Source organism: Coregonus clupeaformis, chromosome 15 (assembly GCF_020615455.1).
Source record: "Coregonus clupeaformis isolate EN_2021a chromosome 15, ASM2061545v1, whole genome shotgun sequence".
In the NCBI taxonomy this organism is placed as follows: Eukaryota; Metazoa; Chordata; class Actinopteri; order Salmoniformes; family Salmonidae; genus Coregonus; species Coregonus clupeaformis.
The window spans coordinates 45022170-45310527 of NC_059206.1; the positions used below are offsets into that span (position 1 = coordinate 45022170).

The 288358-nt window shown below is 43.5% G+C and overlaps 8 protein-coding genes and 1 pseudogene across 20 annotated transcripts in view; 6 read left to right on the forward strand and 3 right to left on the reverse strand.

The window, feature by feature from the left end:
* The window catches only part of LOC121582340 (ARF GTPase-activating protein GIT2-like), a 25124-nt gene extending 18406 nt beyond the window's left edge, over positions 1-6718 (forward strand). For all 7 annotated transcript variants that reach the window (XM_045225177.1, XM_045225182.1, XM_045225178.1 and 4 more), the window contains 2 exons: positions 4396-4459; positions 4740-6718. In XM_045225177.1, coding sequence (XP_045081112.1) covers positions 4396-4459; positions 4740-4949 — 274 coding nt within the window. In that variant the 3' untranslated portion in view covers positions 4950-6718. The remainder of the gene's footprint in view (positions 1-4395; positions 4460-4739) is intronic.
* A 5656-nt stretch (positions 6719-12374) lies between these two features.
* On the forward strand, positions 12375-13944 carry LOC121583465 (annotated as a pseudogene).
* Positions 13945-20988: 7044 nt separating this feature from the next.
* LOC121582339 (protein FAM222A-like) lies at positions 20989-71315 on the reverse strand. 5 transcript variants are annotated; one of them, XM_041898059.2, is made up of 4 exons: positions 64578-64643; positions 56585-56625; positions 40442-40601; positions 20989-23853 (listed from the first exon to the last, which is right to left on the reverse strand). In XM_041898059.2, exons 3-4 carry the CDS (start codon positions 40551-40553, stop codon positions 22466-22468), a joined length of 1500 nt encoding a protein of 499 aa, XP_041753993.2. In that variant the 5' UTR covers positions 40554-40601; positions 56585-56625; positions 64578-64643; the 3' UTR covers positions 20989-22465. The 5 variants fall into 5 exon arrangements, with proteins under 5 accessions (XP_041753993.2, XP_041753992.2, XP_041753994.2 ...); XM_041898058.2 differs by lacking the exons at positions 56585-56625; positions 64578-64643 and adding an exon at positions 71027-71315; XM_041898060.2 differs by lacking the exons at positions 56585-56625; positions 64578-64643 and adding an exon at positions 71023-71315.
* Positions 71316-82268: 10953 nt separating this feature from the next.
* Positions 82269-88567, forward strand: LOC121582338 (ankyrin repeat and LEM domain-containing protein 2). The gene is made up of 13 exons (XM_041898057.2): positions 82269-82379; positions 83162-83533; positions 83621-83818; positions 83962-84155; positions 84250-84438; positions 84589-84711; positions 84858-84921; positions 85022-85203; positions 85312-85418; positions 86382-86581; positions 86712-87189; positions 87345-87476; positions 87798-88567. Exons 2-13 carry the CDS (start codon positions 83176-83178, stop codon positions 87934-87936), a joined length of 2364 nt encoding a protein of 787 aa, XP_041753991.2. The 5' UTR covers positions 82269-82379; positions 83162-83175; the 3' UTR covers positions 87937-88567.
* Positions 88568-90105: 1538 nt separating this feature from the next.
* Positions 90106-92528, reverse strand: LOC121582337 (serine/threonine-protein phosphatase PGAM5, mitochondrial). The gene is made up of 6 exons (XM_041898055.1): positions 92122-92528; positions 91577-91758; positions 91339-91464; positions 91141-91226; positions 90805-90935; positions 90106-90508 (listed from the first exon to the last, which is right to left on the reverse strand). Exons 1-6 carry the CDS (start codon positions 92352-92354, stop codon positions 90358-90360), a joined length of 909 nt encoding a protein of 302 aa, XP_041753989.1. The 5' UTR covers positions 92355-92528; the 3' UTR covers positions 90106-90357.
* A 173-nt stretch (positions 92529-92701) lies between these two features.
* Positions 92702-118565, forward strand: cplane1 (ciliogenesis and planar polarity effector 1). Of its 3 annotated transcripts, none has more exons than XM_041898054.2 (44): positions 92702-92790; positions 93077-93273; positions 93434-93569; positions 93663-93782; positions 93879-94111; positions 94262-94362; positions 94524-94784; positions 94866-95048; positions 95687-95939; positions 96113-96295; positions 96403-97166; positions 97296-97486; positions 99093-99173; positions 99252-99416; positions 99583-99750; positions 99892-100123; positions 100256-100395; positions 100545-100762; positions 100949-101113; positions 101310-101451; positions 101539-101648; positions 101775-101927; positions 102067-102178; positions 102405-102741; positions 102922-103900; positions 104087-104241; positions 104344-104596; positions 104705-104763; positions 105095-105178; positions 105320-105554; positions 105649-107310; positions 107444-107669; positions 107770-108020; positions 108154-108256; positions 108744-108914; positions 109905-109964; positions 110259-110292; positions 110445-110576; positions 110682-110862; positions 110948-111003; positions 116944-117135; positions 117255-117421; positions 117587-117685; positions 117771-118565. In XM_041898054.2, the coding sequence occupies exons 2-44, from the start codon at positions 93193-93195 to the stop codon at positions 118061-118063; spliced, it is 9921 nt and encodes a 3306-aa protein (XP_041753988.2). In that variant the 5' UTR covers positions 92702-92790; positions 93077-93192; the 3' UTR covers positions 118064-118565. The 3 variants fall into 3 exon arrangements, with proteins under 3 accessions (XP_041753988.2, XP_045081121.1, XP_045081120.1); XM_045225186.1 differs by having other exon boundaries at positions 110685-110862; XM_045225185.1 differs by having other exon boundaries at positions 102925-103900.
* Positions 118566-118640: 75 nt separating this feature from the next.
* LOC121582335 (WD repeat-containing protein 70) lies at positions 118641-191003 on the forward strand. Its single transcript, XM_041898053.2, has 18 exons — positions 118641-118777; positions 119646-119699; positions 119820-119903; positions 119990-120083; positions 120264-120474; positions 121335-121394; positions 124038-124171; positions 129476-129629; positions 133788-133864; positions 151090-151264; positions 160504-160603; positions 160967-161051; positions 161276-161414; positions 167773-167873; positions 177581-177660; positions 180643-180759; positions 186630-186792; positions 190745-191003. The coding sequence occupies exons 1-18, from the start codon at positions 118753-118755 to the stop codon at positions 190830-190832; spliced, it is 1941 nt and encodes a 646-aa protein (XP_041753987.1). The 5' UTR covers positions 118641-118752; the 3' UTR covers positions 190833-191003.
* Positions 191004-192579: 1576 nt separating this feature from the next.
* gdnfa (glial cell derived neurotrophic factor a) lies at positions 192580-202004 on the reverse strand. The gene is made up of 3 exons (XM_041898052.2): positions 201231-202004; positions 199678-199908; positions 192580-196625 (listed from the first exon to the last, which is right to left on the reverse strand). Exons 2-3 carry the CDS (start codon positions 199880-199882, stop codon positions 196030-196032), a joined length of 801 nt encoding a protein of 266 aa, XP_041753986.1. The 5' UTR covers positions 199883-199908; positions 201231-202004; the 3' UTR covers positions 192580-196029.
* Positions 202005-226614: 24610 nt separating this feature from the next.
* LOC121583279 (pikachurin-like) lies at positions 226615-260004 on the forward strand. The gene is made up of 23 exons (XM_041899461.1): positions 226615-226912; positions 227304-227413; positions 235999-236085; positions 236196-236222; positions 236359-236476; positions 236881-237016; positions 238907-239073; positions 239166-239281; positions 239389-239860; positions 239983-240083; positions 240237-240337; positions 240422-240566; positions 240712-240901; positions 243387-243512; positions 243621-243864; positions 244070-244181; positions 244342-244470; positions 256408-256588; positions 258237-258312; positions 258430-258573; positions 258697-258780; positions 258967-259070; positions 259224-260004. The coding sequence occupies exons 1-23, from the start codon at positions 226807-226809 to the stop codon at positions 259373-259375; spliced, it is 3228 nt and encodes a 1075-aa protein (XP_041755395.1). The 5' UTR covers positions 226615-226806; the 3' UTR covers positions 259376-260004.
* Positions 260005-288358: the final 28354 nt, after the last annotated feature.

A 288358-nucleotide genomic window follows, 5' to 3' on the forward strand; every position in this document is an offset into this window, starting at 1 on the left:
TGTCGTATATGCTTAGCTTTTTCGCTTGTGTGCCAAACCTCACTCCAGCTGGTGACCACAGAACACTGCTGAAGAATTTCACCCTGTCAATTTGTATGCGTCCTCAGTCTAGTGGGTAATAACGGAGACATTGTTATTGATTGAAACGGTGGAAAGTTATTATGTATTCCATTATCTGATTTCTAAGCCGTGTGTGGTGTTGGTTTCAAACAATGATTCATTGTTGATTATATTTTCAGGGCTTAACAGACTCCACTACATTATATTGTATATGGCTTTGACTGGGCTGAGTGGGAACTGTGCTTCCGTAGAGGTAGGGGAGCTAGCAGGCCAGAGGTGGATGAACGTAGTGCCCTCGTTTGGGTGTAGGGTCTGATCAGAGCCTGAAGGTAAGGAGGTGCCGTTCCCCTCACAGCTCCGTAGGCAAGCACCATGGTTTTGTAGTAGATGCGAGCTTCAACTGGAAGCCAGTGGAGTGTGCGGAGGAGCGGGGTGACGTGAGAGAACTTGGGAGGGTTGAACACCAGACGGGCTGCAGCGTTCTGGATAAATTGCAGGGGTTTAATGGCACAGGCAGGGAGCCCAGCCAACAGCGAGTTGCAGTAATCCAGACGGGAGATGACAAGTGCCTGGATTAGGACCTGTGCCGCTTTCTGTGTAAAGTAGGGTCGTACTCTGCGAATGTTGTAGAGCAGGGGTGTCAAACGTCCGGCCCGCGGGCCGGATCAGGCCCGCAAACGGGTTTAATCCGGCCCGCGAGATGATGACAATTTTATATATATATTTTAAGTATAAATGATGCAATTTTCAATAAAATAAACTGCTGTTCCAATTGCGTCATGGATGGCGCAATAGCAATTGTGTTAAGCAAGCAAACTGTTTATACCGGGGCAGAGCAAGTAGGTCAAGCACATGCAGCCAATGAGCTACTTTGTTTTGCCTGCGATATTTATTATGGCTTCTACTTTTAACATTATGTGCTTTGGCACCCTCATTGCCCCAATATGTCTCTGTCAAAAAAGAGAAAAGTGGACGCAGAGTGCAGAGTGTTCCAAGAAAAATGGTCATCCTATTTATTCACGGAATTGAATGGGAAAGCTGTATGTTTGGTGTGTTCAGAGCATGTTGCAGTGCTGAAAGAATATAACCTTCGTCGCCACTATGTGAGTCTTCATGCCGACAAATATGACAACTTTCAAGGACAGCGGAGATGAGAGAAGGTGAATGAACTGTTGGCGGGTCTGAAGAAACAGCAGTCTGTGTTTACTCACAGCCGAGACATCAGTGACGCTGCAGTGAAAGCTAGCTACCTCATTGCTAATGAAATCGCAGTTGCTTCAAAACCATTTAGTGAGGGTGAATTTGTAAAAACATGCATGATGAAGGCAGCGGAGATTGTGTGCCCTGAAAAGCGGCAGGCTTTTGCAAATATCAGCCTGACAAGAAACACAGTTGCAGACAGGATTTCCGATCTTTCAGTGGATTTGGACAGCCAGTTGAAGCAAAAAGTAAAGTCATTTATTGCGTTTTCGGTTGCAATTGATGAAAGCACGGACATTACAGATGTTGCACAACTGGCCATTTTCATCCGCGGAGTTGATGACACATTGACCGTCACCGAGGAGTTCGTGGAGTTGGTGCCGATGACAGATACAACGACAGCAGCTGATATTTTTACCGCACTCGTCGGCGCGCTGGACAGGGTCGGAGTGGACTGGTCCCGCGCTGTCAGCCTGGCTACAGATGGTGCGCCCTCAATGATCGGGAAAAAAGCAGGCGTTGTGACAAAGTTCAGAGAGAAAGTGCAATCTGCAAATGGAGGACGTGATTTTTTGACTTTTCACTGTATTTTTCACCAGGAGGCTTTGTGTTGCAAGTCATTAAAGATGGATAACGTCATGAAGGTGGTCATCCAAACTGTTAATTTCATCCGATCCAGAAGCCTGAATCACCGTCAGTTTGACAGCCTTCTCAGAGAGAAAGACCACATCTATGGCCTGCCATACCACACTGAGGTAAGATGGTTAAGCCGAGGTGCTGTACTGAGGCGTTTCTTTGATTTACGAGAAGAAATTGAACAGTTCATGGAAGAAAAGGGCAAACCAGTGTTAGAATTTCATTCCGCAGAATGGATGCAGGACCTTGCATTTATGGTGGATGTTACAGAGCACCTGAATAACTTGAACAAACAGCTGCAAGGGCGCAACAAAGTTGTCACGCAGTATTATGACAGCATACGTTCTTTCAAGTTGAAGCTGTCATTGTGGGAGACGCAACTTGCCGGTGGTGATGCAGCTCACTTCCCCTGTCTGAAAAATGTGTGCGCGACCCAACATGTGGCAGACATGAAGCGGTTCAAATATAAAATAACGGGACTGTTACGGGAGTTTGAGCAACGCTTTCAGATTTATGTTTATATGTTTTTATGTTGATGTGCTATTGTTTTTAATTTATTTTATTTTATTTATATATTTAACCTATTCTTGACTCTGTGGTTCTTGCACTTGTTTGGGAACAGGATTTCATTATTTTTATCTACATTTCTGCCTGCGAAATGACACCCTGATATAGTTTGTGTCTGTGATATACTTCTGTGAATCACTGAGGCATTGTGTGTTTGTGTGTTCTTTGTCCTCAGAACTTTCAAATAACTTGAGGTGTTTTATGATTAATTGTGATGTTGTGCTTTTGGACACTGTCCTCAGGCTCCAGCTTTATGTTTATATGTTTTTATGTTGATGTGCTATTGTTTAATTGTTTTTATTTTATTTGTATATTTAACCTATTCTTGACTCTGTGGTTCTTGCACTTGTTTGGGGAACAGGATTTCATTATTTTTATCTACATTTCTGCCTGCGAAATGACACCCTGATATAGTTCTGTGATCTGTGAAACAGTTCTGTTAATCACTGAGGCATTGTGTGTTTGTGTGTTCTTTTTCTTTAGAATTTTCAAATAAACTTGACGTGTTTTATGATTAATAGTGATGTTGTGCTTGTACTATTTTGGACACACTGTTCTCAGGCTCCAGCTTTATGTTGTATGTTGATCGTATTAAAACAAAGAAAACAATCTGAAGTTGTTGTTTTTAAGTTACATATACCATGATTTTTCCGGTCCGGCCCACTTGGGAATAGATTTTCCTCCATGTGGCCCCTGAGCTAAAATGAGTTTGACACCCCTGTTGTAGAGCATGAACCTGCAGGATCGGGTCACCGCTTTGATGTTAGCAGAGAACGACAGGGTGTTGTCCAGGGTCACGCCAAGGTTCTTTGCACTCTGGGAGGAGGACACAATGGAGTTGTCAACCGTGATGGCGAGATCATGGAGCGGGCAGTCCTTCCCCGGACTGAAAAACTTTAAATAGTTTCAACGATATTTACGGTATTGAATAACTGTCTCGTGCACATTTCCAAATACCCCGGGTATATACGGTATACCGCCCAAGCCTAGTCACTATACCTCTACACATCACCAGTGGGACAAGGCCAACCTGCTAGCCCCCAGTATTGTCTACAATGCATACAAATATATGTTTTGCAGTATAAAGGACTGTTTTCATTTAATTTTTGTACTTTTACCCTGTTTTTCTCCCCAATTTCATGATATCCAATTGGTAGTTACAGTCTTGTCCCATCGCTGCAACTCCCCTACAGACTCTGTAGAGGCGAAGGTCGAGAGCCATGCGTCCTCCAAAACACGACCCTGCCAAGCCGGAAGACAGACGCACCAATGTGTCTGAGGAAACACTGTCTAGCTGGCGACTGAAGTCAGCTTGCAGGTGCCCGGCCAGCTACATGGAGTCGCTAGAGCGCGATGGGACAAGGAAATCCCGGCTGGCCAAACCCTCCCCTAACCCGGACGACGCTGGGCCAATTGTGTGCCGCCTCATGGGTCTCCCGGTCACGGCCAGCTGTGACACAGCCTGGGATCGAACCCGGGTCTGTAGTGACGCCTCAAGCACTGCGATGCAGTGCCTTAGACCGCTACGCCACTCGGGAGGCCTCTTATTAAATAAGCTAAATAAAACAGAAAATATATTAGTCTTACAGTACCGGTGTTCAATTTCCTCAAATAGTGCACATGGTTGCTATATTGAACACACGTCAGTATATTCTCTCTTTTGTCTGCTCCATGGTGGACATAACCAGGGGTGCTCATTCTCTCACTTGTCCACAAGTAAACCTCCACCAGGACATCACTGGCTGATTTGCTCTTTAAGAGGTGTCTTATGTAGTAGGGGGATCAATGGCTTAGCAAGCTTCTGTAAAAAGTATTCTACATATTTGTTTAACGATCTTATTGAAAAAAACTGGGCCTGAGTTTTCTACAAACATCTATGTTGGAAAAAGGATCACTCGATTACTTAACGTTTTCTTCCTCCTCCCCCCTCAGCTTTGTACCATGCTCAGAAAGGATCCATGTGGCTGTGAGAGAGATGGCCACCCTGTTTCCTAAGGTAAGCTGGGATGACCTCCAACAGACACTCCTCCTTTGTATGCAAGAGCCAGAGGGTTGTTTGTTTGGTAAACATGGGTGGGAAATAAATGTCCTGCATCTTAACTCAACTGGTGTTCTTTTGTTAGATGTTGCACTCTTTCTTCCAGGTGGGGAGATGTGGATAAACAAACAGACACATAATGCCAGTAAATCCACCCCTTACACTGCAGTGTTAAGAGGACCGTTAATGGCCTATGTTTTGCTAACCGTACCCCCTGCCTCCTCTCTCCTTTCCTCAGAGGCCTTACTCAGACACAGTGCGAGGGTCTCTGCGGCTGCTCACCTCTAGTGCCAGCCGGCTCCAGGGGGAGTGCCAGAAGGCCACGCCCCACGACCCTTGCCCCTCCGACATGCAGCTGGTCACGCAGCAGGTCATCCAGTGTGCCTATGACATTGCCAAGGCTGCCAAGCAACTCGTCACTGTGACAACCAAAGAAAACAGCAACTGATTTTTAACCCAAAGACTAACATCCCTCTTGGACATTTGATAATATATATTATCAGTACTAATTTCAAGTTAGTGTTTATCAGTGTTACCATTGTGTTATTTGTATGCAACCATTTCTTATTTAAAGTACTCAAATGGTCATAGTAGATTTCTAGTGAAGAACGTTTACAGAAAGTGTACCTTGCGAAATGTGGGTCACCCCAGGGATTTGTCCATGGGTTTGTCTGTTAGATATACTCATACTGCTAGTGTGTGACGACCTGCCTATCTGGACTTACCTCAAAAGGAGACATTCTAGTTACATTGAAGTTACTAAACAGTTCTGCAACGTTACACATTTAAACAGCCTTGGATCAATTTCAGGTGGCTGAACATTTGTGGTTGCTGGGAGTGCTTGTCCTTGGTGCTCTCTGCTATGCAACAAGGACACGTGGCTGTCCAAAGCTTTCAAACAGTTTGCTTTTAGCTTCTTATTCAAGGCTAAACACATTGGGATCTTGAACATACAGTCCGGTACATAATTATTGGCACCCTTGATCCCCATTGAACACTTGCGGTTTGAATTGAAGAGGGCAGTCCATAAGAGCAGGAGGAATGGTCTAACATCCCTCTCAACGTGTTCTCCAATCTCATAATACATTTTAGAAAAAGGCTCAGTGTCATCCTCACAAGGGGAGGGTGATAGAGTATTGAAAACGGGTGGCAATAATTTGGAATTTTTTCTTAAGCAAAATCTCTTTCTGAGTATATTATAAAATATATAAAAAAAAATTAACATACAATACACCTCAGTATTTGTATTTATTTTATACAGTATTTTCTGCTCATCTTTATCAAGGGTGCCAATAATTATGGGCCTGATTGTAGCTTAGTGGAATACTGAGCCATGATGCGTCCATTACAATATTTTCCTGAAGGTATTTCCCATGAATGCCATTTTTATGTTTCATGCCAAAGCCATAAAGGTGAGGACAACTGCCAAGTCAGGTTTCCATTGTTTAGTTTCTTTTTGTAGTTGTTTGAGCTCAAAAGGGAAAGCCATACCTCCAATGTAGCCGTACCTCACACACAAGCCCAATATCAATTTTGTTTTAGTGTAGTGTGTATTTTAAGACATTTATCCCAAAGGGATACTCAAAACAGCCAACCCAAACTCTATTTGTTATATTTTTTTACGAAAGTATGAAAATGTACAAACCATCTATTCTTAATTCATACGACCCTTATCTATATTCTATGTATGAGACCCTTATCTATATTCTATGTATGAATACAATATCTCACACCTAACAAATTGTCAACATTTATTTTCATAAAATGTATGTTTAACAGTTAAAGTTCCCTCCTATATATTCTGTGCTGTTTTAAGGCATGCAAGTTTTCATCTTGGGGATGTCTTCTATACAGCATTTGTATTTCAATATATCCACAGGAAATCAGTTGGGCTTGTGATTCTCTCTCTCTCTCTCTCTCTGTCTCTGTGTGTGTGTGCGCAAAACCTAGCCTGTGTGTGTGTGTGTCCCGTAATTTACATTGTCTTTATTGTGCTGCTAGTGGTATAACATGTGCATCTAATAGGGTTTTAAGATGTGTTAAAAGCATTTGTCATGTTATATGTAATATGGGCATACAGGGGGTCATGTGTTTTCCAGGGATGCATTTGTGTGCTATTGCGTGTTATGAGCCAGACAACAGTCATAGAGTTATTGACATTGCGGTTGAAATAAAGACCTGCCTTTTTAAAGTAATAAACTTTCATTTATAACTAAACTATTACAGTTTGTTATATATTACTCAATGTATAAATAATGAATAGGCCTACCTATTAGGCTACAGTTTGTTCTGTCATATATCCTTCTGATTTTCATGTTCCATTTTTTTGTTTGTTTCGTTTATTGATAATTTTATCAAACGGTGATGTTTTGTACAGTAGCGTTGCCCATTGAATAAACCACAGGTGTGTTCCGTGTCTAAACGTGACATGCCATTCGCGTATTTAACTCAGACATGTTTATTTATTAATTTTTTATAACACTTGAAGGGACATAAAGCGATCAGCGCGCCCCCACCATCTTGGTGCGCCTTGCCAAAGTATACAGTTCAGTTGCCTTGCACAGTGAAAACGGAAGAAAACAATCGTGATCATTCTGTAGTTAGTCGTATTATTTCAGAAAACGATGGCACTTTTAATGGATAACCAATTCGGACAACGCAGTGAATACAAAGTTGTTTCTGGAGTCAGTGGCATATCTTCCACCTTTTTTTGGTGAGTAGACCACCTGCCTATCCTTGGTCTTCATGACTTCATGAAATTGTAGAGACGCTCAAGCTGTCTCACCGTCACCGATACCTTTGTCTAGAAAATATCGTCACGTCATTTTCTTTCTGTCTCACTTTCCATGGTTGTGTAACAACTATAACGACATTTTGAAATAAACTAACTGAAAAACAGTAAACTTACATTGTTATTTAGTCTAACAAAACACAGGTTTGATATGCTGCGTTCATGTCATGTCGGAAATGTCCGACTTGCTAAACTAGGCGGAAGAGTCGGCTCAAATGATGTACAGTGGGGAGAACAAGTATTTGATACACTGCCGATTTTGCAGGTTTTCCTACTTACAAAACATGTAGAGGTCTGTAATTTTTATCATAGGTGCACTTCAACTGTGAGAGACGGAATCTAAAACAAAAATCCAGAAAATCACATTGTATGATTTTTAAGTAATTAATTTGCATTTTATTGCATGACATAAGTATTTGATCACCTACCAACCAGTAAGAATTCCGGCTCTCACAGACCTGTAAGTTTTTCTTTAAGAAGCCCTCCTGTTCTCCACTCATTACCTGTGTTAACTGCACCCGTTTGAACTCGTTACCTGTATAAAAGACACCTGTCCACACACTCAATCAAACAGACTCCAACCTCTCCACAATGGCCAAGACCAGAGAGCTGTGTAAGGACATCAGGGATAAAATTGTAGACCTGCACAAGGCTGGGATGGGCTACAGGACAGTAGGCAAGCAGCTTGGTGAGAAGGCAACAACTGTTGGCGCAATTATTAGAAAATTGAAGAAGTTCAAGATGACGGTCAATCACCCTCGGTCTGGGGCTCCATGCAAGATCTCACCTCGTCGGGCATCAATGATCATGAGGAAGGTGAGGGATCAGCCCAGAACTACACGGCAGGACCTGGTCAATTGACCTGAAGAGAGCTGGGACCACAGTCTCAAAGAAAACCATTAGTAACACACTACGCCGTCATGGATTAAAATCCTGCAGCGCACGCAAGGTCCCCCTGCTCAAGCCAGCGCATGTCCAGGCCCGTCTGAAGTTTGCCAATGACCATCTGGATGATCCAGAGGAGGAATGGGAGAAGGTAATGTGGTCTGATGAGACAAAAATAGAGCTTTTTGGTCTAAACTCCACTCGCCGTGTTTGGAGGAAGAAGAAGGATGAGGACAACCCCAAGAACACCATCCCAACCGTCAAGCATGGAGGTGGAAACATCATTCTTTGGGGATAATTTTCTGCAAAGGGGACAGGACGACTGCACCGTATTGAGGGGAGGATGGATGGGGCCATGTATCGCAAGATCTTGGCCAACAACCTCCTTCCCTCAGTAAGAGCATTGAAGATGGGTCGTGGCTGGGTCTTCCAGCATGACAACGACCCGAAACACACAGCCAGGGCAACTAAGGAGTGGCTCCGTAAGAAGCATCTCAAGGTCCTGGAGTGGCCTAGCCAGTCTCCAGACCTGAACCCAATAGAAAATCTTTGGAGGGAGCTGAAAGTCCGTATTGCCCAGCGACAGCCCCGAAACCTGAAGGATCTGGAGAAGGTCTGTATGGAAGAGTGGGCCAAAATCCCTGCTGCAGTGTGTGCAAACCTGGTCAAGACCTACAGGAAACGTTTGATCTCTGTAATTGCAAACAAAGGTTTCTGTACCAAATATAAAGTTCTGCTTTTCTGATGTATCAAATACTTATGTCATGCAATAAAATGCAAATTAATTACTTAAAAATCATACAATGTGATTTTCTGGATTTTGGTTTTAGATTCCGTCTCTCACAGTTGAAGTGTACCTATGATAAAAATTACAGACCTCTACATGCTTTGTAAGTACGAAAACCTGCAAAATTGGCAGTGTATCAAATACTTGTTCTCCCCACTGTATATAAACCTTGGATTGCTGATTATATGTATTGGCCAATGAGAGGCTTTGAAGCCACCGGTCGGCCATATTGGCACTCCTCAGAAAAGCAGTCCTCCATAGGAAGGAATGGAGCTCTACAGTATTTCATTTAAATGTTTCATGTAGGCTGTTTAAGTATTTTGTTGTAGTGTGGACAGTAACATTAGTACTTTATAGAAGTTATACAGTGGCTTGCAAAAGTTTTCACCCCCCTTGGCATTTTTCCTATTTTGTTGCCTTACAACCTGGAATTAAAATTGATTTTTGTGGGGTTTGTATCATTTGATTTACACAACATGCCTACCACTTTGAAGATGGAAAATAACTGAATAAGACCAAAAAAAACTGAAAACTTGAGCGTGCAAAACTATTCAACCCCCATACCACAGATTCTCAATTGGATTGAGGTCTGGCCTTTGACTAGGCCATTCCAAGACATTTAAATGTTTCCCCTTAAACCACTCGAGTGTTGCTTTAGCAGTATGCTTAGGGTCATTGTCCTGCTGGAAGGTGAACCTCCGTCCCAGTCTCAAATCTCTGGAAGACTGAAACAGGTTTCCCTCAAGAATTTCCCTGTATTTAGCACCATCCATCATTCCTTCAATTCTGACTAGTTTCCCAGTCCCTGCCGATGAAAAACATCCCCACAGCATGATGCTGCCGCCACCATGCTTCAATGTGGGGATGGTGTTCTCGGGGTGATGAGAGGTGTTGGGTTTGCGCCAGACATAGCGTTTTCCTTGATGGCCAAAAAGCTCAATTTGAGTCATCTGACCCGAGTACCTTCTTCCATATGTTTGGGGAGTCTCCCACATGCCTTTTGGTGAACACCAAACGTGTTTGCTTATTTTTTTCTTTAAGCAAGGGCTTTTTTCTGGCCACTCTTCCGTAAAGCCCAGCTCTGTGGAGTGTACGGCTTAAAGTGGTCCTATGGACAGATACTCCAATCTCCGCTGTGGAGCTTTGCAGCTCCTTCAGGGTTATCTTTGGTCTCTTTGTTGCCTCTCTGATTAATGCCCTCCTTGCCTGGTCTGTGAGTTTCGGTGGGCGGCCTTCTCTTGGCAGGTTTGTTGTGGTGCCATATTCGTTCAATTTTTTAATAATGGATTTAATGGTGCTGCGTGGGATGTTCAAAGTTTCAGATATGCACGCACCACTTTTCTGTTCTTTATTTTTTAGAATTTTTTGAAACACGTTTTTTTATTTTTTTCCACTTCACCAATTTGGACTATTTTGTTTATGTCCATTACATGAAATCCAAATAAAAATCAATTTAAATTACAGGTTGTAATGCAACAAAATAGGAAAAACGCCAAGGGGCACTGTACTTTAAGGAAAAAAGTTTTATGTTTAGTTCACATATAATTTAAAAATATGCATTAAGGTGTCTGTAGTAGAATACATGTGGCAAAAACAAATGTAGACATTAATAAATGCATTTCTATAGCTTCCAAAATATTTTTTACAATGGTGGGGGAGTGCCAAGATGGAGGCGTGGTGGCTTCAAAACAGAGTCCCGTCAGTCATCTATACTGAACTAAAATATAAACACAACATGTAAAGTGTTGGTCCCATGTTTCATGATCTGAAATAAAAGATAGCCGAAATGTTGGATACACACATAAAGCTAATTTCTCTCATTTTGTGCACAATCCCTGTTAGTGAGAATGTCTCATTTGCCACCTAACAGGTGTGGCATATCAAGAAGCTGATTAAACAGCATGATCATTACACAGGTGCACCTTGTGCTGGGGCCAATAAAAAGCCACTCTAAAATGTGCCGTTTTGTCACACAACACAATGCCACAGATGTCTCAAGTTTTGTGGGAGTGTTCAAGTGGCATGCTGACTGCAGGAATGTCCACCAGAGCTGTTGCCAGAGAACTGAATGTTCATTTCTCTACCATAAGAGAATTTGGCAGTATGTCCAACCGGCCTCACAACCGCAGACCACGTGTAACCAAGCTAGCTCAGGACCTCCACATACTGCTTATTCACCTGCGGAATCGTCTGAGACCAGCCACCCGGACAGCTGATAAAACTGGGTTTGCACAACCGTAGGATTTCTGCACAAACTGTCAGAAACCGTCTCAGGGAAGCTCATCTGCGTGCTCGTCGTCCTCACCAGGTTCTTGACCTGACTGCAGTTTGGCGTCGTAACAGACTTCAGTGGGCAAATGCTCACCTTCGATGCCCACTGGCACGTTGGAGAAGTGTGCTTTTCAAGGATGAATCCTGATTTCAACTGTACCGTGCAGATGACAGACAGTGTGTATGACGTCGTGTGGGCGAGCGGTTTGCTGATGTCAACGTTGTGAACAGAGTGCCCAATGGTGGTGGTGGGGTTATGCTATGGGCAGGCATAAGCTACGGACAATGAACACAATTGCATTTTATCGATGGCAATTTGAATGCACAGATATACAGTGATGAGATCCTGAGGCCCATTGTCGTGCCATTCATCCTCCTCCATCAAATCAAATCAAATTGTATTTGTCACATTCGCTGAATACAACAGGTGTGAAATGCTTACTTACACCACATCACCTCATGTTTCAGCATGATAATCCGTGTCGCAAGGATCTGTACACAATTCCTAGAAGCTGAAAATGTCCCAGTTCTTCCATGGCTTGCATACTCACCAGACGTCACCCATTGAGCAAGTTTGGGATGCTCTGGATCGACGTGTACGACAGTGTGTTCCAGTTCCCGCCAATATCCAGCAAGTTTGCATAGCCATTGAAGAGGAGTGGGACAACATTCCACAGGCCACAATCAACAACCTGATCAACTCCATGCAAAGGAGATGTGGCAAATGGTGGTCACACCAGATACTGACTGGTTTTCTGAATCACGCCCCTACCTTTTTTTTAAAGGTATCTGTGACCAACAGATACATATCTGTTTTCCTAGTCATGTGAAATCCATAGATTAGGGCCTAATGAATTTATTTCAATTGACTGATTTCCTTATATGAAATGTAACTCAGTAAAATCTTTGAAATTGTTGCATGTTGCGTTTATATTTTTGTTCAGTGTAGTGTATATATAAATCATTGGTCAGATCCCGAGTTTCCCACTTGGGTGGTAACAGAATTAACCAATAGGAAGCTCTACTCAAATAACTTTTATTCATTTTAACTCTGAGTTCCCGAGTTTCTGACATGACATGAACGTAGCAATAAAGTGGGCTATTCCTTGTCATTGACCTAGTTGAATAAATAACAAATGATGTGGAGTGAGTACAGCATTATAATTACTTGATCAAAGTCAGACTTGCAAAGGTTACCATCACCCATACTAATAAAGTACCATAATAACCTTTTATGCAATTTTGAATGAGCCACAAATAAACTATCTTTGTGGATGGCTCAATCATAGGCTCATCTTGGGATTTAAATGGGCTATTGTCTGTTAAGTGTTGTAACAACCTTGCACAATGTTGTTTTGACATCTTGGAAATGTCAATGAATAGTCTAGGCATAAAGCTTACGAATCTGATTTTAAAACCAAGGAAGATATTGTAAAAAGGTAGTGAAACTAAAGGAGTGAAACCCCAGGTCAAGAGGAACCATGTGAATGTGGGTTTGTATGGAGCTGCTGTAGCCCCTCTCTTTCCTTCCACACTACACGCTGCATTGGCCTCTTTGTGACTTCAGACTATATGATTGGACCCTTTTCTCTATTGATTGCCCAACAAGAAACAATCATAGAATTACCATAATTATTGTCTGATTTCTAAATCTTTCCTCCCCCCAAGAAGGCGTCCAGCTACGTCCAAGATGCTGAGTCTGCATATACTCACAACTGCTTGGTTGCATTTCGATTAAATGTTTAATTCCTCTCCTTTCCAGGCTGCCTGGGGTCAAAAGTATTTGTTCCTATCAAATCAGACATCAGTGGCAATATAACAGTAAGCATGTTTTCCACACACTCTAATTGTGCCTTGTGTGCCGCCCTCGTAGCCAGCGGCGGGATGGAAAATAAGTAAACCTACTGCAATTTATGTCTATAACTAATGCCTAAGCTCATACATTTGGATGGTAATATTTTTCTTCCAGAAAATCTGAGGTGTGTTTGACAAGGACCCTGTCAAGTATGCAACACTACAGCAGATAGTGGAGGCAGAGAAGGAGGCACATGGCACAGAGTGGCCCAAAGTGGGAGCCACCTTGGCCCTAATGTGGCTGAAGAGGTGAGCTCAGAATCATCATGTGAATGTGTTAAAGCAGAGGTTTGTGCAGCCTAAAGGCCGTGAAATTGTGTGCTTATGTCTAGATCGAGATCTACATATCATGAATAATGGTGCGACTGAAATCAGGTGAGTTAAGCTGATTGTCCTCTCCCACAGAGGTCTCTGTTTCATCCAGATCCTGCTGAAGAGCTTGGCAGACGGAGTGAAAGACGAGAACAACCCTGACCTCATCCGTGTCAACATCACCAAAGCCTACGACCAGGCCCTGAAGAAATACCACAGCTGGCTAGTGCAGAAGATCTTTAAGGTAAGACCATGTGACTAAAGTAATGTGGTAGCATAGTCTTGACCTCCTTTGACCCTTGACCTGGTTTTCTACTTAACCCTGGTTCTCAAGCACCTCTGAGTGTATTGATTTCATATTGAACTTCATTCACCCAAAGTAAAACATTTATAAATGTAATAACTGAAAACTACATTGTTGAATTTGAATGTAGATTAACTGCTCAGTGAAGGTGTACTAACTATGTAACAGACCTGGGTTCAAATACTATTTAGGGTATTACTTTCAAAGACATTTGGAAGTAGGTATTTAGAAAAGTTTTATTTGAAAAGACAAGTAGTTGAATATGGGAATGTATTTGGAAATAGACTTGGAAAGTATTTGAAAATACTCAAATACACTGACTCAAATAAAATATACAATCTTCCGAAAACATCTGAAACCCTTCAAAGAGTGTATCTTAAATAATACATCGGTCATAACCATGTCATAATATCATAACTGACATAAATTGTCATAACCTGTCATAATATGGTCATAACACTGTCATTACCCATATATTTACACCTGTTGTGACTTATATTGCATTATTTTATGGCTGGTTATGACACCTACATAAGAGTGTCAAAACCCACATTGAAAGTGGCTAATATTGCGTTGATTCGAGCACAATTCCCACAGTAGAGCGAAACATTGATAGTGTGAACTAAAGGGGAAAAAACTAGAAAGTTAAGTGAAGTTCAATCTCGTGCTTCTCTGCGCGGGCTGATATTTCTTCTAAGCCTGCAGCTTATGACACTGGGTGTCAAGTTAAGTGTTACCGAAATTATTTGATAATACTTTCAAATACTTCCAATATAAGTAGTTAATTCATGCCATATTATTTGAAAATACTCAAATACACTAAAAATACGTATTTAAATAACATGTACTCAAATACACACGTACATGTATTTGAACATAGGTCTGCCATGTAACAACTGGATTTCTCCCTGTCCCCTCCAAGCGGCTTTGCTTGCAGCACCCTACAAGTCAGACTTTATCAAGGCCCTCTCAAAAGGTAAAGAGGTCACAGAGGAGGACTGCATGGCTAGTGTACGCCAGTTCCTTGTCAATTTCAAGGCCACTGTGGATGCCATCTATGAGATGTACACAACACTGAATGCAGAGCTGGACTATAGCGTTTGATGTTGTCCCCCAAACCGGACTGCAGCAGCATCCTGCATGTTACTTTCTTCCAGTCTTCTGTATTTCGTCCTTTCTCTCAGGTGATGGAACATTCCAGCTTTTGAGGATTTTATTTCAAAGAAGATGATTTTATCCGTGTCACCGTTTTTATTATTACTTTTCTGTCCCTCCTTTTAAATTCCTCCCTGAATGTTGATAGTTTGGCCGATGATGAGTTGCTACTGGACAGAAAGTGTTGAGTGTTTTCTAAATTGTACAGGTGTAGCACAGCTCTTGGTGTGTAAACCTATTGTGCAGTCTGCTGCTGTTACACGTGATTCACCAGAGGTAAGAGACATTCAGAAGTGATATCCTGAGACCTGGTCAGTGTTGTTCTAGTACTGCATCTCTCTCTCTGTGGGAGGGGGAGAGTATTTCTGCTATTGATTGACAATGCACACGACTCATGAAATCCCTACTGTAACTCTGCTCAGAAATGTGAGATAGTGCCCTCTAGCTTCTGGGAAAGTCAACTATCCCATGCCTTTAGAGATTATAACCACCATTAGTGGTTTTAGTGCCTTATGTTGTCTATCAAGTGATGTTTTGTTTGCGTGGCTTTTGCATGCTTGTTTGAACAACTGAACGTTTAGTTGAGTAGGGTTGCACTTCTTACATGTATTTTTGTGTTAACGATTTAAGTCTGTAATAATAATAATAATAATATGCCATTTAGCAGACGCTTTTATCCAAAGCGACTTACAGTCGTGCGTGCATACATTTTTGTGTATGGGTGGTCCCGGGGATCAAGAGTTTCCATCAGTGGAATCCATATTTTAAATTCCTTCAATTTTGTCAACACAATGCCAAACAGTATTTGGCACATACATTTACATGTCAGTTTCATTCACTATTGGGTTGTCGTACTTCATACTATTTTGAAAGCATTTATTTTTTATTTCCAAAAGGTTATTTCAGAAATGGTAATGTATTTGCTAATTGTTGGAAACTGAGGGGAGTCATTCTATAGTGCTGGTGACATGGTTTTGGACCAATCAAAAGAACAAAGTCAATGCATCTATTTATTCATTTGCAAGAGACATGCTTTGGTTTGTACTGTGTATATACCTGGAATATGGTTATGTGCATTGCTCACATTGCAGTGATTTGTTTTTTTTAAATCTCTAAACAACCTGTAGATTTCAAATTATGAACCTAATTTATATTGCATTTTTAAGATTAAATGGTGAATTGAAGTCATGGTGTATTTCATCACTTTATACCACAAGCCAATGGATTAAACCAGCTACTGCCTACCTGTCATAAGAGGCAATTCACTTGTCAACCTCATGGAGGGGACATTTACTAAATAAATGTAAATTCATTGATTTGTGCCCTTCTCATGGGATGCAGTTGCAACTTTTATCCAACAGAGGTCACCTTCTGTGTATTTACACACAACATAAAAATGGTGTACATACTTCATGTGCTGTAAATAAAAGGGCATATATTTGATAAACATACTGCAACACTTTCACCCTATACATTTACTCAGCATCTTTATTACCAATAGCATTACACAGTCAAGGTAATAGGGTGACCGCTTTAATGAGAGATCCTTCCCCTTTTCACCGATCCCATCTCACCCATACCTTCCCCATATTCCACTGACTCTAATCCCAATTTCCCCCCCATTATCTCCCCTCTCTGTCCCTGAGGGACTGTGGTGGTGCTAAAGGACAGAGTGGCTCCTGTCCCTCTAATCCTTTGTGAGTGTGTGCTGTGCAGGGTGAACAGGCCTCTTAATCCTGCAGGTTTATCAGCACAGCTGCCTCAGAGCCCAGCCAGGAGCCAGGACACAGACAGACAGCCAGGATAGGCAGACAGACAGCATGGAGGAACAGGAAGGGAAGCCTCCCGGCAGGGCAGACGAAACACAAAAAGACCAGACGGGGCCTCACCGACAGCTCCACCTTTACGACAGGCCTACTCAACACCTAAACACTGAAGAAACAAAGCTAAATCAACAGCCCCTATTTACAGCAGTAGTGTCAAACATGCCGCCCCCGATCTGATTTATTGTGGCCCCATTTGTGCGCCTAACAGGAATGAGCTTTTTACATACAGGGCCTTCAGAAAGTATTCATACCCCTTGACTTATTCCACATTTTGTTGTGTTAAAGTCTGAATTAAAAATGGATTTAATATTATTTTTGTATCACCCATCTACACACAATACCCCATAATGACAAAGTGAAAACATGTTTTCTGAAATTTGTGCAAATTTATTGAAAATGAAATACATCAATATCTCATTTACATAGGTCATCACACCCCTTTGCTATTACACTCAAAACTGAGCTCAGGTGCATCCAATTTCCTTTGATCATCCTTCAACTTGATTGGAGTCCACCTGTGGCCAATTTAATTGTTTGGACATGATTTAGAAAGAAACACACCTGTCTATAAAAGGGTTCACAGTTGACAGTGCATGTCAGAGCAGGAACTATACCATGAAGTCCAAGGAACTGTCCATAGATCTCAGAGAAGATTTATGTTCCAACAGGACAGTGACCGCAAGCATGCAGCCAAAGCAACGCTGGAATGGCTTCAGAACAAGAATGTGAAAGTCCTTGAGTGGCCCAGCCAAAGCCCAGACTTGAATCCCATTGAAAATCAGTGGAAAGACTTGAAGATTGCTGTTCACCGTCACTCCCCCTCGAACTTAACAAAGCTTGAGAAAATCTGCAAGGAAGAATGGGAGAAAATCCCCAAATACAGATGTGCAAAGCTGATACAGACATACCCAAGACGACTCAAAGCTGTAATTGCCACCAACTGTGCTTCTACAAAGTATTGATTCAGAAGGGTGTGAATACTTATGTAAATTACAAAATACAGATTTCTGTATTTCATTTTCAGTAAATTTGCAAACATAAAAAAAAAACTTGTTTTCACTTTGTCATTATGGGGTATTGTGGGTAGATGGATAAGAAAAATATATATTTTGAATTTGGGCTGTAACAACAAAATGTGGAATAAGTCATGGGGTGTGAATACTTTGAAGGCACTGTACAGTATATGTAAGCAGAAGTGTTTTCTTTCTATTTCAGTTTAACCCTTCTCCTGATGTTTGAGTTAATAGAAATGGCCACTCAGCCAAACTGACTGACATCCCTGATATACAGGTATCATCAGACCTTTTCTGAGCTGACATTTTGGGAATGATGCAGAACCAGGACTGAAGGCACAGAACCTCTGGCTCCAGGCTAAATATTCAACAGCTCAGAGTTGGATAGCCCATTTCTGAATAATGGGATGATATACATTATTAAAAGTAATATATTCATGCGCATTTATCCTGAAGAGAGCATGTATTTTTCACACAAATGCAACACTGCAGGGAGAGGAGTGAGGGAAGGTCTATGGATTCCTCTTTCCATATATATATATATATATATATATATATATATATATATATATATATATATATATATACACACTGTATATATATGACTCTTTTAAGGTTCCACTAGCTCCAAGCTACCCCAATCTTTACTAGCCATTGTAACTACTGTAATAAAAGCCACTGCAGAGAATAGAATCCCCCCTTCCAAAATTTACAAAAAAGCATCCCATTTCACCAGTCCACAGTAAATCCTTAGACAGTGATGCTATAATCATGTAATAGACATGCCGTTAAAAAAATTATTGGTTAAATTTAATTTTTAATGGGTTCACACTCAGTGATAGAACCTCAGTGGCCAGCAACAGTCCAACCACTTCCAATAGTACTATACTCCCGCTTTCTCCAAAGCCTAGTGTTATGAAACCAATAACTAGCCCACTGATTTTGCTGCACTCATTATGTCTAAGGCCTAGCTACAGTGCAGTCGGAAGGTATTCAGACCCCTTGACTTTTTCAACATTTTGTTACGTTACAGCCTTATTCTAAAATTGATTAAATTAATTTTTTTCCTCATCAATCTACACACAATACCCCATAATGACAAAGTGAAAACAGGTTTATAGATATTTTAGCAAAGTTATTAAAAATGAAAAACAAATACCTTATTTACATAAGTATTCTGACCCTTTGCTATGAGACTTGAAATTGAGCTCAGGTGCATCCTGTTTCCATTGATCATCCTTGAGATGTTTCTACAACCTGATTGGAGTCCACCTGTGGTAAATTCAATTGATTGGCCATGATTTGGAAAGGCGCACACCTGTCTATATAACGTCCGACAGTTGACAGTGCATGTCAGAGCAAAAACCAAGCCATGAGGTTGAAGGAATTGTCTGTAGAGCTCCGAGACAGGATTGTGTCGAGGCACAGATCTAGGGAAGGGTACCAAAACATTTCTGCAGCTTTGAAGGTCCCCAAGAACACAGTGGCCTCCATCATTCTTAAATGGAAGAAGTTTGGAACCACCAAGACTCTTCCTAGAGCTGGCCGCCTGTCCAAACTGAGCAATCGGGGGAGAAGGGCCTTGGTCAGGGAGGTGACCAAGAACCCGATGGTCACTCTGACAGAGCTCCAGAGTTCCTCTGTGGAGATGGGAGAATCTTCCAGAAAGACAACCATCTCTGCAGCACTCCACCAATCAGGCCTTTATGGTAGAGTGGCTAAACGGAAGCCAGTCCTTAGTAAAAGGCACATGACAGCCCACTTGGAGTTTGCCAAAAGGCACCTAAAGACTCTCAGACCATGAGAAACAAGATTCTCTGGTCTGGTCAAACCAAGATTGAACTGTATGGCCTGAATGCCAAGCGTCACTTCTGGAGCAAACCTGGCACCATCCCTACGGTGAAGCATGGTGGTGGCAGCATCATGCTGTGGGGATGTTTTTCAGCGGCAGGGACTGGGACACAAGTCAGAATCGAGGGAAAGATGAACGGAGCAAAGTACAGAGAGATCCTTGATGAAAACCTGCTTCAGAGCGCACAGGACCTCAGACTGGGGTGAAGGTTCACCTTCCAACAGGATAACGACCCTAAGCACATAGCCAAGACAACGCAGGAGTGGCTTCGGGACAAGTCTCAATGTCCTTGAGTGGCCCAGCCAGAGCCCGAACGTGAACCCGATCAAACATCTCTGGAGAGACCTGAAAATAGCTGTGCAGCGATGCTCCCCCTCCAACCTGACAGAGCTTGAGAGGATCTGCAGAGAAGAAAGGGAGAAACTCCCCAAATACAGGTGTGCCAAGCTTGTAGCATCATACCCAAGAAGACTCAAGGCTGTAATCGCTGCCAAAGCTAATTCAACAAAGTTCTGAATAAAGGGTCTGAATACTTATGTAAATGTGATATTTCCATTTTTGGTTTTAAATCAATTTGCAAAAATGTCTAAAAACCTGTTTTTGCTTCGTCATTATGGGGTATTGTGTGTAGATTGATGGGGGGGAGGGGACAATTGAATCAATTTTAGAATAAGGCTGTAACGTAACAAAATGTGGAAAAAGTCAAGCTGTCTGAATACTTTCCGAATGCACTGTACATGGCCTGTAACCTGATTTGATGTGTGCTTAATGTGTGAAGTAAGTGTTGAGGTGTTGAATGTATGTATCCAGCAGAGGGTCAGCTCCTTCTTGATCTCTTGGTCAGCCAGTCAAAGCAGATTATTATTTGTTCAGATGAGGACGAAACATACATATATTTTTAAAAAGGCATGCCCAAACAAAAGACTCAAAACCAAAACGAAAGCCCTCACGGCCACCAAACTAACCAGTAGCCTCACAGCTCTCCAAACTGGCACTCTGACGATCACCTTAACTGACAGCACCTGATGTGCTTACATGTACTAGATCTCACATTGAGATCTAGTATGTGTACTCAGAGATGTGAGCTGGGTTGATTGGGTTGTTAGCAGTTGGGTCACACTGAAATCTGATTAGCCTCTGACACTTGGGTCACTGTACTAAGCCTAGATAATATTTAGAGGACCCAAATAGGCACAGAGAAACAGAATGTTTGTGTTGGGTCTTTCGAAGTTCCGCTCTCCGGAATGTTCTTTCTCTCACATTATATATGATACACACCCTGGCATAATTAAATACAAATATTAAATTTCAGAGCCCTTGTAAATAACTTTCTCTCTTGCTTGCAATTGTACTTTATCTGAACGCAGTTGAGTTGAACTGCTTCCTTGCCTGCAGTGCTTCAACGTGTGCTCCAAAAACAACAACTGAAACAAAGTGCTGGGTTTATATTTTTTATTTTTTATTTGACAATCTTAATTAAGAATAGGGGATTGGGTATGGGAGTCTGGGGTCATACATGTACTCATGTAAATGTAGTCATTTCAACATGTTTGTAGAGGGCTCACTGTTCAATATTATAATTGCACTTCATAGTCATTGAGACGGTTACTTATATTGTTAACCAACAGAATCCTGACTGACTGGTTGAAGAAAATAAAAAGTAATGATCTTTGACAGTGCTGACATATAAAGATATTCTTTATATAGCCATACTTCTCAGGCCATCAAATAAAACTCTACAAAGAACATACAACTAATCTTTAGAAAGAAAACACTGACAGAAAAGCAGTGAATAGATAAGGAATACCTGTTCTCCAGTGTATCCAGTGATTGTGAAAACAGGGACACCTATCCAGTGAACTCGACTAATTCGTAAATCAATGATCTTCCATTGAATTTGATAGTCATGCTTTCAGGCTGAAAACACAGTTCTCCTGTCACCGAGAAACTCTCTGAGGGACTCTTGTTGATTAAGGTAGCATTTTTGTCATTCAGACCTAAATGATGAAGGATGAATGTCAACCAAAGCTAAGAAAATACCAAAATGTGAACAAATTAGATAATCAAATGGCACATCCTGTCCTCAATGTCTCAGTGTTGTTTTGGGTAAAACATTATTCTCTGTCATTCCAATAAATTAAATGATCAAACATGAATGGTGATGGCAACAACAAAAACAAAAAAGATTCAAGTTTTCTTTTAAATAACAGATCTCAGACACCTTTCACCATGTCTAAATCAACCTATGCTTTGCCATTCTTACAGCAGTGCATTATAATCAGTGATCCTTATTGGTCAGTTAAGCGTAAGGGTTAAAGCAGTCTTGAGTCCTGGAGCTGTGCCCTTGTATCCCCCAAGTATAACATTTTCCAGTTTGGCACTTTGTAAAGGGCATTAGGAAGATTGCCTGCACGTCACCTTTTTGCCATACTTGAATTTACAACATTTGAAATGGTTTCAAAATTAAACAATGGACAGATGGAAAAATCCAAAAACATGATTCTGACTTAGTGCACAGCACTGGAATCGTCTGAGAAATATCCAGAAGATGTGAACTGATAAGATGATTGCTTAACAAACCCTCCGAAATGAAAACATTAAGATGTCAAATGAGATTACCCTTTACGTCAGTCATGATTATCATTACCCTTTTAAGGTTTAAAACACTTGGTCACATCCGAACCATATAGCCCTCTACCACACACACACGCACACGCACGCACACACTAAATAAAAGGTATTGTACATTTCTCATTCTGAGGTGGTCGCTTCAAAATGACATACCTGCATCCATAGTTCCTGTTATACAGTATATTTCCTGTTATACAGTATATTTCCTGTTATACAGTATATTTCCTGTTATACAGTATATTTCCTGTTATACAGTATATGCCCTGTGTGGGTATGTCCCGTCTTATCGGAACACAGGCAGCTGAATGTGAGTGTGTTGTATGTTGTGGTCTAGTAGCCGGGGCATCCCCACCGCCTCATAGCCCCGGCCCAGCATGCTCTCCTTAATGCAGGGCGGGTGGATCTCACTGATCAGGCACTCCAGAGACTGCAGGCTGCTGCTCAGCACAGAGGCGTGGCACAGGCTGGTGCTGGGCAGCCCACAACAGAGGCCCAGGCTTTGGTCTGTGGCATAGGCCTGGGGGTGAGGGTGGGGGTGGAGCTGACGGTTGGGGTGATGGTTTGGGTGAGGGTGGGAGAGCCCCATGTCTCTGGGCCGGCCCATAGAGGAGCCAGGCACCAGCTCCTGAGGGTTGTAACAGTCGCTGTCCGGAGTGACCAGAACACTGTTCCAGGGAGGGGCGAAGTACTGGCCCACAGAGAACTCCCCATGCATGGCAGCACAGTTCAGAGGGGAGGAGCTAACCCGGTCCTGCCCAATCCCTGCTCCTGCCCCGTTAGTGCCTGCACTGAGGGGGTGGGGCCTATAGGAAAGCTGTGCTGAGCAGGCCAAAGGGAGACAGGTCTCTGGAGAGCGGCTGACCACGGCACCTCCCCCGCTGCCCATCCGAGCATTGTTGTACATCCTTAGCGCCCCCTGTTGGTAGTGCTGCTGCTGTTGTTTGTGCTGCCACATGCTATAGTCCACTCTGTCCAGGTAGCTAGCCTTGGCCATGTCTGCACTCTGGGTGGGCAGCACGGCCCCCGAATATGCCAGACTGCTCTGGGGCGCTACTCCCAGGGTAAAGCCAGATTCTGAGCAGGCCACAGCGGCCACAGCTTGAAGGGAGGGGCTTGGCTGGGCCCCTCCCCCATGCTGCAGGGCCTGGCTGTGTGTGTGTCTGTTCATCTGCCTCAGCAGGCTCTGGACGCCCAGGTCCGACTGAGGGGCCAGAGTCTGCCCTACTGGGGTGGGGATGACAGAGGCAGCCACAATAATATTAGAGGGTACAGACACATTTGGCACGTCAGGTTGCTTGCAAGAGCCCATGTGGTAGGCCTTCTGCTGCCCGTGTCTGTTGTTATAGAAAAGGTTGTATGGTGCCACTGCAGTTTGGGCGGGGGAATGTTTAGTCCTCTTGCCTTCAGAGTTTTTCAGCACGCCTTTGACCACAGAGACGGAGGCCTTTACAATGCCCAGTAGGCCCTGGTAGCCTCCTGAGTAGTGAGTGTAGCGCTGGGTGCATGTGGTGTCCAGGCCGTTGACCGTTCTGTTGAGCTGCTTGTGCTGCGGCACTCTGATGTTGGATGGGAAGATCTTGATGGACAGGGGGCTGCTGGCCGTCTTCTGGGCAAAGGCATCCAGCTCTGCAGGGGACGGATACCGAGGGCCATTCATGGAGACCAGCTCACCTGCAACACAAACAAAGAAATGGTTATACTTCCATAAGATTTCTCTTACAGTATGTGCCTGGTTGTTAAGTACAAGGGCAGGCTTGATGATACTTGCCGGCTGGGACTGGGACTAAAATAAAAACAATAAATTGACCTTTCCACAGGCTGTGTTGCAAAAACACTCCTCGTGATAAATATTCAAACAGATAAACGAAGCGTTTCAGAACAGAGAACACAATGTCCAAGGAGCAGAGCTGAGACAAGACCAATAGACCAATAAAAACACACTTATTGTAATGTCTCCTCCATTTCCCTTTCACACTCTCCAGTTTCACCTCCCTCCCCCTCCTGCCCCCTCTCTTTAGGAAGATGAACCGTCGACATCTGCATCTCTTTTAAACTCATTTGGGGGAGGGAGACACCTACGGCACTGTTTGATCAGTGCTTTATAAAATTAATTTGGACTTATTTCAACCCAGAATCGGATTACCCTGGGAAATCAGGGAGAGGAGCAGGAGGCAGCGGGGGAGAGAGAGAAAGCCAATTTTATCGCAGCGGCTCAAGTGGGATTCATTTGGTGACATTTGGCCATGAAACTACAGTTGGATGTGCTGAGTTAAAAGCTGGAGCGGATGGGACTGAGAGTGAAGAAATTACAGCTGTGCTGTGCTCATGTGTTTCCTGTTTATATTGTTGACCAATCTAAACAGAAAATGTAAAGTTGTTGTGGTTTCTCATACAGTCTGACAGCCAATATTCTTGAATAAAATCTGATGAGAAGAATCATGTTTTTATTCCTTGTAATTTCCCTATGTTCCATCTTCACATTTAACTGGTAAAACACTCATGTTCTACCATGTAGCCCTATATCCAACCATCTCTAATGTGACTTGAAGATAGTTTTCAAATCTTCCAAGGCTACCTACCTGTAAAGTAAAAATTCAGCTAGTCTAAATCCTCTTACAGACCTATACTGACTGTAATGTAAAAGCCTGGAGCTTAAACTGTGAGAAGTCAGGGCACACTGAAAAAGAGCAATCTCCACAGGGAAGGCTATTGAATGGTGTACGGGAAAGCTGAGGGGACAAACCAAGATTGGATTTAAACACCATTATTCAGGCAATTTCATGGCTGCTTAACTCACAGCGACAAAGGAGAGGCGGAAAAGGCGCTCCATTTAAAAGCAATAAATCACCTGACAGAAATTACCACCGCCCATCCGAACGACACTTTTATGGAATTCCTGACATGAAAAGCAAAAGTGCTGAAATTAACCTACTCTATCGTCAGCGAAAATCACTGCCAGAGCACACAGAACAAGGCAGAGAGAGGCGACAAAGGGAGCGTGAAAAACAAAACACTTCATTTCGTTTTCAATAACAAACCCATTTGAAGAGGCACTTCAGCCATGTAAGGGAGAACTCACTTGTTGTTACCGTTCGAAATTGATTGGGGAGTTAATTTCATTTCAGGCCCACAATGCGCCTCCAACTGTGAAAATGATTCAATCTACAAGATCCATCTCATAAAGGAAGTAAATTGGGTGTTTAAAATGGAGGAAAGAGGAGAGGTAGAGTGTTCTAGCCATTCAAGCATCTCCCAGTGGAGCCAAGGGAACAGAATAGAACGGCACCGCAGCAGTGCCAGCAGCAGCCCGAGTGAATTCCACAGGGAAATACAACACAGAAAAACACTAGTTATTTATGTATCACTATACACCAGTGGTAACGAAAACAAGGACATCTGGGAGCTTTCAACAGATGCCTACTCAACCTCTCGACGTCTAAACAACCCTGTGATCCTGCATGAGCATCAAGTCTCTCATTAAGGTGAAAACAAATTCAGTAAGGACAAAACGTTTTGAAACAAAGAGTTACTGCCTGGACTTGTCCAATATGAGCAGAGATGTTCTTTTTCCATTGCAGAATGTTTTGATACTATGTGCCCCACTGAACAGGACCCTGGAGTGTATAAAGACTGAGCTGCCTTTAACAGCCTTCTGGTCAAAACAGGGCAAGAGTTCATGACCCTTCGACAGTTACAATTGAAGTCGGAAGTTTACATACACTTAGGTTGGAGTCATTAAAACTTGTTTTTCAACCACTCCACAAATTTCTTGTTAACAAACTATAGTTTTGGCCTGTCGGTTAGGACATCTACTTTGTGCATGACATAAGTAATTTTTCCAACAATTGTTCACAGACAGATTATTTAACTTAATTCACTGTATCACCATTACAATGGGTCAGAAGTTTACATACACTAAGTTGACTGTGCCTTAAACAGCTTGGACAATTCCAGAAAATGCTGATAGGCTAATTGACATCATTTGAGTCAATTGGAGGTGTACCTGTGGATGTATTTCAAGGCCTACCTTCAAACTCAGTGCCTCTTTGCTTGACATCATGGGAAAATGAAAATAAATCAGACCTCAGAAAATAAATTGTAGACCTCCACAAGTCTGGTTCATCCTTGGGAGCAATTTCCAAACGCTTGAAGGTACCATGTTCATCTGTACAAACAATAGTAAGCAAGTATAAACACCATGGGACCACACAGCCATCATACCGCTCAGGAAGGAGACGAGTTCTGTCTCCTAGAGATGAACGTACTTTGGTGCGAAAAGTTCAAATCAATCCCAGAACAACAGCAAAGGACCTTGTGAAGATGCTGGAGGAAACGGGTACAAAAGTATCTATATCCACAGTAAAAAGAGTCCTATATCAACATAACCTGAAAGGCCACTCAGCAAGGAAGAAGCCACTGCTCCAAAACCTCCATAAAAAAGTCAGACTACGGTTTGCAACTGCTAATGGGGACAAAGATCGTACTTTTTGGAGAAATGTTCTCTGGTTTGATTAAACAAAAATAGAACTGTTTTGCCATAATGACCATCGTTATGTTTGGAGGAAAAAGGGGTGTGCCTTGCAAGCCGAAGAACACCATCCCAACTGTGAAGCACGGGGGTGGCAGCATCATGCTGTGGGGGTGCTTTGCTGCAGGAGGGACTGGTGCACTTCACAAAATAGATGGCTTAGTGGTTAAGAGCATTGTGCCAGTAACCGAAAGGTTGCTGGTTCTAATCCCTGAGCCGACTAGGTGAAAAATCTGTCGATGTGCATTTGAGCAAGGTACTTAACCCTAATTGCTCTTGTAAGTCGCACTGGATAAGAGTGTCCGCTAAATGACAAAAAAAAAAATAATATGTGGATATATTGAAGCAACATCTCAAGACATCAGTCAGGAAGTTAAAGCTTGGTCGCAAATGGGTCTTCCAAATGGACAACGAACCCAAGCATACTTCCAAAGTTGTAGCAAAATGGCTTAAGGACAACAAAGTCAAGGTATTGGAGTGGCCATCACAAAGCCCTGACCTCAATGCTACAGAAAATATGTGGGCAGAACTGAAAAAGTGTGTGTGAGCAAGGAGGCCTACAAACCTGACTCAGTTACACCAGCTCTGTCAGGAGAAATGGGCCAAAAATTCTCCCAACTTATTGTGGGAAGCTTGTGGAAGGCTACCCAAAACGTTTGACCCAAGTTAAACAATTTAAAGGCAATGCTACCAAATACAAATTGTGTGTATGTAAACTTCTGACCCTCTGGGAATGTGATGAAATAAATAAAAGCTGAAATAAATAATTCTCTCTACTATTATTCTGACATTTCACATTCTTAAAATAAAGTGGTGATCCTAACTGACCTAAGACAGGGAATTTTTACTAGGATTAAATGTCAGGAACTGTGAAAAACTGAGTTTAAATGTATTTGGCTAAGGTATATGTAAACCTCCGACTTCAACTGTATAACAGAGACTCATGTTCACCTGAAAGCACTAATCTACTCTACGTTAATGAGATGACCTACTTCAGTGATATAATATCTATTATAAACCCGGTAGTTTGGGTCCTGGATGCTGATGCAGCATTTCAGCCGTGTGTAGGCTATGTCAGAAAATATACCATGGGTATGACGCACAAATACTTGTTTACTGTTCTATTTATGTTGGTAGAACAGCCCTTAGCCGTGGTAATTTGGCCATACACAAAAGTTTGTGGTCATACACACATCCTTCAAAACGTAGGTGCTGGGCTAATAAAGAATACTTGGCAAGAACAGGAAGGCCCGCACCCTGTTTATGGTCCCAATTCACTGCTTTATTGACCATATACCGCACCCCTCAGGCCTTAATGCTTAATTATAGAAAACCACTTCAAGGCATCATCAGCATCTTTCATCACAACGCACCAGCAATCAATCAGAAGTACTGTGCCACACAAAGAGTGATCTATTCTGCTCCGAATCATCTCTCGCCCAATTACCACAGCGAGATAAATATTGTGAAACCAATCACGGAGTGCCGTTGGTGCCATCCTTGTTTGGTATGGAGTCAATGTTCTGCCTTGATCCTCCAGATTGGCTTGGTTTTCCGTAAACACTTCAAAACACTCTGAATGCTAACTCATCTTCAAAGGCCGTCTCGCTCCATAAGTCCACAGATTACAGCCCTGTCAGCGGCACAAAGACGCAGTGCGGCCATGCCACCACAGTGCCGGGCTCATGTGGCAACACACAGGCCTCTGCTGGTTTGAAACTCACCCGCTCAAATATTAAAGTCACTTATCAATTTAATACCATTGGCAGTGGCACGAATGGCATATCATTGCAGTTAGGGTGGTTCAAATGAACCAATGACCTGAGGGCTGCTAGATCAAACCTGGAATTAAGAGGATTGCTGTGCTGCTGTGCACCGGAACTGCCTCAGTGTGAACTCAGTGTTTAGGATCTGAAGAGAAGCTACAGTGGATATAAAAAGTCTACACACCCCTGTTAAAATGCCAGGTTTTTGTGATGTAAAAGAATGAGACAAAGATAAATCATGTCAGAACTTTTTCCACATTTAATGTGACCTGTAACATGAACAATTCAATTGAAAAACAAACTGAAATCTTTGAGGAAAAAATAAATAAATAAAAAACTCACAATAACCTGGTTGCATAAGTGTGCACACCATTAAACTAATACTTTGTTGAAGCACCTTTTGATTTTATTACAGCACTCAGTTTTTTGGGTAGGAGTCTATTAGCATGGCACATCTTGACGTGGCAATATTTGCCCACTCTTCTTTGCAAAAGCGCTCCAAATCTGTCAGATTGCGAGGACATCTCCTGTGCACAGCCCTCTTCAGATCACCCCAGAGATGTTCAATTGGATTCAGGTCTGAGCTCTGGCTGGGCCATTCCAAAACATTAATCTTCTTCTGGTGAAGCCATGCTTTTGTGGATTTGGATGTGTGCTTTGGGTCGTTGTCGTGCTGAAAGGTGAACTTCTGCTTCATCTTCAGCTTTCTAACGGACGCCTGAAGGTTTTGTGCCAAAATTTTGAACTGTTCATAATTCCCTCCACCCTGACTAAGGCCCCGGTTCCAGCTGAAGAAAAACAGCCCCAAAGCATGTTGCTGCCACCACCATGCTTCACTGTGGGTATGGTGTTCTTTGGGTGATGTGCAGTGTTGTTTTTGCGCCAAACATACCTTTTGGAATGATGGCCAAAAAGTTCAACCTTGGTTTCATCAGACCATAACACATTTTCCCACGTGCTTTTGGGGGACTTGATGTTTGTTTTTGCAAACTTCAGCTGGGCTTGGATGTTTTTCTTTGTAAGAAAAGGCTTCCGTCTTGCCACCCTACCCCATTCATATGAAGAATACAGGAGATTGTTGTCACATGTAGCACACAGCCAGTACTTGCCAGAAATTCCTGCAATTCCTGTAATGTTGCTGTAGGCCTCTTGGAAGCCTCCCTGACCAGTTTTTTTCTCGTCTTTTCATACATTTTGGAGGGACGTCCAGTTCTTGGTAATGTCTCTGTTGTGCCATATTTACCTCCACTTGATGATGACTGTCTTTCGTCACTGTGCTCCATGGTATATGTAATGCTTTGGAAATTATTTTGTACCCTTCTCCTGACTGATATCTTTCAACAATGAGATCCCTCTGATGCTTTGGAAGCTCTCTGCGGACCATGGCTTTTGCTCTGAGATGCAACTAAGAAAATGTCAGGAAAATCCTACTAGAACAGCTGAACTTTATTTGTGATTAATCAGAGTCACTTTAAATGATGGCAGGTGAGTAATGACTTATATTTAACATGAGTTTGAATGTGATTGGTTAATTCTGAACACAGCCACATCCCCAGTTATAAGAGGGTGTGCACACTTATGCAACCAGTTTATTGTAAGGTTTTTATTTTTAAAAGTTCTGACATGATTTATCTTTCTTTCATTCTTTTACATCACAAAAACCTGGCATTTTAACGGGGCTGTGTAGACTTTTTATATCCACTGTATGCCAGAGAGAGAGCTAAAGTCTGAAGTCAGAGTCTATTCCTGTAGTTTCTAAAGAATTTCTCCATCCAGAATTAACCACAGGCACATTCTGGAAATGAAATGAACAATTTTCAGCAACCTGATAACGAGTATAATAATAATAATAATAATATGCCATTTAGCAGACGCTTTTATCCAAAGCGACTTACAGTCATGCGTGCATACATTTTTGTGTATGGGTGGTCCCGGGGATCGAACCCACTACCTTGGCGTTACAAGCGCCGTGCTCTACCAGTTGAGCTACAGAGGACCACATGTGAGTATCTGTATGTGAGTGTGAGTGTGTGAGAGAGAGCGAGAGAGAGAGAGAGAGGTTTAGTGTGTGTGCACACATTTCCATGCATGAATGTGTGTAGGCCTAATAGTTAAGGTTTAAAATATATCTGTCAACCATAACTGTCAATGAGAAACAGATTGGTGATGTACAACGCTGAGTATTCTTCACCATGCCAGTCTTTCCTAACCCTGCACCGAATCCACCCCCGTACAATCCCACACGATGTTTCAGTCGCGGGAAGCTGGCTAATCTTTTTTCCCATGGTCAAGCTTAACGCAATACCCCACTGATCAGAGTGGAGAGCTCGTTGTTTTGGAGCTGTTTAAGTGAATCACTGATTAACGGGCAAAACAAGCCCCTGAGCCAGGGCTAAAAACTGCAGTTGGAGTGGCTCATCGAATTTCCAGTTCCACAGAACTCAACTGCTGCTTTTCTGGTTCTCACAAACACCCCAAGACCAACAAAAGGAACCGAACAGAATGACCATTACCACTCCCTCTATTACAATAAACACCAGACCACTAATGTAGGCCTATGCTTGGTGGTGTTCTATCCTTAGCAGACACATTTTAGAAAAACAGGGCAAGAAGCCCAAAGTCTAGGTCGTAAGAAAAGTATTTGGTGTTAAATGCTTTTATGATTAACATTTTTGTGCAATAAACATGATTAATAGCTAATCCTCACTGGGGACCCGCCACACAGAGGCACTCAGACATGGAGGTTAATTAGTACTGTTCTCAGAATCACAAGCAAACACATAACACTCACTGCCAAACATCATGTTACACACAAGTGTTTCACTATGGCGATCCAAACATTAATATCAACACCACTATACAGTAACCGTATCTACCTGCCCTACACAACCACAGACTGTCCTTGACAACTATGCTGATTAACGCATAAAAACCTAGGCCTCAGCATTGCCATGACAACCTCTGGTACGAGCACAGTTGGCCCCAATAAACCCACTCATTAGGACCATGTAATTAATTGACCCCGCCTCCATTCAGCTCCTAGCGCCAAGGCTCTGTAATTGACTAACCCCCTGCTGCTCAGGCAGAGCAAGGACGACTCGTATCGACTATCTGGACCCGCCTCACATCCACCACAATACAATATACAATACAGCTCCACATGGTTCCTTTACTTTCATTTCAATTTGACCAAGGGATACAGTAACTGCTCTGAATGAAAATGAAGTCCGAACCCTCATGCATGCATGAAAAGTTGAGTGGGGATCTAGGGCGCAGTATGGATCTTATGGTAGAGCATTTGAATCGTGTCTCTAGCTGTGCACAGGTCGGTGCCCTTATATAGCAGAGGCATTGAGATGCAGAGCCTGCAGCTCTCTTCACCTCTGTATCCATATTAACATGCATTAATATTAATGGAGTCTGAGGAGGTTAGCTGGGTCTCTGGGCTGGGGCTGAGGCCTTCTCACATAGATCAGGAGTGAAGAGAGACAGAGAGAGAGGGAGGAAGAGAGAAGTTAGAGAGAGGTTAGAGAGAGGGTGGACAGAGCCCCTGTGTTCCAAGTCCTCTGTGTGCAGACCTACATACTCAACACCACTGAGGATACTATTCCTGAGCTCCTGACCCTGGCAAACCAGAGGCTCATCATCCCAAAGACACAGAATGAGAGAGAAGGAGAGACAAAGCTGAAGCACTGATACGTACACACTTTCTCTCTGACTCGCATACACACACACACAAAATACATAGCTTAGTACTCCATTCACTCTACCTCTCCCTCGCTCTCACTACTTAGTCCTCTTCGTCCCGGGTGGAACATAAGGCCGCCCGCTCTCATTCACACATAAAGAGAAACTGCACTCCTTCAACCCATTTACATCCATCCATCCCTCGCTTTCTCTCTCTCTCTCTAATCTCTTCATGAGGGGTGTTGGTTGTGGAACAGAATAACCTCAGTGGTGAACACTTAGTTATTTGTGCTTGAAGAGACTCAGGCGGGTCCCTCTTTACGCGAGTGTCACTCCCCATTTGTCTCTGTGCCACTCTGCTCAGCAGCCCCGGGGAAAGCAGTGCGCCGCTCTAAAAGAGCCCTCCGGAACGACAGGCCGGCAGCGTGGGAAAAAGCATTCCCGGCTCTGATCTGCCGTTCAGGCCAAGAGCAGAGTAGAGCAGAGCACTCATTAACTCTCATCACATAAACCGTCGCACTCAGTCACACACTTCCTCATATTTAAGAGATGGGTTGGCATTGTCAGGGATTCCTCTGTGAAACTAAACCACAGACATCCATTTGAATGGTCCGTTTATCTAAATCTGTAACCTCTGTGAATCCTCTGCAAAAGTTTTTCAACAAATATCTGTGTGAAAACCACATTCTCTTTCAACGCAGAATCCCAATGGGAAAAACATCAACTCAAAAACCTTTTAGAGAACTCTTCTGGGTTTACTCAAGTCTAACCAGCAGGCTCCAATCAGCGGAGCAGTTTGTTTCATATGGCTGTGCTTGAAATGTCAGGTTAGTGCTGGAGGGAAGGGGGGAAGGATACCGCTCCGCACAGACGCACACACACACACACCACTGGCGTACCCCCCCGATAGCATATGAACACGTCATAAGATTAGTTATACAATTTCCTCACATTTTCTCTTTGCCCATGGCAGGAAGTTAGGAAGTTAGCTGTTTTGTAGTACCACACACACACACACACACACACACACACACACGGGAGGGAGGAATGAGTCCTGCAGGTAAACAGGATGTGAAAGGTGCCTGTGGTTCTGCCTGAGGCAAACTAGGTCCTTCTGTTCCAGCATTTAGCAGACAAGTGCTCTACTGATTCCCAATTAATATTTAATAATGGAGAGACAAAAAGGGCGTTTCACCCCGGGAGAGAGATGGAGAGAGTTGAGGGACATGGGGATATGAGATAGGGAAGAGAGGCTGCTAGTCTCCCAGAGAGCATTAGTGAAAGGTTTTAATGTGAAGAAAAGCTGGGGATACACAGGATTTGTTTTCATGGCCCAAATCTGGCAAGTGAAGCTAGAGAAATACAATATACATTCCAAATCCATCAGCTTGCATTTAGTCAGAATGTCTCCACACAATTACTCATCGGCCTTGAGGTTAATCACTCAGACAATTTAGGCATTTTCCATATGCAATTTATATCACAAAAAGAAATCTCATATCATGTTATTACACTAGCTATGTGGGGATAGGCATGGCGTGATATGCAGTTTCCCATAAATTCATGTCATAAACTTCCACAGAAATCTGTCAGAGCAGTATAAAACACAGAGATTAAACATTATCTCTGAATTGAATCATGGAAATGTGATACGTAAACTCAGAATGTCCTGTGCTGGTTTCATCAGCCGAAAACTGCCACAACATCTCCTCTCATAAAATTAGATAATAATGTGCACTGGCAGTGGGGATAATAAACACTGTCTTTTGAAATCTCTGTTTATGACATGGATAACATGGCTTGCAATCACTTATCAACTGATTAACACATGTGCTTGAGAGAGCCTTTTCTTTGATCCAAGTTCAAAAGGAAGGTCCTCAATTGGTTAGAGAATAAGGTCATCTCTAGCTTATGTTACATATGGGAGAGTGGGGTAAGTTGAGGTAACAATACACAAAATGAATCATGTGACCTAATATTTAGGAAGAGGTCATTTCATTTAGTCTGTGAAGGAAGACATGGGATCAAATTAATTTGATGTGTTATATGTTTCATGATGCTTGTATCTAAACCAAAGTAGATTGTTTTATACATCAGTTGGGGCCACCATGCCCCATACGAATAATGATTACGTTGTCAGTTTTATGCATAATATCTTTGCAATGTGTCATGCATATGAACTCAAGATAGTGCCTTTTTATTGTTACAGAGCAAACATCACCATGCCCCGTAAAACAAACAGGAGTCTAGCCCCCCTAGAGGTTATTGAGCGAGCAGCCAAGGAAGTGAGAGAAGGGAAGAAGTCCATTCGAGCAGCAGCAAGGGATGAACACATTTACTGAATGACACTGAAGAGGTACATTGACAAAAAAACAGAACGAACATGTACCTGTTCGAAAGAGAGGCTATGATAGAGTAGCAGAGGCACACAAGGTCTTATCTGATAACATGGAGTCTGAATTTGCTAAACATATGAAGAATCTTGCGGACCAGTTTAATGGGCTTAGTAGCCTCAAATGCAGAGAACTTGCACATCAAAACGAAATCCCTGTTCCAGAAATGTAAGGGTAAGTGATATTGAACAGAGAGATCTATATCTGAATGTAGGCATACCGTATTTGATTCTCTCTCTCTCTCTCTCTCTCTCTCTCTCTCTCTCTCTCTCTCTCTCTCTCTCTCTCTCTCTCTCTCTCTCTCTCTCTCTCTCTCTCTCTCTCTCTCTCTCTCTCTTTCTCTCTCTCTCTCTCTTTTTTTTTTTTTTTTTTTTCTTTTTTGATGCAACTACATTTTAGTCATTTAGCAGACGCTCTTATCCAGAGCATACATATTTTTTTATTTTTTTCATACTGGCCCCCCGTGGGAATCGAACCCACAACCCTGGCATTGCAAGCGCCATGCTCTACCAACTGAGCTACACGGGGTCAACTATGTTGATGACAACGATGCGGTTAGCAAGTTGGCCATAAATCGTGTTAGCCACTAATGCTAATCGCTAGTTAGCTGGCTAGCTAACTAGCTAATAAATGTACTGAGTCAAAGCAAACGTAATGAGCTATACAGCCTGATAATATCAGTGATGGTGTAGACCTAAATCAGCATGTTGTTTGTGCAACAGTATCTTCTAAATTAAAGAGGAAAAACGCAAAACATGAATATGTTAGCTACATATATTAATGAGTCGAACGAGAGGAATTTGCTCCAGACCCCCGACAGGGACCTCATCCCCGTCATTCACAGTAGAAAGAAAAGGAGATATCGCGTAAGGAGATCGGGGTGCCTGGTAAGGAGCCGGCGACAAGTGGCTAATCTGCCTTTGCCATCGATACTATTGGCCAACGTACAATCGCTTGATAATAAAGTGGACGAACTACAAGCACTTATATCCTACCATAGGGACATTAAAAACTGTAATATCTTATGTTTCACCGAGTCGTGGCTGAACGATGACATGAATAACATACAGCTGTTGGGTTATACACTGTATCAGCAGGATAGAACAGCAGCCTCTGGTAAGACAAGGGGTGGTGGTCTATGTATTTTTGTAAACAACAGCTGGTGCACGATATCTAAGGAAGTCTCAAGGTTTTGCTAGCCTGAGGTAGAGTATCTCATGATAAGCTGTAGACCACACTATCTACCAAGAGAGTTTTCATCTATATTCTTTGTAGCTGTCTATTTACCACCACAAACTGATGCTGGCACTAAGACCGCACTCAATGAACTGTATACGGCCATAAGCAAACAGGAAAACGCTCATCCAGAGGCGGCGAGCCTAGTGGCCGGGGACTTTAAGCATGAAGCACCAGTGACTCTGTCAATAAAAGAGTGGTCAGATTAAGCAGATGCTAAGCTACAGGATTGTTTTGCTAGCACAGACTGGAATATGTTCCGGGATTCTTCTGATGGCATTGAGGAGTACACCACATCAGTCACTGGCTTCATCAATAAGTGCATCGATGATGTCGTCCCCACAGTGACTGTACGTACATACCCCAACCAGAAGCCATGGATTACAGGCAACATCTGCACTGAGCTAAAGGATAGAGCTGCCGCTTTCAAGGAGCAGGACTCTAACCCGGAAGCTGATAAGAAATCCTGCTATGCCCTCCGACGAACCATCAAACAGGCAAAGCGTCAATACAGGACTAAGATCGAATAGTACTACACCGGCTCCGACGCTCGTCAGATGTGGAAGGGCTTGCAAACTATTACAGACTACAAAAGGAAAGCACAGCCGCGAGCTGCCCAGTGACACGAGCCTACCAGACGAGCTAAATTACTTCTATGCTCACTTCGAGGCAAGTAACACGGAAACATGCATGAGAGCATCAGTTGTTCCGGACGACTGTGTGATCACGCTCTCCGTAGCCGATGTGAGTAAGACCTTTAAACAGGTCAACATTCACAAGGCCGCAGGGCCAGAGACGGATTACCAGGAAATGTACTCCGAGCATGCGCTGACCAACTGGCAAGTGTCTTCACTGACATTTTCAACCTCTCTCTATCCGAGTCTGTAATACCAACATGTTTCAAGCAGACCACCATAGTCCCTGTGCCCCAAAACACTAAGGTAACCTGCCTAAATGACTACCGACCCGTAGCACTCACGTCTGTAGCCATGAAGTGCTTTGAAAGGCTGGTCATGGCTCACATCAACACCATTATTCCAGAAACCCTAGACCCACCCTAATTTGCATACCGCCCCAACAGATCCACAGATGATCTCCATTGCGCTCCACACTGCCCTTTCACACCTGGACAAAAGGAACACCTACGTGAGAATGCTATTATAATAAATAAATAAATTGGTCATTTAGCAGACGCTCTTATCCAGAGCGACTTACAGGAGCAATTAGGGTTAAGTGCCTTGCTCAAGGGCACATCGACAGGTTTTTCACCTAGTCGGCTCGGGGATTAGAACCAGCGACCTTTCGGTTACTGGCACAACGCTCTTAACCACTAAGCTACCTGCCGCCCCGGCTATTCATTGACTACAGCTCAGCGTCCAACACCATAGTGCCCTCAAAGCTCATCACTAAGCTAAGGACCCTGGGACTAAACACCTCCCTCTGCAACTGGATCCTGGACTTCCTGACGGTCCACCCCCAGGTGGTAAGGGTAGGTAACAACACATCCGCCATGCTGATCCTCAACACGGGGGCCCCTCAGGGGTGCGTGCTCAGTCCCCTCCTGTACTCCCTGTTCACTCATGACTGCATGGCCAGGCACGACTCCAACACCATCATTAAGTTTGCCGATGACACAACAGTGGTAGGCCTGATCACCGACAACGACCAGACAGCCTATAGGGAGGAGGTCAGAGACCTGGCCGCGTGGTGCCAGGACAACAACCACTCCCTCAACGTGATCAAGACAAAGGAGATGATTGTGGGCTACAGGAAAAAGAAGAGGACCGAGCATGCCCCCATTCTCATCGACGGGGCTGTAGTGGAATAGGTTGAGAGCTTCAAGTTCCTTGGTGTCCACATCACCAACAAACTATCATGGTCCAAACACACCAAGACAGTCGTGAAGAGGGCACGACAAAGCCTATTCCCCCTCAGGAGACTGAAAAGAAAGAAAATGTATACCGAGATATGATATTTTGGCCATATCGCACAGCCCTAATTTAAGATATACAATATACCACACCCCCATTACATGAATTTGACCTAACAGCACCATCACCCACTGTCACAGGACACCATCACCCACTTAACCCAAGGCGGCGCAACTTATTTATTTTATTTTTATTATTTTACCTTTATTTAACTAGGCAAGTCAGTTAAGAACAAATTCTTATTTACAATGACGGCCTATACCTGGAATCGAACCAGGGGGTCTGTAGTGACGCCTCAAGCACTGAGATGCAGTGCCTTAGACCGCTGCGCCACTCGGGAGCCCAACTTACCCTGTCCCTCTGCTCAAGCTGTGCCAAGAGACCACATTTTGTTGGACAAGCTATGTTTTCAAAAAATTTACATGAATTCTGATTATTTCCAGGGATACACGACATCCTGAAATATATTTAGATTTAGATTTGTTAGAAAGAATACTATATTTCCCTTGACGTGGTGATAAAAATGTAAAAAACACCTCAACATACCCCACTCTCCCCTATGTCATAGATGTCTCAGAGCGAGAGCGGCCATGACAACAGGGTTTTCTTTGACCATGTACGTATCGTCCCAGCCATATACCGTAGCAAAAAGCAGCATAAATATCAGAGAACACCTGAATAATAAACTGCAAGCACTGTGCGTTTAGTGTTAAAATGGCAGAGCGTGCATGTACAGTGGGGAGAACAATTATTTGATACACTGCCGATTTTGCAGGTTTTCCTACTTACAAAGCATGTAGAGGTCTGTAATTTTTATCATAGGTACACTTCAACTGTGAGAGAGAATCTAAAACAAAAATCTAGAAAATCATATTGTATGATTTTTAAGTAATTAATTTGCATTTTATTGCATGACATAAGTATTTGATACATCAGAAAAGCAGAACTTAATATTTGGTACAGAAACCTTTGTTTGCAATTACAGAGATCATACGTTTCCTGTAGGTCTTGACCTCCCCTCAATACGGTTCAGTCGTCCTGTCCCCTTTGCAGAAAAGCATCCCCAAAGAATGATGTTTCCACCTCCATGCTTCACGGTTGGGATGGTGTTCTTGGGGTTGTACTCATCCTTCTTCTTCCTCCAAACACGGCGAGTGGAGTTTAGACCAAAAAGCTCTATTTTTGTCTCATCAGACCACATGACCTTCTCCCATTCCTCCTCTGGATCATCCAGATGGTCATTGGCAAACTTCAGATGGGCCTGGACATGCGCTGGCTTGAGCAGGGGGACCTTGCGTGCGCTGCAGGATTTTAATCCATGACGGCGTAGTGTGTTACTAATGGTTTTCTTTGAGACTGTGGTCCCAGCTCTCTTCAGGTCATTGACCAGGTCCTGCCGTGTAGTTCTGGGCTGATCCCTCACCTTCCTCATGATCATTGATGCCCCACGAGGTGAGATCTTGCATGGAGCCCCAGAACGAGGGTGATTGACCGTCATCTTGAACTTCTTCCATTTTCTAATAATTGCGCCAACAGTTGTTGCCTTCTCACCAAGCTGCTTGCCTACTGTCCTGTAGCCCATCCCAGCCTTGTGCAGGTCTACAATTTTATCCCTGATGTCCTTACACAGCTCTCTGGTCTTGGCCATTGTGGAGAGGTTGGAGTCTGTTTGATTGAGTGTGTGGACAGGTGTCTTTTATACAGGTAACGAGTTCAAACAGGTGCAGTTAATACAGGTAATGAGTGGAGAACAGGAGGGCTTCTTAATGAAAAACTAACAGGTCTGTGAGAGCCGGAATTCTTACTGGTTGGTAGGCGATCAAATACTTATGTCATGCAATAAAATGCAAATTAATTACTTAAAAATCATACAATGTGATTTTCTGGATTTTTGTTTTAGATTCCGTCTCTCACAGTTGAAGTGTAGCTATTATAAAAATTACAGACCTCTACATGCTTTGAAAGTAGGAAAACCTGCAAAATCGGCAGTGTATCAAATACTTGTTCTCCCCACTGTATGTGTGAAAGACGCATATAAGGTAAAAAATTTAAAATAGTTATATTGAGTTCAGGGCTGACTAGGAGAAGGTGTGGGGGGTTGTGTGCTAGTATGCCCTTGGCAGGGCAATCATCATCATCATCAGAAACGACCAGGCCAGCCAACATAACAGCGTTCCGCTCCATCCTTGATCAGTGCTCTTAAGTATTAAATTAAAGAGTGCAAGATGACTACCTGTGATAAGACCCAGAGGATTCACACAGATCTGAGGGGGAGATTTCAACCATGCATGGTTCTCTTCTGCAGACCAGCCAGCCAGGCAGGCAGCGGTAGACAAGCCAAGGTGAACTTGCCCTTCCTCACCACAGCACAGCCCTGTGGTCTCCTTCTCCTTAGCCCTGCAGGCAGAACTCCACACCTCTGATGCAGCACAGAGATGAGAGGCATAATTGAAGCTAATCAACTTAATCAGATGGAGGCTCAGTGGAACAAATGGTTGCTACAGGAGAGTCTGGTTTACCCTGGTTTAACGCTCTACTTCTCTGAACTAACTACTGTTGTGTGTGTAAAGTGAAACGTGCTTTCCCGAAATCCCACTGTCACTACACACTGAGATACAAACACAGTGCAACAAATGAAACAAAATGGGGCTCTGTAGTGAAATGTAGAGTCTGAGGCTGTTGTCCTGTGCTGCTGAGAGCAGAGACACGGGGACTCACCTTTTCGTGTGCTGGGCTGCGGCTGCTGTGGCGGAGCATCCAGGATCTTGGGGGTGCAGACCAGGCGCTGAGACGAGAGGTTCTGCTGCCGTCTCTGTAGGCAGGCTAACATGGCTGCTGCTTTCTGGGGTTTCTACAGCCGCTCGGACCTTGGGGGAACCTGAGAGACACAGAGAGAAAAAACACATCAGTTAGACTTTTGATCATGTATTAAATTATAAGCAGCTGGCAGTTGAACTGAATGCAAAACCTTTTATCCAAACTTAAGTCAAAGCCCTGTAAGCAAACTGCTACCATGCTGATGGATGTTTTGCCCCTCAGGAGTTTCTCCGTGCTCGCTCTCAAATGTATGCATACTCTCAACTTTCCTTTTTAAGCCCTAAATTATAAAAAAAAAAACTGTTCCCACTCGGATCTGTAACACCATATTCAAACTCAGCAACCCCCCCTTTGAACTACTGAGGCTACACATCTAAGAATGTAATATCCTTAACATCAAGTCAACTTCCCCCACTCTACTCAGATGCTATGATGGCTCTTTTCTGTTCTCCATCTTGTGCTGTCTGTTGCAAATAACACCATTTACAAGGCCTGTCGTTGCTGTCGGCTGTATCCTTTACCCAGTCACTAGCCTGGTGCTTAGGGAGTCTAGAATTGCTCTATGATGCTGATATTGATCAGGAGTGAAAAGCCAAAAGTAGCCCTTTCCCCTAAATGGTTTTGGCACACACAAGTATACACTCCCCTACATATGTACAGTGCCTTCAGAAATTATTCAAACCCCTTTACTTTTTCCACATTTTGTTGTGTTAGCCTACAGCCTGAATATAAAATGTATTAAATTGAGATTATGTCTATGATCTACACACAATACCCCATAATGTCAAAGTGGAATTTTGTTTGTAGAACAATTTAGAAATTAATAAAAAATTAAAAGCTGAAATGTCTTAAGTCAATAAATACACAACCCCTTTGTTATGGCAAGCCTAAATAAATTCAGGAGTAAAAATGTGCTTAACAAATTGCATAATAAGTTGCATGGACTCATTTCGTGTTCAATAATTGTGGTAAACATGATTTTTGAATGACTGTACCTCACACATACAATTATCTGTAAGGTCCCTCAATCGAGTAGAGGATTTCAAGCACAGATTCAACCGCAAAGACAAGGGAGGATGTGTAAAAATATCTAATGCATAAGTGCTTGGACAAATTAACTTAGTAGTCATTTCCTTGCACTCAATGACTACATCAAGCTTGTGACTACAAACTTGGATGCATTTGTGGTTTGTTTCGGTTGTTTTGGGTTGTGCCATTTTGTAGTGATTTTTATTGTAAGTAAGAATAGAAGATGTTTCTGAACACATGATTATGGATAATCATGAATGAATCGTGACTAATGATGAGAGAGATGGTTACAGAGGCACAGTGATCATACCAACCAAGAAATGCTAACCTCCCCCATTAAAGGTGAGCATGTTTTTGTAGCCTCTAAACAGCATCTCACTCATCAATATTTATGATCCATTCAGTCATGATTTTTTTCAATCATGGCATTATCAGGATTAACTTAGAAGTGTTCAGAAACATCTTATCTACTCACTTAGAAAATAAACTTTCTCCAGTCATCATTCACCATTCAGCTACTATTAGGCATAACATAACTGCAAATGCATCCAACGAGTTTGTCGCCACACAAGCTTGAGGGTCATTGCGTGTAAACTTTTACCTACTTTGATACACTAATAGTGAATTTGTCCAAATACTTATGACTTCTTCACATGGGGTGGGGACTAGATGCATAAAGTGCTATCATTTCTAAACGGTAAAACAGATATACATGAAAATACCTTCAAATAAAAGGTGAAATATTTGCTCTCAAATCCCATATGCTGGAATATATTAGCCAAATTCATAATTTTAGCTTCACTGTCTAAATACATATGAAGGGGAGTGTAGGTGTGTTTGTGTATGATTAAGAAGTGTTTGACCCCAGTATCTTTGATTGTAGTAAACATTCTGAATACTAGACCTAAGCAGAGTACTATATTATACTCTGTATAGATAGGTGTATAGGCCTATATACCGGCAACAACATCTACATTTTACTGTATGGTCATCTTTGAGTCAGCAAATCAAAATGCTACTTTTTACTTCTATCCAAAAAACAGCACCCCTGAAGTTTCATTTGGAGTGAATGTCTTGCACACAGCTATCTCAGAGAGGCTTTATTTCTTTATTCTCCTTCCTTCCTTCCTTCCTTCCCTTCCTCCTCTTTTCTTTTACAGTTCTTTGTCTTGTTTTCATTTCTCCCTCAATGTCCACAGGCCAGCTTCAGTCAGTCAGCCACAGGATAGAGAGCTCAGTGACTGGCTGCAGAAACATGATTACCTCCACCCCAAAAGAAGGGAGGAACGTTGTGGCTTTCATTCTAGTCAGGTGCCTGAAGAGACCCCCCCCCCACCCAACTCTCTCACCCCTCTCTTCCTCTCCTCCTCCCCAGTCTGCCACTCCTCTCACAATGCGACAGCCCCACTTCAAACCACCCAGCACAGCCTCTTTCTCTCGCTCTCTCATCTGATCACACACAACTGACAAACTAAAAGCCTCTCTATGGTCAGACTCCATTTTGAAAAGAATACCAATTTCACAACAACCCTTCCATTACCACGCATTTGTCAAAAGAGGGTAGAGGAGAAAAGGCACAGAGAAAGAGAAAAGGAATCTCCAGGGAAATGCCTCCACTACTTTTACTGTCGGAAAATGAGAGACGCATATCAGAATAACTTCCATTACTCTCCCAATTTTCTCCTGATTAAAAATGCATCAAGAAATGCATTATCATTCACAGAGAGAGGCCACTGCTTTAATTAAGCAAGATTAAAAAGGAAGCAAGAAAAAGGAAATGACATGCATAACTGACAGAAAGTTGTTTTCATCCCATCAAAATGTAACAGTAAAATAAGTAGTTATTTATTTTAGGGCTCTAAAAGTACTTTTGCATTCTCAATTAGACTGCCTTTAAAGGGACAGAGAGTACAGACAGATCAAAGTGAGTTCAGAGAGCACCAGTGCCGTTAAAGTCTGACAATATTTGAGCTAAAGGACTCATTCTATTGCCTGTCAGACCTTTTTTCCAGCTCCTACTCGCTCAGTAATATCCCCCATCAGTTCTCCTTACTTTAGATGAGATGCATAAAAAAATACATGAAACTCAACACACAAAAGTAATGTTTCCGAATTAGACCATGCTGAACAGCTCATATTGTTAAAACAGCAACTAAAACCCAAGATATCTGAAGTTAATTGTCTCTGCTAACTGTCAATCAGTCAACCATCTGCCAGCAAGAAGACAACTGTCAAGGTACAATGATACATTCATCGACACAGCTCTACTCGAGCCTTATTACTATGACCCAATTGGGATTTAAAGCATGGTAATGGTCATCTATCCAATTCCCCACCTGCTTACTTTTTTTCTTCTTAGCATTGCCGACATTCACAAAACCTCAAACAAACAACTGCTGATCAGATTTTCCTCAAATTAACCATGCAGTTTAACACCAGCTAATATGTACCTCAGCTCCTGATTTGACTTAAAAACCTCACCTTAATCCCATTGACCTACTCAGCTCCTCCTCTTTCTCTCCCAACCAATCGCCTGGGAGCTTTTTGCTCCCTATTCTTCCGTCTGTAAGGCGATGGATAATAAATAGAAAAAGGGAAAAAGTTTGAGTGGCAAGGACAATAAATCCTTGCCACTTTGGGGTGACATCAGTGGCTGCGATAAGAGGCGTTATCAGGCGTGATGCAGGTCTGCTGAGGGTCTGCCACAGTGATAAGGACCCTGGCTCTGCACTCCAGCTTTTGTCTCCCAAGGTTTCCCTGATAAGGACGTTTTGGCAGACAAATTGGCCGCTCCATCAATGATGGGCTAAGGGCTGATTTTGGGGTGGGGCCTGCGGGAATGGCATTGGAAAAGAAAATGTCTCATTTGACAAGTTATTGCCTTTTCTCCTGGGCTCGGGAAGAAAGGGGATTGTTTATGGGAATATAACAAGGTCACTTTGAGAGGGAGAAGGGCAGTGATGGGGAGCTAGATGGCTGTCATGGTTTAAATGGACAGAGGTCTAAAATGATCCTCTTAAATTCTTACTGGATCCAGATGGCGTCCCCGAAGGACATGTAGTCTATCCTTCAGAGAGTAGCCTACCCTTGAGAGAGCAATTGATAAGGCACATACAGTCAGGGAAAAAAGTATTTGATCCCCTGCTGATTTTGTACTTTTGCCCACTGACAAAGACATGATCAGTCTATAATTGTAATGGTAGGTTTATTTGAACAGTGAGAGACAGAATAACAACAAAAAAATTCAGAAAAACACATGTCAAAAATGTTATAAATTGATTTGCATTTTAATTAGGGAAATAAGTATTTGACCCCTCTGCAAAACATGACTTAGTACTTGGTGGCAAAACCCTTGTTGGCAATTACAGAGGTCAGACGTTTCTTGTAGTTGGCCACCAGCTTTGCACACATCTCAGGAGGGATTTTGTCCCACTCCTCTTTGCAGATCTTCTCCAAGTCATTAAGGTTTCGTGGCTGACGTTTGGCAACTCGAACCTTCAGCTCCCTCCACATATTTTCTATGGGATTAAGGTCTGGAGACTGGCTAGGCCACTCCAGGACCTTAATGTGCTTCTTCTTGAGCCACTCCTTTGTTGCCTTGGCTGTGTGTTTTGGGTCATTGTCATGCTGGAATACCCATCCACGACCCATTTTCAATGCCCTGGCTGAGGGAAGGAGGTTCTCACCCAAGATTTGACGGTACATGGCCCCGTCCATCGTCCCTTTGATGCGGTGAAGTTGTCCTGTCCCCTTAATGTTTCCACCTCCATGTTTGACGGTGGGGATGGTATTCTTGGGGTCATAGGCAGCATTCCTCCTCCTCCAAACACGGCGAGTGGAGTTGATGCCAAAGAGCTCAATTTTGGTCTCATCTGACCACAACACTTTCACCCAGTTCTCCTCTGAATCTTTCAGATGTTCATTGGCAAACTTCAGACAGGCCTGTATATGTGCTTTCCTGAGCAGGGGGACCTTGCGGGCGCTGCAGGATTTCAGTCCTTCACGGCGTAGTGTGTTACAAATTGTTTTCTTGGTGACTATGGTCCCAGCTGCCTTGAGATCATTGACAAGATCCTCCCATGTAGTTCTTGGCTGATTCCTCACCATTCTCATGATCATTGCAACTCCACGAGGTGAGATCTTGCATGGAGCCCCAGGCCGAGGGAGATTGACAGTTATTTTGTGTTTCTTTCATTTGCGAATAATCGCACCAACTGTTGTCACCTTCTCACCAAGCTGCTTGGCGATGGTCTTGTAGCCCATTCCAGCCTTGTGTAGGTCTACAATCTTGTTCCTGACATCCTTGGAGAGCTCTTTGGTCTTGGCCATGGTGGAGAGTTTGGAATCTGATTGATTGCTTCTGTGGACAGGTGTCTTTTATACAGGTAACAAGCTGAGATTAGGAGCACTCCCTTTAGAGTGTGCTCCTAATCTCAACTCGTTACCTGTATAAAAGACACCTGGGAGCCAGAAATCTTTCTGATTGAGAGGGGGTCAAATACTTATTTCCCTCATTAAAATGCAAATCAATTTATAACATTTTTGACATGCATTTCTCTGGATTTTGTTGTTGTTATTCTGTCTCTCACTGTTCAAATAAACCTACCGTTAAAATTATAGACTAATCATTTCTTTGTCAGTGGGCAAACGTACAAAATCAGCAGGGGATCAAATACTTTTTTCCCTCACTGTAAACCTGATATCTCTTATCTAGAAAGTTTGCCTTAGATTTACTGAATCATTTGTCAGGCTGAAAATGTCTTACACAAGGCAAAAATATTTTCAGTTTTCAGAATCACAGTCAAAGTGACTTAGCCTAATAGATTGTTTATCAGACCGTAAACACATCAGTTAGGGATTATGATCTGAATATGGTCCAGGTATATTCCTCAACATTAGTTTAATCTAAACCCCAGACAATTATCCTTTCGGTCAAGCCATTGCTGTTTATCTAGGAACCTGGCAGAACAGAGTATCCTCCTTAGCTTCCTCCCTGATTCCTGCATCCATCAACAGTATGAGAGTCAGTTAGTGACTGATGAAGAGCGTGTTGACTTGGTGGTGGCTGTCAGTTGTGAAACCCCCCTAGGGATGCGGTCAGCGCTTGACTTGTACTGAAAAAGGTGCCGGTACTGTTTATTTAGGTGCAGGAACTCCACAATACCTTTGACATAATATTATTTAGGGCGTTTTACATATGAAATTCAGTACCCTGGTTCGGCTTCCTGGAGTGTTTGTGAGAATTCTACAGAAACAGTTTTGCTTTCACAAGACCTGAAAATAACCGTTTCAGGGTGCGGTTAGCAAGACGCACATTGTACATTACATTAGCGAGCTAGCTTGTTTACAACAGGCAAAAATGTTCCACGCCACTCGCGCTGCCGCATCACAATACCTGGTACTCTGATCCTGGATCTTGGACCCGCTACTCCTGCAGGTCCAGGATTAGTTTCAGCCAGGGTTCGTTTGCATTTCACACACACTTTATAGCACAGATCATGGTACCAAACGCTCTAGGATCCGGATCACAAGAGGATATGTGAACGCTCCCTAAGAGGTGCTTGAACTCAAGCAGTAGAACATTTGAGGTGCCGGTACTTACTCTGTTGCGGAAAGAAAGCTGGCTATGCATTGACACTAGAAGAAAAATATTGATGTATGATCTCATACTGATTAACCTTGGAGTGTCAAAGACTATGGTCTGGACAATTAATGGGAAAATTATATGAAATGTCATGCAGGATAGATTCTTTCATTTTCCCCTCAAACAAGAACGTGTTGATATAAACAACGTCAGAAAGTGTGAAAGGCCATTCAGATTTTTAACTTTAAAAAATGTATGCCAAACGAAAAAACGTGGATTTCCAAGTTTAACAAACCATACAACTCTATGCACAAGGACTACTTTGAACAATTTACATGGAACATTTCACAAAAACACATTCACTAAAAGAACTGTGCAGATGCAAAGTTTGTAACAGAATTACGGTAAAATCTCCCTCAGTTTTTTTTATGCGTACACGTTTTCCCAAAGCTCTTAAATATCTGCTCCGAATTAAGATTAAAATATATCTGCAGAAAGAATGGGGTGTCAGCTATGACATGACACCTTGAGTTTGAAAAAATCTATTTTGGTTATTGTACTACAGTAAGCGAAGTGGATTTACACCCGGTCAGTGGTGTAAAGTACTTAAGTAAAAAATACTTTAAAGTACTACTTAAGTAGTTTTGGGGGGTATCGGCACATTTTTTACTTCACTACATTCCTAAAGAAAATATTGTACCTTTTACTCCATACATTTTCCCTGACAACCAAAAGTACTCATTACATTTTGAATGCTTAGAAGGACAAGAAATTAGTCAAATTCACGCACTTATCAAGAGAACACGTGGTCATCCCTACTGCTTATGGTCTGGCGGACTCACTAAACACAAATGCATCTTTTGAAAATAATGTCTGAGCGTTGGAGTGTGCCCCTGGCTATCCAAAAAAAATTTTTTACAAGACAATTGTGCAGTCTGCTTTGCTAAATAATAGGAATTTTAAATGATTTATACTTTTACTTTTGATACTTAAGTATATTTAAAACCAAATACTTTTAGACTTTTACTCAAGTAGTATTTTGCTGGCTGACTTTCACTTTAACTCAAGTATGACAATTGGGTACTTTTTCCACCACTGCTCCCGGTAACAGAATTACGGTAACGGAATCATGGGTCCCTGATCTGTACTACACAGAAATGTATAATTATGGATATGTCATTCTCTTCATGGTGATGTATAATGAATAGGTACAAAAAGGTAGAAATATGCAAGATCATAATTTGCATACACTGGCTATTATTCTAATGAGCTTCTCCCAAAACAACACCAAATGTCTCTGCAGATCATCTCAAGCTCTGTCAGGTTGGATGGGGAGCGTCGCTGCACAGCTATTTTCAGGTCTCTCCAGAGATGTTCGATTGGGTTCAAGTCCGGGCTCCGACTGGGCCACTCAAGGACATTCAGAGACTTGTCCTGAAGCCACTCTTAAATTGTCTTGGCTGTGTGCTTAGGGTCGTTATCCTGTTGGAAGGTGAACCTTCGCCCCAGTCTGAGGTCCTGAGCGCTCTGGAGTAGGTTTTCATCAAGGATCTCTCTGCACTTTGCTCCATTCATCTTTCTCTCGATCCTGACTAGTCTCCCAGTCCCTGCCACTGAAAAACATCCCCAAAGCATGATGATGCCACCGCCATGCTTCACCGTAGGGATGGTGCCAAGATAAACTTGTTTCTTATAGTCAGAGTCCTTTAGGTGCCTTTTGGCAAACTCCAAGCAGGCTGTCATATGCCTTTTACTGAGGAGTGGCTTCCATCTGGCCACTCTACCATAAAGGCCTGATTGGTGGAGTGCTGCAGAGATGGTTGTCCTTCTGGAAGGTTCTCCCATCTCCACAGAGGAACTCTGGAGCTCTGTCGGAGTGACCATCAGGTTCTTGGTCACCTCCCTGACCAAGGCCCTTCTCCTTCGATTGCTCAGTTCGGCCGGGTGGCCAGCTCTAGGAAGAGTCTTGGTGGTTCCAAACGTCTTCCATTTAAGAATGACTGAGGCCACTGTGTTATTGGGGACATTCAATGCTGCAGAAATGTTTTGGTACCCTTCCCCAGATCTGTGCCGACACGATCCTGTCTCGTAGCTCTACGGACAATTCCTTCAACCTCATGGCTTGGTTTTTGCTCTGACATGCACTGTCAACTGTGGGACCTTATATAGACAGGTGTGTGCCTTTCCAAATCATGTCCAATCAATTGAATTTACCCCAGGTAGACTCCAATCAAGTTGTAGAAACATCTCAAGGATGATAAATGGAAACAGGATGCACCTGAGCTCAATTTCGAGTCTCATAGCAAAGGGTCTGAATACTTAAGTAATTAAAGGTATTTCTATTTTTGTATTATTATTTTTTGCAAAAAAGTATAAAAACCTGTTTTCGCTTTGTCATTATGGGGTATTGTGTGTAGATTGATGAGGAAAATTGTCACGACTTCCGCCGAGGCTGCCTCCCCTCCTTGTTCGGGCAGGTTTCGGCATTCGGCGTCACCGGCTTACTAGCTACTGCCGATCCATTTATCATCACTCCATTTGTCTTGTCTTCAATCACACACACCTGGTCCTTATTCCCTCATTAGTCATTGTATAAGTGTTCCCTCTGCTTCCTTGTCTGTGTGGGTGATTGTTTATTGTGGAGGTTAGTGAAGCTTGGTGGAGCTCGTGTATTTTGTATCGATGGGAGTATTTCCCAAATGCCTTGTATTTTCCAGTGCGCCTGTTTTGTGCCCTGGAGTGTGTTTGACACATTTCTGCGTAAACCTGTATTTTGCGGATGAAAGCCTGTTATTCTGTGATTTACCCTCCTGCGCCTGACTCCTTCAACACCACCTCATCACAAAAATGTTTTATTTAATCAATTTCAGAATAAGGCTGTAACGTAACAAAATGTGGAAAGAGTCAAGGGGTCTGAATACTTTCCGAATGCACTGTATGTGTATCACAGTACAGTACACTAGAGCACAGTAGAGTACAGTAGAGTAGCGTACAGTAGAGTTCAGTACATTATACTGTACTCTAGTGTGCTCTACTGTACTATACTCTACCTTTCTTTACTGTACTCTACTGTGCTTCACGTACTGTACAAACTTGTAAAACATAGAGTCTATGATTGGTTCAGATTTGGTCTGGTCACCAATCATGGATGTCTATGTTTATGCTAAATCAAGGCCAGTCCGGACCAAAAATCAACGTCTGTAGACGCGGAAATCAAGGCCAGCCCAGAATGGCCCAAAAAATTAAGTCTGTGGACGTTGAAATCAAAGCCAGGACGGACTGACCAAATTTCAATGTCCATTGACGTCCGGTGTCAGTCGGTGCTCTGATGCTGGTTACAGTAAATAGAAAAAGAGGTGGCTCATGGGTATCAGTACGTGCCAGGAGAGATAACATTAACTGGAGAGAGAGGGAGGAGTTTTCCAGACTGTTTTCACACTCTCGCTTTGACCACCAGACGACAGAAAGAGAAAGAAAACAGTTATCAGTTGAACATAACAGTATGCCAGTGGAAGGGAGGACAGTAGCAGGTGACCCAACTGTGGTTTGTGACTACTATGATTTCACCATTGTAGCCAATTCAATTGTATTAATTCCATTACTGATTTTCTGTAATTCTGTTACCGATTTGGTAACAGAATTACGGGTGTTAATCACTTAATAATGCATAAACAAAAATTGATATCAGTAAAAATACTAAGTAATTGGTAGGTTTACCTTTACTTACTTCTGTGAACATTCATTATACTCCCTCTTCATGAAGGAGAACAATTTGAAAATATCTTAAAGATACATGGGTTTTTGTTAATGGAATTACAAGGCACAATGCAATGTTCCTGAAAACTTACAGAAGGCAAAGAAAATATCCAAAACTAAAAATAAGTGCTGATATTATTTGGCAGCAGGGTTTCCGTTAGTCATCAATTGCCGGCTTTTGGACCCCCACATCTTTTTAAAGCTGACAAATAAAACTGTTGCCGGCCAAAATGACTGGAAGAAAAAATCCCATTGCAAAATAATGCTTTTTATTGATTGATGTAAATACATTTGACCTTCATGCTTATCGGTCTATAGGGTCATTTGCACAATTTTGTGGAATTAAAATTGGCCTGTGTGTATTTGTTAGTCATCATGTATGTCCGTCCTGTAGCTCAGTTGGTAGAGCATGGCGCTTGCAACGCCAGGGTTGTGGGTTCGATTCCCACGGGGGGGCAGTATGAAAAATGTATGCACTCACTAACTGTAAGTCGCTCTGGATAAGAGCATCTGCTAAATGACTAAAAATGTAAAAATTGTAAATGTATCTTATTTATCACACAGCGCCTATTTTGAGCAGGATTGCTCCTCAGCTGGTTGCTGCTGGATTAAACATGTTTTTATAAGCCCATTCATTGCGCAACAATTCTAAATGCAATAGCGTTTTATAAACAGTTTTGGTGATTGATTAATTATAATTTTTTTCTGAACTAGTAACTGAAACGCGCCTCCCATTCGCCATTCAAGTGCAGGCAACAGGCTATCAGCACGTCACCCACCACTTTACAATGTGAGCTGGAGTTGGTACTCATTTTGAAAACATACGTAATTTCATATTATTAGGCATGTCTTACCTTGCTTCAAAGTAGACTATAGGCAAAATCCGACCATGGAAACGCGGAGGCAATTATTTTATAAAAATACTTCATAGGCCGCACATGAGTTTCAAGTTTGGGGAAGCTTACAATTTATCCTACCATTTCTACCGATCTGCGTGCCAGTTTTGATTTTCATATGCGCATATTCGTGGAACAGTTTCATTTCAATAATAATGTTTTCATTTCTCAAAATCATTGTCACGTGGTTAATCATAAAAATCTTGAAATAAAATGATCAAATCTGGAAGTTAAAAGTCAACTAATGCGAGATCACCAGCCATATGGACAAATTGATACACTGTGATCCGTTGGCAGCTAAAAAAATGAGTGCATGGAACTCATTGCCTGTATAGGCCAATGCAGCAGTAGGCCTATAACTTCCATTGCTCTTTCACACCGAGGACTGGTGATTATCAAGGGGGAGATTGCTAGAAAGATTTTTCAAATAGCTTACTATCATTTTCAGTGGTGACCCATCATTCAGGGCAGGTGAGCCCCACATTTTTTGCAACAAAAAAATATATAATACTTTTTTGAGGGGGGCTTGCCTGTTTTGCATGTTATTTTGGCATTAATACGTGTCACATATCCGTTTGCAAACAATGTAAAAAATAAATACAAATCTTTGAGTTAATAAAGCCGCTTTTTTGCTTTCTTGAGTAAGGCAGCTCCAAAATGCCGGTGTTTCAGCCTAGCTCAGCGCTTTCTGTGGTGCTGGGGCAGCCAGCAAAAAATACGGAGCGTAGGGGTTGGTAATGTTCTCAAGTTGTGCCATGATTGGCTCAGTGTTCTGTCACTCATGGGGACACTATGTCACCGCAAAGTCTAAGAGTAGAGCTCGAAAATTCAAGCCCCTTGGGTGCTAGCATAGAGTTATATTAGAAGTGCCCATCAAACAAGGCTCAAGGTCATTGGCCACAGATAAAATGTCAAATCACGTTATATCTACAGTAGCTTTGATTGGACTGATCATGTCAACATCATACTTTCAAAATCTTAGCTAGCAGTCATCATCATGAATCAAGTCTACTGGCAAATCCTTGTCATATGAAGATAAATAATGAAGAGAAATTATAGATAAAACATATCGGTGCTCATCGGCCATTGGACATAAACATTACAACAAGTTGGAAATCGCAAATGGTTTGGAAGGAATCAGTGGCTAACTGCAAGCATTGCAAAACAATCACTAGCCTGCTATTCAGTGGAGTGGCTGTGTGGTCCCAAGTCTGGGATTAAGGGTCTCTTTTCCAAGCTTAAAATGATAAACATTCAACATTGGCCATGCTGTCAATGAAGGATGATTTGTGCCGCACTGAAAACAACTGTTAACTCGGAACTGCAAAATCTGACTTCAGTGAGTTCAAGACAACTGGGACCTCGTGAAAAACGAGCTCTGACTGGGAAAATATGTTTTGAACTGTCATCCAACTCGGAATTGTAAATCCGGAACTCTAGCCTCTTTCTAGAGCTACGACCTGAAGATCACTGACGTCATCATGATCCGACCGTGTTTTTTTCCGAGTTCCCAGTTGTCTTGAAAGCACCATCAATCCAGAGAATGCCAGACTTTGATGACAAAATTTACCCACGAAGGACCGCCGCACCACCTTCCTGTTCAAGTGAGCACAGCACAACAAGGTGAGTCTAAAAATGTATTGTATGCTGCTGCATAAATGATGTAATATGCCAGGGAGTAATGTACAGTGGCTTGCGAAAGTATTCACCCCCCTTGGTAATTGGTTGCACCAGATCTTATTTAGGGGCTTCATAGCAAAGGGGGTGAATACATATGCACGCACCACTTTTCCGTTATTATTTTTTTAGATTTTTTTTAACAAGTTATTCTTTTCATTTCACTTCACAAATTTGGACTATTTTGTATATGTCCATTAGATGAAATCCAAATAAAAATATATTTAAATTACAGGTTGTAATGCAACAAAATAGAAAAAACACCAAGGGGGATGAATACTTTTGCAAGGCACTGTATACTGTAGCTAAGAAAGTAATACTAAGTGTATGTTGTGTAGTAATCTGTTCGTAGCCCATGTGCCTCACCCTAATAATTTGGTCTATTTTCCTCTCTTAACTTAACCTACTGTTCTGACTTGGTGGTGCACATGTATCCTATAACCTGTTTTAGAGAAATGTAATCATCGAATATTGTAAGAGCTTTAATTGTCTGCTTATATGCCCCCTTTATCTATCCTACGGTTCTGACTTGGTGTACAGGGAGAACACTGTAAGAACGGCCCATGTTCTGATTTCTGTCGCTGTACATTTCAAAAGTGCTGAACAAATAGTTATATTGACTACGTCCGTCCTAGCTCACTCATTAATGTCTTAAACGAAATTACGGATTGCCTCTTATCCGCTTGTCGTCCCCTTATGCCATAGTTTGTACATCTCAATTGTCAGTAGAAACCACATTTGTTTAAGTAAGTCAGCCATATCAGTTATGTTTTTCTAAAAGGCAGTAAATGAGGCTGAATGACAAGGCTCCTCTGATAGCCAGGTGTAGCAGTGGTAAGGTGTTGGGACTGCTGTTGGGACTCTGCTGTTGGGACAGCTTTATGTAGGCACTAACAGATTGTGGGCACTGTTTGTCACTGTTATAGTGCAATTAATGTATTGTTTAGTGTTGTTTAGTGGCTTTGCTGGCATGCATCCCACATTTCTTTGTTTGTTTTCCCCACCAAGACTTACATGATAAAATCGCCACTGATCGTTTTAATATATTATAATTTGCAATGGATCTTTCCTACATTTCCGCGCAGCAGGCCAGTTACTTCTATGCATCCTCAGGGCGCGTGCGCTCCCTCAACATTATCAAGACAGAGAAACCAAACACATGCTCATCGCCACATGGAGTACTCCAAACATAAGACAATGAAAAAAATTGAAAAATCTCATAAATTATGGTTATGAAATAAACCAAAACTTGTTTCTCACAAGTGTAGCAGGTTGTGAACTCTGCAAACAAAGTTTCCACTCAGAGAATGAGAACGGTAAATGACAAATTAATACATGCATTAACAGAAATTAATGAAACCAAATGAAGGGGATTAACAGTACATTTACTACTGGTGACATATGTCATGGGGAATTTATAAAAATAAAATGGCAAATAATTCACACAATTAAACAATTAATATGAAAGAATTGGCAGGAGACAGCTGAGCCATTCTGGAGAGAGACTCACCTATATATTCGCCACACACCCCTCCCCTTCTTTTCAACATTTTAAATTATACTCACGAGACATTATCGTCACACATATTGTCGATGCTTTTCACCGACAGCCGCAACTCAATAATCAGCTAGGCCTATTGCCTCACGTGCTGCCCAAATTGTGACCTTCCCAAATAGGCATACGAGCTTGTGATTAGAAACAATCCCCAGCTATTTTTTTAAAGAAGATAATGATCCTCAATTCCTCTGTGGCTGTCATGCTTTCTGGTGAAGTATTTGAATGATTTTATTTATTTATTTCTGTATTGGACCCACCGCTATACCATTTCTCTCCTCTTCTATTGGTTTTCATGTCAACTTTATTTTGTTGTCCAGAAGCCAAAGACACAATCCTAGTCATATTAGCAACCCATCCTAGTTGTTGCATCTTTAGATTGCCCCTCTTTCTAAGTTTTCCTGCAAATTGCATTTGACAACATGTAAACTATATTTAGTCTCCAAATACATTTGCACAATGAGCACTTGTTGTCTCTCAAATACATTGTTGCAGTTGTTAACTAACTAGCACATTTTTGCCATATTAGCATCGACATGAAATCAGTCAAAACACCTTAAAACAAGACATGGTATCAAGATAAAACTTGCTGAAACGAGCCACCTACGATTCCCCACATGGCAGCTTCTTATCATAGCAAAGCACGGCTTCCGCCCCCATCGATGGGCGCACATCATTTGTGACGTTTTCAGCCAACCCTTCTATCTTTTAAGACTTTTTCTGGTAGATGTTTTCTAAGACCCCTTTTCCCATCTGTTAGACTAGAAATGAAAGCCATTACTTATGCCAAATGTTTAAGATGGAAAATGGTTGAAAAATGTATCTATGTATAATTTCCTCAAAATATAGACTTCGCTTTCATTTGACACCCAATTTGATATGCTCCTATTAACTTCACGTTGGTGCAAATGGGTCCTTTTACATGGAAATCACACAGATAAGAGGCGGTGATCTGCCTGACCTTCCAGGCGCTTCTCTCCTCTGAACGGCCTCCAGGGCCTTGCAACACTTCCTTTCAATAAACACAAAAAAACGCACCGACAAAAAAAGACACACACGCTAACCCCCCTCCTTCAACCCCTCCGCCTCCTTCCTCCCCCAATCCTCTCAGCTTGTCTTTGCAGTCCTCAGAATCCTCAGTTAATAATTAGATGATCATGAAAAAAGGTTTAAGCTGAGCGCCCTTTTCACTATCTAGTTGGATTCATTAGAGTGCCATGCTAATGTCCTTCCTTCCCTACCCACTGTGAAATCCTTGGCAGGTCCAAACGCAAAACACCAACACAGGAGGAACACAACAAACTTCATACAGTAACGTTGACCTACAGAAAAACAATTAGGCTAAGGTTAATTTAACTTTGCTTAACATTTTTTTTTTATGTCTCTACACTCTGAGTGGCCTCCTTACAGCATCATCACTCTGAATAACAGCGCTATAACCTTGCAAAGAGCGGTCAGCCACCTACAGGCTCTTTACAACCTGAAATGAATGCACCCTGCATCAACGGTGTTACAGTACACAGGTAAAAACATTGGATCAGACTCACCATTAGTGATACGGTCACAAAGATCTGCAAAACCACAGGTTCTGTATGGGGATGACAGTAAAATGGGTATAAAATGTCTGCTTTAAAGCACTGAAAATGCAGGAGGTTTTGTGAATAATTCATGCCAAAAGTGAGCCCTAAAGTATTAACAACAATTTCCATCAATGACCTGCAATGCTAGACTGATAGTCTTTAAGTGTGACTGCAAGCTATCTACTGACTCTCAAAGGCATCCTCTAAATGGACGCAGGATCCTGTCAGAGCGATGAAGCCAGGGAGACAGGGCAAGCAGAGTCTAGTCTGAGTCTAAAACAGACTGACAGACAGCACTGCTACTGCAGCTGCCGGTTTCATCTCTGCACCCCCTCATGCATTTTTAATGGAATCTATTACTCCCAGATTAGCCAATAAGAGCCATCCTGTTTAAATGCTCTAATAGTTTGCAGAATTGGTATCAGAGCACAGTATGAGAGACCCAGATTTGTCCTATTATGCCCTCTTTTTTTTAACAAAAAAAGAAAACAAGGTTGAACTGCAGGACATCCAAACAACCCAGAGCAGCTCTGCTCCACACAATGAGCGTGCTCAACGCCTGAGGCCGACAACAATGAGCCTCATTTCCATTGAGATTAGCTTCTGTAAAAAGGTATTACAACAGTGTTAAGCAGGGTTTGGCGGATTGTCATTTCTATACAATGCATGCACTTGCTCGGAAATGTATGGAAAATAAATACAATGGGTCGATATATGAATATCCCTCGAGAGACTTCTGGCAGATGCACTTTGAGAGAACCATAAAACATTTGAGAGCGGCAGGGAATGAGTAGCGTAGACTCAGAAGAGTATTCATATTCATTTAAACGTTTCTTTAGACCTAGGCTAAGTACATGCAAAATACAAAATAGCCTCTCTACTAGAATGAAATAAAAAATAAATTTGACTACAGACACATTGCCAACTTGGGGGAAGTAGGTCACCTGAACATACAGCCCATGTAGGCTAATCATAAAGCCCATGAACACACCCAGTGCTGTAAGGGCATCATTAATGGTTCTCTCACAGTAGGGAGCCTTGGTACAGAGCCTTGGGCTCACTCAACCCTGTCCTTGCACAGGTGCCAAGGTAAAAATCACTGCTCTTGCTTTGGGCATGGAGCCTGGCAATAGCGGAGGGAGCATAAAAAGTAAACAGGGCCTTATCTTATCCTCATCCCACACACTGACTGGATAACCCTGGGGCCCATTGGCCAACCTTGACTTCTAGAGTTATTATATATATATATATATATATATATATATATATATATATATATATATATATATATATATATATATATATATATATATATATATACACACACACTACATTTGACATTTTAGTCATTTAGCAGACACTCTTATCCAGAGCGACTTACAGTTAGTGAGTGCATCATTTTTTTTTTTTCATACTGGTCCCCGTGGGAATTGAACCCACAACCCTGGCGTTGCAAGCGCCATGCTCTACCAACTGAGCTACACGGGACTACCAGTCCAAAGTTTGGACACACCTACTCAATCAAGGGTTTTTCTTTATTTTTACTATTTTCTACATTGTACATTGTAGATAATAGTGAATACATCAAAACTATTAAATAACACATATGGAATCATGTAGTAACCAAAAAAGTGTTAAACAAATCAAAATATATTTTATATTTCAGATTCTTCAAATAGCCACCCTTTGCCTTGATGACAGCTTTGCACACTCTTGGCATTCTCTCAACTAGCTTCATGAGGTAGTCACCTAAAATGCATTTCAATTAACAGGTGTGTCTTGTTAAAAGTTAATTTGTGGAATTGATTTCCTTCTTATAATAATAATAATATGCCATTTAGCAGACGCTTTTATCCAAAGCGACTTACAGTCATGCGTGCATACATTTTTTTGTGTATGGGTGGTCCCGGGGATCGAACCCACTACCTTGGCGTTACAAGCGCCGTGCTCTACCAGCTGAGCTACAGAGGACCACGCTAATGTGTTTGAGCCAATCAGTTGTGTTGTGACAAGGTGGGGGGGGGGTGGGGGGGGTATACAGAAGATAGCCCTATTTGATAGAAGTCCCAAGTCCATATTATGGCAAGAACAGCTCAAATAAGCAAAGAGAAACAACAGTCCATCATTACTTTAAGACATAAAGGTCAGTCAATACGGAACATTTCAAGAGCTTTGAACGTTTCTTAAAGTGCAGTCGCAAAAACCATCAAGTGCTATGGTGAAACTGGCTCTCATGAGGACCGTCACAGGAATGGAAGACCCAGAGTTACCTCTGCTGCAGAGGATAGGTTCATTAGAGTTACCAGCCTGAGAAATTGCAGCCCAAATAAATGTTTCACAGAGTTCAAGTAACAGACATCTCAACATCAACTGTTCAGAGGGGACTGTGTGAATCAGGCCTTCATGGTCGAATTGCTGCAAAGAAACCACTACTAAAGGACACAAATAAGAAGAAGACACCTGCTTGGGCCAAGAAACACGAGCAATGGACATTAGACCGGTGGAAATTTGTCCTTTGGTCTGATGAGTCCAAATTGGAGACTTTTGGTACCAACCGCCGTGTCTTTGTGAGACACGGTGTGGGTGAACGGATGGCTACCACAGCATTCTGCAGCAATACGCCATCCCATCTGGTTTGGGCTTAGTGGGACTATCATTTGTTTTTCAACAGGACAATGACCCAACACACCTCCAGGCTGTGTAAGAGCTATTTTACCAAGAAGGAGAGTGATGGAGTGCTACATCGGATGACCTGGCCTCCACAATCCCCCGACCTCAACCAAATTGAGATGGTTTGGGATTAATTGGACTGCAGAGTGAAGGAAAAGTAGCCAACAAGTGCTCAGCATATGTGGGAACTCCTTCAAGACTGTTGGAAAAGCATTCCAGGTGAAGCTGGTTGAGAGAATGCCAAGTGTGTGCAAAGCTGTCATCAAGGCAAAGGGTGGCTATTTGAAGAATCTGAAATATGAAATATATTTTGATTTGTTTAACACTTTTCTGGTTACTACATGATTCCATGTGTTATTTCATAGTATTAATATAATAATAATAATAATAATAATAATAATAATAATAATAATAATAATAATAATAATAATAATAAGCCATTTAGCAGACGCTTTTATCCAAAGCGACTTACAGTCATGCGTGCATACATTTTTACGTATGGGTGGTCCCGGGGAACGAACCCACTACCCTGGTGTTACAAGCGCCATGCTCTACCAATTGAGCTACAGAGGACCACAGTCTTCACTATTATTCTACAATGTAAAAAAAGAGTAAAAAATAAAGAAAAACCCTTGAATGAGTAGGTGTGTCCACACTTTTGACTGGTAGTATACAGTGGGGGGAAAAAAGTATTTAGTCAGCCACCAATTGTGCAAGTTCTCCCACTTAAAAAGATGAGAGGCCTCTAATTTTCATCATAGGTAAACGTAAACTATGACAGACAAATTGAGAGAGAAAAAATCCAGAAAATCACATTGTAGGATTTTTAATGAATTTATTTGCAAATTATGGTGGAAAGTAAGTATTTGGTCACCTACAAACAAGCAAGATTTCTGGCTCTCACAGACCTGTAACTTCTTCTTTAAGAGGCTCCTCTGTCCTCCACTCGTTACCTGTATTAATGGCACCTGTTTGAACTTGTTATCAGTATAAAAGACACCTGTCCACAACCTCAAACAGTCACACTCCAAACTCCACTATGGCCAAGACCAAAGAGCTGTCAAAGGACACAAGAAACACAATTGTAGACCTGCACCAGGCTGGGAAGACTGAATCTGCAATAGGTAAGCAGCTTGGTTTGAAGAAATCAACTGTGGGAGCAATTATTAGGAAATGGAAGACATACAAGACCACTGATAATCTCCCTCGATCTGGGGCTCCACGCAAGATCTCACCCTGTGGGGTCAAAATGATCACAAGAACGGTGAGCAAAAATCCCAGAACCACACGGGGGGACCTAGTGAATGACCTGCAGAGAGCTGGGACCAAAGTAACAAAGCCTACCATCAGTAACACACTACGCCGCCAGGGACTCAAATCCTGCAGTGCCAGACGTGTCCCCCTGCTTAAGCCAGTACATGTCCAGGCCCGTCTGAAGTTTGCTAGAGTGCATTTGGATGATCCAGAAGAGGATTGGGAGAATGTCATATGGTCAGATGAAAGCAAAATATAACTTTTTGGTAAAAACTCAACTCGGTCGTGTTTGGAGGACAAAGAATGCTGAGTTGCATCCAAAGAACACCATACCTACTGTGAAGCATGGGGTTGGAAACATCATGCTTTGGGGCTGTTTTTCTGCAAAGGGACCAGGACGACTGATCCGTGTAAAGGAAAGAATGAATGGGGCCATGTATCGTGAGATTTTGAATGAAAACCTCCTTCCATCAGCAAGGACATTGAAGATGAAACGTGGCTGGGTCTTTCAGCATGACAATGATCCCAAACACACCGCCCGGGCAATGAAGGAGTGGCTTCGTAAGAAGCATTTCAAGGTGAGTTGAAAGTCCGTGTTGCCCAGCAACAGCCCCAAAACATCACTGCTCTAGAGGAGATCTGCATGGAGGAATGGGCCAAAATACCAGCAACAGTGTGTGAAAACCTTGTGAAGACTTACAGAAAACGTTTGACCTGTGTCATTGCCAACAAAGGGTATATAACAAAGTATTGAGAAACTTTTGTTATTGACCAAATACTTATTTTCCACCATAATTTGCAAATAAATTCATTAAAAATCCTACAATGTGATTTTCTGGATTTTTTTCCTCATTTTGTCTGTCATAGTTGACGTGTACCTATGATGAAAATTACAGGCCTCTCTGATCTTTTTAAGTGGGAGAACTTGCACAATTGGTGGCTGACTAAATACTTTTTTTCCCCCACTGTGTGTATGTGTATATGTATATATATATATATATATATATATTATATATACACACATACACACACACACACACACACACACACACACACACACATATACATACACACACACACACACACACACACACACACACACACATACATACATACATACATACATACCTCCATGCAGATTCCTCCATGCAGATCTCCTCTAGAGCAGTGATGTTTTGGGGCTGTCGCTGGGCAACACGGACTTTCAACTCCCTCCAAAGATTTTCTATGGGGTTGAGATCTGGAGACTGGCTAGGCCACTCCAGGACCTTGAAATGCTTCTTACGAAGCCACTCCTTCGTTGCCCGGGCGGTGTGTTTGGGATCTTTGTCATGCTGAAAGACCCAGCCACGTTTCATCTTCAATGCCCTTGCTGATGGAAGGAGGTTTTCACTCAAAATCTCACGATACATGGCCCCATTCATTCTTTCCTTTACACGGATCAGTCGTCCTGGTCCCTTTGCAGAAAAACAGCCCCAAAGCATGATGTTTCCACCCCCATGCTTCACAGTAGGTATGGTGTTCTTTGGATGCAACTCAGCATTCTTTGTCCTCCAAACACGACGAGTTGAGTTTTTACCAAAAAGTAATATTTTGGTTTCATCTGACCATATGACATTCTCCCAATCCTCTTCAGGATCATCCAAATGCACTCTAGCAAACTTCAGACGGGCCTGGACATGTACTGGCTTAAGCAGGGGACACGTCTGGCACTGTAGGATTTGAGTCCCTGGCGGCGTAGTGTGTTACTGATGGTAGGCTTTGTTACTTTGGTCCCAGCTCTCTGCAGGTCATTCACTAGGTCCCCCCGTGTGGTTCTGGGATTTTTGCTCACCGTTCTTGTGATCATTTTGACCCCACAGGGTGATATCTTGCGTGGAGCCCCAGATCGAGGGAGATTATCAGTGGTCTTGTATGTCTTCCATTTCCTAATTGCTCCCACAGTTGATTTCTTCAAACCAAGCTGCTTACTTATTGCAGATTCAGTCTTCCCAGCCTGGTGCAGGTCTACAATTTTGTTTCTGGTGTCCTTTGACAGCTCTTTGGTCTTGGCCATAGTGGAGTTTGGAGTGTGACTGTTTGAGGTTGTGGACAGGTGTCTTTTATACTGATAACAAGTTCAAACAGGTGCCATTAATACAGGTAACGAGTGGAGGACAGAGGAGCCTCTTAAAGAAGAAGTTACAGGTCTGTGAGAGACAGAAATCTTGCTTGTTTGTAGGTGACCAAATACTTATTTTCCACCATAATTTGCAAATAAATTCATTAAAAATCCTACAATGTGAAAAAAAATTCTCAATTTGTCTGTCATAGTTGACGTGTACCTATGATGAAAATTACAGGCCTCTCTCATCTTTTTAAGTGGGAGAACTTGCACAATTGGTGGCTGACTAAATACTTTTTTCCCCCACTGTATGCAGTTAGTGAGGCAGAGCGCACAGACAGATCGCTCCTGTCTGTTGTCCATACAGATGTTCCCCAATAAAATGCCCCATCCTGGGCTTCCCGTCCCACATCACTGACGCTTTGTATTGGCTGCCTCAGAGGAAATCATTTAGTCTGCCTCTTAAGACCAACAATACTCTTCACGACAATACACCCACTGTGTGCTCTGCATGTAAATGTCATCATAATATAAAAACAAAACATTTTATTCATTGTGGACCACCATGTTGGGTTTTCATTGGATGGCTTTGAATTGAATTGTGAATTAATGCTTATATATTTTTGGGTTTCTTTCCAACACCTGTTCCTCCTTCCATATCCTTCATTTTGACATTGTTGTTGGGAAACTAAATGGATTTCAATTTACATCTTGTTTTTTAATTTCCCCTTACCCTTCGTATCTTAGATGTGTTGCTGTTAATTTACCTCTAGGGACAAAATACAGTTCCTCTGTATTACATTTGAGACTTTGTGCTTCCCATACCCTGAACAGTTTCTGACAGGTTTTAATGGGTGTGGGTGGGCTGACAGATGGGCAGAGAGAGAGAGGACTGCTCACTGAGGGCACTGACAAGATGCCTGGATCTAATCAAAACACCCCTTAAGCTATCAGACCACAGCCCAACAACTACAGCCATAACAGATTTTTGTTTATAATGAATCAACTTGAGAAATGGTCCATGCCTTACAAATACATTCATTTTATGCTGCAGGTGCTCAAGCTTTCTGACAGAAGAAGCTTTGACAAACAAAAGAAAATCCCAAGTCACTGTAATGAGCACTGTTGAAAAGCTAGCTAGGGTGAAAACATACACACAACGTCAGAGCAATAACTATCCGATTTGATCTACAGATGCTTTGCGTCTATGATCCGCCCACTGACTCCAGTCTCACCTGCTGGGAGTGGAAACGCAAAAAGATGAACCCAGGCAATAATCAAAAGGCCCGTCTTTGTCTTTAATCAGTTAGCAGCACACAAGGGAGAGATGGAAGCTTTTCTAGTCAAAACACAGTGACAGATGTTCTTCTGTCTCTCTCTACAGATTAGCATGGTGGGTGAAGAATCTACAGAACCAGACTAGACTAGATTGGATTGGCCTATACCACAGACAGGGCAGACTTGTCAAAAGTCAAGTTAGACCGCTCCTGAATATTCTCATAGACCATCTCAAGCAATCATTGTTACTGGGCTCTACAAGTACGTTGATTGAGTTTATGCTCTCAATCTGGCCAAGAACAAATCCTTTAACTAGCCTTTGTATGTCCTTAGGGTTTAATAATCCCTTTTCAATCATCATTCTAACGCTTTGTTTTGCTTATCCACCCTCCAGAGACAAAGTGGCAGCTATGCCTGCCTGATAAGATTTTGTCCACAAAGGAAAATGTTTCCTACAGTATAGCTTTGGCTACAGTGCCTTTCACTGGCAAACTCCTCCATACCCACCAAGCCCTCCCTCCTTTCCTGTCAGAGCAGGCAAGGCCGTTCATTATGCTGTTAAGGGTCACCGATTCCTTCAAGTCATTAAACATTTTAATAAAACAGAGAACTCATGAGAAAAGATGGGCAAAATGCTCCCTGTAGGGTACTCACACTGGAGAGAACTCCTTTTCCACACTTAATGATAAGCTCCGGTCCTCACAGAGCGGCATGGAAAAACCTAACTTTTTTTGGAGAAAGAGTACTTTGGTCCCTGGACTAATCCAAAATGACCTCTGCCGGCTGCCTTCCCAGTAAGGGCAGATAACATTGCTCCGTGTGCAATCAGTCAGCATTTATATTCTTTGAGGTTTCTGAGCACCATAATGTACACAAAACAACGGGCTGTTTCAAATGGCAAACACAGCAACGACAGCCCCCAGAGCTCCCCCTCCCCAATGACCCCAGAGATCCAATCCTCTAACCCCCACCCTTAACCCCCCTGTCTCTTAGCCCCCTCATTCCATCAAAATAAAAAATACCAATTAGACAGATTTCAAAAGATGGCAGCTAGCCCATAATTACACACGACATCCTTAGGAGATAAAAGGTGATTACTATGGATGCATGGGAGGAACAGCTTAGCAACCAAGCCATTGACAATATCCCTTTAAGCGGAGCAGGGTGATTGCCGTCCATGCACTCTCCGAGGTCACTTTACCTCGTCCACTGACTCTCGATCTCACAAACACAAAAAGAGCAAACAGTCACTGGGCTAAAATCCAGTACGGATTGTGCAGGAAATACAAATTCTCAATATTAGGTTAACATCAACAAACCATCTTGGTAATAATAGTCATCATTTTGTTTTGCCCAATGACTAGGCCTAATAGCCTAGCTACAGTGAGGGAAAAAAGTATTTGATCCCCTGCTGATTTTGTACGTTTGCCCACTGACAAAGACATGATCAGTCTATAATTTTAATGGTAGGTTTATTTGAACAGTGAGAGACAGAATAACAACAAAAAAATCCAGAAAAACGCATGTCAAAAATGTTATAAATTGATTTGCATTTGAATGAGGGAAATAAGTATTTGACCCCTCTGCAAAACATGACTTAGTACTTGGTGGCAAAATCCTTGTTGGCAATCACAGAGGTCAGACGTTTCTTGTAGTTGGCCACCAGGTTTGCACACATCTCAGGAGGGATTTTGTCCCACTCCTCTTTAAGGTTTCGAGCCTGACGTTTGGCAACTCGAACCTTCAGCTCCCTCCACAGACTGGCTAGGCCACTCCAGGACCTTAATGTGCTTCTTCTTGAGCCACTCCTTTGTTGCCTTGGCCATGTGTTTTGGGTCATTGTCATGCTGGAATACCCATCCACGACCCATTTTCAATGCCCTGGCTGAGGGAAGGAGGTTCTCATCCAAGATTTGATGGTACATGGCCCCGTCCATCGTCCCTTTGATGCAGTGAAGTTGTCCTGTCCCCTTAGCAGAAAAACACCCCCAAAGCATAATGTTTCCACCTCCATGTTTGATGTTGGGGATGGTGTTTTTGGGGTCATAGGCAGCATTCCTCCTCCTCCAAACACGGCGAGTTGAGTTGATGCCAAAGAGCTCGATTTTGGTCTCATCTGACCACAACACTTTCACCCAGTTCTCCTCTGAATCATTCAGATGTTCATTGGCAAACTTCAGACGGCCCTGTATATGTGCTTTCTTGAGCAGGGTGACCTTGCGGGCACTGCAGGATTTCAGTCCTTCACAGCGTAGTGTTACCAATTGTTTTCTTGGTGACTATGGTCCCAGCTGCCTTGAGATCATTGACAAGATCTTCCTGTGTAGTTCTGGGCTGATTCCTCTCCGTTCTCATGATCATTGAAACTCCACAAGGTGAGATCTTTCATGGAGCCCCAGGCCGAGGGAGATTGATAATTATTTTGTGTTTCTTCCATTTGCGAATAATCGCACCAACTGTTGTCACTTTCTCACCAAGCTGCTTGGCGATGGTCTTGTAGCCCATTCCAGCCTTGTGTAGGTCTACAATCTTGTCCCTGACATCCTTGGAGAGCTCTTTGGTCTTGGCCATGGTGGAGAGTTTGGAATCTGATTGATTGATTGCTTCTGTGGACAGGTGTCTTTTATACAGGTAACAAACTGAGATTAGGAGCACTCCCTTTAAGAGGGTGCTCCTAATCTCAGCTCGTTACCTGTATAAAAGACACCTGGGAGCCAGAAATCTTTCTGATTGAGAGGGGGTCAAATACCTATTTCCCTCATTAAAATGCAAATCAATTTATAACATTTTTTATATGCGTTTTTCTGGATTTTTTTGTTGTTATTCTGTCTCTCACTGTTCAAATAAACCTACCATTAAAATTATAGACTGAGCATTTCTTTGTCAGTGGGCAAACTTACAAAATCAGCTGTATGTGTTGGATATGAAGCACAAAGGACTGCATAATGGGAAAGACTGGTTGAACATATCAATTCTATCTTACAGTTCACCAGCACTCGAGAGTGGGTGGGCCTGCGGCACACAGTAGGAAATATAGCCTCCTACAGAGTAACTACGGGATACATAATAACCTGTGATATTCATGTAGCTCTACCTGTGGTGGTGTAGAATCATTTTCAATGTATTTTTTATTATCACTCTTTTTAGCCGGTGGAGAAATTTGGGCAGTGCATGTCACCTACACACTCCAAAATAATTTCCAAATTTCTTGGTGAAATAATAGTAGCTACGATTTTCATAGAACTCCAGGCTAAATCTGCACACACCTCATTGGTTTGAAACCTAGTAGAACTTAACATGCAACAAAGAGGCTTAACATACTATCGATCCAGTATCCCTGCACATTGTAAATATGGTACTGGAACTGACCCTGCTTACTTTATCGTGTTCTTCTTATATCTTTTTTATATACCTTGTGTGTTTTTGTTCTATCTTGTTATTTTTAGTATTATATTGTTATTGATTACTGCATTGTTGGGGTAAGAGCTTGCAAGGAAGGCATTTCACTGTCCTTGTGCATGTGACATTAAAACTTGAAACTTGAGTGGCTAGAGGAGTGGACTGGGGGGCCAACGCAGGACCCAGGACCTTCAAAAGAGCTACTCCTATGGTGACCTGCATGGAGAGCAGAGGGGAACAGGCCAGCAGATGACAAATCCCCTCATCATGGATCATGGGTCTGGATATAAAATGCTGATGGGTGTGAGGTGATCTGTGGGAAACCCCAGGGAGATGTGCACATGACTGTTTGTAATTCTACCCTATCTGCTAGCCTCTGATACACCGACTACAGGCTGGCCAAGCCATAAAAAGCTACGCGTTTTAACTGTTTCCCGGGTCAAGACAAAGCACAAGCCAAGCCAATATCTAGAATGTTAATTATAGCAGAGTACGCCGATATATCAGTTTTGCTACTAGGCTACTCAGTAAATGTCTGGCATCCCCACTAGGCCTGGGTTATATCACTCCAGTATAATAAACACAAGCACACTTTCCATCCTCCAACCCAAATGTTCCCTAAAATGAAGGATGTTGTCTGTCAAAACCAATACAGACATTACAGGCAAAGCCAAAGCAATTTCAGAGTAATTACATTGACTTTATGCTCAGTCATATATTAAACAAACAGCACTACACACGGAGTGGCAGCTGAAAGTAAGATTTTGAGCCACTGCTATTCAAACTGCAGACTTGACAGAATTATTAAAGTAGAGCCCAGTCAAACAGATTGAATGTCAACACAAGATGTGTGAATAAAGCAATTTCCTTAGTGGGGATGTGGGGGAGGGTAAGTCAGAGCATTTTTCATTTAGTTAAATTACATTCGCTCTACTCAAAAGGCCATAATGTTTCTTTCATTATTTAAATATATTCAGCTGCAATCCCATAATGATGCCAAATTATGTGAGTGGGCAGGAGTGAGAGCAGGTCCTCCCTAATTTTGTTTCAGATGCTTTATGGTGTAACATTTATACAGACAGAGGCCTTTCAGGTACTGAGGCAAGAGACATGGAGTTGGATGGAATGAGTTCTCAGGACTATATATCATCAGTGCTTGACTTGGGCAGGTGCTCACTGGAGCTGAGTACCGGCACCTCAATTGTTCTACTGCTAGAGTTTATAGAATATTAGCTCAGAAGTATTGTGGAGCTCCTGCACCGAAATATAAACTAAATGAGTACCGGCACCTAAGTCAAGTACTGTCCATCATGCATATGGCCTGATGGCCTTCAAAAGACTACACTGAGAACATAGTGAAAACTTTGCATTTCAGACTTAGTCTGGTTAAAATGTGCTTTAAAAGATGTCTTCAATAAAAAAGGTTTTAGTTTTGTCATGGCACGAAAAGTAAGATAGTAGAATAAGTTGTTAATTTGCCATGATGCATCTCTTTTATTGCTAAACCTCAGATGGGAAGAAGATATGACCGCTCTCTACCCAATAAATGATCTGACACCGCCAGGAAAGCATGCAGGATAGAATTTCACACCTCGGCCTATAATCTATGGCCCTTTGCTGCGGCCAACCTTCAACCTCTGCCTCTAGGTGCAATGAGGTGTGATGATCCCTCCTCCGGCTTTGACAATAGACGTGGAAGCTAGCCTTTGGATGCAGCTTTGAAGGGCCAATAATATACTTCAAAGCATTTCCTGTAACCACTGGGTTTCTGACACATAAGTCTTCCTTTATTGCAGGCTGTACATCCGCCAAAAAACCATTGTGCTCGCCTCAGAGACAGGGTGAAACTTCATGCCAGACTAAACCCTTTTGGAGCTTCCACGCAGCGGTTTGACTAGTTCCATAGCTGCGGGAAGTCGTTTGGGGGTGGGGGTGCCGTGCTGAAGACGTCTATCGGTCCGCTAATACAGGACTAGTAAATGCCCAGTGCACTACTTTTGTGGAAAAATTTAAACAATGTATTTGAGTGTTTACCGGCATTTGTAACTTGAGTCTGATAATGATCTGTACAAAAAAGTGAATCTGATAATACTTGTGGACTATAAAAAATTGCTTGATATATGTTTTCCAATTTCTTGAAATGCTTCGCAAATGCAACTTCTTTCTGTGAAAACTGAAATGGCCTATTCATTCCTTTTCCATTTTAGTAGATGCTCTTATCCAGAGCAATTTACAGTCCCCCGTGGGAATCGAACACACAACCCTACCATTGCAAGCGCCATGCTCTACCAACTGAGGCACATCATTACATTTACATTTTAGTCATTTAGCAGACACTCTTATCCAGAGCGACTTACAGTTAGTGCGTGCATACATTATTTTTTTATTTTCATACTCCCCGTGGGAATCGAACCCACAACCCTGGCGTTGCAAACGCCATGCTCTACCAACTGAGCTACATCCCTGCCGGCCATTCCCTCCCCTACCCTGGACGACGCTGGGCCAATTGTGCGCCGCCCCATGGGTCTCCCGGTCGCGGCCGGCTACGACAGAGCCTGGATTCGAACCAGGATCTCTAGTGGCGATGCAGTGCCTTAGACCACTGCGCCACTCGGGAGGCATCACAAACCACTTGATGTCTCAATGTACTCAATTACTGTATTGTGCATTGTTTACAAGTACAAACCAAGATGACCAGCCTACGTACAATACAGTAATTTACATTTACATTAAGTGGTTTGTAAGGACGGTAAATTAATACTGCACAAAAAATTGTCGTTTTCCATGTTATTTGATCAAGAAAAATATTTAATTTGATGTGGATGTTTTGTGTCTTTGCCCATAACTTTGCACCTTTTGATGTAAATGTTTGAGGTCAGGGTTTTGTTCTTTCTGGATTCCATTAGAATGACAATTGCCGAAAAAGGGACAGAGCAACAACTAGTCCGCTAATACTAGTAAAGGCCCAGTACACTACTTTTGTGAAAAAATATTGGGATTCTTTTTCAGGGGGGTGCTGCAGCACCCTCAGTACCCCTATTTCCCGCGGCTATGACTAGTTCCAAATGCGCACAAAAGGGGGAACTGAAAACAGCTAGTCTAATACTCAACATACATTTAAAGAATACACTTAGGTATCTGGATATGCCTTCAAACGTTTCGGATCTTCAAAAACATGGCAGTAGCCTACCATCCTGTGTCCCAATCCTAATATTCTAGTATTGCTCAAATCTGTCCCACAGTCTCTCGAACTAGGTCCAATAGATGCCGCATTCAGGGGCAGACTGCTTCCATAAAACCGTTAATTCAAAGGAAAGTCATTCTAGACTACAGGACAAATAATGCACAAGTCTAGACTGGGTCTGGGACCATACGCATATTAGTGGTCTACTGGTCTCATTGCGCTCAAGGCATTGATTAAAGTATTGAATTAATTCACCTTTATTTGATCCAAGTGGAACAATCTAGGCTATATAAATGCACCACGTTTCATAAAAGGAGATTGATTTCCCTCCCATTGCCATCATTCAGAGTCTTGGCGACGTTAAGGTCTACAAATCTTAACCATAGCCTACTAAAATGAATGCACCTGCTGATGACCGCAAACAATGCATTTAAATGTATTGAATAGCCTGGCGAGATTATGTCAAATGAAGTAATGCAATGACGACTAGAATAGGACATAAAAACAATTTCTTACATACAGTGTTCAGCGTTATCATAAGGCTTGTTTATCTTTGGCTCGCCACTGTTGGATGCTTGTTCCCCTGCTCGGAAGGCGTATTTCCTTTTCCAAAGAGACGTTGCTGAAGTCCGATGAGACTGGGAATTATCGGTCTGAAAATATCCATGAGAATCACTTTTAAAAAAGTATGTTCGAAATGCTAAATGGGTTGATATTGAAAATGAAAGAGTTTGTAGCTATATTCAGTTCAATTTCTCTCCCATGCCCTCTTCTCTCCCCAAAGCCGACCGAAATGAAAAATGTCGAAGTGCAAGGAATGAATTCTCAGGACTGCACAAACCGGGCATCCGACCAATCAATTAAGAGTCAATTTGAATATTCCCACGGCTCAACCAATCGTTTGAAACAGAAGGCGGTAACCACGGTGACGCCGCAAGCGTCTAGGTGAGCACGTTGTTATTTCGCGGAAAAACTTAAAGGGATATTGCATGGCTTCTGTCAGAGTCTCACTCTACAACAAAGGACGTTAAAATATTGTAACGACCCTGGGTTTATAAACGCGGATATGGACTCTGCCATGCCAGCATGCTTTTGGGGAACATACGATGGCGCGCTGGACTTCGGGCTAGAAGGTTGAGGGTTCGAGACCTGCCCCCTGCCTGTTTCATTACAATATGTTTAATTGACTCATGGTTGTTCTATTAGCACATGATCAAACACAAATGTAGCCTACTCCAATAGATACATGGTTTCTGAAATAAGCCGTTTTGAGTGTCACGAAGATAAAGTATTTGACATTGATGTCATTTAGTATATGCTCTGGACTTACAGCTGTGAGTGCATACATTTTCATACTTTCTTCATACTGATCCCACGTGGGAATTGAACCCACAATCCTGGCTTTGCACCATTCCCTACCAACTGAGCTACACAGGACTAAGCAGCTGCTAAAAAAAGATTTCCAGCTGGCCTTAAGGCATCAGCATGCTTCAGTTCAGCTGGATCCTAGACTTAGCTAGCCAAACCTAATGAGTGTGCTCTCATGCTCCCTTAAAAGACCTTAGCAACAAAAAAAAAAAAAGCATCAATAGTACTGTTTGTCCATTTTGAGACACCATAGCCTGTATACACTTCCTCAAAATAGTCAGATCCAAGATAACTAAAGAAATCTGTCATTAATTTGAAAGTTTTTGCTGAAGAGATCTTAGTGAGGCAGTTTTACATCTAAGGGACAGATCAAAATGTACTGGGGGGGAGGGGCTGATCCAACTCAAGGTGTCATTAAAAAATAATGCACCCCACTCCCCAAAGTTTAAAATATTTTCACATGACCCTCCCCTTGTACTGTAAAATAAATTGAACACCCTCCCCCTCATAGAATTAACTCAAATTATGTTTACGACCACAAATAACAATAACTGTAGCGACTCTGTATTTATAAATGTGGATGGACTTTGCTACTTTAGCATGCTTTTGTGTCACAGTCTATGCCACGCAGGGCTACGGCCAGAAAGTTGAGGGTTCACCAACCACCACAGATGAGTTCACTCTCCCTGCCTGTTTCATTACACTACAATCAGAGCCGGCTGCAGACAATGATCAGCTAGGGGAAAATCTGATTTTCAACATTTTGATGCCATTTATAATTATATAAAATATATGCAACTAATTTTCCACCAACAGGTTTCTGTGCCAATGCACCACACAACCAATAAACAAAGCATACCGACTTCGGGCACTTCAATATCATGGTTTGCGTTTTCAACACCACAATAAATAGACTATGTAAATCTCCACAAAGAGAAAAGACATCCCACCCCACCTTGTAGGCTTACCCAGTATCGAAGACTTGGCTTGACAATCTCCGAATGTCATTACACTTTTTGGTGTTTTGTAACAGATGTCACTTTCCATTCATTAATTGGCCGCTGCACAGTTTGGATTGATTGATTGATTTTATATGTCAGTAAAAAAAAAATGCATTTTTAAGTGACCGAAATTGAACAATAATGTCCGGGATTTATTTCCATTGTGGTCCCTATTTTTTTTCAGAAATACATTTACAATTACATAGATACAGACACATTACAGAGATAGAGACGAAAAAATGCTCAACCTCCAGATGAGTATGAGGGGGGAGTTTAAGTACAATTCTTACAAGCTTGTTTGGCTGGTAGCTTATTCTTTAGATGTTTGGGGCTGCTGGTGAACCGTGATGTGGAGGCATAATCAAAGTGACACTGGACTAGCGCACTTGCCAGAGTTCTAGGGTGTCTATAGCTAGATTTCCATCCAATTGGCGACAGATTTTCATGTGAATATTCTAAGATCTTCATAAAAACAATATGCCATTTCAGAGTTTCCTTCATGAACATTTTGCGCCGGACAACGTGACCGGGAAGATTATAATTTACCGGACATTTTAGCATTTTAATGGATTTCCATATGCATTCAAATCCAACCTTGCGCAGCCAGCGCCATCAATAAATGAGGGATATTGGCCAAATGAGCCACATTTATGTGTCCTTAAAAACAGTCTATAACAAATTACAAAAACACTATTTCTTGTGTTTCGATGTGTAGCATATGCAAAACTTGATAGCCTATTTTTTTTTTTTTTATTTTAGGGTACTTTCCTAAAACAATAATTGACCACCTCATGGTTCAGCTGTCAGAGATGTGACCACAAAATGTATCAGGGCATTGCATGCAAAGAAAGGCCTACAGGGTTAGGTGTCCACTGTTTGATATTAATATTTTAATAAATATATATTTGAACATATATATGTACACTATAGACTATATAAAGGAAGATACGTTTAGGCCTAACCCCAGAGAGATAGAGATACAGTGCCTTCAGAAAGAATTCAGACCCCTTTACGTTTTCCACATTTTGATAAGTTACAGCCTTATTCTAAAATTGATTTATAGCCTCGAGTCTTCTTGGGTATGATGCTACAGGCTTGGCACACCTGTATTTGGGGAGTTTCTCACATTCTTCTCTGCAGATCCTCTCAAGCTCTGTCAGGTTGGATGGGGAGTGTTGCTGCACAGCTATTTTCAGGTCTCTCCAGAGATGGTCGATCGGGTTCAAGTCCGGGCTCTGGCTGGGCCACTCAAGGATATTCAGAGACTTGTCCCGAAGCCACTCCTGCATTGTCTTGGCTGTTGCTTAGGGTCGTTGTCCTGTTGGAAGGTGAACCTTTGCCTCAGTCTGAGGTCCTGAGTGCTCTGGAGCAGGTTTTCATCAAGGATCTCTCTGTACTTTGCTCTGTTCATCTTTCCCTCGATCCTGACTAGTCTCGCAGTCCCTGCCGCTGAAAAATATCCCCACAGCATGATGCTGCCACCACCATGCTTCACTGTAGGGATGGTGCCAGGTTTCCACCAGATGTGACGCTTGGCAATCAGGCCAAAGAGTTTAATCTTGGTTTCATGAGACCAGAGAATCTTGTTTCTCATGGTCTGAGAGTCTTTAAGTGCCTTTTGGCAAACTCCAAGTGGGCTGTCATGTGCCTTTTACTGAGGAGTGGCTTCCGTCTGGCCAATCTACCATAAAGGCCTGATTGGTGGAGTGCTGCAGAGATGTTTGGCCTTCTGGAAGGTTCTCCCATCTCCACAGAGGAACTCTAGAGCTCTGTCAGAGTGACCATCGGGTTCTTGGTCACCTCTCTGACCAAGGCCCTTCTCCCCCGATTGCTCAGTTTAACCAGGCGGCCAGCTCTTGGAAGAGTCTTGGTGGTTCCAAACTTCTTCCATTTAAGAATGATGGAGGCCACTGTGTTGTTGGGGACCTTAATGCTGCAGAAATGTTTCGTACCCTTCTCCAGATCTGTGCCTCGACACGATCCTGTCTCTGAGCTCTACAGACAATTCCTTTGACTTCATGGCTTGGTTTTTGGTTTTCGTCTCAAGGATGATCAAAGGAAACAGGATGCACCTGAGCTCAATTTCGAGTCTCATAGCAAAGGTTCTGAATACTTATGTAAATACGGTATTTCTGTTTTTTTATTCTAAAAACTAGTTTTTGTCATTATGGGGTATTGGGTGTAGATTGCTGAGAATTTGTATTTATTTAATCAATTTTAGAATAAGGCTGTAATGTAACAAAACGTGGAAAAGGTCAAGGGGTCTGAATACTTTCCGAAAGGCACTGTATGCCAGTGGCATGTTACAACACCGACATGAATTTATTTATGTCAGATGGCTACTGCTTCTGTTATACAGATATAGACATACAGAAGGAGGGTAATTCATTAATTTTCTATAAGAATATTTTGTATAAAGATAAGCATTATATTGTTAGATTATAGGAGTAACTTTGGTAGGCCTGAAACAGTCTTCCTCACCTAAAGTTCAACTGTCAGAGCACTGCCTTCATAGCATAGGCCTGCAGAAGCTAAAACTTATTATTAGCCACACTACACTAAATCTTACATTTTAGCCATTTAGCAGACGCTCTTATCCAGAGCGACTTACAGTTAGTAAGTGCATACATTTTTTTTCTTCTCCATACTGGCCTTCCGTGAGATTCGAACCCAGAGCGACTTACAGTTAGTAAGTGCATACATTTTTTTTTTCTCCATACTGGCCTTCCGTGAGATTCGAACCCACAACACATGCTCTACCAACTGAGCTACACGGGGCTCATCTTCACACACGTTTATAAACTTTATTAGGGTAAAAGTAAGTCAAGCCATTGTTTATAGGGAAAATACGAGCAGAAGAGCGAATGTAAACCAGGGTATAAACACACTACCCTCCCCTGTGCCCCCCCCAAAACCACACAACTCTCGTTGACAACAAAGACTTTATTGAAGAATCCCTACTGTTGACCAATCACCAACTAAGGAGCGTAGACTTCGGCTTCCCTCCAGAAAGAAATGTGTGCGCTCGAACAGCTGAAAAAAACCAAAAAGTCCAAAATTAACAAAAACGTCACAAAATGTCATGGTAATATATGCATGAACTCGACCAAACTGTTTCGGCTGGGAAGCATGCGGACGCCTTTACTTAATACACTTTGAAATGGCTTTAAAATAAATCTGAGATCAAAATATAGTATGAAAAAATATATATATATATGTATGCGCTCACTAACTGTAAGTCGCTCTGGATAAGAGCGTCTGCTAAAATGACAAAAAATAAAAATAATAATATTAAATTAACTGTAGGTAGGCTGGCCTACATAGATAGTATTGTAAAATGTGGAATGGGATTCCTTAATGCACAGAGAGAGCTTTAACTAAACAGTAAGCTTCAAGCTTACACACCTGAATGGGAATTGAAGTCAGATGTCTGACAACCTTTCCATTTAACTGTAGGTAGGCTGGCCTACATAGATATTATTGTAATATGTGGAATGGGATTCCTTAATGCACAGAGAGAGCTTTAACTAAACAGTAAGCTTCAAGCTTACACACCTGAATGGGAATTGAAGTCAGATGTCTGACAACCTTTCCATCACAAATTATAATTTCATCAGCAATATGGCCTTACAGAAGACACAGTCTCCATGGTAACTATTGATAGCAGTTTGTTATGGCTTGTTGCTAGAAAATGATTACTTGCTGATGGTGGGAGGGACGTGACCCCCCTCCCCTCCCCGCTAGCTAGAGGTACATTGAATCCTTTTTGTCTGACAGAATTGCAGCTCAATTTGAATTTCTCAATCTCGTCATACAGAATTCCACTTCATGCTATCAGAAAATGTGTGAACGCTTGCAGGCGTGCATGTGTGTGCATGTGTTTGAGCTTCACTAAAGTGAGCATCAGCTCAAAATGCACCATAGGCCAATCATAAACAGATTGGATTGGATTGTTCACAAGGTCGTTGAGTTCAGCCCGAAGTGCCTCAATCTTTTATACATTTATTTTATCATACTCGCGAAAGGTTTGAGCTCTGTATTCTTTGTCTGGTATGTTGTGTATGTAGGGAGAGGGGCGGATGGTTTCAAGGTTGTGTGATAACTAATTGACAGTAACTGTAATGGCGATTCCCTATGAAATGCCACTGGCACAAGCCAAATGGCTCCTACAGTAATTGTAGCATGAACATTTTATAGTGTTCACATCGGGGCTATACTGTATACTGTACAGTATATATTGCAAACAGTATTTCCAAGCATATACAGTATTTGCACTCTTCATCTAGGTGCTCATGGTTGTCTTTCATCTCTAATGTTTAGGTCTAATGGCAACACAGCAGGGGCTGTCTGCCTGAGGAATCTAGGGTGTACCTGTGTGTGTGTGTGTGTGTGTGTGTGTGTGTGTGTGTGTGTGTGTGTGTGTGTGTGTGTGTGTGTGTGCGTGTCCAGGCCAATGCTCCTGCAGCTCATACTGTGCTCTGCTCTCAGAGGGGACTCCACTCCCACTGGCTGGCTTATAGGGTAAAACAGCTGCATCCATCTCTGCCCTTAAGCTTCCTACCCCCTACCCCGCCATCCTGCGTCTGTGACCTCATTTCCTATTTACGCAGACATGCAGAAACACCTCATGACCACATCATTGTTTCATTTGCAGTTGCTCAATTAGCCTTCAAACAGCCCTGTCATTTTATCCACATATTAAACACATCACAGTTCACTCTGTAGCACAGATAGGCTTACTGCTCACCTCAGTGAATATTTATAACGCTATGTGAGCCAATAAACACCTTAAAAAATACATACTTAAAATCTTAACTTTAATTGTGCCATAAAGTAAATTTGACAGCTGTGTTCTTTAAAAGAAGAAATTGGATCCTCATTATGCACAGTGTCATATAAATTACCATTTGAAACCTACATGTACAGCTGCTTTGATGAAGAATATTGAAATATGTTTTGACAATACCTCTGAGTGCCATTCTTCAATATAAGAAAGGGCTTCCAATGGCAAACGAGGTTACCATGCCAACCCTGGTCCTATATGATATAAAATACATGGAGAAATGTTCTCCCAGTAACTGTTGTTGCTGCCAGCCTTACACAATGCAAAACATACTAATTAATGTATAAATTAGTGGATTGATCAAAGGGAAATTACTTTGATCCCGTTGAGCTTGTCACAGCAGAATAATTTGGAAAAGGGCCCCTCCACTTTTAGTCTATCAGGACTCCTTATGCAAAATAATTTACTCATGCTTTTAGGTTTACTTCATTTGTGTTAAACCATCATTTACAGTTGTTACTGACAATACTTAAAGTTTTGGTTGTCAATCATAGACAGGGAATAATAAACCCTGATTGTAACATATTCTCAAAGTCTAACTTTGTTCTATAGATATACAGTAAAAATACCCTCGCATAATATAATTAGTATATGGCCAGAGTCTAATTAAAAATTGAACATTTACTCTTTGGATGAATTTTTAAATCCTTCCTTTGAATCAATCCATGTGGAAACAACACAATGTGGGTATAGTCCTCTTCAGTTTTCTTTTTTTCAATTATCTCCTCAATTTGATGTTTCATTACAAAATAATGACTTTCCAAAGCAGAATGACGTTGATATAGCAATTAACCACAACCAGCAAGGGAGAGCATTTAGTGAATTTCAACAGCAAAACTCAAAAAGCAGTCACTCATCTGAATGTGTGTTTAAATTTAGATTAGATTCTCAAACAGACTTTTGCAGCATGTTAATTCCCCCTTTCACTCAAAAAATATTCTGCTACAGTATGTCAACATGTTTACAATACTGTATCTATTTCCATGTTATATTGGCAAACTCCAGTTATTCTTCCTAATGTAAATCACATGATTTTCTAGTCTACAACAAAAAATGAATGGATACATTTTCTGATAGCATGAAGTGGAACTCTGTACAAAGAGATTAAGAATTTCAATTTGAGCTGTAATTCTGTCAGACAAAAAGGGTTCAATGTACTTCTAGCTAGCTAGATCTAACACACATACACACACACACACAAACACACACACACGGCTGAAATGCTCTATATAAATTAATGCTTGAAAAAGCGTTGAAAAATCAACATCTTGTTTATGTTGTTGTTTTATCCCCTAAAAGAGAAACAACAAGGAAAGAGACTGAGATCATTTTTTATCCAGGGAGCCGCTTAGCAAAAACAATATCATGTCCAAGGGGACATACTAAGTGATGCAAATATGGATACATTTTAACAATACAGTATAACAAAGAGAAACTAAATGCAAAAGCTGCCTGTGCAATCTGTGAAGGGCTTTTAGGGAATGCAGGGAAAATGAAATTATAGATTAAAAACCATCCACATGATTACATTTACCCTGAAAGGCTGAGACAGATGTCTTTGAGCTTATATTAATCAATAGAAAACATGATGATAATCTAATCACTGCATTACCATGTCAGATTTCCACATTGAAAAATGAGTGTTATAAAAGCCTATATGAATATAGGCCAAGCCAGGATCCAAATCTGGCATTTCTGTTAATTCTGGTTATAATGGTCATGCTCAAATTTGTTTTCATATTTATTTCATACAGCAGACAACATCTGCTTGGTTTGAATGATCAACATGATAAAGTATGTTTACAGACTTTTGTTTAGACTCAGGCCTATTCACTGACAGATATTCTCAACATCTTAACCGCGCCCCCCTGTGCTCTCCCAACTCTCATATAGTTACATCCTATCTCAGCCATGCCATTTAGCTGCTGCCCTGGACTCTTCCACTTCCGCTAGCTGTCTGTCACCGCTGAGGATGTCAGGCAGGCCCTCCCTCTAGAGTGTCCTCATCAGAGCAGAATGAACCTGGCTCTGACACTAATAAAGAATACCATCTGTGCCTGGCAGGCGGAAGGAAAGAGGCGAATGAACCAATGAACTTCTCTGTAGCATCTCCTCTCTCACCACAGGCCACTGGCTCCCCTCAGCTCTGTCATGATGAAAGGGGAAGAGTGCTGTGGTAATTCAATTCCAGCAGGGTTCAGGGGCAACCCCGGTAGCACTATCTGTAAAAGGGTCATGAGAGACATTATGACTGTGAGGTTCAGAGACTAATAGTGGAAGAAGCATTATCTTCAAATTGCTCCATCTCTCAGACCATCACATCCAGTTCAATAACCTATGGGGAGGAGGACAATAGCCCCTAGTCTCAGGTAGTGGAGAGGTGAAGTTGTATTATAGCCTACATTATCTCTGAGAGAAGACTTCTATACATTATAAATTATAAACATACAAAAATATTAGGTCTACATGTGTGTTCATGGTGCCTCTTTTTTATTTTCTGTCTTATTGAGAATCCACTTTCATCTTCAAATAAAAAATAATTTTCTCACATGGATTTGGGATCATATGAGAGGATGATTATTTGATAATGTATATTGTAGTCCTCTGTAGCTCAGTTGGTAGAGCATGGCGCTTGCAACGCCAGGGTTGTGGGTTCGTTTCCCACGGGGGGCCAGTATGAGAAATGTATGCACTCACTAACTGTAAGTCGCTCTGGATAAGAGCGTCTGCTAAAAATGACTAAAATGTAAAATATTGCCACCTGCTGGCTAACATTGCCTCTTATACTCATACTGCACTCCACAATGACAGTTTTAGAACATGACGCATCTTGAATACCGTCTGACTGGAGTGTGGACTAATGGGTCAGAAAAAAAATTAATTACGCTGATTCTGTTACAAAACGTTTCATCTGTTACAAAACGTTTTGCAACAGAAACAGTTTACTCCAAACGGAAAACGTTTTGCAACGAAAACGAGAGTTTCTATTGGACAAATGCAGGTAGCTCCTCCCCAACAAAAGGAGAAAACACTGTGGATGTACAAATAATCTACGCATGAAGTGGAATGCTATGATTAACAGAGTAGGGCACAGATAAAAGGTATCATATCTGGCGTCTCGATGGATATTGAGCAGCCATGGTCAAAGATGAACATGTCAGGAATAGGTGATTCACGTTGCTTAACACGCACTGTGAATGGAAGGAAGGAAGAAAACCTTTCTGTATTGTTGATGTTTGATGAAGTTCTCCCAACCCATGTAAAGCTGGGATATATGAGATATGCTATGCGAGTTTATGTACAAAAGCTACTTCAATGTCATAAATGTAAAAAGTTTTCCCACGTGTCAAGTGTTTGCAAACGGAATATCATTGTTTTAGTGTCTTGAGGACGCACGGTGTTGCAATTGTGGTGGGAATTGACATTCCAAAGTTCCCTGAGTACCCTGAGTGAAGGAGGTCAAATTAGGAAGGATCAGGGCTGTCGAGAAGGTCTCCTATGCATTGGCAGTGAAAATGGTCGAAGCAGCGAGTAGAGATGATGAATGCAGTGGATGCCCAACAGTCTGCACTAATCGTGAAGGTTGATTTTGTTGCGTTTATTGCGCAGGTCATGAATTGTACAGGTCAAACTAACAAAACATCTAGAAAGTGGAAATCATTGCGAAAGCGGTTGACATGCTGACCACACTGCAAGCTAGCTAGCTAAATTGCCATAAATGTTTAATGCTTTTCGACCTGGCCCAAATGAATATAGTTGGATCAGAGTTCGTTTAGATATTTCAACCTGCTTGTCTTGATCAGGTCTGGTGTGGTGTGGGTGGACAAAATCAACATGCGCATGTACGCGCGCGAGCTGTGTGGTCAGCAAGGAGTACATCTACTTTTTTTCCTACTTTTTTTTTTTAATAATATGATTTTATTTATTATAATTTTTTTTTTTCGTTAAAGTATCTACGTTTTTACCCCACCCAGTAGGTGGTGGCAATACACCTTTTGGGATGTAGTCCGCCAATAAAACATTAAAGAAGAAGAAGGTCCCTCCCAGTTTCGTTTACTCTGTTTACTTGGTCAGTGCAATCACAGATAGAGCAATGAGACAGATATTTCACTGGACGTATAAATGTGAAGCAGCCGCTTGGCGTTTCCACTCATTACCAAATATGGTAGTGAGAGGAAGCCCAGTGGTCGACAGTAGGAGAAGATGGAACAAGATGGATTTTGGCCGACATTCTGCAAATGTTCTTATTAATGAAATGTTTTATCTCAATACAGTTTTCTGTTCCCAAAACTATAATCTGTTTAGAACAGAGTGAACAACGTTTTGTACACTTTACCCTTTGCCAAAGTTTCAAAATATTGCATTGTTTAGAAGGAGTGCAAGGGCGAATTGAGTTAGTGCACACGCGCATTTCACAGAGTAGGCGTCCCTAACGGAAATATGCAAATGTTTGCTTGAACGCGCCAATAGGATCTCACTATCTCGTGCTTGGCTCCGACCACCTCCTTGCTTGTTCTTCCCATTATGACTCATTTGTTCCAATTGGAAAGGACTATCTTAGTTATAAAAAATATTTGGTGCTATCGGTTCTTATACGGTAAACGGTTTCCATTGCAATACGTAATGAATACACCATAGGACTACAAGCACGAGTCTGTGAAGTAAGATATCGATTTATCTGAGTGTATTCGAGAACGTTTACGAGTCCATCTAAGTTAAAGAAATGCCTGGCACGTAATTTAATTAGGCTTTTGCTGCCATTAGCTAGGGTGGCTAGGTAAAAGTTAGCTATTGTAGTACACTCCTGAATGGGAAAATATGGCCTAGCCCTAGCACTATAAATGTATCATAACCAATGATTATGGGGCAAAGGGGCAGCCATTGTGCGAATTGGGTCGTCCTAAGTACGCATCGTAGCCTAAATAATACATATTTAACTATTGATTGTGTAAATGCAAATGCCCTAGAGCTGCAGCACGTTGAATGTAATGACATATCAAACATTATTACAAATTTACAACTATTTGTTTTATGAGTCAAATCGGTAAAGGCAGGGCATCGTTTTGTTTGATATGACCAATGAGCTCGCTCCCCGATATGTAAACAACAGGCGTAGGTAAACAGAATACTTGCTCCAGCTACATTGTTGCAATATTCTCCACATGGAATCGTTCCACATCAAAAAATATATATACGTAGGCTACAATGGTGTGTAGTAAGTCTGTTCCGTTTTAGACCATCGTTTTGCCAATTATGCATGTGATTTTGAAGAGAACTTCACCAGAGTGGTTCAATAACGTCTTATCCGTAGCCTATGACACGACGTACCATTTTATTTGGTAGTATTTTTTTCCAAAATAATGGATGTGTCATTTGACTATATTCTTCAGAGTATGTTTGTAACATGACTCTTCTCTGGGTATGCCACGTTTATTTCTCCTAGGAAGTGACAGCAACATGGAGGAAGTCATGAGCAGGCTGCAGACCCTGAACCCAGATCAGCTACGACAGGAGATTATCGGGGCAGGGCTGAAGTGTGGCGTCCTTACCACCACTACAAGAGCCATCTTTGAGAGGAAGCTAGCCAGATCCCTCCTGGAGAAGCAGGGAGGGGATGGAGGGATGTCTGGTGGAGGTAGATCCTCCAATGCAGAGTCTAATAGACCCTTAACAGATATAGTAGAAGCGGACCACAATCTGGAACTCAAATCATCAGCAGAGGAGGGCAAAGAGACAGAGGAATTGGATGAACCAGAATCTCCCCTTGTTTACTATGGTGTATGTCCTCATTGGGAGGAGTCAGTGGTCACTGATGGTAAGACCTATTTTTGTCCTATGAATAATACATGATAGAGATTGTTTCTGAGTTCAATGTGTGGTGAATGACTGTTTACCCCACTAGACAAAGTCCACGTATATGTGGACAGGAAGAAAGCTCTGAGAGCCATGATGACAATGAAAGAGTCAAGGTTTAAGTCCTTCTCAACACGAGAGGAAGCTGAGAAATTCTCAAAAGGCATCAATGAACATAGCCCAGCTTCAGCCATCACAACTGCACCAGACGGGCCCCAGGGAGTGCTGGAACCTGTAGTCCACACAGGTGTGTCTGCGTCATAGCATAGCTTTATCTAATATAGAGCCACTATATAGATAGAGAGCTAGATGGATCATTCACCTCTTTTGTGTCATATAAAATTAGCAAAATTGACCAGCATGCATACAATTACACTCTTGTCCTCCCAGGCAGCCCTACCGCAGGGGGGACTTCACCTTTGAACCTGGAGAGGGCTAATGAGTTCCGCAGCCCCCGCACCCAAGACCTGACAGCCAAGCTGAGAAAGGCAGTGGAGAAGGGGGACAAGGAAGCCTTCAGCAAGCTGGTCTGGGCCAACCCACGCTATCTTATCGGATCGGGAGACAACCCCACCATCGTGCATGTATGTACTCATGATATGATTCATGTTTCTATCATTTCCATGGGAGCAGAATGGTGCTTCACATACTCTTATGTGGAATAACTCCTGTTTGTAGGAAGGATGCCATTATAATGTCCTGCATGTGGCGGCCAAAGAGAACCAGTCAGGGATGGTACAGCTCCTCTTGGACACCCTGGAGAGCCCAGACTTCATGAGACTCATGTATCCTGATGACCAGGAGGCCATGCTACACCAACGCATCCGTTACCTCGTTGACCTGTACCTCAACACACCTGACAAAGCAGTAAGAACTTGCAGTATATGAACCGTAACTGTGTAATACAATGGTAGTTGGTAGTCAGCACAATGCACACCCAAATGATAGTTTGATAGTGTTAAAGTGTGTTTATAAGGTATTAATGAGATGTACTAAATGTGTGTGATGTCCCTGCAGAGCAATGAAACTCCTCTTCACTTTGCCTGTAAGTTTGGCTGTCCAGACGTGGTCAACGTGCTGTGTTCTCATCCTGCCACTGATAAACACCGGCAGAACAAGTACAACCAGAAGCCCTCTAGTGTAAGTCACATTACAGCCATGAAGAATCACTTAATTTAATAAAGCATTCAATTTCTGTTCAGTAAGGTGTATTGTCCCCTGAATTTCATGCCAGAAAAGGCACGATTTAGATTACTAAATACTTTACTTTATAACTGTTTTTACAGGTGATATGTGAGAGGAAAAACAAAACCGCTGACATAAAGAAAAAGATCAAGGACTATTTGGAGGGTAAGTTTAGATGGTTGCCAATGCTGGCTATAACACCTTTTTGTATGTGCAAATGCCAACTTGTGAACACATTAGTAACTTTGACCCTTTTCTGACACAGAACGGTGCTATGTTCCCTTGCTGAGGGATACAGACAACAGCTTCCAGGCTGTGATTGGTTTGCCATGGTCACCAAGCCCACTCGAGGTGGATTTTCATTCGCTGGGATCAGGAGTGGCTGGGAGTCCCATAGACCCAGTCATGACTGTGAGAGCATATGTGGGTCCCCTCAGTCCCTCAAAGGTAATCTCAATACCTTGGAGTATTGTACAATGAAAAACTCAATCTATAGAGGCTCATAGGCCTTTGTCTCTAAACCCAATAAACCCGTTTTCTGTATTGGTCTTACAGGCAGATGAGTTCCATAGACTATGGAGAACTCCACCCAGGGATCGAGCAGAGTATTTCCACCGTATTCTCAAATCTGACCCTGACAGGGGTGCAGAGCGTGTGGGGAGGTGAGTGAACAGTGGACCTGTGACCTTTATTAAAGGTCCAATGCAGCCGTTCTTTATCTCAATATCAAATCATTCTGGGTAACATTTAAGTACCTTACTGTGATTTGTTTTCAATTAAAATGGTTCCACCATTCCACCAAAACAGGTTGAAATTTCATGGGGTCTTTTCAAACAGCTCTTACACTAAAAGGGCATTATCATAAATTTCACAATATTATTCCAACCGTATAGTGTGGAAATACACTGAGTGTACAAAACATTAGGAACACTGCTATTTCCATGACATAGACTGACCAGGTGAAAGCTATGATCCCTAATTGATGTAACTTGTTAAATCCACTTCAATCAGGGGAGGGGAGGAGACCGGTTAAAGGATTTTAAAGCTTGAGATAATTGAGACATGGATTGTGTATGTGTGCCATTCAGTGGGTGAATGGGCAAGACAAAATATTTTAAAGTGCCTTTGAACAGGGTATGGTAGTAGGTGCCAGGCACACCGGTTGAGTGTGTCAAGAACTGCAACGCTGCTGGGTTTTTCACGCTCAACAGTTTCTCGTGTGTATCAAAAATGGTCCACCGCACAAAGGACATCCAGCCAACTTGACACAACTTTGGGAAGCATTGGAGTCAACATGGGCCAGCATCCCTGTCGAACACTTTCGACACGAGTCCATGCCCTGACAAATTGAGGCTGTACTGAGGGCAAAAGGACATGCAACTCAATATTAGGAAGGTGCTCCTAATGTTTTGTACACTCAGTGTATATGTAAAACATAGGAAAATATAGTTTTTGACTGCACTGGGCCTTTCATAGGCTAAACTCTAAAGAAACAAACAAGCAGCATCTTATCAAGGAACCATAATCTTGCTGACGATAGATGAATGTCATGTCAAGGAAAAATGTAATGGCTACCGTTGTATGGCAGTGGCATGTTATCTGATTGATCTGATCTCTCTCAACAGGGAGATTGCACATGGCATGGGGCATCCTTGGGCAGAGTACTGGGACTTCCTTGATAGCTTCATTGACCTGTCTACAGAGGAGGGACTGAAGAGGCTGGAAGAGTATCTGGATAGGAAGGACCAAAGTGAGCTTCCCCAAGAAGAATATGGGAGGACAGAGGGGACCGGTGGTCGATTTAAAGCATCAACACCCTCCAAAGGTAAGCACTTCCATAGAAAATCTAGGACCTTACAAACATGTATTGTATGTTATAACATATTATTTCATGCTTGAAATTATACAGGGAAATCCAAAAATAATCTCCAATTTATGTGTTTGCGTCATTTCAGAGGAGCAGAAAAACCACCACAGCCATGCGCCGTCTAACCACATCCTGAATGACAAGAACTCTGCACCAGTGGAGAAGAGCTCCCAGTCCCCTGTGTGTAACCTCCTGCCAGAGTTTGAGAAAGCCAGCCTAAAGGTAGGCTCTGGCACTGTGGAGGACCCAGAGAAGGCATGTATGGCTCCCTCTGTACCTTGGAGAGAAGGCCTGGACCTGGGGGACGGCAGCTTCTGGAGGACCTGGGAGAGGAGCCAGGGGAAGAGGCAGGTGGAGGAGCTCTCTAACCCCAGCTCAGAGGAGTATCTGACTGCAGACGAGGGCTCAGACCCAGAGGGCCCAGATGGTCCCAGAGATGGAAGAGATAGGAGAGGCTCAGTATCCTCTAGCGCATCTTACAAATCCACGGAAGGAGACACCTCTAAAGACACAATTCTGACGACTGACACCCCTACAAGACGAAGACAGGAACTGTTCATGGATGGGTAAGTCTTTGTTTATTTAATGTAGTTTAAGTAAAAGCAAATGACATCAGTCAACCTGTCAAAATGATCTGCTGCAATTTAAACTCACACAATAAATGTTTGTCTTGGTAACCCAATGGAAATGCTAACCAATGTTCTTTGACTCTTTCTTGCAGGGAATCTCCCACCAAGTTGGACAGTGAGGTCCTGTCTGCAATGAATAACATGGAGATAGACCCTGAGAGATACCCCTGCATTACTAAGTGGAAGAACACCATTCTGGCCTATCCCTCTTCAAAGAGGTTAAGGTGAGCTAGATACATATTCTGTTTCTTTATGCTATGTCTGCTGACAGAGCATAATCTCGTCTTCGATACTCCTGAGCGCTGTACTACAAAGCAGGACTATGGCGTTAACGTGTCTTAATATTCTGATATAACTTTTTATTTTGTAGAAAGATGCGCTTGAAATGGGCATGGTCTAATTGATTTAACAAACGAAAAAACATGTTGAAGTTTAGCTTTTTTAAATGAACCATAAAATCAATGGTAATTTCTGGCTAACTCATTGATCCTGCTTTGTAGTATACCCCTCAGGTGGTTAATGCTGCTGATGTTGTGTATTTCCAGCTGGCCAAGCCCAAGGAGGAGGAGAAGCTTGACTTGGACACCAAACTGTTCTCCCAGCATTCACAGCCCAGGCCCCCACACCCAGAGCTGTTACACCCAGACCATCCTCTGCAGGACCCTCTTCCACTCCCCAAACTGACACAGGGAAACCACGAGCAAACAGGATGGCATGTCCCACCATCTGAAGGTGGTGTTGCAAATATAACAGGGAATGTTGGCCAACATCCTGTACCACCACATCATGTCTATAGTCTGACTTTAGAACCCAGGCAGGAAACCACTACATTGCCATTTTAACAGGTTACATGTGCTTATTTTACCTTTGTGCTGGTTTCCATTCGTGCAGCTCTTTTGACTGTTCTATGCAAGCCACTGCCACACTTAACACTATTACCTTATCAGGTAGCTATTGATCTGATCTTTGCACTAATGCTGCCTGCCTACAGCACTTATGCATGTACTCAATGCAAGCATTCTCTTCCGGTGGATAGCATAGCTACAGATTACACTTTGAATTTACCTGATGGAGTGTACACTCCTCCCAGTGTTAAAGTGATACAGTATGTAATGTGTATACTATGTGCAATGATGCTTTTTCATATGAAATGTGAAAATGCTTTTATATTGTTAATTCATCACTTAACTAGCTGATTCCAGAGCTAAATTAGGAGTTTTAAATTATCTATTGTTTTAATGTATACCTACAGTTGAAGTCGGAAGTTTACATACACCTTAGCCAAATACATTTAAACTCAGTTTTTCACAATTCCTGACATTTAATCCTAGTAAAAATTCTCTGTCTTAGGTCAGTTAGGATCACCACTTTATTTTAAGAATGTGAAATGTCAGAATAATAGTAGAGAGAATGATTTATTTCAGCTTTTATTAATTTCATCACATTCCCAGTGGGTCAGAAGTTTACATACACTCAATTAGTATTTGGTAGCATTGCCTTTAAATTGTTTAACTTGGGTCAAACGTTTCGGGTAGCCTTCCACAAGCTTCTCACAATAAGTTGGGTGAATTTTGGCCCATTTCTCCTGACAGAGCTGGTGTAACTGAGTCAGGTTTGTAGGCCTCCTTGCTCGCACACGCTTTTTCAGTTCTGCCCACAAATTGTCCATAGGATTGAGGTCAGGGCTTTGTGATGGCCACTCCAATACCTTGACTTTGTTGTCCTTAAGCCATTTTGCCACAATTTTGGAAGTATGTTTGGGGTCATTGTCCATTTGGAAGACCCATTTGTGACCAAGCTTTAACTTCCTGACTGATGTCTTGAGATGTTGCTTCAATATATCCACATAATTTTCCTTCCTCATGATGCCATCTATTTTGTGAAGTGCACCAGTCCCTCCTGCAGCAAAGCACCCCCACAGCATGATGCTGCCACCACCGTGCTTCACGGTTGGGACGGTGTTCTTCGGCTTGCAAGACCCACCTTTTTCCTCCAAACATAACGATGGTCATTATGGCCAAACAGTTCTATTTTTGTTTCATCAGACCAGAGGACATTTCTCAAAAAAGTACGATCTTTGTCCCCATGTGCAGTTGCAAACCATAGTCTGGATTTTTTATGGCGGTTTTGGAGCAGTGGCTTCTTCCTTGCTGAGCGGCCTTTCAGGTTATGTCGATATAGGACTCGTTTTACTGTGGATATAGATACTTTTGTACCCGTTTCCTCCAGCATCTTCACAAGGTCATTTGCTGTTGTTCTGGGATTGATTTGCACTTTTCGCACCAAAGTACGTTAATCTCTAGGAGACAGAACGCATCTCCATCCTGAGCGGTATGACGGCTGCGTGGTACAATGGTGTTTATAATTGCGTACTATTGTTTGTACAGATGAACGTGGTACCTTCAGGCGTTTGTAGACTTGTGGAGGTCTACAAACTTTTTTTCTGAGGTCTTGGCTGATTTATTTTGATTTTCCCATGATGTCAAGCAAAGAGGCACTGAGTTTGAAGGTAGGCCTTGAAATACATCCACAGGTACACCTCCAATTGACTCAAATGATGTCAATTAGCCTATCGGCATTTTCTGGAATTGTCCAAGCTGTTTAAAGGCACAGTCAACTTAGTGTATGTAAACTTCTGACCCACTGGAATTGTGATACAGTGAATTATAAGTGAAATAATCTGTCTAAACAATTGTTGGAGAAATTACTTGTGTCATGCACAAAGTAGATGTCCTAACCGACTTGCCAAAACTATAGTTTGTGGAGTGGTTGAAAAACTACTTTTAATGACTCCCAACCTAAGTGTATGTAAACTTCCGACTTCAACTGTATACACAAAAACGATTATGGATGTAGTCATAACATTTCCTCATGTTTATTCATAAACTGTAATATTAAAGCATTATCAAATAAATCAATTTACTAAGAAATGGCACTGTCTGTAAAATACATTATTACAAATAATTTTTTCCATACAAAACTGCAGTCAAAATAATGATTCCCAACGTGGGCAAAACCATCTTATAGAGGATAAATTATGGCTTCAAATTATGTGGCAGCAGAAGGTCAGGTTACATGTTGCCAGCCAATAGTGGTGAAGGAGTGTTAGGTACGGGTGAGTTTTTCAGGAGGCATAAAGCCTGAGTCGCCCATCATCCTCAGTCCCACCCTGCCACTGGGTCTGATGGTGATCCAGGTGATGCTGCCGTTATTCAGGCCCAGCCGCAGCCAACCTTCTGGGGGAAACTGCAGAGCCCTATATCAACCAAGATAAACAGTTCCATAACATTAGATTTGAGCTCACAATCCACGCCTAAAGAAATGTGTCCCTATTAAAGCATTACCATAGGAAACCAGGACCTTGGACTAAATTATCAGTGTTGAACATTGACTAGTAGATCATGTTTTTCACACCTTTCCAGTAATCTGTGAACCTCTTGAATGTTCACCTCACTGAGGACAAATCACTCACTATGAATTAGCTGAGCTATGCTCTGCTTGTGAAAAGAAATGCAACTCCATCGGGTGTTGTTGATGACGTGAGGGACTAACCTGCACACAAAGTAGCGAATAACGTTTGCGTGGCAGACAATGATCTCGTAGCTATCCTCTGTCTGCTTGGTGTCTGCCCGGTGGATGTAGCGGCGGAAGGCTGCCTCGATCCGAGCTCCATCTTCATGATACTGCAGAAACCAAAGCACCAGTACAGTGTGTGAGGGAAAGTTATGACAGATATCCAATTTTATACAGCACTTAACAGATTGCTTTGAAGCTCAAGCGCTAAATGGATTGTATCAGTTAAGCCTTTTAAGTAAATATCTCACAAGAAAATTAAGTGCAAGTGGGTAATTGCATCCATCTCCAGGACTACGGATAGCAATCACTCACCACACAGTCAGGTTTCCAGGAGATTGGTGGCACAGGCTCAATGGGAGCACCCTCTCTAAGCAGGTCACAGCTCACTTTGTCCACCTCTAATGCAGAGATTGAGAGCAAAATAAGTTATATGGTTAGGACTGTTCAGAGTGGAGGCTTAGAATTACTTTTGAGTTTGGTTAGAATGAGTGGTGTCCTGTTGTCTCTGACCTGGAAGATGCTTGCTGATGATCTTGGCAGTTTCTGTGGCACGGGTCATGGTGGAGTGGACCATGACATCATACTTCAACCCCAGGGCAGCCAATCGCTGACCAGTGTACTCAGCCTGCTCCCTGCCTATGAATCAAAATCAATCAATCAGTGCTTTATTGGATTCAATTTACTTCAGCCCCCTCACTGATACTTTTTTAGTGGCTACAACACTAATCAATGCACTTCATATACATACCTAGAGGGGTTAGGACCCTCTCCTTGTCCACGCTCCCATTCAGGTTGTACTGTGAGTGGCGAATCAGAAAGATGTGACGAGTGGCTTTGGGTTTGTTGTTCTCCATCTCTGTGTTCAGTTCTTCACTGGTGATCTCTTTGTCCTTCTTTTTCTTCCCATTTATGAGTGCCAGGGGGTCACGCCTTAAAATGGAATCATATGAAATAGCAGAGATCAGGGAATTATGAAACATATTACATTTTAGTGATTTAGCAGACGCTCTTATCCAGAGCGACTCACAGTTAGTGAGTGCATACATTTTTCATACTGGTCCCCCGTGGGAATCAAACCCACAACCCTGGCGTTGCAAGCGCCATGCTCTACCAACTGAGCTACAGGAGGCCTATTATTATTATTATTTACACTTTATACACACATTCCCATAATGACAATTGACAACGAATCAATGACATTGATTCCAGAGTGCTAGCTAGACTGATTCAATCTTACTCCCTTTATTGAGAGATGTGCTCATGATAAATTAATTTGGGCTAATTGAAGCTTACTTATCCCAGTTACTGTCCCAGCCATTCCCACTGGCAGTCACAGTGTGGTCATGGCCTGGTGACCACGTCTGAGGCACTGCTGCTTGGAGAACACCTAGACCAGTCAATTTTTTTGAACTTTCGTTATGTTTTGTTTTTTCCAAATAATATCCTTTCGGTTCAGCCATTGCCACAAGTACTGCTGATCCACCAGCAAGCCCACACACCAGCTTTGTTACCCTCCTGAAAGACATCCTTGCCAAGAAAAGGAGAACAAAACGATATCACTAAATCCAGAAGCAACAACTACTGTAACAAACCTAAACTGATTTAGCTACCACTTCTGAGACATTAACATTTTGAAGAAAGATTCAATGGCGTTGACAATAACAGCAGCGGCGTACGCACTGAAAAGACGATGCAACTACGGAAGCGTAGGAAGGAAAAAAATACTGAAATAATAAACGCTACCTATCTTAAACACAGCTTTATAGACGTAGTACCTATATTCGCCACATGATGTCGGTAGATAGCTAGCTAGCTATTTTCATTTAGCACCACAAAAAAACAATTCTGGCTTTGTCTGGCTCCAAGGCAACGCCGTGGCTTCACTCAGGAGGAGTCAGGATCATGGGAAAGTCTCTCCCGTCACAGAAAGCGGAGGGAAATGTGAAATTCTTCGAAAATATGGTATTAAAATGTATTTTTTTCATTCTTTCTGTAGGTCGAGCTCTTGCAGTAATTTTAAACAAGAATAATATTTTAATGACATTAGAGATTACTGTTGAGATTCAGTGCAAATAGTTTGGGTCGTTGTTAGCATCAGCTAGCTAACGTGAGCTAGTTAGCCAGCCAACACTGCCTTGTTGTTGGGGACGCCTAAGTAGCATACATGCTAGCTAGCTACCAGCTAAATCACTGTTATCATCATTTGTGTGATATCTGACCTGTGATATCTTCTCGGCATTTCGTTTAGCTAGCTACTCCCTACCATTATAAAACATCAACTCGACCTGAGATGATTGAAGATGGTGCATGATGATTTCTCCATCAGTACCTAAAAAGGGAGTACGCTAACGTTATCGATTAAAGATGGAACAGAAGCTGGAGGTTGTGTTGTCATCAAGCATCAAACGGAAGAAACCATGGCCAAGGTTCTGTTGGCTCGGATTGGTGAGGACACTGAATTGTCAATCATCCACACAGAGATGTTGACATCCATCACTAGATAATGGAAATCTTTGATTGCACAGCTTGAACAGGAAATGGACTAGTATTGAAAACAGTAGTATCTGTGCAGTTTGTGACTGTATCAAACGGTTGATTTGTCCAGGAGAAGGAGTCTGTTTTCCTGCTGGATGACAAGCGGATCAGTGAGATTAACATGGTGTCTGGACGCACCAAGAAGAAGACCCCCAAGCTGCAGCCCCTGCTCCCCAGGGTGGTAACCATGGCCGCATCCCAGAACGGTACGCTTTCAGTGGCCTTTACATTTCAACACCATTTGATTCCATAGAAACACAGCAATAATCTTCATTCCCATGATTCATTTCCGTTTGTAGGTGTGTGGCTTGCCGGATTGCTGGTCTCAGGAGAGCTGTTTCTATGGAGCAGGGACAAAGACTCCTTGAAGACCGTGGCAGCAGTCCCTACAGAAGCTCAGCTCGTCACTGCAGCACAAGGTCTGTATGTGCGCAAGCCATTGTTACAATGAGCCATGTTCAAGCTTGCCAACACAGCTCCATGTCCTTACTGCGTATGTGTGTGTATGTACACAGGGTCTGGCGTGTGCCTGTCTCTGGTGGTTTCAGGGGATGGGATGCGGGTGCTGCTGGTGACTGTGACGGGGCAGGTGTTCCTGTGGGAGTGTGTGGATGTGCGCGACCTGTCAGGGGTACGGGATGGTACCGCCAGAGGACGCTGGGCTCAGATACAGCACCCTGAAAACACTGCTCTGCCATCCCCAAGAGACAAGGAGGCATCTCAACACAGCATCTTCATCAGGGGGGAGGTGAGGAGGACTCTGTCCACAGGGATAGAAATTATCCTGTTGCAAATGTTTGACTAGTTTCCCATGTTACCATGGGAACGTTTGTCATGCCCTAATTATTTCTTCCTGTCTTTTCCTTGTTTTACCACCTTGTTTCTCTCTCCATATCAGGCAGTGGGTGATATCTGCTTGTCAGCTTTTGTTTTCACCTCGGTGGTGGAGCTAAGTGTCACTTTCTTAAAGATCCAATGGGAGGAGGGCCAGAGGAGCAGGTGAGTGGACTAGGAAAGGCTTCACAGGGTCAAGGGGTCAAAACTTCCTCTCAAGCATTTACACTCCTCTATATCTTTATTGTCATAATACAATCAAAGGTATTTGTTCTCACATTGCTCATCTGGAATATATTTGATTGTGATGTATGTTTTTCCTGCAGTCCTGTGGGGTACAGTGTACGCTGGGTCACTAAGACATACCCCATGTCCTGCCTCACCCCACCCTGTCGCCCAGTGAAGTCCAGGGGGGCACTGGTGCCAGCCTTCTCCCCTGATGGCCTGCTGTTAGCTGTAGCCCTGAACCAAAGAGACCCCAGGGCTACGCAGGTTCTCTTTGTCAGCACTCAGAACTTTGTGACTGTCTCCAGTGGACTGGGGGGATGTGGCAGCAAGAAACTCGTCATTCCTTCTAAATACGTGAGGTAGGTACACGACTAGAACAGGGAATATGTAGATACTGCATGTGTTTTAGATGATAAAGATGACTCCCTTGTATCCTGCAGGTCGTACTGGGTGGGCAGTGTGAGCTGGGCTGTGGGGGGGCTCTACCTGGCCTGTGTGCTGAAGAGGGGCTCCTTCCTCATGCTGGCTCGTCTGGGGGGGCTGCTCTCTCTGTCTACCTCAGGGTGCAATGTGGACTTTGGCCCTGCTCACTTTCTGCCCCTGCATCCACTAGTCACTTACAGGTAAACATGAGAATGATTCCATTAATATAAGCAACCCATTTCAAATGGAATGGTCCGTTTTGATAATCCTACATATTCTAGCCACCCTAACCAATTTGTATTTGTTCAAGTGTTCCATAAGTTCTCTAACAGGAAATATACCATCAAGTGTGATACTCTCTTCATCAATCAGTCCATCCATAGCCATAGAATGTCAAACTGGTCACGAACCCACTGTAGATTATTTTAAATGTGTTTTGATCCATTCGTTTCTCGATTTCGTTTCCCTCTCTTCTCTCTCATCTGTAATCATCTTCTTTCTCTATTTCTTCGCTCTCCTCTTCCAACATGGTCATTGTACCCTTTTTCTCATGTAAGTATTTGAGGGGTTAACACATGTTGGTCTTGATACTCCACACAGCACACTTGTGCTATCTCCTAAACATAATCTCACTGGCTTGATGGCTCTTGAATGCTCTGCATTGACCAACATAAAATAAATCACTGACATTTCTGATGATTATTTCTACATAATTGGTACATGCCTGTCTTCTTGAAAAGCATGTTACTGTACTACTATAATATACACATGAAATCTCTCCCTTATTTCACCTCACTTTCCCCTTTCCCAATCATCTCTCACCCTCATCTCTCCTCAGACCTCCAGTCTCTGTTGGGGGGGCTGGGGTTGACCCTCTGTCCAGCTCCAGCCTGTCTGTACGGGACGTCCTGAGACAGCGCTACTCAGTGACCTGGCACCCGCGGCTGCCCTACCTCATTGTGTCTGATGGCTACATGGCCACAGTGCTGCGGGTGCCTGAGCAGCCCTCCCCCGCCACCCTCCTCAGGGCTCTGCTGCACGACACCAGCCAGGGCCTGGAGAGTGCCAGCAGGGCACTGGAGCGAACACAGGTGAGGGGAGGGAGTTGAATGTAATTGGCTCCAGTGCATTTCCTTTTTTGTGGTTGTGTAGTTGCTGTAATGCTCAATAATAATTTGGTCAATAGCTAACATCCACCGGGCCACTATATTTCTCTTGTTGTTTGTTTACTCATTTTTCTGCCGTATTCCTTCTCTTTTCCCAGCCCCATGCCAGGGCGTGGCTGGAGTCCATATCCTGTCTGAAGCTTAGTAGCAGTCTGCAGGAGCTGAGAGCCAGGCCCACACCCGTACCCACCCCAACAGCCACAGCTACATCCACCCTGCCCCTCTTCCTGCAGGACCAGGGAGGCCTGGGGGACACCAGGGAGCTGGTCCAGAGAGTTCAGGTCTGGCCATCAGCTGATTAACACACACACACATACTCTGAATGTTCTAATCTCTTCGTCATAGTTAATGTTATTCTGTTTAAAGGAGTTTATGTGTGTTTTCTTAGGCTTTGTTTGAGGATGACTCTGATCTTGAAGGACTGCCTGCTGGTTCACATGTGGAGGACCGAGGTCGGCTGGAGTTTGCCTCCATGTTCGACACCCTCCATGCCCTCTCAGACACCCTGGCTGATCTTGACCCCAGTCCTCGCCCTCATCCTGACCCTGATGCTAGCTCTGTGGACTCAGAGAGGAGACCCCCAGCCCTCCCTCCTGAGCTCCGGGGGGTCCAGGGCAGCCTGATGACAGCGTGGGCTCTGGGTGTGTCACTAGGTGGCGTTGTGGAGCAGAGAGAGCGTCTGCTGAAGTACACGGTCCGCTATGCTGTCCGCTTCGCTGCTCTCCTCCGTCTAATTTCCATCCCCTGCTCCCACACAGGAAGGAGAAAGAAGAGCAACATTCCCTTCTCCTCTCACCTCCTCCACCTCCTCAGAACCCTTCTCTCTTTCCTCCCCTGGGATGCCCCTCACACAGGGGGGAGGAGCTGCCTGGGTTTGGTTGTGGAGCTCACTCAACAGCTAGTGGGCCTGCTCCTCTCCTCGCCCCCTGACCTCTCTCAGACTGGCCAGGCTAGCTCTGAGCCCTCCTCCCAGACCCTGTCCACAGCTCTGCTCCTCCTGGAGCTGACCTCCCACAGTATGGACCACACCTACAGCCTCCAGCAGAAATGTGCCCACACAGATGTCTACTGTGTGCTATTCCTGCAGGAGGAGGGAGGGGGGCCAGGGCCATTACAACAGGATTTGCCTCTCCCCCAGCGGCCGTCTAGCAGGTAGAGTCAATCTCTTGTGCGTGTGTGTATTCATGAGAGTGGGTGTGTGATCGATTTAACTTGCTGTCATTTTTGGCCCTTTAGTCTGATCTCGCTCTGTCATATTCCTCTGACATGATTCCTCTCCAGGTTGCGGGGAGTGTGGCGTGCAGTATACAGGCACACTCTGCAGTACTGGGAGGAGCTGAAGCACCATGGGAGCGGTACGGGCTGGGAGGAGGAGCAGGGGCGTGTGTCTGTCATCCTGTCCCAGATCCAGACAGCTCTACAGGGGATGGGAGAAAGGCTGGAGGACGGGCCCACTCTGCTGAGCTACACAGGTAGGATGAACGGGAGCCTGTGTGAGGCCTATACAATTGGAGGGTTGTCTGGTTTCTGTACCCCTTGATTTTGTTACATTACAGCTTTATTCTAAAATGGATTAAATAAATACAAATCCTCAGCAATCTATGCACAATTCCCCATAATGACAAAGCGAAAACAGGTTTTTAGACATTTTTGCAAATGTATTAAAATTTAAAAACAGATACCTTATTTACATAACTATTCAGACCCTTTGCTGTAAGACTCGAAATTGAGCTCAGGTGCCTGTTTCCATTGATCATCCTTGAGCTGTTTCTACAACTTGATTGGAGTCCACCTGTGGTACATTCAATTGTTTGGACTTGATTTGGAAAGGCACACACCTGTCTATATAAGGTCCCACAGTTGACAGTGCATGTCAGAGCAAAAACCAAGCCATGAAGTCGAAGGAATTGTCCGTAGAGCTGTGAGACAGGATTGTGTCGAGGCACAGATCTGGGGAAGGGTACCAAAACATTTCTGCAGCATTGAAGGTCCCCAAGAACACAGAGGCCTCCATCATTCTTAAATGGAAGAAGTTTGGAACCACCAAGACTCTTCCTAGAGTTGGCCGCCTGGCCAAACTGAGCAATCGGGGGAGAAGGGCCTTGGTCAGGGAGGTGACCAAGAACCAGATAGTCACTCTGACAGAGCTCTAGATTCTTCTGTGGAGATGGGAGAACCTTCCAGAAGGACAACCATCTCTGCCGCACTTCACCAATCAGGCCTTTATGGTAGAGTGGTCAGATGGAACCCACTCCTCAGTAAAAGGCACATGACAGCCCACTTGGAGTTTGCCAAAAGGCACCTAAAGACTCTCAGACCATGAGAAACAAGATTCTCTGGTCTGGTCAAACCAAGATTGAACTGTTTGGCCTGAATGCCAAGCGTCACGTCTGGAGGAAACCTGGCACCATCCCTACGGTGAAGCGTGGTGGCAGCATCATGCTGTGGGGATGTTTTTCAGCGGCAGGGACTGGGAGACTAGTCAGGATCGAGGCAAAGATGAACGGAGCAAAGTACAGAGCGGTCCTTGATGAAAACCTGCTCCAGAGCTCTCAGGACCTCAGACTGGGTCGAAGGTTGACCTTCCAACAGGACAACGACCCTAAGCACACAGCCAAGACAACGCAGGAGTGGCTTCGGGACAAGTCTCTGAATGTCCTTGAGTGGCCCAGCCAGACCACGGACTTGAACCTGATTGAACATCTCTGGAGAGACCTGAAAATAGCTGTGCAGCAACGCTCCCCATCCAACCTGACAGAGCTTGAGAGGATCTGCAGAGAAGAATGGGAGAAACTCCCCAAATACAGGTGTGCTAAGCTTGTAGAGTCATACCTAAGAAGACTCAAGGCTGTCATCGCTGCCAAAGGTGCTTCAACAAAGTCTGTTTTTTTATTTTTTATAAAAATGTTGCTTTGTCATTATGGGGTATTGTGTGTAGATTGAGGAAAAAAACAATTTAATCAATTTTAGAATAAGGCTGTAGCCTAACAAAATGTGGAAAAAGTCAAGGGGTCTGAATACTTTCTGAAGGCAATGTAAGTGATGATTCAAATGTGCAACCTTCTTTTGGGTCCCTAGGGGAACAGCACTTCCTGTTTGGTTGCTACTCAGAGAGTGCTCAGGCTTGGAGGGCTGAGCTGTGGGCAGAGAGACAGAGAGGTGAGAAGGATAGTTTAGTTTACATGTGTGGTTTTGGGGTACAGTTTGAATCTAAACGTGTCACCTCCTGTTCCCCAGATGGGCCTCGGAGTGCGTTCTTGGAAACACGTCTGTTGCTGTCCCTGCTGTATGGACTACTGTTCCAGTACCGTCTGAAAGAGGCCCAGGGGCTGGGGGACCACATGGCCTGTCTGCTACTCCATCAGGCTGGACAAAATGGTGATGATAGGGCCCACAACACTGGTATGTATCGATCTTGGTCAATCCAGGTTCATTGGAAGAGATATATATATTTTTAATGATACTTTTGTCTTTACGTAGAGCTAAAATGCTAAGAGACTGTATCTGTGTCAGTTTTAAAAGTCATTGTTGCTTGTTGACATTGACTTGATTTATCTGTTGGTTCTAGAGGAGGCTCTTCCTGGCTCCTGGCTGCCAGGGGAGGTCCACAGTGAGGCAGCCTGTGCTGTAGTCCAGACTCTGGGAAGGTTCATGGCCTCGTATTTCACCAACAAGCCCCTTCTCATCCTGCCCCCTCACAGTGTGGATGTACTGCCTCCCTTACACCTCCCCCATGGTAAGAACTCCCTCAACACACACACACACACACACACACACACACACACACACACACACACACACACACACACATACACACACAGTATTTGACCATACAGGCCAGTGTGTTTATATCTATGTCTGTATCCACTCTCTCCAGCCCCAGGTGTTGGGCGCCTGGTGCCCCTGTGCCAGGAGCGTGTGGCAGGGGCGGTGCGGGGGCAGCAGCTGTCAGAGGTGTGGACGGTGGGCTATACCCAGGACCTGCTGCTGCAGGGGGGGCTGCTGCCTGAGGCCACCTGGCTGGCTCATTGTCTGGGGGACTGGAAGACTGCAGCCTCCCTGGGCCTGGCCTACACAACTTACGCAGCAGAGCACTGCGACTTCACCGGGTCAGTGTGTGTTTGTCTGTACGTGTAAGAGCTTCTAGCTCATCAATTCACCACTGAGACTTGTATATGGATTGTGGTGAATAGGTTAATGAGCTTTTGTGAGTTTCTGATGGCTCTCTGTTGCCACCTCAGGCTCAGGTGGAGAGAACTACATCTCCCAGCAGCCCTCGAGCCTGTGAGCATCTTTCAGGGTCAGCTTGAGTCTCTACTGGGCAGGAAGGCTGGGCCAGAGGAGACCCAAGGAGACGAGGAGAACTACAAGAGCTTCACAGGTCTGTTGTGCCTGATGGTGTGGACCTCGGCTACTCCATTCTGCAGGACAGTTTGCCTCCACATCTCGATCTCTCATATGTACTTTTCTTTTTTTACATCACTTTTATAATTCTCTCTCTCTCTCTCTCTCTCTTTCTTTCTCTTTCAGACTCTCTGGAGGGTGAGGACGTGGAGTTGTTGCAGGGTTCAGTGCAGGAGATCCTGAAGGCATCAGTCATGGCTGGGGTAGATGTGTTGTCCCAGCCCCTGGGTGCTCTACTGGACTCAGCCAAAGACCTGTCCTCCTGCCTTCCTGCTCTGGTGCCTATGGGCCTGTACCTGCCTGCACCCCCTCTCTACTGCCCCCAGCCTGCACCCAACACACAGGTACTACAGAGGACAGCGTTTTCCCAGAATTGAGTAACAAGATGGTGCTGCTGAGTAAGGGGGGGATATAGAAATATCTAGAAATGGAACCTTTAGGTGTCTATGCATGCACTGGAAGGTATTGTATGTATATGTTACCTGCTCAGGGCTATAGAGTTAAAACAATTCTTCCAACTATATACTTAGGACCCGTCAGGGGTGTTTGGGCAGCTGTTGGAGGGGGCGTCCCGTCACAGGGTGTCAGGGGTCCTCCAGAGGGTGCTGCTGCTCCTGAGGTCTGCCCGCTGCTCCCGTCCCGCTGCCCAGTGGTACATCAGCCACCTGCAACGCTCCCGACATCGCCTACACAGGGTACTCTGCTATCCTGTTCTTACCGGTCTCCAGCCCTCTGCCCCACACCCTCTAAACACCCTCCTATCTGTTTTACACAATAGATAGTCACCTTCATACAGTGGGGGGAAAAACACTCAATATTCTTGAGTGTAATGAAATGATTTGGAGTATTATGTTGAATCTTGTGGTGACTAACTTGGTGGTTGGTCTTTAGATCCGTCAGAAGTACTCCCAGCAGCAGTGTGTGACCAAGGCCTTCCCAGAGGCTCTGATGAAGTTTGTGACCCGCGGTGGATTCTTTAGACTGGGACCCAGTGGGGCCGGAACCCTGGACTCGGTCACTATACAAACTATCAGTAAGATACTTTTTTACTGTTTGTCACACCATTGAACTACATTCATCCATTGAAGCATAGCTTAATTCGAGAACCTTTTTCCTCCAGTCTGCTTCAGGGAGCTGTGTGGCCTGTGCTGGATGCTGAATGTCAGAGACCAGCTCTCAATGTCTTGCAGGAAGTATCAGGCTGCAAGGAACTGTGGGAGAGATCCCCAGGTACTACACAAAGGCCTTTTTACTGTGTTGCTTGGTGTATCTTCTTCAGCCTGAAGGTGTGTGTGTGATCCTCTATAATAGATGGTCTGTTAACAACCTGTTAAATGTGTGTATTTCATCCTGAAGGTCCCAGCAGATGACGGTGAGGTGACAGCAGCCTGTGAGGAGGCTCTCCACTGGGCCTGTCGTTTCCTTCCTTTCTCCCGCTTCCTCAACGCTGAGGAGATCCTCCAGGACACCCTCCTCAGCTTGGTCTCTGAACTTCCCCCTGTACCCCTGGTAAACCCGACCAGCAGTCACCTCATTCACATACAGTCACAGACGTTCCTGTTCGGTTAATTGTGTTTTTCCATGTCCTACACAGGAGAGATATAGAGTGGAATCATGTCTCTTATCCCAGGCTGTTGTCTCCTTCCAGGTGGCAGAGACTCTGGTGCAGGCCTTCCCGGAGGAGGAGGAGTCAGTCAGGGTCCCTCTGAGAGAGAAGTACAACTCACTACTGCAGAGACTGAGGCACTGCACTGTCCCAGGTAGCTACTGTCTACTACTGTCACTGCTCTTCACCTTCCTGCCCAGCATAACGTAATAATATATGCCATTTAGCAGACGCTTTTATCCAAAGTGACTTAGTCATGCGTGCATACATTTTACATACGGGTGGTCCCGGGAATCAAACCCACTATCTTGGTGTAAGGTAATGCTAATGTTTCGTACTAATTTTCATTCTCTCCTTGACTTTCTCTTTCTCTCTTCTAGCCTCAGGACAGAATGGCAGGAAGAGGGATGAGGAGGAGGGAGAGGAGATGATGATGATTCTGATGCAGGAGCGGCTCAGACAGAGGAGGAAGGACCTGAAGCGTCTGGCCAGGCACCTGGCTCCCCTGGAGCTCTACCTGTGGGAGAGGGAGGAGGAGGAGGACAGGGGAGGGGGAGGGCAGGGGGCTGCAGCCCTGCTAGAGAGATTCTCCCTGGGGGCCAGTCTGAGTAACAGCACCCTGACGGACTGTGGGCGCCCCCTGGTGTACAGCGATGGAGACACGGCCGAAAACTCAGTGGCTCTCTCTCCTGACCTGCACAGCAGGCTTCCTCACAGGTAGACTCAGGCTTTCTTGATGAAATATGTATCTGTCAGAAATCTTTGTTAGTTAAGAAGTCAATAATTACTTTGAAACCTTGTCCTTTTATGGCCATTGTGGCAACGTCAGGCAAGTTGATTGGACAAAACAGTTTCTCTTTGGCGGAATTTGTGGTGTAAACTTTTTTTTGTTTTCAGCAGCAGCAAGAGAGTGAGGGTGCTGGACCGAGCAGACAAGTCTGGAAGGAAAGTAGTGGAGGGTGAGAGCATCCAGGAGGAGGGCCAGAGCTGCACGGGCCCAGCACAGGACCCTGCTGTGGGGGAGGACAGCCCCTCTCTGACCCTGCCCGTGGTGGGGACCTGGGAGTTTGAGCTGGAGGATGAGGAGTACCTGCGTTTCCTGGAGCTCTTCTTCAGCTACGTGTTGGAGAAGGACGGCCCTGACCCAGACTCTGGCTGTGACCCTCCCCTGCTGAAGGGCTTCTGTAGCCAGCTGAGAGAGCGAGAGCTGCACTCCCTCACCTTCGATGTCCTCACCACCCTCCGCCGCCGCCAGAGAGATGGACGCTACGCAACCAGGAGGCAGGGGGGCAGTGACGCCCCCGTGTTCAGAGCTGGACACTGCTACAAACCAGTACTCGTTACTACACCTTCGTTTCTCCACAGTGAGCCCCCTACACCCAGACCCAGCATGTCTGTCAGTGTCCTGTCCCTCCCTGGGCTCAGGACTGGCAGGCAGCAGGGGTTGTTTGGCTTCAGTCTGCAGGCCAGCCCAGCTCCAGAACCCACACCTCAAAGAGGCCGCCTCGGCTCGGAGCCTAGCCCCAGTCAGAGCTCTGTTCCCTGGGAGCAACCATCAGAGTGCTGGGCGTTTGGGCCCCTGGGCTCCGTGGAGACTGTAGAGCTACAGCAGGAGCTGGAGCCCAAGCTGGAAGCCCAGTTCCCAGGGCTGGGCAGGCTGCTGGAGTGGATGGTGCGCTGGGCTGATAAGAGGGTGCTGCTGGGACACCCCAGCCGGATGAAGGGGAGGGAGGCGGGCGGAGGAGGGGTAGCTGGAGGTGGAGTGGTGATACGGGTCAAAGCCACCGCTCCTGCGGTGCTCACGGCCCTCAGCATGTTGGAGCACAGGTACACCGCCGCCCTGCTGGGCATGGACCGCTACTGTGCCAACTTACCAGTTAGTAGAGTTTTTTTATGAACTATTTATTAACCAGATATAGAGATGTGCGTGGACTGTGTGCCATGAGTGATGAGAACCGCCAGACTTGGCATAGACCAACATTCTCTAACAGATTTCCTTTCTTCTCATTATCTCCCCCACTTCTTTCCTTCCTTCACTTTTTCTTCTCCTCTCTGCCTCCAGGTTCCAGAGAGGCAATGGACAGTGGCTCCAGTGTTGCAGCCTGAGGTGGGCTGGAAGCTGGAGAGGGAGAGCAGTGTGGATACAGGTTACCCTGCATCAGCTGGCACACCCATTACTCTGCCAGAACAGGACCCCCAACACAGCGAACTGTCCTAGTGAGTGTGTGTGTGTGTGTGTGTGTGTGTGTGTGTGTGTGTGTGTTCTAGCATTTTCTTATGGCTCAGAGAGGATCTTAATATATTTCTGTTCTTCTACAGTGGGTCACAGACTGAGGGGATGGAACGAGTGACATCCCAAGAGACCTCACACCTTTATGACCATGAGGGAGTGACGTTAAACCCTGAGAGCGGGGTGGCAGACTTCCGAGACCACAAGCTTGACCTTTCTGCTGAGAAAGAAGGAGATGACAGCAATGCTGACAAGGCCTTGAGGTCATCAGCCTCTCTCCCCATCCCCAACATCTCTGTCCACATCAAGAGCCTCCATCGAACACTGAGCCCACAAGACCAGGTGGGCACTGCCAATCACAATCACACCATGACCATTCCTCTGTGTTTCTAGATGAAGTGTTTGGTTGGCACCTGGTCACTAAGTGTGTCTATTCTTTCTTGTCCCCAGTCATTAACACTAGCAGATCTGCAGTGCTCAGAGAGCGAAGAGGACAGTGTCAGCTCTCAGTGAGTTTTGGGTGTGGGAAACACAGGGAAAATGTGACTGATTTTATGTTTTATGAACATACTGATGTTCTCATTTAGTATTTGACACCAGAGCCATGGCTGGTTGGCCGAGGTGAGTTGGTAGGCTACCGTTACCGTGGTGATAGTAAACAGAAGCTACAGTTTGGTATGACAGACCATATACATATATTCTATTCATTCTATGTCTATGTGACAGACACTGTGGATTTTAACCAAAGCAGCCAGTTACTAGAGGGCTTGTTTTATGTCTCTTTGGAATTGTTATTTCACATACTGTTTATGTTTACATGAATGTTCCTGTGTGTTTTAGAGAGGAGGAGGCAGAGATTCTGCTGTCTCATGGCTCCCTGAGAAGACCATCATCAGATATTACTGAAGAAGTGACAAGAAATATGTAAGTGAGCCCAAACAAAAACACACTGTATATTGCTTTGTATTCCTTTAGTTCCATATTATAACATTATGGGGTACTTTGGTTTACTAACCTTCAAATCTGTATTTGTGACATTTACTTTGTGTGTTTTCTCCCCCTCAGACCTCCCAGTGAGGGTTCAGGATCAGACGTCCCTCCCCAATTCAGCTTCCAACCCCTTCCCATGGCAGGGCCTCAGGCTGGGGCTCAGGCAGCAGACTCTGCCCCTAACGGAGGATTGCCCCAGAGGAGCATCAATACTACCCCCACCCCTGCCTCTGCTCCCAACCAGGCCCTGTCTGCCCAGACAGACCCTGTCAGACAACTCTTGCAGGATGAGCTATTCAGACTGGTCCAGGTGAATGTGAAAATGAACATCAGGCAGAGGAAAATACATAAATGTATGTATGTAGCCAACGACTTTCATGATTGTTTTGTGTTTCTCTCTTAAGTTGCAGCAGATCAACTTCATGAGTCTGATGCAGGTGGTTGGAGCTTCGTTTGTCAACCTCCCACTCTCACAGAACAACACACTCCTGGCCCAGTCCAACGTGCCCTATCCAAACCCCAATGCACCCCTGTCCCACCCTAACACACTCCTCTCTCACCCGAATCTGATCCTCTCCCAGAACAACATGTCCCCTATGCCCCAGACCCAGGCTAGTTTTCCAGTACCTGCAGAGCAGCCAGTTCCCCAAAACTCTGTTCAGGCCACCCTAGCCTCGGAGCCCCTGTCTCGGAGAGACAGACCCACAGACCAACCCCCCATCCAGGAAATGCAGCCATTGGCCGTCCACCCTGAGCCATTGAGAGATATCCAGGGGGAGACCAGGACATCCTCTCATGGGCTTCAGACCCCTGTAGACCCCACCCGCAGTGCCCCTCTGCTACTGCCCTCTGGTGGTAGCTCACAGGACCCTGCTCCCTACAGCTCAGGACTGAAGCTGCTTCAGCTGCACCCTCCCCTGCTGTCCCTCCAGCGTCATGGCAACACGGCCCCTGTACGTGAGGCCTGGGGACCCCCGTCTGAGAGGAGACCCAGCACTACTGTGCCCCCCCACCTGAACCCCAGCCAGTATGACCCAGCCGCTCTGAGGAGGGCAGAGGAGAGAAGGAGGGAGGCAGAGAGCGAGTCCACCGCTCCACCATCACACCTCAATCTGACACAGTATGCCCACTATCTCCCTGACCAGGTCCCCAGGAGCACACTGCCCCAGCGCCAGAATCCAGAGGCCAGGGTGGAGAGGTCCAGAGGAGCTGAGCCCCCTCACCTCCCTCCTACCCTCCCATCCCACAGACCTCCCCCTGTCCAAGGCCTCCCCCTCCTCCGCTTCCACCCTGACCCACGCCCCCACACCACCTTCCCTCTCATACCCCTCCCATACTCCTCCAGACCCCTGACTGTCACCCCAGCAGCCAAGGGCCACAACCCCGGACTACAGCTACTACAGAGAGACCCAGACCCTCCTAGGATGATGCTGCCCGAAGCCAACCCTCCGGCCCCTGTGCCACGTCTCATCCCTCTGGGGGAGCTGATGGGCTGGGCTGCAGGGAGAGAGAGGGGGGCAGATCCCAGACTCCAACTCCTCAGAGTGGACCCACAGACACAGAACCCTACCCCTGCCCCTGCAACACCCTCCACCAGCACCAACTCCAGCAAGAGGCAGAAGAGAAGAGTGGAGAGGTTGAGGAGAGAGGGAGAGAAAGCAGAGGTCACATTTAGACTAGAGGATTCCATCATACCCCCGCAAGAGAGCAATGAGGACGAGCCTGCAGAGCCTGTTCTTGGGGAGGGCTATGTCTTTCCTCTTGGGACCTTTGACTCCATGCTGACTGGTCAGCGATTGGTGGACAGGGCTCTGTCTACTACAGCTGAGCTCCATGCCTTTGCCTCCACACACAAGAGACCTCCTGAGAGCCACGATGCCTGCACCAACACAGACCCAGCTTCTCCTCACTCAGATAAAGGCATTTCTGCCCAACCTGCTGTCACTTCTGCTGCTTCTGGACCTGCTGCTCTCCCTCCTGAATTGTTCCTGAATCGGTGGTTCCCTAGAGACCCTCCTGTCCAGGACATAGAGACACCAGGGGAGACACAAGCAGAGAGAAACACTGTGAGATGACTATTTAATGACAAAATCGAATGGAATGTTCAGTACACCAGTACAGATAATTTATCCTGTTTCATGCTACTTAATTGTCTTATCTGTCTCTCTTCTCTCTCTCCCTATCTCTCTGGATGCACAGGGTCGTCAGTTCATAAATGTGATAGATCTGGAGGATGGGGCCTTGCTACAGGAGTTGCCATCGTGCCCCCGCCCTGCGGTGTGGGACCAGGACGTCACCCCCTCTCAGCCCTCTCCCCCCACCTCGGCACAGCTCCACCTGCTGGCAGCCTCCGTTACCAACTCAGCCCCTCCGGAACTCACTGCAGACACCAGCACAGAGGATGACCAACCCCAAGCTCAGCCAGGTGGTCTGAGTCAATATAATCTATTCACTCTGCTAAAACAACATTAGAGTTGTACTCCATATATTGTCTCTGTCTGTAATATCTCCTCTGTCTCCTCCAGGCTTCTCTGTAGCATCCCTTCCACCTGCTCACCCTGAGCCCAATGGAGACCCAGTGACTCGCAGTCTGCTGCAGGAGAGGAGAGCCCCAGGCCGGGCCCTGGAGACCAGGAGTCCAGGGACCCATCGCGGAGCTCCATCCAGGGCCCCAGTGATCCAGGTGTCTGCCCGTCTGTCTGAGATAGACGCCCAGCTAGCTGCCTTACAGAACATCGCAGATCACATGGAGAGAGAGTTTGCCAATACCAGACTGGTAACGTAGCTTTGTGATTTACATTTATACTCCTCAACCTGCCTGTGTCCACTTGTCTGGCTGATAATTGGCAAGTCAATGTGTGTGCTGATCCATGTGTGTAATAAGAAGTATTTCTGTGCCCCTCTCTTAGCTGGTGAGAACCATTGAGACTCTTGGTCCTGCCATGGCTCCTGAAATGGTGGAGGGAAGAACACCACTGAACAAGACAGTCACTCTGGCCGTCTCACCAGAAGGTCAGATCCACAGTAAAGGCGTCCACATACATAGGTTCGGTTTGCTCCTAGCAGAACTCGGCTAGGCGACGCGAACGCCTGTGCTCGCATACTCCTTTAAAAAAATGTGCATGAAAACTAGTTGCATCTCTTGGAATTTCAACAAACACTTCATTGAAGAGCGCCGTCCATAGTTCTCACTCCTACTCGGAGTAGTACTTTTGACCAATCACAGAAGAAGGGGCGTAGACTTCAGCTACCGAACTTCGACTTGCCTAAAAATAAAATGTTGTGTGTTCAAACAGCTGGAAAAAAAACCTGCCGAACTCCAAAACAAACAAAAACTTTACCATAATATATGCGCAAACTGTTACGGCTTGGAAGCATGCAACAGGCTTAAAACACTCGACACCAGATCAAACCTCTTTACACCAGACAACACCAAATCTGCCATATCCCCCCCATATCCCCCTGACTCTGTTTATGTGTGTCCTCTCCATTTGACCAGGGTGGAGATCACGTCTCTCCGTGCACCATGACACTGAGCTAGCGGGTCGTCAACAGGAAGAGGAGGAAGGACGTGATAGTGTAATAGTCAGCTCTGCTCCTTGGGGTGTGAAACAGCCCTTCTCTCTTTCTCCTGCCGTCCAGAGCACCTCTACCCTGCACCCGCCCACAGGTATAGCAGCACTCCCAAGCAAGCGTTCAAACTGTGGGAATATAGTTGTGCTCGTAAACCATTCTTAACATATAGCTATTAGCTAACCTGTCATGGCATTGTTGATACATTATTGGCCATTGGATCCAATGGAAATATCTCCCTAGTGATTGGATAATGGTGAACCATGATGGTGTCAGTGTAATTGTAGTTCTTATATATATATATATATATATATATATATATGTACTTTTACACCTTTTTCTCCCCAATTTCGTGATATCCAATTGGTAGTTACAGTCTTGTCCCATCGCTGCAACTCCTGTACGGACTCGGGAGAGGCGAAGGTCGAGAGCCATGCGTCCTCCGAAACACGACCCTGCCAAACTGCACTGCTTCTTGACACACTGCTCGCTTAACTCGGAAGCCAGCCACACCAATGTGTCGGAGGAAACACCGTCCAGCTGGCGACCGAAGTCAGGAGTCGATAGAGCGCAATGGGACAAGGAAATCCCGGCAGGCCAAACGATCCCCTAACCCAGACGACACTGGGCCGCCTCATGGGTCCCCCGGTCACGGCCAGCTGTGACACAGCCTAAAATCGAACCCGGGTCTGTAGTGACGTCTCAAGCACTGCGATGCAGTGCCTTAGACCGCTGCGCCACTCGGGAGGCGTAATTTTTGTTCTTATAAGTCCCTAGTGGTTCGGCAGGTGGTGTGGTGTGACGTTTCCAATTACCAGGCTACCATCTGATACTCCTGTTTCAGGCTCACCACAGCTGTAACTTTAGTGTATGTCTGCCCCAGCACCATACATCCCTGCTTTGTGCCTCTAACCAGGCTGTCTGACCTGAGGTGTACAGTATATCAACTGGGGATTTATGTGTAGTCTGAGTGGTTGAATGGGATCTGTCTGGGGTAGAATGGCATCTGTCTGGGGTAGAATGGCATCTGTCTGGGGTAGAATGGCATCTGCCTGGGGTTGAATGTGATCTCTGTCTGTGGTTGCAGGCCTGCAGTTGTCTCCCGTCAGACCAGAACCAGAGCAGCGTGTGTGGGACATCAGTCAAGGTAAGAGCCGTCTCAACACACACTGTCACACACACCTGGCTGGGACTCAGTGCTGTTACCTAACTCTGCATACACACCGATAGAGACTGCCAGTGGACACCCGCTACATCACACATACAGGCACTCTCACCTTGTAATGGTACACCTGGTACTTGCATGTCTCTGGTTTGTGCTAGTTTGTGTTTCAGGTCGAGATACTTGAAGAGACACTGGGCAGCTGTACAACTCACCCCCTTGCAGCAGCATTCAGATCTGTATTTAGTAAGCTGTATATTGATTGTGTTTCTCTTGCAGATTTGACAGACAATATGGATGGAGCACCTGGAAAGTAAGTGTGTGAAAACTGATATCGGTAATGTATTTAGGAAAATGTTAAATGATCACTGTTAGTTACCCTCTGTGTGAGCATTATTCCTTAGATGTGATTGTGGTTTGAACTGTCACATATTATTCTCCTCCTGTCTTTCCTGTCATCCTCAGATGGGCAGAGGAGACTCTGGGTCTCAGTGGGCTGAGTGATGTGGCAGACATCTTGGCGGAGTTGGTGAGGGAGGGAGGCATCTCCCCCACGGCCCTGGGGCTGTCCCATACACAAGCTGCCCGCCTCAACAGGTAGGAACCTTCACAGTGAACAGCTCTAAACCTGCTCCTCTTCTGGTTGTGACAATCTCGAGCACTGTGACTGGCTCTCAGCAGTGATGTGTTTGTGATTGACAGCAGGCTGGACCAGCAACAGAGCGGCAGGGCGGGACAGAGGGGGATGCGAGCGGAGGAGGAGAGGCGAGAGCTGAGGGTTTGGATGAGAAGGAAACAGAGGGAGAAACTGGTCGAGTACCGCAGACAGAGGGAGGAGAAGAGGGAGAGGGAACGAAAACCCTTCTCGGCCCCTGTCACAGTGGTGAGATTGGCTTCTGACTCACATTTACATTCTGTGTTCTGATAGTTTTTTAGTGCATTCATTCAGACACCATTTCTCTCGACAGAAACCAACTTCCAAAGATATAAACATCAATAAGAAAATCAAGGAAGAGAAAGACAAGTATGTGCACGAACACACACACATACAACATAAATACATACATACAGTTGAAGTCGGAAGTTTACATACACCTTAGCCAAATACATTTAAACTCAGTTTTTTTTTTAATTCCCTGTCTTAGGTCAGTTAGGATCACTACTTTATTTTAAGAATGTGAAATGTCAGAATAATAGTAGAGATAATTATTTCTTTCAGCTTTTATTTCTTTCATCACATTCCCAGTGGGTCAGAAGTTTACATACACTCAATTAGTATTTGGCAGCATTGCCTTTAAATTGTTTAACTTGGGTCAAACGTTTCGGGTAGCCTTCCACAAGCTTCCCACAATAAGTTGGGTGAATTTTGGCCCATTCCTCCTGACAGAGCTGGTGTAACTGAGTCAGGTTTGTCGGCCTCCTTGCTCGCACACGCTTTTTCAGTTCTGCCCACAAATTTTCTATAGGATTGAGGTCAGGGCTTTGTGATGGCCACTCCAATACCTTGACTTTGTTGTCCTTAAGCCATATTGCCACAACTTTGGAAGTCTTGAGATGTCGCTTCAATATATCCACATAATTTTCTTTCCTCATGATGCCATCTATTTTGTGAAGTGCACCAGACCCGCCTGCAGCAAAGCACCCCCACAGCATGATGCTGCCACCCCCGTGCTTCACGGTTGGGATGGTGTTCTTCAGCTTGCAAGCGGTACCCTTTTTCCTCCAAACATAACGATGGTCATTACGGCCAAACAGTTCTATTTTTGTTTCATCAGAACAGAGGACATTTCTCCAAAAAGTATGGTCTTTGTCCCCATGTGCAGTTGCAAACCGTAGTCTGGCTTTTTTATGGCGGTTTTGGAGCAGTGGCTTCTTCCTTTCTGAGCGGCCTTTCAGGTTATGGTGATATAGGACTCGTTTTACTGTGGATATAGATACTTTTGTACCTGTTTCCTCCAGCATCTTCACAAGGTCCTTTGCTGTTGTTCTGGGATTGATTTGCACGTTACGCACCAAAGTACGTTCATCTCTAGGAGACAGAATGTATCTCCTTCCTGAGCGGTATGACGGCTGCATGGTCCCATGGTGTTTATATTTGCGTACTATTGTTTGTACAGATGAATGTGGTACCTTCAGGCATTTGGAAATTGCTCCCAAGGATGAACCAGAGGTGTACCATTTTTGTTCTGTGGTCTTGGCTGATTTCTTTTGATTTTCCCATGATGTCAAGCAAAGAGGCACTGAGTTTGAAGGTAGGCCTTGAAATACATCCACAGGTACACCTCCAATTGACTCAAATTATGTCAATTAGCCTATCAGAAGCTTCTAAAGCCATGACATCATTTTCTGGAATTTTCCAAGCTGTTTAAAGGCACAGTCAACTTAGTGTATGTAAACTTCTGACCCACTGGAATTGTGATACAGTGAATTATAAGTGAAATAATCTGTCTGTAAACAATTGTTGGAAAAATTACTTTTGTCATGCACAAAGTAGATGTTCTAACCGACTTGCAAAAACTATAGTTTGTTAACAAGACATTTGTGGAGTGGTTGAAAAACGAGTTTTAATGACTCCAACCTAAGTGTATGTAAACTTCCGACTTGAACTGTACATACATACACATACATACATACAGTACCAGTCAAAAGTTTGGACACACCTACTCATTCAAGGGTTTTTCTTTGTTTTTACTATTTTTTACATTTTAGAATAATAGTGAAGACATCAAAACTATGAAATAACACATATGGAATCATGTAGTAACCAAAAAGTGTTAAACAAATCAGTATATATTTTATATTTGAGATTCTTCAAATAGCCACCCTTTGCCTTGATGACAGCTTTGCACACTCTTGGCATTCTATCAATCAGCTTCACCTGGAAAGCTTTTACAACAGTCTTGAAGGAGTTTCCACATATGCTGAGCACTTGTTGGCTGCTTTTCCTTCACTCTGCCGTCCGACTCATCCCAAACCATCTCAATTGGGTTGTGGTCGGGGGATTGTGGAGGCCAGGTCATCTGATGCAGCACTCCATCACTCTCCTTGGTAAAATAGCCCCTACACAGCCTGGAGGTGTGTTGGGTCATTGTCCTATTGAAAAACAAATGATAGTCCAACTAAGACCAATCCAGATGGGATGGCGTATCGCTGCAGAATGCTGTGGAAGCCATGCTGGTTAAGTGTGCCTTGAATTCTAAATAAATCACAGACAGTGTCACCAGCAAAGCACCCCCACACAATAACACCTCCTCCTCCATGCTTTACGGTGAGAACTACACATGCAGAGATAATCCGTTCACCCACACCACGTCTTACAAAGACACGCCGGTTGGAACCAAAAATCTCAAATTTGGACTCCAGTCCAAAGGACACATTTCCACCGCTCTAATGTCCATTGCTCGTGTTTCTTGGCCCAAGTAGGTCTCTTCTTCTTATTGGTGTCCATTAGTAGTGGTTTCTTTGCAGCAATTTGACCATGAAGGCCTGATTCACACAGTCCCCTCTGAACAGTTGATGTTGAGATGTGTCTGTTACTTGAACTCTGTGAAGCATTTATTTGGGCTGCAAAGAGGCTGGTAACTCTCTAATGAACTTATCCTCTGCAGCAGAGGAAACTCTGGGTCTTCCATTCCTGTGGTGGCCCTCATGAGAGCCAGTTTCATCATAGCGCTTGATGGTTTTTGCGACTGCACTTGAAAAAACGTTAAAAGTTCTTGAAATGTTCCATATTGACTGACCTTCATGTCTTAAAGTAATGCTGGACTGTCGTTTCTCTTTGCTTATTTGAGCTATTCTTGACATAATATGAACTTGGTCTTTTACCAAATAGGGCTATCTTCTGTATATCACCCCTACCTTGTCACAACACAACAGATCGGCTCCGACGCTTTAAGAAGGAAAGAAATTCCACAAATTAACTTTTAAGTAGGCACACCTGTTAATTGAAATTCATTCCAGGTGACTACCTCATGAAGCTGGTTGAGAGAATGCCAAGAGTGTGCAAAGCTGTCATCAAGGCAAAGGTTAGCTATTTGAAGAATATAAAATATATTCTGATTTGTTTAACACTTTTTTGGTTACAACATGATTCCATATGTGTTATTTCATAGTTTTGATGTCTTCACTATTATTCTACAATGTAGAAAATAGTAAAAAATAAAGAAAAACCCTTGAATGAATAGGTGTGTCCAGACTTCTGACTTGTAGTGTACATACATACATACATACATACATACACACATACAGTGAGGAAAAAAGTATTTGATCCCCTGCTGATTTTGTACGTTTGCCTACTGACAAAGACATGATCAGTCTATAATTTTAATGGTAGGTTTATTTGAACAGTGAGAGACAGAATAACAAAAAAAAAATCCAGAAAAACGCATGTCAAAAATGTTATAAATTGATTTGCATTTGAATGCTGCCAAACTCATGCTGCCAAACATTCCCTCGTAAAACGGACTATCCTACCGATTCTTGACTTCGGCGATGTCATTTACAAAATAGCTTCCAACACTCTACTCAGCAAATTGGATGTAGTCTATCACAGTGCCATCCGTTTTGTCACCAAAGCCCCATATACTACCCACCATTGTGACCTGTACGCTCTTGTTGGCTGGCCCTCACTACATATTCGTCGCCAAACCCACTTGCTCCAGGTCATCTATAAATCACTGCTAGGCAAATCCCTGTCTTACCTTAGCTCACTGGTCACCATAGCAACACCCACACTAGTCTGCGCTCCAGCAGGTATATCTCACTGGTCATCCCCAAAGCCAACACCTCCTTTGGCCGCCATTCCTTCCAGTTCTCTGCTGCCAATGACTGGAACGAACTGCAAAAATCTCTGAAGCTGGAGACTCTTATCTCCCTCACTAACTTTAAGCGTCAGTTGTCAGAGCAGCTTACCGATCACTGCACCTGTACACAGCCATTCTGAAATTAGCCCAACCAACTACCTCATCCCCATATTGTTATTTATTTTGCTAATTTTCACCCCAGTATCTCTATTTGCACATCATCTTTTGCACATCTATCATTCCAGTGTTAATACGAAATTGTAACTATTTTGCACTATGGCCTATTTATTGCCTTGCCTCCATAACTTACTACATTCGCACACACTGTATATATATTTTCTGTTTGTATTTTTGACTTTATGTTTTGTTTACCCCATATGTAACTCTGTGTTGTTGTTTTTATCGCACTGCTTTGCTTTATCTTGGCCAGGTCGCAGTTGTAAATGAGAACTTGTTCTCAACTGGCTTACCTGGTTAAATAAAGGTGAAATAAATTAATTAATTAATGAGGGAAATAAGTATTTGACCCCCTCTCAATCAGAAAGATTTCTGGCTCCCAGGTGTCTTTTATACAGGTAACGAGCTGAGATTAGGAGCACACTCTTAAAGGGAGTGCTCCTAATCTCAGCTTGTTACCTGTATAAAAGACACCTGTCCACAGAAGCAATCAATCAATCAGATTCCAAACTCTCCACCATGGCCAAGACCAAAGAGCTCTCCAAGGATGTCAGGGACAAGATTGTAGACCTACACAAGGCTGGAATGGGCTACAAGACCATCGCCAAGCAGCTTGGTGAGAAGGTGACAACAGTTGGTGCGATTATTCGCAAATGGAAGAAACACAAAAGAACTGTCAATCTCCCTCGGCCTGGCCCGGGCTCCATGCAAGATCTCACCTCGTGGAGTTGCAATGATCATGAGAACGGTGAGGAATCAGCCCAGAACTACACGGGAGGATCTTGTCAATGATCTCAAGGCAGCTGGGACCATAGTCACCAAGAAAACAATTGGTAACACACTACGCCGTAAAGGACTGAAATCCTGCAGCGCCCGCAAGGTCACACTGCTCAAGAAAGCACATATACAGGCCCGTCTGAAGTTTGCCAATGAACATCTGAATGATTCAGAGGAGAACTGGGTGAAAGTGTTGTGGTCAGATGAGACCAAAATGGAGCTCTTTGGCATCAACTCAACTCGCCGTGTTTGGAGGAGGAGGAATGCTGCCTATGACCCCAAGAACACCATCCCCACTGTCAAACATGGAGGTGGAAACATTATGCTTTGGGGGTGTTTTTCTGCTAAGGGGACAGGACAACTTCACCGCATCAAAGGGACGATGGATGGGGCCATGTACCGTCAAATCTTGGGTGAGAACCTCCTTCCCTCAGCCAGGGCATTGAAAATGGGTCGTGGATAGGTATTCCAGCATGACAATGACCCAAAACACATGGCCAAGGCAACAAAGGAGTGGCTCAAGAAGAAGCACATTAAGGTCCTGGAGTGGCCTAGCCAGTCTCCAGACCTTAATCCCATAGAAAATCTGTGGAGGGAGCTGAAGGATCGACGTTCGATCCTGGGATTAAAGTCTGGAGACTGGCTAGGCCACTCCAGGACCTTAATGTGCTTCTTCTTGAGCCACTCCTTTGTTGCCTTGGCCGTGTGTTTTGGGTCATTGTCATGCTGGAATACCCATCCAAACGTCAGCCTCAACCTTAACCTTAATGACGTGGAGAAGATCTGCAAAGAGGAGTGGGACAAAATCCCTCCTGAGATGTGTGCAAACCTGGTGGCCAACTACAAGAAACGTCTGACCTCTGATTGCCAACAAGGGTTTTGCCACCAAGTACTAAGTCATGTTTTGCACAGGGGTCAAATACTTATTTCCCTTGTTAAAATGCAAATCAATTAATAACATTTTTGACATTCGTTTTTCTGGATTTGTTTGTTGTTATTCTGTCTCTCACTGTTCAAATAAACCTACCATTAAAATTATAGACTGATCATGTCTTTGTCAGTGGGCAAACGTACAAAATCAGCAGGGGATCAAATACTTTTTTCCCTCACTGTACATACATGCATACATACATACATGCAGATACATGCAAGTGTTCTAAGTATTAGAAGCTTTTATGTGTGTTCACATGTTGTATTTGGACCGTTAGGATGGTACTGCTGGAGCACCACAATCAGAGAGCCCGCGATGCCTGTAGTCTGATCACAGACCTCCTCACCACCCCACTGACCCTGCCCACTAACGCCAACCATACCATGACACTACCCTCCACCTCCCCACGACCCACCTCCACACGACCCCTTACAGCTCAGACTGTCGGCAGCACCCGCAGCAGCCCCAGGTACACCTCGTAGGGCATTCACATCTGGGTGGTTTAAGAACAATTCTATTTCAATTAATGTGTCTAAAACTGAAATTAGAGGGATGGAGGATGATCCTTGTCATTCTGTGACGTTCCAGAGGTCGTAGTCTGTCTGTTGGGGGGAAGAGGAAGACCAGTACCAAATCCCAGACTGGGAGAGCCCGCTCCCTCTCCTCTCCAGGGGTGACACCACGTTCACAAAGACGGCCTGCGTCATCAGGGGGGCAGGAGACACTGAGTGCCAGATTGGGACTGCATAGACCAGGTTACCACCGTCCACTATCATTCTCTTTTGATTTAGGTGCTATAAAAAAAATATAGGGGCTTACAGTAATAAATGTGGTAATATATGATGAGCTGGGATCAACAGCATTTTGGATGTTGGCCAGAATGCAGTGACTGATCAGTGTGTCTGTCTCCTGGGCGTTAGCGAGTTTTCTGCCACGGGACCGTCTCTCCCAGGTGACCCGGCGGGGTATGATCACAGATCTGAGGGGCAGGACTGGGCCTAAGACACCCAGCCAGCAAGGTGAGACACTGCCGAGCTGTTGAGTAATCTTAGTAGCCATGTTTAGGTAATATAGAGTAAAGTTCTACCCTGTTTCCCCCTGTAGAGTGGAGAAGAGAAGTGAGCCAGTCCCCACCTGGATGGAGAGGTGGAGGAGCGAGGGAGCAGAGAGAGACTGAAGAGAGGGAGGAGGAGGTGGTGAGCCCATGGAACCCCCCTCCAGAGATCTGCAGGTTGCTGGGGCTGGAGAACTCAGAGGGCCAGGGTGGTGCAGTGGCTAGAGCTGGGGGAGCAGGGCTGGACATACTGGACACCCTGTCAGAGAGCACTGGCAGCATCCTCAGCCAACTGGACTGGGCTGCCATTGAAAGCATTGTGGCCGCGGAAGGGGCCATCTGATTGACTTAGAGCATCCCCCTCGGAATGCAGGGACGAGCCTGACTATCTCGAGGGACAAGAGGGGCACAGGGTCACAAGTGAAGGATCACAACACATTAAAACCATTTATGTGCCTATATGCTGTTATATTACTTGAAAGCGTCTCAACTGTTCACGGGAGCCTGTAGAGGGCAGTCGGTACTGTGTGTCTTGTCGTGTCTCCTCTTGGTTCCAGCTTGTACCAGATAATCGGCATCATCATATTATTGGTACTCATGCCATATCTTTATAGTGTATTGAATGAGTTTGTCATGTCTATTTTTGGAGATCCAGTGTATGTATATTACATTTTTGTTTAGTCTTAAATACCTGTATATTTATTTATTTTTGTGTGAATTTATATGATCAGCTAATGTTGATTTCCACTCAGGAAAAAATGAAATAGTGTTTGAATGTAGTCTTTGCTTTGTGGCATAGCTCAACATGTTTTAGCAATATTTTTTATAAAGACTGTTTTATAATACTAGAAAGGGTAAGAGTGCCTCTTTTTTTGGAAGATACAGAATCTGCACAAAATAATGGTAAATGACTGGAAGCGGCAATATTATCAGTAGCTAAAAATGACCACTAGATGACAGTGGTTTTGGCGCCTTTGTTGAAATATTGAAGCAGCTTCCGGATCACAGTTCAAGTAAACTTTAAAACAAAACATGGATCCCAACAAAACGGGCAACGGTAAATGTTACGTTATTAGCTGTTTTTTGGGAGTCAAGATTATAATTCACTAAATAAATGGTTGCAGGGTACAATGTCCCAGCATGCATGATTATTAAATGTAATGGAAGTGAGAGATATCCTATTGTTGCTGCTAGCTAGCTTGTTTGGTAGCTAGATAGCTGACTTTAGCTACTACAGCATCTATGGCTACGACTATTCTTTCAATGAGTAATATTTTTTGAATTAAACGTGTCCAACTGCAAAGTAGCTCAACCTAAAAAAAGTTTGTGTCCTCGTGCAGCTTGTGATCTACAGCACGCGGCATTAGTAAATCGCTAGCTAGTCAAATGTATTTGTCATATATACAGAATACACATGGTCATGTACACAGACGCAGTACAATGAAATGCTTACTTGCAGGTTCACCTCAACAATGCGACAACAGTATAATAGAAAAAAAGCAATAATGATCAAATAGAAACTCAATGGGGGAAAATATATAATACAAAGGCACTCAAACAAATACAATATTTACATGTGTGTCAGGGATGAGGGATATGGGGAGCAAAGTGTTTAAATTGTGCAATAGTAATAAAGTCGTGCTGGGAGTTTGTGTGAGTGTATGTGTTTGTGCATAATATGTACATAGGTGTGGGCGTGGTTGAGCACATATGTGAGCTAGCTAGTGAAATACAATAGCCACTCTGGAGTGTAGTCAGTCTATCACTATCAGTAAATGATGTATACAAACAGCCTGTTTGGTTTTTAGTTAGTTCTTGGTGTGACAATGGTAACATTAAGTATTGACAATTGTAGTTATTTCATGTTGCGAGAAAGTCGTGAATGAATGATGCAGCTAGTGTGAATGACTCCTCCTGTCTTTTAGCGTCAGACCAGAGTGATGGAGATATGGCCTCTGTCATGGGATTCTCTGGCTTTGGTAAGTGTTACTTCCATTGGCCTTCATATCAACCTGATATCAACAACATAGATTCACCATAAATGTGTTTTAATAGGTGAGTACAGCATTTTCATACAAGCCTTCCTCTCTTCACTCCAGGAAAGAAAGCCCGCACTTTTGACCTGGATGCCATCTTTGAGCAGACCCGAAGAACAGCAATAGAGAGGAGTCAACAAGTATTAGGTTAGTGACAAATAGCTCCGTGCCCTTTAACTCAGTCTTAGTGTGTATGTGTTTTAAGTGTCTAACCTCAGCTGTGTCTCCTTCAGAGGAGAGGCAGAAAGAGGAAACTGGGGAGAGCTCCCATACAGCCAAGGCATCAAGCTCCAAACAGAGAGACAGAGCCCCCGCCCCTGCACCCAGGTAACACACACAATCCCATCCATTCTAACTGACCAATTACTTTCACATGCTCCGAGTTAAAATAACTGTGTGGGAGGGTAATTCAAAATAATGCAGTGGAATTTAGTGTTATTATTACAAGTATGCGGGATTGGCTAGATTCTTGAAACCCATGGGTCTCTATTACATACTACCCAACAGGAAGAAGGAGGAGAGCAGTAGTGGCAGCAGCAGCAGTGACTCAGAGTCAGACTCAGACTCAGAGCTCATTGGACCCCCAGTGCCCAAACAGCTGACTGGTCAGGAGGATGATGAGGACTTAGTGGGGCCACCACTACCACCAGGGTATAGAGGAAGCACAGCAGACGATGAAGATGATGATGATGAGGATATGCAGGATGATGAAGATGATGTAAGTGTTTCCACTTATGACACAAGGAAACATTTTACAGTAGATTTGCATGAGGCTAAAAACATCTGCTCCCATACTGATGCCTTTACATAAGTACATACATTTCTGTCTGCAACAATAAACAATTTACATAAGCAGGCTAAATTTGTTCGTAATGATGATCTTTATACATTTCAGTCTGCAACACTGACATTTCTTTACAGTCCTGAAGCCACATATTTATTTACGTGGTGTGTTCTTACTATGTTATACCACTGGAGGCCATCACAGTCTTAGCATTTCCTGAGACTTGCTTTATCATTCCATTTTACACAATAATGACTTGTGAGTCAACCCAGTGCAATCTAGGTGTACTGCTTGGGAAAGCAAGAGTTGGCTTTCTCACACCACCTCCTGATAAACCATAATAAAAAGCCATCATTTTAAAGTATGTAGGCCACCGAAATGGGCCGCACAAAGACAGATGGTTTTCTCCTTAAAAAAGTGTTCTCTCTCATCTCCCCCTCTCTCTCTCTCTGAGTAGTAAATGTCTCTTCGCTGTGTGTATGTTATGGGTGATATAGGCCAGACACCCAGTGTTCTCAGGGCAGGTGTGATTTGAGGCTGCCGTGGGACTATGTGATGGATGGTGGCTTGTGACAGGTCGGCCTCTGGTAATAACATGGCCCTCTGGCCAAACGCAGCCCTCCCATTGGGTGTAGGTGTAGCTAGTGGACCCTGCTGTAACCAGCCTGTAACATATCACACAGCCCATTAAAGCTGAAATATTGTGTATGACAGAGTGCCAGGCAGCCCACTCCACCTTCAACCACAACCACACATGTATGACAGGCAACTTCCTGTCCCTCTCACTCTCTCAGAATCCAGTGAAGAAGATTCCAGACACTCATGAGATTACTCTGCAGCATGGCTCCAAAACAGTAAGTATTTTCCAACTTTCCTCTCTATAACTCCAATCTATATTTATTAACTGCGATTTTATAGAACCTTTCCAACATGGATTCCAAACTGCGCATTGTTACTCACTGCACTCATGAGCACGTTTAAATATAGCACCAATTAATTAGCATATTTCCCTCCTAGGACTCATTAACACTAGAACTGCCTGGTACCCGCTAGAGAACGTTACCGGGCGTCTCCTTTAGCATATGCATCAGATGCATATCAACCTGCAAGGTGCAGCAAACATAAGCACCAACGCTTGATAAATAGTGCATAAACTATTACGGCGTAGATCAGCTTTAATATTGCAAATAGATTGTGGCTTCCATCATTGTAATTGTCTGCATCATTTCCAATCCCCCATATATATACACTGCTCAAAAAAATAAAGGGAACACTAAAATAACACATCCTAGATCTGAATGAATGAAATAATCTTATTAAATACTTTTTTCTTTACATAGTTGAATGTGCTGACAACAAAATCACACAAAAATGATCAATGGAAATCAAATGTATCAACCCATGGAGGTCTGGATTTGGAGTCACCCTCAAAATTAAAGTGGAAAACCACACTACAGGCTGATCCAACTTTGATGTAATGTCCTTAAAACAAGTCAAAATGAGGCTCAGTAGTGTGTGTGGCCTCCACGTGCCTGTATGACCTCCCTACAACGCCTGGGCATGCTCCTGATGAGGTGGCGGATGGTCTCCTGAGGGATCTCCTCCCAGACCTGGACTAAAGCATCCGCCAACTCCTGGACAGTCTGTGGTGCAACGTGGCGTTGGTGGATGGAGCGAGACATGATGTCCCAGATGTGCTCAATTGGATTCAGGTCTGGGGAACGGGCGGGCCAGTCCATAGCATCAATGCCTTCCTCTTACAGGAATTGCTGACACACTCCAGCCACATGAGGTCTAGCATTGTCTTGCATTAGGAGGAACCCAGGGCCAACCGCACCAGCATATGGTCTCACAAGGTGTCTGAGGATCTCATCTCGGTACCTAATGGCAGTCAGGCTACCTCTGGCGAGCACATGGAGGGCTGTGCGGCCCCCCAAAGAAATGCCACCCCACACCATGACTGACCCACCGCCAAACCGGTCATGCTGGAGGATGTTGCAGGCAGCAGAACGTTCTCCACGGCGTCTCCAGACCCTGTCACGTCTGTCACATGTGCTCAGTGTGAACCTGCTTTAATCTGTGAAGAGCACAGGGCGCCAGTGGCGAATTTGCCAATCTTGGTGTTCTCTGGCAAATGCCAAACGTCCTGCACGGTGTTGGGCTGTAAGCACAACCCCCACCTGTGGACGACTGGCCCTCATACCACCCTCATGGAGTCTGTTTCTGACCGTTTGAGCAGACACATGCACATTTGTGGCCTGCTGGAGGTCATTTTGCAGGGCTCTGGCAGTGCTCCTCCTGCTCCTCCTTGCACAAAGGCGGAGGTAGCAGTCCTGCTGCTGGGTTGTTGCCCTCCTACGGCCTCCTCCACGTCTCCTGATGTACTGGCCTGTCTCCTGGTAGCGCCTCCATGCTCTGGACACTACGCTGACAGACACAGCAAACCTTCTTGCCACAGCTCGCATTGATGTGCCATCCTGGATGAGCTGCACTACCTGAGCCACTTGTGTGGGTTGTAGACTCCGTCTCATGCTACCACTAGAGTGAAAGCACCTCCAGCATTCAAAAGTGACCAAAACATCAGCCAGGAAGCATAGGAACTGAGAAGTGGTCTGTGGTCACCACCTGCAAAACCAGTCCTTTATTGGGGGTGTCTTGCTAATTGCCTATAATTTCCACCTGTTGTCTATTCCATTTGCACAACAGCATGTGAAATGTATTGTCAATCAGTGTTGCTTCCTAAGTGGACAGTTTGATTTCACAGAAGTGTGATTGACTTGGAGTTACATTGTGTTGTTTAAGTGTTCCCTTTATTTTTTTGAGCAGTGTATATTTTTTGTATATATATATATATATATATATATATATATATAACAACTATTATAAATGATTAATTTCATGAAGAAATATTTGTGGAAATATAGCAATAAAAAAATAAAAAACACACAATAGTCATTTGTTTAGAGTCAAGGATATGTTTTGTATAATTCTACAATGTCCTAGAAAAAACATAGGCCTATAGCCTTTTTTTGTGTCCCTTCCAATAAAAACATTACAGTATAATCCATTTGATCAACTTTATTTGTAGACTTGATTAGTAATAGAGTAATTAATAAAGTCCAGTCACAGCTTCTTTTGACGAAGTAGAAACAAAAAATATAATTTAACCAGCCGGGTGCACAGGTGAAATTATTTGCTGTATTCCTAAACAAAAGCACAAGTGCATGAACAATTGTAAAGGATCAGTTGCATAAATAAATGTAATCCTGTCTATAGGCTAAGTCTTATTATGTGTGAAATTAGTTCCGGTGAAGTTTAGGTGTAGTTTCGATGGGCCGGCTGTGCAGGCTGACTAGCATCGTTCGGTTGTGTCCCATGTGCACTAAGCTGGCTGGTAAGGAGGTGTGCTGTTAGCTTAGCAGCAACTAGGTGTTAGTTAAGTGTGTATTTTTTCCCTGGCAGGTGAAGTAACCTCTGTTTGCTCCCTCCCTCCTCAGGTGTCGGCCTTGGCATTGGACCCCTCTGGAGCCCGTCTGGTCACCGGGGGATACGACTTTGACGTGCGCTTCTGGGACTTTGCTGGGATGGATGCAGCTCTGAATTCCTTCAGAACAATACAGCCCTGCGAATGGTGTGTCCACCACCTAGACTAGAACATACACATGCCTATCAAACAGGGTGCATTGGGTGTGTAACCCATTAGGGCGTTCACCCACGCAGCCATCGCCATCAATAAACAAGGAATATTGGCCAAATTAGCCATTTTTACATGTCCTAAAAAACTGCCTATGACAAAAACACTATTCCTTGTTTTCGATGTGTAGCATATGCAAAACTTTATAGCCTGTTTTATTGGTTTTTACTTTCCTAAAACAATAGTTGTCCACATCACGGTTCAGCTGCCGGAGATTTGAGCGATAAATGCATCAGGGCATTGCATGCATATGCCTATAGGCTTAGGTGTCCACTGTATGATATTAATATAAAGAGAATATACAGTACCAGTCAAAAGTTTGGACACACCTACTCATTCAAGGGTTTTTCTTTATTTTTACTATTTTCTACATTGTAGAATTATAGTGAAGACATCAAAACTATGAAATAACGCATATGGAATCATGTAGTAACCAAAAAGGGTTAAACAAATCAAAATATATTTCATATTTGAGATTCTTCAAATAGCCACCCTTTGCCTTGATGACAGCTTTGCACACTCTTGGCATTCTCTCAACCAGCTTCACCTGGAATGCTTCTCCGACAGTCTTGAAGGAGATCCCACATATGCTGAGCATTTGTTGGCTGCTTTTCCTTCACTCTTCTGTCCGACTCATTCCAAACCATCCCACTTGGGTTGAGGTCGGGGGATTGTGGAGGCCAGGTCATCTGATGCAGCACTCCATCACTCTCCATCTTGGTAAAATAGCCCTTACACAGCCTGGAGGTGTGTTGGATCATTGTCCTTGCCAGATAGGCTACTGCATCTGCTATACAGATATAGGTGTACAAAAGGATATATATATAATATTTATTTTACAACAGGCCTACTTATAACCTATCTTAAACTAAATATTGGGCACACAATTATAAAGACAGATCAAACTTAATTTAGCCAACCAAAATGTCTCAACAGAATGAAACAAAACACATTTAGCATATTTAAGGAGCTGGTTTATATTAATAAATAGGCCTACAATAATAACAATGATACACAATAATAATGATAATATTGATTATAAATATGAAATAAGAAATAAGTAAATAGCTTCTTACCTGAATAGCGAGTTGCACAGTAGCCTGCATATGGCCGCGCCAACATTCTTCTCATCTTTGTCCACTACAATATTAAATGTATGCCCTTGTAGGCTTTTCACTATGGGGGTGGAATTCCGACCCGAGTTAAGCGCACGTAAATGGAACGTAATTCCCTTTCTATGCACTTTTCTCTGTGTATTCTGACCTGGAACTTAAGCATAAGAAGAGCATGTTATTCACCAGCTATTCGTTTGGGTTGGAGATCGAATAAATGAAGGTGTGGTGGAGGTGTGTCTGCAGATACACCATATTCTGACCTTGACTTAATTCCACCACCTTTACACGCGAGGAAACCATTAATAAAGTCTAGTGAACCTACCGGTTCCAAGTGGAAAATACATTTTTTGAAGATAGAAAAAACACCATTCTCCATGCACTTTTATTTACACTGAGTAAAATACCCCTTTTTCCCTCAGAACAGCCTCAATTCGTCGGGGCATGGACTCTACAAGGTGTCAAGCATTCCATAGGGACCGTCAATAGGCCTAATACCCACACATATTCAACTGCCAATTTACTGTTATTTCCCTTCAGTTGGTATAGCCTACATTATCATTCCATTTAATTACATGTCGTTTCGTTTACTTTCATTTACTTCCTCAGTAAACGCCGTCACGGCCGTGTGATTGTTGATGAGGATCATTAGTTTAAAAACATGGAGGGTGATTAAATCGTTATGTAGCGGAGCGCAGACCAAGCCGTAACAGTTTGAACCCGACGCATGGCGCAATAATTAATTGGCCGTGTCATCAAACCGTTCCATGGTTAGTGCAGGAAATAGACGAGGATGTTGCCTACTATTGTATGCTATTCTCCCTATTATAAATCTATGTACACTAATCTTCCAACATTACCATGAGTTCAAGAACTGAATGTGGCAATTTTCCATATTATGGTCCATATTATCAGTTATGCTATTAGCAATGAGCATTATCACCTGTAGCCCAACTGATGCAGCATAGGCAACCCCATGATTCAGCCTATCTGCATTTACCTTATTGGGCTAATCATTAGTTAGATCCCAAATGTAATCTTTTAACTAGTTAGCATCCTAATGATGAATTTTATGTCCCAAAAAACGTGCATTAACACAGTGAATATAATGTAGGCCTACTTGTTTAGGTAACTTGGGGTAACCCGCCACCCGTGGTAACACGCCCCCTGCCTGTACTTATCAAAGAAACCACTTAATGTCACCAATTTTCCCCCCAACACTTTCCCTGGTTGCCACTACATTTGTTCAACTAAAAATGTAATCTGTCTCATCACAATTTTTTAAGTCACTCCAACCCCCAACTTACCCTACAATTGACCCGTATTACATATAGCCCCACTCTCCCCTATGCAGAGCTGTTTGGTGCTTAACCATGACACTGCTAAAAACTCTGAGTTTAAAATGGTGCAGTTCGCACATATTTAGGAGTTGATAAATAAATAAAGTATGAATGGAAAGCTGGGATCACCCTCTTTTTAACAAAGGCCATTAAAACTGCTGTTTTCCCAGCGATTGCAGGAATTGTTGTGCATTGACTGCATGTCAGAATGCACGTTTCTCTCCCTATGGCACTCGTAACTTAAATGCGCCTCGAGAAGGAATATTTATCTTGCATAGAACACACAACAACAAATGACTAAGTAAATAGGTTAACTATTCTACTATGGGGTTGTCAGATTTTTCTATTCATTACTCGTTTTGTTTACAGAGGTAAAGTAAATGTGGGCTGTTCTAGCATCTTCAAAGTGCGCCTCTACAGATATTTTTTCATGTTCCATATTTTTGGGCCATGGCGGCAATGATTGTGCCGTGGCACAGCGGTCAATCAAAGCACTTTATTTTTTATTCAGCAATATATTTAGTGCGTAAAGGCTCTCTAAACCTGTTTTTTATCATTCATAAATACTTTCCTAACCCTAAATAATCTACAAGGTCAGAGTATTTTTATATCTACCAATTGGTGCTGAAACGGAGACAGAAATGCATATATTTTGATGTCTTTCATTGATACCTAATATTCTAAACCTGTTCTTTCGATATATTCTAGTGAGTCTGTAGACAGAATTCGAAACTAAAAGTTACACCGTATTTATTTATTTATTTATTTTATTTTTAGTCATTTAGCAGACGCTCTTCTCCAGAGCGACTTACATGAGCAATTAGGGTTAAGTGCCTTGCTCAAGGGCACATCGACAGATTTTTCACCTAGTTGGCTCGGGGATTAGAACCAGCGACCTTTCGGTTACTGGCACAACGCTCTTAACCACTAAGCTACCTGCCGCCCTAAGCCGGGATGGCTTAAAGGGATGGCTTAAGATGAGAGCACGCAAGGTAGCCACACCTGTATTACACGACTGAATACCAAATACTGAGAAGTGTGTAGGAAAGGCTTACATTTCCTAAGTCTGAATTGGCCCCTATAGGCGTACTCTGACTCTAACTTTCGTTTTATTGGGGTCCGATACGTCACGAAAAATACATTACAGACAAAAGACTTAACATGTAGTGTATGTGTGCATCTATCAGTAGCACATACATGTCAGTACATACACACAACAAGTAGGTCACGAGTAGGTCGCAATCAACAGTAGCCCAAGGCTCCTCACTCTCTCTCTCTCTCTCTCCACAGCAGCAGGCACATGCACGTAAGGCAGCGAGCAAGGAGTGAGAGAATGGTGCTGTAGAGCGAAATCGGGATGTATGATATGCACCCACGGACAATTTGTCTGGCAACAATTGTATTTATCGCCTTTTAATTTAATTTATTGGCCAAAAACCGGCAATTGCCGGCTAAGGAAACCTTGCTATCAAAATGCTCCTACACATGCACAAACATGTTGTTGTATTGCTTCAGCGAACTTCATGTTAACTGTAGTACCTCATGTCAGAGGAATGGATCTTCTCTCTTTATTTAAATGGACTAACCTAAATACTGTATACTCGGATGCAGATGAGAGAAGAGCTTTTGTTTGTGTTTGTGTACATGTGTATAACTGTGTGTATTTAATGGTCATTTCGTGGAACCCATCAATGAATACATTCTCTCAGGGGTTTTGAGAACCAATGGGCTGAGCTGGAGCGGGCTTTCCCTGAATCTTATTAGCAGAACTCTACGGCACATTTAGCCTGATTACAGAGCCATCCAATAGTCTCTGCGGTCACTGACACACTAGGCCATATTTGGAGAGCCGTGTGAAGCCCAATGTTCCTCCATCGACCTGCAGGGCACACTAGTGTTAAAAACTAGGGTTTATTTCTCCTTAATGAGGAACCTTGATTGGTTCAGTGTTATTGACTCTTCCTTTAAAGGACATCTAGTGATGGCTATCTGTGCTCCAGCCCCTGGAGATAGGAACAGAAATAACCCAATTTTATTTCACAATGGTCCCCACTCCCCGCACGAACCCTGGCTGGCCCCTCTACCCCCTGCGGTGTTAATGCAGTTTGATATTGACCTGAATTGCTATCTGCACTTTGGGAGAGTGGTAATGTGTGTGTGCTTGACACGTATGGTGTGCGTGTGTGGGGGTAGGAGGTAACAGTAGGGGGTAAGTAACAGTTCAGAGCATAGATTGGTATTGTGAATGGGTTGCTGGTGTAGCAAATCCCAATCTTTGGGCTCATATTTGAACCTCTCCACTCTCCTTTTCTTGCTGGAAAGATGAAACCCAACGATGTGTAGTGCAGCCAAGGCTAGGCTCAGTGTGTTCTATTCTTCTGTCCCAGTCTAATGGACTTTTCATTGTGTTGAGTCTGAGGAACAAGACAGAGAGAGGCCCAGACCTAGACATATCCACTGTCTGTCTGTCTGGTCCAAGTCAAATGGACCAATCATCTGACTGTTTCCGCTAACTCTCTGTGATGTGTGTTGTCACGGTTCCTATGGTAACAGGAGCCTAGTGGTTAGTTTTGTTTAAAACTTCTTCAGGATTAAAAGCTGTTATATAACAACGCTGTAGCTCTGATGTCGTACACATTCAGACCTAGCTGATGTCTCTCACCAATTCAACAGAAACACCTACAAAGACACTTACTGCACGTATTTCATGAATGACCAATGGTAGCCACAGGAATGATAAGTAAAAAAGCTTTGCCTTTCTCATCCTCTCCCTTTGTGTTCCTTCTCAGCCACCAGATCAGGTCCCTGCAATACAGCATCACTGGTGATGTCATCCTGGTGGTCTCTGGGAATGCCCAGGCCAAGGTGTTGGACCGAGACGGGTTCCCGGTCATGGAGTGTCCCAAGGGAGACCAGTACATTGTGGACATGGCTAACACCAAGGTACACACACTCATCCATCACCTACTCTCTGATATGTGGTTCCAATGTTACTGATAAATATCCATCGGACACTATGTCCTTCAAGCCCCCTGTCGGTGGCCACTCAAACAAGCATTCGGGCCTGGGCCTAGCTTTGTGTCAGTGATGACCCCTGCACTGTATGTTCTCAGGGTAGTTCCGCAGCTGCGGGTTAGTTTGTGTATGGGGGTAATGATGTGTACTGTGCTTGCAGCTGGGAGCAGTCAGAGTAGAGTAGGAGAGGGTCATGATGACATTCACAACTAGTTCAGGCCGTGGTGACCGACCACTGACCAAGGTCGCGTTCATTCAATACATCTTGGGTGAACAGTTTTGCTGTCTAAAAGGCCATTATTGACTGTCCATGTGCAGAGCATGTTCTGCATGGTGGCTGGTCAATGACCATCCCAGGCAGCTGCAATGCCACTTAGACACACCCGTGAGAATGATGTGATAGAGATGACTTCCCCAGTAGGAGAACTGTGTTGTTGGCTGCAGCTGGGAATTACTGTAGGGTGTCCCTCTGTCTCTCTATATTCCTGTGGATCCACTGCTCCATTGGGGCTGTAACTGGCAGCAGGGTTCTGGGTAGTGAAGCTCTGCAGTGGACCGCTGAAGGTGACCAAGCTAATGTATTGTGTCCAAAACCAATTCTCTCACATCACCACCACACACGCACTAGTCTCTCTCTTTCTTCCTCACTCTCTTCTGCTTTCTGTCTCTTCCACAGCACCCACCCATATGCTCTCTCTCTCACACTGTACACTCAAGCACACGTGGGCTGGGAATTGCCAGGGACCTCACAATATTATCACAATAATTTGTTTGGCAATACGATATGTATTGCGATTCTCACAATTTTCAAGATTCTATATGTATTGCGATTCGATACTGTGATTGTATTTCACCCCCTTTTTCCCCCCAATTTCGATCTTATCTCATCGCTGCAACTCCCCAACGGGCTCAGGAGGCAAAGGTCGAGTCATGCGTCCTCCGAAACATGACCCGCCAAACCGCGCTTCTTAACACCCGCCCGCTTAACCCGGAAGCCAGCCGCACCAATGTGTCGGAGGCCCCCTGGATCCTGGACTTCCTGACGGGCCGCCCCCAGGTGGTAAGGGTAGGTAACAACACATCTGCCACGCTGATCCTCAACACGAGGGCCCCTCAGGGGTGCGTGCTCAGTCCCCTCCTGTACTCCCTGGTCACCCATGACTGTATGGCCAGGCACAACTCCAACACCATCATTAAGTTTTCCGACGACACAACAGTGGTAGGCCTGATCACCGACAATGATGAGACAGCCTATAGGGAGGAGGTCAGAGACCTGGCCCTGTGGTGCCAGGATAACAACCTCTCCTCAACGTGATCAAGACAAAGGAGATGATTGTGGACTACAGGAAAAAAAAGAGGACTGAGCACGCCCCCATTCTCATCAACAGGGCTGTAGTGGAACAGGTTGAGAGCTTCAAGTTCCTTGGTGTCCACATCACCAACAAACTATCATGGTCCAAACACACCAAGACAGTCGTGAAGAGGGCACGACAAAGCCTATTCCCCCTCAGGAGACTGAAAAGATTTGGCATGGGTCCTCAGATCCTCACAGTTCTACAGCTGTACCATCGAGAGCATCCTTACTGGTTGCATCACCGCCTGGTATGGCAACTGCTCTGCCTCCGACCGCAAGGCACTACAGAGGGTAGTGCGTACGGCCCAGGACATCACTGGGGCCAAGCTTCCTGCCATCCAGGACCTCTATACCAGGCGGTGTCAGAGGAAGGCCCTCAAAATTGTCAAAGACCACTATTACTGAACACAGAGTCCGTGCAACTTATTATGCGATTTGTTAAGCACATTTTTTACTTGCCATAACAGAGGGGTTGAATACTTATTTACTCAAGACATTTAAGCTTTACATTTTGAATTAATTTCAAAAAATTACGGGGTATTTTGAGGAAGGCCCTCAAAATTGTCAAAGACTCCAGCCACCCTAGTCATAGACTGTTCTCCCTGCTACCGCACGGCAAGCGGTACCGGAGTGCCAAGTCTAGGTCCAAAAGGCTTCTTAACAGCTTCTACCCCCAAGCCATAAGACTCCTGAACAGCTAATCATGGCTACCCAGACTATTTGCACTGCCCCCCCACACCACCCCATCCTCCTCTTTTACGCTGCTGCTACTCTGTGTATTATTTTTGCATAGTCACTTTAACTCTACCCACATGTACCTATTACCTCAATTACCTCGACTAGCTGGTACCCCCCTGTATATAGCCTCCCTACTGTTATTTTATTTTACTGCTGCTCTTTAGTTATTTGCTTTTATTTTTTACTTATCTATTTTTTACTTAACACTTTTTTTTATTTTCTTTAAAATACTGCATTGTTGGTTAAGGGCTTGTAAGTAAGCATTTCACTTTGTCTACACCTGTTGTATTCGGTGCATGTGGCAAATAACATTTGATTTGATTTGAAACACCGTTCAACTGACGACCGAGGTCAGCCTGCAGGTGCCCGGCCCGCCACAAGGAGTCGCTAGAGTGCAATGAGCCAAGTAAAGCCTCCCAGCCAAACCCTCCTCTAACTCGGACTACGCTGGGCCAATTGTGCGCCGCCCTATCGGACTCACGATCACAGCCGGTTGTGATACAGCACGGGATCGAACCCGGGTATGTAGTGACGCCTCTAGCACTGCGATGCAGTGCCTTAAACCGCTGCGCCACTCGGGAGGCCCTTCGATACTGTGATTTTATTGTGATTTGATGTTCCAAACATATTGCTCACCATATGTCTGCTGCAGAGGGACAAGAGAGAGCCATGAGAAAGTTTTGATCAGTCATCGAAATAAAAGTGCTGTAATCTATTTTTTAAAAACTGGAGTTTTGGTGCAGGTACAGCCAACTAGCACAAAAATAATATTGTGATATTTTTATAACGATATGATCGATATATCGTCAAAAATAATATCCTGATATGTAACTGAATCAAATGTTTTCACCACACACACACACACACACACACACACACACACACACACACTCTAAAGGCTTTCCTAGTATCAGTGAGGCTGATTTCCGCCCAGGTTTCTGTTTGTAATTAGGCATATTCTCTTGATGTGGTGTTTACTGTCAAGTATGTGTATCAGTCTGGTTCTAATTAGGCAGTGGCAGTTGGCTGTCCTCTCCTGTTCTGTTGGGGAGCAGGGGAATCAGATGTGCATAGCAATGGTACTTCCTCCAGTCCAATTAAAAGGCTATCACTGTGATTGACCAGAGCTGTTTGTTTTAATGCCGTTTGCCAGAACATGGAAGCAATTCCGACATTTACAAACCATTTAAGCTCTAAACATACAACACCGTTTATGGACTGTACCCTAAACATTACAAGTATAGGTTGAAATACTTTTTGTTCTCCATCCGTGAATATTAAAAGTAGTCCTTGTATTTTACAGTATAGAGAGATATAGCATTTAAATGCTGAGATATAATGACGGTTTGATTGTGTTCGATATGTCGTGATAAAGGTGAAAACCGGGACGTGTCCAGTCCCATGATAAAAGGGAAAATGGGATCGCACAGTGAGCAGGCAGGCCTCTCTTTACAATCCACACACTGATGTCATTCTGCTCAACTCCTGTGCACGAAGCCCGCTCCTTCCTATCTGCTCTGTCAGATTGAGATATGTCATGTCTGAACTCTCTCTGCTGAATGCCGGAGAAATCCCCTGCCCTCTCAGTGCGAGAGGCCTCTCTCTGGGCAGTCGCTCTTTGAAGATGTTATTTGTTATGGCTAATTCTGTGTGTGCTTTTTTACCAGAGGAGAGCCCTGCTGGAGGTCACAGTGCTATGAGCTCACAGTTTGGAGGCAGAGGGAGCTCCACTGGTCCTGGCTGGCTCTGGGGTTAAGGGGTCATTGGCTCAGTCTCTGGGGGGGGGTCTCTCCTTCCCTCTGGGTCTATCTCTTTTCTCTGGAGAAGGACCAAAGGCTAACTAGAAGCAGTGAGATCAGGCTGCTATGCAAGACATGTGCCACTCTATGTAAAATTGATGTTTGGTTGTTACTTGTTTAAATCCAGATTCCTCAGTACTGATTGGGTAAAATTATAGCCATTTAACTATGTTTCTCTGTCTCTTTTTATTTCAGGGTCACACTGCCATGCTGAACAGCGGCTGTTGGCACCCCAAGATTAAGGATGAGTTTATGACCTGCTCCAACGACGGGTGAGTTGTGTGTGTGTGTGTACATTTCTCTGTCAGATTCACAGGGACATACAAACGCACTGTTACAAGCCGGCTACCACCCGGTACTCAACCCTGCCCTATGTACATAGTCATTGAACACTGGGCACTTTAATAATGTTTACATACTGTTTTACCCACTTCATATGTATATACTGTATTCTAGTCATGGCTTATCTTATATAACTACTGCTGTATACACCTTGTCTATTCATTTATTGTCCATAATGTCTATACACACCATCATATACACTGCTCAAAAAAATAAAGGGAACACTTAAACAACACAATGTAACTCCAAGTCAATCACACTTCTGTGAAATCAAACTGTCCACTTAGGAAGCAACACTGATTGACAATACATTTCACATGCTGTTGTGCAAATGGAATAGACAACAGGTGGAAATTATAGGCAATTAGCAAGACACCCCCAATAAAGGACTGGTTTTGCAGGTGGTGACCACAGACCACTTCTCAGTTCCTATGCTTCCTGGCTGATGTTTTGGTCACTTTTGAATGCTGGCGGTGCTTTTACTCTAGTGGTAGCATGAGACGGAGTCTACAACCCACACAAGTGGCTCAGGTAGTGCAGCTCATCCAGGGTGGCACATCAATGCGAGCTGTGGCAAGAAGGTTTGCTGTGTCTGTCAGCGTAGTGTCCAGAGCATGGAGGCGCTACCAGGAGACAGGCCAGTACATCAGGAGACGTGGAGGAGGCCGTAGGAGGGCAACAACCCAGCAGCAGGACTGCTACCTCCGCCTTTGTGCAAGGAGGAGCAGGAGGAGCACTGCCAGAGCCCTGCAAAATGACCTCCAGCAGGCCACAAATGTGCATGTGTTTGCTCAAACGGTCAGAAACAGACTCCATGAGGGTGGTATGAGGGCTCGACGTCCACAGGTGGGGGTTGTGCTTACAGCCCAACACCGTGCAGGACGTTTGGCATTTGCCAGAGAACACCAAGATTGGCAAATTTGCCACTGGAGCCCTGTGCTCTTCACAGATGAAAGCAGGTTCACACTGAGCACATGTGACAGACGTGACAGAGTCTGGAGACGCCGTGGAGAACGTTCTGCTGCCTGCAACATCCTCCAGCATGACCGGTTTGGCGGTGGGTCAGTCATGGTGTGGGGTGGCATTTCTTTGGGGGCCGCACAGCCCTCCATGTGCTCGCCAGAGGTAGCCTGACTGCCATTAGGTACCGAGATGAGATCCTCAGACCCCTTGTGAGACCATATGCTGGTGCGGTTGGCCCTGGGTTCCTCCTAATGCAAGACAATGCTAGACCTCATGTGGCTGGAGTGTGTCAGCAGTTCCTGCAAGAGGAAGGCATTGATGCTATGGACTGGCCCGCCCGTTCCCCAGACCTGAATCCAATTGAGCACATCTGGGACATCATGTCTCGCTCCATCCACCAACGCCACGTTGCACCACAGACTGTCCAGGAGTTGGCGGATGCTTTAGTCCAGGTCTGGGAGGAGATCCCTCAGGAGACCATCCGCCACCTCATCAGGAGCATGCCCAGGCGTTGTAGGGAGGTCATACAGGCACGTGGAGGCCACACACACTACTGAGCCTCATTTTGACTTGTTTTAAGGACATTACATCAAAGTTGGATCAGCCTGTAGTGTGGTTTTCCACTTTAATTTTGAGGGTGACTCCAAATCCAGACCTCCATGGGTTGATACATTTGATTTCCATTGATAATTTTTGTGTGATTTTGTTGTCAGCACATTCAACTATGTAAAGAAAAAAGTATTTAATAAGATTATTTCATACATTCAGATCTAGGATGTGTTATTTTAGTGTTCCCTTTATTTTTTTGAGCAGTGTACATACAGTATATATTTATATTCCGGACTCTGACATTGCTCATTCTAATATTTCAATATTTCTTAATTCCTTTATTTTCATTTTTGGGATTTGCATGTATTGTTTTGCATTGTTAGGTATTACTGCACTGTTGGAGCTAGGAACATAAGCATTTCGCTAACCCCCGCAATAACATCTGCAAAATATGTGTACCCGACCAATAAAATTGTATTTGATTTAAATGAACACAACACAGGGCTGTCTACTACAGCTGGAGGGATGAGTGTCTTAATTGGTTTGAAAAAGGCAGTAATCAGCAGAATAAGGGTGCGCTGCCATGTCTCACTGGTCTCTCTCAGAATGGCACTGTGCCAATCATGCCCACTTGGTCACTAATCTTCCTAACAGAAGGATTATGTGGATCAGGACCCCCACCAGAGAAGAAGACACTAAAGGATCGTTACAGGGAATAAACTAGTCAGATAATCTCACCAAAATTTAAGGACAGCAATGCCGGTGTATGTGCTGGGGTACAGCGGCTTATCCAGGATCAGCCGGAGGATTGCAAGATAAGATGTCCCTTTAAGACTCATTTTCAATATGTCCCTCTCTGAAGTCTATTTCCAATTCAACAGTTACTAGGCAGTATAAGTTTGAGCTTCCAAAAATGCTGGTTTATCATTGCTGACAATATAGTTTCCAATCATCTCACATGTCTCCAGCAGGGAGTCCTCTAGGCTAAGCTATGCCTCTGGGACCCTTGGTCTGTCCTCACCTCTCTCACAGTGTGGAGTCACCTCTGGAGCTTTCATTGTGGAAATCGCTCATGTTTTCAGAATGCAATGGTAATACAATACAGAATTATCCATGTAACCCATACTACACTTTCACTAGCCCTCTGTGTGTTATGTTGTCCTCGAGCCAATTGGTTTCTCCATAGAGCTTATCTCAGGGGCTGTTGTTGTGTTTCTATGTTTAGGGGTGGGGTCCGTGTGTGTGTTTCTCTGAACATGTTTATGTACGTGTGTGTATATGTGTGAGAGAGAACCCCAGTGATGAGTCTAAGTGAGTGTGACAGGCAGCGGTGCAGAAACCCAACACCATGATCATTACTGAAAACAAGGCTGAGGAGGGTAGGGGCTGGGGCCAGTGTTTACCACTGCCTATCTCTGCTCGCTGCAGCTCTCCCTCCCAGATGTGGCGGGGGCTAGCTGGTTTATTTAGGTTCTGGAAATCCTCACGTGGCACGTTTGCACTGGAGGTTGCCAGCCAGTTTTGGGAGCAGATCAGAGCAGTGGACAGAGAGCCGTTTGCAGCCGCAACCAGCTGTAGATGTGAAGGGTCCCCAGTGGGAGGATCCGGAGGGGGTCACTTCAGCTCCCTCGGCCACATGGACCAGGAGAGGAGGGGAATGCCCAGTGGCCTGCTTTTGGATGGAGGTCCCTCTTCTTTCAGAGTCTCTCTCCCTCTCCTGCCCTCCCTCCCTCCCCTCTGTCTCCCTCAATCACACGTCTCACTCTAAGAGGCCTTGGGGAACGGATGATTGTCGGGCGGATGTTGTGAAAGGGGATGTTTGGGACTTTCTATGACTGCCTCTTGTGAGTTAGGTGAGGTACACTGTTCAGGATGAGTAACTGAGGTCGGAACTGGAAGGGACTGAATGAGGCATATGGTTAAGTGTTAGTTTCAATGAATTGCTGCTGACAGTAAGAAACAATTCATGCATCGTCATTGGATAATGATGATCAGCATGGGAGGTAGACCCAGTAGACCTCACAGCACAGAGAGCTGGGGTGTAGCCTGGGTTTTCACCTCAGGCTGTTTTCTAAAGGTCCAGTGATTCTGAAGGGGTTGTCTCTCTCTTTCCCTCCACCTCTCATGCACTCCTCCCTACTCCTGCACTTCCATTCAGTGGTCCCAGTGGGGAGCCAGGATGTCTTGGCTGTTGTGTGTGTGTGGGTCTGTCTGACAATAGGCCAGATAGACCAGGGCCCAGGGCTTCTATTTCTGAGGTCCAAAGGAGGGCCAGTCATACCACCGGGTGCCTGGTACTGTTCTTCTGTCTTCCTGACAACAGACTTAGTCATGCATCTGACTGACCAGTGTTACCACCCAGGTTTAATAGGTTCTCTCTCTCTCTTCCTCTATTGTTCTAAAGACGCTTTTGATGTGCCGCTTTCGATGCTTTATTGAGCGTGCCAGCTCTTTCAGGGCTCTACGCTGACCTTTTTTACAAGGAGCACGCATGCGCCTAAGTTGAAAAATGTAGGAGCACACAAAGAAATGTAGGAGCACAATGAAAAATATTTAAGATGAGAAGCAATTTTCTTTAGTAATGGTGTAAGCATGCCTGTCATGAATCTGTGCTCAGTGTATTCTCCATGGCACTCAGGGGCTGCGGTACAGTGAAGTAATCATTGCAACAATGATCATCCTGGGGATTTGTTTCTAGTCACACTGGTGCTCCTAAGTTAAAACTCCAGGTTGCACAGCCAAATATATATACAGTGCCTTCGGAAAGTATTCAGACCCCTTGACCTTTTCTACATTTTGTTACGTTACAGCCTTATTCTAAAATTGATTAAATACATAAAACATAATCAGCAATCTGCACACAATACCCCGTAATGACAAAGCAAGAACAGGTTTTTATACATTTTTGCAAATGTATAAAAAATGACCCTTTGCTATGAGACTTGAAATTGAGCTCAGGTGCATCTTGTTTCCATTGATCATCCTTGAGATGTTTCTATAACTTGATTGGAGCCCACCTGTGGTAGATTCAATTGATTGGACATGATTTGGAAAGGTACACACCTGTCTATATAAGGTTCCACAGTTGACAGTGCATGTCAGAGCAAAAGCCAAGCCATGAGGTCCGAGACAGGATTGTGTCGAGGCACAGATCTGGGGAAGGGTACCAAAATATTTCTGCAGCATTGAAGGTCCCCAAGAACACAGTGGCCTCCATTCTTAAATGGAAGAAGTTTGGAACCATCAAGACTCTTCCTAGAGCTGGCCGCCCGGCCAAACTGAGCAATTGAGGGAGAAGGGCCTTGGTCAGGGAGGTGACCAAGAACCCGATGGTCACTCTGACAGTGCTCTAGAGTTCCTCTGTGGAGATGGGAGAACCTTCCAGAAGGACAACCATCTCTGTAGCACTCCACCAATCAGGCCTTTATGATAGTGGCCAGACGGAAGCCACTCCTCAGTCAAAGGCTCATGACAGCCCGCTTGGAGTTTGCCAAAAGGCACCTAAAGACTCTCAGACCATGAGAAACAAGATTCTCTGGTCTGATGAAACCAAGATTGAACTCTTTGGCCTGAATGCCAAGCGTCACGTCTGGAGGAAACCTGGCACCATCCCTACAGTGAAGCATGGTGGTGGCAGCATCATGCTGTGGGGGTGTTTTTCAGCGACAGGGACTGGGAGACTAGTCAGGATCGAGGCAAAGATGAACAGAGCAAAGTACAGAGAGATCCTTGATGAAAACCTGCTCCAGAGCACTCAGGACCTCAGACTGGGGCGAAGGTTCACCTTCCAACATGACAACGACCCTAAGCACACAGCCAAGACCAGGCTGTAATTGCTGCCAAATGTGCTTCAACAAAGTACTGAATAAAGGGTCTGAATACTTATGTAAATGTGATATTTCAGTTCTTTTTATTTTTTATAGATTAGCAAAAATGTCTCAACCTGTTTTTGCTTTGTCATTAGGGGGTCAATTTAACCAATTTTAGAATAAGCCTGTAACCTAACAAAATGTGGAAAAAGTCAAGGGTTCTGAATACTTTCCGAAGGCTCTGTATATGCGAGTAAAATGGTCACACCGTAGAGCCCTGTCTTTACCCACATGAAAAAATACGACAAATTATTGTAGAATTCTTTAGTAAGCTGTAGTAAGTTTAAAGTGTGTAATGCAATACAATGTAATATTATTCATCTACAATTGATGTTCTTAACTCTGGGCAACATGGGCCTGGGAGGCTCACAGGGATATTGGTATCGACAGTACTCCACAAGTTACTATTTACTTTTTTTATTTTGCAAATCTTTATTTTCTTTACCCGCCATTGTTGGGAAAGTGCTCTTGTATTCCTTTTAATTTTTTTACATAAATGAGCTGTAATTTAAGCTTTAAAACTGTTTTCTCTGCCTTATAGCAAAATGTGTAGAATTGCAGGATATTATCTTTAAAGCTGCAACAACCAAAACATATTTCTGCCCCATGACAAAATGTGTAGAACTATAGGAAATGGTTTTCAAGATATGTAACTTTCAAAATACAGAAATCTGGCCCGTATGATGCATTTTGCATCATATGATATGATATAGGCCAGATTTCTGTATTTTGAAAGTTACATATCTTGAAAACTTGATTGCTAGCATGCAAAACATTTTGTGACTATATCAACAATGGACTAATGAAACAAATACCAAAATATAGAGCTTTCCTTTAAGGCAGCCTCCCCACACCTCTCTGATTCAAAGGGGTTGGGTTAAATGCGGAAGACACCTTTCGGTTGAATGCATTCAGTTGTGCAACTGACTAGGTATCCCCTTTCCTTTTCCCCTATAGTATAAACTACAGTTTTCTTTTACTATAGTATTTATACTATAGTTAACTGTAACTATTACAGTATTCACTGTAGTGTTTTCAGACTTTCTACGGTGAATACTACAGTAAAGTCCACAAAAACACTGCAGTGAATACTATAGTATTTATACCATAGTATACTATAGTATTTTTTCATGTGGGTAATTAGGCCTAAGATATAGAACAGATTCTCTGGTTGTCACATTCTGTGGATTCCTCTTCCAATGGCTGTAGCTGTCCTCTTTAAGTGTGACTAAACTTTCCCGACATATTTCTATCAGAGGAATGTGACGAGAGATGACGTTTCCCAATTTTTTTTGGGGGGTCCCTGCACATTCTGTCTTGGATGCTGTTGGGGTGGAGAGGCTTCAGTGTGAGTCTGATGCTGTTGACCTGTTTAATTGGTAAGGCTGAGCAGCAGTTGGAGTTGGACTGTATTGAAGCCCCTTTCAACATTCTCACTCTTGTTTGAGATTCAATTGGCATACATGCCAAATAGCACGCTACCTAAACGCAAAGTAAGTAATTACTCATATTTGAAGCATAGGGCCCAAATACCTGCTAAGTGCAGTGTTACTTAAACAAATTCTCTGCTGAAAGAACACTGGTTTGAAAGCCTCAAGGAGAATAATATGTTTCAGGTCAAATAGTTTGCCCACGGAAAGTGTAAAGAGTATGTTCCTCTGTGGGAGTATTCCTAGCCAAGATGAAGCTATGGGCTTTACTAAGTAATACAATTTCTGACAGAGTAATAGGGATGTAGGCACACACACACAAACAAACAATAACCCTAATAACTGAGGAATGTTTCCCTACATGCTGGGCTGCAGGACAGGACTGGGATGTGGACTCAGACTCGCCCCAGATGAGACGAGAGCATGTCCCTGTCAGCCCCTTTGCTGGAGGTCCACCTGTCTGCTGTCTTTATCATACAGTACACCCAAACATACAGTATATGACCTAGACTGAGTGTACAAAACATTAAGATCACCTGCTCTTTCCATGACATACAGTGAGGGAAAAAAGTATTTGATCCCCTGCTGATTTTGTACGTTTGCCCACTGACAAAGAAATTATCAGTCTATAATGTTAATGGTAGGTTTATTTGAACAGTGAGAGACAGAATAACAACAAAGAAATCCAGAAAAACGCATGTCAAAAATGTTATAAATTGATTTGCATTTTATTGAGGAAAATAAGTATTTGACCCCCTCTCAATCAGAAAGATTTCTGGCTCCCAGGTGTCTTTTATACAGGTAACAAGCTGAGATTAGGAGCACACTCTTAAAGGGAGTGCTCCTAATCTCAGCTTGTTACCTGTATAAAAGACACCTGTCCACAGAAGCAATCAATCAATCAGAATCCAAACTCTCCACCATGGCCAAGACCAAAGAGCTCTCCAAGGATGTCAGGGACAAGATTGTAGACCTACACAAGGCTGGAATGGGCTACAAGACCATCGCCAAGCAGCTTGGTGAGAAGGTGACAACAGTTGGTGCGATTATTGGCAAATGGAAGAAACACAAAAGAACTGTCAATCTCCCTCGGCCTGGGGCTCCATGCAAGATCTCACCTCGTGGAGTTGCAATGATCATGAGAACGGTGAGGAATCAGCCCAGAACTATACGGGAGGATCTTGTCAATGATCTCAAGGCAGCTGGGACTATAGTCACCAAGAAAACAATTGGTAACACACTACGCCGTGAAGGACTGAAATCCTGCAGCGCCCGCAAGGTCCCCCTGCTCAAGAAAGCACATATACAGGGCCGTCTGAAGTTTGCCAATGAACATCTAAATGATTCAGAGGAGAACTGGGTGAAAGTGTTGTGGTCAGATGAGACCAAAATCGAGCTCTTTGGCATCAACTCAACTCGCCGTGTTTGGAGGAGGAGGAATGCTGCCTATGACCCCAAGAACACCATCCCCACCGTCAAACATGGAGGTGGAAACATTATGCTTTGGGGGTGTTTTTCTGCTAAGGGGACAGGACAACTTCACCGCATCAAAGGGACGATGGACGGGGCCATGTACCGTCAAATCTTGGGTGAGAACCTCCTTCCCTCAGCCAGTGCATTGAAAATGGGTCGTGGATGGGTATTCCAGCATGAAAATGACCCAAAACACACGGCCAAGGCAACAAGAAGAAGCACATTAAGGTCCTGGAGTGGCCTAGCTAGTCTCCAGACCTTAATCCCATAGAAAATCTGTGGAGAGAGCTTAAGGTTTGAGTTGCCAAACGTCAGCCTCGAAACCTTAATGACTTGGAGAAGATCAACTACAAGAAACGTCTGACCTCTGTGATTGCCAACAAGGGTTTTGCCACCAAGTACTAAGTCATGTTTTGCAGAGGGGTCAAAGACTTATTTCCCTCATTAAAATGCAAATCAATTTATAAAATTTTTGACATGCGTTTTTCTGGATTTTTGTTGTTGTTATTCTGTCTCTCACTGTTCAAATAAACCTACCATTAAAATTATAGCCTGATCATGTCTTTGTCAGTGGGCAAACGTACAAAATCAGCAGGGGATCAAATACTTTTTTCCCTCACTGTACACTGACCAGGTGAGTCCAGGTGAAAGCTATGATCCCTTATTGATGTCACTTGTTAAATCCACTTTAATCAGTGTAGATGAAGAGGAGGAGATAGGTTAAAGAATCGGTTTGTGTCAAGAACTGCAACGCTGCTGGGGTTTTCACTCTCAACAGTTTGCTGTGTGTATCAAAAATAGTCCACCACCCAAAGGACATCCAGCCAACTGCTTTATGCTCTCTGGTCACACCAGTAGAATAACCATGATAAAGGATGAACCCCGTAAATCATTGCTGTGGGGTTTCTCACACTGTTACAGACTGCGTTGAGGTCTCTCACAAGTGTTTTGTGTCCCGTCTCGATGTAAACTGACACTCCTCCCTGCTCTTGATCATCCTACTATCTATTAATTGTTCATTTCTGGCATACTGTGCTTGTCAACTGAGTATCTTTCCAATTTTTCTATATGTAACCCTACGCTCTCAGCCCAAAGTATGGAGCCTGGAGATACCCTAATTTGGAGGTCTTGTGCAGGATCACAGAGCTATTAAGTGTGATCTCCATGACAATACGGAGATGTGGAGTGAGGACAGACCGATGTCCCAGGGGTCTGAAAGAACATGTCTCGGCCTCTCGGGGCATTGAGACACTCAGACACACCAGGTTCATCTACAGTCCAGCGCGTCTCTCACACCACGTCCCCCAGCGCCCGGCACCCCGCCTGTCTTATGGAGATAGTGTTCCATGTCCTGCTGCCATGGAATGTACTACACTGAACCAAATTATAAACACAACATGCAACAATTTCGAAGATTTTACTGAGTTACAGTTCATATACAGTTCATATAAGGAAACCAGTCAATTGAAACATTCAGTAGGCCCTAATGGATGGATTTCACATGACTGGGCATAGGCCCACCCACTGGAGAGCCAGGCCCGGCCAATCAAAATAAGTTTTTCCCCACAAAAGGGCTTTATTATAGACAGAAATACTCCTCAGTTTAATCACGTGTCCGGGTGGCTGGTCTCAGACAATCCTGCAGGTGAAGAAGCTGGATATGGAGGTCCTTGGCTCTCGTAGTTACATGTGGTCTGCGGTTGTGAGGCCTGTTGGACGTACTGCAAAATTCTCTACATTGGAGGCGGCTTATGGTAGAGAAATGAACATTCAATTATCTGACAGCTCTGGTGGAAATTCCTTCAGTCGGCATGCCAATTGCATGCTCCCTCAAAACTTGAGATATCTGTGGCATTGTGTTGTGTGACAACTGCACATTTTAGAGTGGCCTTTTATTGTCCCCAGCACAAGGTGCACCTGTGTAACGATCATGCTGTTTAATCAGCTTCTTGATATGCCACACCTGTCAGGTGGATGGATTATCTTGGCAAAGGAGAAATACTCACTAACAGGGATGTTAACAAATTTGTGCACAAAATCTGAGAGAAATAAGCTTTTGTGCATATGGAAAATATCTGGGATCTTTTATTTCAGCTCATGAAACATGGGACTAACACTTTAAATGTTGTGTTTATATTTTTGTTCAGTGTACATTCCACAACCAGATACTTTCAAGTACTGACTGTTGTTGTCGTCTCACAGCACAGAATGGATTGGATGTTGAGCTGACAGCAGTGCTCTCTGTAACCTCGACCTGCTGCTACGGTCAGGCTACTCCTGTTTATTGGAAAGATACTTTCATACTAATTTCCTCCTGTTCCAATGGGATCTAGGCTAATGGCTTACTTATTGAGCATAATGAGGATCCATTAAACCAAGCTGACAATATTGCTAAGCTTTTTTATCTCACAATTGAGGTGGATTAAAATCCAGTGTACACACAGGAGTCATAGCCGCGGGAAGTAGTTTGGGGGGTGCTGCGTTTTTTTTTGCCTGCGCTGAAGACGTCTATATCAGTCCGCTAATACAGGACTAGTAAAGGCCCAGTGCTCTACTTTTTTACATTTATTTTTTACTAAATGTATTTGAGTGTTTACCAGAATTTGTAACTTGAGTCTGATAATTATCTGTACAAAACAGTTAATCTGATAATACTTGTGGAATATAAAAATTCTTGCTTGATATATGTTTTCCAGTTTCTTGAAATACTTTGCAAATGCAACTTATTTCTATGACCTGAAATGGTCTATTCATTCCTTTTCCGTTTTAGTAGACACTCTTATACAGAGCAATTTACAGTAGTAGTGAGTGCATACATTTTCATACTGGTCCACCGTGGGAATCGAACACATAACCCTAGCATTGTAGGCACAATGCTCTACCAACTGAGCCACATCATCACATCACATAATCATAACAAACCACTTGATGTCTCAATGTACTCAATTACTGTATTGTGCATTGTTTTTCTTCATGGTGATGGAAAGTCTACAGGTACAAACCTAGATGACCAGCCTATGTACAATGCGGTAATGTACATTTACATTAAGTGGTTTGTAAGGATGCTAAATTATTACTTTACAAAAAGTGGTTGTTTTCCATGTTATTTGATCAAGAACATTTTTTATTTGATGTGGATGTTTTGTGTCTTTGCCCATAACTTTGCACCTTTTGATGTAAATGTTTGAGGACAGGGTTTTGTTCTTTCTGGATTCCATTAGAATGACAATCGCAGAGAAAGGGACATGGCAACAACTCTTACAATTCCAACTATCGGTCCGCTAATACTAGTAATTTTGTCATATCCAATTACGATCTTGTCTCATCGCTGCAACGTGCTCGGGAGAGGCGAAGGTCGTGTCATGCGTCCTCCGAAACATGACCTGCCAAACCGCGCTCCTTAACACCCGCCCGCTTAACCCGGAAGCCAGCCGCACCAATGTGTCGGAGGAAACACTGTTCAACCGATGACCGAAGTCAGCCTGCAGGCGCCCGGCCTGCCACAAGGAGTCGCTAGAGCGCGATGAGCCAAGTAAAGCATCCCCGGCCAAACCCTCCCCTAAGCCGAATATCAAAGAATAGCACTGGGCCAGTTGTGCGCCGCCCTATGGGACTCCCGGTCACGGCCGGGTCTGTAGTGACGCCTCAAGCACTGCGATGCAGTGCCTTAGACCGCTGCGCCATTCGGAAGACCATAAAAAATAAAAATAAAGTCATTTTCATTTTTCTGGGGTGCTGCACCCCTACTTCCCACGGCTATGGCAGGAATATCAAAGGATAGCACTGTTCTGTATATTTTACTCTGTTTACTATGTTTGTGCACTAAGTAGGCTATAAGTCAACATCTTATCCGGCCTCACCTGGTTGAACGTTTTACATTTTAGTCATTTAGCAGACGCTCTTATCCAGAGCGACTTACAGTTAGTGAGTGCATACACTTTTCATGAACCTATTGTGTTCATCTAAGTCTCTTGACTGCTCCACTTCCTATTTGACAGCCAGCAGTTACTTTCCCCTAATTATCTTGTACATCCCCTGAGATGGAGCAGCTTCCATCTTCCTCTCTAATCCCCATTAGGGATTATAACAGAGCCTCAGCGGGCCCCACAGCCGGGCCCCATCCCCGGGCCCCAGCCATTCTAACACAGCCTGACACAAAGAGGCCCCAGCGCTTTGATCAGCCTGTCCTTTCTTCCTCTCTTCCTTATCCCTCCATCTGGGGAGCTTTCCCATAATCCTAGCCACCCGGCTCTGGCAGGCCTAAAGACTGTCCCACAGATAGCATCTGAAGGCAGGGAGGAGGTGGGGGGTGAGGTGGGGGCCTGGGAGGCCTAAACCCTGGGTTGATGTGTGAACGGCTGTGTTACCTCGTAAACCACACACGCATGACTGAGGCTGTATGTCTCTCGTCCTTTATCACAAACACCCCTCTGGGTCTTTAAGCGCTTACACAGGAAAAGGGGAGTGCTGATTGAGAGGAAAACAGGCTTGTTGAGGAAGGGAAAGAAAGGGTGGAGTGATACGTTGTGTGCCCCTCCGTGTTTTGGTTTGTTTATTATTCTGTACATTTGAATGTTTTGTCACTTCATTGAAAATAATTGAGTTGCGACTTGTGAGATGGTTGCTAAGTTGTTCATTCATCACACAGGAACGTAGCACCCTTCTAAAGAGGGTGATGTTAGAGGTTCACGAAAGGAATCTATTAGAAGAAACATGAGGTGCAGCTCCTAAATAACTTGAGTACACCTGTAGATTACAATCCACTAGCTTTTGCATTACTTTGCTGCCTTCCTTGAATCCCTACAACTTCCCACCTAATTTGTGGTAGAGCACCCCCACCATACGCTGCTTCTTTCCCAGCCTCTGATTGCCTAGCCTAGCTGCTGTGATGTGTGAGAGACCCAGGATCGGCCCAGCCGTGCCGTGGTGGCAGTGGCCTCTGCTCCTGCACTGTCAGCCATCAGGGCCATGTTTTGGAAAGAGTCTGGCTGAGATGAATTGAATTCCTGGTATTGTGTGCGGCTACGTGAACAGTTCTGTTGTCTTTAGTGTCGGGACAGACGCCTAGGCTCCTATGTAAACAGAATAGAGACGTCTGTGAGCTAGCAGGTGCAATGATCTGTCACCCTGCACACTCCTGTCACATACGACACGTATGCAATGCATACACACACACAAATGCAACATTCACATACAAATTCACATCACGCAATAAACATGGTATGGTCACTGTTTTGTTTCTAGAACGAGGATCAACCTGAAAGCACTTTGTGCTAGTAGTATTATTAAACGCTTGTAAAATTGTGAGGTTTATTAAACAACTGCCAATACTCCCTCAGACGATCTGTCTTTGGCTGGCATCTGTGTCACCTTGTCAAACGTATCTAAACACAGTTGAGTGTGTGTCTGACTGTTGTAGTGTGTAGCGAGCCATAGAGGAATCTATGCCTGGCTGTTAGTAGCAGCTCTGCCAGTCTGTGTGTTTATGCTCCTCTCCTGACCCCGTGACCCCCAAGGGTCAGGCCTGTTGAAACAGGCAGTGGGTCAGAGAGACACACACGCAAGAGAGACATACGTGGGTCAGAGAGACATACATGGACACGGCTGGTCTGCTAGGCTGACACATGGCACCAGCCGCCTCTAGTGTCTGCCCTCTATGACTCGTTTGTGCTAGTCGACTTCCACCGTCCCATCCTCCTTTCCCCTCTTTACTGTCCCCCCTGTCTCTACTCTCTACTCCGTCTCTATCTCTCTCTCTATGTACCGGTACTCTCACTTTTCCTCCCCCCTCTCCCCCACATCTTGTCTATCTCCTCAGCCTCTTGAGAAGGGTGAAATACTGAGCAAATGTGTTAAGTGAGGTGAAGGTTATAATGTTGAGTGAGGTGGTAAGGAGGCGTGTGGAACTTACCTCCTTAGGGCATCCTTAGGATGGGAAACCAACCGTGTTGGTGAGGTTAAAGGTTACACTTCCTTTCCCCTCTGACCCTACAGGCCTTGGTGGTCCCAGTCACATGACTGTCCAGTGTCCACTCTGGTATGCTTAAAAACTGCAGAATGCCTGCTTTTAGTCAGTCTGACACTTATACCTATTTCAGACAGAATTTATGGTTTGTTACCTGTAAAAAAAACAAATCTGGCAATGTTTATATGACACCCTTTCAAACAGTCAAATTTTTTTACCACTTTCTTGCCGGCATACGTCTTTTATACATACCGTTGTGCAGCCGGCACCGGTGACGGGTGGGAATAGGGGTGTGCAGATGTGGGTGGCCGTCTATTTTTATAAATCCATTGAATTTACACCATCACAAAGAAATATGTTATTAATTAGTTTAAGCAGGTCTTAAGAAACATTATGAGACTAAGAAAATGTATTTCAAAATAATAGAATAGCATATTTAGAGTTTAATTATAGTACTGGTCTGTGCAGCCTAGACTGTAGGCTACATGGCTGCGCCATGCAAATTAAATCAATTGTTTGATTATTTTGTTCATTAAACAGACAAGACACACTTACATTCCCCTGCCCTGATCAGTCAACATACATATATTTTATAATAAGAATATAATGGAATATATCAAAATATTAATACTATTTTTCCCAAACAACGCGGGAACGTGTGGAACCCGTTATTCTTCAAAAAGTGATATATTTTAACAGAGCCCATGCCCTTTATTTTTGAAAGTTTGTAGGTGCTTGTAAATGCTTTAGAAACCTTTGAATATGCTCTTTCAGATATAATTTCTGCCCTGGGTAAAATTGTGTAGGATTTTTATTTTTGTATCACCTTCTCAAGGAATTACAGAGAATATATGCAACGTCCATCAATATGCCTCCATAGACTTTTACCACCCCCTGCCTGTATCACTCCTCTCCTAGTGGCCAAGTCAATATTTGGTTTCAACACTTAGAACTGACTCGACAGTATACAACCAGCTCAGCTGTGTTTGTGTACATATCAGTGTTAGAAAATATGTGTATATGTTTGTGTCTTAATTATTCCCATCCTGCGCAGTCAGTCTGCAGCACGGTTCAGTAATGTGTTGAGCAGATGTAGGGAATAAAATCAGGACTTCATGGAGGCTTCAGACACGCCTGTCAGGCTGATCTAGTGTTCTGTCTCTCTGCTCTGTTCCATAAGCTCTCATCCTTCAACACATATCTGGCTGATATGATATGGAGGGGTATGGGAAGATGGCTCAGAGACTAGGGAACATCTATATGATGTGAGTTATTGGCTGATAGGAATTGTGGAGTTGTAATAGGAGAGCTTTCAGAATACTTGGATGTTAATGGAACGATGGTGTGTGGTATGTTGGGATTGCTAATGGATTTGAGGAATTTCTAGTAGGGGATATGATGCACAGAGGTAAGGATTACTGTAGATGCAGTGCATTAGGAAAGTATTCAGACCCCTTGACTTCCACATTTTGTTACGTTACAGCCTTATTCTAAAATGGATTAGACATTTTTGCAGATTTATAAAAAAGACAACTGAAATATCACATTTACATAAGTATTCAGACCCTTTACTCAGTACTTTGTTGAAGCACCTTTGGCAGCGATTACAGCCTTGAGTCTTCTTGGGTATGGCGCTACAAGCTTGGCACACCTGTATATGGGGAGTTTCTCCCATTCTTCTCTGCAGATCCTCTCAAGCTCTGTCAGGTTGGATGGGGAGCGTCGCTGCACAGCTATTTTCAGGTCTCTCCAGAGATGTTCGATCGGGTTCATGTCCGGGCTCTGGCTGGGCCACTCAAGGACATTCAGAGAAATGTCCCGAAGCCACTCCTGCATTGTCTTGGCTGTGTGCTTAGGGTCGTTTTCCTGTTGGAAGGTGAACCTTTGCCCCAGTCTGAGCGCTCTGGAGCAGGTTTTCATCAAGGATCTCTCTGTACTTTGCTCTGTTCATCTTTCCCCTCGATCCTGACTAGTCTCCCAGTCCCTGCCGCAGAAAAACATCCCCACAGCATGATGCTGCCACCACCATGCTTCACCGTAGGGATGGTGCCAGGTTTCCTTTAGGTGTGTTTTGGAAAACTCCAAGCGGGCTGTCATGTGCCCTTTACTGAGGAGTGGCTTCCGTCTGGCCACTAGCGTAAAGGCCTGATTGGTAGAGTGCTGCAGAGATGGTTGTCCTTCTGGAAGGTTCTCCCATCTCTACAGAGGAACTTTGGAGCGCTGACAGAGTGATAATCAGGTTCTTGGTCACCTCCCTGACCAAGGCCCTTCTCCCCCAATTGCTCAGTTTGGCCGGGCGGCCAGCGCTAGGAAGAGTCTTGGTGGTTCCAAACGTCTTCCATTTAAGAATGATGGAGGCCACTGTGTTCTTGGGGACCTTCAATGCTGCAAAAATGTATTGGTACCCTTCCCCAGATCTGTGCCTCGACACAATCCTGTCTCAGAGCTCTACTGACAATTCCTTCGACCTCAAGGCTTGGTTTTTGCTCTGACATGCACTGTCAACTGTTGGAACTTATATAGACAGGTGTGTGCCTTTCCAAATCATGTCCAATCAGTTGAATGTACAACAGGTGGACTCCAATGAAGTTGTAGAAACATCTCAAGGATGATCAATGGAAACAGAATGCACCTGAGCTCAATTTCGAGTCTCATAGCAAAGGGTCTGAATAATTCTGTAAATAAGGTATTTGTTTTCACATTGTCATTATGGGGTATTGTGTGTAGATTGATGAGGATGTTTTATTTATTTAATCCATTTTAGAATAAGGCTGTGACGTAACAAAACGTGGACAAGGTCAAGGGGTCTGAATGCTTTCCGAATGCACTGTATGTTAGTATTATGTGTTGTTTGAGGGTCTGTGTGTTGGTTAATAAACCTCTCCTCTCTCTTCCTGTGTTCTCAGTACTGTTCGCACATGGGACCTGAGCTCTTACAAGAAGCACAAGATGTGCTTCAAACCCCGCTCCCTGCAGGGGAAGAAAGTCACGCCCACCTGTTGCACCTACAGCCGAGACGGGAAGCTGGTGGCAGCCGGCTGCCAGGACGGAACCATCCAGATCTGGGACAGGAACCTCAGCGTGAGTCTCTCTGTCTCACGCTCTCGCTCGCTCTCACACGCATAAACGACCACACACCCAGTACCTCACCATTGTCTCACACTGGCGTACACACACACTGTTAGTCACACATGAAGGACTGCGAGGAGGAGGGCATGGGGTCATCCTGTCCCAGGGCATGGGGTCAGAATTCAAAAGGTCACCAACACTAAGCAGGACCCAGCAGTAAATAAAGCCATAGGTGAGAAAGTGGCGTTTGTGTTTGGGAAATAGCCTTAATTCAAACTATCCTGTCTGTCTGTCTTGTATCTGGTGTGATATAGAAGGAGGTCTGTTTGACTGTGTGGGATACAGATGGATAGGTCTCTACGTGTGTGGTGGGGAACATGGTTGAATAAGAATGTGTCGAATGTTAGTGGGATGGATGGTTAGGTTTGATCCTCATTGCTGAGATGGAGAATGCTGGTTGTGAGGCAGACATTTGTTGTTTTTGGTAACTGGGGGGGATAACCGTTTACCTTAGGTATAACCCACCCAAAAGAATATAGGGGGAGGTATGCTGGTGTAGACTTTACAGTGAAATGCTTGCTTTACGGACCTTTCCAACAATGCAGAGTTTATAAAAGAATAATAACAAATTAAATAGTGACTAACACGAGGAATAAAAATAAAATACACAAGAATGGAGCTATATACAGTACAGGGAGTACCAGTACCAGATCAATGTGCAGAGGTACGAGATAGATATGTACATGAAGGCAGGGTAAAGTGACTAGGCATCTGGATAGATAATAATAAGAGTAAAATATAGAACAGAGTAGCAGCAGCAAATGATGAGTGTAAAAGTGTGTGTGTGTTTGTTGTGTCAGTATGCATGTGTGTGTTATGTGTTTGTGTGTGTATGTAGTGTTTGTGAATCTGGGAGGGTTTTGTGTAGGAGTGACAGTTTAGTGTGTGTGAGCGAGTGTGTGTGTATATGGTGTGTATTTAAATTCTAGTGAGTGTGCGTAGGGTCAGTGCAAGATGGAGTCAGTGCAGATAGTTCGGGTACCATTAATTGACTATTAAGCAGTCTGGCTATTAAGCAGTCTTATGGCTTGGGGGTAGAAACAGTCTCCGAGCCTGTTGGTCCTAGAGCCGATGCTCCGGTACCGTTTGCCGGATGGTAGCAGAGTGAACAGTTTATGGCTTGGGTGGCGGGAGTCTTTGGCAATTTTTCGGGCCTTCCTCTGACACTGCCTGATATAGAGGTCCTGGATGGCAGGGAGCTCGGCCCCAGTGATGTACTGTGCTGTCCGTAACAAAATCTGGAAAAATGGAAGGGGTCTGAATACTTTCCGAATGCACTGTATATGCATTTTTGGCATTGAGAAATACGTGCTACACCTGGGGTGAATTCCTAGAGTGAAAAATGTCATATTTGAGGGTTCAGCTGATGGTGTGAACAGCTTGTGAGAGAGGATACTGTGAATAACTAGCTAGACGGAGGATGCTTCCACTGAAACAGTAAATCAACTCATAGCTTAGTAGACTTGTTATACTATATTTGGGGGGCCCTAGAGTTTCACCTAATGTTATTCATGGCGAACTGAATTTTTCGAGTGCATGTGAACTGCACAACAACAGAAGAGTAACATATCCCACCTGGGGTTTGAACCACAGAAATAGCCTGGATGTTTTGGTCAAGAGTCCGCTATTACACAATACTGCTGCCTGATTCTGACATAACTCAGCCTTGGCTGTAGTACAGTATATAACCTAGGTTCCACAGGCAACCCGTCATCCTAACCCTAGCCCAGTGGAAAATAGCCAGTGATGTAATAAGAGTCTGTGGTGGGGTGTGATGATTGAGTGGGCAGACGTGGAGGTTGCTGGGAGGCCTAATCACATCCACTCTCTTCTGTACTTTTCCACTATTACTTAATTATGCAATTAAGTAATCAAAGTGTGCATTCCATCCATCTCTCTGATCCCGACTGCACAGTTAATTGTGTATTTTGGATCCTGGGAAGCATTCTTCACATTTGCCTGGCTGTTCAGTTTTTCTCTGGAGATACGTGACAAAGCATCACAGTTAGAGCCCTATAAAATGTGGAGAACGCGGTCGGAAATCACAGATCCCAGACATTAAAACGGAATTCAACAATATTTAAACATGTATTTAACTTATTAGGAAATCAACTAAATGTCTTGTAAATTAATACATTTGCCCAAGCTTATCATAAACATGAACAGAATGCATCAGTGATTCGTATTTCCTGCAACTTTCCCCGTCTGTGTATGTGTGGTGCACGTCTACCACTTTGTGTAGCTGTTAGCGATGATGCTAATGAAAACAGTCTTCTGGGAGATGGAAAGCCTTTCCCAAAAGCCTTCTCAATTAAATGTTAACTACAAAGTAGCCCATGCTTACCTGGCAGAAGGAAAAATACAACAGATTTTATAGGGCCCTACACAGTGCATAAAAAGGACCTGCATTCAGCACTTGGGTATGTCTCAATCTGTTGAGTCAAATACCTCTCATGGAGTAGAATTTCCTGCCTGGCTACGGACTGAGGAAAAACACGCCTTGTCTGTCGGCTCAGACGGTCAGTTACATCTTCACTTCTCCTCTTCCCGTACTCTCCAAGCCCGGCCGTCTACCAATGATCCTTCCTGCCTGGGGGCTTTTGCGGCCGGTGGGTAACACGTCTCTGGTCAGCATCGAGGTGGTGGGAAGAAATGACACGCCGCAGCTTCCTGTGGAGGGATCAGTGGAGAGAGCAGATTTGCCAGTCTATCGCTCACAGCCTCACTTACAGCTGTCACAGACAGACCTGACCTCCGAGAGGGGGCCGATAGAGAGAGAAAGGGGGGGAGAGAGAGGATTCGGGAACTGTCAAGAGGCCTACTGAGGCAATCTCTTTAAGTTTGAGGAGGTGTCAGAATGTCAGGACATCACTCCAGTTTGATTTCCTCCTAGTTATGTCCATTTCCTTAGTGTTTATTGCCAGGTTTCACAAGTCTTGTTTTCCTACTAGAGTAGACTATTCACAAGGTACTCTAGTATCCAAGGCTCAAACTGGACTTTTATTATCTTTTGATTTATTATTCCCATGTTAGCTTTTGGACAACATTAATCCAAATGTTGACCGTCATTCAGGCTCGTCTGCCTTGCTAACAGCTAAATCCTGTACAGTTGTAATTGGCTGAAGGAAGGTTAGGAGATGAGACGGAGCATATGGGTTTTCCCTTACACCTCCACCAGCTCCCCCCATCCCGCCCTTCCTCTGAGGACCTTTCTGTGGACAGGGTTGAGTAGCTCTGAATGTGTGTGAATAGTAATGTATGCGACGTGACAGTTATTTAGTGTGAGGGGAGGTCTGTGAGACAGTGACAGGCAGGCCTGATATCTGCAAGAACAGGTAGCAGCAGGACTCTGACAGATGAGGGTTTTTGTTTAGCGAATATAACTTCGTATATTCAGAATATATTTTTGTATTATTACGATACATGAACCTTTGATTTTATCTATAGCAGTCATGCTTTCAGTTTCACATTTGGTCACTAGTACTAGACATTTTCTCACTCCGTCTGCCAGAGAGTCTGTGACGGGAGTGATGTTAGTGAGTTTTCTGTTGCTAGATTCCTGTCCTGCCAGCCCTAACAGAGCCTAGAGACTTAACCCCCCCCCCCCCCCGCCCGCTGCATGGCTATAACAGCAGGCTCAGAGAGATTGAGTAAAAGCTCTCTAATTTATTACTCCTTCTTCTCCCAGACTAAATATTTACCTAGCATCCCATAGCAGCTTACAATAACACTGTGTGTTCCCTGGCCACCGATGCCTGGGCTGGAGGGGCAAGTTTTCACTGGATGCCCTCTGCCATATGCCCCATGACATGGGCTGTGTGCTTTTCCCCGTGCCACATGCACTGCTAAAGGCTTGCAAGAGCCCTAGCCCTGGGACAAGCCCAGGACATGTTTGTGATTTTAAATAGAGGAACCCAGAAAACGTTATGACAAAATATAATAAATTAACTCTTATCACTCTCATTGATTTAGACCCACTTCCCAGCTAAGAACGAGACACCGTACCAACTCACTGCTGGTGCCCTATCACTGGTACTCCTCTTCACTCTGAAGAGGTTAGGATCAAGTCTGTATCACTTCTATTACTCATGGGCAGAAAATGTCGACAGACAATATCAATTATCCAACCGACCTTGATCTGGTGCTTGGACTGAAGAAGGATTATTGAGGATGACAGATCAGGCTCCTGAACCCTGACGTGGGGTTGATTGATCCTATGATGGGAGTCAAGAAGGTCTCCTAGCCTTGCTGATGCTGTAGGGTAGGCAGTGATTGCATGGCTTCTTCTCCAAGCTGTTCTTACTGCATTTGTGCCAAAATTACCCAGTTTCATGTCCAGGGTTGCCAGGTAATGTGCAGTGGTACTTTAGGGTGCTGCTGGGATGCCTTTCACACTAAGAATGGGTGACGTACGGGTGAAAGCGGTGCACGGAGCCGCTGGCCTCAGTTCCAGAACATTACCACAGAGACGTACGGAATGTTATGTCGTCAGTGTTCTCCTCCGAGCACTCCAGAGTACAAAGTACGTCCACTCGAGGGGTGGTTTCAATCAACTTTTCCAATTTTATTGTCAAGTCAAGCGATGGTCAGTGTTAGTGTAATACAGAGACGTTACGAAACGTCTGTGCGAAGTTCTGCACACCATAATGAGGAGGAACATACAGTCCTTTGTGATATTCATGTTTTCAATCCATACTGTTCATATGCATTGTGACAGCATGAAGTAAAATATGGCGATTTTTTTTAATTTAACCTTTATTTAACTAGGCAAGTCAGTTAAGAACAAATTCTTATTTACAATGACGGCCTACCCCGTCATTGTAAACCCCCATCCTGTTTTTATTCTAGTCACACACTGTATCCCTGCCTGCGTTAATGGACCAGAGCTGGCCAACACATCATTTGCAGTCACCGGCCTAATGGGACCTCAACGCAGCAGCAATGTGACTCTGTACAGTGTCACTGTAAACCAGTAAATCCCGGGGTCATAAAAGATAGGGCCAGGGAGATTGGCTAGGAACTGCCTGCAGAGGTCTAAAAACACCGTTTAGAGGAGAAGCCCAGGCCCTGACGGCAAGCTAGAGCAGCTACTCAGCGTGCTTTACGAGCCTTCAGGGAACCCTTTGGAGTGTGAACAAACTGCCCCAGCTGGGCCTGTCTGGCTGGCTGAATGCATCCTGCTTCCTACAGACACAATACCACAATACCATAGCCTCGATCACAGCTGGGACTGATAGACTAGCAGCCAGACAATCAGGGAACTGGGAGATTTGCCTTGTGGCAAAGGAATGCCACTGACAGCCTCCAATATGGTTCTTAACCAGTTTCTACATCTTAAAGTGAAGAGATTCTATTCCCTGCATTTTGGCTAAGGCTTTATGACTTGGAGAAATGTGTTGTGGGGGAGATGGAGAGATAAGGTAGAGGAGATTGGCTCTCAAACACACACACACACACACACACACACACACACACACAGAGGGAGAGAGCGAGTAGCACTTGCTGATTTCCATGAAGGATCTGAGCAGCTGTTCAGGGCTGGAGTTGGGCCACTTGATCCTCACAACCAGCAAGAGTTCAGAGCCTGATTGTCAGGCTGACTGTACAGAGGTCATCACAAGGTGGCTCAGGTGTGTGTATTAGTGTGTGATTGTGTGTGGTGTGTGTGGGGGTTGTAATATTGATATAACGTTACTCGGATAACATGGTCAGAAACAGTTGTGCTTGTGGTAGATCTTTATCAGACCCTTCCAAGGATGAAACCTAGCCCATCTCCTGTGGCCTAACTCTGAGCCTGGTCATGCACCACAACACCCCTCTCCCTTGATGAAAATGTGTGAAATCTCTAGTGATGTCCCAGGGATCAGTGTTGTAAGCTCTGAGCCCTCTATCTGTTTTCGTCCATGCATGTATTTTAATGTGTGTTAGTGCTGGGTTGTGTATGTGTGTGTGTGTATGGGACAGGGAGACATAGAGAGGGGCCACCTATTGCTCCATACTGAGGAAGGGGAGAGTCCGAGAGTCATGTTTCACAACCTGGTGCAGAGGCTTAACACAGGAAGCAAACCAACATCAGGAAATGAAAATATTAAAACCTTGAAACCTGTAAGAATGTATAGAGCAAATACACAGTATAGGATTGGATTATAATAAATAACACATGCATTGTGTGATTTATTGGTACAATGATGGTTGATACTTCTCATGACTTGACTTGATACTTCTCATGATACCTATAAGTCAGTGTGATTATAGATCACTATTAGGAAGGTTCTTTCCCCAACCTGAGGGAGTGAAATCAGAATAAGTTGGTGCTCAGCAGGGTTCCCAGTTCTCAGAAGACCTTTTCCTGGTTGAAGCTGTAACTATGTCACGAAGGCACTCTATTTTCATTCCTTTTCATCTCTCAGCTACTCTCTCCTCCCCACGTCTCTGTCTCTCCCCTCCCCTTTCTCTTTCCTCTACTGAAGAGAGGGGTGCAGGAAAGGGGATGAATATGTCATGTCAACAGTAATCAAATCTCCCTGTAACAAAGCTTACCTCATGTCTGTGTTTTGGGCTAGGAGAAAAACGACCCTAGTTCCCAAAGCTCAACTAGGGGTCACATTGCTCTGTTTAGCAAAAGTAGGGACTTTAATTTGCAAGAATATTTAGGATCTCGTAAATGAGATAATTTGACCCAAAATATGAACTTAGTTCTTGGTTTTCACATTCATCACAGCTTGTAAAGCGAATGTACTTTTTGTGGTATGCACAATGAATGATTTTGTAGGTTAAAAAGAGTGCTGGGCTTCCAGATGTTGTCTTGGTCATTCCTCTCTGTGTGTTGAGATGAAAGAACTATTTGTCCCCTGTTGTTCATTAAACATGATCAACTTTTGAACATGACAAAACAAACATAAAAGTGAAGCTTTTAGCAATCAGTCTTCAAAAACCATTTGCCCCAGAGAATTGAGAGAGAAGGGAAAAGGACTGAAATAGACGGAGTGAGAAAACACGTTGAGTGGATGTGTGTGTTATCTGAAGCTGATGGTATATAGCAGCGTTATATCTCTTTCCCAGTTTAATAACTTCCCTCCACTTACTATGGAAATGCTTATGGCCCTGTTCCCTCTATCATCAATACACCACCACCTGTTCCATTCCTCTGTCTCTTTTCCTGGCAATATTTCTCTAGCTCTCTGTTATCTTTTCCCTCTACTTTATCCTGCCATCCCTCCATTTCAAATTCCTTCTCTCGCTCTCTGACCGAAATTCCTTTGTTGCTATATTTAATTTACCATTGATTTATTGGTTATCGTTTAGAATTGATGAAGGTTTACATACATAAATCCAGGTTGTGTATGTTTGAGTGCTGGGAAGTCCTTTACCTCAGTGCTGAAAGCTGTCTGGTTGTGATTTATGTGGGTAGTCTGGTTGTACTCAGCACAGGTAAAGCTGAGTTATGCTGGCCAGATCTCACTGCCAACTCACAGGAATGAAGCAGGTATGGAGTAGAGGCAGATCTCTTTTTATGTCTTCATATCATAGTGAATAGAGATATTCACTATGATTTACCGTAATTAAGCAATAAGGCCTGAGGAGGTGTGGTATATGGCCAATATACCACGGTTACGGGCTGTTCTTATCCACGACGCAACGCAGAGTGCCTGGATACAGCCCTTAGCCATGGTAGATTGACCATATACCACAAACCCCCGAGGTGCCTTATTGCTATTATAAACTAATATTTTGTCATACCCATGGTATACGGTCTGATATACCAGCTTTCAGGGCTCGAACCGCCCAGTTTATAATATATAATATTCTAGTATGGTTATCTACAGTTTAAAAAACTGAAGCTGATCAGAATTGAACCTCCGTGTGTATGTGCTGGGTTGAGCAGATGTGTTCCTCCTCCGTGTTGTTTCTCATGCACGGTCTGAGTGGCTTTGGTTTAGTGCTGTGGAGCAAAAGGTATAACTCTCTTTGCCATTCCATGCTGAAGGCACATTGGGGCAATGCCAACAGTGCAGACCTGTGGACCTTGACACACAGTGCCTCTGCCACAACAGGAGCTGATGCAGTGGGCCACTGAGTAAGCAGTAAGCACAGAGGAACCACATTGGATGGGAGGCCATCTTGGAAACACTTGTTTAGACCTTCAGGCTGTCTGCTTCAGTGTGGACATGGTTAGGGAGCTGAGATGAATATTGGTGGATAAACTTTACTTCACATGGCCACTTGCCAGTCAGATTGGCTTTTATCTAAATAATCTGTAGCTTAAATGCACTACATGTCAACACCACTTTACCATAACTTCCCCTCAAGACTCCTAATCCCTTTTCAATTGATGATCTATAAAAGCACTACTCTTCAAAGTGAAATTCTGTTATATTGGCGTTTTTAACCTGTGAATGAGTTCTAGCCTGCATTAGCACTGTCAGGCAGTTTGAGAGCGCTCAATAGATTTGACTCTGGGCTGAAAAATCACTTTGCTTCCATAGTGTGAGTGGCACGTGTTGATCATGTCACATGCTGTAATGTCAACCATGTTTTCATTTTGGTATTGATAGGTCTATGCACATTTGTGACGCTCCTGACACATGATGTTTGCAGTGTTATTGACATTACTATGACTGACCCCAGTCACATGTAAAGTCTTCTATGAACTTGTAAGCTTTCCAACCTAAATGCCTTAAAAGTGTTAAGACGAAGTGGTGTATCTCCTTTGAATTGTGGTGTGGGACTTACGAGTTATGATAACTGTAGTGTGTTTCGGTTTTTAAATCGAGAAAAATAAAAGACTAGTAGTCAGGCAGCTCAGCTTGCCAAGGTAAACCCCTGGAGTCTAAAATCACACCACGTGTGTTTACCGTCTGCAAAGGTCTGAAGGTATCATACAGCATGGTGGGTTTGAGGGTATGGTGTTCTAGGAGGAAATGGAAACCGTATGTTGTCTTGAAGAGACGGAGCATGAAAAGGTCTGTATGTTACTGGAGTGGTAAGAGTTCAACATCCGTTGGTGAAAGAAAACTTCTAGCAGAGCGTTTAGGAGTTCACCAAAGGTGATTGACAGTCTAGGGAACATGCGTTTGCTACTTCTGTCACTGAGACAATGTCCTGGGATGTTCAGTCTGATACGATGTCTATGTGAATGTTGGGTCACCTTTATTTGTCATACCTTTGACCTCTATCCTCTTCACCCTCAGGTCCACACCAAGTTCCACTGTCGCCAGGCCCACGCCCCAGGAACAGACACCTCCTGTCTCGCCTTCTCCTACGACGGGACAATACTGGCCTCTCGAGGAGGTAGGATATATCAGCCTGCCTCACTACTTTCCTGATTCCTTCTTACTACAGTACACCACCAGTATATCATGGACATCAGCATTGCCTGACTGTGCATTCAACAACACTACTGTAGCTCTGTGCCTGTGTGTATATACATTGGAGCGAGTCCCTCTGCCCCAGCCCTGACCCAGTGCTTTCAGGGGAGATGTAATGTCTGAACACGCATCTATAAGTCTGTTGTTTCAGCGGGGAAAGAGCTCATCTCTTCCCCAAAGTGCCAATAAAGACAGCCAATCTGCCACCATCAGCGAAGCTGTGCAGCACACATGCACCATGAAATAATGACAATACCTCTTGAATAACTCCCACTTTCTCTGCCAGGTGATGACACTCTAAAGACCTGGGACATCCGTAACTTCAAGAAGCCTCTGAATGTGGCTACAGGGCTTTCCGCCTTCTTCTCCATGTGAGTACTCCTGTCGTTATTCCCTTGATTATTCATTGGTGATCTGAACACCCTTTATGGGGTTTCCGGTGATTACTTCAATATAACTGGTTGGTACTACCTACAGTACATGTGCAGGGTACAGTTCCAGAAGACAACTGAATGACATGAAGTTTTGTAAAGAAACGACCTTGTCTAGTATCAGCTGGCTGAAGTATGGTGTGTGTGACTGTGTTCCCCAACAGGACAGACTGCTGTTTCAGCCCTGATGACAAGCTGCTGGTGACGGGGACGTCGGTGAAGAAGGACGAGGGCAACGGGAAGCTGGTGTTCTTTGATAGAGCCTCCTTCCAGAAGGTTTATGAGATAGATGTCACCAACGCTGTGAGTAACATCCTTTAACTCTGACTGCAACACTAATAATAACTGACCAGTATCACTACATCGTATCCTAAGGTTTCATTTCAATGTATTAGTTCACAGACATTATAATGAAACATGTACATTGATAATCCAACAGTAATAATTGGTTGAAGGGGCAACAGTAATTGATGTACATCGCAACAGAGGCAGTATTGCAGACTTCCCCAGAAAGTCCCTCAAATGTAATTTCCTCTCAGGATTTGGGGTTTGTCCTTGTGTTCCATCTTAAAACTCTCCTACATTAGTCTAAGCTCTCATTTGGGCAAGTCTTGTCTTTTCAGATTAAGAGGTTTAAAGTAATTTCCCATTTAACCCGAGCTGAATTATCCCCAGCAGGGATTAGAGCTACATTACAACCAGTACTGTAACTGTACAGGCAGGAGAGGAGGGTAAGCCTGGGGAATACTGCATACTGCTGAACTATATTAGTAAGTTCTGATACTGTAGATACTGCTGAATGCCAAACCTAATCACTCAGGCCTGGTGGCTACTGGTTCTGTTGCCTTGTGTCAGTAGCAGTGAGGCTTTTTTGATGGCCAAGTTCTATTTTAACAGTCCTGCTGGTTGAAAATGTGTATTATTACAGAGTTATTATAGAGGCCCACACAGCCCCTCCAATCTGATAATAAGCCTGCCTGTGCATTTTGTGATCTTGTTGATATAATGAGATGTAGATTTCATTATGAACATGTCCCGGCTAGGAAAAATTCATGGAACAAGTGACTTAAGCTTTGTATCACGTAATTTATTTCAAGCCAAATCTGAATTAGCCTGTATCATCACTACATTTCAATAGTGTAAGCCTTTTTTATTTAAGCATCTGACTTGAGTTATGGCTGTGGGTCTAAACATGGCCACCCGTGCTCTCTCTGAATGAGAGCAGAATACTGATGTTTTCCCAACACTGTGGTTTGCCAGTAGCACGATCATCTTTCAGTGCAGGGAGAACTGTAAATCCCAGATCAACCCATCCAAGCCAAGCTAGGAGAAAAGAGCCATGAATATACCCCTACTATCTACCACTCATCCCCGTCAAGTGTTAGCAGGATATGCTTTTCCAATTGATTCTGTAAACATTGGATAGAGAATTAACTGGTATAACTAGCAAAATTATTATAGTCCATTCACATGCACATGTTAATGTGCATGTGAAGTAATGTACTCCACAATCTAGCATGTAGGCAACCTACATGCTACTTGTTGCCAAGGCAAAGGGCAAGTAGACATAGGTGTAAACATTCTGGGATGGCAGTTATTTACACCTCTATAACCTAACTCTTCTAGAGATACAGCAGCTGCAGACATTCTTCTCACCAACACTCCACTGCAGCGGCTGTCTAGCATTAGCTGATCAGAATAGCTCTCTTCACCAGGGTAGATGGAGATTCAGATCCGAAGGCTGCTGAGAGAGAGAGAGAGCTCTGTCTGTCGAGAATTGAAATCACACCGCCAGCCCCTCGTTGAAAGAATGTTCTCTCTGTGTCATGTCATACAGTACAGTATGCACAGCGCAGCTCATTTTCATCTGTCCCCTCTTACACCAATCCCTTTCCATCTCTCCTTGCCCCGGCCCTCTCCAGTGGATTTATCAGAGTGTATGTGTAGTCAAAACAGTGAGGTCTGACAGAGGCTAACTCAGTATCCCTCTGGTCCAGGCTTGACAGCCATGTTCTCCTATCCTATCCTCTCCTCTCCTCTGGGGGTTACAGCGGCCGTGTTGCCCCCTGCCTGCCTCACCTGCCAGCCGGCTGCCATCTCCTCGCCATGTCTGTTTGACAGCTAGCCTGGCACAGCCTACAGAGAGAGAGACAACTCTAAATGCACGGACCCATGTATATTTAGTACCTTTCCCATTCCAAATCAGATAAGCAGAGCTTTGAGGTGTTAAAGGTTTATTTTTGCAGCAGATGTAGTTATTTCTGGGGTGACGTGCACTCAGGGGACCTGACGAATGAGCTATTTACTGTGTTTACACCAGCCGTCCCGCTCTGAGATGGGTTAAGAATTTAAGTGCTGTCTTTATAAAGCGGTGTACCAGGCGGTCGAGTGAAAGGCAGGGCTACCAATCATCTCCAACTAAACAGTCTACATAACCCCGGACCCGGGGCATAGGCTGTGCTAGGGAGTGGAGGAGTTTTTAGCCTGGGTTAGGTAAATACTCCAGCCACTCTTAGCTTATCTCTGTCTATCACAGAGGGCATGAACCAGGTGAGAACTCACAGACTCACTCCAGCTGAGGTACTGTGGGAAATATCTCTGTGAAATACTCAGTGAGAGTACTAGTGGATGTAGCTAGCAGTCCTGGGAACCCTACGGTAGACTGCTCTGGGGAGAAATGGGAAAGACCCACAGGGTGTAGTGTGTATTTATTTGTGGTGGCTGGGTGTTGTGTGTCTGTGAGGCGTTGTCCCAGCCTCACATTCTCATAGTGTGTGTCACATCTGTGTGTTGATGTCTGCACTCTGTGCACTTCACTTCTCACACTTGATGGCTCTCAAACAGTAGCCTGCCTCTCCCTCTCCTGCTCTTTGACAGAGAGGTTCAGGCTTTCATCTTTAGTGTGAGGAGAAAGTAGGAGGAGGGGGGTGAAAGGTGGGACAAGGGCCATGGTGGTTCTCCTCTTTGTGTCTCAGTACGTTGCCTATGTGGAGGTCCTTCTGATGTCAGTTATGGGGTGCTGAGGCAAACTCTGACACTTTCATTAAGATTTTCCCATTTAATGGCACCAATGCTAGATTTCTGGCAGCTGTGGCATGGGAAAATGGGTGGTGGTAGTTAGGCTTTGTATGGATGTGTCCTTACAATGTTGTGTAGTTTAGGCTCTAAGTCCTTTCTCCCTTCTGTGGCTGCCTGGCCACCCTTTCTATGGCTCGCTCTCTCTCATACACATATTGGAACTAACAATATTGTAAACACACAACTCTGAATATCCACATTGGAACCCTTTACTGCTGGGCGAGGCTACTGCATAGCTCTGCTGGCTTGGGCTGGGCCATACCTGGCTGGGCTGAGTCAGTTTGGTTGGATCGGGCTGGACTTGTTGTGCTGGTCTTGGGTTTGCTGGTCTTGCCTGTGTTGGGCTGAGCTCTGCTAGGCTTGGTTCTACTTGGTTCTTGCCTGTGTTGGGATGCTGCTGAGACAAGTCTCTGAGCTCTGATTGAGCTCCACTGGAGTGGAACAGAATTCCTCAATGCTATGCATGTGATGTGATTGATGTGCTCCGGTATCTTAGCAACCGTGATAGGGTGTTTTACACACTGCTCATTGATTGTCATTGAAGCAGCTCTACAAGGGGCGTATTGGTTCATTACGCTACACGCACACACACACTGACACACACACACACCGACACACTTCTGTACAGATATGTTTGTACAGTATGTTTACATATTTCACATTTCTTAAAAGGTCATTTAAATATGAAATGATCTATAATCTCCAAGCCGATAGGATAGATAGTGAAGATTACCTAAATACCCAGTTCTGATTGGGAGCATTTTCTAGATCATTCTAAATCATCAATTACTTCACCACATGGTCAGTGGGGCAGATTAACCCTGATATGTCCAGTCCACTCACTCACCGGTCACGACAGAGCTGCTGGTGGTGCCTCAGGGGTCTGCTAGGCAAGTCTTTGGGGATCTGGGATGTTGTGGCGAGGGGGTGGGGGTGTTTGGCTGACTGTTCATGTAAGTGCATGATGTGTAATGCCTAGGTATTGTGGGAATATGTGAGTTCATAATAGTATGTGTGTGTTTTGTTGCTGTGTGTTTGTGGGTCCCCTTACCAACGGGAGCCCGGTGGGAAGCTGAACAGCTGGGCGTTAAGCAGCTTTCACCCTGTCACAGACACTCCCCACAGCACACCACCCCTAGTCCTAACCGTCATGTCCCACCCCCCACAGGGCAACCCTGATCCACTGGGGTCTTCCCATCCACACTAATACTCCATCCATGGTCTCTGATTGTAATACTGCCCACTGCCCAGCATCATTCATAAACCTTTTTCATTATTTATTTTAGTACAAAGTGTTATCCTTTCATGAACTAAGAAATCATCATTATTCTTCCCTCTCTCACACACACAGTCATGCCTAGAGGAAATTGCACATCAGTGTGCGTGAGTAGGGCTCTGACGGTCATGGAATTTTGGATGATGTAATTGGCCAGACAAATGACCACGGTCTATGTACATTGAACAAAAATATAAACGCAACATGCAACAATTTCAAAGATTCTACTGAGTTACAGTTCATATAAGGAAATCAGTCAATTGAAATACATTCCTTAGGGCCTAATCTATGGATTTCACATGACTGGGAATACAGATATGCATCTATTGGTCACAGATACCTTAAGAAAAAGGTAGTAGGGGCGTGGTTCAGAAAACCTGTCAGTATCTGGTGTGACCATCATTTGCCTGAAGCAGCGCAACATCTCCTTCGCATAGAGTTGATCAGGCTGTTGATTGTGCCCACTCCTCTTCAATGGCTGTGCGAAGTTGCTGGATATTGGCGGGAACTGGAACACGCTGTCGTACATGTCGATCCAGAGCATCCCAAACATGCTCAATGGGTGACATGTCTGGTGAGTATGCAGGCCATGGAAGAACTGGGACATTTGTACCGATCCTTTATCATGCTGAAACATGAGGGGATGGCGGTGGATCAATGGCAATGACAGTGGGCCTCAGGATCTCGTCAAGGTATCTCTGTGCATTCAAATTGCCATCGATAAAATGCAATTGTGTTCATTGTCCTTAGCTTATGCCTTCCCATACAATAACCCCACAGCCACCATGGGGCACTCTGTTCACAACGTTGGAGTCAGCAAACCGCTCGCCCACACGACGCCATACACGCTGTCTGCCATCTGCCCAGTACAGTTGAAACCAGGATTCATCCGTGAAGAGCACACTTCTCTAGCATGCCAGTGGCCATCGAAGGTGAGCATTTACCCACTGAAGTCGGTTACGACGCCGAACTGCAGTCAAGTTAAGACCCTGGTGAGGACAACGAGCATGCAGATGAGCTTCTCTGAGACGGTTTCTGTTTGTGCAGAAATTCTTCGGTTGTTGTGCAAACCCACAGTTTCGTCAGCTGTCCGGTTGACTTGTCTCAGACGATCACGCAGGTGAAGAAGCCGGATGTGGTGGTCCTGGGCTGGCGTGGTTACATGTGGTCTGCGGTTGTGAGGCCGGTTGGACGTGCTGCCAAATTCTCTAAAACAACGTTGGAGGTGGCTTAACATTAAATTATTTTGCAACAGCTCTGGTGGACATTCCTGCAGTCAGCATGCCAATTGCACGCTCCCTCAAAACTTGATACATCTGTGGCATTGTGTTGTGTGACAAAACTGCTCATTTTAAAGTTGCCTTTTATTGTCCCCAGCACAAGGTGCACCTGTGTAATGATTATTACATTTACATTTTAGTCATTTAGCAGATGCTCTCATCCAGAGCGACTTACAGTTTTAGTGAGTGCATACATTTTTCATGCTGTTTAATCAGCTTCTTGATATGCCACACCTGTCAGGTGGATGGATTGCCTTGGCAAAGGAGAAATGCTCACTAACAGGGATGTAAACACATTAGTGCAGAAAGTTTGAGAGAAATAAGCTTTTTGTGCGTATGGAAAACTTCTGTGATCTTTTATTTCAGCTCATGAAACATGAAACACTTTACAGTGTTTTGATTTTTTTTACTGATATGAAGGATATTTTATTTTCATGACGGTCTTCATCCTCTTCCAGTCCTCCATTTAGGCCCCTTTGTTACAAAGAGGGTCTTCGAGAGAGAGACGGAGAGAGCACAAAAAAGCTTGAGTGTGAGGAATCTGCTCTACATTCAGAAACATCCAGCCACTACTGTGCTAGCTGCCACACATCTGCTTTGCAACTCTCAGAATTTCAACCTATTCTTAGAATTTCAACCTATCAACTGAAAGTCTCTACACACATGCACTCGTAGGTGCTTCATCACTGCTAAACGCACACACACACTTGTGTGTACACACAAACATCACACACACACTCTGGATGAGCGTGGTCATATTTGCCCTTGGCAGCGAGCCATCTGTCACACACAGACTGAAGGATCCAGGCCCCGTCCTGACGACCAAATATAGTCAACTAATGCAGAGACCACTCCGACAGTTAAAAACCTGCCCGCGTCCCACTCTACAACTACAAACCACTACCACAATGTGTCCGCTCCAGCAGTCATCACTAAGAATGATTTGAATCTCATGTTACAATTGAATGTTCACTATGTCTCTGTATAGCTCATCTCCTGTCTCTGTTTCTCTTTGTGTCTTTTTCAGGGTGTGGTGCGGTGTCTCTGGCATCCCAAGCTGAATCAGATTATGGTGGGGACTGGAAATGGACTGGCTAAGGTCTACTACGACCCTGTCAAGAGTCACAGGTACACTGAGCTGAGAATGCTTACCTTTATGGTAGCTGTGGACGGAAGTTGTGTTTTTAGATGTCCTGTACATCATCAGTCTTCACTGTACAAACTCCCATCGAGAAATGATAGTGTTATTAGGTCTGAAGTAGTGTTGCACGGTATACTAAAACGTCAGTACTTTTTTTATATTAGAACATGAAAAACGGTTCAGCACTAGAATTCTCGCATCATATACAGATTGAGAGGATCGCGTCTGTCTAGTAATTTGTCTGAATCTTCTCAAGGGGCAGTAGTAAGCTAGCCAGGCTACTTGCGCTTGCGCATGCAGCTGACACAGCGAGAGCCACTTTTGAGAAGCAAGCGAGAAAATGCCGACAGCATGGCTTCTTCTAACTAAAACATACCTCCATGCCCGCAGCTTGTTGACAAAAATGGCTCCTGAAGCGAACTATGGGCATACTTTCCTTACAGAGCAGATGGTGAGGGCCAGCCCACCGAACCAACTATGCAAAAGGTGTTACAAAGCATTGCCTTGCAAGGGAGTTTTAGTTCCAAAACGACATTTAAAAAAACTATTTTTCACATGACATTTGCATTGTTACGTTATTCTACTAGCAACTACAGTGCCTTCAGAAAGTATTCACACCCCTTGACTTTTTCCACATTTTGTTGTTTTACAGCCTGAATTTAAATTGATTCAATTGAGATTTTTGTGTCACTGGCCTACACACAATACCCCATAATGTCAACCTAGAATTATGTTTAGATTTTTTAAAACAAATTTCATAAAAATGAAAAGCTGAAATGTCTTGAGTCAATAAGTATTCAACTCCTTTCTTATGGCAAGCCTAAATAAGGTCAGGAGTGAAAATGTGCTTAACAAGTCACATAATAAGTTGCATGGACTGCAATAATCGTGTTTAACATGATTTTTACCTAATCTCTGTACCCCACACATACAATAAAAAAAAGAAGACATTGAATATCCCTTTGATTTCACCATGAGGCCAATGGTGACTTTAAAAGAGTTAGAGTTTAATGGCTGTAATAGGAGAATACTGAGGATGGATCAACAATATTGAAGTTACTCCACAATACTAGCCTAATTGACAGAGTGACAAGATAAAAGCCTGTACAGAATAAAAATAGTGTGTAGATGGGTGAGAAAAAACATCTATTTAATCCATTTTGAATTCAGGCTGTAACACAACAAAATGTGGACTAAATCAAGGGGTATGAATACTTTCTGAAGGCACTGTAAATTCAAATTATTTTTGAGTGACAAAAACGAACATATATTCAGCATGACATTCATGTGAGCATTATAATATGACAACCCAAAAGTAATGTGAAATGCACTCATAACTTATGACAGCAATATATTTAGAGTACTTTGTTTGTCTGGGCTTGTGGGCTTGCTAGCAGTAGCCACTAGCCCACCAGCAGCCCTAGGTAGAGCATTGCACCCTGGGAGTTGAAATGCACTCTGGGAATCGTAGTATGCTGTGCAGAATTCATTGTATTTCTATGGTATGTAGACTATTGCAAAGGGCCTATAGAAGCTTCAGAAATTAGCTTCAAAGTACTGTTTATGTCGTTTTGGCTCAAACTATTCGTATACGTAATCTAGCCTGGGCTAAAGCAAGGAAATCATGTTCTGATGCTGATTGGCTTCTTTTTAGGCAGCTACGAAACAAGTGTTCTTCTCTTCTCAGGAAGGCCAAGTCTGAATATTTTATGTCTGTTACCACTGATAACTGGAATGACCCTAGAACGTTTTGGAAGGCTATTAAGTCTATGTCTGGTAACAGTAATGTTAATGAATTGCCATCATGTGTATTGAAGGACTCTGTTGCTGTACAGTTGAAGTCTGAAGTTTACATACACTTAGGTTGGAGTAATTAAAACTCGTTTTTCAACCACTCCACACATTTATTTTTAAAAAACTATAGTTTTGGCAAGTCGGTTAGGACATCTACTTTGTGTATTACACAAGTCATTTTTCCAACAATTGTTTACAGACAGATTATTTCACTTATAATTCACTGTATCGCAATTCAACATTGAAATGGCGCCGGAGAAGATGGCTGCCGTTTTACAGCCCTCTAACCAATTGTACTATTATGTGTGTTTTTCCGTGTTATTTGTAATTTATTTTGTACATAATGTTTCTGCCATCGTCTCTTATAACCAAAAAGAGCTTCTGGATATCAGGACAGCGATTACTCACCTCGTATTGGACGAATAATTTTTCTTCAATGAGGCGGCCGCGAAGGATATCCTACAGACACCCGACAAGGCCCAAATCCCCATCATTCGCATGAGGAAGAGACGGAGATATCGTGGACGTAGGTCAGGGTGCCTTGTAAGGATCCGACGGCGAGCGAGTAAACTGCCGCTCCCATCAATCCTATTAGCCAATCTTCAATCATTGGAAAATAAATTGGATGACCTAAGATTACGGTTATCCTACCAACGGGACATTAAAAACTGTAATATATTATGTTTCAACGAGTCGTGGCTGAACGACGACATGGATAACATACAGCTAGCGGGCTATACGCTACATCGGCAGGATAGAACGGCTGACTCCGGTAAGACAAGGGGTGGCGGTCTGTGTATATTTGTAAACAACAGCTGGTGCACAAAATCAAATACTAAGGAAGTCTCGAGGTTTTGCTCGCCTGAGGTAGAGTATCTTATGATAAGCTGTAGACCACACTATTTACCAAGAGAGTTTTCATCTATATTTTTCATAGCTGTCTATTTACCACCACAAACCAATGCTGGCATTAAGATTGCACTGACTGAGCTGTATAAGGCCATACGTCAACAGGAAAACGCTCATCCAGAGGCAGCGCTCCTAGTGGCTGGGGACTTTAATGCAGGGAAACTTAAATCCGTTCTACCTAATTTCTACCAGCATGTTAAATGTGCAACCAGAGGAAAAAAAACTCTAGACCACCTTTACTCCACACACAGAGACGCATACAAAGCTCTCCCTCGCCCTCCATTTGGCAAATCTGACCATAACTCTATCCTCCTGATTCCTGCTTATAAGCAAAAACTAAAGCAGGAAGCACCAGTGACTCGGTTAATAAAAAAGTGGTCAGATGACGCAGATGCTAAGCTACAGGACTGTTTTGCTAGCACAGACTGGAACATGTTCCGGGATTCTTCAGATAGCATTGAGGAGTACACCACATCAGTCACTGGCTTCATCAATAAGTGCATCGATGATGTCGTCCCCACAGTGACCGTACGTACATACCCCAACCAGAAGCCATGGATTACAGGAAACATCCGCACTGAGCTAAAGGGTAGAGCTGCCGCTTTCAAGGAGCGGGACTCTAACCCGGACGCTTATAAGAAATCCCGCTATGCCCTCCGACGAACCATCAAACAGGCAAAGAGTCAATACAGGACTAAGATTGAATCGTACTACACTGGCTCTGACGCTCGTCGGATGTGGCAGGGCTAGAAGACTATTACAGACTACAAAGGGAAGCACAGCCGCGAGCTGCCCAGTGACACAAGACTTCCAGACGAGCTAAACCACTTCTATGCTCGCTTCGAGGCAAGCAACACTGAAGCATGCATGAGAGCACCAGCTGTTCCGGATGACTATGTGATCACGCTCTCCGTAGCCGATGTGAGTAAGACTTTTAAGCAGGTCAATATTCACAAGGCCGCAGGGCCAGACGGATTACCAGGACGTGTACTCCGAGCATGTGCTGACCAACTGGCAAGTGTCTTCACTTACATTTTCAACATGTCCCTGACTGAGTCTGTAATACCAACATGTTTCAAGCAGACCACCATAGTCCCCGTGCCCAAGGACTCTAAGATAACCTGCCTAAATGACTACCGACCCGTAGCACTGAGGTCTGTAGCCATGAAGTGCTTTGAAAGGCTGGTCATGGCTCACTTCAACACCATTATCCCAGAAACCCTAGACCCACTCCAATTTGCATACCGCCCCAACAGATCCACAGATGATGCAATCTCTATTGCACTCCACAGTGCCCTTTCCCACCTGGACAAGAGGAACACCTACGTGAGAATGCTATTCATTGACTACAGCTCAGCATTCAACACCATAGTGCCCTCAAAGCTCATCACTAAGCTAAGGATCCTGGGACTAAACACCTCCCTCTGCAACTGGATCCTGGACTTCCTGACGGGCCGCCCCCAGGTGGTAAGGGTAGGTAACAACACATCTGCCACACTGATCCTCAACACGGGGGCCCCTCAGGGGTGCGTGCTCAGTCCCCTCCTGTACTCCCTGTTCACCCATGACTGCATGGCCAGGCACGACTCCAACACCATCATTAAGTTTGCCGACGACACAACAGTGGTAGGCCTGATCACCGACAACGATGAGACAGCCTATAGGGAAGAGGTCAGACCTGGCCGTGTGGTGCCAGGATAACAACCTCTCCCTCAACGTGACCAAGACAAAGGAGATGATTGTGGACTACAGGAAAAAAAAGAGGACTGAGCACGCCCCCATTCTCATCGACGGGGCTGTAGTGGAACAGGTTGAGAGTTTCAAGTTCCTTGGTGTCCACATCACCAACAAACTATCATGGTCCAAACACACCAAGACAGTCGTGAAGAGGGCACGACAAAGCCTATTCCCCCTCAGGAGACTGAAAAGATTTGGCATGGGTCCTCAGATCCTCAAAAAATTATACATCTGCACCATCGAGAGCATCCTGACTGGTTGCATCACCGCCTGGTATGGCAACTGCTTGGCCTCCGACCGCAAGGCACTACAGAGGGTAGTGCGTACGGCCCAGTACATCACTCGGGCCAAGCTTCCTGCCATCCAGGACCTCTATACCAGGCGGTGTCAGAGGAAGGCCCTCAAAATTGTCAAAGACTCCAGCCACCCTAGTCATAGACTGTTCTCTCTGCTACCGCAGACGAAGCGGTACCGGAGTGCCAAGTCTAGGTCCAAAAGACTTCTCAACAGCTTCTACCTCCAAGCCATAAGACTCCTGAACAGCTAATCATGGCTACCCGGACTATTTGCACTGCCCCCCCACCCCATCTTTTTACGCTGCTACTACTCTGTTAATTATTTATGCATAGTCACTTTAACTCTACCCACATGTACATATTACTTCAACTAGCCGGTGCCCCCGCACATTGACTCTGCACTGGTATCCCCCTGTATATATAGCCTCCCTACTGTTATTTTATTTTACTTCTGCTCTTTTTTTCTCAACACTTTTTTTGTTGTTGTTTTATTTTTACTTTTTTGTTAAAAATAAATGCACTGTTGGATAAGGGCTGTAAGTAAGCATTTCACTGTAATGTCTGCACCTGTTGTATTCGGCGCATGTGGCCAATAAAATTTGATTTGATTTGTATGTAAACTTCTGACACTGGGAATGTGATGAAAGAAATAAAAGCTGAAAGAAATTATTCTCTCTGCTATTATTCTGACATTTCACATTCTTAAAATAAAGTGGTGATCCTAACTGACCTAAGACAGGGAATATTTACTAAGATTAAATGTCAGGAATTGTGAAAAACTGAGTTTAAATGTATTTGGCTAAGTATGTATTTGGCTAGGGTCCCTGTAGCTCAGTTGGTAGAGCATGGCGCTTGCAACGCCAGGGTTGTGGGTTTGTTTCCCACGGGGGGGCAGTATGAAAATGTATGCACTGACTAACTGTAAGTCGCTCTGGATAAGAGCGTCTGCTAAATGACTAAAATGTAAATTTAAAAATGTGTATGTAAACTTCCGACTTCAACTGTATGCCAAAACTGAAATGCTGAATTGTTTCAATGAGCACTTTGTATCATCTGGTAGGCTGTTTGATTCAGTATCCTCGGTCTCTGTACAACCGTGTGTGGATGAACCGGTGAGAGCTGGTCAAACTTTTAGCTTTCCGCCATTCTCAGTGCAGGAGGTACATAAAGCCCTGAAATCCTTAGATCAGAGAAAGCCTGCAGGTCCTGATCTTCTTGATCCCTGCTTTTTAAAACTGGCAGCTGATTTCATAGCTGAACCACTTACATATCTGGTCAATCTAACCCTGGAATGTAATGAAATTCCAAGGATCTGGAAATCAGCATTTGTCCTACCACTTTTAAAAGGGGGAGATCCAACTCTTTTAATAATTATAGGCCAGTCTCAAAGCTGTCACCCCTGGCGAAAATACTTGAAACCCTTGTTAGTGAACAGCTAAAAGAGTTTTTATATACTAACTCTATTTTATCAATGTACCAATCAGGCTTCAGGAAGAAGCATAGCACAATTACAGCAGCCATGAAGGTTTTAAATTATATCACTGAAGCCCTTGACAAAAAACAGCACTGTGTCTCACTTTTTATTGATCTCTCTAAGGCTTTTGATACATTTGATCATGCTATACTGAGGCAGAGATTGTCGAGCGTAGGTCTTTTAGAGCATGCAGTTGCATGTTTGGTAACTATCTGTCTGATAGAACTCAGTGCACTCAATTTGATGGGCTCATGTCTGTTAAATTATCTGTCTGTAATGGTGTGCCCTGTACTTGGTCCCCTCTTATTCACTATTTATATAAATAATTTAGACAAAAATGTTCAAAATGCGCAGCTTCACTTTTATGCTGATGATAATGTTATTTATTGTTGTGCCTCGTCTCTCACAAAAGCTTTCCAGAACTTGCAAACTGCTTTTTATGCTGTTCAACATACCTCGTGTCAATTGAAGCTTATCCTCAATGCTGACAAAAGTAAACTAATGGTGTTTTCTAAAGCAAGAAACAGACCACTGAACCTTTCACCTATTACTACCTGTCAGGGCAATGAGATTGAGGTTGTAACGTCATATAAATATCTTGGAATTTTAATTGATGACAGCCTCTCTTTTAAATTGCATATTCAACAATTTATAAAAACATTGAAGCTGAAGTTGGGATTTTATTTTAGGAATAAGGCCTGTTTTTCTTTTGAAGCCAGAAGGAGGCTAGTATCAGCTACATTTACAGTGGGGAAAAAAAGTATTTAGTCAGCCACCAATTGTGCAAGTTCTCCCACTTAAAAAGATGAGAGAGGCCTGTAATTTCCATCATAGGTACACGTCAACTATGACAGACAAAATGAGAAAAAAATATCCAGAAAATCACATTGTAGGATTTTTAATGAATTTATTTGCAAATTATGGTGGAAAATAAGTATTTGGTCAATAACAAAAGTTTCTCAATACTTTGTTATATACCCTTTGTTGGCAATGACACAGGTCAAACGTTTTCTGTAAGTCTTCACAAGGTTTTCACCCACTGTTGCTGGTATTTTGGCCCATTCCTCCATGCAGATCTCCTCTAGAGCAGTGATGTTTTCGGGCTGTCGCTGGGCAACACGGACTTTCAACTCCCTCCAAAGATTTTCTATTGGGTTGAGATCTGGAGACTGGCTAGGCCACTCCAGGACCTTGAAATGCTTCTTACGAAGCCACTCCTTCATTGCCCGGGCGGTGTGTTTGGGATCATTGTCATGCTGAAAGACCCAGCCACGTTTCATCTTCAATGCCCTTGCTGATGGAAGGAGGTTTTCACTCAAAATCTCACGATACATGGCCCCATTCATTCTTTCCTTTACACTGATCAGTCGTCCTGGTCCCTTTGCAGAAAAACTGCCCCAAAGCATGATGTTTCCACCCCCATGCTTCACAGTAGGTATGGTGTTCTTTGGATGCAACTCAGCATTCTTTGTCCTCCAAACACGACGAGTTGAGTTTTTACCAAAAAGTTCTATTTTGGTTTGATCTGACCATATGACATTCTCCCAATCCTCTTCTGGATCATCCAAATGTACTCTAGCAAACTTCAGACGGGCCTGGACATGTACTGGCTTAAGCAGGGGTACACGTCTGGCACTGCAGGATTTGAGTCCCTGGTGGCGTAGTGTGTTACTGATGGTAGGCTTTGTTACTTTGGTCCCAGCTCTCTGCAGGTCATTCACTAGGTCCCCCCGTGTGGTTCTGGGATTTTTGCTCACCGTTCTTGTGATCATTTTGACCCCACGGGGTGAGATCTTGCGTGGAGCCCCAGATCGAGGGAGATTATCAGTGGTCTTGTATGTCTTCCATTTCCTAATAATTGCTCCCACAGTTGATTTCTTCAAACCAAGCTGCTTACCTATTGCAGATTCAGTCTTCCCAGCCTGGTGCAGGTCTACCATTTTGTTTCTGGTGTCCTTTGACAGCTCTTTGGTCTTGGCCATAGTGGAGTTTGGAGTGTGACTGTTTGAGGTTGTGGACAGGTGTCTTTTATACTGATAACAAGTTCAAACAGGTGCCATTAATACAGGTAACGAGTGGAGGACAGAGGAGCCTCTTAAAGAAGAAGTTACAGGTCTGTAAGAGCCAGAAATCTTGCTTGTTTGTAGGTGACCAAATACTTATTTTCCACCATAATTTGCAAATAAATTCATAAAAAATCCTACAATGTGATTTTCTGGATTTTTTTTCTTCTCAATTTGTCTGTCATAGTTGACATGTACCTATGATGAAAATTACAGGCCTCTCTCATCTTTTTAAGTGGGAGAACATGCACAATTGGTGGCTGACTAAATACTTTTTTCCCCACTGTATGCCTATACTAGACTATGGAGATATTTTATATATGAATACTTCCACTCAGTGTTTGAGATCAATTGACACCCTTTATCATGGCTACGAAGCCATTTTGGGTTTACTACCATTTTATCTGGCCATTTTTATTCTTCAGAAATATGGTGGGTACTCCCTTCGTTCGCAGGACTTTATCCTGCTAACTGTTCCAAATGTCCGAACTGAATTTGGTAAAAGGGCTTTTATGTATTCTGCGCCATTGGCTTGGAACGCCTTACAACATATTTTTGAACTGGAAGAACTTGTCCCAATTGGTGTTTTTAATTCATTGATGAAGGATTTTGAGGCTGATTCCTTGACCTGTCAATTTTTTTAAATTGCTGTTTTATGATTTTTGTTATACTCTTGTGATTCCTATGGATTTTTACTAGATTACTTGTAGTTTTCATGTTGTCTGTCTGTAATTGTGTAATGACTTGGTGCTGCCTATCTTGGCCAGGACGCTCTTGAAAATGAGATTTCAAATCACAATGAGCCCTTCCTGGTTAAAAAAGGTTAAATAAAAATAAAAAATAATACATTAAATTATTTAGCTATAATGAATTATAGGTCTAATGAATGTCATTTGACCTAATATTTTGGCCTAGATGAGCAAGGTAACCTTAATGTGTATCAAATTACATTTTAAAACAGTAAAATGATTTTGTATGAGTTTCAGATATGGTTTTCCATTATTTAATACGTTGTTTTATTTTTGAAATAAATGTAATGTAGAATGCAAGATATTCTATTTGTTATTTAATTTGTCTATCAGTTATCAACATATTGTTCAATGTTTAAAAAAATAAAGCCCAGTGGTTATTCTGTGACTTTAGCTAATACACTTTATTTTTTTGCCGTGGTATTGTTTCGGTATTGAGTATTATGATACTAAACCTGGTATCGGTATGGAAGTCAATATTCTGGTATCGTGACAACACTAGTCTGAACTGGGTTGTCTAGACTCCATCCTGTTAGGAGCAGAGCAGAAGAGACTGGCCTGTACTGTATCTAACCTACAGGCAGCCACGTTTGACAACGGTGTATAAAGCTGACCGTGTCTCCCACATAATTAAATATTGACTCTATGTCTCCTCTATCTCTCTGTGTGTAGGGGAGCTAAGCTGTGTGTGGTGAAGAGCAAGAGGAAAGAGAGACAAGCGGAGACACTGACGCAAGACTACATCATCACACGTAAGTACCTCAACACACACACCTGTGCATTATTTAGTATGAGATCAACAACACACCTACCATATACCATCCATGGTCACTTCATTCCTTCCTAGCTAGTAGCTCCTTGTAGTCATAACTCAAGTCAAACAGTAGCTGTCGATCCTAACAGTGTCATATAGGTATTATAGGCCCTCTTTCCCTCAGGGTAAGTCGTTGTGCAATGCATACAATTTCGTCCATTTACGAGGTGGGCAATTACCAGAGCAATTTGGGTTAAGTGCCTTTCTCAAGGGTACTACAGTGTTAGGTGCCACCTTGAACCAGCTCCAACCATCTGGTCACCAGTGACCTGCTCCTCCCATATGTCACGGTGTTCCAGGAAGGACAGCCATCCTAGTCTAAAACACACTGCACCAGAACACAGAAAGCCACTGCATTACTGCATGATGTGGAGTGGAGAGCTTGTGAAAGCTTGTCAGACAATCGGAACACTATATACACACACACACACACACACACACACACACACACACACACACCAGGGTTTCCGTTTAGGAAGATGTGGCGCTGGACATTTGACCGGCAGCATTTTTATTTACCGGACATTTGAGAAATTTACCGGACCCATATATGCATAACCTGATTATGGCGTCCACCCACTGTGCTCAGAATTACAGAAATAACATTTAGATTATGGTAATTCGTCGTAACAGAACATGCAAGTCCAGGATGCAACGACCTGCGTTCTTCTTACTGAATTCCGATGCGCACTTTGAAGATGTTAGAATAACTGTGCACATTTACTTTTCCTCAGCCAACAAGACAAGTAACGATCAGCAAAATCACTAGCCTATGTAAATCTACTATCCCCCATTGTAGAAAAGTTGACCTATTCTATTGGTCAGCTTGTTGAGAAAGAAATAGCCTATCCCGAATTAAAATGTTGATAAACGATTATTTCTTCACATTATAAACGCAGCAATGCGCAGAAGGCAGTAGGTTATGCGCGAATGTTCGTTCCACACCGCACATGCTAGCGGTTTCATGTGACAGAGATGAAAATATCCGCTAGAAATTTAGAAAGAGGGGAGATCTAAAGATGTGTAACAACTAGTATGGGTTGCTAATATGGCTAGGATTGTGCCTTTGGCTACTGGACAGTGAAAGAAAGTTGATTTGAAAACCAATAGAATATGAGAGAAATAGGCTACTGGTTTCAGTGGCATATGGAAGTCTTTATAAAATGATTGCCTCCACAGATATGGTCGGGTTTTGGCTAGGGTACTTTGAAGCAAGGTAAGACATGCCTCATAATATGTAGCACAACTTTCCGGTTTCAAACAAGTATGTTTTCAAAATGCATACTGCCTCCAGATCATTGCAAAGTGGTGTGTGACACTCTGATGAAGCCTGCCTTCCGTTGCCTATGCATTTGAATGGCGAATGGGAAGCGCGCCTCAATGACCAGTTGAGAAATAAAAAGAGTAGCTCTTTTTAGTCGTAGCCATCAAAACTCTTTTTAACATGCAATTGCATTTCAAATTGTTGCACAGTGATTGGGCTTATAAAAGCACACGTTTCACTCCAGCAGCAACAAACATTTGTTTGAGGAGCTTAGCAGCAGCTCTCGCGCTGTCTGACACATGTTATAAATAAGATGCATACCGAATGTACACATGCGCCATTTTCAATTCCACAAAATTATGCAATTGAACCTATAGACCAATAAGCATGACCTGTGAAATGTATTTCCATCGACTGGTATTTCCATCAATGAATATGCTAACGGATCCCTGACACACACACACACACAGCTTTGAGGCAGCATCATCAAGTGTTGCCATTAGCTGATGGTGTGGGGTGAGAGTGAGTGAACATACAGTCACAGGGCATGATGCCACGCGTCAGCCACAGGTCAGCCACCAGGGCTCCAGTCACGCCAGGGACAGCCACCTCTCCCACCCCCGGCAGCGTGATACCCCCACTAACACACACACACACACACACACACACACTCACACTCCCGTATCATACTCCCACTCACCCCTCTCCTGAATCAACACACTCCCCTTCCCTACAACCCACCACACTTGACCAGTCTTTAACCCAGCCAGTCTGTCATTTCCACACATGAGTCTCTCAGCTGCACTGTGCATGGACAATGCGTGGCACTCTTAACCTCATACATAAGACTCTTTCACTCCCACTGAGGTAATGGATGAACAGTAACTGGAGGACCAGACACCTGGCTGAGCCGTGATAGACTAGGAGGGAAACATAGCTTATTGTTTAGGCGACAGAACCCTTTCTAATATCCATCATGTGGTTTCATCGCCACGCCGACAAGCTGTGAGAGTATATGCCGGTGTCTGATGGCCACGGTCGCTGAATGACGCACTTGTGCCCTAGTGCTGGAAAATTAGAGGGGACAGGAAGCGTGGCGATGGCCCATTGAGAAAAGAGTGGGAATCTGTTAACATTAACCTTTTTGCTTAATGTAGCATGGAGGAGAAGAATTAACACTGAGCAGTGACAACAGGGGCTCCTGAATGGAAAATCACTTCATCTAGCCCACACTGTGTCTCTTTGTAATCCCTGAGGAAACACACATGACAGACTCACACACACACACTGGTACTTACTCAGTTATACAAGCGTACACATACTGTTGGGGACACACACACAATAACTCAAGTTTAGACATAGAACACTCACTTTGCTGTAAAGTGGCCAAGGCATGCATTGTGGTGGTGTTCAGCGAACTGTGAAACGTAGCTGTGTCAATATAAACATGGACGTGATAATGTTGGTGTCCAACATGGCAGTACGCAGAGTACTATAGACCTCGCCAGAGGTCACTTGGTGTGTTTGAGTATATGGCTTGTTGAAGTGTTTGTTAATGTCTGTGTTTTCTACTCTTTTTCTATATCTCCCCCTTCTCTCTCTCTCTCTCTCTCTCTCTCTCTCTCTCATATTTTCTAATTTCCTCTCTCCCGCCAGCCCATGCTCTTCCCATGTTCCGCGAGGCCCGGCAGCGCAGCACTAAGAAACAGCTGGAGAAAGACAGACTGGACCCAATGAAATCCCACAAGCCTGAGCCCCCTGTCACTGGACCAGGTAACGTTACATGGAAAATACCACTACATACACGCATATATATTATACAGTGCCTTAAAGTATTCACAACCCTTTGCTTTTTCCACATTTTGTTGTGTTAAAGCCTGAATTTAAAATTGATTACATTTAGCTTTTGTGTCACTAATTTCAAATCAAATCAAATTTTATTGGTCACATGCGCCGAATACAACAGGTGCAGACATTACAGTGAAATGCTTACTTACAGCCCTTAACCAACAGTGCATTTATTTTTAACAAAAAAGTAAAAATAAAACAACAACAAAAAAAGTGTTGAGAAAAAAAGAGCAGAAGTAAAATAAAATAACAGTAGGGAGGCTATATATACAGGCGGGTACCGGTGCAGAGTCAATGTGCGGGGGCACCGGCTAGTTGAGATAGTTGAAGTAATATGTACATGTGGGTAGAGTTAAAGTGACTATGCATAAATAATTAACAGAGTAGCAGCAGCGTAAAAAGGATGGGGTGGGGGGGCAGTGCAAATAGTCCGGGTAGCCATGATTAGCTGTTCAGGAGTCTTATGGCTTGGGGGTAGAAGCTGTTGAGAAGTCTTTTGGACCTAGACTTGGCACTCCGGTACCGCTTGCCGTGCGGTAGCAGGGAGAACAGTCTATGACTAGGGTGGCTGGAGTCTTTGACAATTTTGAGGGCCTTCCTCAAAATACCCCGTAATTTTTAGAAATTAATTCAAAATGTAAAGCTTAAATGTCTTGAGTAAATAAGTATTCAACCCCTCTGTTATGGCAAGTAAAAAATGTGCTTAACAAATCGCATAATAAGTTGCACGGACTCTGTGTTCAGTAATAGTGGTTAACATGATTTTTGAATGACTACCCCATCTCTGTACCCCACACATACAATTGTCTGTAAGATCCCTCAATCGAGTAGTGAATTTCAAGCACAGATTCAACCACAAAGACCAGGGAGGTTTTCCAATGCCTCACAAAGAAGGGCACGTATTGGTAGATGTGTAAAAATAATAATAATAATTTAAAAAAGAAGATGCTGGATATCCCTTTGAACATGGTGAAGTTATTAATTAGGCTTTGGATGGTGTATCAATACACCCAGTCACTACAAAGATACAGGCGTCCTTCCTAACTCAGTTGCTGGAGAGGAAGGAAACTGCTCAGGGATTTCACCATGAGGCCAATGGTGATTTTAAAACAGTTACAGAATTTTTAATGGTTGTTATATGAGAACTGAGGATGGACCATCAACATTGTAGTTACTCCACAATACTAACCTAAATGACAGAGTGAAAAGTAGAAAGCCTATACAGAATAAAAACATTCCAAAACATGCATCCTGTTTGCAACAAGGTACTTAAGTAACACTGCAAAAAAAAATTGGGCAAAGAAATTGACTTTTTGTCCTGAATACAAAGCGTTACGTTTGGAGCAAACACAACACATCACGAGTACCACTCTTCATATTTTCAAGCATGGTGGTGGCTGCATCATGTTATGGGTATGCTTGTCATCAGTAAGGACTAGGGAGTTTTTTAGGATAAAAAGAAATGAAATACAGCTATAAGCACAGGCAAAATCCTAGAGAAAACCTGGTTCGGTCTTCTTTCCAACAGTCACTGGGAGACTAATTCACCTTTCAGTAGGACAATAACCTAAAACACAAGGCCAAGTTGCTTACTAAGACGACATTCAATGTTCCTGAGTGGCCGAGTTACATTTTTGACTTAAATCTATGAGAAGTCCTGAAAATGGCGCTATGGCAATGATCGTAGAAGTAAAAACTAAATAAAAACGAAATAATAATAATAATAAAAAAGTGGTTGTCCCACTCGCTATCATAAGTTGAATGCACCAATTTGTAAGTCGCTCTGGATAAGAGCGTCTGCTAAATTATGTAAATGTAATCCACAATCAACTTAACAGAGCTTGAAGAATTAAAAAAATAATAATGGGCAAATATTGCACATTCCAGGTGTGCAAAGCTCTTAGAGACTTACCCCAAAAGGCTCACAGCTGTTATCGCCACCAAATGGGCTTCTACAACGTATTGACTCTAGGGTGTGAAGACTTATATTTCTGTATTTAATTGTCAATAAATTTGCAAAAAATATTAAAAACATGTTTTCACTTTGTCATTATGAGGTGTTGTGTGTAGATGGGTAAAACAAAATCATCTTTAATCCGTTTTTAATTCAGACTAACACAACAACATTTGGAATAAGTCAAGGGTATGAATACTTTCTGAAGGAACTGTATATGGGAAAATACACGTTTAAAAATGTTGCCAATCAGACGATTCTCGGTCTAACAATATTTTTTTTAGTCTTGAAAATCATACCGTCTGTATTTCGAAATACCCCGGTATACAGTATAAACGGTATATCGCCTTTAACCTATGGTGAAGAATGTCTATCCTGATGGGAGTAGTCTCTTCCAGGATGAGAATGCCCCCATTCACAGGGCACAGGTGGTTACTGAATGGTTTGATTGTGGTCCTCTGTAGCTCAGCTGGTAGAGCACGGCGCTTGTAACGCCAAGGTAGTGGGTTCGATCCCCGGGACCACCCATACACAAAAATGTATGCACGCATGACTGTAAGTCGCTTTGGATAAAAGCGTCTGCTAAATGGCATATTATTATATTTTTTATATTTTGATGAGCATGAAAACAATGTAAACCATATTCCATGGCCGTCTCAGTCACCAGATCTCATCCCAATTGAACACTTACAGTATGGGAGATTCTTGAGCGGCGCGTGAGACAGCGATTTTCACCATCAATAACACGGCAAATGATGGAAATTCTTGTGGAAGACTGGTGTCACATCCTTCCAGACACTTGGAGAATCTTTGCCAAGGCACATTGAAGCTGTTCTAGCGGCTCGTGATGGCCCAACGCCCTATTAAGACACTTTATATTGGTGTTTCCTTTATTTTGCAGTTAAATACCACTACATATATCTACTGTTATTAATGTTACTCAATCAATACCACCACTACATCTGTCTACTAGTCTTATTACTGGTGGTAGGAACACTTCTAAACCAAGGCAGGTGCATCCAGGGGCTTGACTGTTGGAAGTGTTTTCCTCTTGAAATGAATTGACTCAATCATTCTTTGCTTACCAGACAGCAGACACATTCATCCAAAGCCACTCATTCACTAGATTAGATTTTCTACAGTAATACAGCTGCAGTTCAGGGTCACACAACAGTATAGATTTTCACGCTATGATACAGTGGGGAAAAAAAGTATTTAGTCAGCCACCAATTGTGCAAGTTCTCCCACTTAAAAACATGAGAGAGGCCTGTAATTTTCATCATAGGTACACGTCAACTATGACAGACAAATTGAGAAAAAAAAATCCAGAAAATCCCATTGTAGGATTTTTTATGAATTTATTTGCAAATTATGGTGGAAAATAAGTATTTGGTCACCTACAAACAAGCAAGATTTCTGGCTCTCACAGACCTGTAACTTCTTATTTAAGAGGCTCCTCTGTCCTCCACTCGTTACCTGTATTAATGGCACCTGTTTGAACTTGTTATCAGTATAAAAGACACCTGTCCACAACCTCAAACATTCACACTCCAAACTTCACAATGGCCAAGACCAAAGAGCTGTCAAAGGACACCAAAAACAAAATTGTAGACCTGCACCAGGCTGGGAAGACTGAATCTGCAATAGGTAAGCAGCTTGGTTTGAAGAAATCAACTGTGGGAGCAATTATTAGGAAATGGAAGACATACAAGACCACTGATAATCTCCCTCGATCTGGGGCTCCACGCAAGATCTCACCCCGTGGGGTCAAAATGATCACAAGAACGGTGAGCAAAAATCCCAGAACCACACGGGGGACCTAGTGAATGACCTGCAGAGAGCTGGGACCAAAGTAACAAAGCCAACCATCAGTAACACACTACGCTGCCAGGGACTCAAATCCTGCAGTGCGAGATGTGTCCCCCTGCTTAAGCCAGTACATGTCCAGGCCCGTCTGAAGTGCATTTGGATGATCCAGAAGAGGATTGGGAGAATGTCATATGGTCAGATGAAACCAAAATATAACTTTTTGGTAAAAACTCAACTCGTCATGTTTGGAGGACAAAGAATGCTGAGTTGCATCCAAAGAACACCATACCTACTGTGAAGCATGGGGTTGGAAACATCCTGCTTTGGGGCTGTTTTTCTGCAAAGGGACCAGGACGACTGATCCGTGTAAAGGAAAGAATGAATGGGGCCATGTATCGTGAGATTTTGAGTGAAAACCTCCTTCCATCAGCAAGGGCATTGAAGATGAAACGTGGCTGGGTCTTTCAGCATGACAATGATCCCAAACACACTGCCCGGGCACGAAGGAGTGGCTTCGTAAGAAGCATTTCAAGGTCCTGGAGTGGCCTAGCCAGTCTCCAGATCTCAACCCCATAGAAAATCTTTGGAGGGGAGTTGAAAGTCTGTGTTGCCCAGCGACAGCCCCAAAACATCACTGCTCTAGAGGAGATCTGCATGGAGGAATGGGCCAAAATACCAGCAACAGTGTGTGAAAACCTTGTGAAGACTTACAGAAAATGTTTGACCTGTGTCATTGCCAACAAAGGGTATATAACAAAGTATTGAGAAAATTTTGTTATTGACCAAATACTTATTTTCCACCATCATATGCCAATAAATTCATTAAAAATCCTACAATGTGATTTTCTGGATTTTTTTTTCTCATTTTGTCTGTCATAGTTGACGTGTACCTATGATGAAAATTACAGGCCTCTCTCATCTTTTTAAGTGGGAGAACTTGCACAATTGGTGGCTGACTAAATACTTTTTTTCCCCACTGTAAATGCATTTCACTCTAAGCCCCTATGGGCTTTTCACTCCTAACACGTTTGGCCACTGTCTCATTTCCCAAACTGCCTAGTCCTACTGCTGCACTAAGGTGAACTCCTATGTCCACGCTGCATACGGTCAACTTCTATCACACAAACTCACACGCTACCTGACCCTCCCTCAATAAGCTGAGGTGTGGCACAACATGTCTTGACTAAATGTCTCCCAGCTGTCTGTTTAGCTGTGATGCTTTGAGAGAAGTTTGCACCCCAGCTTTTCTCTTGAAATTTCACATATCTTCTTCCTTGAGAAGGAGAGTGAGGAAGAAAGAAGGAGAGTGAGAATGACATTGTCTAATTCACTGTACTGTGTTTATCATCCTGATTAAACTACTCTTAAAAGTACTGTGTAGTGTTTGGGGTTTTGGCTGGGTGCTTGCAAGAGGACCTCCTTCACCCTCCCCTAACAGCCACCTCTGACACCAACACACATTTACATTTACATTTTAGTCATTTAGCAGACGCTCTTATCCAGAGCGACTTACAGTTAGTGAATACATATTTTTTTATACTGGCCCCCCGTGGGAATCGAACCCACAACCCTGGCGTTGCAAACGCCATGCTCTATCAACTGAGCTACATCCCTGCCGGTCATTCCCTCCCCTACCCTGGACGACGCTGGGCCAATTGTGCGCCGCCCATGAGTCTCCCGGTCGCGGCCGGCTGCGACAGAGCCACACCACTGAGACAGGATATCACTGGAGTCTCCTTTTTCAGCTGGCCTCACTGTGTGTGTGTGTGTGTGTGTGCCAGTCCATGTTTAAACAAAACATAAATACTATCTTACGGAGATGAGGATGTTTTTCCTAACGTTCTCATGTGTGTATGTTTTGGAGCAAGAGGAATGTGTTTCCTTGCCTGTCACAAAATTAGTGTGAGACTTTTTTCATCTATGTTTGGTGGTATGCTTTTGCTAGTGTATCTGTCTGTGTCTGCCTGCCTGACTATTTGTGCTTGTGTATGAGTTATGTGTGTTCCTAACCCAGTGGTCCTCGTTTCCTCAGGTCGGGGTGGTCGTGTGGCAGCCCATGGAGGCACTCTGTCCTCCTTCATTGTGAAGAACATTGCTCTGGACAAAACAGACGATAGCAATCCTCGCCAGGCCATTCTCCGACACGCCAAGGAGGCCTCCGAAAACCCCTACTGGGTCGCCCCTGCCTACAGCAAGTAAGACTGGCCGTACACACACACACACACATACACTCCTGGGATGACACAGACAGACAGGCTGTAAGGTGTGTCTGCAGTGGGTATAGTTTATGGCAGTGTGGCTGTGCTAAGGTTGCAGCCTTCCTGCCTGGCTGGCTTGGTGACACATGAATGTTTAAAGAGCTGCGTGCTGCAGCCTAGGTCTGGAGGCCCACCAACTACCAATCAGCTACCTGAGAGGGCTTGTGTTTCACCTCAGTGTCCACAGACACGCTGGCTAAAGGACGGGGCTATTCTTGGCTGAGGATCTAAAGGTGTTGAAGGAAGACTTCCACATTCATCTGTAGACGTATCGGACCCCTTGATGATATGAGCAGGCCCATATCAATGTAATTCATGGCAGGGTGTTTGGCAGGAGTATTTTAGTTGGCACAGTAAATGGGTGAATGAACTTATTGAGGTTCACAGTTTTACCTTTAATGATCTAAATCCAAAATGACCAGGTGTAAGAATAGGTCACTCCCCTGAGAGAGATTCCCTCGTGTTGATGGCTATTGCTCTAGAGTGTAGCCTGGCCCCGGTTTGGCCCTCTGTGAATAATAGCAACAGTCACACCACTCTTGGCTCTGGTCTCTGCTTGTTTGGGAGTTCACATGCATTATGCATCAGTCTAATTATAGCGACACAATCCCAATGGATTGTCTGTCAATAGCTTATCACCTCACCAGTGGACAGGTGCAGAGATTAGTTTTTATTTTTATTTAACCTTTATTTAACTAGGCAAGTCAGTTAAAAACAATATCTTATTTACAATGACGGCCTACCCCGGACGACGCTGGGCCAATTGTGCGCCGCCCTATGGGACTCCCAATCACGGCCGGATTGTGATACACCCTGGAATCAAACCAGGGTCTGTAGTGACGCCTTTAGCACTGAGATGCGGTGCCTAGACCGCTGCGCCACTCAGGAGTTATGGAGAGTTTGTCATCATTAAAATCATCCTCTTCATCGTCATCCATACAGGTACAGGTAACTGCCAAAATAAAGGAAACACCAACATAAAGTGTCTTAATAGGGCATTGGGGCACCACGAGCCGCCAGAACAGCTTCAATGCGCCTTGGCGTAGTGTCTGGAACTCTATTGGAGGGATGCGACCATAGAAATCCTTCTAATTACTAGAGGGGCTATGTCATAAATCCTCAAAGTTCCAGAATGGGGTGAAAATGATGGTTGATAGTGGTGGAAAACGCTGTCTCCCATAAGTGTTCAATTGGGTTGAGATATGGTGACTGAGACACACACACACACACACACACACACACGCACACACACTAACCCCCTATGCTCCTTTGAGACCCTTATTTCAAAGTCCCTGATCTCTTTTAGCCATGGTAGCCAAAATAATGGGCAACTGGACATTTGTATACAGTACATGACCCTAAGCATGATGGGATGTTAATTGCTTAATTAACTTACCTGTGTGGAAGGACCTGCTTTCAATATACTTTGTGGCCCTCGTTTACTCGAGTGTTTCCTTTATTTTGGCAGTTACAGTGCATTCGGAAAGTATTCAGACCCCTTGACTTTTTCCACATTTTGTTACGTTACAGCCTTATTCTAAAATTTATTAAATTCATTTTTTCCTCATCAATCTACACACTATACCCTATAATGACAAAACGAAAACGGGTTTTTAGAAATTTTACTTATTTACATAAGTATTCAGACCTTTTGCTATGAGACTCGAAATTGAGCTCAGGTGCATCCTGTTTCCATTGATCATCCTTAAAATGTTTCTCAAACTTGATTGGAGTCCACCTGTGGTAAATTCAATTGATTGGACATGATTTGGAAAGGCACACACCTGTCTCTATAATGTCCCACAGTTGACAGGAGATGTCAGAGCAAAAACCAAGCCATGAGGTCGAAGGAATTGTCTGTAGAGTTCCGAGACAGGATTGTGTCGAGGCACAGATCTGGGGAAGGGTACCAAAACATTTCTGCAGCATTGAAGGTCCCCAAGAACACAGTGGGCTCCATCATTCTTAAATGGAAGTAGTTTGGAACCACCAAGACTCTTCCTAGTCTTGCCAAACTGAGCAATCGGGGAAGAAGGGCCTTGGTCAGGGAGGTGACCAAGAACCCGATGGTCACTCTGACAGAGCTCCAGTTCCTCTGTGGAGGTTGGAGAACCTTCCAGAAGGAAAACCATCTCTGCAGCACTCCACCATTCAGGCCTTTATGGTAAAGTGGCCAGACGGAAGCCACTCCCCAGTAAAAGGCACATGACAGCCCGCTTGGAGTTTGCCAAAAGGCACCTAAAGACTCTCAGACCATGAGAAACAAGATTCTCTGGTCTGATGAAACCAAGATTGAACTCTTTGGCCTGAATGCCAAGCGTCACGTCTGGAGGAAACCTGGCACCATCCCTATGGTGAAGCATGGTGGTGGCAGCATCATGCTGTGGGGATGTTTTTCAGCAGCAGGGACTGGGAGACTAGTCAGGATCGAGGAAAAGATTAACCTAGCAAAGTACAGAGAGATCCTTGATGAAACCCTGCTCCAGAGCGCTCAGGACCTCAGATTGGGGTGAACAGGACAACAACCCTAAGCACACAGCCAAGACAACGCAGGAGTGGCTTCGGGACAAGTCTCTGAATGTCCTTGAGTGGCCCAGCCAGAGCCCGGACTGGAACCCGCTCCCCATCCAACCTGACAGAGCTTGAGAGGATCTGCAGAAAAGAATGGGAGAAACTCCCCAAATACAGGTGTGCCAAGCTTGTAGTGTCATACCCAAGAAGACGCTAGGCTGTTATTGCTGCCAAAGGTGCTTCAACAAAGTACTGAGTAAAGGGTCTGAATATTTATTTAAATGTGATGTTTATTTTTGTTCGTTTTTGTGCATACATTTCTAAAAACCTGTTTTTGCTTTGTCATTATGGGGTATTGTGTATAGATTGATGAGGGGGGGGAAAACTATTTAATCAATTTTAGAATAAGGCTGTAACGTAACAAAATTTGGAAAAAGTCAGGGGTCTGAATACTTTCCGAAGGCACTGTGTATGTGTGCTTAGGAAGTATTGAGTGTTGTAGTCAGTAGGGTAAGACACTCCAAGGTGCCATAAGGTCTAGTCTGGCCTAAGAAAACACCCTGATCCATGTAACCCTACCTGGAGCCTCTCATCTGAGTGGCCTGGCTCAGCTGATCCACCTAGTATGGGGAGATCACTCATTACCACTGCTAATTGGAATGTTGACACTAATGAGACGCATTGTAGCACTTGGGTACTGTGACATTCATGACCAAATGATCCGGTTACTCCCTTTGTTGGGCTGCTTTAATGGGTTATCTCTGGTATCAGAACACACACGAGACGGAACAGGGTGAATATTGCGTTACAACTCTCTCACCTGATCATTGAATGACCTGGAAGAATGTTCTGGAAGCGAGGGTGTTGTCTATAAAACATCCTTAGGATGAGTCACAGAGTAGGAGGCATACTGCAGGTGTTTTAGGAGGTGCTGGAACTAGTGGAGGTTTTGGAAGAGCATATTCATAATTTCCGTACTCCTTCCTATAGTCTAACCGAATGTGTGCAAGTGTGTGTTTTTCGCGTATATCTGTGTACATTTCTATGAGTGTGTGGCACGTCCCCTCCATAACTCACACAGGACAGATGTTGGCTTTTAATCACTGCTCGGAATAGACAGAGTGATACAAATAGGGAAATGGTTTAATCTCATCCTGTCCTGCCGCAATGGTTTATGTCCTTTCCCTTTCACTATTCCTCCCTTTATCCACTCTCTTTATCTTGTCCCATCTATCTCCTGCATCTGTTTCATTTTCTGTTGAGCGTTGACCCTGAATACGACCCTCTTATTTGTATTGAGTAAGGATGGATGTATTGTACTGTACCAAAGTAAAAGATGTGTAGTAAGTTGTCTCCCCACCTCCCTATGTTCTGCCAGGACCCAACCAGATGCCATCTTTCAAGTGGAGGAAGAGTCGGATGAAGAGGCTGACAAGGAACCAGAGTGGAAGAAACGCAAGATCTGAGCCACAGCAACCCATTTGTGTGTGTTTGTGCGAGTGTATGAGAGTGTGCACAGGTGTGTTTGTATATGCGTATGTGCATGTTTTTGTACTTTACTGTACTTGAATCAAATGTAGTGCCGTTTATGATCTCCTGAGGAACAGTAATTAAAGGGATAATTTATCCAAATCACACTTGCAGTGTGTACTTTTACCTCATTTTACCTCATCTCATTGATGCTTATAACATTGTCTTTGGACCTGTAGAGTCCAAGATCAACCCAGATCAAGATTGTATTGTGATGCAATATCCTCCACTTAGAAACCAGATCAAGATGGATTCTATCAGAGAGTTCACCCTCTTAGACGTCCACTCAGTCTTAGTCGTAGACTGAAGGACATGCATGTGTGTCTTTTGGTGAGTCACTCCTTCAAATAAATATTTATTTAGATGTTATTTCTACTGCGCCGTTTCACTTGCAGGACTCAAACATTCCTAAATATTGATGGGAAAAGTGAACATTTTGCATGAAAATGAATGATCGGAAATACCAAGAAAACTCCATGCCATGTGGTATAACTTACCATCGGTCATTTTGGAGAATAGTTTGGGGGTATGAATTGATTAGAAGGTTATGTTTCTGTCCATATGAGCAGGTAATATATCTGTTATACATACACAATATAACTATATGGGTAACAAGCTGTTACACCATATGTATGGTTATGGCCACCCAAATGTGTTAGCGCTGCATAGCTAGAAATGTTTAAAAAAGCCTTTAATCACTTCCTTTCGCCTCACCCAGAAACTAGATGGTGACGAAAGTCAGAAGTGTTGTCCTAAGTGTGACAGAAAAAGCTATGTCATACAGTTCATGGATGACATGTTTGTGTTCATTACAATCCCCTGGAATGTAGCCTCTGGTTAACCCACCAAACAGTTGTGAGGGATTGAGAAGACTATTCAGTATCGACAAACACTACTATAGTGTCTTTATAAAGTGTCAGTTGTCTTTCACCGGTGTGACTGAATACAGGCATGGAAAGGGTTTGATTTGTCTTTCCTTAGTGAATCAAATAGCACAGGGTGTGCTGTGCTTTGGCCTACACAAACAATCATCCCAAGAGATCTGGACTAGAAAGAGTGTTCAAAACACAAATCCTCGAAAGCTGCTCATTATCTGGGTTGTGGCCAGATCGCCATGAAAAAGCCTAAAACGTCCTGAAAGCCGTAATGACTCCCAAAGGAGCGTGGCATAGCCAACCGCCTAAGGCCTAATCCTCCTGCCCAGCACTACTATTCCGAATGGTGATGTCACCAGCCACTGGCTCCTGCAGTGTCTGTTACCGGCCCGGGAATGCCAGAATGTTAGAATGCTGGAGAGCTGTGGGTGATGTCACAGTCCACCCATGCCCAGTGTGATCATCTTGCCTCCTTTAGTAGTGAGCAAAGGGTGTGTTGGGGCTCTGTTTGGCACTACAGCCCGTATAAGTCATGGAGAAGTCAGAGGATCAAATCTCTCCTCTGTCTTGGTCTCAAGTTTGTCCCCCTCTCCTTGCCGCCAATAGTTCAAGAGAGGGGCAGGTTTTGGACTAAAGGAATCTGGTTGGCCGATAATCCAGGCCTGAAGTCTTGATCCTCACAGGACAGTTGTGTGTACATAATCAGTGCTTTCATTTTATCCACTGGAAAAATCGAGGTGCATAAACCTTGAGGTGTATACACACCGGCAGAAGTTGACTGACTCACTCCGCCTGGCCAACTGTGCCATTTTCTCATCAGCGTTTACATATCTTCTCTGCACGGTGGAAACATTCCCCCTGAGTGCCTCGATTTACAGCATGGTATCACTTTACAGCAAGCTTTTGTTTACCGTACAAACCTGGGCCAGCGTTCAGGAATGCACAACACGAGGGAGTAAAGCACTAGAGAGCCTCTATCTCCTCTCTCTAACCCAGTCCTACGATCCCCTACACACACCTACAACCCTCAACCACCCACTCATATGACCCTCCATACAACCCTCAAACCTCCCGCTGCCCTAACTTCAAGTGCTGATGGCAACCTCCAACAAGAGGATAAATTATTCCACAATGAGAAATACTTTTGCACTCACCTTGCTTAGTCTCAGAACAGGCTGTTTTCTCTTTCTTTTCTCCACAAATGTGTTATGAAGACCTTTCTTGCTGGCGAGAACCTGCTAATGTTTTTCAGATTCTACAGCTCACTGAAGCAACAAGCATTTAGTATTCAATAGCCATCAGACAGACATTTTGATAAAAATGAGTTTAATTCTGTAAAAAGTTATAAAATGAATATTGTACAAAAATAAAGTTTTCTGAGAGCTTTGGTTCAGTAACACAGAGGCGATCATAACACAAACATGGGTCTGAAAACAAATAATGCTATCCTTTCTGCCTGGTGTGTGCAATGGAGATTCCGCTACCTTTACACACACTTTACCTTCACAAAATAACTGCCGGAGTTATGAACACACAGGAAAAGAACACTGACAGTTGAGTAAACAACCATATGTAAAGACAGAGGGGGAGTGGTCAATCACAATTCACACACACTTTAAAGTAACATACATAAGGGTGAGGACCCAAGAGGCTGCTGGAAAGGCTTACACCGAAATCAGTTATTAAAGGGGAAGATGATCTAATTTATAAAAGCATGCTGTGATTAAATTGGTCAATCTTTCTGACAGTGTTTGGCCTAAATTCATCTTGATGCTGTGGATTTGTTTTGTGTGCTGGGGGGATTATGGGACTAAAACTGGCTTGGTTTCTGTTGGGTGAGCACAGATACTCTGGTCCATAATCCATGCTAACGTCAAGGCCAGCTCTGGAGCTCCCTTTCTCTGGGTTTCACTCAAAAGCTCCTCTCTGTGAACATGGGACAAGGGCATAGTACTGTAGTAATATGCTTTGAAAGATTCCTCTGTTAGTGTTCCTTTCTGTTTAGTAGTTGTTTTGGGTGAGTATTGATGGTATGCTGAATAGTGCTCACACTGAGAATGCCTGGTTATCCTAGTGCTCCCCTCTCTCCCCTTCAGTAATGTCACAAACTATGTCACTCTCTCTTTGTTGTACTGTCTGGCCCTAAGACATGTATGTCGGCTTGGCTAAGAGAGACAGAGCCAGATCTCCCTTAAATGGTTTTAAACACTGGGGTGCCTTTGCCAGTGGGAGTAGTGGGCTAAGCTGCATGTTAGAGGATCGTTTTCAAACTAACCCCAGATCAGTGAGAAAGAACTGTGTGTATGTCAGAGCAGAGACAAAAGAGACAGAGACACTCCCAGGAACGCTAAAGCCTACTGGGACAGTAACCACTACAAAGACTTTGCCCCAGACTTGGTGTAGAGCCAGGACCAGGCTGAACGGTTGAGATATAAGACCCTGGCAACCAAGCAATACATGAATACCATCAACTTCTGCACTGTGATGGCCAACGGACACTAGTCTCAAGGTTTTCACTATGATATCAGAGATTTTCTGTACGATTTTGTTGTGGTCTTTTGTAAAGCATTCAGTAACACATTACTTTGAAAATGGTGTGATAGAAAGAGAATGCAAGTGCGTTGAAAGCAGTGGACCTGGAGGCTGCCCATATCCAACCTGTACTGTAGCCCCTCTAACAATGAGGTCCTTTTGTTATTCTGTCTATAAAAGAAGATGATGTCAAATTAATGTGGGGAGTATCATTGTAGGGAAAGATGCACAGCTCTGAGATAACCACCTGCAGTACGACTTTATTCTGTCTTTAAAAAAACAAGAAAGCAGGGTTTGTATGCTCCTTTGTAAACATATAATGGCATGCCATGCATTTGCCAGAAGTCTGTTTACCCCTTTACTTTGTTAGAGTAAGGAGGAGTGAGGAGCAGCTCAATGGTCTCTCCCCGGCCCTGAGCCCCTAATGTCCCAGGCCGCTCCATCCTCTCTGCTTTCCATTAGTGACAAATGAGGAACACTGTCAAAGACGGTGATAAGATTTTTTTGTTTTGAAAAGGGTTGAAATTGTCTTTCTTTTTCTCTGCTTTCCCTCCCTAAACCTGATACCTTATGTTATTCTCATAAATCCATGATGTTTTGGAATCAGCAGTGGGTTTAGGATTAACTACCATGGATTACAGATACAAACTGTACAGCGTTTTGAAACAAAAGGATACATTTGATTAGTTATGGCTGCACCTTGAATCCGGTTGTTTCAGCACAATCTGATTTCCCTTAGAAAACACATGCTCTGCTTTGGCACTATCCAGGACAAAACAAAGCTCAAATAAATAAGGAAAAAAAATCATAAAATGGACTGCAATAAATAACAATAATAAATTAATTCAATCTTAATAAATACATCTCATATATAATTCTAAATATTTGGGATTTGACATTGATGTGTCGTACCAGACAGTTTGTCTCTGCTGTAGGACTAAGCCAGTCAACAGGTTTAAGAGTTCTCTCTACTTTCTTTCTCCCGTTCCCTCGTTCATTGTGAATGTAAACTTTAAGCTCCAGTCTGTGCAGTGGAACCAGAACACACTGGACTGCAGCTAAAAATACTCATCAGGACCAGGTCTGCTCTCATTGTGAGCCTCAGGAGCTGACTACATTCCTGGGAAAATAGGTGCTCCCAGGAGAAGCTGACATTTGAAGGAACAGACCAGCTTACAATATCCAGAGTTCCTCTGTCTGGTTCTGTCTCACCAACTCCATTGCAGGTAAGCCTTTGAGTTTAACAGCATGGTTCAACAGGTAAATGAGAGTATCCATGTAGGCCTCCAAGGACATGATCCAATCATGAAATGAATACTGAGCTGAATTGACAATGTCTCTTTTATTGGCTGTTAAGCTGAATTTCAATGTAATTTAATGTCAGTCAAATTTGTCATTAGAGCATGGAGGAATCCCTTCTCCACTGTGACCTGACTTGGGCTCTAGATCAGCTTAATCACTGGAGGTTTGGGGACTACACCATCCCTGTTCACCCCACTGCAGCTTTTCAGGAGTAGGACAGGACATGCTAACACTGGCCATGGGTCCTAAGACACCACTGGAGTGAACTGTATCCGTCTCATGTTCCGTTTTTCTCCACTGTGTTTATGTCACTGCTCCCTTCATTTATGTCTGTCAGCCATTTGCCTCTCTCTCTCTCTCTCTCTCTCTCTCTCTCTCTCTCTCTCTCTCTCTCTCTCTCTCTCTCGTTTCATCTCTCCCAGAGTCAAACACAACCACATTTGCGGGCGGAATGCTTCTGCAGAATGTGGTAGTCCTCGTTGTTGTCATCCAGGAATGACAGGTCATCATCAAAGGTGATTGGTCGACAGCAGGTGCGGGAAGGTATGTCCTTGACCAGCTTCTTGTTGTGGGTGAGGTTGTTGAGGATCTTGTCATAGTTGGTCTCTGCGTCCGAACAGGGGCCGCTGCAGTACCGGAAGATCAGCTCCTCTTTGGTCTGGTAGCCCAGACCTAAGTCTGTTACGTTGAGATGGACCTCTTTTAGCAAGCAGCCACGGCCTTCAACCGGCTTCGTCCGCTGCCCCCCTCTTTCACTGCTCCTCCCTTTGCCCCCTCGCCCCCGACCCTTCTTCTTCTCTGCGCGTCCTCCTCTCGCCCGTCCTCCTCTCCCCTCTCCTCTTCCTTCTCCTCCTCCTCGGTCTGTGTTTGCTGCTCCTCTCTGTCTCTCCTGCTCTCTCTGCTCCCTCCTTCCCCTTGAGCCGCCGGTGGGCTCTGATGATCTCCTCAGTCTGCCAATGGTAGCCTTGATAAAATCCATCACATCATCAAACTGGTCCGGATATGGGCCTGTGATATCATCTGTAAAAGACAGAGGATGCAAAGAGGAAATAGTAAAGTAAATGCAATAAAGTCACAACATATACTGTAGTAATAAATAATATAAGTAAAAATAGTAATGGCAGCAATTTGAATGTTAAATCAATAATGAGTATCCCCGTAACAAGGTAGCAATGCTTCAATAACTGTAACAGTTGACAGTGCCATACAGAAGATTGTTTTAATATTTCTTAGTAATCCTAGTTATACTTCTTGGAACAGACCACCTTCTCTTTCCCTTTTAAAATACTGTATCAGAGCTTCAAAGTACCACTAGAATGGAATCATATGGATTGTGACATGGAGAGAGCAGATTTCATCTCTCTTCAGCACTTATTCTATTTCAAATTCAAAACATGCAGGAAGCCCTCCGCCATCTGCAGAGCGGAACAAAACCCCAGAGTGCCCTTTGATCCTCATGTAATACACGTTGATTCCATTATAGTGTAAACTCCCTCCTGCTCCTTCTCCGCATCGCTTAAACATCTGGCAACCCACTCAGAAGATCACAGAAAACATTATTGTTAAATGACTCAATTAGTATGACACTAATCATATTACCCAATATCAATGTCAGGTGTATGATGTTTTTTGATGTTTTAATGTGTGTTTGTGGCTACCTTTGTGTGTCTGTGTATTCAGTTGGTGGAGGTGGGGTTAGTAAAGCTGGCCTTGGCATGATTACTCCAGGCCTCAGTTGACTGGCCTGTGTGTGGTGGGCACAGGGCACCCAGGCAGGTTGTGTAGTCTGTCTGTCTGGCAGGTGGAGGTGTCAGTAACCCAGCCTCTTTTTGCCGTTGGGTATCACCTGTCTCACCTGTCCCACTGTCAGGGTACAGGTAATCTGATCCACCCAGCTCCACGGCTGATTGGGCCGTCGCGGCGGTATCGGGTGAGCCAGGGACCAATCTGTTTAGACACCCTGTGCCCTTTGATTTAAACACCTTCTATTGTGTGGCTATCAGCTGATAGACAATAGAATAGACAGGGATAGCTCCTATTCTACGCTAGCTGACAGACAGAATTGTTCCACAGCAAAACAGCCCAAACCACAGCAACACCTCCCGGCTCTCCAATGCACCTGTTTCAAATGTTATCCAGAATCATGTTTGTTATGATTTAGAGATCAGTTCTGAAGTCTGACAGTGCAACGCTCCACTGAGAACAAAGTGAAGTCCTGACAAGGTAAACAAATATGTTTTTTATTAAAAACTTCACTTCACATCGTTTTCTAGCCTAGTGGAGCATGCACCAGAAGCCTTGTGCACATTTTCTGTCCTGCAGACACAAGTATCTCTAGAGGCAGTGGATCAGCTGCAGAGACACTTGCCTCCAAAGGTTACTTGGAACGGGTACAAGATTCATCGCTTACCACAGACATCGCACCCGAAACAAAAGGCCAAACCTCCCATTGAGTTCCAGGGATGTTTACACCTTGGTGCATTGTTAATGGTCTTAAGTTACAGAACAGGCTGAGGTGATGTCACTCACCTCTGCTAACCGAATATGAGGTGAGGGGAAAAACATTTATCTGTTCTAAATGTTCCATGCCTTATCTAGAGCGCTGCACAGTTTACTACTGTGTAAAGTCAAGACAGTGTTATGTTCTTTTAAACAAATGGAATTCCATGCCCTCGAAGCTGCTAAAATGAACCTAAACACAATATTGTGCGCTCCCTTCTTGGTTTTGACTCTGCCGTATTGTCCAGTCTTTCTCCTGTGATCGGCATCTGTTTCCATGTTCCTCTACTCTAACTTGGTTTGGGATAAAACACAACACGCTATGTTTTCCTGACAGGGAGAGGGAACAGGTCCTGCAGTCCCAGAGAGACGGGGTTGAAGATAAACAAGTAAAAGGAATGTCAGCGCTAACCTCTGTGTTTGGGACTGAGGAGCCGCAGTCACTATTTCTTGCTCCTTCTGCCGCATGGATGTTTTTACCATCAGCGTGATGCTACCCGCAGCAGTAGAGAAAGCTGTTTAATTAAACCTGCTGTTAGACAAACTGCTTCGAAGTAGGTAGTCATCAGGATTTATCAATGACTGGTCTGGCCCCATGGGCGCCTCAGTTGAAGTGCCCTTCAAAAATCAGCCCTCAATTACATTGACTGCTGTCCCTTTATTTGGGATAAGCTTGCCTTGCTAGTTGCTACAATATGATCCAGAGCAAAAGGCCATGGCTTGCAAGACTTTAACCCAAGTGTGAACCTGAGGAGAGCCTGTTCCTACCAGGGGTCACTGGTACTCTATTTAAAACACATAATACTATATGTGCAATACGGAACACATGGCAACCTATGGCCATCACATAAACATATATCTATCCTCTCTAAGGTTTGGGTTACATGTTTGGGCTGAGTATACCACGTTTGTTTTGGTAATCAGGCCTTTTAACAAACTAAGTACCAAACCATAAATGGTATGTTGAATGTGCATTTCCAGCGGCCGTTTTTTGTCACCCTCTTCAAACCCATATACACTTCAAGGAACTGAGAGCCAATTGAGTACTGAGTACTGCAGTCACTTTATAGCTATGGTTTTGCAACAGAGCCTCATCAAGCAACTTTATTAGTCTTCTATAAGAGAATCCTTTTCTAGAACACAGTCTGATCTTAAAGCTAGAGTCCTTAATTGAATTAATAACAAAGCAGACCCCGCCTCTGTTTTGGTAAAAAGCTGGATTGGCCTGGAGAAATGTAAGCACTCTCAAATTAATATACAGAGCTATGGATACAAGGACTGACCATCCATGATCTAAAAATTATAGTTTTAACCACGCTTTGTGGCTATACAGTGTTTGTTTACATTTACATTGTTTACAATGTAAAACAAGCTTATATTTTGGGCTCTGATGGGGTATGACAGTTGAACTAAGCTCATGAGGCATTTATAAGTTATATTCTCCAAAAATCAATGGGTATATATCAAGTCCAAAAATGGATGTAGCAACCAAGAATTGTAGCTTTAATCAGAAGAAAGTATATTTGACTCACACTTCAGCAGGTGATAAAACACTATCAGATTCTTGACTTACATTTATCCTCCATGGAGATTTCCTGCAGGCTGTGAGACTCTGACTGGAACTCTGGCTCTGGTTCCTCCACAGACAGGGACAGAGAATCACTGTACCAATCCGAGTAGTGAGCTCTCTTGGCTGGCTGAAGGTTTTGGTAGAGGGGGCGTGTGGAGACGGAGCTCAGGAGCAACAAACACGTGGCCAAAACATCCCATAACTTCATCTTAGACTCAGTTCCTATGAAGGAAGCTGAAAGAAAACAAGACAGGTGTGTGAGTTGGATCAACCTTTGAAATAATCCAACCTTTACAAATTAGATTGAAATCTAAAAATATGTGTAGGCTGTAAACACGGGGACATAGGACACAGTGCCAAAATGGCCTTAGTTTGGTAATCTTTTCAATAGCGAGAAAAATTGAAAATATTACAACCATGAATATTTGATGTTGATACTGTGAAGGATGGTAATAAGGCGCAAAAGATATTGTAGCTCCATAATGCCAACACATTGTTGACCTGCTTTGATACAGTGCAGAAAGCAGTCTTGGGTCATGATGACATCTTTGGAAATTCATTTGGCAATAGCAACCATCCTTCATGTCAAGAGGTTATGCCCATTCAACAACAGTGAAGCAAGCCAACTTACTGTATGTATGAGGTTTTGTTAGCTATTGTGTTTTGGCACAGCTATTGGGGATCCAAATTAACAAACTTCAGAGACCATTATTTACATTGTATCAAATTTGATATTTTTCAACTAAAAGGTCAAATATGCCTAGAAAGTTATAAACACTATACGTAGGCTAAATATAAACTGTTAGCCCATGGTCTTTAGTTTGAAATAGCCTAGATATAATCTATTAATATGATTTCATACTTGACTATCCTATTACTTTTAGGGACCTCCATAGCTTCTACATGATACAAAATATTGATATCACAATAATGTCGTTTTAATTATTGTTTTTGTATATGATGGACATTCTGATCCAAACAACACCTCGATTACAACTAATTTTAGAGCTATTTGAGTGATAATTTACGAGTGCGTGTTACTGAAATGGGTGGCTGCCACAGGCATAGGGTGCGCCTTTACTCCAAAATGCGTTTATGGACGCACCATTCATAGCGCATTGGCTGGTGTCCAGTAGAAAGGCTACAATAGTCCTCATGTTGGCATCTATTTGCCAGATGGTGAATCCCCATTGCTTATGTGACTCTTGTTAATTGAGCATTGGCTGCAGCTAATGTATGTCCATAGGATGTAATTTTTGAATAGGCTTAATGCATTAAATAAATTACTTCCGATTTGCAACTAACACCTAGAAAAATGTGGCACACTGTTAATGCGTAATGTGTGTTAGAAATCTTCTTCTTTTTTTTTTTTTACATGTTTGATCCATTATGAATGCTTATTTTGTAGGATGATCGACATTCAGAATAGGTCTGAGAGCCTCAAAATTCCTTCATCAATACTATAGTAGGTTAATACCCTACATAGCCTACACACATGCATCTCATCTACAAAAACAATATTGCACAATCAATAACTGTGACTGAAATGTGCTTACCTTAAATCTGGCCCTTGCAGACCTGCAATTGTATCGGTATTAAAGTCCAACACACAGCGATGCATTTAACGTTCCGTGGTGAGTAAGAAGTACTTTTATCCAAAGGATATATTCAGACTGTACAGTTTTATCTGATCACATAAACGAGATCCGATGTGTTCAATCTAATTTACAATGTCTAAAAAAAATAGAAGTAAAAAATGCCCCACAAAATGAAACGACGCCTGATGAGTGGCTTCTCATAACTCTGTAGCCTACAGAGCGCCCAACCATGCGTCTGCCCACAGGTAGGCTACACGCTGAAGTGACTAGCTGGCCAAAGTGCCTCTACGCTGTCTCTCCAGGCGCTCAATCGCAAACTAATTGGATGCTGGTTTCCACATTGGAAATCCGAGAGAGATCCACCATCACCAACTGCAAGGAGTCAAATGAAGACATCAGCTTTACCGACGCAGGGAGCAGAGAGGTTCGCCAAAGGCGCAGGGAAAACGCACTGAAACGCGCTTTAGAGAGACAGTTTATTAGGTGTTACCTTAAACTTTTTTCATGAGAGAAAATCAAACCAAAAACGTCTGTAACATCCACCAGACCAACATATGGTCATGAAGATTTACTTGATGTTTTTATATCCCCAATGGACTTGGTATTCTAATAAAAAATGAGGGCAATGTATATTCTCCATTATATCCAAGTGGTGTCCGCGCAATGAGTGAGATGGTTGTCCACATGCGGGTTCTGTGTATTCTCTCCAGACTGGCACTGGCAGTACAGATGTGCAGCTGTCTGCGCATCACGCTGTACGAGCCGCAGAAGGCGGTTTGGATAGATTTATAGCTTTGAGCGCGCTGACGTTTCGAAGTGTCCGCCCTTATTTTCTCGACCTCTGCACAACCAAACCGCAAGTAGAAACATAAGTACACGCCAACCCACATCTCCAAACCACCCCTGGCGCTCCATTTGATGGGTCGCAGTTTTGGGATCTCTTGAGGATTATGTCACTCTCCTGATGTCCTCGGGTTAGATTTCAGTAATGCGGAAGGCAATTTGGAGACGTTCGGTTGCGATACATGTTCCTTGAATACACTGATCTTCACCGCGCGCTGGGTGTCAGGTTCCAGCTACTCATAGCTCAAATTAGGATGCCCACCACACTTATTTACTAGGACAGACTTGTAAATAAGTGTGATGGGCATTTGAGGGTAAAGGTGAAAATATATAACGACTTTTACCATTTTACGCATATGGCACACTATATAATTCTCCAAAATGTAATGCACTGCAGCAGCTGTAGAATACTCATCACATAACCCACTGGGCACACACTGGTTGAATCAACGTTGTTTACATGTCATTTCAATGAAATGATGTTGAACCAACGTGGAATAGACTTTGAATTGATGTCTGTGGCCAGTGGGAAGTATTCAGATGCACACTATAGCTTGGAGCAAATGGTCACTTAATAACCAGTGTTTGGTGTCATTATGCCTGCAGGGGTCTGTGTGGACCACCATAGAGGGACTAGATACCCTCTGTGATGTGGTACCTGAGAGGCCTGGTCCATTAACCCTCATGATTTACACACTAGATCTCCTTTCATCTTCAGGATAGCTACATTCTTCATGGTTTAACCCAACTGTTTATGAATTTACAGTGGGGAAAAAAGTATTTAGTCAGCCACCAATTGTGCAAGTTCTCCCACTTAAAAAGATGAGAGAGGCCTGTAATTTTCATCATAGGTACACGTCAACTATGACAGACAAAATGAGAAAAAAAATCCAGAAAATCACATTGTAGGATTTTTAATGCATTTATTTGCAAATTATAGTGGAAAATAAGTATTTGGTCAATAACAAAAGTTTCTCAATACTTTGTTATATACCCTTTGTTGGCGATGACACAGGTCAAAAGTTTTCTGTAAGTCTTCACAAGGTTTTCACACACTGTTGCTGGTATTTTGGCCCATTCCTCCATGCAGATCTCCTCTAGAGCAGTGATGTTTTGGGGCTGTCGCTGGGCAACACGGACTTTCAACTCCCTCCAAAGATTTTCTATGGGGTTGAGATCTGGAGACTGGCTAGGCCACTCCAGGACCTTGAAATGCTTCTTACGAAGCCACTCCTTCGTTGCCCGGGCGGTGTGTTTGGGATCATTGTCATGCTGAAAGACCCAGCCACGTTTCATCTTCAATGCCCTTGCTGATGGAAGGAGGTTTTCACTCAAAATCTCACGATACATGGCCCCATTCATTCTTTTCTTTACACGGATAAGTCGTCCTGGTCCCTTTGCAGAAAAACTGCCCCAAAGCATGATGTTTCCACCCCCATGCTTCACAGTAGGTATGGTGTTCTTTGGATGCAACTCAGCATTCTTTGTCCTCCAAACACGACGAGTTGAGTTTTTACCAAAAAGTTCTATTTTGGTTTCATCTGACCATATGACATTCTCCCAATCCTCTTCTGGATCATCCAAATGCACTCTAGCAAACTTCAGACTGGCCTGGACATGTACTGGCTTAAGCAGGGGGACACGTCTGGCACTGCAGGATTTCAGTCCCTGGCGGCGTAGTGTGTTACTGATGGTAGGCTATGTTACTTTGGTCCCAGCTCTCTGCAGGTCATTCACTAGGTCCCCCCGTGTGGTTCTGGGATTTTTGCTCACCGTTCTTGTGATCATTTTGACCCCACGGGGTGATATCTTGCGTGGAGCCCCAGATCGAGGGAGATTATCAGTGGTCTTGTATGTCTTCCATTTCCTAATAATTGCTCCCACAGTTGATTTCTTCAAACCAAGCTGCTTACCTATTGCAGATTCAGTCTTCCCAGCCTGGTGCAGGTCTACATTTTTGTTTCTGGTGTCCTTTGACAGCTCTTTGGTCTTGGCCACAGTGGAGTTTGGAGTGTGACTGTTTGAGGTTGTGGACAGGTGTCTTTTATACTGATAACAAGTTCAAACAGGTGCCATTAATACAGGTAACGAGTGGAGGACAGAGGAGCCTCTTAAAGAAGAAGTTACAGGTCTGTGAGAGCCAGAAATCTTGCTTGTTTGTAGGTGACCAAATACTTATTTTCCACCATAATTTGCAAATAAATTCATTAAAAATCCTACAATGTGATTTTCTGGAATTTTTTTCCTCAATTTGTCTGTCATATTTGACGTGTACTTATGATGAAAATTACAGGCCTCTCTCATCTTTTTACGTGGGAGAACTTGCACAATTGGTGGCTGACTAAATACTTTTTTCCCCACTGTAAATTCATAAACAGTTGGGTTAAACCATGAAGAATGTAGCTATCCTGAAGATGAAAGGAGATCTAGTGTGTAAATCATGAGGGTTAATGGACCAGGCCTCTCAGGTACCACATCACAGAGGGTATCTAGTCCCTCTATGGTGGTCCACACAGACCCCTGCATTCATTGTTACTGTATCATTAACATACTGTGAGTAATGCGTGCATCGAGAACCTGTTGAGAGGTATACAATTGTCTAAATGTTGCATCTCATAATCATGCCTAAAACACAGCATAACTATTTTTCCTCAGTGAATCACTTTTAAGTGTTCTGTCAGTCTGTGTAAAAATGTAAGATGTTTAAAAAGCCAATGGAGGTGATGTCCTATACAACAGAACCTTTGAACAGCCAGTACTTTATAAGTGCAGGTGCAGGCTAATGGAGTTTACAGTATGACATATATATATATATATATATAATTTTTTTTGTGTGGCAAAAACGATAGTAAATTGATAGTGGATGGGTGGGATTCTCCTATTTTTGCATTCCTAGTATTGCCTCTCCTCTGTCCAGCTCTTGGTGTTAACTATAAGGATTTGCACAACCCCATTGACCTGCTTTTCCTCCATTGTTTAGAACCTTTTACATCTAGGATTTCATGGGAAGGGGTCAAATGTGACCTATTCTGCCTGTGCTTACTCTGATCCTGAGAGAGATCATGGCCCAATCTGCACTCTGGATCAATTTAACTGACCTAAACAGTCTAGTCTACCACCCACAAGCTCTACAAATGTGCTCTGTCTCAGGATGATTTGTGTCCACTATTTGTTTCTGTTGGTATTCCAAATGGTTGTTAGATGCCATCAGAGTCACTGACTGATTCATGTCATGTTACTAGAGGAACGGTTGATAGTCATGTTACAGTACTACAACTTGTAGTAATATTGACAGTAAATGATGACGGAACCATTTTACTACAGGCTGATAGAAGAACCATGTGTCTGCTGTGGGTGAATCAGTTGACATTTGAAGGGAGGCACTCATTCCATAGTGAAGTCCTATCTCCTGCTCCTCCATTGAGATATGTGAGTGGGGTTATATTTAAGCGGTCCAGTCATAATTGGTGCTCTGCCCAGCCCCCCTGATTTAGGTCTTGCCATGAGGAATCAACTTAACTGTTGGTTTCTTGCTCTATCTCCTCTGGGTGTTATTGACAGTCAGAGCTGTGTGTGCCTGTGTCTGTGATTCTCTGGGTTTGGCCAAACGTTTGGCTTGGCGCTGGTGCCTCCAGGAATGATGCCCATTGGCCATGGACACCTAGATGCATCACTCATCCTTTATGGAAGTGGCGGTTACTAGTGGTTACTAACAGACCATGACAAACAAACACTACCATAAAAACAAGAATAAACAGGATTGCATTATGCATTTCCCTCTTACGGTCAAAGAGAATATCAACAGTAATGACAATAATATGCCATTTAGCAGACACTTTTATCCAAAGCGACTTACAGTCATGTGAGCATACATTTTTACGTATGGGTGGTCCCGGGGATCGAACCCACTACCCTGGTGTTACAAGCGCCATGCTCTACCAATTGAGCTACAGAGGACAACAATGATTAACATACAGTCTGCTACCGACAAGCACAGTAATATCACAGTCATGTCCAGTAACAGATGGCAACAAAAAGCCAACATATACAACCAACAGTGGTCCTGAACTACAAAAAAAGTGCTGACATTGAGAGCATTTTTTAAGGGGAGGGGCTGAGAATTCTACAGGCGGGCGGTAGAACTGGAAAGAATGGCTATCCCCTGTGGGGGGACGGGGGACGGGGACGGGGGGAGGAGACCAGGGTCAGATCTCAGGAGCTGCTAGAGAGACTTGAGGTCAATTGCCAGTCCGCTCAAGCTGATTTGTAGAGTACTTCTCACAATGACATTGTCACAAAGCCTAGAATCTGTTATGGCAAGGTGTTGGTAAGGGAGAAACGTTTTTATGATGTGATAACTGAAAAACCAGGAAGGGAACTACATATTTGGGAAATATCAAAAAGCTTCCTCTGGCTGGCACTGGGAAAGTGTGTCAAAAGTTTGCATGACTGGCATGAGTAACAACACTGTTTATGGTTGGAGATAGTCATGCACAGAGCCAGTGGAGTTAGAAGGGAGGGAATACCAAAACCTTGTCACAGAGAACTCAGAGAGAGAGAGATCCAATAGTGACTCCACTGGGATCTAATCAATATCATAAAAAGCAATCAATCACTTTCAGTGATGAGTGATCTTTTAATTTTAGCGGCGTTCACAAGAGAGTTCGTCACAGAGCTCTCTTATGTCACAGACTAGTTGAACATGGCCAGCTCATGGCCCAGAGAGTGTGTATTGTTATGTGGACTAGCCAGTGTTTCCCAACTCCAGTCCTCTAGTATCCCCAACAGCACTCATTTTTGTTGTGGCCCCAGACAAGCACACATTATTCAACTTGAATCAGGTGAGTTTGTCCGGGGCACCAACAAAATGTGTGCTGTTGGTGGTACTCGAGGACTGGAGTTGGTATACACTGGACCACACTGGGGTGAACTGGGGTGACACCAAAGACTTCCTCCATACTACCCTTTCTCTGGACCTCTGATACTAACATAAATGAGGTAGTATTGGCTCCCAAAAATAGTCCTCGTTTTAGAAAGCTCCTTTGTGTGAGAACACATCACCGGGCTGAATTTCTCAAGTGGTTGTATGAAATATGAATTGGTTTGGAGGAGTAACATGAGTAAGTTGAACGAATCACCACCACATGGGGTGTGAGGAAGAGACTAGTCACTGAGATGGAAGTGCCTTCTTCTTTCATTTGGCACGCAGTGCGACGGGGCAAACCCCTCAATTTTTAATGCCAAACCCTCAGAGCACACAAACAGCCTTATCTGTCTGAGGAGGATGGTGACTCTTGGTTGACCTTTAGCAGTCAAACTCAATCCCAGTGTTTAATAGTGCTAGTCACTGGGAGTTTTGGGATTTTTTGGGACAGCTTTGGGTCTCGTTGTGTGGTGTCATCGTGTGTGTGTCATAGAGGACAAAGGAATGCGGAATAACAGGGGTCATCACACTAAACTCTGTAGTCGGTTGATAACTCATGATGTCAATGTTGATCTGCCTGAATCAAATACACAATGGACAATCACTTTGTCACACATGTATATTAAAGATATTCCTAGAAGGCTTTAGTATGATCCACCATTGTGTTTATTACATGGCTGACATGTTAACCACTCATCGGCCTGTTGAGAGTTTTGTCTGGTGTGTTTTACGGTCCTGACCACAGTAACCACCCCAGTGATATGTGGGCTTGTCTAAAAGGTCAGCATGTTCGCAGGATTATCAGGCTAGCACATGGAATTCACACACATTATACACCCCTCGCTCCCACTACACCCATGGAGTGGACCTTATGTTCTGACATGATCCGTGACACTGTATACGGTGACAGAACTTGAGGCCACTGCACTGTATGCATTTCTGTCCCAACCTCATCAAGTAGGCAGGCCTTTGATGGTGATGACTTGATTAAATCAATTGAGACAGGTGTATTGACCTGCACCCATATCATGTGATGAAAACAAATGCACAGTTTGGGGGCTTCAGCAGTTTGTAGGCTTCATTTGAACTACTTGCTTGTGAAACCAAGTGGCATGATCACTGGCAGTACCACAACCCCCTCCCTGAACTGCCGAGCGAGCTGACCCTGACCAGGTCCCACCCTAGCCAGATAGTATCAGGCAGTGTTTGTTTGATGTGGCTGTGGGACATTCACATGGCATTGCATAGTGGTCCTGTCTCTAAATCTCCTCTGGAACTCTTGATCAGCAAGGACAAGGGTGGAATTTGACAGTGTGCCTGGGCACTGATACCCTGGAGGGCAGTGTCTCAGCTCCACTAATACCCAGCTGCCACAGGCTGCCACAGGAACCCGCCCTGGATAACCCGTGGAACCAACAGGTTCCTGTTGAGAGAGCAGTATGTAACAGTTAGAGCAGTAGGCAATTCTTATTCTACTGCTCAATTTGGACTCAATTTGAAGTTGAGATCTGTTATCCAGTTGCTATGGCACTGCCATACAGTGCTGTATCTCCATCTGTTTTCTCTCCCATTATTTTGATCATACACACAAGGTGGTGTACAGGTATTACTGACACAATCTACTGTATCTCATGTTACTCTATGAGAAACAGTCTAGGTCACTTACAGTAAGAAACCACCCGGTGTCATCTCAGAGAGAGAGAGAGAGAGAGAGAGAGAGAGAGAGAGAGAGAGAGAGAGAGAGAGAGAGAGAGAGAGAGAGAGAGAGAGAGAGAGAGAGAGAGAGAGAGAGAGAGAGAGAGAGAGAGAGAGAGAGAGAGAGAGAGAGAGAGAGAGAGAGAGAGAGAGAGAGAGAGAGAGAGAGAGAGAGAGAGAGAGAGAGAGAGAGAGAGAGAGAGAGAGAGAGAGAGAGAGAGAGAGAGAGAGAGAGAGAGAGAGAGAGAGAGAGAGAGAGAGAGAGAGAGAGAGAGAGAGAGAGAGAGAGAGAGAGAGAGAGAGAGAGAGAGAGAGAGAGAGAGAGAGAGAGAGAGAGAGAGAGAGAGAGAGAGAGAGAGAGAGAGAGAGAGAGAGAGAGAGAGAGAGAGAGAGAGAGAGAGAGAGAGAGAGAGAACAGTATCACAGCGCAGGCAGGACTATGACTCCGTTATTAATAGAAGTAAGGAAGTGCAGGTTAAATCCCTCAAACATAGAAATGTAACATATAGAGAGATCACATTTTAAAAACCTACGCACCACTCTGTGATATATTGTCTTTCTTTTCCAATGCAATATACTGTAGATTAAATGTGACAAAGAATTAAATTGTCTTTTCTCGTATCTAGTACATTCTATCTCTATGTTCTCAAGAGAAGACGTAGCCGCACCATATGGGAACAGTTCATTATTTGTCAAGGGTGAATTATCACCTCATGAGAATCAAAGGAGCTGGGCTGAGCGTTTTAATATAAGGCAAAAAGTCTATGCCGTGCATAGGCTTCTGATGGAAATTCTTCAAGGTCCTTGATTAAGGTGTTGATTGATGTACCTTTCACAATTGTTCACCTTTTATGTTTTGTAATGAAACAGAAAGGATTCCTTTTGGAGTAGCATGTCCTATTACAATGGAAGAAATGTGGATGTATAGTAGGGACTAGAGTTGCAGAACTACTGGCAATTGTTGGTAATTAACAGGTAATCTATGGCAATCTATGGTAACTTTGGTAATTTATACAGAAATAACTTTCATATGTATTCAGACTTTATATCTGTGTCCATATTGTCCAAGAGTTTCTAGTGGATAGACCATATAATTCAAGAGAAAACAGTATAATTAATGATTAAAGCATCTCATCAACAATTACATATTTTCCAATGAACTCTGCAAGTCCTCCAACTATTGACTTTTTTCACAACTGCAACCAGTTTGGCATCAAAACACTTACAACAAATACATATTGACTGGGTAAAATAAATAAAAGTGTGTAAAAAAAAAAAAGAAGGATATTTTATGCTGAAACCCTCATATATATTCAACAAAAATATAAACGCAACATTTTCAAAGATCTTACTTAGTTACAGTTCATATGAGGAAATCAGTCAATTTAAATAAATTCATTAGGCCCTAACCTATGGATTTCACATGACTGGGAATACAGCATCTGATGGTCACAGATACCTTTTAAAAAATGGGCCTCACAATGGGCCTCAGGAACTCGTCACGGTATTTTTGTGCATTCAAATTGCCATCGATAAACTGAATTGTGTTCGTTGACCGTAGCTTATGCCTGCCCATACCATAACCCCACCGCCACCATTGGGCACAACATTGACATCAGAAATCTGCTCGCCCACACGACGCCATACACATGGTCTGCAGTTGTGAGGCCGGTTGGATGTACTGCCAAATTCTCTAAAACTAAGTTGGAGGCGGCTGATGGTAGAGAAATTAACATTCAATTCTCTGGCAACGGCTCTGGTGGACATTCCTGCAGTCAGCATGCTAATTACACGCTCCCTCAAAACTTGAGACATCTGTGGCATTGTGTTGTGTGACAAAACTGCACATTTTAGAGTGGCCTTTTATTGTCCCCAGCACAAGGTGCACCTGTGTCATGATTATGCTGTTTAATCAGCTTATTGATATGCCACACCTGTCAGGTGGATAGATTATCATGGCAAAGGAGAAATGCTCACTAACAGGAGTGTAAACAAATTTGTGCACAAAATGTGAGAATAATAAGGTTTTTGTGCGTCTGGAAAATGTTTGGGATCTTTTATTTCAGCTCATGAAACATGGGACCAACACTTTACATGTTGCATTTATATTTTTGTTCAGTATAAAACACCAACGGTATTCACTAAGTTGATGGGTTATATTTAGGATAATGTTTTACAGTTTGTCATTCTATTTTGTATATTAAAATTGTCTTAATTTATTATTCTATATACTTTACATGTTATGAAAATTCCATAAAATCCTGAGAGTTTCCAAAATTCCGGTAGTATACTGGTCAACTTAGAAAGTTACCAGTAATATACACTACCTTTGCAACCCTAGTCTGGACATACAGTGGGGAGAACAAGTATTTGATACACTGCCGATTTTGCAGGTTTTCCTACTTACAAAGCATGTAGAGGTCTGTAATTTTTATCATAGGTACACTTCAACTGTGAGAGACGGAATCTAAAACAAAAATCCAGAAAATCACATTGTATGATTTTTACGTAATTCATTTGCATTTTATTGCATGACATAAGTATTTGATCACCTACCAACCAGTAAGAATTCCGGCTCTCACAGACCTGTTAGTTTTTCTTTAAGAAGCCCTCCTGTTCTCCACTCATTACCTGTATTAACTGCACCTGTTTGAACTCGTTACCTGTATAAAAGACACCTGTCCACACACTCAATCAAACAGACTCCAACCTCTCCACAATGGCCAAGACCAGAGAGCTGTGTAAGGACATCAGGGATAAAATTGTAGACCTGCACAAGGCTGGGATGGGCTACAGGACAATAGGCAAGCAGCTTGGTGAGAAGGCAACAACTGTTGGCGCAATTATTAGAAAATGGAAGAAGTTCAAGATGACGGTCAATCGGTCTGGGGCTCCATGCAAGATCTCACCTCGTGGGGCATCAATGACCATGAGGAAGGTGAGGGATCAGCCCAGAACTACACGGCAGGACCTGGTCAATGACCTGAAGAGAGCTGGGACCACAGTCTCAAAGAAAACCATTAGTAACACACTACGCCATTAGTAACACACTATGGATTAAAATCCTGCAGCGCACGCAAGGTCCCCCTGCTTTTTGGTCTAAACTCCACTCGCCGTGTTTGGAGGAAGAAGAAGGATGAGTACAACCCCAAGAACACCATCCCAACCGTGAAGCATGGAGGTGGAAACATCATTCTTTGGGGATGCTTTTCTGCAAAGGGGAAAGGACGACTGCACCGTATTGAGGGGAGGATGGATGGGGCCATGTATCGCGAGATCTTGGCCAACAACCTCCTTCCTCAGTAAGAGCATTGAAGATGGGTCGTGGCTTGGTCTTCCAGCATGACAACGACCCGAAACACACAGCCAGGGCAACTAAGGAGTGGCTCCGTAAGAAGCATCTCAAGGTCCTGGAGTGGCCTAGCCAGTCTCCAGACCTGAACCCAATAGAACATCTTTGGAGGGAGCTGAAAGTCCGTATTGCCCAGCGACAGCCCCGAAACCTGAAGGATCTGGAGAAGGTCTGTATGGAGGAGTGGGCCAAAATCCCTGCTGCAGTGTGTGCAAACCTGGTCAAGACCTACAGGAAACATATGATCTCTGTAATTGCAAACAATGGTTTCTGTACCAAATATTAAGTTCTGCTTTTCTGATGTATCAAATACTTATGTCATGCAATAAAATGCAAATTAATTACTTAAAAATCATACAATGTGATTTTCTGGATTTTTGTTTTAGATTCCGTCTCTCACAGTTGAAGTGTACCTATGATAAAAATTACAGACCTCTACATGCTTTGTAAGTAGGAAAACCTGCAAAATTGCCAGTGTATCAAATACTTGTTCTCCCCACTGTATGTAATGCAACTCTGTTAACTGATGCTCTAAGGATGGCTAGCTCCCAGAATCCTACATGCTTCCAGGAGTCTATGTCTCCAGCTGACTGAACAAAAATATAAACGCAACATGCAACAGTTTCAAAGATTTTACTGAGTTACAGTTCATATGAGGAAATCAGTCAATTAAAGTGGTCCTCTGTAGCTCAGCTGGTAGAGCACGGCGCTTGTAACGCCAGGGTAGTGGGTTCGATCCCCGAGACCACCCATACACAAAAATGTATGCACACATGACTGTAAGTCGCTTTGGATAAAAGCGTCTGCTAAATGGCATATTATTATTATTATTAAAATCAATTCATTAGGCCCTAATCTATGGATTTCACATGACTGGGAATACAGATATGCATCTGTTGGTCACAGATACCTTCAAAAAAATGGCCCTCACAATGGGCTCAGGATCTCGTCAGGGTATTTTTGTGCATTTAAATTGCCATCGATAAATGTAATTGTGTTCTCTCCGTAGCTTATGCCTGCCCATACCATAACCCCACCGCCACCATGGGCACTCTGTTCACAACATTGACATCAGCAAACCGCTCGCCCACAGGACGCCATACACATGGTCTGCGGTTGTGAGACCTGTTGGATGTACTGCCAAATTCTCCAGCTGGCTGCATAACCAAACTAGGACTCCCAGGAGGTTTCTGCAGGATGTGTACGGCAGGCAGGCATTGAGTGGCGTCTGTGCTGAGTTTGTTTGTCTACAGTTTCGTCCGCTGTGTGCTATCTCTCTAAGCCTTCCTCAGGCCGTCAGACACACTGGCCAGCGCCTGCGGTCACCAGCACGCGTCTGTGGTAGAGATGATAGTGTCCCAGCAGGACCTTTTAACTCAGCCCACAGCCAGCCCTGATAGGGCCTCTGTGGGCCGCCAGCATGCCTTTGGGCTGATACAGTACCTGTGATGGGCTTGACCTCTGACCTTCAGCAGCTGTCAGTGTGAGGAGCCAACTCATAGGAGACATGTGGGACGGTCCCCAAGGTGGCATCGTGTTAGAACCGACGCTGGCTTTACAGCTTTGGCCATTCAAAGAGAGTCCGCCATGCCAGGCTGGCCCCTCTTCCTACTGCTGTTACTGAACAAACATGGATGGGGCGAGAGCGCTGAGCAATACTGAGTAGCCTCACTGGGCTTAGAGTAAAAGATCCCTGGGGAAAGGAAATGATTACGGTGCTTGTTGTCCTGCTGCTTTATATACTATCGCTTTACAGAGCTGAGCAGTGCTATTTTGATGATAACCTCTAGCCTTCAGGCTTGCTGACCTGCTGCTGCTTGCTAAAAGCGTGGTGCAGGCGAGGGGCTCGGTCTTAACTTTCACAACGCGTACCCATCCCAAATGTAACAAGGTCGCACTAATTGGAGGAGGAAGTGCCGAGGATGTTTTTGGGAGGGGTAGTGGGCCCGGCGAGAAATCTGAGAGGGGGTCGGATCCTGTTTCTGCTCGCCTCTGCTCTGGTTCCCCTTTCTAATCCAGCCTAGTATGAGAACAGGGCGGGGGCCATTGGCTGTGTGCTTCCATCCGGTGGCAGTGCAAAGAGAGTTGCTAACGCCATACTTCCTCCAATGCTTTGCTCACACTGGACACAGAGAGCACCTGATGGATGTCAGGCACACACACACTTGTGCACACACACACTCGTACACACACACACGCACACGCACACACACCTCCAAACCTCCATGTCAGTTTATACCCAGAGGATATTATGTCTCTCTCTCAGCAGACTGAGCAGCTGGCTCCCCAGGCCATGACAGCATGACAGTAACACTGGTGTCAATCAGCTTACATGCTACTTACATTCCCTGCTACTGTTACATTATCATGCTCTACTTGCACTATGCATATAATCAAAATCAGATATTTCAGCAAATAAATAATGCTTCCAGGTGCAATGTACTATATCATCAGGAAAACAACAACAACATTGTTTTAGATAAGTGGAGGTGCACCTGGTTACCCTCAATCTTAGAGTAATTGCAGAAAATTAGATTTACTCATTCTGCAGCCAGCAGTACAATCTATGACCACCAATGTGGTAACATTCTGGGTCTAATCTGCCCATCTGTATATCATTGCTAGTGGTTTAGTTGGGATCCGTTTTTATCTATGATGGGATATTAATAACAGGGCTACATTTGGCTCACTATCACAGTGAGGAGACTGAGTAAAGAGGAGCCCTGACACCAATCCAAAATGGTCACTAGTCCACATAAATCACTGACACTGAACAACAGTGGTGAGTTAGCTGGACCGTCTCAGTGAGATAGCCCCATGGGACCAGTCATTCCTATCTATGTGGAGGCTAAATTTGGAAACCTAAACACACTTTGATCCCAGCCAGAAAGGTACATTATGCACTAATGCCAGTATTGTTACAGCTGGATGTCCTTTCCCTCTGTATATCCTGGCAGCCGCTAGGATGAGAATGTTGTTTTACACATTCAAATTTGGTGAGCAACAATTATGTGAAATTACAATTACATAATAGGAAAATAGCGGCAAGTATGAGCTTCTCACATTACCAGCAGGAAGTTTGGTCATGTATGGTGTTACAAGTTGGTGGATACTGGGGATATACAGTATGTGGGGATATCTTGAGCCTAGACTTGGTACTTGAAAAAGAGAGAAATTGATGTCATTCTAGGTCATTTCTGCACCTGCTGTTCCAATACAGAGCTGTTGTTGTGGGTGGAGACAGAAGCCTTACAGTATTGTAGCTCAGCAGTGATCAGCCCTTGTGTGATACTCCCTGCGTTTCCCTTAGGGTTCTGCCAAATGGAATGCTCATGCTGAGGTCAATGGAATGCTCATGCTGAGGTCAATGGAATGCTCATGCTGGGTCAAATGTGGCCTCAGCCTTGAACCTCATTCATAATGAAGTTTGCCAAGAGACAATTAAAAGAAACCTAATGATAATCTAATCTATTACCTTTGGGACTGTAACTGTTATGGACAGCCTACGTATAGACAGTAATGCTACAATTAAATTCAGTACAGGCAGAAATAGTGCCTACTGCTTTGATGGGCATCTCTCCAAGGGGTTCCGATAAATCTGGAGGCCTTGGAGTTGTAGTGTAGTAAATCACCTGGAATGGAAGGATCAGACGTGGCCTAATTAGATCTTGTAATGAGAGCTGGCAAGTCGCTAGGCCGGGTTAATTTAGCCTGCTACTGGGCTCCCACACCAACCAACTACAGCCCCATGCAAACAATACACTGGGAAACATAAAACCCCTTTAATGGAATTTCACAGGGATATAATATTATAGACATGGAATTAAACCGCAGTAGCTGGGTCTGGGTCTTAAAGGGGATTAGGGTGTCAACATTGGACAATGTAAACAAATGTGTTGATGAATGGAACAACAAACACGATGAAGTCTGGTAATCAGATAAATGAATGGGATGCAGGTTTGGTTTATTACCGCATCTGTTTACTTTATCTGAACATGGAGGACGATGACCCTGACTATAACCTGAGGAATGACCATGATTAAGAGCAGTCAATCACCAGTGAGTTTGCAGTCACATACTGTATCACACTTTGTCCCGTGTAGCTCAGTTGGTAGAGCATGGCACTTGCAACGCCAGGATTGTGGGTTCGATTCCCACGGGGGGCCAGTATGAAAATGCATGCACTCACTAACTGTAAGTCGCTCTGGATAAGAGCGTCTGCTAAATGACTCAAATGTAAAAAATTTATCTGATGTGTTTTCTTACTGCAAGGAGAAGCTGATCAACTGATCAGGTGTTCAGGTGTCACAGATCACTCACGTTGAGTCAGGGGGTGGATCTGAAATTCTGAACCTTGAACGGCTTAAGGCTATAGATTTAGCTGCTACAGTACTTCTGTACCACTCCTGTGCCCATACATTGTTTGTTACCAGTCCATTTCCCTAACCACTGCCTGTGATAGAAGATCTGACTGACAGAGGGCTAGAACAGTGGTCTCATGTGTCAAACAATTGGTGTCTGCGGTGCAGAGCAGAGGCCCAAACCTATATAGTCCTATCTAATCAGGGGATTGTCTGTATGTATGTAGCATACAGCACAGCTGTCATGTGGCGTGTAGCAACAGCTGGATAATACTATGATGAAAATGACCTGTGACCTGTCATTACTCTGTGGTCCAGAAAGGGATGGATGGATGAATAGGCAAATGAACAGAGAGAGAGTTTCGCTTAGACTATCGGAGGGATCTGAGTGGAGGGAATACTCTGGTAACAAATGCTTGACATTTGACAGCATCTTCATTTGCATGCACAGGAGTAATCTGGAGACATTTTGTGAACATGTAAGATACTGTATTTGTGTTTCAGAGAATGATGTAACACAAAATCTTTATTTCTGTATATTTTCCAAGACAGGTGTAGGTCAGCCAACAAAGGGGTCAATTATGCAGCTCCCAGGGAAGATTAACATGCTGTATTCATGCATTCCTTTCGGCCTTTCTTCTGCATGTTAATGTTGTGTGTTTTCACCAGGGGATTGGTGTCACTACTGCCCAGAGGCAAAGGCTTTGGAGAGACAAACACAGACCTGGCCCTCGTGGTGAAACCGATGAGGAGCGCAATTATTTTCTATTTCTACACATCGCTATTACAACTGAAAGAGCTATCCCTTCAACTGTCCGCATGCCAAAAAACAATATTTCAAACGTGAAACGTGATCTGTGTGTGTGTCAAAGGGAATGTGCAGTAAGGGATCATTACAGAGAGAGAAAGGCCTGAGTCTTCTAAGCAGATGGAGCTTTATCGTTGTGGCCGGGGGGCAAGAAGACACAGAGCAGGGGGGACAGAGACAGAAGACCACAAGAAAGGTGGAGAGGGGTCTGGACTGTGACACATGTCTCAGTCCAGTCTCTTTGTAGGTTCATCATGTTACCAGCCTTCTGAAGAGCTTCCCTCCCCTGCACTGTATTGTACTATAGTGCATGTGGGCTGGGGAATAAAAGAGACTAGACAATGCTCCTGACAATAGAGCAGATGGTGGGAGTGAGCCTTGTCCCATTGTTGCTGATGTATCTTTGAATAAACCGAGAGATAAAGCTGATCGAATGGCTGCACGCCCTTGCACAGGTTGTATGGTGGAGGTGGCTTTCCTTTGAAGCAATGTAAATGGGGCGTGCAGACTATGTAGGAATTGGAGATTGATAAATTGCTCTTCCATCGTCCTTTTATATCTACAGTAGCAATGGACAAAGACACACCTACAGGACCAAATTGATGGCTGGACTTCGTGCAGTTACCTTGAACCACCTGTGCTCTCTTTTGACTTTTGACAACCTATTCTTTACCTATCACCATCTCACCATATTCAAAGACATTTAGAATCTATACTTTGTGATAAGCTCTCATGCACGAGTCTCCTGCAACAAAGAACAACAAATAAATACTTGTATTTTATGTTTTACTGAAGCCATTTGCTCAGCTCCTGTCACGCATGTAGCTGTCCATATTAACCATACTACCAGACCTCACTAGGAAGGTTACATTGCTAAACCAGCTACTACCATCACCTGCCCCTGAACAAACATAGGGAGGTCTTGAGAGGGATGTCTGTGTCTTTGGTCAGTTTAAGGTGAACTTTTAAACAGCTGGTATGCTGAGGGCCTCGGAGTGTGTGTGTGTGTTAGTGTGTTAGTGTGTGTGTGCTTTAAGTCCGAAATGAGCAACAGCTACAGTCCATTGTATTTGTTTAGGACGATTTACAATGACATAAATACATGCCTCTTCGGGGAATGGCTAAATACAGTTAGTCTGAGCAATATATAGGGCAAGGCATGGGAGGCCACTTTTGAAACTCATCTCAATGATCAAGAGAGACCAGCTGAAATAATGAAAAACAAGCCGTGTGTACTGAATGAGAACAAGCAGTGTGTACTGAATGAGAACAAGCAGTGTGTACTGAATGAGAACAAGCAGTGTGTACTGAATGAGAACAAGCAGTGTGTACTGAATGAGAACAAGCAGTGTGTACTGAATGAGAACAAGCAGTTTGTACTGAATGAGAGAGCTGCCCTCTCAGATTCATCTTACATCTAAAGCAAGAAAATATATTTATCAGGATATTTTCTTAGTGCAATTGATTGTGACAGTGTTTTACATAGTTACTTAGGATTACAACAAACCTGTGAAACAAAGTTATGAAGTACATGTGTGGTATGTGTAAGAAGCGTGAAATACTGACATATGATATCCTTTAAGGTCAGAAATGAATAGCACAACCTAACAAACCTTTTTTGAGAGTGGTACCCCTTTAATATAAGGATCTGCTTTCCTGAAAGGATGTCTGTGTGTCTGTGTGTCATGTGTCGTGTGTCGTGTGTCGTGTGTGTGTGTGTGTGTGTGTGTGTGTGTGTGTGTGTGTGTGTGTGTGTGTGTGTGTGTGTGTGTGGTGTAAGGTTGAGGTTTCTCTCAGTCAGTATGAGGAAGGTGATGGGAGATCAAGAGCAGACTTCCACCAGGTGGAAAAGCCAAGCTTTCAGGGGTCAGAGGTCAGAGACACAGGAGTGGTCACACACGTGTCAGGACATTATTTACAGCTGTAGAGGCCCACCACAGACCACCAACGACTGCCCTGCTCTACACTACTCTAGTCCACTAGGTGGGAGTAAACATCAAGACATAACAATGTTCTGGTAGTCATTATAACATAGTGTTTATCCTTTAACAGCAGATACATGAACAAAGGAACTGTGCAAAAGTTTGCTCTTTATTTTTCTGAAACAGCTGAGAACGCTACCCTTGTTATGTTATTAAAGTGTTATACTGTAAACAATGCTATTCAAGTGTGTGCATGTGTGTTGTGTGGTGTTCGCATGTTTGTGTTTGTGAATATGACATTGTGTGTGTGTGTGTGTGTGTGTGTGTGTGTGTGTGTGTGTGTGTGTGTGTGTGTGTGTGTGTGTGTGTGTGTGTGTGTGTGTGTCCATGTGTGTGCATAACTTGAAAAAGGGTCCATCACCTTTGGGTTTCTTGTTCAAGGTTGGGAGGGAGTTAAGGCCAGGGTCAGTGTGTGGGTAACAGAGATGGAATGTGTTTTAGCTGCCTAGTGCTATGGCTTCCAGATCCTACATTTGTCATTCAAATACCGAAAATAGAAAAGAAACTCAGTGTGCAATATGAGAACACCATCTCTTATTCCACTGCCATGAATATCTTAAGAGTGCTTAATATGTACCCACTGACCAAATGATCTTACACAAATACACTCTGCCTAAGTTGACTCTTTCTAACCTTCGCTATGAAAACCTTTATTGATAGACCAAGTGAATTTGTCAGTGAATTTCAATCTACTGCAGACTTAAATCTCAAATGTCCTCTGTCATTGAATATAGTGGGTGGAATGTATGAATGAACATATCCAGTTTAGTTGTAAATTCGTGTCACTAGTGGGCCTATATTAAGTAAGCAAGGACTCAGTAAGATAATTATAGAATGAAGTGATCCTTAAAACCAAGCTGTCATTTACAGTACATTCTGACATAGAAAGAGACACATCAATGGTGTTACCCAGAGTAGTGGCACTGGCAAAGCCCTGGACAGTAAAAGCTAAAGGTTTTACAATCTTGGTTCTGTATGATGGTAGTATAGGATGATTTCAAACCAGGTTCAACCAATAAAATGAATACTTCCAAACTGTAGCAGTAGGAAGCTTTATGGATTGAACAGAAGTGTCTAAAATAACATCAACAGTCAAATTCAATCCAGGCTTGCTGTCTAGAGGGCTAGTGGATGAATGTCACTAAAATGGGAGCCTGGGGTTGTTAAAGAATCCAGTAAAAGGCTGTTGGTCAATAGCGGGAAATCAGATAAAGCCTAATACCAGACATTGATATGAAGTCTGATAGAGAGTCAAGAGTGTCTGCTAGAAATGTTCATGTAAAATCTGCTGCACATGCAAAGACCCTAGTCCCGTGTAGCTCAGTTGGTAGAGCATGGCGTTTGCAACGCCAGGGTTGTGGGTTCGTTTCCCACGGGGGGCCAGTATTAAATAAAAGAAATGTATGCACTCACTCTGGATAAGAGCGTCTGCTAAATGTAAAAAATGTAAAATGAGATGTGCTACCAAGACATCAACATTATTTCCTTCTGGGAATCTTCTAGGCAGAGACACATATAGCTCAGGGACTGTTCTCTTTGTCAATAGACTGTTCTCTTTGTCAAATTGTTGTTGCAGTGAGTAACTGGTCATGGTATTTACCCATGGTAACCATCCATAAACCATTTATAAGGCATTTATAAATTGTGTGTTTACCATTTATTAATCATTACTCCCACATTTATAAACCATTTACTATTTGTAATACCCTGCTAAAACTATGCATTAGAAACACGTTTGTACTACAGCCTTTGCTGTTGAGCCCATGTGGTTTTGCATTGCATCAAATACTTGTGTTGCTTTCATGTGCAAACTTCAAAGAAACAACCTGTCAATCATTGAGAGTCACTGTTGGTTGAATTATCTAATGTACCATCCACTTAATTAGCTTGACCTTTTGCATTGATGTGAACTCGAATGGCCTGATTTGGTTTAGCCAATTAGAAGCCATATGGATTACGTACAAGCTGCGTGATCCACCTGCCTTCTCTGAGCTGCTTCACGAGCTAAGGGAGGAGGAAGATATGACTCAAGACAGGACTGTTCCCACCAGTAGTGACGTCATCAGCTGTCACTACAATTGCTGCAGCAACCACAGAAGCTAACAGTGCAATGGAGCTGCTGAGAAAATAACTGAATGGTTTGAAAACTGAGATGACTCGTCTTAAGTCTGCTGTTGTCACCACAGGTAAGCCTGACACGCCCACTCAAAAGTCAGATTCTGCTGTCAGAAAGAAGAATGCTGATCAATCTCAAGGTCCTACCAAGGATGAAGGTAGACCTGGTATCTTATGCTATAAATGGATGGACACTTCTAACGAGACTGAGGGCGTGGAAAATCTGAAGAAAGTCAACAAGTGTCTCATCAGCCAGAAACAGTCGATGGGAAACTACAGAGGGACCCAGTAAAGGAGCAGCCTGAAATCCCGGTGAAGATACAGTATGTTCCACCAAGTGCAACAAGAAACGTGAAGAAATAAAATACATACTACTTACCGGTTTAATGGGCCCTAGCTCTGTTGTTCCCTTACAGATTGAAGGAATCTATGCTAAAGGTTTACTAGATAGTCTCAGATTACTCAACTCTACAGGTCCTTTTACAACAAGTACTTGACGCATCTGCCATTAAATACTTGGAGATTTGGGGGCTTAGCTCAGAGCAATACCCCTACAATGGCTATTTGTCACTGAAGTTGGAGTTCTCAGGATTAGTAATCGGTGTAGCGGACACCATTAAAGCACTTGTGTTGGTATGTCCAGACGCGGCCATGAAGTCTTTATGCTGGTTGGTACGAACACTTTTGTGGTGAGAAGGCTGATGATGATGCGAAGAAAAAGGAGGTAAAGACTTCCTGAGCACACTACGAGTTCATCCTGCCATCAAAGAGGTTTATGAGAAAATGGAAGAGACCCCAAATGATGTTGATGACAAGAAAAGAGGAACAGTTTGGTTCTGAACTAGCAAGAGTCACTGGAATTCTGAAGTTTCGTGGATCACCTTGTACCTTCCTGTTGGATAGGCAAGAAGAATCCAATTTCCAGAAGATTCCCAGTTTCCAGAATAACTTCTTGTGAGACCTGAAATTCAGACGTCTACGGCTGTGTCGTCTCGAAGAATAACATTTACATTCAGGAATGTATCATCGCGGGAATTCACCTTAAAACGTGGCATGCCCATTGCTTACCTGTTTCCTGTAGATGTATAGTAGCTCCTGCTGCCCCTGAGGGGGATAAGCGCAATTTACCTGAGAAGCTGACTCCTTTTTCATTCGACTTTGGTGATTCAGCTGTATCTGATGAATGGAAGAAGAGGTTTTATCTGACAAAATGATGGAACGAAAATCCGTTGAGTTTGACGTTGGTTGTTCCAAGAGCACTCACCATACTGATGACACACCGTTTAGGGAGAGGTCTCAATGGCTGGCCCCAGCTGATGTGGAAGATGTGAGAAACTACTAAAGAACCTGAAAAATGCTGAAATTAGCTCTCAGTCGAGAAGGCCCTAAGTGTTGCAGATTGTGGTGGTGAGGAAGAAGAACGGAACTATACGGATGTGTTTGGACTACAGGAAACTCAACAGACGTACAGTTCCTGACCAATACACAGTTCCACGGATTGAAGATGCCCTGACCAGTTTGAATGGAATCAAATAGTTCAGCGTGTTGGATCTCAGAAGTAGATATTATCAAATTCCGATGAGTGAAGCTGACAAAGAGAAGACTGCTTTCTGGATTCAATCAGTGTGAGAGGATGCCGCAGGGTGTGTCAGGAGCACTAGCAACTTTTCAACATGTTATGGAACAGACCGTTGGAGACATGAATCTGCTCTAAGTTCTTGTGTACTTAGACGACCTGATAGTCTTCGTAAAAACACTGGAAAAACACAAAGAGAGGCTTCTTGAAGTGTTGAATTGTTTAAAAGATGAAGGACTGAAGTTGTCGTTGGACAAGTGTCAATTCTGCCGAACGTCAGTCAACTAAACTCAGCAAAAAAAGAAACGTCCCTTTTTCAGGACCCTGTCTTTCAAAGATAATTTGTAAAAATCCAAACAACTTCACAGATCTTCATTGTAAAGGGTTTAAACACTGTTTCCCATGCTTGTTCAATGAAACATAAACAATTAATGAACATGCACCTGTGGAACGGTCGCTAAGACACTAACAGCTTACAGACGGTAGGCAATTAAGGTCACAGTTATGAAAACTTAGGACACTAAAGAGGCCTTTCTACTGACTCTGAAAAACACCAAAAGAAAGATGCCCAGGGTCCCTGCTCATCTGCGTGAACATGCCGTAGGCATGCTGCAAGGAGGCACGAGGACTGCAGAATGGCCAGGGCAATAAATAAAGGACTGGCAATCACTGCTTGACTGCCCTCTAACCAGATTTTTCATCGGGTTCTTGGTCACCTCCCTGAACAAGGCCCTTCTCCCCCGATTGCTCAGTTTGGCAAGACCAACTCTAGGAAGAGTCTTGTTGGTTCCAAACTACTTCCATTTAAGAATGATGGAGGCCACTGTGTTGTTGGGGACCTTCAATGCTGCAAAAAAATGTTGGTACACTCTCCCAGATCTGTGCCTCGACACAATCCTGTCTCGGAGTTCTACGGACAATTCCTTCGACCTCATGGCTTGGTTTTTGCTTTGACATGCACTGTCAACTGTGGGACCTTATATAGACAGGTGTGTGCCTTTCCAAATCATGTCCAATCAATAAAATCTACCACAGGTGAACTCCAATTGAATTGTGTGTAGATTGATGAGGGAAAAAATGTATTTAATCAATTTTAGAATAAGGCTGTAACGTAACAAAATGTGGAAAAAGGGAAGGGGTCTGAATACTTTCCGAATGCACTGTATATTTCTTTGTCTGTATATTCTGTTTATCATCTGTATATTATGTTGATTGTGGCAGCACCATTTCACAGAGTCAAATTCCTGTACATGCAAATGTATTTGGCGAATGAAGCTGGTTCTGACATGGTAAGAGCGTTGTGCCAGTAACCGAAAGGTCACTGGTTCTAATCCCCGAGCCAACTAGGTGAAAAATCTGTCGATGTGCCCTTGAGCAAGGCACTTAACCCTAATTGCTCCTGTAAGTCGCTCTGGATAAGAGCGTCTACTAAATGACTAAAATGTAAATTGTAATGGTAACCTGAGTTTAGCTGGTTTATCATATGTCAGTTTACATTCTATTATTTGGGACTGGTTATGTACTGGATCCCCACGTGCTTTGTTGTGTGTGTCCTTGGGCTTAATACCCAAAACATTACTAATTTTCCATAGGAACGTCCATCTCATCCCCAGAGTCAGCCTCTCCAGATGACGCCTCAGAAGCTGAAGCCAAAACTGAGAGCACGTCCTCTAGGGGAATATCCTCCCTAAAAAATGCACGCCGCTGCTTCCTCTCCTTCAAAGGAAGGAGGGCGCAGCTGGCACATTTAGGGGGAACGCTGACACCATCCTTGGCGTGCTGTGCACCCAAACACACAAAACATAGGTTGTGGGGGTCCGCAGCCATCAAGGAGGCACAGCGGCATTGAGCTCTGAAAAGAGCTTTTGGGGGTGGAAAATCTCCTGGTGTGCTCATTTAGGACGACATCGATGAACTGGAAAATCAACGGCGTTGCTTCATCCTGAGTCTTCTCTTCGTCTCTTCTTGGCTTCTTCAGAGACTTCTTCAGTCTAGTCCAGTTGCTGAAGATAAAAAGAGGTTGATTGAGGGGAAGCATCCCCTCTTATAGGGACACCTGTACTCCTATTGGCTGCAGGTGTGTGCATCATTTTGTCTCAGGCTGTTGCTGCCTTAGGGCAGTGGGTAAACCAATAGGAGCAGAGCTCCCCTACGGCACGGAGCTCCACGATATAGAACAGAAGACTCTGCGGTTCATTGCAAACAGAAGGCTCATAATAGCCAATCACAACACTGAACTGGCCTATGGCAGGGATTTGTTAGTTCGTCCTTCACTTCAGTCAAAGTGACCAATCTAATGTTTCTAGGCACACACCCGCCTTTAAGCCAGTTCCCCATTAGTCTGAAATCCAAACCCAAAGGTGCCAAGACTTGAGAGAGAGCAATTTGAGAAATTGAGAGCGAAAACTTGACATTGACTATTGCTGGTGGGCAATTTAATACATTCAAATGCATTTTTTGCACGGTTGAATCACGTTTCTTTGCTTACAGTTCTAATATGTACTGTTTAAGACATTTGTTTTTCTTGTTGATCTGTGACAATGATGTTCTTCTCGCCGAAAGTCACACTTACAAGCTCTCAAGTTTAATTTGCGCTGTCGACTGGCCTGTGCACTGCTGGACCAGTCAGTCCTCTGTTCGCTCGACCACATTTCTTGTCTCTGGACTCAGTGATTGCTCGCACGCGCAATCTCGTGCGTGTTCGACTTTTGAATCGGATTTGACGCCATTAGATCATCAAGGACATCAACCACCCGATCCACTGCCTGTTCACCCCGCTATTATCCAGAAGGCGAGGTCAGTACAGGTGCATCAAAGCTGAGACCGAGAGACTGAAAAACAGCTTCTATCTCAGACTGTTAAATAGCCATCACTAGCACATTAGAGGCTGCTGCTGCCTATATAAATCACTGGCCACTTTAAGAAATGGAACACTAGTCATTGTAATAATGTTTACATATCTTGCATTACTCTCATCTCATATGTATATACTGTATTCTATAATATTATACTGTATCTTAGTCCATGCCGCTCTGTCATTGCTCGTCCATATATGTATATATTCTTAATTCCATTCCTTACTTAGATTTGTGTGTATTGGGTATATGTTGTGAAATTGTTAGATATTACTTCTTAGATATTACTGCACTGTCGGAGCTAGAAGCACAAGCATTTCACTACACCCGCAATAACATCTGCTAAACACGTGTATGTGACAAATACAATTTTATTTGATATTGTCATTGTCATTATTACCAGACCCCTTACAAAAAAAGATTGCAGTTTTGAATCTGTAAAAGTGCAGTAACTGCAGTTGACTGTGGTATTTTGGACGTATTAATTGCAGAATAACTGCAGTTACACTGCACTCTAACTACAGGTGTACTGCAGTTATACTGCAATTTGTTTGCTGACACACACAACTTACCAAAATTGTATCTTCTGACTGGTGAATGAAGGAACCCCTGTTATTATTCGGTAGCCTGTGATCAGTCACATCTGGTCAACATTCCTTCATCTTCTTAATTAACCCACGTGCCGCCTACACCTACCTGCTCACTACCTGGCTGTACCGATAGACAGTGCTGTCGAAACTATTGTGTCTGACACTGGAGTACAGTACACGCCCACTGTACTGGTAGGCTACTGAATAGAATTCCCGTTGATTTGGTCCAGATACGCTGTGGAGAAGGCTGTCCCGTATCATCATGTGAATGTTGATGGCCTCGGAGAGATGATCGAACTCGTCTGGCTTTCGCATACACACACCTATTCGCGGGAAACATTTGCAATTTGCAACAGTGGGGAACACTCGCTCAAACTCTTTCCTCAAAGTGTAATGTTCTGTTTGTTTACGTTGAATTAACTTTTTCTTAGTTATGGATGTCTTAAGTGAAAAGATAGGCATGTGCTTTATTTTGTTGGTGTTACTGAGCGCCATGGGGATGTCTTTTGCTATTAAGAGGACATACGTCAGAGGATCAGGTAAGTGGTGCTCATGTCCTCACCTGCATTAAGTTGAAGTTCTGACAATATTTTATTATGGACACCTTATTCAAGTACTTGTTGTGTTGCTTAGTACAAAATCCCCACAGCATTGTTATATTTAGGCTGCACATGGACTTTGTTGACTGTTGGAACGCATTACGGTTTATCTGGGGTTATTCGTACCTGTAGCCCATATAGGTTAATGTCTGAACGTCTTTTCCCAGTAGATAGCTTAAATATCGCTGCCTCTGAAGATGGCTAGGTATTATAGGAATGTGAGCTATGCTGTCAACTCATCAATTCTATAGGTTTGAAAGCAAACATTGTTCAATACAGTTAATCTTTGTTCACTTGGTACTACTGTGTTAAAAATAGTAATGTTGTGCAGAGCGTCTCAATCCACCTCTGGACATCGAGCTGGAGACAATCAACTGCACTGCAGTCAGGGTCAAGTGGAGGATACCCTGGAGACACGTCAGTACCGTTACAGGTTACAAGGTAAGACCTACTGTGTGTCTCACTTGTACACTTCTGGAATGATGATGTTTGAGTGTTTTAAGGAAAACCATCTCTGATCTTAGTTAGTTTCTTAGTTACGTTCTCATGAAGAAGAAAATGGTTTATTTTCAATTGAAATATATCTCTAGTAGACAGAAACCCCATTGTCTTGTGAAACTGTGCGAAGTTTGCTTCCCACACACATCATTAGCTGCTGCAGTTTTAAATGTACTCTCCCAAGGGAAAATCAGAAAGGGTTTGTTTGTTTTTAGTCGCTGTTTATATTCAGACTCTTAGTTGTAATATAGAATTGTGACAAGGCCCTGAGCCTGGGAGGAGATGATTAAATGAATAATCCATGCTTAGAGATCCACATGACAGCTTGTAAAATCCTGTAGTCATTTTGTCATCTAGTCAAAGTCATTTTACCCCCAGTCAGTTTCCCCCAGGGGAGAGCCTACAAAGTAACTGTGTCTTTATAAGAGTGTTCAAGTCTATCAGACATATTTCTAGTCATTTTCTAGTCACTGCTACCTTTGAGATCCAAAACAAGCCTGTCTTTACTGTATTTTAGCAGATCGTTTGTTAACCCTTTACACTCGTGGGATAGTACCAAATTGAAATGTTTCAAACAGAAGAAAATATGAGAAAAACATGCATAACCATGGTAGCAATTGAAAGGGAACACTTTGGAGATTATGGGGAAATGATCAGACCAAAGGTGAGGACACATTAGTTCACCTGACACAAGACTGAACACAAATATTACACTTGCTTTTATGTGCATTTAGCATTTACTTTTTGCAGGATTTGTCGATAATGAAATCTGAAAATACTGTGGATATATTCAGTAACTTAATAACGATATTCATGGGAAATGAGGGGTAGGTACGACATATGACAAAAAATGACAAGGGTTTGCGTAAGAGATCTAACTGGTGTCTCCAAGTGACCACACGCCTCTCCAAAGTGTGCACAGTTACTCAATCATTTCAATGCACTTGGAAAGAGCCTTCAACTATAAGGTGCTTTTTTGAGCTCTCCTAGCATCCGTCATGCCCAGGGCACAAGGGCACGTGCCCCCTCAGATTTGCCCTGTACAATTCTTCTGATGTTAAATTATTTACTAACGTCATTTTTAAGCCCACTTTTAATCATAATTATTTATAAAAATATCTGTAAGCAATATTTTGCGGAGGGGGCACACTGACTGGACCTGCATCCCCACCATCACACAATACTGTTGTTGTTTACGCAATCCAAAAACGGCCCATTATAAATCGCAATCTGGGTCAGGTGGGCATCATTTGAAAGCTTATTCTATTGCCAACATGAAAAGTTATAAAATACGATCTTATAGAAAGGAGTCATGAGTGCATTCAGGTGCGTGTTCCGCAGCAAATTTTCTTCACAATAGACAAACATAGGCTTATTCTGTTCAGAACCTCCCAGGGTAAGATGCCATGTCATCCTTATAACTGTACATCAAACATAACGATCATAAACATTGATGCTGTAAATTACATGAGTTTTATAATATGGAAATGTAAAGTGCACATTTGGACTCGGGTGTGTGGTTTGCTTGTATGACATCACAGCAGTATTTATTATAATCCTCAAGAGCTCATCTTTCAGAACACATCGAGTTCTCCTGATTTACAGCATTCCCCTCTCTCAAGCAACAAAAAATATGCAAAAGTAGCCCAAATAGCGGGAGGGATGGGAGCATCTTCTTGTTGTGCTTTGTGCTGCCGTTTTATAATGCCTGTCAGCTGAATCCCATACATCGCTGTAAAGCGGAGACTCTGAGCTCTGACATGTATAGCATGTTAGCCACTGCGGTCCAATTTAGGTGCTTATCAGTGACCAAATCTGCCATTTTCAACCCGTATACGTGTTATAGGGCTACCAAGGTGACTTGTGTTGTGTATATGATATGATTTAGCAAAGAAAGCCTGTCATGAACTGTCTTTATGCACTTAAAGATGCAGTCCAGTATCTTAAACACAACGAATTTGTAACATATTGTACGAATTGGATTCATACATAAAAAAATAAAATAATTGCAGTTCGTAACATACAGTATCATACGAAATGGATGACGTAGTACACAATTGGATGACATGGTACACAAAAAACAGGGACCCGTTTTGGCTCGTGAGCACCACTTTTAAAACTACTGGCTGAAATTATACAAACGTTTGGGAGCATCACATTTATGAGGAGAAAGATGGGAACAATTAATACTGAGAAATATATTTTATTGAATTAAATTTACAATTAAATATACACTCCCCAAATTATGATATACAGTGGGGAGAACAAGTATTTGATACACTGCCGATTTTGCAGGTTTTCCTACTTACAAAGCATGTAGAGGTCTGTAATTTTTATCATAGGTACACTTCAACTGTGAGAGACGGAATCTAAAACAAAAATCCAGAAAATCACATTGTATGATTTTTAAGTAATTCATTTGCATTTTATTGCATGACATACGTATTTGATCACCTACCAACCAGTAAGAATTCCGGCTCTCACAGACCTGTTAGTTTGTCTTTAACCCTCCCGTTGTCCTAGGGTCAAAATGACCCGCCACTGTGTTGAACCAACTTTATTTAATTTTTATATTTTTGGGATCATTTATGAGAAGGAGGCAGTGATACTTTCTTTAAAGTCTCACTGCCTCCTTCTCACAAATGATCCCAAAAATATAAAAATTAAATAAAGTTGGTTCAACACAGTGGCGGGTCATTTTGACCCTAGGACAACGGGAGGGTTAAGAAGCCCTCCTGTTCTCCACTCATTACCTGTATTAACTGCACCTGTTTGAACTCATTACCTGTATAAAAGACACCTGTCCACACACTCAATCAAACAGACTCCAACCTCTCCACAATGGCCAAGACCAGAGAGCTGTGTAAGGACATCAGGGATAAAATTGTAGACCTGCACAAGGCTGGGATGGGCTACAGGACAATAGGCAAGCAGCTTGGTGAGAAGGCAACAACTGTTGGCGCAATTATTAGAAAATGGAAGAAGTTCAAGATGACGGTCAATCACCCTCGGTCTGGGGCTCCATGCAAGATCTCACCTCGTGGGGCATCAATGACCATGAGGAAGGTGAGGGATCAGCCCAGAACTACACGGCAGGATCTGGTCAATGACCTGAAGAGACACACTATGCCGTCATGGATTAAAATTCTGCAGCGCATGCAAGGTCCCCCTGCTCAAGCCAGCGCATGTCCAGGCCCGTCTGAAGTTTGCCAATGACCATCTGGATGATCCAGAGGAGGAATGGGAGAAGGTCATGTGGTCTGATGAGACAAAAATAGAGCTTTTTGGTCTAAACTCCACTCGCCGTGTTTGGAGGAAGAAGAAGGATGAGTACAACCCCAAGAACACCATCCCAACCGTGAAGCATGGAGGTGGAAACATCATTCTTTGGGGATGCTTTTCTGCAAAGGGGACAGGACGACTGCACCGTATTGAGGGGAGGATGGATGGGGCCATGTATCGCGAGATCTTGGCCAACAACCTCCTTCCCTCAGTAAGAGCATTGCAGATGGGTCGTGGCTGGGTCTTCCAGCATGACAATGACCCGAAACACACAGCCAGGGCAACTAAGGAGTGGCTCCGAAAGAAGCATCTCAAGGTCCTGTAGTGGCCTAGCCAGTCTCCAGACCTGAACCCAATAGAACATCTTTGGAGGGAGCTGAAAGTCCGTATTGCCCAGCGACAGCCCCAAAACCTGAAAGATCTGGAGAAGGTCTGTATGGAGGAGTGGGCCAAAATCCCTGCTGCAGTGTGTGCAAACCTGGTCAAGACCTACAGGAAACGTATGATCTCTGTAATTGCAAACAAAGGTTTCTGTACCAAATATTAAGTTCTGCTTTTCTGATGTATCAAATACTTATGTCATGCAATAAAATGCAAATTAATTACTTAAAAATCATACAATGTGATTTTCTGGATTTTTGTTTTAGATTCCGTCTCTCACAGTTGAAGTGTACCTATGATAAAAAATTACAGACCTCTACATGCTTTGTAAGTAGGAAAACCTGCAAAATCGGCGGTGTATCAAATACTTGTTCTCCCCACTGTATATATTTTTGGCTCTATACTCAATAATTTTGGATTTGACATCAAATGTTTCATATGAGGTGACTGTACAGAATGTCACCTTTTATTTGAGGGTATTTTCATACATATCTGATTTACCATTTAGAAATGAAAGCTTTATAGATCTAGTCCCCATTTGACAAATTTCACTTATAGTGTACAAAAGTAGTCAAAAGTTTAGGGCCCTACCCTAAAGCTTAGTCACTGTTCTAGCCAGCTACCACCCGGGGGAAGGAGGGTGACAGGGGGAGCAGGTAGCTGGCTCGTGGTGGCTATTCAGTAGCCTGATGGTCTGGGGGTAGAAGCTATTGACCAGTCTTTCAGTTTTGCCATAATGCCCCTATACTGCCCACGTCTGAGTGATGGAAGCGGGGAGAACAGTCCGTGGCTGGGGTGCCTGATGATCTTCTTGGCCTTCCTGCGACACCTGGTGTTGTAGGTGTCCTGGAGGGCAGGCAGTGTGCACCCAATGGTGCATTCGGCTGAGCGTACCACCCTCTGTAGTGCCTTGCAGTCAGCGGCGGTGGAGTTGCTGTACCAGGCTGTGATGCAGCCTGACAGTATGCTCTCGATGGTTTTCCCGTAGAACACTGTGAGGGCCCTCAGGGACAGGCCGAATTTCTTCAGCCTCCTGAGGTTGAAGAGTCGCTGTCGTGCCTTCTTCATCACGGTGCCCATGTGTTTAGACCATTTCAGCTGTTCAGAGATGTGTACGCCAAGGAAGTTGACGTTTTTGACAGTCTCCACGGCAGCCCCGTTGATGAGGATGGGAGCGTGCAGGAGGGGACTGAGGACGCACCTTTGTGGGGCCCCCGTGTTGAGGATCAGTGTGGAGGAGTTAATGTTGCCTACCTTCACCACCTGGGGGTGGCCCGTCAGGAAATCCAAGACCCAGTTGCATAGGGAGGAGTTCAGTCCCAGGGCCGTGAGCTTTGTAGTGAGCTTAGAGGGCACTATGGTGTGGGAGGCCGAGCTGTAGTCGATGAACAGCATCCTCACTTATGCATTCCTTTTGTCCAGGTGGGTGAGGGCAGTGTGCAGTGCAGTGGCAATTGCATCGTCCGTGGATCTGTCAGGGCGGTAGGCGAATTGGAGAGGGTCAAGTGTGTCGGGGAGGGAGGAGGTGATGTGGTCTTTGACTAGCCTCTTGAAGCACTTCATGATGACGGAAGTGAGTGCTATGGGTTGGTAGTCATTCAGTTCAGTTACTTTCCCTTTCTTGGGCACGGGATGATCTTGAAGCAGGTGGGAATAACGGCCTGAGCTAGCGAGAGATTTTAAAAAAGAAGGAAAACACAACAGCTTGCTGGTCTGCACATGCTCTGAGGGAGCAGCTAGGGATGCCGTCTGGGCTGGCAGCCTTGCGAAGTTTGAATGACTTACATAGTCCTCCGTGAAGACCGTAAGCACATAGCCCTCGCTGTCCTCAGGGTCTCCTTGGCAGCTCAGTCATTTTGCTCAAAGCGTGAGAAAAATGTATTTAGCTCGTCTGGTAGGGTGGGGTTGGTGTCCACGACATGACTGGCTTTCTTTTTGTAATCTGTGATCATTAGAAAAAAAACTATACACACATAATCCTGAAAAATATACATGGAGTCATTCAACACTGGTCACTGTTTCACCCACTTTATACATTATGTATATTGTGTATTCTAGTCATGGCTCATCCTACAGTTGAAGTCGAAGTTTACATACACTTAGGTTGGAGTCATTAAAACTAGTTTTTCAACCACTCCACAAATTTCTTGTTAACAAACTATAGTTTTGGCAAGTCGGTTAGGACATCTACTTTGTGTATGACACAAGTAATTTTTCCAACAATTGTTTACAGACAGATTCTTTCACTTATAATTCACTGTATCACAATTCCAGTGGGTCAGAAGTTTACATACGCTAAGTTGACTGTGCCTTTAAACAGCTTGGAAAATTCCAGAAAATAATGTCATGGCTTTAGAAGCTTCTGATATGTTAATTGACATAATTTGAGTCAATTGAAGGTGTACCTGTGGATGTATTTCAAGGCCTACCTTCAAACTCAGTGCCTCTTTGCTTGACATCATGGGAAAATCAAAAGAAATCAGCCAAGACCTCAGAAAAAGAATGGTAGACCTCCACAAGTCTGGTTCATCCTTGGGAGCAATTTCCAAACGCCTGAAGGTACCACGTTCATCTGTACAAACAATAGTACGCAAATATAAACACCATGGGATCATGCAGCCGTCATACCGCTCAGGAAGGAGATGCATTCTGTCTCCTAGAGATGAACGTACTTTGGTGCGAAAAGTGCAAATCAAATCCCAGAACAACAGCAAAGGACCCTGTGAAGATGCTGGAGGAAACAGGCACAAAAGTATCTATATCCACAGTAAAACGAGTCCTATATCGACATAACCTGAAAGGCCGCTCAGCAAGGAAGATGCCACTGCTCCAAAACCGCCACGGGGACAAAGATCGTACTTTTTGGATTAATGTCCTCTGGTCTGATGAAACAAAAACAGAACTGTTTGGCCATAATGACCATCGTTATGTTTGGAGGGAAAAGGGGTAGGCTTGCAAGCCGAAGAACACCATCTCAACCGTGAAGCACAGGGGTGGGAGCATCATGCTGTGGGGGTGCTTTGCTGCAGGAGGGACTGGTGCACTTCACAAAATAGATGGCATCATGAGGAAGGACAATTATGTGGATATATTGAAGCAACATCTCAAGACATCAGTCAGGAAATTAAAGCTTGGTCGCAAATGGGTCTTCCAAATGGACAATGACCCCAAGCATACTTCCAAAGTTGTGGCAAAATGGCTTAAGGACAACAAAGTCAAGGTATTGGAGTTGCCATCACAAAGCCCTGACCTCAAGCCTACAGAAGATTTGTGGGCAGAACTGAAAAAGCGTGTGCGAGCAAGGAGGCCTACAAACCTGACTCAGTTACACCAGCTCGGTCAGGAGGAATGGGCCAAAATTCACCCAACTTATTGTGGGAAGCTTGTGGAAGGCTACCCGAAATGTTTGACCCAAGTTAAACAATTTAAAGGCAGTGCTACCAAATACTAATTGAGTGTATGTAAACTTCGGACCAACTGGGAATGTGATGAAAGAAATAAAAGCTGAAAGAAATAATTCTCTCTACTATTATTCTGACGTTTCACATTCTTAAAATAAAGTGGTGATCCTAACTGACCTAAGACAGGGAATTTTTACTAGGATTAAATGTCAGGAATTGCAAAAACTGAGTTTAAATGTATTTGGCTAAGGTGTATGTAAACTTCCGACTTCAACTTATTTTTGTATTTTTCTGGATGATGTGTTTTTTATTGCTAGGGATTACTGCACTGTTGGAGCTAGAGACAAGGATTTCACTGCACTTGCGATAACATCTGTAAATCTGTGTACGTGACCAATAGTGCTTTCATTTCTAAACGGTAAATCAGATATTAATGAAAATACCATCAAATAAAAGTTGACTGTTTTGTACTGACACTTCATGTGAAACTTTTGATCTCAAATCCAAAATGCTGGCGTACAGAGCCAAATTGACGTATGTAGTGGAGTGTATATCAGATGTCACAAAAACTACAATCCCAGAACCTTTAGCTACAGTATCCTGTATTATGTGTTTGAGTTGTTCATGAGCTACTTTACTATCCTTCTCTGGCAATTGCCTATGTGCCGAAGGAAAGCAGGGATTGTGATACTGTACAGGATATACAGTACAGGACAGGAGCTTACCCTGTAGAGGGTTAATGCCAACACTGTGCAGTACCAACACAGGCTCAGGGAGGATGTTTAGAGGTAAGAAGGACAAGTAACACTTCAATCCTATTAGACATGTGAGTGTCCTGCAGGCCTCTTGAACACTCTGCTAATGTGCAGGGAGAGAGAGGTGCACTCATTGATATTGCGTATTGTAGTCTGTGAGGTCCTGGTTGTGTCAAGATGCTAATTCAACTGAACAGACTACAAGCCTTGAGTTATTTTTAAATTATTACAGCACTTTGTCTCATTTGGAGTTCTGTTGTCTGCTTTTAATAGTGTGACAGAGATATTGTTCAGCGTGGCAGTAATCATGTCTTGCTGTGGTTGAGCAGGCAGCTGTACGCTAATTGTTCTACCGTAAAACAACATGCAGTTAGTGTTTCAGCTTTGACAATGGCTTGCCATTGTAATGGGCCACATTGCTAAACGATGAGCTAAGTCAGCCCAGACATCTGTGACACAGTTCAGTGGACTACAGTAACTTAGACTTGGTTCTCTTATAGGCTCTTTTTTGTCCTCTGATATCCTCTAGTCCTTTAGAGCTCATTTGCCCTTTGTATACAGACAACCACATGGTTTCCTTGATTGTTTTACAATACAAATGATCACAGAGGTGATTAACCAGAGGTGTCCTGAGACGGATACAGATATGCAAATTTATATAATTCTACATGTCGTATTTGTGTATTCACGTGTGTGTGTTCTACTGTAGGTGTTTTACACTGAGATGAGGAATGGCCGTCCAGCAAGCTCAGCAGTAGCAGTGAATGTTCCTCTCAGTCTGGACATGTTGGCTACAGTGAGCTATATCTCTATTTCTCCTTCTATATTTAACTATTGAATAAAGTGTATTTCGAAGTTATTCTTTCAACAGTTTTTCTCAGAAAACCCTTTATTTTTACCCCTTAGGTCAAGTTCAATGGGCACACCATTATTGTAAGTGCATTTTGCATTGCATGTTCAACTAATATCGTTAAACTGCGATTACGGATTGTATGAGCACAAATTGAGATTCAGTGTTTGTTGTTTGTTGTATCAACCTATATTTTTTGTATCTTCCTGTGGCTGTAAGGATGTAGAAATTGGCAGTCTGAAGATGGCAGCTCAATATGTGTTCAGTGTGGGTGCGTATGGATGGGCAGGAGAGGGACGACCCAGCGTGCCACGGAGAGTCAGCACCTTCCAACCAGGTAAGTGGATGGAGCAGAGGGTCTCACCATGGCCAGTCTGGTCATCCTGAATGAGGGAAAACCACTGAGCTTACTGCATGTAGCACTGAATCTGGGGCTGAATTTACAGAATGACGTTACTGAATGTGTAGAAAATAATGGAATGGTTGGAGATGGCACTTTGACTACAAATGGCTCTTCTGGGAATGTTATTTTCAGTTCATTCACTGTACTGTACCACAACAATTCAGGGGGGTTGAGGGAGTGTTCATGCACCATGGAACCTACTGAATGACCCTTTGCTCCATTGCCCCTGAATGCACCCAAGCTTTGAGTTAATAACATGGACATGGAATTTCAGAGAAAAGATTTCACATCTTTGATTGTTTTTGTATCTTTCCACCCCCCACCACTACCCCCAACAGAGATGTGCATGCCCCCCTCGGCCCCCTCACAGCCAGCTGTAGGGGCTGTTTCGGACACTGAAACCGAGTTGTCATGGAAACAGAGTGAAGGAAAGGGAAGCTCACCTGTCCTTCATTTCGTTGTGTATTATATCAGGTAAGAGTTATTTTTCTTCTATTATAGTGCTTATTAGAGGGTTCCCCAGGCAAACGCTTGTCTTTTTCATTCCTTTACTTCTGTAATTTTTCCTGAAAGTGTTTAATGGTTAAATGTGCCCTTGAATGAACTTGAAGACCCTTTTGGCTGAAAATAATATGGTTGTGCATAGTCTCGGTTAACCCAGAAGTAAAATCTTGCAAAGTTTGGTCAGCTGCGTCATTAACTTCTGGGTCTATATGTGTTAGAAATTGAGAGTTCCGGTGGTTTGCGAAGTTTCCACCCTCACAAAAGGAAACTCTCAGTCTTCACCCAATCCTGATACGTCTATATAACCAGTGACGAATACCCAAAGACCGGAACTACTGTAGCTCGTTATCTCACGCATCTCATTCAGTCCCGGCAGATTATTCGGTCTACACGCAGAATCTGCCCACGGGAGATTAGGTTGTACACAACGTTCGGTGGCTATTTTCAACTACAGCAATCTCCTTGAACCACTACTCTTACAGATAGGTTGCCAACAAGTTTGGTTTTGATTAACAAAAGTAGTGGAGGAAAAACAATCTAGTAAATATTATGATGAAATATACAGGAGTGCTAAGCATGATAATGGATTTTACAGTGGCACACAAACACCACAATACTTTGCGAGGTTGACAGTTCAATGGGGATGAGCTGTATGATTTGTATGGGTACAAGGATTTAGAGAAGAACTAAATAAATAGTCAATTAGTCAAACATTTGATAGATTTGAATGGACATTCCAAAAGGAGTGTCACGCCCTGGCTCTGGGGACTCTTTTATGTTGAGCCAGGGTGTTAGTTTCTATGTTCTGTATTTCTATGTTGGCCAGGGTGGTTCCCAATCAGAGACGGCTGTAGCTCGTTGTCTCTGATTGGGAACCATACTTAGGTAGTCATTTGGCATTTGTGTGGTGTGGTATCTTGATCCGTAAGGTTTGTGTTTAAACCCTAGGACTTCACGTATCGTTTATTGTTTTGTTCGTGTGTACTCATTAAAAGAATGTACGCTTATCACGCTGCGCCTTGGTCCGCTTCATCATGTGTCGACGATCGTGACAAGGAGTCATTTGAACAGCAAACCGAAGAAATGTTTGCGTGCAGCCTGTTGTTTGCGTGTTGGGACCAAACATGGAATGTTAATGATGCTGTGAAGTACTGTAATATTTTTATTGAGTAATTAATCTCTTGTCTAAAGAGCTGCCAGAATGGCCAGATAGCAGATATCCAGAGCAAGGGACAGACCACACACATACAGTATACACCAGAGAGAGATGATGTGAGTGTGTCTGGATCCAGATAGACACTGTTCCGTCCTTAACAAGATGACTAGAGGGCTAAAATGACTGGAGGGCATCTGAATATTGTTTTCCTCACTTGAATCTGTTGTGCATAGAGGATGGATACTGACTCTATCATTGAAACTACATGACCTGAGTTTAAGGATGGTGACAAAGGCAGTATAATACTTATGAAGGTTGTAGTCAGCATGGATTTGTGGACAAACCTCTAAATTTTGACAAGGGCAAAGCAAACATACTTCACTTGTCTATATTTTGCTGAGCTCATTGAGTTTCACTGACATGCTGTTATTCAGACCGTCACGATTCTATAATGTCTCAATCTGTCACAGCATGCAATTACTGTAAGCAAGCAGGTGTTTGTGTTCTGAAAGAGCCTGTCTCACACATGTACGTAGACGTTGTCTAACGTGAGTAAGAGAGTTCCTAACCTATCCCCTACCTACCTGTCTTTGACACACTACCCAGTCAGATTGTAATGGATGATTAACAAGTTAAATGCATTCACAGTTACTTATACCATTACCTCAGAGTCTGACTCTGTCTCTACCTGTAATACCATGTAGACCAGAGCTGGACACTGAGTGGACATCCCTAAAGGATACAGTGAACAGCAGCTCGGTGGTTGTGAGAGGACTGCAGCCTGAAACCCAGTACCATTTTGCTGTCCAGGCAGTCAATGTCTACGGAGCTAGCCCACCCAGTGCCATCACTGACCCAATATGGACCTTCAGTGAGTGTGGGGAGACATCTCTTCATTAATTATTGTGTTATAAACTGCTTGTCGAAGTCAATGATTGTCATTTATTCATGTCTCTGTGTTAGGTGTGCAGGAAGGGGGAAGCGGGAGCTTGGGTCAGGGTTATCCTAGCAACGGCAACATTAATGAGGAGGATCTGACTGATGTTAAGAACTCTGATTATGGTGCCCTCATTCAGGAGGTAAAAGACAGTGTCATGCAGGCTTCACAATCACTATGTTTCTACTTAGCTATTTCCCAAACATCCAAGTTTCTCTTCTTTATTGTGTCCTACTGTCTTTCCTCCAGCCACTTTTCTCTCTAGAAGAAGACAGAAGATCTCAGCTGAGATCCCGAACATGGACTCCCATCTCACACGAAGGGGGAGGAGGAATGCCTCCTATAGAGATCACTGCTGATTCTGGCACCATCATCACTGCTAACAAGGCAGCCACTATAATATCCATCTCTACCACACAAATTCCCACCAATCACACCCTTACCACCAACCCAGTTGCCCTCACCTTGTCTCCAGGCCTGGATAGCATTCTACCGACCCCTAGCTCAGCCCCACTTCCGGACGGCTCCACCCTGGCTCTCCCCCTCTCCCCTAGCCCTGCTAGCCCCAGGTCCCAGTGGAAGGGACAGGTGAGGACGCTGTATGACCTGTCCTGTGAGGACGCTGTGTGTTATCCCAACAGTATGTGTATAGATGACTACCAAAGTGGGGGCTCTCGCTGCTACTGTGCCCTGGGCAGAGGAGGGGACGCCTGCTCTCAGGGTGAGACGAGAACCACTAATGGACTATTATTGCTTAATTGATTAACACTCTGGAGTATGTTATGGTACTGAATTTGAGCTTATTTTTTAATTTTTTTTAATCTGTTTTTTTTGGTCCTCCAGTTGTAGTGGTGAAATATCCACAGTTTTACGGGTTCTCCCATATTGCCTTTGAGCCTCTGAAGAACTCCTATCAATCCTTTCAGATCATGCTTGAGTTTAAGGTAAAATGTTGATGTCTGTTTCATTCTGAATGTGTTGCAGTTCCTTTATAGAAATAAGCTGTAAAGCTATTTTGTACATCCCAAATAAAAGTCAATGGTATTCTGAAGAATGTAAAACAAATGGATGCTCACCCCTGTCTTGTTACTCCACAGACTGACTCAGAGAATGGCCTTCTGTTGTTCTGTGGGGAGAATGAACATGGCAGTGGAGACTTCACCTCACTGGCTCTGATACATGGGAAGCTCCACTTTAGGTGGGTTCATGTTGATACAAATCAGTCAGTCAGTCACTCACTCACTCACTAACTGACACACCTCACCTCTATCTGTGTGTGCAGGTTTAACTGTGGCACAGGCAGTGCCCAGATAGTGAGTGGGATTCGGGTGGCACTGGGCCAGTGGCACAGTGTCGTTGTCGGCAGGGAGGGTGCGATTGGCTGGCTAAGACTGGACAATGACACACCTGTCACAGGACACTCACAGGTGAGGACAATTCATACTGTATATAGGATGTACATTACAAAAGAGCACACTGCTGCTACTGGTAAATACACAGAACACAGTGTAATAATCCTATGTGCTGCCCGGCCCTGTCTGGGTGTGTATCTCCTAATCTCTGATCCTACAGGGTGACTACAATAAGATCACATTCAGAACTCCTCTTTACGTGGGTGGCTCCCCTAATGCTTATTGGCTGGCCAGGACAGCAGGGACCAATCGGGGTTTCCAGGGGTGTATCCAGATGCTAAGCGTCAACAGCAGGGTGACGGACATGAGGCCTTGGCCAATGGGATGGGCTCTTAGTGGGGCGGATGTGGGTGAGTCACTGAACTGAAGCCACTGGATTCTAATACATTAATGTTTCCATCATAATCTCTTATCTCTCACCTCATTTACTCTCTCTGTTTGTTGGGGAGTTTATCCCTGCTTATTCATGTCATTGTGTGAAGGTCATAGCAAGTAACATGTCAATCAATGATTAACATACAGTGAGGGAAAAAAGTATTTGATCCCCTGCTGATTTTGTACGTTTGCCCACTGACAAAGAAATGATCAGTCTACAATTTTAATGGTAGGTTTATTTGAACAGTGAGAGACAGAATAACAACAAAAAAATCCATAAAAACGCATGTCAAAAATGTTATAAATTGATTTGCATTTTAATGAGGGAAATAAGTATTTTACCCCCCTTCTCAATCAGAAAGATTTCTGGCTCCCAGGTGTATTTTATACAGGTAACGAGCTGAGATTAGGAGCACACTCTTAAAGGGAGTGTATAAAAGACACCTGTCCACAGAAGCAATCAATCAATCAGATTCCAAACTCTCCACCATGGCCAAGACCAAAGAGCTCTCCAAGGATGTCAGGGACAAGATTGTAGACCTACACAAGGCTGGAATGGGCTACAAGACCATCACCAAGCAGCTTGGTGAGAAGGTGACAACAGTTGGTGCGATTATTCGCAAAAGGAAGAAACACAAAAGAACTGTCAATCTCCCTCGGCCTGGGGCTCCATGCAAGGTCTCACCTCGTGGAGTTGCAATGATCATGAGAACGGTGAGGAATCAGCCCAGAACTACATGGGAGAATCTTGTCAATGATCTCAAGGCAGCTGGGACCATAGTCACCAAGAAAACAGTTGGTAACACACTACGCTGTGAAGGACTAAAATCCTGCAGCGCCAGCAAGGTCCCCCTGCTCAAGAAAGCACATATACAGGGCCGTCTGAAGTTTGCCAATGAACATCTGAATGATTCAGAGGAGAACTGGGTGAAAGTGTTGTGGTCAGATGAGATCAAAATCGAGCTCTTTGGCATCAACTCAACTCGCAGTGTTTGGAGGAGGAGGAATGCTGCCTATGACCCCAAGAACACCATCCCCACCGTCAAACATGGAGGTGGAAACATTATGCTTTGGGGTTGTTTTTCTGCTAAGGGGACAGGACAACTTCACCGCATCAAAGGGACGATGGACGGGGCCATGTACCGTCAAATCTTGGGTGAGAACCTCCTTCCCTCAGCCAGGGCATTGAAAATTGGTCGTGGATGGGTATTCCAGCATGACAATGACCCAAAACACACGGCCAAGGCAACAAAGGAGTGGCTCAAGAAGAAGCACATTAAGGACCTGGAGTGGCCTAGCCAGTCTCCAGACCTTAATCCCATAGAAAATCTGTGGAGGGAGCTGAAGGTTCGAGTTGACAAATGTCATCCTCGAAACCTTAATGACTTGGAGAAGATCTGCAAAGAGGAGTGGGACAAAATCCCTCCTGAGATGTGTGCAAACCTGGTGGCCAACTACAAGAAACGTCTGACCTCTGTGATTGCCAACAAGGGTTTTGCCACCAAGTACTAAGTCATGTTTTGCAGAGGGGTCAAAGACTTATTTCCCTCATTAAAATGCAAATCAATTTATATCATTTTTGACATGCGTTTTTCTGGATTTTTGTTGTTGTTATTCTGTCTCTCACTGTTCAAATAAACCTACCATTAAAATTATAGCCTGATCATATCTTTGTCAGTGGGCAAACGTACAAAATCAGCAGGGGATCAAATACTTTTTTCCCTCACTGTACAAGTGTTTAATGACAGTAGGTTATAAACTTCTATTTGTTTTTAAGCCCCTTGCCATGTCTTATTTGCTGTTGGAACCAACAACTTCCTGGTCACTGGCCCATTTGCCTTCTTTCTTGTTGATGTTTGAATATCCTAAAAACATACTGTAATCTTGAGTCAGTTGCTCAGTATATATTGTGACACACAGCAGTCCTTGTTGTGTACAACATGTGCACATTAAGACTGTGTGCAGACAAAGCTTTGATGTGTGGGTCTGCGTCTGGTTAGATAGAATGGCCTAGGGTTGGTGAGATGTGTTTCTATGGCAGCCTCTGGAAGTCTTCCTCCTCATCACTCCTATTATTCAGAGAGACAGAAAGGAAGTCTGTGTTCTAGTTCAATAGGATTTGATGAATGCCAGCAGGGAGATGCCAATGTGGTCAGACACAATAGTCCCTAATGAGCTGTCCCTAAATTAGATTATATAAAAAAGTGATTTTTGTTGACACACTTTCTATCTTTTATTTTTCTCTCTGCCTTTTTTTTAGCTCTTTCTCTGTATCTCTCTCTCTCTCTAGCTCTCTTTCTTTCAATATCTCTCTACCTATTTTCTCTTTCTATCTTTCTCTCTCGCTCCCTCGCTCTCTTGCTCACTTTCACAAACATCTATTCTGTAAGTAGGACTGTTTAAATGACTGGTATACTGTGGTGTGAGACAGTGTGTTAGTGTATGTGGTTCACCCTGTAGGTGAATGCAGTGCCAGTGTCTGTGAAGGGGTCACTTGTGCCAATGGAGGAACTTGCTTTGCCAGCCATGCAGATTGGTACATATGTCTGTGCCCACTGGGTTATAGGGGTCCTCTATGCCAGGAGAGTGAGTAGCTACCACATCTTCTGATTTTCTATTTTATAACCTACTGTAATCTCACACACACACACACACACACACCTTACCTGTATCCCCTTCTATGTATTCCCCCAGGCTTCCAGCTGGTGGTGCCGTACTTTAATGCGTCTGTGCTGTCATACGCTAGCACCCCCTGGCCTCAGTCCTCCAGACACTACCTGTCCTGGATGGAGTTTGAGGTGACCTTCAGGCCGACAGCTCCTGATGGCACTCTGCTCTACAGCCAGGACTCAGCCAGCAGAGACTTCCTGTCAATCAGTCTGGTGGGAGGATACCTGGAGTTCAGCTTCGACTGTGGCTCTGGGACAGCCAAAATCAGGTTAGGAATAACAGTAGGGTTGCTTAGTCGTGGGGGAAGCATGCACATTTTTATACTTCAACATGTTGACGTTGTAGAGCAATCACATTCTGAGGAAAGGCCATCATCTATGTGCAGAACCAAGGCATTACATAAATGTAACCAAATAGGAGAAATGGTGTGTCTGGTCAGCACTGGAAAGGCTGATGTATCTGTTTATATGCAGGAGTGAAGAGCCGCTCACAATGAACGAGTGGCATGAGCTGCGTGTCTCCAGGACAGGCAGAGAGGGCATCCTGCAGGTGGATAACCAGATTCCCACACACAGCCTGTCAGAGGTACTGACCTTCATGGAGCCCACTGAAAACATACACTGAACATTTCAGTAAAGACTGATCATAATGTTTGAATAAACTGTAAATTAGAAATGTGAATTTGGTTGTCTTTGATTGTTGTTTTAAGTAAATGTAGTTTGGCTTCCTCTCTCCTGTTGCTCAGGGAGCATTCACTCAGATCAGGTGCAGCGGTCCTCTGTTCATCGGGGGCGTTCCAGAACGCATCAACCCCAGGACTAAGATCAATGCTGGTGCTGCCCTGCTCCACCACTTCACTGGTAGCATCCAAAAGGTACCACAGCTCAATGAGCCCCCAGTGTTTGGTTTGTAGATATGACACCACCCAGCAAACGGAATGTCCTGTGGACGTTCCCATTTTGTCCCTTAAGGGTTTCAGTGCGACGTTATCCCACTGACGTTCTAAGAACACTGCGTGATGGTCCCAAGGGAATGTTCTCTGGGGGACCTTTGTCTAGTTCCCTGTATGTTCCCAGGACGTCACTGAGGACCATGTCAGGACCTTTTTAGGATGTTCTCAGGACTTTCATTTTACTAGTCCTTAGGACATCACGTGATGGTCCCAAGTGAACGTTCTCTGGCGGACCTTTTTATAGTTCCCGGTTTGTTCCGGGGACGCTTTTAGGACATTCTTGGGACATTGTGTCATGGTCCCCTGATAGTCCCCTGAACATTCTTTGGACGTTGTGTCATGGTCCCTTGGAGGTTTTGTCAGGTTCCCGGTTTGTCCCGGGGACATCCTCGAGGGCGTTTTTAGGACGTTCTTGGGACGTTCATTCGTGGTCCCCTGGAGGTTTAGTCTATTTCTCAGTTTGTCCAGGGGACATTGTGTCAGGTGATGGTCCCAGGTGTCCCAAACCATTATAAATAAAGCAATGAAATGGTATAGGGGTTTTAAGGTAAATGGTACGCTGTTCAGCTAAAATAGTGTACAAATATTTAATCAATGACAATATGATTACATTTGACATGATCACTTAGTACTGACTTTCCAATGTGGTATTCGAACTCACAACTTCTGGATTTGGGGTATGTTGACCTTTCTGATGCACCACAGAAGTCCCCTCCCTACACATTCATTACCTATAATACATTTCTGCACTTAGGAAAAGAGTGCCATCTGCACTGCTATTTTACTTATCAATTAATCTGACTATTCTCTTATTGATTTAATTTCAGCAATTTGAGTTTCGGATTTTGGTATAGTTGTCAAATGTTGGTGGGGCATATTATTCTGTTTTAATGTTACACCATGATAAATAAATAAATAAAAAATCAGTATATTTTGCAAAGTGTAGGAACAGTCCTACAGGTGAAATCTGTTATTGATACAGACATGGTGGCATAGCAGGAGGATTGGAACGCTGTGAACCAAGAGGTTGTGAGTTCAAATCCCAGGTGAGGACATATTAAATAGTAATTACTGTATGAAAAAAACATACGCAATGTAATAATGTATGTCAAAATGTGTGAACTATATACAGTGGGGGAAAAAAATATTTAGTCAGCCACCAATTGTGCAAGTTTTTTTCCCCACTGTAAGTTGAAAACACTGTATGTGAAAAGCACTGTGTGAGTCCCTAGCATTGCCAAAAGACAAAGAGCTGTGACTGGTTGGAAAGTAATGAAGAGAAATATATATTTTTAAAGGATACAGTTGAAGTCGGAAGTTTACATACACTTAGGTTGGAGTCATTAAAACTTGTTTTTCAACCACTCCACAAATGTCTTGTTAACAAACTATAGTTTTGGCAAGTCGTTATGATATCTACTTTGTGCATGACACAAGTAATTTTCCAACAATTGTTTACAGACAGATTATTTCACTTATAATTCACTGTATCACAATTCCAATGGGTCAGAAGTTTACATACACTAAATTGACTGTGCCTTTAAACAGCTTGGAAAATTCCAGAAAATGATGTCATGGCTTTAGAAGCTTCTGATAGGCTAATTGACATCATTGGAGGTGTACCTGTGGATGTATTTCAAGACCTACCTTCAAACTCAGTGCCTCTTTGCTTGACATCAAGAAATCAGCCAAGACCTCAGAAAAAAAGACCTCCACAAGTCTGGTTCATCCTTGGGAGCAATTTCCAAATGCCTGAAGGTACCACGTTCATCTGTACAAACAATAGTACGCAAGTATAAACATGGGACCACGCAGCCGTCATACCGCTCAGGAAGGAGACGCGTTCTGTCACCTAGAGATGAAAGTACTTTGGTGCGAAAAGTGCAAATCAATCACAGAACAACAGCAAAGGACCTTGTGAAGATGCTGGAGGAAACAGGTACAAAAGTATCTATATCCACAGTAAAACGAGTCCTATATCGACATAACCTGAAAGGCCGCTCAGCAAGGAAGAAGCCACTGCTCCAAAACCGCCATTAAAAAGCCAGACTACGGTTTGCAACTGCAGATGGGGACAAAGATTGTACTTTTTGGAGAAATGTCCTCCGGTCTGATGAAACAAAAATAGAACTGTTTGGCCATAATGACCATCGTTATGTTTGGAGGAAAAAGGGGTAGGCTTGCAAGCTGAAGAACACCATCCCAACAGTGAAGCACGGGGGTGGCAGCATCATGCTGTGAGGGTGCTTTAATGCAGGAGGGACTGGCGCACTTCACAAAATAGATGGCATCATGAGGAAGGAAAATGATGTGGATATATTGAAGCAACATCTCAAGACATCAGTCAGGAAGTTAAAGCTTGCCCGCAAATGGGTCTTCCAAATGGACAATGATCCCAAGCATACTTCCAAAGTTGTGGCAAAATGGCTTAAGGACAACAAAGTCAAGGTATTGGAGTGGCCATCACAAAGCCCTGACCTTAATCATATAGAACATTTGAGGGAAGAAATGAAAAAGTGTGTGCGAGCAAGGAGGCCTTCAAATCTGACTCAGTTACAGCTCTGTCAGGAGGAAAGGGCCAAAATTCACCCAACTTATTGTGCGAAGCTTGTGGAAGGCTACCCGAAACGTTTGACCCAAGTTAAACAATTTAAAGGCAATGCTACCAAATACTAATTGAGTGTATGTAAACTTCTGACCCACTGGGAATGTGATGAAAGAAATAAAAGGTGAAATAAATAATTCTCTCTACTATTATTCTGACATTTCACATTCTTAAAATTAAGTGGTGATCCTAACTGACCTAAGACAGGGAATTTGTACTAGGATTAAATGTCAGGAATTGTTAAAAACTGAGTTTAAATGTACTTGGCTAAGGTGTAGGTAAACTTCCGACTTCAACTGTATGTATATATATGTATATATATGTATTTATATGTATGTGTATGTATGCATATGTATATACAGCTGTGGAAAAAATTAAAAGACCACTGCAAATGTTTCTTAAATCAGCATCTCTACATGTATGACAGCCATTCCATTCCAGTGTCTATTGAATTCCAACACAGGCACACCTCATTCTACTGAATTAGGGACTGATTAGGTGATCACTTGAACCAAATCTTATTTAACGAGGAAAAGTATAAAAACCACTGCTGTGGTGATCACTATCCGCTTGCAATAGGACCAGCTGGATGGCAAAAACAGTGCTAATAGTAACCCAAAAGTAATATGAATCAAAAAATAACTATTGACCATGCCAAAAGAGTTGAAAAGGAATGTTTTGAGTGAGGAAAAGAAGGGTTCAATTCTGGCTTTACTGGCAGAGTGATACAGTGAGTGTCAGGTTGCTTCCATCCTTAAAATTTCAAAGACGGGGGTTCATAAGAACAAGGTCAAGCAGCAGACATTGGGGACAACAAAGCTACAGACCGACAGAGGGTGAAAACGACTCTCTACTGACTGGGATGACCGCCAACTCATTCGAATGTCACTCAACAACCGTAGGATGACATCAAGTGACCTACAAAAATAATGGCAAACGGCAGCTGGTGTGAAGTGCACGGCGAGGATGGTTCGAAACAGGCTCCTAGGGGCAGGGCTAAAGTCGTGCAAAGCTAGAAAAAAGCCCTTCATCAATTAGAAGCAAAGAAGAGCCAGGCTGAGGTTTGCAAAAGACCATAAGGATTGGACCGTAGAGGACTAGAGTAAGGTCATCTTCTCTGATGAGTCCAATTTTCAGCTTTGCCCAACACCTGGTCTTCTAATGGTTAGACGGAGACCTGGAGAGGCCTACAAGCCACAGAGTCTCGCACTCATTGTGAAATTTGGTGGAGGATCAGTGATGATCTGGGGGTGCTTCAGCAAGGCTGGAATCGGGCAGATTTGTCTTTGTGAAGGACGCATAAATCAAGCCACGTACAAGGTTGTCCTGGAAGAAAACTTGCTTCCTTTTCTCTGACATTGTTCCCCAACTCTGAGGATTGGTTTTTCCAGCAGGACAATGCACCATGCCACACAGCCAGGTCAACGAAGGTGTGGATGGAGGACCACCAGATCAAGACCCTGTCATGGCCAGCCCAATCTCCAGACCTGAACCCCATTGAAAACTTCTGGAATGTGATCAAGAGGAAGATGGATGGTCACAAGCCATCAAACAAATGATTTTTTGCACCAGGAGTGGCATAAAGTAACCCAACATCAATGTGAAAGACTGGTGGAGAGCATGCCAAGACGCATGAAAGCTGTGATTGAAAATCAGGGTTATTCCACCAAATATTGATTTCTGAACTCTTCCTAAATTAAAACATTACTATTGTGTTGTTTAGAAATGAACATTAACTTATTTTCTTTGTATTATTCGAGGTCTGACAACACTGCATCTTTTTTGTTATTTTGACCAGTTGTCATTTTCTGCAAATAAATGCTCTAAATGACAATATATTTATTTGGAATTTGGGAGAAATGTTGTCAGTAGTTTATAGAATAAAACAAAAATGTTGTTATTTTTACCCAAACACATACATATAAATAGTAAAACCAGAGAAATAATAATTAATTTTGCAGTGGTGTCTTAATTTATTCCGCAGCTGTGTGTGTGTGTGTGTGTGTGTGTGTGTGTGTGTGTGTGTGTGTGTGTGTGTGTACGTACGTACACTGCTAAAAAAAATAAAGGGAACACTTAAACAACACAATGTAACTCCAAGTCAATCACACTTCTGTGAAATCAAACTGTCCACTTAGGAAGCAACACTGATTGACAATACATTTCACATGCTGTTGTGCAAATGGAATAGACAACAGGTGGAAATTATAGGCAATTAGCAAGACACCCCCAATAAAGGACTGGTTTTGCAGGTGGTGACCACAGACCACTTCTCAGTTCCTATGCTTCCTGGCTGATGTTTTGGTCACTTTTGAATGCTGGAGGTGCTTTCACTCTAGTGGTAGCATGAGACGGAGTCTACAACCCACACAAGTGGCTCAGGTAGTGCAGCTCATCCAGGATGGCACATCAATGCGAGCTGTGGCAAGAAGGTTTGCTGTGTCTGTCAGCGTAGTGTCCAGAGCATGGAGGCGCTACCAGGAGACAGGCCAGTACATCAGGAGACGTGGAGGAGGCCGTAGGAGGGCAACAACCCAGCAGCAGGACTGCTACCTCCGCCTATGTGCAAGGAGGAGCAGCAGGAGCACTGCCAGAGCCCTGCAAAATGACCTCCAGCAGGCCACAAATGTGCATGTGTCTGCTCAAACGGTCAGAAACAGACTCCATGAGGGTGGTATGAGGGCCCGACGTCCACAGGTGGGGGTTGTGCTTACAGCCCAACACCGTGCAGGACATTTGGCATTTGCCAGAGAACACCAAGATTGGTAAATTCGCCACTGGTGCCCTGTGCTCTTCACAGATGGAAGCAGGTTCACACTGAGCACATGTGACAGAGTCTGGAGACGCCGTGGAGAACGTTCTGCTGCCTGCAACATCCTCCAGCATGACCGGTTTGGCGGTGGGTCAGTCATGGTGTGGGGTGGCATTTCTTTGGGGGGCCGCACAGCCCTCCATGTGCTCGCCAGAGGTATCCTGACTGCCATTAGGTACCGAGATGAGATCCTCAGGCCCCTTGTGAGACCATATACTGGTGCGGTTGGCCCTGGGTTCCTCCTAATGCAAGACAATGCTAGACCTCATGTGGCTGGAGTGTGTCAGCAGTTCCTGCAAGAGGAAGGCATTGATGCTATGGACTGGCCCGCCCCTTCCCCAGACCTGAATCCAATTGAGCACATCTGGGACATCATGTCTCGCTCCATCCACCAACGCCACGTTGCACCACAGACTGTCCAGGAGTTGGTGGATGCTTTAGTCCAGGTCTGGGAGGAGATCCCTCAGGAGACCATCCGCCACCTCATCAGGAGCATGCCCAGGTGTTGTAGGGAGGTCATACAGGCACGTGGAGGCCACACACACTACTGAGCCTCATTTTGACTTGTTTTAAGGACATTACATCAAAGTTGGATCAGCCTGTAGTGTGGTTTTCCACTTTAATTTTGAGGGTGACTCCAAATCCAGACCTCCATGGGTTGATAAATTTGATTTCCATTGATCATTTTTGTGTGATTTTGTTGTCAGCACATTCAACTATGTAAAGAAAAAAGTATTTAATAAGATTATTTCATTCATTCAGATCTAGGATGTGTTATTTTAGTGTTCCCTTAATTTTTTTGAGCAGTGTATATATATATATATGTGTATATATATGTGTATATATACAGTGAGGGAAAAAAGTATTTGATCACCTGCTGATTTTGTACGTTTGCCCACTGACAAAGACATGATCATTCTATATAATTTTAATGGTAGGTTTATTTGAACAGTGAGAGACAGAATAACAACAAAAATAATCCAGAAAAACGCATGTCAAAAATTTTATAAATTGATTTACATTTTAATGAGGGAAATAAGTATTTGACCCCTCTGCAAAACATGACTTAGTACTTGGTGGCAAGGTTTGCACACATCTCAGGAGGGATTTTGTCCCACTCCTCTTTGCAGATCTTCTCCTAGTCATTAAGGTTTCGAGGCTGACATTTGGCAACTCGAACCTTCAGCTCCCTCCACAGATTTTCTATGGGATTAAGGTCTGGAGACTGGCTAGGCCACTCCAGGACCTTAATGTGCTTCTTCTTGAGCGACTCCTTTGTTGCCTTGGCCGTGTGTTTTGGGTCATTGTCATGCTGGAATACCCATCCACGACCCATTTTCAATGCCCTGGCTGAGGGAAGGAGGTTCTCACCCAAGATTTGACGGTACATGGCCCCGTCCATCATCCCTTTGATGCGGTGAAGTTGTCCTGTCCCCTTATCAGAAAAACACCCCCAAAGCATAATGTTTCCACCTCCGTGTTTGACGGTGGGGATGGTGTTCTTGGGGTCATAGGCAGCATTCCTCCTCCCCCAAACACGGCGAGTTGAGTTGATGCCAAAGAGCTCGATTTTGGTCTCATCTGACCACAACACTTTCACCCAGTTCTCCTCTGAATCATTCAGATGTTCATTGGCAAACTTCAGACGGCCCTGTATATGTGCTTTCTTGAGCAGGGGGACCTTGCGGGCGCTGCAGGATTTCAGTCCTTCACGGCGTAGTGTGTTACAAATTGTTTTCTTGGTGACTATGGTCCCAGCTGCCTTGAGATCATTGACAAGATCCTCCCGTGTAGTTCTGGGCTGATTCCTCACCATTCTCATGATCATTGCAACTCCACGAGGTGAGATCTTGCATGGAGCCCCAGGCCGAGGGAGATTGACAGTTCTTTTGTGTTTCTTCCATTTGCGAATAATCTCACCAACTGTTGTCACCTTCTCACCAAGCTGCTTGGCGATGGTCTTGTAGCCCATTCCAGCCTTGTGTAGGTCTACAATCTTGTCCCTGACATCCTTGGAGAGCTCTTTGGTCTTGGCCATGGTGGAGAGTTTGGAATCTGATTGATTGATTGCTTCTGTGGACAGGTGTCTTTTATACAGGTAACAAGCTGAGATTAGGAGCACTCCCTTTAAGAGTGTGCTCCTAATCTCAGCTCGTTACCTGTATAAAAGACACCTGGGAGCCAGAAATCTTTCTAATTGAGAGGGGGTCAAATACTTATTTCTCTCATTAAAATGCAAATCAATTTATAACATTTTTGACATGCTTTTTTCTGGATTTTTTTGTTGTCATTCTGTCTCTCACTGTTCAAATAAACCTAGCATTAAAATTATAGAATGATCATGTCTTTGTCAGTGGGCAAACGTACAAAATCAGCAGGGGATCAAATACTTTTTTCCCTCACTGTATATACAGTGGGGGGGGGGGGAAGTATTTAGTCAGCCACCAATTGTGCAAGTTCTCCCACTTAAAAAGATGAGAGAGGCCTGTAATTTTCATCATAGATACACGTCAACTATGACAGACAAAATGAGAATTTTTTTCTCCAGAAAATCACATTGTAGGATTTTTTATGAATTTATTTGCAAATTATGGTGGAAAATAAGTATTTGGTCAATAACAAAAGTTTCTCAATACTTTGTTATATACCCTTTGTTGGCAATGACACAGGTCAAACGTTTTCTGTAAGTCTTCACAAGGTTTTCACACACTGTTGCTGGTATTTTGGCCCATTCCTCCATGCAGATCTCCTCTAGAGCAGTGATGTTTTTGGGCTGTCGCTGGGCAACACGGACTTTCAACTCCCTCCAAAGATTTGCTATGGGGTTGAGATCTGGAGACTGGCTAGGCCACTACAGGACCTTGAAATGCTTCTTACGAAGCCACTCCTTCGTTGCCCGGGCGGTGTGTTTGGGATCATTGTCATGCTGAAAGACCCAGCCACGTTTCATCTTCAATGCCCTTGCTGATGGAAGGAGGTTTTCACTCAAAATCTCACGATACATGGCCCCATTCATTCTTTCATGGATCAGTCGTCCTGGTCCCTTTGCAGAAAAACAGCCCCAAAGCATGATGTTTCCACCCCCATGCTTCACAGTAGGTATGGTGTTCTTTGGATGCAACTCAGCATTCTTTGTCCTCCAAACACGACGAGTTGAGTTTTTACCAAAAAGTTATATTTTGGTTTCATATGACATTCTCCCAATCCTCTTCTGGATCATCCAAATGCACTCTAGCAAACTTCAGACGGGCCTGGACATGTACTGGCTTAAGCAGGGGGACACGTCTTGCACTGCAGGATTTAAGTCCCTGGCGGCGTAGTGTGTTACTGATGGTAGGCTTTGTTACTTTGGTCCCAGCTCTCTGCAGGTCATTCACTAGGTCCCCCCGTGTGGTTCTGGGATTTTTGCTCACCGTTCTTGTGATCATTTTGACCCCACGGGGTGAGATCTTGCATGGAGCCCCAGATCGAGGGAGATTATCAGTGGTCTTGTATGTCTTCCATTTCCTAATAATTGCTCCCACTGTTTATTTCTTCAAACCAAGCTGCTTACCTATTGCAGATTCAGTCTTCCCAGCCTGGTGCAGGTCTACAATTTTGTTTCTGGTGTCATTTGACAGCTCTTTGGTCTTGGCCATAGTTGAGTTTGGAGTGTGACTGTTTGAGGTTGTGGACAGGTGTCTTTTATACTGATAACAAGTTCAAACAGGTGCCATTAATACAGGTAACGAGTGGAGGACAGAGGAGCCTCTTAAAGAATAAGTTACAGGTCTGTGAGAGCCAGAAATCTTGCTTGTATGTAGGTGACCAAATACTTATTTTCCACCATAATATATATATACAGTGGAGAGAACAAGTATTTGATACACTGCCGATTTTGCAGGTTTTCCTACTTACAATGCATGTAGAGGTCTGTAATTGTTATCATAGGTACACTTCAACTGTGAGAGATGGAATCTAAAACAAAAATCCAGAAAATCACATTGTTTGATTTTTAAGTAATTAATGTGCATTTTATTGCATGACATAAGTATTTGATACATCAGAAAAGCAGAACTTAATATTTGGTACAGAAACCTTTGTTTGCAATTATAGAGATCATAAGTTTCCTGTAGGTCTTGACCAGGTTTGCACACACTGCAGCAGGGATTTTGGCCCACTCCTCCATACAGACCTTCTCCAGATCCTTCAGGTTTCGGGGCTGTCGCTGGGCAATACGGACTTTCAGCTCCCTCCAATGATTTTCTATTGGGTTCAGGTCTGGAGACTGGCTAGGCCACTCCAGGACCTTGAGATGCTTCTTACGTAGCCACTCCTTAGTTGCCCTGGCTGTGTGTTTCGGGTCATTGTCATGCTGGAAGACCCAGCCACGACCCATCTTCAATGCTCTTACTGAGGGAAGGAGGTTGTTGGCCAAGATCTCGTGATACATGGCCCCATCCATCCTCCCCTCAATACGATGCAGTCGTCCTGTCCCCTTTGCAGAAAAGCATCCCCAAAGAATGATGTTTCCACCTCCATGCTTCACGGTTGGGATGGTGTTCTTGGGGTTGTACTCATCCTTCTTCTTCCTCCAAACACGGCGAGTGGAGTTTAGACCAAAAAGCGATATTTTTGTCTCATCAGACCACATGACCTTCTCCCATTCCTCCTCTGGATCATCGAGATGGTCATTTTCAAACTTCAGACGGGCCTGGACATGCGCTGGCTTGAGCAGGGGGACCTTGCGTGCGCTGCAGGATTTTAATCCATGACGGCTCAGTGTGTTACTAATGGTTTTCTTTGAGACTGTGGTCCCAGCTCTCTTCAGGTCATTGACCAGGTCCTGCCGTGTAGTTCTGGGCTGATCCCTCACCTTCCTCATGATCATTGATGCCCCACGAGGTGAGATCTTGCATGGAGCCCCAGACCGAGGGTGATTGACCGTCATCTTGAACTTCTTCCATTTTCTAATAATTGCGCCAACAGTTGTTGCCTTCTCACCAAGCTGCTTGCCTATTGTCCTGTAGCCCATCCCAGCCTTGTGCAGGTCTACAATTTTATCCCTGATGTCCTTACACAGCTCTCTGGTCTTGGCCATTGTGGAGATGTTTGATTGAGTGTGTGGACAGGTGTCTTTTATACAGGTAACGAGTTCAAACAGGTGCAGTTAATACAGGTAATGAGTGGAGAACAGGAGGGCTTCTTAAAGAAAAACTAACAGGTCTGTGAGAGCCGGAATTCTTACTGGTTGGTAGGTGATCAAATACTTATGTCATGCAATAAAATGCAAATGAATTACTTAAAGATCATACAATGTGATTTTCTGGATTTTTGTTTTAGATTCCGTCTCTCACAGTTGAAGTGTATCTATGATAAAAAATTACAGACCTCTACATGCTTTGTAAGTAGGAAAACCTGCAAAATCGGCAGTGTATCAAATACTTGTTCTCCCCACTGTAATATAAAATAATAATATATATATATATATATATATATATATATATATGCGGAAAAGAAAACATAGGGGGGATTGGAAGTGATGCAGACAATTACATTGATGGAAGTTACAATCTATCTGCAGTATTAAAGCTGATCTACCCCCTAAAAAAAAGAAGAAAAAAAAGAAACAGGAGAAAACATGAAACAATAAAATAAAATAGAAAAAATAAAAAGAGCTGTGACTGGATCATTGTTTCACCAATCAGTGCCTTGATGGGCTTGGCAACAGTACATTTGAAACCCCACCTCTTTAAGGAATACCTGGGATAGGATAAAGTAATCCTTCTAACCCCCCCCCAAATTGTAAAGTGGTTATCCCACTGGCTATAGGGTGAACGCACCAATTTGTGAGTCGCTCTGGATAAGAGCGTCTGCTAAATGACTAAAATGTAAATGTAAAAATGTAACAAGGGGTGATGTATAATTAAACTAGGTTGCATGCGCCCTGGGTCCCAAAATAATTTTGGGGTGGGAGAACGTTTCTTTGGACCGTCAGGTGAAGTCCACAGGACAAACCGGGAACTAGACAAAAACCTCCATGGGATCATGACAACGTCCCAAGAACGTTAAAGAGGCCTTTCAGGGGACCATGACACAACATCCCAAGAAAGTCCTAAAAACGTCCCCAGGACAGACCAGGAACTAGACAAAACCTCCAGTGGACCATGACACAACTTCCTGACGACTTAAGCGACCATTTCATGACGTCCCGGGGACGTCCTAACGACTCATGATTGTTTGCAGGGCATGTCACCAATAGGAAATGTCAAAGTTTCTAATCTAATCTCATTGCTGTCATATACACTTAGTGACCTTTACTGAAGCTATGTGGTTCCATAACAGTATTGTACATAATGATTGCTGGGGATACGTTACATACTTATGCCCTAACTATTTGTCTCCACCCTTCTGTATGCTTATTGACTGTTCCATATTCCTCTGCCCTTCCCATCTCTATCAGATCACTCTTAATGAGCGCAGCATCCATCTGCCCCAGGACTTCTCTGAAGGGGTTAACATAGAAAACTCCCTGCACCCCTGTGTAGACGCCCCCTGTGCCAACAGTGGCACATGCCTCCCAAAACAGGCCTTGTATGAGTGTGACTGCCCCCTGGGATACACTGGCAAGCACTGCCTGCAAGGTCAGACCTCTCACTGCTATATTATATAATGCATGGGAATGCTGTATGCACTCATCTCTAGTCTACCCACCTCTCACCCGCTATCCTCTCTCTCTTCTCTGACCATGGTATTGCTGAGCAGAATGTGGGACTTACTGCATGAACTGTAAGTCTCACTGTGTGTGTCATGTTGCTCAGGTGCATAATTCTACAATGACATATTATAACAATAAGCTGTATGAATAGATAACAGCTTGTGATTGAATCTGTCCATGTGAAAAGTTGTAGTGCCATCTAGTGGAAATTGTGGGTAAGTACAGCTTCCCCTTTACAGTGCCTTCAGAAAGTATTCACACCCCTTGACTTTTTCCACATTTTGTTGTGTTACATCATAAATGTTTTATTGATTAAATTGAGATTTTGTGTCACTGGCCTCCACACAATGCCCCATAATGTTAAAGTGGAATTATGTGTTTTTATAAATTAATTAAAAATGAAAAGCTGAAATGTCTTGAGTCAGTACATATTCAACCCCTTCGTTATGGCAAGCCTAAATAAGTTCAGGAGTATAAATTTGCTTAACAAGTCACATAATAAGTTGCATGGACTCTGTGTGCAATAATAGTGTTTAACATGATTTTTGAATGACTACCTCATCTCTACCCCACACATACAAATATTTGTAAGGTCCCTCAGTCGAGCAGTGAATTTCAAACACAGATACAACCACAAAGACTAGGGAGGTTTTCCAATGCCTCGCAAAGAAGGGCACCTATTGGTAGATGGGTAAAAAAAAAAAGCAACAAAAAACATTGAATATCCCTTTGAGCATGGTGAAGTTATTTATTACACTTTATATGGTTTATCAATACACCCAATCGCTACAAAGATACAGGCGTCCTTCCTAACTCTGTTGCTGGAGAGGAAGGAAACCGCTCAGGGATTTCAACATGAAGGCAATGGTGACTTTAAAACAGTTACAGAGTTTAATGGCTGTCATTGGACAAAACTGAGGATGGATTAACAACATTGCAGTTACTTCACAATACTAACTAAAATGTGGCAAAGAAAGGAACTCTATGTCCTGAATACAAAGTGTTATGTTTGGGACAAATCCAACAACACATCACTGAGTACCACTCTTCATATTTTCAAGCGTGGTGTTGGATGCATCATGTTATTGGTATGCTTGTCAAGACGACATTGAATGTTCCTGTGTGGCCTAATTACAGTTTTGACTTAAATCAGCTTGAAGATCTATGGAACGACTTGAAAATGGCTGTCTAACAATGATCAACAACCAATTTGACAGAGCCTGAATAATTTTTTTAAGAATAATGTGCAAATATTGTACAATCCAGGTGTGCAAAGCTCTTTGAGACTTACCCAGAAAGCCTCCCAGCTGTAATTGCTACCAAAGGTGATTCTAACATGTATTGACTCAGGGGTGTGAATACTTATGTAAATTACATATATCTGTATTTCATTTTCAATACATCTGCAAAAATTTCTAAAAACATGTTTTCACTTGGTCATTATGGGTTATTGTGTGTAGATGGGTTAGAAAAAACATATATTTAATCATTTTTTAATTAAGGCTGTAACACAGCAAAATGTGGAATAAGTCAAGCGGTATGAATACATTCTGAAGACACTGTATATCCTTTAGTAACAGAGGCCACTGAGATTCCCCAGTTTATTGGACGAAGCTACCTCGCTTACAACAACAAGGACATTTTAAAGAGGTATGCCCCTTCGATTTTGCAGATGATTTGCATATTTCATTATGTATTAACTAACCATATCAGTAGATAAAAATAAGTATTATCTCTTCTCTCTTTACTCTACTATCTCTGTATCAGGGTGTCAGGCTGCAGGACTCATGTGTTGCTGCGCTTTAGGAGCTCAGCTCAGGATGGCTTGTTGCTATGGCGAGGCCACACTCCTGTGAGCGCCAACAGTGACTTTGTTTCTCTGGGCTTGAAGGACGGGGCTCTCATCTTCAGGTACAAGTAGCCCCGTAAACAATGGAGGCTATATGCCAGGGGTCAGAGAGAGAGTGTGTGGTTGTGTGTGTGTATGAGAGAGAGAGATCATGCTTCTCTCTTACGTTGACCCTTTCTATTCAGCTATAACCTTGGAAGTGGTGTTGTCATAGTAATGATCAATGGAACCTTTAGCGATGGACAATGGCATCGGGTCAAGGCAGTCAGGTGAGCTCTTTCACTATTCAGTCCTTTCTTTGCCTCAGAAATATTGATGTGTTGATAAACAATTATGTTACCTGCTTTTACACAGCAATTTACAGAGGAAACTGTAAAGATACTATATGTTAATTGTTCTGTATGGTGGAGTCTGCTCCCTGGTGGAGTGTTGTAATGAGGTTGTGTCTCTATCAGAGATGGCCAGTATGGGAGCCTGACAGTGGACCACTATGAGACCAGTACAGGGAGATCACCAGGCAACATGAGACAGCTCAATACCAACGGCATGGTGTACCTGGGTCAGTAGTGCTGTTGATGGAGATAGTAGGTGTAATGGTGGTGGTGGGAAGGATATGGTGGTAATATTGATGATGATGATGATGATGATGATAATGTTGATGATAGTAATATTAAGGATGATGATGATGATGATAATGCCATGGTTCCTGCAGGTGGAATGAAAGAGGTTGGCTTGTATACCCATGGCCAGTACCTGTGGGGCCTGGTAGGCTGTATCTCTCAGCTCACCCTCTCTACTGACTACCACCTGTCTCTGGTGGAGGATGCAGCCGCTGGCAAGAACATCAACACATGCAGGCCCTGAAAGCTGCTGACCTCGTTTCCCTGGGCACTCATTTACAGGGGGGACTCATTTACAGGGGGGACTCATTTACAGGGGGGACCATGAGCAGACTATAATGTTTATAATTATGTTCATATTTACTGTATGTCTTGGGATGAACCCAAACAATCAAAATTGATGGTTAAACTTGCAAATATTGTATTATTTATTGTTTTTTTACTGTAAAGAATTTCCATTTATTTGAAAAGGTATGATTTTATGGAAATCCCGTCTCATGGATAGAAGAGGCATGGAACTCAGCCTTCTAGAATCTCTCTGTGCCTGAAACTGAGGTGGGGTGTGGGGTTTTGTACTGTCAGATACTGCTATCCAGCTGTTTTGTGTATTTACTCCCATAATACATGCATTGTATTTACTTTATGTTCATACATTTTCTTAACTTTTCTTATTTCTTATTGTTGTTGCATTGTCGAGAAGGAACCTGCAATTAAGCATGTACCCTGTACATATGACTAATAAAACATTACACTTTTATTGTAACCATATATCTGCCAAAGGAAATGTATAGGATGTATATGTATTGCAATATTCAGAACATTTTCTGGATGTGAAAATATATACAAATGCCATAACATGTCCTGACATGCCTTTTTACAAACATAAACATTGAAATAGCATGTTATATTTGATCGTCTTTCATTGAGAATGTGGTAAAATTGTCTTGACAGGTGTAACACTAAAGTTACCTTTCTTGGGTCGTGTCATAACAGAGCAAGTTTTAAAACAGAAATATTATTTTCCCAAACAACTGTTCTTTGCAGACTGGAGCAGCGTGAATGAATGATCCGTTTTGTCACCTTTGCTCTTTGTGGTTGCTCCTTGCCACCTACTGGGTCAGAAATAGTCAGCCAGACTCCTCCATACAAACACATACAGTCCTTGTTGTATTGTCTGCTGTAGGGAAACAATAGTTCAATAGAAAGCGATGATGAAAGGACATATAAACCATTCCTAGAAACTTTCATGCACATCTTCCACTCAAAAAGATGGCAGTCTGAAGTTGATGAAAAATATAATGTTATTTTCAGTAGGAGAAGGAGTAATTGTTCTCTGTTTTATTTTCTGAGAATCTTAAGGCCATTTCAACCTCCCTGTGAGTGCTCAATTTCCATCTAGCAAGTCTTGCAACGTGTTGTGTACCTTTTTATATAGAACAACAGATTCACAGCGGAAACATTGCTTGTTAGGACGACACCCCAGTGCTGCTCAATGACGCACTCACTGTACAAAGTAGTGTTGCCAGGTTAACAATACCTCAAACCAAACACTTGAAAATTATAGAATGCATTGATCGCTGGCAAAATTATCGAAGGCAAAAGCATGTACTCAGCTGTAAAAACATCCTCCTCAGCCTCTCATTGTAACTGGAGAAGTATAAATAGCTGAGATCTGACGTTTCAGTTTTAGTCACGATGACGTCCCAGGTCCACTGTTAACAAGGTGTGTATGACGAGATCCTTGTCATTGACTGTCCTTAAGCAGACTGCCACAGTTAATTAAGGTGTTCTGTATTTCAGCTGGATAAGCTAAGAATATGATGTTATCTGGGCATCAAACCCTGATGGGTTCCTGTCTGAAGAGTTCTACCCAGCAGTAATGATGGGTCTGCTCTAAATCACTTTGCTCTCTCCCATCACTGAGCCCAGATTGAGGGAGACAGTCTGTCTCTGCTGGGGACTCGGGGGGCCTTCAGGAGCCTCCAGGGGTCCGTGAGCAGAGAGGTGGCCCCATCTTACCCCACTACTCCCATCTCACCTCACATTCCAGTTACCTGGGGATACAAATGTTAAACACATCAGATTTAGGTGAGACATAAAGACAGAGAGGCATACAGAGAGATAAAGACTGACAGCCTAGGCAAAAATGCTGAGATGTTCTCTGACTAACTACGATTATGCTGACAAACAGGAGCTACCAGGACAGTATGATGTGAGTTGTGCGTTTGAAGGAGGGTGATTGAATTCCCAGCCAGTGTGGGTTTGATAGATCTCATCCCTGAGAGGTGTTTCTAGAGGCCTGAGATCCTGTGGACACCAGGGAACAAAACAGTAAAGCATTGTGGCTGCTGTCCACTTCTCATTGTCTTACCTCAAGTTGCCTGTACTGTTGCTTTTCTTGAGAACCACTGAAAGAAAAGGAACTGTCAACACTTTCTAGAGACTGTTTATTTTAAATTTTTTTGTAGGGGGTAGATCAGCTTTAATATTGCAGATAGATTGTGGGTTCTATCAATGTAATTGTCTGCATCATTTCCAATCCTCCATAAATATACAGTGCATTCGGAAAGTATTCAGACCTTGACTTTTTCCACATTTTGTTATGTTACAGCCTTATTCTAAAATGGATTAAATGTTTTTTTCCACTCATCAATCTACACACAATACCTCATAATGACAAAGCAAAAACAGGTTCTTAGAAATTTTTGCAAATGTATTAAACATAAAAAAACTGATATTTACATACGTTTTCAGACCCTTTACTCAGAACTTTGTTGAAGCACCTTTGGCAGCGATTAAAGCCTTGAGTCTTCTTGGGGATGACGCTACAAGCTTGGCACACCTGTATTTGGGGAGTTTCTCCCATTCTTCTCTGCAGATCCTCTCAAGCTCTGTCAGGTTGGATGGGGAGCATCGCTGCACAGCTATTTTCAGGTCTCTCCAGAGATGTTCGATTGGATTCAAGTCCGGGCTCTGGCTGGGCCACTCAAGGACATTCAGAGACATGTCCCGAAGGCACTCCTGCATTGTCTTGGCTGTGTGCTTAGGGTCGTTGTCCTGTTGGAAGGTGAACCTTCGCCCCAGTCTGAGGTCCTGAGCGCTCTGGAGCAGGTTTTCATCAAGGATCTCTCTGTACTTTGCTCCGTTCATCTTTCCCTCGATCCTGATTAGTCTCCCAGGCCCTGCCACTTAAAAACATTGCCTCATCATGATGCTGCCGCCACCGTGCTTCACCGTAGGGATGGTGCCAGGTTTCCTCCAGATGTGACACTTGGCATTCAGGCCAAAGAGTTCAATGTTGGTTTCATCAGACCAGAGAATCTTGTTTTGTCAAACTCCAAGCGGGCTGTCATGTGCCTTTTACTGAGGATTGGCTTCCATCTGGCCACTCTATCATAAAGGCCTAATTGGTGGAGTGATGAAGATGGTTGTCCTTCTGGAAGGTTCTCCCATCTCCACAGAGGAACTCTGGAGCTCTGTCAGAGTGACCATCGGGTTCTTGGTCACCTCCCTGACCAAGGCCCTTCTCCCCCGATTGATCAGTTTGGCCGGGCGGCCAGCTCTAGAAAGAGTCCAAACTTCTTCCATTTAAGAATGATGGAGGCCACTGTGTTCTTGGGGACCTTCAATGCTGCAGAAATGTTTTGGTACCCTTCCCCAGATCTGTGCCTCAACACAATCCTGTCTTGGAGCTCTACGGACAATTCCATCGACCTCATGGCTTGGTTTTTGCTCTGACATGCACTGTCAACTGTGGGGCCTTATATAGACAAGTGTGTGCCTTTCCAAATCATGTCCAATCAATTAAATTAACCACAGGTGGACTACAATCAAGTTGTAGAAACATCTCAAGGATGATCAATGGAAACAGGATGCACCTGAGCTCAATTTCGAGTCTTATAGCAAAGGGTCTGAAAATTCTAAAAACCTGTTTTCACTTTGTCATTATGGGGTATTGTGTGGAGATTGATGAGGGGAAAAAATTTAAATAATTTTAGAATAAGGCTGTACCGTAACACAATGTGGAAAAAGGGAAGTGGTCTGAATACTTTCCGAATTCACTGTATTTAGATTTTCTTCTTTATTACTTTCCTCTAACCCTACCACCCCTCCCCTAATTGGAGTCAACTAATAGACAACAGTACTTAGGCCCCCACTAAGCTGTAAGTAGAAGCCTATGTACATTTTACGGACATGGTATATTTTACATTAGTTATCTTTTTATTTGTTTTAAGTCCCACCCTTCAGCTACCCTCAACCCCTCCCATCTAGCTCTGAAAACCATCCAGTTTTATTTCTAATTGCCATATATTTATTTCAACTTTGCTGTAATGTTTCACAAAAGTTCTAAACCTTTCTATTCTCATAGTTTCTACAGATTGTAAATTAAAGATGAACATTTTTACTAAGAGTATTATTATACTATTGATCGATTGACTATGACTTATTTGCAGAGTTAGCTCCAGGTAGAGTGTCTTGCAAAAGTATTCATCCCTCTTGGCGTTTTTCCTATTTTGTTGCATTACAACCTGTAATTTAAAGGGATTTTTATTTGGATTTCATGTAATGGACATACACAAAATAGTCCAAATTGGTGAAGTGAAATGAAAATAATTACTTGTTTCAAAGAATTATACAAAATAAATAACGAAAAGTGGTGCGTGCATATGTATTCACCCACTTTGCTATGAAGCTCCTAAATAAGATCTGGTGCAACCAATTACCTTTAGAAGTCACATAATTAGTTAAATAAAGTACACCTGTGTTCAATCTAAGTGTCACATGATCTCAGTATATATACACCAGTTCTGAAAGGCCCCAGAGTCTGCAACACCACTAAGCAAGGGGCACCACCAAGCAAGTGGCACTATGAAGACCAAGGTGCTCTCCAAACAGGTCAGGGATAAAGTTGTGGATAAGTACAGATCAGGGTTGGGGTTATAAAAAAATATCTGAAACTTTGAACATCCCACGGAGCCCATTGAATCCATTATTAAAAAATTGAAAGAATATGGCACCACAACAAACCTGTCAAGAGAGGGCCGCCCACCAAAACTCACAGACCAGGCAAGGAGGGCATTAATCAGAGAGGCAACAAAGAGACCAAAGATAACCCTGAAGGAGCTGCAAAGCTCCACAGCGGAGATTGGAGTATCTGTCCATAGGACCACTTTAAGCCATACACTCCACAGAGGTGGGCTTTACGGAAGAGTGGCCAGAAAAAAGCCATTGCTTAAAGAAAAAAATAAGCAAACACGTTTGGTGTTCGCCAAAAGGCATGTGGGAGACTCCCCAAACGTATGGAAGAAGGTACTCTGGTCAGATGAGACTAAAATTGAGCTTTTTGGCCATCAAGGAAACGCTATGTCTGACGCAAACCCAACACCTCTCATCACCCCGAGAACACCATCCCTACAGTGAAGCATGGTGGTGGCAGCATCATGCTGTGGGGATGTTTTTCATCGGCAGGGACTGGGAAACTGTTCATAATTGAAGGACTGATGGCGCTAAATACAGGGAAATTCTTGAGAGAAACCTGTTTCAGTCTTCCAGAGATTTGAGACTAGGATGGAGGTTCACCTTCAAGCAGGACAATGACCATAAGCATACTGCTAAAGCAACACTAGAGTGGTTTAATGGATGGTGGAAAACATTTAAATGTATTGGAATGGCCTAGTCAAAGGCCAGACCTCAATCCAATTGAGAATCTGTGGTGTGACTTAAAGATTGCTGTACACCAGCGGAACCCATCCAACTTGAAGGAGCTGGAGCAGTTATGCACGCTCAAGTTTTCTGTATTTTTTGTCTTATTTCTTGTTTGTTTCACAAGAAAAAATATTTTGCATCTTCAAAGTGGTAGGCATGTTGTGTAAATCAAATTATACAAACCCCCCCAAAATCCATTTTAATTCCAGGTTGTAAGGCAACAAAATAGGAAAAATGACAAAGGGGGTGAATAGTTTTGCAAGCCACTGTAAATGTTGCAATTCTTCAGCCATTCCTGAACCTGCGACCAAAAACAAGCTACATATGGGCAGTACCAAAACAAGTGATCTAATGGCTCTGTCTTTTCGCAGCAAAGTCTGTAGAGCTGGGATGGTTGTATCCCCCATATACATAACATTCTATTGGTTGCAAGGATTTTCTATAATAATTTAAATTGAAAAACGTTAGGTTTTGAATCCGCCGTTGTTTTGTCTATCAGTTCATAAATGCCATGCGCAACGAAAACCTCTTCCCAACTATATATTTTGTAACCTGTATGGCGCAGCTGTAAATGTTTTGGTCCTTAAATGAAACTGGTATACTTTTTTATTTATCACAATTTCCTTTAACCTATTTTGGTCTTTAATGTAGGGACAACAGACAAGTTCCTTACCTACTCCCCCTTCCACTTGCCTCTTCCAGTTTTGCGGTAATGCCGCAATCAGTTTGTTGTAATTTCAGATAGAGCAGACATTTCCATATATTTCTGTTAGCAGCATGTGTGCAAAGAATCTGAAATATAAAATATATTTGTTTAACACTTTTTTGGTTACTACATGATTCCATAAGTGTTATTTCATAGTGTCGATGTCTTCACTATTATTATACAATGTAGAAAATAGTGAAAATAAAGAAAAACCCTTGAATGAGTAGGTGTGTCCAAACTTTTGACTGGTACTGTGTAATATATACAGTATATATACTGAACAAAAATATAAACGCAACATCCAACAATTTCTAAGATTTTACTGAGTTACAGTTCATATAAGGAAATCAGTAAATTGAAATAAATAAATTAGGCCCTAACCTATGGATTTCACATGACTGGGAATACAGATATGCATCTGTTGGTCACAGATACCTTTAAAAAAAGTAGGGGCGTGGATCAGAAAACCAGTCAGTATCTGGTGTGACCACCATTTGCCTCATGCAGCGCGACATATCTCCTTTGCATAGAGTTGATCAGGTTGTTGATTGTGGCCTGTGGAATGTTGTCCCACTCGTCTTCAATGGCTGTGCGAAGTTGCTGGATATTAGCGGGAACTGGAACACGCTGTCGTACACGTCAATATCCAGAGCATCCCAAACTTGCTCAATAGGTGACATGTCTGGTGAGTATGCAGGCCATGGAAGAACTGGGACATTTACAGCTTCCAGGAATTATGTACAGATCCTTGCGACATGAGGCCGTGCATTATCATGCTGAAACATGAGGTGATGGCGGCGGATGAATGGCACGACAATGGGCCTCAAGATCTCGTCACGGTATCGCTGTGCATTCAAATTGCCATCCATAAAATGCAATTGTGTTCATTGTCAGTAGCTTATACCTGCCCATACAATAGCCCAACCTCCACCATGGGGCACTCTGTTCACAATGTTGACAGCAATCCGCTCTCCCACACGACGCCATACACGTGTTCTGCAGTTGTGAGGCCGGTTGGATGTACTGCCAAATTCTCTAAAACGACGTTGGAGGCGGCTTATCGTAGAGAAATGAACATTCAATTATCTGGCAACAGCTCTGGTGGACATTCTTGCAGTCAGCATGCCAATTGCACGCTTCCTCAAAACTTGAGACATCTGTGGCATTGTGTTGTGTGACAAAACTGCACATTTTAGAGTGGCCTTTTATTGTCCCCAGGACAAGGTGACCTGTGCAATGATCATGTTGTTTTATCAGCTTCTTGATATGCCACACCTGTCAGGTGGATAGATTATCTTGGCAAAGGAGAAATGTTCACTAACAGGGATGTAAACATGAGAGAAATAAGCTTTTTGTGCATATGGAAAATGTCTAGGATATTTTATTTCAGCTCAAGAAACATGGGACCAACACTTTACATGTTGCGTTTATATTTTGGTTCAGTGTATTTGAAAAATCTTGTATATCTTAATTCATTCACACAATTGACGAATAATATACGCAATAATGTTGGCACTTCCTACGAAGGATTGTTACCTATAACAATGACTGGCAGTACAAAATGTAAATGTTTGGCAAACAATTATTATTCATTTTACATTACATTGTGATTTCATCCTATACTGTCCCTAACATCATTACCCCATAGCAACAGATGTGGGATACATACACGCACTCACCTCACCACTCCCACACAAACACTTCTACCCCGCTCTCTCCTTTCACCAATAGACACACACACACACACACATACACTTTCTCTCACTCACACAACCACAAGCTCAGATGTTCAATTCCCGAGCCCAACTCAAGAGAAGACTTGTGTGTGAATGCATATACAGTTGTAGTTGTTTGAGAAGGCATGCCAGATTAACTGTTGGTGGATAGAGGTTATTGAAGACTTTGCCCTGGGATGTTCACCACTCAACTGTACAGAGAGCACACAAGGCTATTTGTTATCCCTTGTCTAATTAACTTCACACCCTCAAGCACAATGATACAATCATCTAATAAGAAAATCTAAATATCAGGGTGAAAATATAAAACATATTTAAAGCTTTTTAGTAAACAGCCTAAGTAATTGTATAGAGGTTTGGCAGATGCATGCCTAGCAGCTTGAATGCCATGGGGAGAAGACATTCAGAGAAATTGTATACTGTCTGAGAATGCTGTGACAAATCTCAGAGAGACAGAGCTGATTCTAAAGTTGTTTTGTTTGTTTGTGAATGTATGCTGTGCGGGCGGACGGTTTAGGTCTGTTGCGCTCTCTGTCGTGGTTTGCCCCAGAGTGCTTAAACTGATGATGATGATGTTCCTCTCTGGGTGTAACTACAGAGAGAGAGACTGCATTGTGATAATCCCATCTGACACTCCTCCTAAACCACCATCCCTCCTTACCCACTCACCCTAGCTCACCATTATGTGTTATTCTCTGGTGTACATTAGGCACATGCTACTGAGAAGTTTGTAGTTAACGGTTTATTTCTTAGAGTGTGCTTTCCTATGGCTTAGCGGAGAGATTCATTGTTGAATTAAGAGACTCCTGGCTCTAATATCAGATGGTATACTGCTACTTGAGTCATTCAGGTATAAGTTATGTGCATACAGTGATTCCCTCCCAAGGTTTCCTTTACCAGCAGCAGTAGCAGAATGGTTACGCAAACGGACTGTTGATGTTGAAGTTTGCTGACGTCCTCACATTATTGGTTGCATGCTCTGCTCTTTAACTATTCAGCCAGGCACAGCAGTCTGAAATGCTTAGTCTGCACTGAGGGTGATAGATCAAATTGGCTAATATGTTCTCCAGAATGTTCATGTAAATTGCTTTGAACAGAAGTGTGTCCAAACGTCTCAGTAACGATCAGTATTAACCCTGTCGCTGACTGTGCTTCCTGTCATTGGTAGTTTCCTTATTGATAATCTGTCATGTATTGGCTGTGCGTTGCCATTGGCTATAGCTAAATCCATACTAATCTATACTGACAGCACAGTATCAGTCCCTTACATGAATGACGGCCTGATCCCCACTGCTATTAGATAACACGTTTCACTTAATGATAGACCTGCATTCCAGCGGGTGCACCAGTAACCCTCTGGTTCTGGCTTTGCTAGGACAGAATGCTGGTTAGAACTCCACTGAGTTGTTGAATACAAGCTGTTCACTTGTTTTTTTTGTTGTTTGTTTTTTTGTCATTTAGCAGACGCTCTTATCCAGAGTGACTTACAGGAGCAATTAGGGTTAAGTGCCTTGCGCAATGGCACATTGACAGATTTTTCACCTAGTCGGCTCAGGGATTAGAACCAGCGACCTTTCGGTTACTGGCACAACGCTCTTAATCACTAAGCTACCTGCCGCCACACACTTGAGGTTGCTGCCAAGTGCTTCTCCTGAAATCTTCAGCATGAAAATCACCATATTTTATGTGACAATCTACCATGGATTTCTACTTCATTATAATAATGTATGTACAAGGACTATATTGAATAAGGGTGTGCTGTAATTAGTAATTCCTTTAAATCACATAGAATCTTTCCACTGGTTTCTCTACACCACCATACCTTCCTGATTGAATGATCAGAGTGACTATGGCTGCGTTTATACAGGCAGCCCAATTCTGATATTTTATTCACTAATTGGTCTATTGACCAATCAGATCAGCTCTGAAAAAGATGTGATAAGATCTGATGTGATTGGTCAAAAGACCAATTAGTGGGAAAAAAACAGAATTGGGCTGTCTGTGTAAATGCAGCCTAATTGGTCTTTTGACCAATCAGATCAGCTCTGAAAAAGATCTGATGTGAAAAGATCTCATGTGGTTGGTCAAAATACCAATTAGTCCATCAGATCTTTTCACATCAGATCTTTTTCAGAGCTGATCTGATTAGTCAAAAACCAATTAGTGGAAAAAATATCAGAATTGGGCTGCCTGTGTGAATGCAGCCAATGTGTCCTGAAGGCTATTCAGTATCTGTCAATGACTGCCTGGTCAGTCTAATTAAAAGTGTGTGTCATTACAGACCCGATCAATAACCTGTTCTCTTTCTCTCTCTGCTCTCGTCCATCGCCTGGCCCTGGCCTGTGCTTCCCCACACGCGCACACAAACACCGGAACTGGGTTCAAATACATGTGAATTTGATTATTTGTTATTTAAATACTTATTTTCTGTGTATTTGAGTATTTTCATATAATGTGGCCCGAATCAACTACTTGAAATACTATTTTCAAATACCTGGGTTAAATGGGTGTATTTGAGTATTTCCAAAAACTCTCCAGGTGTATTTCCAAATATATTCCAATATTCAACTACTTGTCTTTTCAATATATAAATACTTACTTCCAAATGTCTATCAAAGTCATTGAAATACCGTAAATAGTATTTGAACCCAGGTCTGACACACACACACACACACACACACACACACACACACACACACACACACACACACACACACACACACACACACACACACACACACACACACACACACACACACACACACACACACACACACACACACACACACACACACACACACACACATACACACAATGTGGTGTGGGGGTGGTGAGAAGTGTAGCCTTGAATCAGTCCTTATCTTCTCATCCTCTTGGTATCCCAGGGCAGCATGCCCCCTTAGAGATGTTTAAAACCAGGATGATACTGCTGATGGGTGATCCTCTGTGGCACTCTCTCAGACTGCCTCTGGGGCTGGGCTGGGAAAACAGCTGGTGCAGTAGGAAATAGCATCTAGCCATGTATGCCTGTTTTTTTTTGCCTGAGAGAACCAAGTTGTGGGAGAAGCTCACATAAAAATGACTCATGCTTATACTCAAGCTCTTGAAGGAGCTGGAGCAGTTTTGCCTTGAAGAATGGGCAAAAGTCCCATTGGCTAGATGTGCCAAGCTTATAGAGACATAACCCAAGAGACTTGCAGCTGTAATTGCTGCAAAAGGTGGATCTACAAAGTATTGACTTTGGGGGGGTGGGGTGAATAGTTGTGCACGCTCAAGTTTTCTGTATTTTTTGTCTTATTTCTTGTTTGTTTCACAAGAAAAAGTATTTTGCATCTTCAAAGTGGTAGGCATGTTGTGTAAATCAAATGATACAAACCCCCCAAAAATCCATTTTAATTCCAGGTTGTAAGGCAACAAAATAGGAAAAATGCCAAGGCGGGTGAATAGTTTTGCAAGCCACTGTAAATGTTGCAATTCTTCAGCCATTCCTGAACCTGCGACCAAAAATAAGCTACATATGGGCAGTACCAAAACAAGTGATCTAATGGCTCTGTCTTTTCGCAGCAAAGTCTGTAGAGCTGGGATGGTTGTATCCCCCATATACATAACATTCTATTGGTTGCAAGAATTTTCTATAATAATTGAAATTGAAAAACGTTAGGTTTTGAATCCACCGTTGTTTTGTTTATCAGTTCATAAATGCCATGCGCATCGAAATTCAGAGAAATTGTATACTGTCTGAGAATGCTGTGACAAATCTCAGAGAGACAGAGCTGATTCTAAAGTTGTTTTGTTTGTTTGCGAATGTACAGTGGGGAAAAAAAGTATTTAGTCAGCCACCAATTGTGCAAGTTCTCCCACTTAAAAAGATGAGAGAGGCCTGTAATTTTCATCATAGGTACACGTCAACTATGACAGACAAAATGAGGGAAAAAAATCCAGAAAATCACATTGTAGGATTTTTAATGAATTTATTAGCAAATTATGGTGGAAAATAAGTATTTGGTCAATAACAAAGGTTTCTCAATACTTTGTTATATACCCTTTGTTGGCAATGACACAGGTCAAACGTTTTCTGTAAGTCTTCACAAGGTTTTCACACACTGTTGCTGGTATTTTGGCCCATTCCCCCATGCAGATCTCCTCTAGAGCAGTGATGTTTTGGGGCTGTCGCTGGGCAACACAGACTTTCAACTCCCTCCAAAGATTTTCTATGGGGTTGAGATCTGGAGACTGGCTAGGCCACTCCAGGACCTTGAAATGTTTCTTACGAAGCCACTCCTTTGTTGCCCGGGCGGTGTGTTTGGGATCATTGTCATGCTGAAAGACCAAGCCACGTTTCATGTTCAATGCCCTTGCTGATGGAAGGAGGTTTTCACTCAAAATCTCATGATACATGGCCCCATTCATTCTTTCCTTTACACGGATCAGTCGTTCTGGTCCCTTTGCAGAAAAACAGCCCCAAAGCATGATGTTTCCACCCCCATGCTTCACAGTAGGTATGGTGTTCTTTGGATGCAACTCAGCATTCATTGTCCTCCAAACACGACGAGTTGAGTTTTTACCAAAAAGTTATATTTTGGTTTTATCTGACCAAATGACATTCTCCCAATCCTCTTCTGGATCATCCAAATGCACGCTACCAAACTTCAGACGGGCCTGGACATGTACTGGCTTAAGCAGGGGGACACGTCTGGCACTGCAGGATTTGAGTCCCTTGCGGCGTAGTGTGTTACTGATGGTAGGCTTTGTTACTTTGGTCCCAGCTCTCTGCAGGTCATTCACTAGGTCCCCCCGTGTGGTTCTGGGATTTTTGCTCACCGTTCTTGTGATCATTTTGACCCCACGGGGTGAGATCTTGCGTGGAGCCCCAGATCGAGGGAGATTATCAGTGGTCTTGTATGTCTTCCATTTCCTAATAATTGCTCCCACAGTTGATTTCTTCAAACCAAGCTGCTTACCTATTGCAGATTCAGTCTTCCCAGCCTGGTGCAGGTCTACAATTTTGTTTCTGGTGTCCTTTGACAGCTCTTTGGTATTGGCCATAGTGGAGTTTGGAGTGTGACTGTTTGAGGTTGTGGACAGGTGTCTATCATACTGATAACAAATTCAAACAGGTGCCATTAATACAGGTAACGAGTGGAGGACAGAGGAGCCTCTTAAAGAAGAAGTTACAGGTCTGTGAGAGCCAGATATCTTGCTTGTTTGTAGGTGACCAAATACTTATTTTCCACCATAATTTGCAAATAAATTCATTAAAAATCCTACAATGCGATTTTCTGGATTTTATTTCCTCAATTTGTCTGTCATAGTTGACGTGTACCTATGATGAAAATTACAGGCCTCTATCATCTTTTTAAGTGGGAGAACTTGCACAATTGGTGGCTGACTAAATACTTTTTTTCCCCACTGTACGCTGTGCGGGCGGACGGTTTAGGTCTGTTGCGCTCTCTGTCGTGGTTTGCCCCAGAGTGCTTAAACTGATGATGATGATGTTCCTCTCTGGGTGTAACTACAGAGAGAGAGACTGCATTGTGATAATCCCATCTGACACTCCTCCTAAACCACCATCCCTCCTTACCCACTCGCCCTAGCTCACCATTATGTGTTATTCTCTGGTGTACATTAGGCACATGCTACTGAGAAGTTTGTAGTTAACGGTTTATTTCTTAGAGTGTGCTTTCCTATGGCTTAGCGGAGAGATTCATTGTTGAATTAAGAGACTCCTGGCTCTAATACCAGATGGTATACTGCTACTTGAGTCATTCAGGTATAAGTTATGTGCATACAGTGATTCCCTCCCAAGGTTTCCTTTACCAGCAGCAGTAGCAGTATGGTTGAATGGTTACGCAAACGGACTGTTGATGTTGAAGTTTGCTGACTTCCTCACATTATTGGTTGCATGCTCTGCTCTTTAACTATTCAGCCAGTCACAGCAGTCTGAAATGCTTAGTCTGCACTGAGGGTGATAGATCAATTGGTTAATATGTTCTCCAGAATGTCCATGTAAATTGCTTTGAACAGAAGTGTGTCCAAACATCTCAGTAACGATCAGTATTAACCCTGTCGCTGACTGTGCTTCCTGTCATTGGTAGTTTCCTTATTGATAATCTGTCATGTATTGGCTGCGCGTTGCCATTGGCTATAGCTAAATCCATACTGACAGCACAGTATCAGTCCCTAACATGAATGACGGCCTGATCCCCACTGCTATTAGATAACACGTTTCACTTAATGATAGACCTGCATTCCAGCGGGTGCACCAGTAACCCTCTGGTTCTGGCTTTGCTAGGACAGAATGCTGGTTAGAACTTCACTGAGTTGTTGAATACAAGCTGTCCACTTGTTTTTTGTGTGTTTTTTTTTGTCATTGAGCAGACGCTCTTATCCAGAGCGACTTACAGGAGCAATTAGGGTTAAGTGCCTTGCTCAAGGGCACATCGACAGATTTTTCACCTAGTCGGCTCGGGGATTAGAACCAGCGACCTTTCGGTTACTGGCACAACGCTCATAACCACTAAGCTACCTGCCGCCACACACTTGAGGTTGCTGCCAAGTGCTTCTCCTGAAATCTTCAGCATGAAAATCACCATATTTTATGTGACAATCTACCATGGATTTCTACTTCATTATAATAATGTATGTAACAAGGACTATATTGAATAAGGATGTGCTGTAATTAGTAATTCCTTTAAATCACATAGAATCTTTCCACTGGTTTCTCTACACCACCATACCTTCCTGATTGAATGATCAGAGTGACTATGGCTGCGTTTACAGGCAGCCCAATTCTGATATTTTATTCACTAATTGGTCTATTGACCAATCAGATCAGCTCTGAAAAAGATGTGATAAGATCTGATGTGATTGGTCAAAAGACCAATTAGTGGGAAAAAAACAGAATTGGGCTGTCTGTGTAAATGCAGCCTAATTGGTCTTTTGACCAATCAGATCAGCTCTGAAAAAGATCTGATGTGAAAAGATCTCATGTGGTTGGTCAAAATACCAATTAGTCCATCAGATCTTTTCACATCAGATCTTTTTCAGAGCTGATCTGATTAGTCAAAAACCAATTAGTGGAAAAAATATCAGAATTGGGCTGCCTGTGTGAATGCAGCCAATGTGTCCTGAAGGTTATTCAGTATCTGTCAATGACTGCCTGGTCAGTCTAATTAAAAGTGTGTGTCATTACAGGCCCGATCAATAACCTGTTCTCTTTCTCTCTCTGCTCTCGTCCATCGCCTGGCCCTGGCCTGTGCTTCCCCACACGCGCACACACACACCGGAACTGGGTTCAAATACATGTGAATTTGATTATTTGTTATTTAAATACTTATTTTCTGTGTATTTGAGTATTTTCATATAATGTGGCCCGAATCAACTACTTGAAATACTATTTTCAAATACCTGGGTTAAATGGGTGTATTTGAGTATTTTCAAAAACGTTCCAGGTGTATTTCCAAATATATTCCAATATTCAACTACTTGTCTTTTCAATATATAAATACTTACTTCCAAATGTCTATCAAAGTCACTGAAATACCGTAAATAATATTTGAACCCAGGTCTGACACACACAAACACACACACACACATACACACACACACACACACACACACACACACACACATACACACACACACACACACACACATACACACAATGGGTGTGGGGGTGGTGAGAAGTGTAGCCTTGAATCAGTCCTCATCTTCTCATCCTCTTGGTATCCCAGGGCAGCATGCCCCCTTAGAGATGTTTAAAACCAGGATGATACTGCTGATGGGTGATCCTCTGTGGCACTCTCTCAGACTGCCTCTGGGGCTGGGCTGGGAAAACAGCTGGTGCAGTAGGAAATAGCATCTAGCCATGTATGCCTGTTTTTTTCAGCCTGAGAGAACCAAGTTGTGGGAGAAGCTCACATAACAATGACTCATGCTTATACTCAAGCTCTTGAAGGAGCTGGAGCAGTTTTGCTCAAGTTTTCTGTATTTTTTGTCTTATTTCTTGTTTGTTTCACAAGAAAAAGTATTTTGCATCTTCAAAGTGGTAGGCATGTTGTGTAAATCAAATGATACAAACCCCCCCAAAATCAATTTTAATTCCAGGTTGTAAGGCAACAAAATAGGAAAAATGCCAAGGCGGGTGAATAGTTTTGCAAGCCACTGTAAATGTTGCAATTCTTCAGCCATTCCTGAACCTGCGACCAAAAACAAGCTACATATGGGCAGTACCAAAACAAGTGATCTAATGGCCCTGTCTTTTCGCAGCAAAGTCTGTAGAGCTGGGATGGTTGTATCCCCCATATACATAACATTCTTTTGGTTGCAAGGATTTTCTATAATAATTGAAATTGAAAAACGTTAGGTTTTGAATCCGCCGTTGTTTTGTCTATCAGTTCATCAATGCCATGCGCATCAAAAATCTCTTCCCAACTATATATTTTGTAACCTGTATGGCGCAGCTGTAAATGTGTTGGTCCTTAAATGAAACTGGTATACTTTTTTATTTATCACAATTTCCTTTAACCTATTCTGGTCTTTAATGTAGGGACGACAGACAAGTTCCTTACCTACTCCCCCTTCCACTTGCCTCTTCCAGTTTTGCAGTAATGCTGCAATCAGTTGGTTGTAATATCAGATAGAGCAGACATTTCCATATATTTCTGTTAGCTGCATGTGTGCAAAGGATCTCAAATATAAAATATATTTGTTTAACACTTTTTTGGTTACTACATGATTCCATATGTGTTATTTCATAGTTTTGATGTCTTCGCTATTATTATACAATGTAGAAAATAGTGAAAATAAAGAAAAACCCTTGAATGAGTAGGTGTGTCCAAACTTTTGACTGGTACTGTGTAATATATACAGTATATATACTGAACAAAAATATAAACGCAACATCCAACAATTTCTAAGATTTTACTGAGTTACAGTTCATATAAGGAAATCAGTAAATTGAAATAAATAAATTAGGCCCTAATCTATGGATTTCACATGACTGGGAATACAGATATGCATCTGTTGGTCACAGATACCTTTAAAACAAAGTAGGGGCGTGGATCAGAAAACCAGTCAGTATCTGGTGTGACCACCATTTGCCTCATGCAGCGCGACATATCTCCTTTGCATAGAGTTGATCAGGTTGTTGATTGTGGCCTGTGGAATGTTGTCCCACTCGTCTTCAATGGCTATGCGAAGTTGCTGGATATTAGCGGGAACTGGAACACGCTGTCGTACACGTCAATATCCAGAGCATCCCAAACTTGCTCAATGGGTGACATGTCTGGTGAGTATGCAGGCTATGGAAGAACTGGGACATTTACAGCTTCCAGGAATTATGTACAGATCCTTGCGACATGAGGCCGTGCATTATCATGCTGAAACATGAGGTGATGGCGGCGGATGAATGGCACGACAATGGGCCTCGATCTCGTCACGGTATCGCTGTGCATTCAAATTGCCATCTATAAAATGCAATTGTGTTCGTTGTCAGTAGCTTATGCCTGCCCATACAATTGTCACGAGTTGCTAAGCCAGAACCCAGAAGCAGACCAGGACAAGGTAAGTTGAAACGAAGGTGAGTGTTTATTACAAATTCAAGAGTGATGCTGAATAATCCAGGGAACAGAGCGGGCGGCGTTGATTAGTTGTTGGGGGTGCAGTGGTTGATCCCATCCTGGGTCGGCAGCCGCCGACCACCAGGCAGAGGTTGGATGAAGGTTCCGGACGGGTGATGTTCATGGCTAACGATCCGGCAGGGAATGGATGTTAGACCAGAGCCTAAGAAGGGTGATGATCAGGACCAGGTGTGCAGATTGCTGATGGGATGCAGGTGCGGAAATCAAGAGAGCTCCCCGGAGCGTTCCCGAACCCTCGGGAAACTGGAGATCACGAACAGAAAAACTAGTCACCAGACAGGACCCGACTCAGACTGCCGGGATCGTTACAACAATAGCCCAACCTCCACCATGGGGCACTCTGTTCACAATGTTGACAGCAATCCGCTCTCCCACACGACGCCATACACGTGTTCTGCAGTTGTGAGGCCGGTTGGATGTACTGCCAAATTCTCTAAAACGATGTTGGAGGCGGCGTATCGTAGAGAAATGAACATTCAATTATCTGGCAACAGCTCTGGTGGACATTCTTGCAGTCAGCATGCCAATTGCACGCTTCCTCAAAACTTGAGACATCTGTGGCATTGTGTTGTGTGACAAAACTGCACATTTTAGAGTGGCCTTTTATTGTCCCCAGGACAAGGTGACCTGTGCAATGATCATGTTGTTTAATCAGCTTCTTGATATGCCACACCTGTCAGTTGGATAGATTATCTTGGCAAAGGAGAAATGTTCACTAACAGGGATATAAACATGAGAGAAATAAGCTTTTTGTGCATATGGAAAATTTCTAGGATATTTTATTTCAGCTCAAGAAACATGGGACCAACACTTTACATGTTGCGTTTATATTTTGGTTCAGTGTATTTGAAAAATACCCCCCCCAGTACCAGTCAAAAGTCTAGACACACCTACTCATTCAAGGGTTTTTCTTATTTTTTTACTATTTTCTACATTGTAGAATATTAGTGAAGACATCAAAACTATGAAATAACACATATGGAATCATGTAGTAAACAAAAAAGTGTTAAACAAATCAACATATATTTTAGATTTTAGAATCTTCAAAGTAGCCACCCTTAGCCTTGATGACAGCTTTGCACACTCTTGGCATTCTCTCTCCTCTGTTCTCATCCTAGATCTATCCGCTGCCTTCAACACAGTGAACCATCAGATCCTCCCCTAAACCCTCTAAGGGCTGGGCGTCTCAGGCTTTGCACACTCTTGGATTGCATCCAACCTACCAGGTGACGTGGCGAGGATCTGTGTCTGCACCACGTGCCTTCACTACTGGTGTCCCCCAGGGCTCGTTTCTAGGCCCTCTCCTCTTTTCTCTATGCACCAAGTCACTCAGCTCTGTCATATCCTCACATGGTCTCTCCTATCATCGCTATGAGGATGGCACTCAACTACTTTTCTCCTTTCCCCATTCTGACATCCAGGTAGCGACACGCATCTTAGCTTGGATGTCGGCCCAGACATCTGAGCTTGGATGTTGGCCCACCACCTCAAGCTCAACCTCGGAGCTGGTCTTCCTCCTGGGGAAGGGCTGCCCACTCCAAGACCTCTCCATCATGGTTGACAACTCCACGGTTTCCCCCTCCCAGAGTGCAAAGTATCATGGCATGACCCTGGACAACACCCTGTCGTTCTCTGCAAACATCAAAGCAGTGACTCGCTCCTCATGGTTCATCCGTTGAGTACTACCTTTCCTCACACAGGAAGCGGCGCAGGTCCTATTCCAGGCACTTGTCATCTTCCTTCTGGACTACTGCACCTCTCTGTTGGCTGGGCTCCCCGCTTGTGCCATCAAACTCCTGCAATTTATCCAGAATGCTGCAGCCCAACTGGTGTCAACCTTCCCAAGTTCTCCCATATCACCCTGCTCCTCCGCACACTCCACCAGCTTCCTGTCAAAGCTTGCATCTACTTCAAGACTGCTTGCCTACGGAGCAGTAAGGGGAACTGCCCCTCCCTACCTTCAGGCTATGCTCAAATCCTACTCCCCAACCCGAGCACTCTGTTCTGCCACCTCTGGTCTCTTGGCCCTCCCACCCCTACTGGGGGTCAGCTCCTGCTCAGCCCAGTCAAAGCTCTTCTCTGTCCTGGCAGCCCAATGGTGGAACAAGCTTTCCCCTGATGTTAAGACAGCAGAGTCCCTGCCCATCTTCCGAAAATGTCTGAAACCCTACCTCTTCATGGACTATCTTGACTAATCCCACAGCACCTATCACTCTTGCCTTTCGTCAACTAACACTCGCACTTGATTTTTTCATACTAGCACTGACTTTGCTGATAGCTACTTTATTGAGGAGAAATGTACTTAGTATGACTGTGATATGTGGTTGTCTCATCTAGCTATCTTAAGATGAACGCACTAACTGTAAGTCACACTGGATAAGAGTGTCTGCTAAGTGACTAAAATGTAAATGTCAAAATGTAGACTTACAAATGACTTTCTTCTGCAGGCATTTGCAGTACCTGACCTGTCAGTTCTGCTAAGTACTTCTCACCTTCAACACATTTGGGCAATGTGGTAAAGGAATCTGAGGTTCCCTTTCCCCGAACTTCACACCCACACCTACCTGTCCTCAGTGGTTCTCAAATTAAAACACACACCACAACATAACCAAGTTACAATGCCTTTTCTCAGAAGCTCTTACATCTTGCTGCCTCTTCTCAGAATATGGCCTTACTCTTAGAATTGACACCCACCCACCCTTTCCTTAGTGACTTTCACACACGTACGCGCACACACGCACGCGCACACACGCACACACAACAACAACCTAAGTCAGTCAGTTAAAGTGCATTTATTTGACCTCTGCTGTGGTGGGCTAGATGACGTGTGTATGTGTGGGCTATAGCTGTCCTTTCACACCTAGCCTGCGCGGTGCCCCCAGAGCAGAGGGTGACAGACAAATCAGAGGGCCTGTTACCCACAGCAGAGACAGCAGGGAGGGAGACCAGTCACAGGCAGGCTGCAATGGCATATGTCACTAGCACAGATGAGAGGCATTTCAGATAACAGTTATTTCACTCCTGAAATAGGAACTCAGATATCAGGGAGCGAATGATATTCAGTTCTTTTATAATGATAAAAAAAATAGATATATATATTCAGCGTTAGAATTGTATTGTGGCTTGGGTGGCCAGTAAAATTGACACGCAATCGTGGATAGAATTGCAGCAGCATCTGTGAACCTAAAAGAGGAGGTGGTAACAGCAGCAATATAAAATGAATCGTTATGCGGTTATGATGATATGGCAAATATCACAAAGCTCTATTTGAGATGCTACCCCACACCATTAAGATTACATAACATAATAAATATTTACAAATTAATTAGAAATGAAAAGCTGAAATGTCTTGAGTCAATAAGTATTCAACCCCTTTGTTGTGGTAAGCCTAAATAAGTTCAGGAGTAAAAATGTGCTTAACAAGTCACATAATAAGTTGCATGGTGATAATAGTGATTAACATGATTTTTCAATGACTACCTCATCTTTGTACCCCACACATACAATTATCTGTAAGGTCCCTCAGTTGAGCAGTGAATTTCAAACCCAGATTCAACCACAGAGACCAGGGAGGTTTTCCAATGCCTCGCAAAGAAGGGCACCTATTGGTCGATGGGTAAAAAAAAAAAAGCAGACACTGAATATCCCTTTGAGCATGGTGAAGTTATTAATTACACTTTGTATGGTGTATCAATACACCCAGTCACTACAAAGATACAGGCATCCTTCCTAACTCAGTTGTCGGAGAGGAAGGAAACTGCTCAGGGATTTCACCATGATGCGATAAATTCACCTTTCAGCAGGAATAATAACCTAAAACACAAGAGTTGCTTACCAAGAAGACAGTGAATGTTCCTGAGTGGCCGAGTTACAATTTTGACTTAAATCTACTTGAAAATCTATGGCAAGACCTGAAAATGGTTGTCTAGCAATGATCAACAACCAATTTGAGCTTGAAGAATTTGTAAAAGAATAATGTGCAAATATTGTACAATCGAGGTGTGCAAAGCTCTTAGAAACATCACATTTACATAAGTATTCAGACCCTTTACTCAGTACTTTGTTGAAGCACCTTTGGCAGCGATTACAGCCTCAAGTCTTCTAGGGTATGATGCTACAAGCTTGGCACATCTGTATTTGGGGAGTTTCTCCCATTCTTCTCTGCAGATCCTCTCAAGCTCTGTCAGGTTGGATAGGGAGCGTCGCTGCACAGCTATTTTCAGGTCTCTCCAGAAATGTTAGATCGGGTTCAAGTCGAGGCTCTGGCTGGGCCACTCAAGGACATTCAGAGACTTGTCCCGAAGCCACTCCTGTGTCATCTTGGCTGTGTGCTTAGGGTTGTTGTCCTGTTGGAAGGGGAACCTTCACCCCCAGTCTGAGGTCCTGAACAATGTGGAGCAGGTTTTCATCAATAATCTCTCTGTACTTTGCTCTGTTCATCTTTGCCTCGATCCTGACTAGTCTCCCAGTCCCTGCCACTGAAAAACATCCCCACAGCATGATGCTGCCACCACCATGCTTCACCGTAGGGATGGTGCCAGGTTTCCTCCAGACGTGACACTTGGCATTCAGGCCAAAGTATTCAATCTTGTTTTCATCAGACCAGAGAATCTTGTTCCTCATGGTCTGAGAGTCCTTTAGGTGTCTTTTGGCAAACTCCAAGTGGGCTGTCATGTGCCTTTTACTGAGGAGTGGCGTCCGTCTGGCCACTGTACCATAAAGGCCTGATTGGTGCAGTGCTGCAGAGATGGTTGTCCTTCTGGAAGGTTCTCCAATCTCCACAGAGGAACTCTGGAGCTCTGTCAGAGTGACCATCGGGTTCTTGGCCCTGACCAAGGCCCTTCTCCCTCAATTGCTCAGTTTGGCCGGGCGACCAGCTCTAGGAAGAGTCTTGGTGGTTCCAAACGTATTTTATTTAAGAATGATGGAGGCCACTGTGTTCTTGGGGACCTTCAATGCTACAGACATTTTTTGGTACCCTTCCCCAGATCTGAACCTCGACACAATCCTGTCTCGGAGCTCTACGGACAATTCCTTTGACCTCATGGCTTGGTTTTTGCTCTGACATGCACTGTCCAATCAATTGAATTTACCACAGGTGGACTCCAATCAAGTTGTAGAAACATCTCAAGGATGATCAATGGAAACAGGATGTACCTGAGCTCAAGTTTGAGTCTCATAGCAAATGGTCTGAATACTTATGTAATAACTTTTTCTCCTAAAAACCTGTTTTTGCTTTCTCATTATGGGGTATTGGGGTGTAGATTTATGAGGAACATTTTTCATTTAATCAATTTTAGAATAAGGCTGTAACGTAACAAAATGTGGAAAAAGTCAAGGGGTCTGAATACTTTCTGATTGCACTGTATGTAAATTAGATATTTATGTATTTAATTTTCAGTAAAAAAATTTAAAAACATGGGTAAAAAAAAATATATTTAATCAATTTTGAATTCAGGCTGTAACACAACAAATTGTGGAGTAAGTCAAGGGGTATAAATACTTTCTGAAGGCACTGTAGTTGTCATCCAGTGGAAAAACTGTGGCATGGTATTTTTGTGAATGGAGCATCCTAAAGCTTTGGAGCTGGTGATAAGTATTCTATTTGCAACAAATCTAATTCCCTAGAAAATGGAATTAATTCAGAAGTTTTTACTGTCCTCAGGGGTGGAATTTAAATAACATCTTTCTTTCTTTATCTACAGTCTCTTGTATCCTGACAAAACCTGTACATAGTGAACCTACCATCTCTTTTACAAGTGTAGAAGGCACTCTTTTCACACCCTTTAGAGAGTTCTGACCTGCGGTGAACCCAGGCAAATCGAGCTTAGTATTTTGGTTTTTGAGCAAAGTGGTATGAATAGGGTCTTGGAGAGTGGGGGAGTGGAGGGGCAGCTACTTGCTCACTTGGGCGTGACATGATAAAAGTGGGGAGGCTTTTATCTGTCCCTCTCCCAGGACTAACTTTCCCTCACAGATGGCTGCTCATTTAACAGGCCTGGTTCTGGTTTAAAAGGTCTGATTCTCCCTGAATCCCCATACTGGATCGCTTCGGTCTCTCCTCCCCTCCGTAGGGAGCCAGGCTGGGCCACACTGCTCTCACCTCCCATGTACCTTGGGCCCTGGAGCTCCATGTACACCCATATCTGATTAAGGCATGCAGAGTTAGAGAGAAGAACAGCGCAGTTTAGTAGTGAATTCTCTACTAAACTGCCCAACCCTCTTCCTGGAGATCTACTGTCCTGTAGGTTTTCAGTCCAACCCTAATTTAGCACGGTAGATCTCCAGGAAGAGGGTTGGGCAGCCCTGTTGTAGAGTCTACATAATGCAATGATGCAACATGTATGCTTATAAAGCTCATAATATCTAATTGATCGATAATAGACAGTACTGTGCAGCCGTTTTCATTGACCTGGCCAAGGCTTTCGACTCTGTCAACCACCGCATTCTTATTGGCAGACTAAATAGCCTTGGTTTCTCAAATGACTGCCTCGCCTGGTTCACCAACTACTTCTCAGATAGAGTTCAATGTGTCAAATCGGAGGGCCTGTTGTCTGGACCTATGGCAGTCTCTATGGGGGTGCCACAGGGTTCAATTCTTGGGCCAACTCTTTTCTCTGTGTATATCAATGACGTCGCTCTTGCTGCTGGTGACTCTCAGATCCACCTCTACGCAGACCGACACCATTTTGTATACATCTGGCCCTTCATTGGACACTGTGTTAACAAACCTCCAAACGAGCTTCAATTCCATACAACACTCCTTCAGTAGCCTCCAACTGCTCTTAAACACTAGTAAAACAAAATGCATGCTCTTCAACCGAACGCTGCTTGCACCCGCCCACCCGACTAGAATCACTACTCTAGACGGGTCTGACCTAGAGTACGTGGACAACTACAAATATCTAGGTGTCTGGTTAGACTGTAAACTCTCCTTCCAGACTCACATTAAGAATCTCCAATCCAAAGTTAAATCTAGAATCGGTTTCCTATTTCGCAACAAAGCCTCCTTCACTCATGCTGCCAAACATGCCCTCGTAAAACTGACTATCCTACCGATCCTTGACTTCGGCGATGTCATTTACAAAATAGCCTCCAACACTCTACTCAGCAAATTGGATGTTGTCTATCACAGTGCCATCCGTTTTGTCTCCAAAGCCCCATATAATACCCACCACTGTGACCTGTACGCTCTTGTTGGCTGGTCCTCACTACATATTCGTCGCCAAACCCACTGGCTCCAGGCCATCTATAAATCACTGCTAGGCAAATCCCCGCCTTATCTTAGCTCATTGGTCACCATAGCAACACCCACCCGTAGTCTGCGCTCCAGCGGGTATATCTCACTGGTCATCCCCAAAGCCAACACCTCCTTTGGCCGCAATTCCTTCCAGTTCTCTGCTGCCAATGACTGGAACAAATTGCAAAAATCTCTGAAGCTGGAGACACTTATCTCCCTCACTAACTTTAAGCATCAGTTGTCAGAGCACCTTACCGATCACTGCACCTGTACACAGCCCATCTGAAATTAGCCCGCCCAACTACCTCATCCCTATATTGTTATTTATTTTGCTCATCTGTACCCCAGTATCTCTATTTGCACATCATCTCTTGCACATCATTCCAGTGTTAATACTAAATTGTAATTATTTTGCACTATAGCCTATTTTATTGCCTTACCTCCATAACTTGCTAAATTTGCACACTGTATATTAATTGTATTTCTGTTGTATTTTTTTTTTTTGATTTTTGTTTTGTTTTACCCCATATGTAACTCTGTGTTGTTGTTTTTATCGCACTGCTTTGCTTTATCTTGGCCAGGTCGCAGTTGTAAATGAGAACTTGTTCTCAACTGGTTTACCTGGTTAAATAAAGGTGAAAAAAAATAAATAAATAAAAAATTAAAAAAAAGAGCCAGACAGCCTTAGTGGGCTACAGGTGCAGTTCAATACATACTCTCCTGTCTGTCCTGTCTGCAGGTAATTGACCAATGCAGTCGATTCTCTCTGTTGCACCTGTTCCTCCACACTTTGCTTGACCCAGTCAGTCTGATACCAGTCTGCATCTCTGTGATCCTGTGTCATGATGGGTAAGTGGCATACTCTAAAACTGTAGACAACACATCTACCAGTCACTGTCTCGTTAAGCCAATTGAAACGACTTTAAATCACTGTGTTACCTAGGAATATACAGTCAGGGTCAAAAGTTTTGAGAATGACACAAATATTAATTTTCACAAAGTCTGCTGCCTCAGTTTTTATGATGGCAATTTGCATATACTCCAGAATGTTATGAAGAGTGATCAGATGAATTGCAATTAATTGCAAAGTCCCTCTTTGCCATGAAAATGAACTTAATCCCCCAAAAACATTTCCACTGCATTTCAGCCCTGCCACAAAAGGACCAGTTGACATCATGTCAGTGATTCTCTCGTTAACACAGGTGAGAGTGTTGACGAGGACAAGGCTGGAGATCACTCTGTCATGCTGATTGAGTTAGAATAACAGACTGGAAGCTTTAAAAGGAGGGTGGTGCTTGAAATCATTGTTCTTCCTCTGTTAACCATGGTTACCTGCAAGGAAACACGTGCCGTCATCATTGCTTTGCACAAAAAGGGCTTCACAGGCAAGGATATTGCTGCTAGTAAGATTGCACCTAAATCAACCATTTATCGGATCATCAAGAACTTCAAGGAGAGAGGCTCAATTGTTGTGAAGAAGTCCAGCAAGCGCCAGGACCGTCTCCTAAAGTTGATTCATCTGCGGGATCGGGGCACCACCAGTGCAGAGCTTGCTCAGGAATGGCAGCAGGCAGGTGTGAGTGTATCTGCACGCACAGTGAGGCGAAGACTTTTGGAGGATGGCCTGGTGTCAAGAAGGGCAGCAAAGAAGCCACTTATCTCCAGGAAAAACATCAGAGAAAGACTGATATTCTGCAAAAGGTACAGGGATTGGACTGCTGAGGACTGGGGTAAAGTCATTTTCTCTGATGAATCCCCTTTCCGATTGTTTGGGGCATCCGGAAAAAAGCTTGTACGGAGAAGACAAGGTGAGCGCCACCATCAGTCCTGTGTCATGCCAACAGTAAAGCATCCTGAGACCATTCATGTGTGGGGTTGCTTCTCAGCCAAGGGAGTGGGCTCACTCACAATTTTGCCTAAGAACACAGCCATGAATAAAGAATGGTACCAACACATCCTCCAAGAGCAACTTCTCCCAACCATCCAAGAACAGTTTGGTGACGACCAATGCCTTTTCCAGCATGATGGAGCACCTTGCCATAAGGCAAAAGTGATAACTAAGTGGCTCGGGGGAACTCCCCAGACCTTAATCCCATTGAGAACTTGTGGTCAATGCTCAAGAGGCAGGTGGACAAACAAAAACCCACAAATTCTGACAAACTCCAAGCATTGATTATGCAAGAATGGGCTGCCATCAGTCAGTATGTGGCCCAGAAGTTAATTGACAGCATGCCAGGGCGGATTGCAGAGGTCTTTAAAAAGAAGGGTCAACACTGCAAATATTGACTCTTTGCATAAACTTAATGTATTTTTCAATAAAAGCCTTTGACAGTTATGGAATGCTTGTAATTATACTTCAGTATACCATAGTAACATCTGACAAAAATATCTAAAAACACTGAAGCAGCATTGTGAAGACCAATACTTGTGTCATTCTCAGAGTGTCATTCTCTCTGTAGAGTACCAGTCAAAAGTTTGGACACACCTACTCAGTCAAGGGTTTTTCTTTATTTTTACAATTTTCTGCATTGTATAATAATAGTGAAGATATCAAAACGATGAAATAACACATATGGAATCATGTAGTAACCAAAAAAGTGTTAAACAAATCAAAACATATTTTAGATTTTAGATTATTCAAAGTAGCCACCCTTTGCCTTGACAGCTTTGCACACTCTTGGCATTCTCTGAAGAAGAACAGTCTTGAAGGAGTTCCCACATATGCTGAGCACTTGTTTGCTGCTTTTCCTTAACTCTGCGTTCCAACTCATCCCAAACCATCTCAATTGGGTTGAGGTCGGGTGATTGTGGAGGCCAGGTCATCTGATGCAGCACTCCATCACTCTCCTTGGTCAAATAGCCCTTACACAACCTGGAGGTGTGTTTTGGGTCATTGTCCTGTTGAAAAACAAATGATAGTCCCACTAAGCGCAAACCTATCTATGGTAGCACCCAAGGGGCTTGAATTTAAGGGTCTCTTTTCCATGCTTAAAAGGATAAACATTCACATACAACACCATGGGCCAGAAAAGGTTGAATACATTGGCCATGCTGTCAATCCAGCATGACTTCTGCCACGTTCAAAACAACTGGAAACCCGGAACTGGGAAATCTCAGACTTCAGTGAGTTCAAGACAACTGGGAACTCTGAAAAAAACTAGCTCAGACTGGGAAAATACGTTTTGAACGGACATCCAGCTCAGAATTCAAATTCGGGACCTTGGGCCTCTTTCTAGAGCTCTGAACTGAAGACCACTGACGTCCTGATTCGACCTTGTTTTTTTTTTTTCGAGTTCCCAGTTGTCTTGAAGGCACTTGTCGTTTCTCTTTGTTTATTTAAGCTGTTCTTGCCATAATATGGACTTGGTCTTTTACCAAATAGGGCTATCTTCTGTATACCACCCCTACCTTGTCACAACACAACTGATTGGCTCAAACGCATTAAAATTCCACAAATTAACTTTTAACAAGGCACACCTGTTAATTTAAATGCATTGTAGGTGACTACCTCATGAAGCTGGTTGAGAGAATGCCAAGAGTTTGCAAAGCTGTCATCAAGGCAAAGGGTGGCTACTTTGAAGAATCTCAAATATAAAATATATTTGGATTTGTTCAATACTTTTTTGGTTGCTACATAATTCCATATGTGTTATTTCATAGTTTTGATGTCTTCACTATTATTCTACAATGTAGAAAATAGTAAAAATAAAGAAAAACCCTTGAATGAGTAGGTGTGTCTAAACTTTTGACTGGTACTTCAGGGTATGGCAAAGAGGTTTAAGACAGGATTTACATGAGTGAATCATTCCCCCCTGACAGTTCCTGCTGATCTGTCTAGGCTCTGTACCTAACATGATCAGACTGCCCCCCCTCCTTAACACTGCAGCACTGCCAAGACCCTCACTCCTCACAAATGTCCTCATCATGGAATTCAGTCAAGGTCTACATAGTAAATGAATAACTAATCTAATCTAAAACTAATTAAGATTTAAAGGTTACATGCAACAATGAGAAATATTGCCAAAAGTACATTGGAAATCAATGTAACACATGACCAGTGTGAGAACAGAGGACAGAGTGACGGGGGAGGGAGGGAAGCAGGGGGGGAGTCAGGGGTGGGGGAAGGCTGCTTCCCTGCTCTCTCACTGTTGCTCTTTCTGCTGGCTGGGTGGCTGGCTGGCTGAGGTGAGAGCAGAGC

What these genes read in the sequence shown, in the direction of transcription:
- LOC121582335 (XM_041898053.2), top strand. Translation starts at nt 118,753, where the DNA reads ATGGATCCCAACAAAACGGGCAACG. An exon ending in CATGGGATTCTCTGGCTTTG is followed by an intron (nt 119,700 to 119,819) that starts GTAAGTGTTACT and finishes TCTTCACTCCAG; the next exon opens with GAAAGAAAGCCCGCACTTTT. An exon ending in TGCAGGATGATGAAGATGAT is followed by an intron (nt 120,475 to 121,334) that starts GTAAGTGTTTCC and finishes TCACTCTCTCAG; the next exon opens with AATCCAGTGAAGAAGATTCC.
- gdnfa (XM_041898052.2), bottom strand. Translation starts at nt 199,882, where the DNA reads ATGAAGTTATGGGATGTTTTGGCCACGTGTTTGTTGCTCCTGAGCTCC. An exon ending in AATCTCCATGGAGGATAAAT is followed by an intron (nt 196,626 to 199,677) that starts GTAAGTCAAGAA and finishes TGTCTTTTACAG; the next exon opens with ATGATATCACAGGCCCATAT.
- LOC121582339 (XM_041898058.2), bottom strand. Translation starts at nt 40,553, where the DNA reads ATGTTAGCCTGCCTACAGAGACGGCAGCAGAACCTCTCGTCTCAGCGC. An exon ending in GCAGCCCAGCACACGAAAAG is followed by an intron (nt 23,854 to 40,441) that starts GTGAGTCCCCGT and finishes TTTGTGTTGCAG; the next exon opens with GTGAGCTGGTCTCCATGAAT.
- LOC121582338 (XM_041898057.2), top strand. Translation starts at nt 83,176, where the DNA reads ATGGAGGAAGTCATGAGCAGGCTGCAGACCCTGAACCCAGATCAGCTA. An exon ending in GGAACCTGTAGTCCACACAG is followed by an intron (nt 83,819 to 83,961) that starts GTGTGTCTGCGT and finishes TTGTCCTCCCAG; the next exon opens with GCAGCCCTACCGCAGGGGGG. An exon ending in CAGGAACTGTTCATGGATGG is followed by an intron (nt 87,190 to 87,344) that starts GTAAGTCTTTGT and finishes TCTTTCTTGCAG; the next exon opens with GGAATCTCCCACCAAGTTGG.
- LOC121583279 (XM_041899461.1), top strand. Translation starts at nt 226,807, where the DNA reads ATGGATGTCTTAAGTGAAAAGATAGGCATGTGCTTTATTTTGTTGGTG. An exon ending in CATGGGAAGCTCCACTTTAG is followed by an intron (nt 240,338 to 240,421) that starts GTGGGTTCATGT and finishes CTGTGTGTGCAG; the next exon opens with GTTTAACTGTGGCACAGGCA. An exon ending in TCTGGGACAGCCAAAATCAG is followed by an intron (nt 243,865 to 244,069) that starts GTTAGGAATAAC and finishes GTTTATATGCAG; the next exon opens with GAGTGAAGAGCCGCTCACAA.
- LOC121582337 (XM_041898055.1), bottom strand. Translation starts at nt 92,354, where the DNA reads ATGTCTTTCAGGAGGGTAACAAAGCTGGTGTGTGGGCTTGCTGGTGGA. An exon ending in CATCAGCAAGCATCTTCCAG is followed by an intron (nt 91,227 to 91,338) that starts GTCAGAGACAAC and finishes TCTCTGCATTAG; the next exon opens with AGGTGGACAAAGTGAGCTGT. An exon ending in CCTGGAAACCTGACTGTGTG is followed by an intron (nt 90,936 to 91,140) that starts GTGAGTGATTGC and finishes TGGTTTCTGCAG; the next exon opens with TATCATGAAGATGGAGCTCG.
- cplane1 (XM_041898054.2), top strand. Translation starts at nt 93,193, where the DNA reads ATGGAACAGAAGCTGGAGGTTGTGTTGTCATCAAGCATCAAACGGAAG. An exon ending in GAGCACTGCGACTTCACCGG is followed by an intron (nt 100,124 to 100,255) that starts GTCAGTGTGTGT and finishes TTGCCACCTCAG; the next exon opens with GCTCAGGTGGAGAGAACTAC. An exon ending in AGTTTGCCAATACCAGACTG is followed by an intron (nt 108,021 to 108,153) that starts GTAACGTAGCTT and finishes CCCCTCTCTTAG; the next exon opens with CTGGTGAGAACCATTGAGAC.